At 35.9% G+C, this 288,358-nt stretch overlaps 1 protein-coding gene across 1 annotated transcript; it reads right to left on the reverse strand.

Annotated features, from left to right (window-relative positions):
- Positions 1-21,855: 21,855 nt before the first annotated feature.
- ETFALPHA (electron transfer flavoprotein alpha) lies at positions 21,856-217,958 on the reverse strand. Its single transcript, XM_089801189.1, has 8 exons — positions 217,540-217,958; positions 161,250-161,432; positions 160,762-160,973; positions 146,736-146,893; positions 118,692-118,850; positions 101,791-101,843; positions 48,154-48,294; positions 21,856-22,131 (listed from the first exon to the last, which is right to left on the reverse strand). The coding sequence occupies exons 1-8, from the start codon at positions 217,609-217,611 to the stop codon at positions 22,054-22,056; spliced, it is 1,056 nt and encodes a 351-aa protein (XP_089657315.1). The 5' UTR covers positions 217,612-217,958; the 3' UTR covers positions 21,856-22,053.
- Positions 217,959-288,358: the final 70,400 nt, after the last annotated feature.

Genomic DNA, 288,358 nt, shown 5'->3' on the forward strand with positions numbered 1-288,358 from the left:
GACTAGCTAAAGTTAATAGGTTCTCTATATCACTTAACTTATTTAACAAATCAAGAGCTCTGTCCACTGTAAGACGTTTCTCATATAGAACTCCAATCAAGGATTGATATTCTGCTAGAACTCATTCTGCTGGTCCATGCAAAGATATCCATCTAGTCTCAACATCCTTGAGAATCTTATTTCCTGCTGTTACTCCCTTAGAAAAAATCTTAAATTTTGCAAAGCATTTAGGACTTCTACAAAAGTACGAGTGGAGCTCACAAATTAGATCTTCAACTTTTGACACTGTAGGAAAAGTGCATACAATCTTATATGCTAAATTCATCCGGTGGGCCATGCAGTGTATACCAAGCAAGTAAGGTGCAATACTAGTTTGTAACCTTGCACAAAGACCAGTCCTTTGCCCTTGCATTACTGCAGCTCCATCAGCTCCGACACACACTAACTTCTTTGCAATTGTCAAGTCATCCATACCAGCAATTTTATTCAAAGCTTTCTTAACTTCTAAATATAAATTTTTTGCAGTTAAATTGGCCCTCATTTTACGAACACAAAGTAGATTAGCTTGACGGACATGATCTTTTATAGTATATACATGCATACGGACCCAAGCAGTGTTATCTACCACAATGACTTCATCTAAGGATAATGAAATGAACTTGGATTCTTTTACTCTCTCCTGTACATTTTTCTTTTCCACCTTAGCAAGACAGCTTGCCATTTCCCATCCAGCATATATTGACCAATGTGACATAGGATAGTGAGGAACTCTCAAAAAAGATAATAAATTACCATATTCTAAAAAGTCTCTCACTGGACACCCTCTAGATAGAATATGAAAAATAACACTCATCTGAAGGGTCTTTGCCAAGTTTGCATCATTGGCTGCATGTTGAAGCCCATCCTTGATTGCATTGCCACTACTGCCACTACCAATTACCGCTATTTTCTTGAAATGCTCTTCATATTCTATGGCATACTTAATATGAAGGCATTCTTCCTTTGATTTCCATCTCACTGCCGCTACTTCCTTTACATGATTTGTTTTTCATAAACCTTACCAATATGTTTTTCTATAGTGTCAAGCTTTAACTGCAACTTTTTCTCTCTTTTAGTTTTCTAGGTACAAATCGTACACTTGCATTTTGTTGGTGGTTCATCATTGTTTGTGACTAGTTCAATAAACCAGTACTTTGCTACCCAATCAACTTGGAAAGTCCTTTTCATTTCCCACTCCCGCCCCATTTTTACATTCCTTTTTCTTTTCTTCCTACCAACATCAATATTATCTTCTGTTACAACATCTTCTGTTGTTGGAACATTGTTATCCTCATTTGATGCATTTTGATTTAATTGAATAACAACTTTCTCTTCTAGTGGTGGTGAGGTATTGTGATTTCCTTCTGCACTTGTACTTGCCAAAGTTGGTGGACCAGAAACATTGTCAATTCCAAAGAAAGCCTTTATGGTAGTATCTCTAAGTTTTCAGCATTTTGATGTAAGATTCATCCCTTCATTGCCCTTGGGGGTCTTACCCTTGTCACTTCCTTGAGACTGAGCAATATTAGTTACAGACTCACCCTCCCCTGACATCTCAATCCACTAATAATCTGTTTAAACTTTACTTCCCTGCGAATAAGCAGTATTACTTTCAGACTAGGAATTGAAACTTAAAGAAAAAAAGTTAAATTTCAAATCTAATTTTTGACAGTTGGTGAATCGACATTCCACAACAAAGGAAATAGGATATTGACCTTAGGTGGTCAATATCCATGCATGCAAGCTTTAAAAACCATTAACGTCGCTTTTTGAAAAATTTCTAATGAAAATGAGATAAGAAAGGAAACTGTAGATAAGCTTCTGATTAAATTAAACTACATAAGCTCAAGGAGAGTATTTTATAGCACAGCTACACATACCAATGTACCACCACTTGTGGAAGCTATCTCTTGAGTCTGAGTCTTGCCCACGATGTGTCCTGCACTGCCAAAAATTTGATGGAGTGCCAGCAGTATTTAGTGAATGTCTCATTGCTTGGACGAATTTGGATTTATATACAAATCAATACAATTACCAATTTACCATGCTAAATAAGCCGACTTCTCCATGACAAAATAAAAGTGTGTTGGCGAAACGAGTCGACTCCTCCACTTCCCATAACATGAAATGAGCCGACTCCTCCATAGTAAAATGAAACTGGGATGGCGCATTCTCCCATACTGCATTAAACGAAAACTTGAAACCCGATGAACATTCCACGATAAGTGTTACCTAGTCGGCTGCATGAAAGGCGAATACCGCCAGGAAAAAACTCAAACGTAACATTTGCCTTGGCAATTACAATGCTAGGCAACCAGGTAAACCCAAAAAAGCTTGGCAACCAGGAAACCATGGAAGGGCTCAAAAATCGCCAAAAATAACACTGGCAAAACATCAAATTCGCCAAAATATGAAAATTTGCCACTATATTATACCCTGTTACATAGTTATTCCTTCCTACTTTAATAATGCTTTCAAACTTTATATTACATTATCTTTGATTCCATAACTAACTATTATAATTTCTAGCTACCATACAACTATTACCAAAAATATTGGCGTAAAGGAGATTGCCTCTACTTTTCTCTATTGAAGCTAGCAACTTGTCTGTCTTGTCAAATTTTCTACAAGACCCCTTACTAAAGTCAAACTTAAAACCATTGTTCATCAGTTGAGCCACACTTAACATGATTTGTTTTAACCCTTAGACTAGATATATATATTTACAAGTAGTGGATTCATTTAGGGCTATAGTACCCTTACCTATCACTATGCATGGTGAGTTGCTATCAAAATTTACCATTCATCCATCATAAGCCTCAATCTAATGGAATTTTCTCCTATCACCAAACATGTGGTGTGAGATACCACTATCTATTATCTAGTTCTTGTAGACACTGGTACTAGTTATCAAGGCTCTCTCCACCTTTCTTCTATGATAGGAACAAAGGATACTTCATCCTCATCCTCATCATCATCACTAGTTGAGGCTTCACCATTCTACCTTCCTCAATACCATAGCATCATCTCTTATCCTTTTCTTTAGAGTTTGACCACTTCTTGATTTCCTTCCAGTTTCCATTCTCCTTCATCACTGGTTCTGGACATCTAGCAGCATAATGTCCTACTTTCTTGTAGTTAAAGAATTTGAAAGGAAACTTACACTTTTACTTCCCTTTTCCCTTGACCACTATTTTTGCAAATAGAGCATCCAACTCTTCTTGTTTGACTTCTTTAGCAGACATGATTTCTATCTCTCTCTTTTATCTAGACATGTTTGCTTTGCCTCTTTCTCTTAGTTTTATAGTCAATGCTAGAGAGGCTTTGAGTGTAGTTTCAACCTTGGGTGGTTGACTATTGTTGAAGTTGTTAAGTTCAAATGTAGAGAACTTATCTATCAAGGTATCAAGTGATACTTGCATCTTTTCTATAGTTCTTAGCTCTTGAATGGCTCACACTCTTATGGAATATTTGGGTAGTAGGGTTCTCAATACCTTTCTCATGCACTCATCTTCTTGTATTACTCCTATGCATGCTCTAATGGCTAGCATGATGTCTTTCACCCACTTCCCATATATTTCAATCTCTTTTCCTTCTTGCATCCTTATGTAATCAAAATTTCCTCTTAGGCTCTCAACTTTATCCCTTAAGACATGTTTGTCACCACCATAGTTGACTTTCAGTTTCTCCCACATCTCGTATGTTGTCTCCATCTCCTTCACATCTTTGTACTCAGAGTAGGAAAAAATTCTCACTAGAGAATAAATTGTGGCCATGTGTATCTCCTTCTACTTTAACTAGTCTTGGCTATGTTGACCAGCAAATTCAATGTATTTGACCTCTACATGGGTCCAATAAGCCTCTATAAGAGTCTTCAAATGAAAAAGTGTCTTTCTACACCATGGGTTGTATTTTTTCCTAGAAAACTTTAGCACATCTCTTTTAAGCATCGTGGTCTTGTCCTCAAGATGTTAAACTCTTGTCTATTGAGGACCTAGGATCTTATACCAAATTTTTTCATACTATAGGTTAGTATACTAACAAGGGGGTGAATCTTTATACTCAACTAGTTTCAAATTTTTACTCTAGATCACATTTCACACTTATCTACAGGTCAGTGCTAGCTATAACTTAACAATCAAGATTAAGCCAAAATTAGGAACATGGAAATAGAAACACATAAAAGATTATTTATCTCCTAGAAACTCATCTAGGATAAACCCTTCATTATGTGAGTCATTCCTCACAAATCTTGCACTCTTCTAAAGTGTGACCTCTCAAGAGCTTATCCATGTTAGAAGATTACAAAGACACTATTAGGTTCCACCTAGTTAAGGGATTTTGATAAGACCTATTAAATGCTTTCCTTGTTAGAAGAAGCCTAGTTAAATGACTTTAGAACACAAGTTAAGGTGTCATCCTATTAGGGGATTTATACAAAGAACCTATTAGTGAGAACCCTCAATGGAATTTATTGTTGTAAAGGTCAGTAAACAAAAAGGAATGATCTAACATATAGCTACTCCACTTATCTTGAAATAGATCCTTTTGTATATCTATTTATCTCTCTAGAACAATGATTTACCTTCTCTTAGCTATGCAACTTTAGACCTTGATCACTTGTGTGCTTGGATCTTCTTGCTCTTACACCTAGTAACCTTATGTTGTTTGGGCTTGCTAGCTTCTCCTCAACATAATAACTCTATAAAAGTGACTTATCTCTTGTCACTCTTCTTCACTTTTTGAGGTTCTACTCAGCTCAACTATTTTGTCTCTTTAGCTAATCATTTGGAAATCTAACCTTTCCTTTTTCAATTGTGCCTCCTTTTATACTTGTTTCCATCTTTTTTTGGAAGCCCTAATTTGAAAACTTAAAATTTGAATTCTCATCCCTACTACTAGCTTGACTTCCTATTGTAGTACTGCATTTCTCTTGTCAAAAGTAGCATGTACGTACATGAGTCATGGGTTCCATGTGTCATGATGAGTCGCAATTATTGAAAATAATTCAAATTTGAATTATTTTGACTATTCCTTAATCCACTTTCACATCACCATTAAATATAATGTTGAGTGCACTCTTGCCCTCTACATGATTAGGTAGTCATGGGTTTCTTGATCCATACTCATCTTGCTGACTTGGCCAATCCAACTCACTAGTCCATCTTCTTTCCCTTCCACTTTGTGTCCTTACACAGACTTCACTTATCATACTTTGTCTAAGTGGATCACCTCTTTCATCACCTCTACTAGGCTCACATAGCTTCTCTTCTCTAATCACACTTGTGAACTAGAGTCTCACAGTAGTGTGCTTTGATGATCATTCCTCTCTACTAATCTCGATTCCTTCATATGTGTTGACATCAATTACAACACCTTTGATGATTGAGTCTACCGATCAATCTTCAAGACACTTATGCCAACACAAAACACCATCTACACTAATTTATATCTTGATACCCATTTGGAATCTCCATAAGATTTTAAAGTTTCAAATTCTCAAGTTACTTCTAAGGCCTAAAGCCCTAAATTGCCCAAATAATGAGGATTTTAAGACAACTCAAATAGGACTTCCCAAAATTCAAGGTTCTAATGAAAAATCAATTCAATCAATTGATCACACGTACAAGACACTTCAACCAACCATCTCAACACAAAAAAAAATCATTCTACACTCCAATATACCATTGTTGTTATATAATGTCGTGTTCACCTTCTAGTCACATACTCATGCCTAGCCTCAAACTGAATGCATTTTTATGGTCTAGTGAGTGGTGAGAAAATTGGAAATATGAACTTAAAGTATACATGCCTATCTCTCCCTTTGTAAAATATCACAAATTTACAATGATGAAATCAAGGGGAATAGGCCATTTCAACTAAAATCCTAAGTATAGACCAGTAAGAAAAAACAACTTATTTAAACCCACCAATCCAACTATCACAATCAATTAATGTACACCAAATGAATTTAATAACATGCATCTTGACCTCAATGCATTTCAATTATTACTTATTGGTAATTGTAGTGAAGGAATTTTGCACCAAAAATCATGTCAATCTCCATTAACATTTCTAAATGACCTAAATCTTCTGTGGATCAATGTGGGGGAAACCTTTCCACCTCTCCAAATGCATTTCCACACCTACAATTTCTAAAGACTCTTAAACTTCTACAAAATGCCAAAAGTTGCATTTTTGGAACATTGCAACAATTTTTGCAATTTTACAACTTCATTGGAAAATCACATGCAGACTAACATGTGACCCTTACTATCATATCAAATTGGCCCCAAAACATGCTAATATCAACTTTAATGACTCAGGAGCCCAAAATCCAACTTTGACTTCTTTTTCATCATTGTTGATTCAGGTTGACCAATGAGAAAACAATATGCAAATGATACAAAAATATACCAAATAATTACAACTTATCATGATGTGACATGAACATGCATAAAACACAACCACCCAGTGACCAAAATACCAAAATTGAAGGTAGAAATAGAAGGATCATACATGATGCACCTGCATCATACTCCTCATGATAGAAAAACTCAAGTCCCTTAAATTTCCAACTCCTAAAAAGTGGATGATATCATTCTATGTCATCCATGTTGCCTTGGCTTTAGAAAGACCTTGTCATTTGACCAAATACTCCTTGGGTGTGGCCTTCCTTGTCTTTATAACCACCTTATCATCAAGCATACACTCCAATTTTATGGGTCTATTTGGTGGCACGTCCTTAACTCATTCCACATCTTCTCTAGTGTCTTATGTCCTAGTCTGATCATTAACCTCATCATCCCCTTTACACAAAGTCAGATCTGCAATGTTAAAGATGGGTGATATCCCAATATCAACTGGAATCTCTATTTCCTATGCATTGTCACCATACTTATGAGGAATCGTGCATGGTCCAATATTTTTCATAAGGGTCTTATTGTATTTCCCTTTAGGAAGCCTTTCATTCCTCAAATATACCAACACTAAGTCGCCAACTTTGAAGTGTTTCTCCTTCCTTATTTTTGGTTTTCCTTTTTCTTGTACTTTTCCAGTGATTTTTCTAGATGGATTTTCAATTATCCATCAGTAGCCTTGATAGCCTTAGAAAAGTTCTCCCCCATGGAAATTTTTTCCTACATGTTATCAATGTCCCTTAATCCCATAGGACCTCTAGGATGACAATGATACACTACCTCAAATGGGGTTCCCTTGTCAACCCATTCACTAAATCATTATATGCATACTCTGACTAGCCTAAAATAAGATCCCAATTTTTTCCATGTTTCTTTGTCAAACATATTAGGAGTTTTCCAAGTGCCATATTAACAACCTTTCTCTGGCCATCTTTTTGTGGATGGTAGGCTAAAGAAAATGTGAGTTGAGTACCCAATCTTTTTCACAAGGTCCTCCAAAAGTAGCCCACAAACTTAATATCTCTGTCAATCACAATTGTAAGTGGAAATACATGGGTCCTAACAACTTCCTTCAAAAAAAATTGCAATTTAAGAGGCACCATGGTTACCCCTACATGGCACAAAGTGTGCCATCTTATTACATTTTTCTACCACTACAAACATCTTATCTATACCTCTAGCAGTTTATGCAACCCCCAAAAAAATTCCATTAATGTTATTCCAAGGCTTGCTAAGAATTGGCAAGGGTCGATACAAACCAAAGTTTGAGAACGAGTTTTTGGCTCTCTAACATATCCCACAACATTCCACATACCTTCCAACATTTATTTGCAAACAATCCAATAATAGAACCATGTGACCTGCTCTAAGGTGCTATTTGCTCCAAAGTGTCCACCGAGAGCCTCATTATACTTTTCCTTATTAATAATATTTTCCCTCATGGATGACTTGGGAATACACAACCTCATTCCTTTGAACAAAATCCCTTCCTGCAACACAAAATCAGAGAATTCTCCATGAAATTTGTTATAAAAATCATAGCATACTTTATAGGAATCCTTGAAATCACCATTGTTTTGGTATAGACCCTTAATATGATCCAACTCGACACTCTACAACTAAATTTATTGGGTATATAATACCCTTCTACTCAAAGAATCAGCTACCTTATTAGTTTCTCCCTTCCTATGCTCAATTGTAAATGTGAAAGACAAAATTTATTCCATCCATTTGACGTGTCTATGATTCAATTTCTCATACCAATTGAGGAAATGTAAATCATGGTTATCTATAAATACCACAAACTCCTTAGACATGAGGTAATGCCTCCATTTCCTTAAATCATAGACCATTTCATAAGTTTCAAGGTTACAAGTTGGCATAATTTAAATTTTCTAAGAAAAACGCTATAGGGTGTCCTTCTTGACTCTAAACTGCCCCAATTTCTTGTTTTCTAGCATCATACTCAACCTCAAACACCTTGTCCAAATTTTGCAACACATGTGTAGGTAATTTTTCTACCCTTTTCTTGAGGTATCGAAACTTGTCATCTACTTATTTAGTTTGTTGAAACTTGCATTTTATACCACCTTTTATTTTGTTAAGGATAAAATATTACATCCCACTCAATCCCCTTACAGACATTCTATAAAATATAAAATGGCCATGAAATCTCCTAAGTGTTCCTACTAAAGTTGGAGTTGTCCAATTTAAAATGACATCAATCTTTGATGGATCCATTTTCAAACTACCTTGAGAGATCACAAAACCCAAATAAACAAGTTCAATCCTAATAAACTCACATTGCTCCAAGATTATCTTCAACTTCTCCTCCTCAAGCATCTACATCACCAACCTCAAATGTTCAAGGTTATCCTCCTTTGACATGGTAAACACCAATATACCATCAAGATATATGTTAGATTAATTAGATATTTTCTAATTAACTTTATTTTACTTAAGCTAAACTTTAGGCATACAATAATTAATTATTTTATTAATTATCATCATGAAACTTAGGTTAAATTCCTTTTAGGATCTGGATCTCCTTTTATAAGGATTTATCTTTCTTTTTAACTAACACATTTGCTTTTGATTAATAGCAATTTATTTTCTTCTCATCAAGAATGCCTCCTCTATGGATCCATTAATTCCAACCTTTATAGATTTTACTTCTCTCTTTATGTGATAGGTGTTTGTATGCAGGTGATTCTTGGGAGATGTAGGTTTGATCTTTCATCAACTTCAACAATATACAATGAAAATTTTACCAATAAATTGAACCAAATCTCATTCATCAACCTCATAAAGGTGCTTGGGTCATTTCTTAACCCATATAGCATCACAAGCCACTCATATAATCCCTCACTAGTTTTAAAGATGCCTTCCATCCATCTTCATGTCTGATTCTTATCTGATGGTAACCAGATTTGAGGTTAATCTTTGAATAGTAGCATGATCCACCCAAGTATTCTCATAGGTCCTCTATCCTTGGCACTGGGAACCTATATTTCATTATAATTTTTTTTATGGCTCTTGAGCACACACAACCTCCACTTACCATCCTTTTTAGGGACTAAAAATTATGGCACTTCATAAGGACTTAAGTTATTCCTTATCAATCCTATATCAAGCAACCCCGGCACTTTCTTACTAATCTATGCATTTTGTTGGGGTCTCAACTTGTACGTGGCTTTATAGGTAACATAGCTCCTAGAATTAAGTCAATTTGGTGACTTATGCTTCTGATCAGTGGAAAAGATTCAGGTTGGTCTCCTACAACAATACTAGGAAATTATTTTAGTAAACTATCTACCTCCTTTGGTATTGGCATGATTCTTTACATCCTCCTTGGGCTTGAAAACCACTGCATAGCTTTGGAAATATCTCCCCTTTGTCATAATTAAGAATTCCTTACACCCTACCAATATCAATACAGATTCATCTTTCTCCTTGCAATATTGTTCAGGAAGAGGATCCATCTTAAACTTCCTACCATTCTTGGTGGTTATATAGGTATTTCTTTCTCCATCATGTCAAGCCTTCACATCATATTTCCAAGGAATACCTAGTATTAGATGACAATCATGCATTGAATTATTTCATGAAGAATCATATCTTTATACTTGCCTATTTCAAATTCCACACAAGCCTTTGCTTCTACACTATAGCTCTACTTTTTGTTGAGCCAAAAAAATCTTATGTGGTGATGTATGAGGTGGCCTTCTAAGATTGCACTTTTCCACCATTTCAATAGATACAACATTTTCAATTAACCTTGAATCCACAATTATCTTGCACAATTTCTCATATGCATTGGCTTAGGTCCTAAACAAAGATTTTATTTGAGGAGGCTCTTGCTTCAAGGGAACCTTCAAAAGAGTCATTTTTATCATCATGTCCTTACCATCAAAAATAGGAGTTGCACTCCCTACTGGTGCATTCACACTATTGCTACTACCTTCATCCTCCAATAGGAGTTGGTTTCTTCCATCTCTATCTACATATGAGGTCAAAGGCTCATCAAAACATTGGTTCTTTTTGTTCCCATATAGATTGCAATTAAATCACTTGCCAAAGAAGTTTACACTTCCTGTTCCTAAACTCCAAAATGTCCCCCACCTCTATTAAAAGGCCATCTCTGACCCCTAAATTTGTGTCCACCTCTACTACTATGCTCAACCCTAAACTCACTTCTTTTATTCTCATCACTACTACTACTACTACTATGTCCTCTACCAAAGTTACCTCTACCTCTACTGATGTTCCTACCTCCTCAATGTATATTGATATGTTCACTCTTTCTTTTGAGCTTCTCTTTAGCCCTTATTTCTACTTGAAAATACTCATCCATTGTCTTAGGTAGCATATTAATTTCATCCCAAATATTATATTTCAAGCCACACACATACCTGGCTTCTAGCTCCTTTTGGTATTCGTTATGGTCTCCCCCCATGCCCATTCTATGGAAATCCTCAGTATAGGTGGAAATATCTTGATCTCTCTACCTGTGATTATGGAACCTTCTAATCATTTGTACTTCAAAATCTATTGGCATAAAATTTCTCTTCATATAGAAATCATCATATTCCATTTGTTAATAGGTTTGTTACCATTCCTCTCTCTTTCATTTTGAGTATAATTTCACCAAATAATGGCAAAACCCTTGAGCTTGGTCCTTACATATTTGATCTTCTTGTCCTCTTCAATTTCATTCAAATCAAAGTAACTAACCAATGTTCCTATCCAATTAGTCAACTCTTCACCATCCATTTTACCACTAAAAGAAGGTACTTCAACCTTGAAGTCCTCTTTCTTTGAATCATATATTGCATCTAGAAATCTTCTTGTTGTTGTCAAGCCTCATCTTCAACCCTAGCCCTTGGATCAATGGGTTTTCGATCCTTCTCTTCTACTTGTTATTGTTGTTCTTCTTCATCTTCTTCTTCCCTATTTAAACTGCTATATTTTACCTTCATCTTGACCATCATCTTTTTCCACCTCTCTTCCCACTTCTCCCTAGTCTTTTTCTCCAGTTGTTCAACCACATTCTCAAACTACTTAACCCATTTTGGAGGCAATAGTCCTTCATATAATCTTGTCAATTTAACAAACTGAATACCAACCACATGGTATGGCTCTAAACCAATTTGATTCAAGTAAGGTTGCACTAGGACTAGGTAAAGTCCAAACTAGTCTAGGTGAGTTCCAAAGCAAAACTACTTCCCAATATAGGTCATACCACAAGGTAATAGGTGATGATCTCCTTCCCCAATCTACCTAGTCACTCTTAATCCTCTTGTTCCTACTCCCACATCCACAACTCCACCTAACTCCAATTTGACTCCTTAGCCTCCTTCAACTTCTCAAAAATCCACTAGAATCTTTTCAAAACTACAACTACAAGGGTTCCAAGGTTCATTCTAGGAGACCTTTTCCAACATGTTTCCAAATATTCCAATGTTTCAAGGTTGCATTCCAATACCCACAGCATGAACTTGCTCATAAACCTAAAACAAACATAGTAGGATTACAACTTGAATCTCAATTTTTGGCAAATAAATTCAATTTTCTCCTAAACACCATCCAAAAAAGATTGATATCTAGATACCCACTTGGAAGCTCTATAAGATTTGAAAGTTTCAAATTCTCAAGTTGATTCTAAGGCTCAAAGCCCTAAATTGCCCAAATAATTAGGCTTTTAAGCCAACTCGACTAGGACTTCCCAAAATTCAAGGTTAAAACAAAAAGCCAATTAAATCAATTACTAACACACTTAGAGGACACTTTAGCCAACCCTCTCAACACCAACAAATTAATTCTACACTCCAATATACCTTTGTTGTTATATGTTATTGTGTTCACCTAGCTAGTCACATACTCATGCCTAGCCTCAAACTGACTGCACTTTTCTATTGTCTAGTAAGTAACAAGAAAATCAAAAATGAGAACTTAAAATATACATGCCTATCCCTCCTCCAAACATCACAAATTCAAAATTGTAGAATCAAGGGGAATATCCCATTTCAACTAAAACCCTAAGTGCAGATTAGTAAGTATAAATACTTTGTTTAAATTCACCAATCTAACTATCATAATCAATCAAAGTGCACCGAATGAATGTAATAACAAATATCTCAACCTTAGTACATTTGCAGATATAATTATTCAAAGAAATTTGAAAATTTCAAAGGAACTGTTGATTATTGGTAATCACAATGAAGGAATTTCCACCAAAAATCTTGCCAATCTCCATTAACCTTGCCAAATGACTTGCATTGTATATAAATCAATGTGATGGACAAATTTTGACCTCCTCAAATGTATTCTTGTTCCTACAACTCCAAAAGACTCTTCAACTTTTGTGAAATGCCAAAAGTTGCATTTTTGCAACTTTGCAACATTTTTTGTGACTTTGCAACTTACATGCAAACTACCATGTGACCCTTACTAATCTATCTAGATGGCCCCAAAATAGGCCAATATCAACTTTATTGACTCACAAGTCCAAAATCCAATTTTGACTACCTAATGACCAAGGTTGACTCAGGTTGATCAATTATTTAACAATGTACAAATTATGTAAAACCATACCAAATGATTACAAGTTATCATGAAATGACAAAACCATGCATAAAACATCCAAACACAACCACCTACTGACCAAAATATCAAAGTTGGAGGGAGAAATGGTACCATCATACATGATGCACTTGCATCACAACTAAACATAGTGTGGCATTGCTACATATATTTTCCTTTGTTTCCTTCAATGGTTTCAACTTGTGTGGACCTTCATCCTTCGTCAAAGAAAAGGTATTTACATGCCCACCATGTACTGTGTGGTGGTTAAACTATCATGGCCTCCCCAATAACTAGTCACATTGTTGCTCGGTGTGTTGCTGGGAAGTCTAAATCAAAGCGACCACCTTCGTGGTGGTCAGGGGCCTCTTCTGAGCACTGTACGGTGAAACAATCCTTGGATGCTCCTGTGGAATCTGTGGCTGAGGTCTCTCCTGGCAATTATTTGGAGCCGGCGAAAGAGGAGGGTGTCCCCTCTTTGGTCTCTTCCCCTGTTTTGAATGCTCTTCCTAAGGGCCAATTGTCGACTAATTCTCATAGTGAGATTGTTGCAGCTTCAGCGCCCCCTAGGTTCCACTGTTCTATTTCCTCTAAGGCTTGGGTTGTTGAGGCTGTGAAGATTGAGGATGGGTGGATAGCGGTGAAGAGTAAGAAAACTAAGTCTTCTGCTCCCCCTTTAGATATGAACCTTCGGTCGCATAAGGAAAACTTCAAATCAAAAGGAAAATCTTAAGTTCCCCTATTCTGACTAATTTTTTTGTGATGGTGAGTAGGTTGTGGCTCTGGCACGCTAGTTATTGGTCTGGGAGGTTTTACTAGTTGCCTTGCCTTCCAGTCTGTTTACTTTCCAGGTTCCAGTGTATTTTCTAGTTGCTTTTTCTGGATACATATGTTGGTTTTAGGTCCCTGTAAAACCTGGTTTAGGTGTTCAGCTGGTTTCAGGTCCTTTTAAAACCTAGTAGTGCTTCATGGTATATCTTTTTTTTTGATGTAAAGGGTTTCAGGGCCCCTTCAAAACCTTTTTTTACCTTAATCTAAAACAAATGGAAAACACCCATATAAGCATAATATCGCACATAACCTCATCATGATAGTTCCTAATCTTAAACTTTACTAGACATTGTTCATTAACCATGGTCTCATGATCCTTTTGCAATCAAGTAATCTAGTAAGGATTTGGATTTTTTTTCTTTCTAACTTCAACTTATTAACTATTTTCCAATAAAAAAAATTATATGTGCTACCAATATCAATAATAACATTGAAAACTTTAACATTGCACTTACAACTCATTCAGAATAAATTCTTACTTTACTCAAGTGGATTCTCATCATTCAACAAGACTCTTTTGGTAGCCAAGACTTCTCTTTCAACATCCTTAGAATGTGATGACATATTTGTCTAGATGTGCAACTTGTGGATTTCCTTATGGAAACATGTCCCACAAATACTTTCTCCTCCTGGTCCTTGCCCTCTTCCCCTTTGATCCCTATTGTTTTGATCAAAGGAACTATTAAAATTATTTTCCCTTTGGTTTAGATTGTTCCTAGACTCATCATTCATTCTAATCTACATTTTGGCCTCCATAAGATCATTTGCTTGATCTTCCACCCTTGAGGAAAATTGGTATGCCTCTTTAATACTGGTCATTCTAACTAGACTCAAATTTTGAATAGTTGGTGTTAACCTATTAAAGTAACAAACAACTATCCTTAAAATCTTTTGCATGCCCTATTCTAATGAGGACTCGATAGAACTCTTTTGTATACTCCTTCAAAAATTGTTTTCTTGCTTCAACACTTGTATATTCTTAAGTAGATTGAGCTCATAATTAACAAGAATGAATTGGTTTTTCAATGTCTCCACCATTCAATCTCATCTTGTGATTTTCTCTTTCCTCTTCTATTTTGCTCCAATTGAATCTTTTGCCACCAAATTTTTGCACAACCCTTCAATTTGGCCTTCGCAAAATTGACCCTCTCAAGATCTTGATATTTTCATCCTCAAAATATTAATCTAATTCATTGGTCCAAGCAATCAATTCCTTCGAGTCAAGATTATACAAAAATGTGAGAACTTCAATCTTGAGTCTTTTTCTAGTCCTAGAAATGGCCCAAAAAAACCTATCCTTCAAGACCCCTATTCACGTCTACTCCTTAATGTTCAACACAGTCGTCTTCAAATTTGTTCTCACTTTCATCTCTTGTCATAATATTCATTCCTCTATGATCCTCTTCTTGCAATGTTTGTACTTGTCTCTAAAGGGCTTTAAAACCCTCTTATGCCACACCTCCAACTCTTCTAGCATGGGTCCTTCATGGGTGCATTACTTATCACTCAAACCTACAACTATAATCATAGTGCAAACTACCTCAAGTTAGTTGATCTATCTACACACTCTGCAACTTCATCTCAAACACCACTTAATAAAAGGTACTCCCCTTATTAACACAAACACATAAAACATAATAGAGAAATGACAAAAAATTGCAAGAATGTGAATTTGGCTTTTTATTATCTCCACAAAAATATAATTATAATATTCTGAAATAAGACAAGCACAACGACCACATGGACATTTTCCTTACAATATTATGTATGTCAAAGTCATCATCTACATATCTTGATTTATCCTAGACAACCCTAGAGTTCTTTCCTTATATAGGCAATTCTTAATCACCCAAGAAAATTATAATATTTTAATCCTAAACTTTGAGGGCGACCAAGCTTAAGATACTATTATTATTCATAATTTATTACATTAGAGTAGGCCCCACAACTTTTGAAACTCGAAAGAATTTTTAAAGAAAATTAATTTCCATCTATTTCAAGCGATACTTCTAGAGACCATAACTTATTGCCAGTTGCTTTGATTTTCTATTATGACCTATTTTGAAAATGTCACAAACTACACTATAGCACTTGTCTCGCACAAGCTCCAATCAACCAAGGTTTCACCCCTTTTCGGAGCCTATAAAGCTTTCAAAATTGAGTTCAAACTCTTTATACCCTATTGTCAATACCATAAAAATTCAATATCTTCAAAAAATGACTTGATCTTATGTAACCAAACCCTATAAAGTTTCTTGTTATGGAGGGTAAAGCATACACATCACCTTCATTTCTAGGCACCTATGTAGTTTCCCCACTTCTAGCTTAGGGATCAAATGCTAGAACCCACAACAAATCATAAGTCCATGACAAAAAAATACATTTAAAAGCCTGGAACATATTAGAAATGATGAACTGATTAAACATCAATCTAAATACTAACCCCTGGCAACCCCTCCTAATCCTTCGGGAGTAACTCTTCTACAATTACCCAAGCCTCTAGTGAGTATTACTTCTTGATTAAGCAATCATCCTATGTAAAATACCCTTCCTAAGGCCTCTTTGGGATCTTTGATTACTCTTTGCAACACTACTTGTCAAAGATCTCACTTCTAGCCAAGTCTCTCTATCTCTGACATATGCATATGTTTAACCACTACAATATATATTCTCTCTAGATATTCGAATGAAACTCTCCCTAGATTCCAATTTGGAATCATGACATTCATATAGAATGCCCTCTAATCTCAAAGTTCTCCTTTGGAGAAACTCGACATTCAAAAGGAATGACCTTTAAGTCTCTGACTTAATCTCAACATCCATTTGAATGTCCTCAATCAAAATCTTCATGATCTCTATAAGAATCATAAAACTCTTATTGTAATTTTCATTGTGAATTTCTCTTTGATATGTAAAAAGACCTTTGATTCTCTTTGATCCTATATTGTATTAATACACTCAGAATTATATATTAATCCCTTAATTATTTTAACTCTTTCCTTTCTCATACCGATTCTATGTAATGTCCCCTTAGGAATATACCTTAAAACCTCTTAATTTCGTATGTTTGCATTATCTCATATTTAGAATTGAATTAGGTAGTAGTGATTATATCCAATATTGCTTGTCCATCTCTGACAAAATTAATATGTGCAAAGTAATTTGCTATACTTATATATCACCATTATAATCAATGTATGGTCCAATGAGTACCCAATGTATTCTTATTACTACTCTTATCAATTAGATGTCATGGGGTGAAACTTTCCATTTCAAATATACATATAAATTTGATGTTCAGTAAGAATTATGAGAATGATCTTTCTCTTATGACATATGAGCTTATTGTATTGCACTATATAAGGATACAATCCATTTTCTGGAACAACCTATTCGCTTTATCTATGTACTAATGGTTGGTTGATTACTAATATCTTCTTGTGTATGATGCAGCTTAATCAATACGAAAAGATGACTTTACTTAGGTCTACTAAGACCTTATGTCTGTATTAACGATTGCCCGATATGCTTGATTTAATAGTGATTCTATAGGACTCTCCAATCGGAATTCTTTCTGAAATGATTGATGATACAATTCAACACTGTCTAGTCGGTAGCATTAATAAGTGTGTGTTGAAAGCCAAAGAGGCTTCTACGAAGTTAGACAACTACACAAAGGATATTAAGTGTGAAAATAGAAATATCTGTTGATCTTGGCATTTTGGAATGGGTGAATCACCTTATGATTATACAAGGTTGACTGTCCCTGTTTTTCTTGGATCATGGATTATGTCCTCCCTATAATATTCTCCTTGATTTGGAGCATATATATTTATCTTCTGATTTGTCTTCTCTCCTAGTCGTTGTCTTGACTGCCCCTTTTGGCTCGACGATAATGGTCTATCTCAGATTACCGTGTATATTTCTTTATTCTCCTTTAATCATTTGTAACTGATTTGGTCACTAGCGTTCTGTTTGATATCTGTAAATTATCGTAGGCCAGTTACTTCCTTAGTTTTGTTGTTATATTGCCTTCTCTACCTGAAGATATGTTATTACCTTATCTCCCCGTGTATATTCGAAGTGCAGTTTCAGATATGGACAGAAGAGATGAATTCGGATGTATATCTTTGCAATAATGAAGCTGTCATCTATGATGAATAAGTTTTGTAACAGCAGGGTCAAATAAGTTGAGATAACAATTAATAATAGCCTCCCCTCCTTAATGATTTCGAATGTTTTCTATATCAAAAACTTAAGGTGAGAAATCGCTATAAATTTGAATCGTAGCCTTTAGTTATTAGTCATAAATCCGTTTTTTTGTTACTACCATCTTTCAGTGTGGATATTATTTAAATATTATTTAAATGCTGTTAAAGCTTGGATTATATATGCTAGGATTATAGATTATATTATTATCATATATATTTATATGTGATGTAATAATTTAATATATCATTATTTATCAATTGATATTTTAAAAGTTTTATTTTTATTATTATCTAATTTTAAATTGAATTCTGTTATTTTATTATTATTTTATTATTAATTCTTTTTTAGAAGGGGACATTACAATGTATCTTTCGTAGAAATTGCTTGTCCTCAAGCAATGCAAAACTTAATGTATATGGCATCCTGTTATGTCACTCCAGATTCCAAACAAGCAATCTTGTGATCTTTCATGTCATAAGATTTTGTTTCCTTTTCTAGATTGTGATGATATATGGCTCATCCATAACTTCGAAAATGTTTTTTTCTATACGAGTGTTACTATCCTCTTCATATGCTTCTCATTTGAACTAGAGTTATCTATCCATGTATTTCCAAATAAATGCTTTTGCCATTATCATTATTTTGACATGTAATATGCTTACTTTTTCCCATAGATATCTTGCATCCTTACAACTCTCATAGTGTCTTATTCTTATAACTATTTGGTTTATCATTTAGATTATATTTTCTCCATCATAGATTTGCATTCATTATTTTCTAGAGGATGGCAAGATTATACTTTGATACCATTGTAATGTCCCCACTTCTAGCTTAGGGATCAAATGCTAGAGCCTATAACAAATCATTAGTACATGACAAAATATATTTAAAAGCCTAAAATTTATTAGAAATGATGAACTAATTAATCATCAATCCAAATACTAACCGCTGGGAACCCCTCCTAATCCTTCGAGAGGAACTCTTCTCAAATTACGTAACCCTCTAATGAGAATTACTTCTCAATTAGGAAATCGTCATATGGAGAATGTCCTCCTTAAGGCCTTTTTGGGATCTTTGATTACTCTTTGCAACACTACTTGGTAGAGATCCCACCTCTAACCAAGTCTCTCTATCTCTGACATATGCACATGTTTAACCACTACAATATATATTGTCTCTAGAGATTCGAATGAAGCTCTCCCTGGATTCCCTTTGAGTTCTCCTTTGGAGAAACTCAACATTCAAAATGAATGTCCTTCAAGTCTCTAACTTAACTGAGAGAATCTTGACATCCATTTGAATGTCCTCTATCAAAATCTTCATGATCTCTATGAGAACTATGAAACTCTTATTGTAATTTTAGTTGTGAATTTCTCCTAATATGTAAAAATACCTCTGATTCTCTTTGATCTCATATTGTATTGATACACTCAGAATTATATATTACTCCCTTTAATTATTTAAACTCTTTCCTTTCTCATACCAATTCTATGTAATGTCCAATTCTATGTAATGTGCCCTCGTTAGGAATACCTTGAAACCTCTTAATTTCGTATAATTAAGGTCCCAATTTTGCTTTTCCATCTCTAACCCAATTGATATATGCAAAGTAATTTGCTATACTTATATATCACTATCATAATCAATGTATGGTCCAACGAGTACTTAATGTATTCTTAGTAATACTCTTATCAATTAGATGTCACGGGGTTTCAAATATATATATAAATTTGATATTCAGTAAGATTTATAAAATGTTCCGTCTCTTATGACATATGAGCTTATTATATTGCACTATATAAGGATGCTATCCATAACAACCTGTTCGCTTTATCTGTGTACTTTGATCACTAATATCTTCTTGTGTGTAATTTAGCTTAATCAATATGAAAAGACAACTTTTAGGTTTAGAAAGACCTTGTGTTTGTATTAATGATTGCCCGATATGCTTGATTTAATAGTAGTGATTCTATAGGACTTTCCAATCAGAATTCTTTCTGAAATAATTGATGATACAATTCAGCACAGTCTAGTCCGTAGCATTGGTAAGTGTGTACTGAAGGCCAAAGAGTCTTCTACGAAGTTATACAACTACACAAAGGATATGACATGGGAAATTAGAAATATCTGACGATCTTGGCAGTTTGGAATGGATGAAGCACCCTATGATTATTCAGCGCTGACTATCCCAATTTTGCTTGGGTCACGGATTATGTCCTTCCTGTAATATTCTCCTTGATTTGGAATGTATATATTTATTTTCTGATTTGTGGTCTCTCATATTTGATGTCTTGACTGCCCCTTCTGGCTGGACGATAATGGTCTATCTCAGATTATTGTGTATATTTCTTTGTTCTCCTTTAATCATTTGTAATTTATTTGGTGGCTAGTGTTTTGTTTGGTAGCTGTAACTTATCGTAGGCCAGTTACTTCCTTAGTTTCGTTGTTATATTGCCTTCTCTGCTTGAAGATATGTTATTACCCTATCTCCTCGTCTATATTCGAAGTGCAGTTTTATATATGGACAGAAGAGATGAATTTGGATGTATATCTTTGCAGTAATGAAGCTGCCGTCAAGGATGAATAAGTTCTGTAGCAAGAGCAGGGTCAAACAAGTTGAGATAACAATTAATACCCTCCCCTCAATGAATTTCAAATGGTTTCTTATGTCTTGATCTTGGGGTGAGAGGTCACTATAAATTTGAATCGCATCCTTTAGTTATTAGTCATAAATCGGTTTATTTGTTATTACCATCTTTCATTGTGGATATTATTTAAATATATCATTATTTATGAATTTATATTTTAAAAATTATGTTTTTATTATTATTTAATTTTTATATTGAATTCTGTTATTTTATTATTATTTCTTTATTAAGAAGGGGGCATCACAACCTACAACCTTGGAGTCCATTCCTTTGGAAGCTTGAGTAGCTTAAATAAAGGGAAATAGGGGCCAATGCCTAAAGGGTGAATCCTTATGTAACCTAAATTCTGAGTAGAAAGATGTCTAGCTAGCTACCAAGGAAAGCCTAGAAAGCCTCAAAGGACACGAGACAAAACCATCACAACCATGCCTCAAGCAAAAGGTCCAACAATGTGTCCTGTCAACACTCACCCAGGAAGGATCCTCATCCTTTGAGACTGTGTCTCCATCTCCATTATCCTCATCAAGTTGGAAACCTTTGCCTCTGCCCTACTTTTTGCTCAAAGCCATTAAACATACCTGACATGGTTGCAAATGTGGTTTTTTAAATTAATGTTTTGAATGTCTCAACTTGAAGATTAGTTGGAGGTTGTAGACTTCTTTGTAAGTGTTAATTCACTCTATCCAATTTTTGATAATGTTATATATCAATCAAGAAATGATAATAAGAAACCTATCAAAGAAAAATATATATAACAAGAAATGAAGTTTGTATAACTAAATAAAATTTCAAATGGAAATCTATCGAGTATATAGCTGTTGGCTGATTTATATCAAATATGCAGCTTTAGAGATGGATTTAGCACAGTTTTAAAAACTCCATCAGGAAGCTTTGCGGTGATTCATCTCAAAATGACAAATTTCATTGTGCAAGTTCAAATGAACTAGTTAGGCTTTGAACGATGATTCTGTTTTAAGGTATCTTTCACCATATAGGTAGCGTGCTCCTGTCAAAGGTTAACAATAACAATATACTTACAACACCAAAGTTCTATCCCCAACAGATATTCATAATGAGATCTTGCCATTTTAGAAAAGAGTATACCAATGTTAGATGCTTCAAAAGAAATAAAACTATTACCTTTTATGTATTAGAGTACTTCCTTTTTGATTACCAATTAATGATATTATTTTGATAAATTATTGTCAAAAATCCCATGGTGATTAGGATATGTTTATTTCCCTTATCACTTCTGAATGAATACAAGTTCTCATGTGTAGCAAAAGTAAATATTCTAGAGCAACGAAGAAATGATACGACAGTCATTTTTTTTCTGGAAGCTTTTCTAAGAGTTCTGGAATTGCCTGAAATAGATCTGCCACCAGCCCATAATCTGCAACCTGTAAAATACAAATCATTACAAATAGTAAGTCTACAAATAACCAGCCCAGCCTTCAAATTATAGAAAAGTACAATAAAAATAGTTAATTAAATGTTAATAATCAAAGGAGTCATTCTGAGGATCTCACGTGTAATAGGACCTTCTCGTCAAAAATTTAAGTTTTTTATAAGATCAGTCATATAATTATTTTCAAAGAAAAGCAACAAAGTTCAATGTGCATGATACTAAAATTATCATACCGTATTCATGGATCTCTGCTCCAGTGATAAAACAGAGCACTTATTGCTACAATCAGTTAAGAAAAAATAATGCAAACTTTAAGTCATATGCAACAGTTCATCCCAGATCCAAGGCCAGCATGCCAAGATGATTTGGGTTTCAGCTACTATTATCACCAAGAGTGAAAATTGTAAATGATCCAAAAATAGATCTGTTTCTGTACACTTTGCCATTATTCTGGACAATGGTTGGTTTCATTGAGGTTGGAATATGTATCGTGTCCTCTGCTATCTACTATTATTCATCAACGTTTTTTGCATTTACCTTATTAATTTCATTCTGTAACTGTTTCAAAACTCCACTACAGTGCAACTACATGTGAGTGGCAAAATATAGCAATGTAGTGAGTGCAAAGGGAGAAAAGGGAACTGCTATTTCATGACGAATCCTTTTATATTTAGTAAACTCGAGAGTGGAGCAGATTATAAATAAATAAGTATAGAAAGAGGCCATAGAATAGGCAAGTAGGAAAAGGCCATTATGTAGGTGGCCAAGAAAAGGTGATCTAAAGATGCCTTTTGAGGGAGAGTGAGTACAAAAGCACTATACAGGGAGACCACAGCAGGAAGCAAGCTACAACATCACAGAACAAGAGAATAGAAGATCAGGCATTATGTTTGGAATGTAAAAGAATCAGAGTGCAACAAGGATTTTAGAGATAGAAGCTTCTTTAAGCTTGTTTGCAGTTGATACATTCCTTGCCATTCAGTTGAAAACGAAATCTAACTTGCAATGAATATTTTCTGGCAAACGCTGCCATAACTTTTATCAGCATCATTGATAACTTGATGCTATTTATGCAGAGGCTTGAAGAAATTCATTTGTCATGGTTTCAATGATTTTTATTTTGAGAATCTGTAAAGGCCAGATTATTTCTTTTGGTTGAGTTTATTTCATTCTAATTTTTTTTTATCTATCAAATGAAGGCATTGGTTCTTTGGTTTTATATGGTTGTTTATACATATGATATTATTGTAATACCCACTGTTATATCCTTATTTGTCTCTTCACATATAGATAAAAAAAATTAACTGAAAAATAAAATCGTTCTTACATTTTGCTCGATAGTGCCTTAACTATTTGGAAATGAATTGAGAAGTCTACTCTTGCTTGTGTTCATCCCACATCCAAACCACTGGATTTAAATCACCACCTCTAATGAATTACGAATCAATAATTTTCATCTATTCCTCACACCATAGATTTTGGACCCTTTGGCTCACCCTCAAATGTTTGATTTACACATCTCTGTATTCACCCATTTTGTTATTTTTGGTTCTAGTAGTTTAATTAGATTAGTAATGTTCAAGTGGCAGGCATTATTAGATGTTGGGATAGCCTGGGATATTTGAATATAATAACTGACGCACAGCACTCACTGCAAGTAACCCTGTATCCAAATAGCACTATCAAACTTGTTCCTTTAAGTTTTTGTTGTATTACAGGCATGTGAAATTTTACTTAACTGACAAAATTCTCTGCAAGTAATTCTGTATCCAGATAGCAGTAAAGACTTGTTCCTTGGAGTCAACTGTTATGTTGTAATACAGGAATGTTGAATCCTCAAAGTGAACCATCTAGTGCATACTGGTATTTTCATGTAATAACTGTGTAAGTTAATGTAAGGTTTCGTCTACCTCTCCTAAATCCATTTGAATCCACATAAGCTACACAGTTTAGTATGAGCTTGAATAGGATAAATCAAACCAAAAAAAAATTGCGTTGAAAAAACACAACTACCACAGTTCATTCGTGCATCTCATGGGGCCTGTATTAAGAAATGGTTTAAGAGTACCTATAGATGGGTAGTTTTGACTTTTGCCTACAATAAGCTTGTAATAGATCGAATATCATCACTGCAAGAAGAGGAATATATAAATATATCTATGTACTCATGTATACACAAACACTTAAGCACTAGGAAAATCAATGATTTGGAGCATGCAATTGAGAGTCCCTGAAGCTCTATTTCAAGAATTGAAAGTTTAAATTGCATTATCAGGTCTAATGGAAGGTTTAAGTTGCATTAAATTTTTGCATATCCATGTGCCGCTTCTATTTTATACTTAAATATCTTCTTAGGTAGTTGTAATCATAGTAAAGGATAGGTATGCCATCGTAGTTAGTCCTAATGATCATGAAAAGTTGTATACTTCTCTATTGATTAAAGAGTATACCTTTGTTAGAGCTATTTATTTTGAAACCTTGCTTTGAATTCTACAATGGAGAATGTCTATTACTTGAAATGAGGACTGGTCAAAGTTAGGGATTAATAAAGACTATAACTATAGATTATTTTGAGGTAGACTAATATTGTTTTTATGTTTATATCTATCAGGTTTATACCCAAGATACTACTGAATCTTTGATTCAGTAATGCATGCAAAAACTGGGCTTCGGAGTTGCACTCAAATAATCATTTCTTTTGGAACTACTATTAAACCATATCAAGATTGACATTTAATATGTAGAATCTTGTGAGATTAAATATAAAACCTTGATTGGATCTTAACCAATGAATAGTGTACTATAAATAGTAAATGCACTAATGTATTTTTTTTCCATGACCAACCAAATAATATATATTGGGATTGTTTCACTTAGGGATTACTATGTCAAGTAAGGTTTATAATTAGGACAGAAGATGTCATCAGATTACATGAATAAGGCATTTTAATATTTCAATAGTTGTAAAACATATAGCATACTAATATTAATCATCTGAGGATGATTTTAAGGAATTTACTTATGTCTTTTAATTTGAAATTTTATTGCTTGCTTTTTGTTCTATTTGGGGAATCATGTAGTCTATTAGTTTACAAACATCACATGGCTTGTGGTACAAGCACGTGCGCACACACACACGCACACATACATTACACTTTATGATTTTATACTTAGCTTACAACTGATATTGTTATATTTAGTTTGATAGGCATTGATCTCTTACACATTAGTATCTCATTGGTATAATCATTTTGGCTTAGCTGCTATTGTTTTACCTAGATATATAGTTATCATTTGATTTAATCATATTTATCATGTTTTTATCATCCTTCTTCATTGTGGAAATACCGATTATAATTATTTTTATCGATTAAGTTGTTATAATTCTAAATATTCTTAGATACATAGATATCTATAACCTTGGTTATCAATGTTTCTCGTAGTTATCCTATTGGAGAGTCTTTGGTTAGTGAGCTATTATCATTTTGATCAAATTGATAAGTTCATAGTTACACCGCCCTAGGGGACAGGGGGACAAGTTTCCAAGAGGGGGGCTAGAGAGGCCTCAAATTGGGGGATGGAAGGGGAGTGTATATACTATATACTATACATGTGGTACTTAAAATTCTAGTTATAAAAAGATGTATGACAATATAAGACATAAAGATGTAAGTTTTAAAATACTAATTTTCAAAATTTTAAATACTTAAACATCTCATTGTGATTGAACATTGAACATGAAACTAGAACATTGAACATTGAATTGAACTATAGATATTAGAATTTTAAATACTCAAATCATAAAATAGTAATAATCATAAATATTGAATTTTCAAAAGTATATCTCATCAATCATCATAATTACATTGAGTGACATAATATCAATATCATATTCGATGTTCATATTTCAAAACAAGTGCAAACAATATAATCAAAATGCTAAGGAATAAAATGTAGCGAAGGAAGCCTCTAATCATCCTTCAGGATATGAGCAAGATCGTCATCATCGGAACTATCACACTCTCCAAGGTCAAGGGCTGCGAAAGGAACATCAACCAACCTTGCATCTATAGTATCCTCATCATCATCAATCTATGATGGCTCCTTTGGCTCTACATCCCATCTTTTTGTAAGGCTCTCCTTGTACACACATTTTGTGATTAGTAATATGCAAAATAATATGTACAGCCACTAGCTTCTCTACTCTCTGAGAGATAAACTTGTTCCTCTTAAGTGTAATCTCCCCATTTTTGGCGAGCTCCTGCAATTGATTGAGTTAGTTCATTATAGCGACCCTTGTGGGCTGACAGGGTGATTTGGGGATCTCGGTTGTGGACTTACTATTTCTAGTAAGTCTAATTCGGGCATTTGCCATATTTGGCAATGCAAATGGTGGCATTGGTAGTTGGTCATCACCTGCATCGGATGAGGCTATTTGTTGCGTGAGCTCATGTTTATTAATTAATTATCAAAGTTTATATATAATGACATTATTATTATTTTCTATAAAGTGATGTGTTGGTGAAGCTTCTTAAGTGGAGTTTCATTTAAGAAACAAATTCCTTTGGGGGATTATAAATATGAGCTCATCGTGAAGATAAAAGCGCATGTTTATTTGACTGATTATTTTCTTTTGTTGCCTGTGAAGAGTTTTTAGGTTTGATGATTTATGCGCCCTTGCTGAAGTATAAGGGTTTATATCTGAGAAGTACATTTGAATCACTGTTGAGATATAGTGATTTCATTATATTCTGAACGTTTGTTGAATCTCCTTTAGAAGTGATATTCTATCACTGGGAGTTATTGTCTGGAGTTTTGGTTACATTACCTGTTGCAAGTTGAGGAGTTCAATTTGCAATTCTGAGAATTATCAATTAAGATTGTAAAGCATCCAACTCACTTGCTGCTGAGGGTTCGATTTATTTGGTAGAGGTTGTGATTGCTGTTGAGTCACCTGCATCTCTGCTAAGATGACTCGACCTGACTTTTGGAAGGTTTTTGTTCATAATACAGGGCAGCATTTGGAATTTCTCTTGCTGCATTAAGTTTAAAGGCCAGTGTACAGGCCTGCGCACAGACTTACAGAGAGCCTGTGATCATGTTTGAGGGGCTGTGAATCAGTTTACAAGGCTTGCACGGAGGTTTAGAAGACCTGCGGTTGGTGTTTTTGAGGACCACCTTGGAGTTGGGTGTTGGCACCCTTCATTCTGGGAGCTGCATTTAGTACTGAGGTGGCCATTGGGGAATTTATGAACATCGTGGTGAAACTAGATGCCCATTGTGAATATGTTTATCAGGTTCACAGTCTGATTTAAAAGTAATTGCTTAATGTTCAGCAAATATTGTGTGTTTTGGCAATAAATGTCGTGGAAAATGTTCAATTCATAGCATATTAGTATCTCAGATTTTGTAGTTGCAGCATAAGAATAAAGATACAGTAAAGTATTTGTCCAACTCTTGTAACTGTAGTTCTTGGCATATTATTTGCAAGGACTTTAGAGATGGGATATTATTATCATTGCATATATCTAATCTATTTGTAAAGCCCACAAGATTACAATATGAATTGAACTGATATGAGAGTATGCTTGCCAAATGTTTGACAAGAATCATGACCTTCACGATCTTACGTTCAATCCCCTTTTCGTATCAGCGGAGAGTCCCTTACATTTCTTACTGCCTTATGCTTATCAGCTTACCGTAAGATTGGAAACACTATCTGCAATATCATCTTCAAACCGCGAACTTATGCCTGGCAGTCTAGAACCATCTTTGTAACATCGACAATGTGTATTTCAACGTTTACGATCTTACACTTCAAAGGTACCCATAGCATCATAGCTTCTTTCTTGCTGCCTTATGATCTCACGCTAACAGCTACACAAGCCTCCATCGTAACCCCGAGAGCTTTTCTTCTAACTGTTGTCTTAACCTTCCGACCATACGCTAACTGTTATCTTCATTCACCATAGCCTTGGAGGCTCTAACATCAGCTTCACATCAGTCTTATGCCCATATGCTTGACTCTTTATCGTGGCATCAAGATCCTTCTTATTTCATCCTCCAATCTTATGCTTTGCCTTGTCTTGTAGCTGTGGAAGACTTTAATGAGATGTGTTCAATTCTGCTACGCTTATGTGCTAGGCCCCACATCGTAAGATTGTAACACCATATAACCTTAAAACTTTACACCTTATGATCTCCCACTTCTGATCTTTGCGTATGGTCGAGACTCTATAGAAATACATTTGTGTTGTTGCGCTGCTCCTTTCATCATAAGATCATAACACTTGCCGACTTTCATAAGAAAACTCACGATGCTACACTCAACATGAGCGTAAGATCAAAACCCAAGTAAAATAATTCTACGCCTTTACGCTTGCGTTGGATATCATAACATCAGGAGACCCAACAACTACCACTTACGATCTTGTGCTAAACCTTGTTTCGTAACATCGGGAGACTGAAAACCTTAGACTTACGGCTCCAGGCTAAAACCCTAATCATAAGACCGTAAAGAGACAAGGAAAGTTTGAAAATTGAATGCAATCTCCCGCTAGACACAAAACCTAGGGCTAGAACCAACCCGATCATGGAATAACAAAATTTTCACTGGTTAATGTATGGGACATAAGTCTTAGAACATTAGGATGATCCTAAGTTAGGGCAAAAAATTTGAAATGGGTTAGGGCATAAACATGCTAGGTTAGGGTTTTTATGAGAAAATTGACAACAATATATGAGAAACCCTAACTACACAATACTCTTCATGACATTTTCACAATATATTTTTCAGAATTTTAGCTCAGTGAAAATGTAGGCTATCACTTCCGAAGCTCCTAGACAGTGTATGTGAAGTGTAGTGGTTGCAAATATACATTTGCACATCTCTAACATCCCTAATCACTCCTTTAATCTAGTCAATCTTTCTCATGTCTTTAAGTGCATTGTTCATGGTATACACAACATAGAATCCACCAAATATGTCTATATGCTAACTCAATAAGCCTCCCTACAACTCTACACACAGATGTTGCACCAATCACCATTTAGATCACATTTTGTGGCCCAATCTCCTCTACAGTTGTTTGAAGAATGACAAACTGAAAACCAACATCCTCTTAACGCCCTGAACAATCAAAAGCCCTGAAAAAGAATGCACCATATAAGCATGTAACTATAACATTGGTGAATGGATGGTCCCTAATGTTCGTCCACCCATCCATGATAATGTTGCATCTTGAGTCCTCCCAAACTACCCTCATGGTCTCCATCGTTTACCAATCTTGGCATACTCATTATCCAAGATTGTGGTCCTCAATTTGTGCTCATGTGGTGGCACAATTGATGATCCTCCCACCTTTGCAACCTTTTGCATCATCTCCTTATAATAAGGAGATTGAGATACATGAAGTGGTATGCCATTCGAAAAAAAGAGTCCACCAATGGATTCCTCTATCTCCTCTTTTATGTGCACATTAAATAAATCTGCTATGGGGTTAATTTCAGTTGTCACCTTTTGTTCCCCCTTGCTCGGTTATGCATCAGCCATAGCACTAAAAGCAGGAGGTCCAAAGGTTGCCCCTTTAAATGATGATGCTCTCACCTGCGATCTAGGACTAGGAATACATGGCTGCCCCTATAATTGCTGCCCATATGATTGTTGAATACATTGAATCTATTTACTACCAGATAAGGTAGTAGACATTTCAATCCCCAAGTCTACTGGAATGCCCCAAATCTTGCTAAATTCATTTCTATAATGTAAATTTTTACCAGCCTTCAAAAACTCACATGCTCCCACACTTTTCCTATCCAAAAGAGGAAGTGTGCATTCGCTCTAGTGATGCTACCAAACCATTCTATACCACATATGTTGCATTTCCACTTCCTTGTGCCACTACCCAAACTATCTAGGTGATTTTGCATCATATTTACCCCTAGCCCACTTTGTTAGGAGCATACTGTAGATGGTGGACCAAATGGCCAATTATCTACAGATTTAGATTCAGTTTGCTCATCCTATCATTGCTCACATCAGTGTGCCCAGGTTCATATTCTTGTCTAATGTGAGAATGAGTTTTCAGTTCCATCTCATCATTACTATGACTTGATTCATGAATGTGGGAACTCATTATGACACTACATTTCACCAAATGAAAAAAAATACATGGTTTCTACCTATGCCCTTCTTAAAAATAACATAACCTTAAGTAAAAACTAAAAATTTAAGCAACAAGAAAATACAACTAAAACAACGACAATCTACTTCAACCTAAAAATGAAATTCAAATAACTATAACAAAATGAAACAAAAAGAAATATAAAACTAAAATCAATGAAAAATCAGTGAGAAACCCTACCTTTTTCTTGAAAAATCTATTCAATAAGATGTTCAATCTTCCTCCTCTTCTTCTTGCTCTTTCTCACTCCTCTTTGACTTGCAATCGCTCTTTTCACTCTCACAAGCGCCTTTTTCTCGATTCTTTACTCTTCCTCATCTTGTTGTTGCAAATAATAAGAAACCCAAAATGAATGCAAGCAATATAACATAAGTAATGGGCCCCACATGGCCTAGGGTTAGAAAACGTCCAATAGGATATAATAAATAATTTATTTTTTAAAACAACCTTTATTTTCTTTGCCTGGATAGGAGATGTCTGGTCATCTCTTGTAGGAGTTGTGGGATGCGTTTATTGCCCCTAATCTTTTCGGGGGATGTCGGGAAGGCATTCATTTGGCGGTGGCACTAGAGATGCTAGAACAATATCCCCTCGTCCCTAGTGCATCCCCATCTCAGAGACGTAGGGATTTGGGTGGGGGAAGCATTCCCCATGTTACTATGAATTAGTTGTTCTAGTAATCCTAGTTATCATTGTTATCGTGAGGTTAACCTTTGTTTATAGTCCTTGATATCAATTGTAAAGTCGTTATCATTTGAAAGAATTGATCTTTATTACATAATACTTCAATATCGTAAATTATGGATTTCATAATATCCCCAATGGATATTATTCCCCAAGTTTCTCAAGTAAATTTCAAAAATAAATATAAACAAATAATTTATACAATAGATGTCAGATTATCACACATTAACACCAAAATACTCTGATAAAGACTATAATCTCAAAAATATTATTGCATTTTAATCTTTAGTAGTACAATCACAATAATCCAATCTCAGTTTCACAAATAACAAGATTGGATACTAGAAAAGAACTTGAAACACAATATGAACTCTGTCGCAAATCCACCCCAAAGATGAATTGGGTTTCCGTTCAATGCACCAAAAAGCTTGTAGGTTTCTGTCCTTAGGCTTCAAAAATTGTAATATCCCCAACTAATAGTTTCTGAAATTAATCTCGTAAACAGATTTTGAATACAACAGATGATTCATATAATTTAAAACCCACAAATGACCATTAAAATACTCATTTAAAATGCCACAAAACCTATTATTGCATTATAAAACAGCAATACGATAACATACAAAGAAATTCAATCTTACAAACAGCATTAACAGTCGGATTGGAAATACAAAGAATAGAACTTGTAACTCCAATGTGAGTTAACCACCAATCTGGAACCGGGTTGATGCCTGATCCAATGAGAAGACCCTAAAGGTTTCCATTCTCATGCACTGAAATGGAAAGCCAAGCTTTCCTTTTTCTTAAAGAGAAATCTTAAAATAACTCCAAAATCCAAGCATGCCCAAAATGACTGGGACCTCCTCTTTTAATGTTCAATTGTGACTCCTTAGATTCCCATTCTATCTTTCCTCCTATTGCCCCTTCGTCACCTTTTATCCTTATTAATTACAAAAGACTATTTAAATAGTTTTAATTTAACCCCAAGTCATTTTCAATTATTTTATAAGTTGGGCTGGTAATTTTCTAAAGTCCCCCAAAAGGGACATTATAGTCCTCTAGGTATCTCTATAGCCCAATCTGAAAACACATTCTACCACACTACAAAGCAAGGTGCCCAAGTGCAACTCATCCATCAACCAGATCCCTAGATCCCATGCCAATCTATGAAGTAGTGTTGTGTTTGTAGGTTGCGCAACACTGATCATAACTGGATCAAAACTCAAATGTGATGTACACAACAAAATCCTCAAAATGTCGCAAATACATCCAGTCAATACCCTAATCTCAAACCATATTTTCAATACAATCCTAGGAAGAGCAATGAATGTTTAACAACCAATCATCCTGGATCAACGAATTGAACAGACAAATCACCCAATGAAAATCACGAATATGCATGAAGTTCGACTCAAATCCACCACATATTGTTGTCATAAACCAGAGCAGCAATACTATTGATGGCGTTGCTATCATTGTACTCATGTACTAGAAGGGTAACCATCTCATAAGGTGTGTGTTTCAAGGTGAGGTATCTCCACAAATCAATCTACAACTCGCTAAACTCTAGAGGTTGAACCAAATCTGGAAAAATAGTAGAAGACCAAACATAGAGCCCACTGATAGTTGGAATGTGCATAAAGATACAATCACCAACTAGTAAATACATAGCTGAGATCTCATGAAGACTGGGTGATATATCTCTAGGTAATCGATAGAATCTATCAGCACACATTAAGGGCAGTTTGGGATGTTCAGTGTTACCATAAGTACCAACACTCAAATCAACATCTCCATCAATGAAATGAATACCATCAAGTGAAATCTCTAAGTCATTTTCACTTGTTTCATCTCTATCCATGTGCCATTGTGTAGATATATAAGTGCTTTCATAAAAATCAAAATTCTCATGGTTGTCTTCATGCTAATCAATCCTCTCGCTGTCATCAATGTCAATATCATCAACTCCTACATCTACATGCTGAGCCAAGGTGAGTGTGCCAAATTTAATTTTTGATCAAGCTCAACAATCTGATTTTTTGCCTCTTGAAATGTTGCTAAGGAAGCCTCTAGGATGTCCTTAGAATTCATAAGCTCGCAAGAAAGGATGTCCACTTCTTCTTCCTTCTTCTTTAAGGCCTCGGAGTAAATCTTTGCGAGATTGAGAAGATGATCACAATCTGACAGAAGTCATGGATAGTTTTCTTTTATTGTTTTTATCACTTCCTTTATCACAAGTAAATGTGAGAACTCCTCTTCGAGTCCCTTTTATCTTCTCTCTAATTGATCCTTCCAACCATCTCATATGTGTTATCAAGATGTGATAAAGTTGCAATAATCTTATCCTCGGTTACTTTCATTTGACTTTCCAAATAAGGTGACCCAGTAGGTGTATGAGATAAGTCAAATGTGCATGAGGTGGGAGAAATTGTGTCACCATATATATCCATATCATCAATGTCATCTTTTATACTTAGTTGTGACAAAGGATTAGGGGCAGCATCGTATTCAAAAATAAATTCATCAAAAGAAGAATCCATACCATGTGTAGAGACTCATAGGTCTGAATCAGTGTCAGCGTCATCACTCTCAAAAGGTGTTGAGTCTTCAGTATTGGCTGATTGGACAATCTTCTCCAATATGTTATCAACAAGTCCATCAAGAGCACTAGTATCAACAGCCCCACAAGAAACCTCTACCTCCATACTACCCGTCAATAGACTTCCACCATGTTTAACACCTTCCACAAGATCATGAACGGGTTGCTCTTCCTTTTCAAGACCACTAGCAAGCCGATTATTGTCATACAAATTTCTGCACTAGTCTTTTGCCAGGAGATCTTGGGCCAATTCACAATATTTCCTTTTTGCCACATCACTCTAGTTTTGCAGCATTGGATGAAAGTCCACATAATCCATGAAGGCTAATTCTTTCTAATTCTGTAAAGGAAGTTTGTTATACTAATCATACATATCAAGTACCTCTGTTCTTACATTAAGTTGTGAATCTCGGGCTAATTGTTGTTGTAATTTAATAAGATCTTTCCCAACTCCTTCGAAGCCACGTGTTTTCCCCATGGCAACATGCTCTTCTTTTCAAGGAATCTATTAAATAATTTGTTGATCAGATTGTTATTAATTCTCAGAAATTAGAGCTTGGTTTCAAAATTGAAAAGTCCCCTTCGAGTCTTAACCCAAAATTGCATCACAAATTTCATAAATTGGCGCTCTGCAGGTTGTTACAGTTTTTCATGAACACGGGTTTGCAGATTTCAGCTTGCTGAGAATAATGCAGATTTATGTGAGCAGGGTATGAAAAGTTCTGAACTTTTTTCCTTCAAGGATTTGTCAAATAGATTTCTAGTGGCCAAGGATCTCCAATTCCATTTTTTGGGTTATCAAAGATATGATCACCCAAACCTCATAATTTGTTGCAAAAATCTATCACTCAATGATCCATTCAAATGCAAGTCCATTACTGAAAATTTACCATCCCGCATAACATTACTTTGCAAACTGATTGCAACATTCATGCTTAAAAGATTGACATTATAGCTCACGATGGCTTTTGACCAAGTTACTTTTCCAAAACAGGAATTATTTGTGAAGATGATCAAGCAATAATAACGTTAGACATATAAATTTTACTGACGGACAATAATTCAGTCTGTATTTCTTTGATAGAAGAATAATAATTTCCTGACCTTAGTTAATGCCAGAGAGACAACAATGATCAATTTGTGATTTTCAGCATACAAAATTGATTGTTGTATCAAAAATATTAAAATTCCACATGCCAACCTGTGGTTTATCAAACCTTCTATTTGAACTCCTCTTCATGCTTCCAAACTGACATATTCACCAATACTTCCTAACTCACTTCCGAGAATGCCAATCATTTTATTATTTCTTGTCTAACATGAACTCTAGAATTTGGATGGAAATTCTGTGAGCTATAGCTCGGTACCAATAAAATTTGTTTCCACTAGTCTCAGAATTGTTATTTTATACCACCACGAAAATTGGCCCAACTATCATTCCAATATCAAACAGATCAACCATTGTGAGATTCCTTGCTTGCCGATGAAAGTAGAAACCGTATTAGTGTGGTAAACCTGCCTCTATTGCAAACAATTTATTTTGAAAATCAAAAGGCCCATCGCTATGTGTTTTGCGATATAGTCTTCTCTATCTATCCTTGAGTTCTTCAACTACAGAGTCGCCAAGGAACTCTCAATCAATGGCAAATTTTCTGTGAAATCTCTAGATTGTTAATCACGTTGTGGTTTATGTTCACATTTGTTTACAACCTTTTTCTTGCAATTTGCATTGACTTTGCTCCCAAAAACCGCTCAATATGATAACACCATACATTTTATCGCAAACAAATTTCTTCTTACAACCGATTCGCGGATGGTTTGTAAAGTCGGGAAATCAAAAAGCAACTGTTGTGCTGACTACACAAAGGAGTGCATGAGTTTCAAAATAGGCATGCTCACAGCACTCCTCTTGTTCACCCTCTCTTGTTCACTCTGCCCGAACAATGGTATAGAGATCGTTTTTTTTTCCAATCACTCGCAACATACAACTTTCATCAATGCACAAAGATATTATGCTCTCACAAAATAAGTCACCAATGTCATCTACCTGGGGCCACGTGGTTCGTATTTCCTGCAAGTAATGCTTGCCTTTCAACTTCTAATTATTTAATCCGAGCAAGAATAATTATCATTAGAATATCGACATTAGATTATATTTGGACAATTCTTCTAAATAGAGCTCACAACTTGGCTAATTTGATTGGCTTCCTATAGTTGTTGTTCTCAGCCAAAATGATTTCTCTACCTCATGCAATAGTGCAATCAATTCCCACTAATAATATTCCCTTACTTGAATGGTTGACATAAACTAGAGACTTGTTGCAGACGTTTAGTATTCTTTCAAAAGTTATTCATCAGTACTATTTTGAGACTAAGTTCACAAATAGAAACTATGGTGTCCTTGCCCATTGTTGGAGACTTTACCAGAGACTTTACCAGCATGATTGTCTATTATGCAGTGATCTCCAATGACATCTAGAGCCTTGGTCACCCTTAATCATTTTGAATCACAACCACGGATGTAGCTTGAGATTCTTGTTTCTTCTTTCCAACCATCAATTGATGAGCCAAGAAATTACAAGACGTTTCTCGCTTTTGCAGCACAGATGACTATTCAATTATAGTATCAGTCGGATCTAATTTGAGAATATATTAGTATAGGTCACATATACATATATGTGTGTGTGTGCGTGTGTGTATACATATATATACGTATGTGTATAATAATATAATGTAAATGTTGATATCAAACCCGATGTGATTCGTTACATTGCCCAGATCAGGCATGTTCAAACTGATCCATATCTCTACAATTATGCAAGTCCACAATGGTGATTAAAGCATCGATCATTATCATGTATCAATAATGCTCTAGGATCGGGCTTGTGTATTGTGCACCCAAAAACTGATTTGAATAAAGTGCATCTATACCTTGAAGTTATCAAGCACTTGACAAATGATTATCTTGTATGTTATCAAGTGTCATGATTATCAAGAGTCATGCAATTACAAATGATTATTGCATCTCTTGATTATCAAGAGTCATGTAAACGGGTTTTAGAGATGCAATTACAAATGATTATCTTGTATGAAATGACTCTTCCCTTTCATATTTATATTGATACCATGGGTTGAGAGAAAGTATCAATTCCATACATGTTATTATCTCAAAGACAACAATGATCTTCTAGCATAAGTTTCTTAACATTATTGCAGTATTGTAGACAACAATATTTCACAGATTCATCTTGTCACTGTGATCATCAATATACATTTGTTCACAATATCATCTTGAGGAAAACCATTGACATCTTGCAAATTGTTACAGAGATAAAGTTATCATTATCTTGATTACTCAAGATATTAGGTCAAGTCAAATTGTCATACAATACCTAAGAAACAATAAATCATAATATCCTACCATAAGATCTTATATTCCTTAACAATGACACCCTGTAAGCTCACATATTGGATAGCTTTGAGCAGTTGTGTGAACCAAATACTTGGCTCCTCTGAAATAATAAATATCACCACAAAATGACCAAATACAATTACAAAGGCTTCATCCAAACAAATGCAACAATCTGGCCTGATTAGTAATTTAGGTACTATAATACTCTCATGAAAATATATAGTATTTTCTGCTCACGAAAACCGTATTAAACTTCAAGTCACAGATATTTGTGTGATTACCTTCAGCTAATGGAATACTTAGAAATGTTTGCCCCCAAACGTTTTGGTCCGCAAATTATCAAATTCACAGTGCACAATGATTAATAATTGCTTCTGTCTAAAGTCCTGCCTAGTAAATAATAATAAGACCAAGAATATTCATAGAAACTTTTAATACTTCGTCGAATAAATCTTTAATGTGCTCATGGTACTACAAATATTTCCTTCAAATGTATCAGCACCACTTTGATATAATTTTTCAAAAAAAAGTTATTTTTGTTTTTTAGAACCTGATTGCACAAGGAAAAAATTATTAGATTTTTTGTCCTACATTTTGTCACCACAAAATGTAGGTAACAATATGAAACTTTTCCAAGCTAGTTTCATAATTCTCTAAGCTTATTTCATTATTTAATTGGTTTGTATTGATCAATCAAATGACTCCAATTGATATAATGAATCATTTTAATGAAGGCTTTCATCAAGTCTTTTTTATTTTTCTGTTTGTTGAGCTTACGCTTGATTTTTGAATCCTTCAACGTGATTTTCCTCGTTTTTTAGTGTGTTTCTCAGTTTCTAATCCTTTGGTTTTGCTCAAGTCATTGCTTTTGGTTTTCCCTTCAATTTTCTCTATCTTAAGGCTTAATCGGAGTTAGCAATCAAAAGATATGGTTGCTTTAGTGCCCAAAAAGTGGACATTTTTGATGCAACAGCATGAATTAAAAATATTATGTTATATTTTTAATTTTGACATTCACTTTTTGAAAAATATAACTTAAATTCACTTTATGTTATGTTTTTAAGTTACTTTATCATTTAAATTTTCACTTAAAGTAACTATAGTACACTTTATGTTATATTTTTAAGTTGAGTTTACTTTTTTTATTTTTCACTTAAGTGACTATATTAACTATATAATTCAATTTAATTTTTAGCATTTAAAGCAAATGCTCTAGAAAATATTACTTATTAAATGATATTTACATGTTATATTATTAATATGATATCTAAATATAATTTATGTCCCACTTACGTAATATTTTAAGGAATTTAAATTGACATGTGCTTATTAAAATCACTTAAAATCATCAAAAGTGGACGTTTTATGTCATTACATGTAAAATTCATCAAAAGTAGACCTTTTACATACCATTGCATATAAAATTCAACTTAGAAATATAAATCCTTCAAAAGTGGACATTTTCCATGTCTTTGCATGTAAAAGTCATCAAAAATGTGAGTTTTATAACTTAAATATGCTATTGCATCTAAATGTGAGCTTTCACTTAAAATATGCAATCACCACAAAAAGGTGAGGTTTTAAGCTAAAAGCATATTTTAAAATATGCATACACACCCAGAAGGTGTGTTTTGCACTATGGAAGGATTTTTAAAAAATGCAATGACCATGAAAAGGTGTGATTTGCATCTTGGCATGTTTTTAATATATGCATTGCACACTAAAAGGTGTGTTTTCAATGAAAGTTCATATTCTTGTCCTCAAGAAATCCGTTTTTGGAAGAACACATGCAAAGAGCCTCCAAGAACCCGTTTTTGAAGATTGTGGGAGATTTTCTTCATGGTTTTTGACGAAGTCTTCTCTACTAGGGTCGTTTTTGCTAAGCCATGGGTTTCCAAGCAATGAAAATCGATTTATCTTGCTAAGAAACGTTTTTTCAAACTCCTCTCAAGGGCACGTTTTTGGAAAAATCTTCAAAAAACACCATTTTTGGCTCACGTTTTGGCCCAAAGTAGAATCAATTTGGATTTTTAAGTGTTTTACATTGCATTGTGACTCATGTTTTGGTGTTTAACAGCCAAAACGATTTTGTTAAATGTCTTGGAGAAACACGCTTTTGGTCAAAAATGTCCCACATACATGTGCAACAAAAAATGTTGGGATTAAGAGCAAAGATAGGGCACATTTTTTGCATCTTCCATTAAAAATGCCTCATTTGCTGCCTTATCCATTTCGAATTTGCAAAGTTTGAAAGAGTCCAAGTGTTTTTGAAGAAATTTTCAACTTTGGAGCATCTTTTTCTATCATTTTTGGCATCTAATCTTCATGTAAGTGGACTTAATCTTTCTTGCTATTTAATTTGTGCTTATGTTGCTGATTGTATGCACATTATTGCTTGATGATTGCCACTTGTTACAATTGATACCATGGAAAGTGCATTTTTCCTTTAAAAATGATGAAGTTGTTCATTTTCATGTTTTTGATTTTTCCCCATACTCCAAATTTGAAATTCCATGTTGAAGTGCTTTGCTTGTTGACGTGTTTGAGTCATTTGCTAAAGGTACTTTTTTCTTTTGAAGTTTTCATGTTTTGTGTGCTTGTTTTCCAATTTTCTCCACTTTGTAGAACTTACAAGTTTGTTTTCTCAAGAACTTGTTCTCGTTTCATTTCATGTGAAAGCATCATCACATTTCATTTCCATCCTCCATGTCACAACACTTTGCATATCATCCAACAAATGCAATTACATGTTTTCCATCTCATTCACCATCCGCACATGCATGTAATCTCATTTTCCACTTCCATTTTCACTCATCTCACTTTCTGTATCCACTCGCACGACACAATTACATGAAAAGTCTTACATGTAATTACATCTCTAAAACCCGTTTTTGACTTAAAGACACTTTTTAAAAGGTCAAAAATGTCATGTGCATGTTTTCCCGTGTACTTTGACTTCACTTTTCCACCAAGACGACTATAAAGTTCACTTCGCCTCAAGTTACATTGCATTCATTCCTTCCATACACACACCTCCATAAGCAAATACATGTCATTTCACTTCCTTTGTCATTATGCATTTCATCTCATCTGTCATCCGCACTTACATGTAAGTTCATTCTCCATCCACATTCGCATGTCATCTCATTTTCCATTCCTCATTAGATGTTGTATTTACATGTGATCCACTTTACATGTAATGGCATCTAGTGAACCCATTTTTTACTAAAGGTCACACTTTTAAAGTCAAAAGTTGGCATTTGCATGCAGTCGTATGCGCCAAGCACTTTACTTCAAAAAAAAAGGTTAAAGGTGCTAATGGAAATTTGTTTCGAGCTTACATCCGGACACCATCAACAAAGTTTTCAAAGTGTCAGAGATTCCAGAATGTACCAATCTACAAAGGAGAATTTACGACAACTTGAAGGAGAAAAAGCTAGATCACACCAAGTTTTCAAATGACAATGGACAATTCATCAAAAAGAGTCAGAGGTTATCAAAAGATGCAAGACCATGGTTATCAAAGTGAATGCAGTGGCACAAAATACAGGAACTCCCAATCTTGTGATCATCTAGGATAGCATCATCGAGTACAAGACCTTTCAAAACAATCCCTAGGATTATTTCAATTCTCTTCCGTCTTTCTTCTTCTTCTTTCATGTTTGTAATTGAAGAGGATGTATTACATGAAAATGTGTAATTACATGTAATGCAAGTTGCATGTGTAGTTGCATGTAACCCAATAATTTCTCTCTTAGTTAGAGCGGGTCAAAGTTGGTTGAGTTGCTCCCACTTTTTCCTCCACATTTTTCTCAACTCTTTTGCCTCTATAAAGGAGTGCCCTCTCATTGTAAAAATCATCTTTTGTTGTATGCAAAAAAGCTCTACCACATTTGTGCAAGCATAACTTTGATTGCATAGTACGAATTTGGGAGAAAAGTGAATAAAAGAAGCAATTGGATTCGAAGCTTTGACTGGGAGAAATTGTGATAGAGCAAATTAGAAGCTTTGACTGTAATTTGTGCCTATTGTCTTTGATTCAAGTTATAATTGTGTGTTCAATAATAGAGCATAGTGATTCAAGAAGCAATCAGAGCAAAAGCTTTGACTAGGAGCGATTGTGGCAATACATAGACTAGGACCTTTGACTATAGCTTGTATTACCATCTCAAATTCACAAAACTAGTTAGGATTCCCCACTTCTGGAAGTCTTGTGCCCCAATGGTAGAGGTTATTCTTGTAGAATAGGTTAAAATAGGACTTAGAGTCAAACTGGTACACTTTTAGCTAGCATTTGGGTTAGTGTTGGTTTATTGGGATCACCATTCACAACTTTAGATAGAAGTGTAGTTTGAGGTTTCATCTTGCCCATTACTCATTCCACGGGTAAGTGGATTTTTTCCTGAAAGCTAAGAGGAAAGAATATTAATAACACCCCTTTACAAAATCTCTCAACTTCTTTCTTACCTTGAGTTGATCCAAGGAACAGTGAGAAGGGGGAGTCTTTCCTTTAAGGTAGGAGAGACTTTGTCTCACACGCTGTGGCTGGTCATCCTATTTTACAATTGGATTTTACCCAAAACTGTTGGTTGCAAAATATCGACCCAACAAGATTCATGGTGCACAATGATTAATATTTGCCTAGACTTTAATTTTGTCTAAAGTCCTGCTCAAGAAATAATAATAAGACCAAAAACATTCACAGAAACTTTTAATACTTCGTCGAATAAAGCTTTAATGTGCTCATGGTACTACAAATATTTCCTTCAGATGTATTAGCACCCCATTGATATAATTTTTCAAAAATGTTGATAATATAATTTTTCCCTTGTGCTATCAGATTCTAAAAAACAGAAATAACATTTTTCTTGCACAAGCATTAACAACCTCATAGGATGACAAGAAATCCAATTTCAATAAAACTTTTGTTTTGCACAAACTCCATAGAATGGCAAGATCAATGCTCTAATACCACTGTAATATCCCCAATGGATATTTTGATTTTCTTGAATTTATCTGATAAACAGATTTTTGAATACAACAGATGATTCATATAATTTAAAACCAGTGAATAACCATTAAAATACTCATTTAAAATGCCCAGAACCCATTATTGCATTCTCTAGTTTCAATCGAGCTAAGATGCCCCTATGAGGACTCGATTGGGAGAAACATCAATTAGTATCAGTGGAGATCGAATCTCGACATATTACGTATATACGTAATATGATTAGCATGCAGATAAAGATCCGACTCGCCTGACCAAAGTCGAAAGCCAAAAGCAAGGTTCCGACCAGATATAAATCCAATCTTACAAACAGCATTAATAGTTAGATTGGAAATGCGTAGAAAAGAACCTGTAACTCCAATGTGAATGCTAATGTGAATTCACCACCACTGCTAACCTGGGTTGACGTCCCATCAGGCGAGAAAACACTGAAGGTTTCTGTCCTCAGGTACTGAAACTAAAAGCCAAGATTTCCTTTTTCTCAAAGAGTAATCTGAAAATAACTCCAAAATCCAAGCATGCTCAAAATGACTGACCTCCTCTTTTAATACTCAACCGTGACTTCTCAGATTCCCATTTTGTCTTTCGTCTTATTGCCCTTTGTCACCTTTTCCCCTTATTAATTAAAAGAGGCTTTTTAAATAGGTTCAATTTTACTCCAAATCACTTTTAATTATTTATATGTTGGGCTAGTAAAATTCTAATGTCCCCCAAAAGATTACAGAAATGAAAGCTAGAAGTCTTTCAATCTTCTCAGAGAGAAATAAAAAATCAAACATAATCCAAGTTTGAAGAGACGAGCCTCTAAAAATTCTTTTCTAATGCATCCCTATTACTCTTTGATTTTCCTAACATGTCTATTCATCTGCTTTCTAACTCTTTTATTAATCCTTTTAATAATAAAATGGAAAATTAATATGAACTTAATTTTAAGTCACTTTATTGATAAATTAATTAATCTGTTGGCGTTAAATAAATAACCAATTGAACTCAAAAAACCATGTGCTAGAGCTCATTGGAAAGGTCTTGCTGAGACACTCCAAGTATAATATTGAAATGCCAAAAACTAAACCCTGATGACTTACTATAAATAGTAAGTATTTGGAAACCTTGCTAAAAAACCTTTAATTGGCACGAAACTAGAATTGCCTAGGCCACATCTTTCTCTAATTCTTATAAAGTCCCGGTTAACTGACAAGACCAAGAAAAAACGGATATTGACGCATCAAGAATTAATGGGCTAGAAAAGGGGACATCACAAATCTATCAATCAATAGTTTTTCTTAATTATGACCTAATATGTAGTTAAAATAGAATAATTATCAATTTAACACTTGTTTTAAAATAGTGCATAATTAAAGGTTGATATTCATAGTTAATGAGTCAATATTTCTTAGAAGCTCATTTTTATTGATTAGGCATGCATAAATATACTATTAACCTTGATGTTTGATCTATAAGCGTGCATGATGCAATTGAGTATTACTTGTTTAAACCACTGATGTTCTACTTCTTCTATAAGGTATGAAATTATTGAGAAACATTAAGGTAAATGATGGTTACATGTGTATAAATAGCTCTAATGACTTTTTGTGATTAATGCAATTTATTATTATGTAATGTTCTCATTATAAAATAAATTTAAATTAAGCTATTGTAATTGTGCCGATTGATTTAATATATCTCGGATAAATTTTTATTTTGTTTTCGTAGTTTGTGTTGCTATCGGCTATCTTTGTATACCCTCGGAAAGTTTTCCCCAACGAGTATTTAAGAATGGCTTGTAGGTAGTCATTATGTATGTGATTTGGATTATTTCTTTGTACTGCGAATTCCAGTTGGGATTCTCTGTTGTTCACCATTTTGGAAGTGAAAGATCTTCCCTATTTGGTCTTCTCAGTTTTGGTGGGATTCAACCCTCACCCTATTCTGTTATTGCATGTAATACTTCGCTCGAATTTGGCAAATTGGAGTGCCATCTTTTGGTAAATACTAATTGAAGGTTGCTTGTGTTCTAATTTCCATTATTGTTTGATTCTATCTGATAAATTTGGATCTCTAAGTTTAGATCGCATTATTGTGTTTTCCCTCCATCCGCACACCATTCATCTTTCCATACTCAAGAGAATAGTCAAAAAAAAAATACATCACTATACGACATCCTTGTGTTTCATATGACCCTCCTATTGCATGGTATCTTGACTATATGGCCCTCCTATTGCACATCCATCCATTCACACTGTACTTCTTCGCCACCACCTCCACTGTACAGCAATTTGATCCACCATACGGCCCTACCATTTGCCACTGTACAGACTGTTCTAGTGGCCATCGTACGACCTGTCCTGGCCACTCTTACTCCTACCGTACAGCTGAACACTACCCCTACACTTCCATTCATTGACTGTACACCTTCCATTTCCTCTCTCCCCACTGTATGGCCCCTTTCATCAACTTGGCACAGTGGAAATTAGTAGTCAGTGAAAGAAAATGAAATCACTACGCCTCCTACTGGGAAACGGATCATTACAGGGCTTGTCCTGGCCACCGTACGACCTATCCTAGCCATCGTATGGACCATTCTTACTCCCACCATACAGCTGAACACTACCCCTACAATTCCATTCCCTGACCGTACACCTTCCATTTCCTCTCTCCCCACTGTATGACCCCTTTCATCAACTTGGCGCAGTGGAAATTTAGTGGTCAATGAAGGAAAAGGGAATCACTAAGCCTCCTACTAGGAAATCGATCCTTACATATTATGTATTTTTGCTCGATTTTACGAATATGAGCAATTGAATATGAAAATTCATAAAATATATATTTATATCTTGGTTAATTAGATTATCAAAATTGGGATGATGAATCCATCATATGCTCAAATCTCATCCAATAGGGATCTTGGTGATCAGAAAAAGGTAAATAATCCTTCAATTAGACCTAGCATGTCTTTTATGTTTCAAGAAATATAAATGAATTTTTTTTTTGAAGATTTATGTCATTTAAATTTGATCATGTTCTATCATGTTGGATCTTACGATGTTAAATATCCTATGACAAGGTCAACTTTCCTTTTATTAAATAAACAAGAAACTCTTTTTGTATGCTCTCACCTAGTCCTATACGGGTCTTGGTTATCAACAAATAGCTAGTGTTAGAACAAAAAGTTCTATAAATTAGTGAATGGGAAAATATTCCTTGGACTAGAACTATGTTTAAGTGAAAATGAAATCATCACAAACAAATATTAACATCAAACACCCTGATGCAGAGCATCCACACAACCTAATCACCAGCTAGGACTTTCTGTCCTCAACCACAAATGCATCAAAACCTTTCTTCTTACAAGGTTTCCCTAAACCCTTCCAAGGTTCTAACCCACTCAATACATTACCATTGACTCAACAAAATGCCCTTGATCCATCAATGGTCAAAAACTGTCTACATATACCCCTCTTGGTAACATATTGACCTTGAAGGCTCCTAGCCATCCCTACTTGATCCTCATGTCCCCAATCAAACCCTTGAATTGTTGAGAATTCATAATGCCCTTACAACATCAGACAATATTACCAAAACCCTTATGACACTTTGCATTATCAGATTACATTTGTGACCTCCCATTCCCATTAACCATGCAATAGACATCCTCCATAATGTTTGAACCTATCCTATCCATTCCCAAGGGACTCATTAAATACTCAGAAACCTTGACACCTTTTTCTGGATCTACACCAACCCTCAGACTCTTAAACAACACACTCCTGACCCTCATATATGCATAACACTTATTTACTGTCAAACTGTGACAGTTTTGCCCTGTTCCCTGGGACAGTCACCTTTAAGTCCCCCGTCTTTGTGTTCCCAGCCTCTCATCCACTTAGATTGTCAGACTTTCCCCACACATGCTACCATACCCCAATAGCCATCCAAAACATACCAGGTTGTGAAAAGCGCAGCCAAACATGGAGTATGTCCTGAACCGTTCTGAGACAGCAAAATCAGACTTGTCCCTTTCAAATCCACATGGAAATTATCGCATAAGTCTCTGCACTCCTATTGGAACCAAAGTACATGTTTACTACTCTCATCCTCCCTATTTGGAAGTTTAATGGACATAAAACATGTTAGTTTTACATTTTATTGTACTTACCGGTAACCCTAGGTAGGGCTTTAACCAGTTTTGCAAAAACTCAAATATCTCCCAATATGTTTAATGTTAAGACATGAAACCAATGCCAAAGTAGAGAGAACTCAACCCTCCTTCAGAACCAATTCATGGGTATTCAAAATATTTGATAATTGATTACATTCAAAGGAAAATGACTGTTTCAGACTGTCTTCACTGTCAAAAGAAAGGAAAAGCGCAGAAAAATGTACTATTTATTGGCCTCAACTTGTGCTTGGACCATCACATTGTTTTGAGAGAATTTACATCTCATTTATAATCATTCTAAACTACCCCAACAGACCAACTCCAACTGCCCTTAAACCACTTGTTGTAAGAAGTTGTCAAGCAACTTTGAAAAGTTGTTAGACAACTTTTGTGTGTTTTTTTGCAACTTTTCCACTTTTTGCCTCTATGGCCAATTTATAGCCCCTATTGGATTAGATTCAATGTGTTTACAACAATTATGACTTAAATGTCCAAACCTTGGTCTTACAATTTTGACCATATGACCCATTTTGACAAACTTTTGCAATATGACAACTCTTCAAGACCTATGAACCCAACAACCCTATTAACATACTAAACAGATTCAATGGCCTTATTACATCATATTTGGTCCTCATAGACCTTATTTACATTCATCGTCGCTTAAAACACAAACTTTTCATATATGACCTCCTAAGGCTTTGGGAGCAACAGGGTGCTCCTGCACCACACCCTCTTCTAGGTGCTTCCATATATATGTCAAATAAGTTTGTCTTTATTTTATGAGTCAGTGGCAGCCGACAAAGAACAGTCTAGAGAAATTGGACCATAAAAAGGGTTACATACATGCTTGTGCAGTTGTATAAACATAATTTTAGCCAAAAATGAATATTTTACACAATAGTTCTCATGTACCTTGATCCAATCGATGTAGAATATGTAAGCAATCAAGAAGAAAAGGATGTTTCTCCTACTCAAATACAGAGGACATCAAGAAGTTTTGTGTCTTACCATTTATTAGTCAATTTTAAATAAGATGATAAAATCAAGTGAGTACAAAATAAAATAACACAAAACGATAGTCACTATTACTAAGAAGAATCCCCAAGGTGAAGTGATCTTGTAATAGATTGGTACCCTCGAACTCAAGGTAGGATATTATATCTTTTTAGAACATGCAAAAGACTTTGATGTACTAGTATGGGCATATAGCGAATTTTCTTTAAGTGACCCAAGAACAGGTTGGCCTTGATGAATCTAATACTTTGGCTAGAATATGATTATTTGACTATACTTGTAGGATTGAATGGCTATTTACGTCACCTATCCCATACTGGATAGAGTTTTGATCTAGAGTGACCATATTGTAATGATCGTCTTGTACGGATGAGGAAGCCAAATGGATAAAAGACCTAACTTAGCTATGAAACTTGTCCTCAAATCGACAAGATAGCCCAAATAGGCCAATGATAATTTCTGAATACTGACTGGAACATTGTAAATAAGTTGCTTACAAATGACTAAACTAATATGATATTCTTCATTATAAAAGTTCTAATTGTTTTAACTTTTAGCATCACCTCTAATTCATTTGTTCAGCTCTAGGGGTTCTTTCTTACTCTACTACTTTGCAATTGTAATTGGATGCACTTATGAGTCACATTGACCTACTTTGGTCACTTAAGGACTGTAATGCAATTTCTTCCTTCCTTTCTTTCATGTATATCACTTTAAGCCCCATAACTTTGAAGATTCAACGCAGAAAATCATATGATTTAACAGGACAGTAAACATATTTAGTAAATGAGAGTATGTCTAAGATATCAGGTTTTGAAATGTAAACTACAAGATACAGATGATCAGAGCAGTTTAGATAGGTAAACCTCCAAAAACTACCAATATGACCTCAGTTAGCTAGAAGGGAAAGTAGAAAAACAAATACTGAATAACTGATATGCTAATCACTCACCTGAAATATAGGAGCATCGGCATCTTTATTTACAGCTACAATGACTTTGGAGTCTTTCATGCCTGCAAGATGTTGGATAGCTCCTGACACACCAAATGCAATATACAGCTCTGGTGCAACAATTTTCCCTGTTTGACCAATCTATGAAGAAAAATAGAGATCCTGATTTATTAACGAAACATATTTAGATGGTATTAAAATTTAAAAGAAAACTGCAATAAATTGCATTGAACAAAATTCTCATGTAGAAAAGCTGCAATAAGTTGCATCTCTAGACATCCCAATTGTTGCTCTCTTTGTCAATCGAACTAACAATCAGTCAATTATCTGGTACATTTGTGATCATATTTAATTGAATTGTATCTGGTACATTAAATTATTATTAGAATCACATGGTAACTAGTTTATTATTTAGCACAACATAGAAGTGCCCTTGTAGAGAGAGAATCATTTCTTGTCTAAAGAGACTTAACACCTATTTCAAATGCTAGCATTTACCTTCCTTGAAAAAAGACAATAATCTTGCAAGATTGCTCAAATTTAATAGGAAAATACAACAGTTTCCATCACTCAAATGATCAGGCACAAGCATGCAACATGATTGAGAACTCACAGAATAATATGCTATGTAGTTTCTTGTAAAGAAAAACCAGATATATATTATATATACATATGTGTGTGTGTGTGTGTGTGTGTGTGTGTATAGATATTGATACTGTTCATAGAGAATAGGCCCCAAGTACAAAACACAAAAAGATATGCAATTGACTAATTGCAAGAATGGTTTTGATACAAAGGTAGTTTATCTTCCTAGAGTAATTTCAATTCGTATTTAGAAAAGAGATTTCCATAGATAAAGAAATCAAACTCTACTGGGGCAAGAAAAAATAATTCATGAAAAGGGTTGCTGTAATGTTCATACTAATTAACTAATATGTTCACTTTTGTTGGGTCAAACCCCATTTATATTCTTTTCTATAAAGCATTCAGTAATTACATCCAAAGGTAAATTGACATATATCATAAACATCAATCCAACTTCAGATATAGATATAGAAATATGTATACCTTTACGTACATGTATATGTGTGTGTGTGTGTGTGTGTAAAAGTTGCCGGTTGGATTCGAGCTTGAGAAACGTTCACAATTCATTCAAAATTCTTTTAGTATGGGTTCAAAATTGTTTTGGGTTTGTCCGTAAAAAATACATGATTTTTAATATGTATGTATGTATGTGCAGCAGCAAATAAGTTCATACACCACTATAGTAATGGAACATAGAAAATAACATTCTTTTTGGCCTTTTTAGTGGGCTCTTTTAGGGTTGGAGGGTCAAATATACCAAATTAGGCCAAAAAAACACTTTCAAAAACGTCAAAAAAACTTGTTTTGAGCCCATTGTTGGTCTAGGTTCTGCCATTGGGCAACAAATTTATTGTGAATCTACCCAAATTTAACTTGGATTTGTCTAACAGACTTTGGGCCAAATTTGGGGCTCTGCAACCGAATCTAGACATAATTTTACAGGATAATCGAACCAGACTTAGAGGATTGCACGAATGAATCTGGTAGCATATATGCAGTTGTCGTGTCACAATACAATATAAGATTGATTAAAACAGAAGTAGGCAGATCTGTGCACAACTAATGGTTTATGACGTGTGTGTGTGTGTGTGAAACTCACCTTATGTACTTCACCAGCAACCTGCAGTAAAATTAGAATTAAACCCTGCTAACATGATGACTGAATTTACTCACATATTGCATTGGAATCAATTAAATTAATTAATTAAGTGGTCTAAGATTTATAATAATAATACAAAGGACTAATATAATTAATTAATTTAACTATTAGACAAAGGGTGTTATTATTATTTTGGGCCCAACCCAATGTCTAAGTTGTTGGCCTATTTTTTATTTGTATCATGGTTTTAGGGCTCGGTGAGTTTGACCACGAATCGGTGAGTCCTGAGGCGAGCCTATCTCCCCAAGGCTAGGGGCCTCTTGCCTCGCACTCGACCGAATCCTAGCCGATTTTTCCTTGATTTGCCAACTCCCTCTAGCTTGATTCGGTTGTCAGCCAGCACTCATAAAGTGGAAAAAGAGAACATTTTTAGCATTTTTTGGTATGTATTGCGTCTCTAAAACCTAAAAAGGTCATTCTATTGCTTGCAAACACAAACAATAGTGAAAGAAGGCTTGAGAGAAGAGTATTGGGGTTTTAAGAGATAGATTGGTAAATCATTTGGCTCTCATATATCAGTTGCTGATTGTTTATATATTGGTTGCTGATTGTTTGTGCCACTTTGTAGCTTGCATCTAAGCATTGAGAGGAGTTAAAAGAAGCATTTGGAGGAGGCTTTACAAACTTAACTTGCATTTCCATTTTTAGAGCAAACTTGAAGAGATAAGGTATATTTCTTTGTGTTATTTTGTTAAAAAATTTACATTCGTGAATCTTTTTTTTGTTTGTATTTGTTTGGACTCTTTAGATTTGTTCCATTTTATGTTGATGAAAAACTTGAAAAGTAAGCAGCCCTAGTGTTTGTAAATTTGATTTTCTATATTGTAGATGTTTTTTTTTACGATATATTGCAGCAGCAACAACATGTCTCAGCCTGAGAGTAGTGGATCTAAGCCTAAAACTAAACCTAATCCTGACCCTATTACAGTACTAAGAGATAGGGGTTGGAAATATATCATCCCTGGCCATAAAAAAGATGTTACATGTTGGCATTGTATGGTAACACATAAAGGGGGAGCTATTAATAGACTGAAATATCAACTTGTACATATAACAAGGCATGATGCCAAACCATGCAAGGCAATGCCCCAACATTTCATGTGTGATATGCAAGAACTCTTAGAAACATCTCAAGAGAAAAAAGAATTAAAAAAGAAACAAGAAGAAGAGATGGCACACTTAGTTGGAACTAAAGTGTGGAGGGCTCTTCAAGTTATTATGGACATGGTCACCCTCCAGTTCCACCTTCTTCTACTACTACATCTCAAACTGTGAGCATTGGGCCTCGGGTGCATAAGCAAAGATCTTCACTCGATTCCATCTTTGCTCCACACACAACTCCAGGTGCACAACCATCACTTCAGAGCATGGCTTGGAAAAAGGAGAAGCATGAGCAAGCAAAGTTGGCACTTGGAGATTTCTTCTTCTACAACAACCTTCCATTTAATGCATCAAGGTACTTATAATTTTTGTTTATTATTTGTATGTCTTCTCTTGCTTACATTAAAAGTATATTTATATTGTTTATTTAAGTTTTTTTAGGTCTCCTTGTTGGCAAATTGTCGTAGATGCTATTACTATTTTTGGTCTGAGGTTCAAAGCCCCTAATGATGAGGTGCTAAAAGGTCCTATTTTGGCCCATCGTGTTGCTGATATAAAATGTTGAAATTGAGGAGTGTATAGTATGGGTCGCAAAGGGTTGCTCCATCATGACCAAAGGTTGGACTGATAGAAGAAATAAAACACTGCTGAATTTTCTTGTCTCCTCATCAAGTAATTCAATATTGTACTTAGAAAATTCAAATTTAGTAAGCTAGTAGTAAATTGATTGATCATTGTCATTTTGTACTAAATATTGTTATTTTTTCTCAGGTTCCACAATGTTTTTGAAATCATTTGATGCCTCGCAGAAGACCAAAAATGTTGAGTATCTTTGTGAGGCAATAGAGGAAGTGTTGAAGGAGGTGAGTGAGAAGAATGTGGTGCAAATTGTGGCAGATAATGTAACAAATTATGTTACTGCTGGTAAACTTCTTATGGAGAGGCACCACTACTTGTTTTGGATCCCTTGTGTTGCCCATTGCATTGACCTCGTGTAAGAGAATCTAGGTAAAATTCCTTCGATAACAAAATGTGTAGAGCAAGCAAGGAATATTTGCAAGTTAATAAATAATCATTCTTGGGTTCTCAACCTTATGAGGCAATACACAAAGAAAAAAGAGTTGTCTTGTCCAACACTCACTAGATTTGCAACAAATTTTCTCACGTTGAAATCTTTTCTTAAAGAAAAAGCTGGTTTGAAAGGTATGTTTTTATGTGAGTGGGCAAATTCATCATATGTAAAGCTCAATACAGCAGTTGAGGTGGTTGATTGGGTTTTTGATGAGAGTGGCTTTTGGAAACCCGCCAAGGAGATTGTGGAGGTAATTTTCCTTTATGTGCTCATTTCCATTTCATTTCACTATTTTTATTAAAGTTTTAAACACTTGTTTATGTTCATTCACATTCAAATTGTTCATTTTTAAACAAAAAACTTAAAGCTTAATGTTTTTTTTTTCACAATGATTGCAGTTCATAGAGTTTCTTATTATTATCCTATGGATTGTTAATGGAGAGAAACCCTCAATGGGTTACATTTATGAGGGCATGGATAGTGAGAAAGACGTTATTCAAGAGGTAAACCACTTCCTTAATCTAACATACCAATTCAACCCAAGTTTTAAGCCTGATGTCGAGGTGTGAAGTGGCTTCTATGATGTTATAGAGAGAATGTCACTCGATGAAATAGTTGAAAGAGTTATAGTCTGTGAGATAGAAATGTATAAGAAAGCACAAGGAGACCTATTTGTACGAGACTAATGCAAGAAAAACTAGACAGAACTAATGCCTAGTAAAGGTCTATGATTCCAAATTCTAATTTCTAATTCTATTACCACTTTAGAATCTAGCATTGAGATTGACAAAGTCAAAGTTATATAACTGATTTAAAATATTCTTGTTTCAAATGTATGGTGGGAGATGTTTGGGACAAAGGTGCCAAATCTATACAGGATTGCAATTTGTATCTTGAGTCAGTCATCTAGTGCTCCAAGATGTGAAAGCAATTGGAGTGTTCTCAAGCATATACACTCGAAGAAGCGCAACAATTTGGCAGCAAAAAAATTGAATGATCTTGTGTTTGTTCACTATAACCTTCGCCTTCCTCACAAACAGATTTTTGGCACCAACATATCTCCTATTGTATTAGATAAGATTGATATACAAGGAGGGTGGAACATAGAGATTGATATTTTGTCTTCAGTGATGAAGACTTGGAGTGAGTTGATCAAGTGGATCGAGAGGCAAAGGCAATAACTAATATAGTAGAGGTGGCTAGAGCATGAGGAGACCCAACGCAAGACCCTGAGGCTGAGAGTGGTGGATCCAACTTTGATGATGAGGCTTATGAGGATGATTATGATGATGAAGATGATCATGATGAGCATATCACTAGGGTTCAGCCTTAAACATAGCGAGAGAGGATGCCTCTAGAATCTTCTGTGACCTATCTTAGGTATACTCATAGGAAAGCTAGGACATAGGCTACTATGAGCCTTTATTTTGATATATGTTTTGAACTTTAGATTCCATGGATTGCACATTCCATGAATATTGTAGACATTCAACATTGACACTATATTTTAATTATGTTATTCAATTTAACTTTAAGTAATTTCTTTCAAAAATTCACATTTATATATATGTGATCTATGAAAAGTTGTGTATGTCTGGAAAGTAGCTTCTATTTATCAAAATTATTGTGTATTTAATGTCAATTGGCTAACTGATGCATTAAAAAAAAAATTAGTTTCTTGAGGATCACTGCAAATGTACTAAGCAGTGTCATTATTTGGTATGCGTTTTCCAATTGCAACCACCTCTTATATTTATAAGAGAGTGAAAGAATGGACATGTCCCATATATGCTCATTAACATAATTAAAATATTTTAGTTTTATATGTGTATATATATAATATCTCTTTATATATATATATATATATATATATATATATATATATATATATATATATATATATATATATCGATGCAATTTATCTAAGTAAAGCTACAAAACATCAACCCTCCCTCTTAGCTACAAAGGATAAACACATGACCATATATTACCTCAATGTAATATACAAATATATTTGATCAGAAGATATTCAACATTTTGATATCAAGAGTATTGGTCTTCCAAAATATCAACACATGATATTCCCCAAATACTCAAATAAAGTTTGATATCATGAGTATTGGTCTCCCTGAATATCGACATTTGATATCCATCGAGTGCTCAAAAAGTTTTGATATCAAATTTGACATCATGAGTATTGGTCTCCCAAAATACATGATATTCCCCAATTACTCAAAAATATTTGATATCACATCTAATATCAATGAGTATTGGCCTATCAGAATATCAATGATATTCACCAAATGCTCTTTGAGAAATGGCCTTCCAAAATGTTGAGATGCAAGATATTCACCAAATACTTTAAGTGTTTATAAGGTATGTGCACACGCATTCTCATAATGCTTACCATATAAACATCCACTACGCAAAGTATAATCTATCATGGTCTGCATAGACATCATAAGATATCCATCATAATAGAAAATTAAGTTATTGTAAGATCGTCACCTTTCAATAACTTCTACAAATACAAGTGATGATCATTTGCAAGTCGTCACTTCCTCATTATGTACACAAGGGGTAGGCCCATTAAATCATGCAATCACATGCATGATACCAAAAGTTTACATGAAGTCAAAAACTCCCTCTGATTTGGATATGATCAAGATCTTCAAGGATCAGCTAAAACATTTCCTCTATCCGCTCCTTCAAACGAATGTGTCAAACTCACTCTGAACATCAATCTTCTAAGCTTCTTATCCAATCTTGCCTTTAACAAAGTGTTAGACTCCCTCTGAATTTGATATTAATCAATTTTTCTGCAATACCAATCGCAAAGGAAAAGATCAAAGCACATAGCTCTTATAGTACATATCGAAATACAAAAATGAGAGAAAGAATAATATAATACTTAAAAGTTTTACTCAAAAGAGAATACTTACTCATGAAGTCAAAGAATGATGCTAGAATGGTAAATCCCTTTTTGGATTTGAAATTGATTTTAGTGTAAGAGAGTTCCTCCTCATCATGACTCTACTTCACATACTTTTATATTTATGCTATTTTCCATTGACACACATTCTCATTTTCTCACTTCCTTTTGATTGACTTATATTTTTATATATTTATTCTAACTTTTCATGTTATGATGCTGACTTTTCGAAAAATCATGTCTCTTTATTTTATGTTTTCAATAATACTCAATCTTTACCTTTCGTATTCCCATAAGAATCTCTTAATATTGTATCAAATTATTAAATATCATTTTAAAAGAATATATATTATTCAAATGCAATTATATATATATATATATACACAAATTCAAACTTTCAATAATGTTAATTTTAAATTAATACACATATAAATAATAAATCATTACTACTCTGCACAAAGAAAACATTAACACAAATAACTTACCTCGTTACTTACCTTTTGATGAACCGATCATCCTATTTGTCCAACAAAGCCACTGATCGACCTGATACTTCAACATAATTGATATAATCCATGGGCATTACAGGTGGCGAGCACTAGCCTTTCACATATCTCATAGTCTGACACCTCTCATGAGGGGAATAAGGCACTTATACAAACAACGCTAGAGATCTAGACTGTGGTAGGTGGATTTGGGAGTTCTTTCCTTATTGCTCAGTGTACTAGACATGATATCATGGCATAAGATCTCTCTCACTGAACCGATTCTTCTTTTCTAATAAATTTGATCCCTCTGATTCCCTTTATAATACATCAATTTATAATATCTTGTCCACCTATGTTTTGTCAATGCCACAGTAGCAGTGGGATTACCACATCACCACTTTATGGGTCGTATCTTTTGACTGTGCATTGTTTTGCTATTTGTTGGTAAAACATATTTGATGCGGTGATGTGCAATCAATAGTTGTGAATCATACCAATGTCAAGAGGCCCCTTCACAATGTCTCTACAGATGTAGAAAGTCAAACTACTATACCGATGTCTATGTATGATCAACATACAATCGAGCTTGACCTCTGAATTTGAGCTGATTTAACATAATGGGGTTGAGTTGTTACTTTTCAATATACTAATGTGTTTGATCTAATATAATTAAGACTCTACTATTATTACACTTTTTGAGCAGAGTCTTTGTTATTATATATTGCTAAGGAAATATCAGAAGTCACTGAGTATTAATCACTTGATGAAGATGTTATATATTATATAGTTGTAACAAAGGTCATTGTGCCCTTATCAATGTAGAAGACTGTATTTTGTTATTAGTGTAGAAGATCTAAGTATCTAAGGGTTTTGTTGATCTCTATGAAAGCTTATCTTTATCGAAGACCGTCTACATTTGCTCATTTTAGAGGTACTATCATTACCCCTCCTATAACTGACTAGTTCACTTCTAAAGCTGATCAAATGATTGCTTGTCTTGCTTATCTCATTGTAATTTCTATAATGTAATTCCTTCCTATCCTTTGTGATGATTTTATTTTCCTTCCCCGTTTAAAGAATGTGAACTACATTGAAGGTTACTGTTGTCTGAACGTATATTCCTTTCCAATTTGTTATTGCTGTAGCTTATTATTCAATTTGACAGATGGACTCTACTATCCATTTACTGCCGAATTCACTACAAATACCTGGCTCTAATACCAAGTTAAGTTTCTTGAGAATCACTGCAAATGTACTAAGCACTACAATTATTTGGTATTTGTTTTTAATTGCAGCCACCTCTTATATTTATAAGTGAGTAAGAGAATGAACATACCCCTTCATGGGACATGTCTATTCATTAAAATAATTAAAATCTTTTAGTTTTTTGTTTATATATATATATCTTGATGTAATTTCACCAAGTAAAGCTACAACACATCAACGACTTTAAATCCTTAAAAATCTTTGAATTTCATAGGTTTTTTAATTTGCTAAGTCCGGCCACCGAGTCTGAGTCTAAGCCCGATTCAAGCTTGCCAAGTCCGAGACTTGTAACTATGATTTGTATTGGGCTGACATATTTGCTAATAGAGGTGTGAACCTTATATTTAATTGGCCTCTAGAAAATATTTGTAATCATAATTCAGCTAGTAATTATTTGCAATTCTAGTTTGGAATTGGGAATCTTTAGTTGCAATTTTGGGGTGCAAGCCTGCCTCTAGTCTGTTATTGGAGATATCACCTCAGATATTTCACTTGTGTGTATTTGTCCAAATTTGTGATGTCTTCTTTTGAAGACAAATTTGTGCATACATATACAACCTAAGAATAAAGTCCCAAATGAACAACAAATCATTGAATTGTCTGGTGTATCTTAAGTGGATTCATTTAATTCACTTTTGTGTTTGAACGATGTGAACACTTTTCCAATGAGCTTGATAATAAAATCTTTTACTTTTGAACAAATTGAGGTGATATGTGATATCTTGTAAGGAACTCTAGATCAGGTGGAAATATATTCTTCCATATGGAAGTAGACTACAAATACTTGAGATGTGAGACTAATCTCTATAGGACAAACCTCACCAATTATATCAAAAGAACTATTTACTAGGAGATCATTTACGAAGTCTACTACTTTAATACCATTGCAATTTTGTTGTGCCATGACATTTCAAATTGGTATTCACATCTATTATTGCCCAACATAATTGTGGATGATTACATATTTAGCCTTGGGAAGGGTTTAGAAGCAAAGGAAGACTACAATATTAATTGTTGCCAATCATTTAAGATTTGATGGCATTGACACAATAACATGCCGTAAATATTATCGGGCTCTTTGGCAACATTGCTGAAAATAAAATCTTTATGAAGTTAGTTATACAAAGGAAATCACTTGCACAATCTCTCTCTCTCTCTCTCTCTCTCTCTCTCTCTCTCTCTCTCTATATATATATATATATATACATACATATTGCTTATGAATTAGAGGCAACAGTTAACATCTAACAACAACCTTTCTAGGCAACGACTCGTTAATATATCCTTAGTAGTGATAAGCAATATATTCTTTCTATGTTGGCAACTATCATATCGGGACTACTCTCCAAGGAAGAAGATGAATGGAGTTCAAACAAACCTATATACTATCCCCAAGCTTCCAAGACCATTTTGATCACTCTCACAAAGATTGCTACGTTGCCAATAATAGGGATCTTCAGGTCTGATTGGAGTTGAGAATATTTCCTCATTGAATATACTATCAAAAGTTTCCTTTGATTGTGGTCAAAAACACACGTGAATGATATAACCTCTTGGGCTTTATATGTATGTGGTTCAATCAACAGGAGGCATCTCAATATCATTGAAAAATAAGTCAAATATATAGTGACAAAAGCATCCCCTAAGGAGACATGTAATATAATCATACGGATTCAAATATGCAAAGACTAAGACAACCAAACATAGACGACCTATACATGGTAATACTTTGCAGCTATTTGATCCTTGAATGTAAGTTGGCACACAATTCATGGCCTTCGATCTTAATAAAAGTAAGAAGAAGTCAAGACCAAGCAATTAAGCAATCTATAAGTATTGTAGAATAAAGAAACAAAGAAGTTTATAGGGCACATTTGAAAAAAATCCAAGCAAACAATTTCCAAGTCGAAACCAACCAGAGAACAAAGTAAATGCCAAAGTGTTAGCCAAACTCATAGTCAAGAGGAAAACAAACCATCCAACAAGGCACAAAACATATGCAGAGTAAGTCGAAGGAGATCACCAAACAGGCATCACTCCCAAACAAAACATATATCAACCTTGTTGATGACTATACAACCCATTTGTATAGTCAATCTTGCACGATGAGTATGGTACGAGGAAGGAAATCTTGAACTGACAAACACAATCCACCGCATTTTGAATATATCCATCTCAAGGACCTTGAATTGGAGGATCCGAACGGAAGACCACCTGACAAAGAGAGCATAGAAATGAAGTAGAGCTTGAAAGTACCTGGAGCGTTTGGAATGTTAGAGGTGGATGTATAAAGGACACAAAATGACTAAGAGTGCACGGAAAGTATCAGTAGAACTGATTAAAATAGTCCACCTAGATCTAGAGCACAAGGGAGTAAGAAAGCAAGGATGGTGACTCCTCTAGCGAATCCGAATGTGGATCACCAAATCTACCAAAGTTTGTAGGGAATGAGCCAAAGGATCCAATGAAGCAATGGAATATGTGCAAAACATATAGAAAGGAAGTGGTCAAGAGGACAAAGACTATTGGTTAAAGGAACTTCTAGCAATGCTATGGAGTAAAGTCATTAATTGGTTCAAAGAATTGGATACTTCATCCAGAACCTCTTAAGATGTGTTCAAGAAGGCATTTGAGGTTGATTTTAAACTCCTACAAGATGACAATGAGATCATTCCATAAATTTACAACACCAAACAAGCGAAACATGAAAAATCGGTAGCTTACATTCACCTGCTCGAGGAATTCTTGATGAAATTGGAAAACCAATCAGTGGACTGTAATTTTCCCCTTAGGGACATTAGAAAATATTAAAGTCTTATTCTATATAATATTAAGATTTACTCTGAGACATAGACTCGAAATATTAAAAAGGTCGATTTAATGTTATACTAAGGGCAAAGGGTCCAGGAGGAACAAGACAAAATTCCTTAGAGAAGTTGAAGAACCACAAGGGAATAAGACAAAAACCAGAGAGGAGCTGAAGAGTCTTGGTTTGTGTATTAAAAGGGGAAAGAGGCTCATTGTTGGGCATGCTTGATTTTATAATTCAATTCAGTTTTCTCTCTTGTGAGAGTTTTCAGAAAGCTTCAGCTTTCAGCTAGTTTGAGGATGGAGCCCTTCGTGCTGGTAGACAGTGGATGCAAACCCATTGTCTTGGGAAACATCAATGTAGTTGTTTCATTCGCGCTTACAGGTTCTTCTTCTAGCATTCCAATCTGACTGTTAATCTGTATTTAAGATTAGGTTTTTATACTAGTTATTGTATTTCTATTGTAAAATGCAATAACGTATTTTAAGGAGTTATAAAAGTTGCTGATTTTATCTTATTGGTTTGTAACACATGATTATATGCCTGACATTTTGGATATTGTTATGAAATAACGGGTTATATTCTTGTGGAGAATTCCTCGGGTTTTATTATAGCATAGTATTCCATTTTGCCTATATCTAAGTTTGAATGTTATATCTGAGAAAGCGCAAATAAATCCCTATTGGAATTTCTATTGGTTTTCATTTGTGCTGGAAACTATCTGCAATGTTTTATTTCTGATTATACTGTTAAAGAGAAAACAAGATAATATCTGATCCAGGATATTATAGTGGTATCAAAGCTGGTCTTCCTGCTAGTGTGTGAAATTATAACAGAGCAGTGTATGCTGTCATCCGAAAAGGGTCAGATTTGCATACCAGATTTTAAGAGAAGCTTATCAAAATCAATTTTGTGTTGCATGGAGGCTCTTAAACATTTACAGAATCTTATTAAGTTCGAGTATTAATATATTCATTGTCTGAGATTTTACATTGAATATCGCTCTCTGAACTTTAAGGGCCTAGATCCAATAAGAAAAGTAGCTCTTTCCAACACAAAGGAAACAGATTGGAGCTGCTTCATATATAATGCAGCTCGAAGACCCAGCAGAATATTAAAGTTGTCTTTGATGCGGCAATCAAGGTTGTAATTCAACTGCCAAAGCAAAAGGAAAAGTCCCGTGGAGGCTGCTCAATTTTGAGGATCCTTTGTGGAAGGAATATTTTGTGTGTTGAGTAGATAGCACTTCAATGTGACAAGCCTTTACTTTACCTGTAGATTTTCAGTTTTTGATCAAGTGTTATGCTTGATCAAGTCTTTGGATATATCTTGTGTGGGATCTACTATGGCGGAAAAGTGTTCTATCCATTCCCTTTCCCAATGTTAAATTGTAACAGGCATTGGTTTTGAATTCAAATATTTTATTGGGCAGTCCCATAACTGAGATATATTTGACTGTTGATGATTTATCCATGGATAAATGCTACGCTGTATTTTGATGTTACATGTCTAGATTTGATGAAGACAATTTCACCACTCAACAGGTCCAAATGTTAATATGCAACAAGATGGCATGCAATTATGATTAGTGAGTTCATGAATCAAAGAATGGCTATTCAGGAAGTTTCTTGGAATTTTGAGAATGAGTTGGCACAATATGGTTGAGACGAGAACATCCAGACTATCGGTTCCATTATCGGGTTGAAGAAGTAATCACGTGAGGAAGACCACAAGACATTTTAGGCCACGGTAAGTTTCTCCAGTTAGTACGTTGACGACTTTGAAAGAGTTTTGGAGGAGCGTGCTATAGCTGGAGTCCAATAAGGAGCCAGAGATTATACCTATGGTTGAACATAAGAAACATTGCAATCACTAGTCAATAGTATCAAAACTGTCGTATGGAGGATGGAGTATTCCCTTGAAAATAATCGGACGGAAACATTGATTTGGTTATTCCAATGAGTTATTGGTTTGCCTATTCGAACTGCCTTCAAAGTTGGGCCTGAAGGAAATTATCATAATGCGTCAATGGAGAGTTAAAGATAAATTTGTAACTGTTGTCGTCAGTCTCCACTTAAAGTTGGGCAAATTTTAAACTGTGTCTACATCCTTGGTGGTCGTACTCTATGATTCCTACTACCATCTAACAGTTTGGCATTGTCAGTTGTATGTCATAATTAGCCGAGCGTTTGTTTTGGAAGAAAATTATTTGGTTTGGGTCTGAAGCTTTGGAGAGAAGAGATTGTTCATGATCTATAGCCAGCCCGTTGAGGTGATGAACAACTAGTGTTTGAGTTCTATTATTCTAATGCGTTACTTAAACTGTAGGAGAGAATAATTGTTATCAACATGAGCAGTCACCCAGTTGAAGGGCTATTTTAATTTTTATCACTCGTCATTTAAAGTCTACGGCAAAAAAATAATAATAATTGACAAATGGTCCGTATAATACAGGGCAATAATTAAAGACCAGATATCTGGATAAGACTTTTGATCAGACTCAGTTTCTATAGTGGTATAAGAAAGTGGCAATGAGCAGGTTGTAACCAAAGGGTATGAGAAATCCATTTGCCTAGTTTTAAAGAATGAATTAAGAGCTTCAAAAGTATAAATCCATATCTATTGTTCCAGGGCAATACACATTCAGTGCTGCTTACATTTTAAAGCTAAGCTCCAAATCCGTCATCAGCTTAGTACTACAATCACAAACTCATTGAGTTTCGAGAGTTTGGCATTTCTGTGAATGTGGTATCCCATTCTTGTTATTTTTTGACAGCAAAATGAGAAAATAGAAGTTTTTCTTGTTGGTGGTGCTTCTTTGAAGGAACCGGAATTCGCTAGAGATTGCAAGAGGGTGACAACTTGAGGTCATTTAGATTGTTGTAGACAATGGATTGCTATGCTTATTGTAGAGGGACAAAAACTTGTCTTGAGTGATTGTATTATTGACAAGGTTCTCAGTCAATCTTTGAAGGTATTGACAGCAGAGTTAGCTGGAGTCGCTCATTGATGCAAATACCTCCCAACCTGCAATCACATCGATAACATCATATAGGGAAGTGTTATTTTGTATAATTTGAATCGAATTTATATCTTCCCCACTTGGAAGACTTTCAGCATGCAAAGCCCATGAAGGATGTGTGGTCAATAAGTGTTGAGTTTTCATAAGGGTTACTATGACTCTAATTTGTAGAATTCATATTACGAAGAATAGAACAGAATATAGCTATTTATCAGTCTCACGGTAACAAGATAATAACTTTCAGCACTGGGAAAGGATTCGGATAATATCAAGAAAGCTACTATGAAACCACAAGAGCAGATATTCTAAAATTCAAATTCTGTTATAAAAGCAGAAATACTCGACATTTATGGAGAATATAAAGAGCTTCCTACCCGAATCTAGAATGATTTATCATTCAATGACTACTTGGATTTTTATCTAGGGAAGCAAAATATGACTAATATAGCAAAAAGAAAGTATCTGGAGTTGGTTCAAGATCTCTTTGCAAACGAACAACATACAGGGGTGTACGAAAAAATTCTGATAGACCAAAATTATCATTTGGATGGTCTTGAAATAGAAGAGCAGACAACTACCAGAGATGGGCAGCGTACTTGTGATCACTTAGAAGATGTTACACGAGGTACAGGTTTCTTCGTTGGTGACTTGGAGGTGACTTTGTCAAGCAGAATAATGAAGTGGATTGTACTCAAGGTAATAACAGTTTGGGACCTTGGTATCATGAACCATATATTCATAATACTCAAAACATGAATTTAGAGAAACAACCTAAGATGACACTACCAAACAATGAACAGTTTCAGCAAGAAGACAATGAAACACATGCCTTACAGAATCAACTAAAGGTTAGTAAAGACATGGTTGTGGCATCCTTGGTGTAGTATGACAGTACCCACGAGTTGGTTGAGGAGCTCTATAGGAAGGTCCCAAGGGAAGGGGAAGGTGACTAGCATGTGACCGATTTACAAAGGTCAAAACAGCCCTCAAGACTATGAGATCAGATCACTTATATCTGCTGTCCGTTAGAGATTATATTCTTAAGGTTGCTGAGATTTATGCAGCACAGTCAAATAGGGAAAGGATGAGATTGAGGATCTCAACTGGACACTTAAGTATGTTCGGGAGGCACTGAGTGAAACTCAGTTATCTCTACAGGTAGTAGAAAATCAAATCAAGCTCATGGAACGCTCTCGGAAACATGAGAATAGAATGAGGCAGGAGTTCTTCCAGGAAGTCATTGACGAACTTGAGAGCATTCAGCAAATGTATGACTTGGATAGCTTCCCCAAATGGTCAAGTAGCAAAACTTCAGAACACTTCCTACTTGTTGACAACCCTTTGTTTGAAGTTGTTGCTGATTGGATGTCTGACAATCCTCTTTTGTGTTAAATGAGGAATCATCTCTTATTTGCCACAAAGACAAAGAGTTTGATTTCAGACTTTGGGATCCTGGCTCAAATCCTAGCAGTGAATCCGGATCTCGGCATGGGAATGATGAATCAAATTCTGTTGCTTATCATTTGATCAGCCCCAACATATTTTCTGATCTCACCCCATTTAGGAGTTGGGTGAATTTTCTTCATTAGCCTCTGAACATTTCTCGGTGGAGTATTTATTTGAGGTTTGTCATTAGTTTCTCAGCATCTTTCATATTCATAATATCAATGCATTTGGGAATTCTCCAAGTTTATGTCGACAGTATGAATTTTGATGTCCAAGGGATAGTGGTTTCAACTTTGAGTAGCTCATTTCTTACATCATCCATTTAGGTCAGGTCTTCACATTCTACTGGATTATACATGGACCTTGGATATATTTCTATCTCATCATAGCAGCGAGGCAGCGTAACAGAGTTTAGGATCCAGGTGTTGGCAGATTGTATCTTTGGTTGGATGAGGATTTTATTGTGGTCCTATTCAATTTGAGGTTGAATATGGTGATGGTCAGTGTTGATCAATTTACAAGTGCTGTGATTTTTTCAAAGAGTTATATGGAATCTAGGGATCCGGTTGAGAGATGGATTGCAAAGTCATCTAGCTTCGCAGTGTGGCTGAAATTGTTTTCAGTTTGGACTACAGGAATGCCTGCAGACTCATATGGGATCCTCGTAATAATTGTTTGGGGACAAGAAATTTTAAGGAGGGGAGATTTGTAATGTTCCTTTTAGGGACATTAGAAAATATTGAAGTCTTATTCTATATAATATTAAGATTTACTCTAAGACATAGATTCAAAATATTAAAAAGGTCGATTTAATGTTATACAAAGGACAAAGGATCCAAGAAGAACAAGATAAAATGCCTTAGGGAAGTTGAAGAGCCACAAGGGAATAAGACAAAAACTAGAGAGGAGCCGAAGAGTCTTAGTTTGTGTATTAAAAGGGGAAAGAGGCTCATTGTTGAGCATGCTTGATTTTATAATTCAATTCAGTTTTCTCTCATGAGAGTTTTCAAAAAGCTTCAGCTTTTAACTAGTTTGAGGATGTAGACCCTCGTGGTGGCAGACAGTGGACGCAAACCCATTGTCCCAAGAAACATCAGTGAAAGTGTTTCATTCGCATTTACAGGTTCTTCTAGCATTCCAATCTGATTGTTAATCTGTATTTAAGATTGGGTTTTTGTACTAGTTATTGTATTGTTGTTATAAAATGCAATAATGTATTTTAAGGAGTTATAAGAGTTGTTGATTTTATCTTATTGGTTTGTAGCACATGATTATATGCCCAACATTTTGGATATTGTTATGAAATAACGGGTTATATTCTTGTGGAGAATTCGTTGGGTTTTATTATAGCATTGTATTCCATTTTGCCTATATCTGAGTTTGAATGTTATATCTGAGAAAGGGTGAATAAATCCCTATTGGAATTTCTATTGGTTTTCGTTTGTGCTGGAAACTATCTACAATGTTTTATTTCTGATTATATTGTTAAAGAGAAAAAGAGATAATATCCGATCAAGGATATTACACGGACAGACTGAAGAAGCATAGGTTCATCAAGGGATTGACCCCTTCATCGGAAAGAAAATGAAGGCAATACCTTTGTCGTCATATGTTGATGCTTAAAATTGGGTGATAGACATTGAGAGTAAAAATTTAATATCCTCCCAAGGGAAGAGGAGGATAGATGATGATGAGAGCATTAAAGAAACCAACAGTGATAAATTGAAAATAGCCCAAGCCCTATGACAAGATATGATGAAAATGATGAATGAATTGAAGGCAAAAAAAAGAACCAATTAAAATATCTAATGAACTGTGGTGGACTACATGCAAAATAGAGGGGTACACAAAATATAATTGTCGTAGAAAGATATTTTGTGAGATTTTCCAAGTGACAGGTCAATTAATATAGGAGTGCCCATATAACTTGAAGCACAGAAGAACACAAGTACTCCACACAAGGACAATACACTCCATTGAAGCCACATAATGCAAAAGACAACACTTCTAGAAATAAATGAGAACAAAATCAAATACAATACAACTCCAAAGAACGTATTATGACAATGTAGGGAATGGGAACACTTTGTACAAGACTGTCAAAGTTTGAAAGACAATATACAATTACTATGTAAATGGTGTGGACTAAGAAATTATGAAAACACTAATTATTTGAAGTAGAAAGAGGTGAATATGCTAGTTATGGAGGACCCAGACGAGGAAGTTCTAGCGAAAATCAGGGTACAAACAAAGAAGATAGTGTACCCAAATCGCAATATGAAGGAAAGACTCCAATGAGCCAAAGCCAACATGAAATGGACAATGATGAATGGAGAAGAACCTCGAATGAAGCTACCAGCACACCACAATCCAAGCTTGAGAAGAAAGTAGTATGAACAGTGATGCAAATGGCAATACTTGTAAAGGTGGAAAACCTTCTTCAAACCATGTTGCAACTAAGAGATGGTGACAACTCACTTGGTCAAAACCAATGGAAGTCACAAGGGGAACTAATAATGTACACCAATTGAAGGCAAAAAGGCCCTTGATCCAATGTTGTTGACTCTTTACACTTGCACTCACTCTTTTCACTCCTCCAATCACTCTTTTCTCAGCTCTTCACTCTTTTTCCTCTTCTTTCCATAGCAAACAATTAGAAATGAAAATTGTGAACAAAAATAAAGTTTGGTAGCATTTTAAAGGAATGGAAGACCATAAATGGGTTCCACATATCCTTAGGGTTTGAATAGAAACAAAGAAGAAACAAAAAATGTGCTTTAATTTGTCATAACAGGGGACGCCTTGGCATCCCAAAGATGCTCAAAGGACACAAGTGTCCCCCTCAATGTCCCTAGCATGTCTAAGCATCCCTTGTTTCTGACAGAAAGTGTAAAACAATGGTGGCATCGCTAGGGACTTGAGAACGTGATCCCTACTGTCCCCACATCCTAAGGACATCCCCATTCTGAGAACTCTCAGGGTTTGGGGAGAATGGGTTCCAGAGGTGGGCTGCTTATAAATCACTTTATTATGATTTTTATTAAAGCCTAAATTAGTAAACAATTCAATCTTTTCAAAACTATCCATAGCTTTCTCGTCTAGTCCCAAACTGGAGTACATTCGATGGCAACAGCCCACCGATGTTGTCTGCCCACGCAAGCTAACAATCTCATAATTGTAGGAACACCCTCCTAAAAAATAGGGATTGTGCAAAAAATCTCCAAGCAAATCTTAGAGGTCTCTTGATGTGTCCTGATCAACTCAAAGTCCATCCCTAAAACTGTAATAACCCCAACTTATTATAACTTACACAATCAGCAAATTTCTTTTACAACTCCATAATTTGACATTTAATCAAACACTTGGCAATCATCCTCCAATACTTCAAGATTAATTAAATAATCAATACTGAAATTAATAGGGCACTGACATATTGACCTTCCAATTATCATTTAGAAATTCATAGTTGAATTCTATACAAAATTAATTTAGTTTTTTCATATACTACTGCTGCAACAATAATGAAGCAATTACAAATTAATAAACATGTTAACTTCCAGCATTTGGTCTAATTGCAGCAATCCCACAGTCCTTGCTTTGCATGCCAAACCATCAATCCTTATACAGTCAAAGTGCGGGAAATAATCTCACACACAAGCTCATTGTCAATAGAGGCATGAACACCTATTATGGCTGAACTCTAAGAGCAGCAATAGACCACCAAAAATCAGAGTAGCATTTGCAGTATTACACACCAGTCTTCCACTTATATCCCACACCTCAATAATGGAAATGGAGTGATCACAACCTTCAGCAATAGACTTCTCCTTAGCCACAGGAAAATACAGTAGGAGAGATGGCCAATTGTATACCTCAGCACAATTGCCAATGCACCTCATAACAAAATCTTTGATTTGAATCTACAATACTTCAGCTGTAGATCCAATGGAACAACTCAAAATTCAGACCCTTATACTTCTACAAGGGCACAAAAATCAGAACTCAGACATCAAAAGCAAATAAAATATCCAAGCATGCTTTTCTCAACAAATGGACTTATATTTATAATCTCCGGATTCCATTTTGTTGCCAAAATGTAACTTCACTCAAGAAGCTTCCCCACACAACATTAATTAGAAGTCTCCCTTAGATTCTTTCACTTGGCTTAACTAATTAATAAATGGCTCTTTCCAATGATAACTCAACTCTCAACTTAAGTTAAATTATAATTTTATAATAAGCCATTTAATAATTTAATAATAATTTGGCCACTAAAAATATAATAACTCACAAAATACTCATCATTTAAATATGTCATTTGTAATAGGAGTCATACCTATAATTTTTTCATGTGAGCAAATGCACTTTCCAAAAATAGAAAAGATCCATCTCAATCAACACCACTTATCACAAATAGTAAGTACACAAAACTAAGCCGAAACGAAGTCCAATTTGAGCCAAACAAAGGCCAACCTGTAGCTTACTGAATTATGGACAAGACAAAACCCTCCCAAGCCAAGCCATTACCTCAGAAAACCCTCTATCCACAATAATTAGCCTACAAGGATCACAATAATAGGCTAATTCCTAAAACTCCAATGCTAGCGAAAATGGGGACATTACAGTCCTCCCTCCCCGAGATTGCTTGTCCCCAAGCAATCTGGCAACACGGTGAACTCCAACCTCCACCTGGATCCCAAATGAAGAAGTGTGTGACAACCCTATTGCTAAACCAACTACAAACCAACATCACCAAGACCAACCACATGTCCTGTAACGTAGCACCCAAAACTTGTGCTAATAATGTAGAAATCATAATGTCACCAAAACGGAACAACATAGGAGATCTATGCATCCTCTTCTTCCCTGTATCTGTTAAGTTTGTAGTTACAATCAGTTTGATATGATCGTGAGTTTCATTATTGATGGTAAATCATCATTAGATAAATATTCTTTTATATACATATATTATTATATATATAACATATAATGTATATACTACATATATTATATTATATATATAATAATGCATATATTATACATATGGTTATGTATATTATTAATACATTAACTAATGATTTTTAAACCTTGGAGACATTTCTCTTCCTCCTCTCATACTTATATGAGATCCAAATCTGCATTTGGAAAAATCGATAACAATGGCAATATAATTACATTTGCAGATACGATCCATGTTACTTAATATGGTATCAAAGTCAACTACAAATTTAAGAATAGATATGAAAAGGAGAGGTGATGAATGGCATTTGGATGGGCTGAAAGGCATCGGTTCAAATAGACCTTAAGCAATAAGAAAGTCTGAGAATATTTACAATGCAGATAACATTATTAAACCACGTCATAAACAATTCATCCTGTACAAATACAATAAAGTAGTGTCCCGATAAAAAAAAGGGGTTTGGAGACGTAAAACAAAGGTTGAATTCATGTTCACACTAAGACTCATAGAGGGCATGATTTATTATATTAGGTGGACTTGTTTGTCCGACAAGGAGACCAGAAATTGCAAGTTTGAAGGTCTTGTGTACAACTAAACTAGAATGGAGATTGCTACTTTAGAAGCCCGAGTCTTCGGAGTTTCATTATAAAACAATGCTTGAATGATAAGCAATCTGTTTGGAATGGGCAGAAGCATTTTTCAAGCCCCAAAAGATTCAACTAAAGTGCGCAAGCCCAAGGCCAACCTCAACACGTGTTGAAAGCAACGTAAATAAGATTGAGCAGACAAAACATAAAAGACCCCTAAAAGATATTACTCAACACACCAAAGGGGTCTATAAGTGCCAAACCATCGTATCCATATACACATTCACATAACAATTGGTGTCAGCGAACAAGTGGGTGAACAGGATAATGAGATTTTAATTTAAAACACAACCACAAATAAAACCATGCATGACCTATGAATGTATGACCACTATATCCACGGAGAGAAGATGGGATTACCCGTGAATGGTCATAAAAGGTACGCCTACTGCTACACATATTATCAAACAAAGGGCCTCATCACCATACATTCTCGAAGGTTTGACTGTTTATGAATGCAGTTATGCCAAGTAAGAGGAAATGAATGAAATGTAATTAGATTTAGTAAAATAGCCAACATAGGTAACTAGAAAGCCAAAAGAGATTTTCAAATGAATTTGAAGTCTAGCACCATATTGAAGAGTCAATCCATTTAATAAACTAATCTGTTCCAATGTGGTTAGCACAAGTTATTAAGTCACTTTACCTTTATCAACGTGCTGTAAACTCTTAATGGGAAAGTTTATTTGAGTGGCCTATCCAGGGACAAACATTTGTACTAGGCAGAAAAAAAAAAAAGTATTTAAATCGTATTGGAGAAACATTCAAACATTGAAACCTTAAAAACAATATTTAAAAAAATACCCCCATTCACTGTTAGAAATGAAAGAGGACATTATAATTATAATATAGTAATAAGGAAGACAGACAAACACATTATCCTTGGACTTCAGAAATAGGTCGAAACAAGATTCCATATATATGTTTCACGTAAGAAGAGGACGAACAGTGTTATGTCACAAACAAAGTGCAAAGTTACTAAAATATGAAGGCAAGTTATATGATCAAAAGGAAAGTCCAAAGAAATAAATAATAATCAAAGGAACATTGTAGAAGTAAAAAGCCGTAATTATAGGAAGACACAAAAAGTAATTTAATCATGAGGTATGTACTCATAAACCTCTAAATTTACAGGCAAAAATACATATTGATAAAATTATAACATTGTTATATGTTGAATTAAATATAAAATATCAGATTTTAGTAATAATGAAAGTGAAAGATATTAATATTCTATATTAAGTTCTAGTCAATTTAAATAATATTTCTTATAAATTATGATAATCTAATAAAATTATTATTATATGATAGTATATGTGTTTTTATTAGAATCAAATTCAAATTTTGGCTCCATCTATGTTTTTAGTTTGGTACATTTTACCAAGTAGGAAGGGGTCATTTAAATACATATAATATTGAATATTTATTTAATTAAATGAATGAGATAAATTGATATTTATGAGATCAATATAATATCTTAGAAGAAGAGTGAAAGAAATTTAGTATTATATGTAAATTACCAAATTAGCAATGCCAAGGACAATCAAGGATGTTGATGTCCAAATAAATACTCATAAAAGAGATTCATTGTGAGAATATACAAAGTAAAGATAAAGTATATTTATATTTTGACTTCTATACATCACTAAGTATTTTTGTTATGGCATAAGTTAAAATACTAACATTCTAGAGTGAAAGAAATTTAGTATTATATGTAAATTACCAAATTAGCAATGCCAAGGACAATCAAGGATGTTGATGTCCAAATAAGTACTCATAAAAGAGATTCATTGTGAGAACATACAAAGTAAAGATGAAGTATATTTATATTTTGACTTCTATACATCACTAAGTATTTTTGTTATGGCATAAGTTAAAATACTAACATTCTTACTTGTATTTCTATATGTACTATAAGAATTATTTGCCTTGATCTTTTCCTTTGAGAATGTTACTACAGGAAGAGGGAGATTGAGATTAAGAGGGAGCCGGACATTTGACATTTCATCAGCTGCAATCTTGAAAGAGAGGTAGAAGATAGAGGATATGATTTCATCAAACTTCAGTGATCTCGATCATATTGTTTCAGAGGGAGTAAACCATGTTGTGGTGGAATCTTCAGTGATCGATAAATTGTAATAGTGAAGAGGACTGTAATTCATGCAACTATGTGATTTTAATGGGCCTACCCCTTGTGTACATCATAAGAAAGTGGTGACTTCAATTGAACCATCTACGATAAATGATAAATGAAACTTGACGTATGAGTTGTAGAGTCGTTCAAGTGGCACAATCATACTCAATCAAGATATTGGCGTATTGTGGACGAGTTTGTGTTCGCTTATACTATTAAGCTAAAATGAATGTTTGGGCCTTCAATGGACGAAAAGAGCAAGTTGGAACTTAGGAGTTGTCATATTTGATACAAAATTGTTCAACAATATAAGAATGAATGAAAATTTTACATTGTGGGGGGAATAATAGTGAATGTTCCATTCCTACTTGAACTTTATTTAGAGGGGAGATGTTCCATTCTCAAATAATCTAAAAAGACAATTTATGAATCTTCATGTGCAAATAAGTATTCTTATTTTTGACATTTATCTCTCTTATTTGTAATTTCTATACATACTATAAAGGTTATTTGCCTTGACCTTTCCCTTCGAGAATGTTATTACAGGAAGAGGGAGATTGAGATTAAGAGAGAGCCGGACATTTGACATTTTATCAATTGCAACCTTGAAAGAGAGGGAGCAGATAGAGGATATGGTTTCGTCAAACTTCAGTTGTCTCAATCATATTGATTCAAAGGGAGTAAACCATGTTGTGATGAAATCTTCCGTGATCGATAGGTTGAGTCTATGATCAATAAATATTCTTATTTTTGACATTTATCTCTCTCTTATTTGTAATTTTTATGCATACTATAAAGGTTATTTGCCTTGATCTTTTCCTTTATGTTTGAGGATGTTCTTACAAGAAAATAAAGTCGGTACTTTACACATGCTACCAAATATTGTACAGACTCAACCTAATGATAGTAACTCCAAAGACCTTGATGATCAAGATGGATAAAATATGGCTCTCATCTTTGATGATTGAGATTATGAAATTCTTCTACATTAAGGAGTATGACACTTCTTCAAAGGCAGCGCAGGAGCTTAGAAGATTGATACTCAGAGGGAGTCTAAAAATACATGTAGGTGATTGCATGATGTTGATAAGCGTACTCCTACGTATATCATGAGGAAGTGATGACTTATCACCAGAAAATCAGAAAATTGATATCATATTCAAAGTGAGTTTGATAGGCATCCTTGGGTGAAGAGAGTTTCTGAGAAAGTAACTAGAGGACCTAACTTCCCAGGATCGATGTTCAAAGCGAGAAATTTTGAGATGCAATCCTTTGTGGATGATATCTTCTCTATGAGGAGTTCTAAAAGAAGTTCTTTATAATGCACTATCCTCTATGAGAGAGAAGTATGAGGTGAAAACCCTTTGTTTCACCCTTTAGTAGCAGCTATGGTGGGTCCACCTTCTGACTTGGTTTATGGTGGATATCATGTGAGTTATTACATGATGTTGTTGTAATTATGTCATGAAAGATGACGATCTTCCATTGATGTATATATTTAGAGGGGAGCTCTTGAAAGGTGAAGATCTTATCAATAGCTAGACCTGTTATCATAACACACTACATTAAGTTGCTGTCCCGGTGTGCCAGAAGTTATGATAAAGAACTAAAGGTAACTATTGTAAGGTGATGATCTTATCAATAGTAGACCTATCTCCTAACACAAAAATGTGTTGAAGCGAGTGTTATCATGGTTCTTCAGGCCAAATTTTGCCAAACACCATGAAATTAATTGTTATGGTTCTTTGGGCCAGATCTTGCCGGACACCATAACATAAATTTATTATAGACCACACTTAAGGTGGTATTTAAAATTATACTAAAGTTACAGAATTTTCTTCAATTCCCTCTTTGCTAAACAAGTGTTGAGAAATCTAGCCTCATTGTGAATCGAAGCCAAATCCATATGTAATATACGTTTTTACATATATGTGTGTGTTGATAGATTTATGTTGATATTCTTAAATATGTCATTCTAGGAATGTCATACTGAGATGATATCTCTTCATATTTTCAAGAACATAATATTCTATATCAATCCTGCCTAAGTAAGAGGGAGTGTTAAGTTTGTAGTTACAGTCAATTTGATATGATCATGAGTTTCATTATTGATGGTAAATTATCATTAGGTAAATATTCCCTTATATGTACATATATTATTATATATATATAATATAATATATATATATATATATTACATATATTATATTATATATATAATAATGCATATATTATACATATGGTTATTTATATTATTAATACACTAACTAATGATGTTTAAACTTTGAAGACATGTCTCTTCCTCCTCTCATACTTACATGAGATCCAAATCTGCATTTGGAAAAATCGATAACAATGGCAATATTATTACGTTTGCAAACACAATCCATGTTACTTAACAGTATCTACCCACATAATATATATTGGAGTGGAATCTTGATCATCTCCAACAATCCGAAGAAAGGACATAGCCATAGGAGATCCATATGCACTCATGCCAACTATATCAACAATAGGTGTAGCCACATCAAAACCTATGGACGTAGGAACATCACCAATTGCTGCAACAAAAAACTGAACCGAATCTATAGATGATCAAAATTGAGTCCAACTCCACTCAGGTGAGTGATCAACATCAACCTCAATCAATGGATTGTCATAAGACAATGCTACATCCATGTCAAACATAGGATTGTCCACAAAGTGAACCTCTCCACTATGCTGATCTGAACTATAACATGACTCTACCTCGACACCACTCACCTCATAATCAATGACATGTGTACTACCATCAAGGCACACATCAACAATTGTATGCATACTACTAAACTCCTCGCTAGATGGATGGACTAAGACATAAGTGGTTACATGATCTTGGGAATTCATGCCAACAACTGCATCATCTGTCTCAACCTGACATGAATTCTTATCACATTCTACTCTTTGAAAAAGCGATATCATGCTTTGCTCAATTCTCTTATTTGAAATCAGTCGGGTCATCCTTTTGTGACTTTGATTCAGCTCATTCACTAGCACATCCAATTGTTTCACAATACCTCGTATCTCAAATTCTCCATCCCTAGATAGAAAAGTACGCCATCCGCGGGTATAATGAATATCAAACCTCCTGTCACCATCTATAACGCTTAAAACTGAATCTCCAAAACACAGTACCAATCAAACTAAGCCCAATTCCTGCAAGCTAGCAGGAAACTCCTCTGATACCACTATAATAACCCCAGTTGGTTATAACTTACACAATCAACAAATTTCTTTTACAACTCCATAATTTGACATTTAATCAAACACTTGACAATCATCCTCCAATACTTCAAGATTAATTAAATAATTAATACTGAAATTAATAGGGTACTGACATATTGACCTTCCAATTATCATTTAGAAATTCATAATTGAATTCTGTACAAAATCAATTTAGTTTTTTCATATACTACTGCTGCAACAATATTGAAGCAATTACAAATTAATAAACCTGTTAACTTCCAGCATTTGGTCTAATTGCAGCAATCCCACAATCCTTGCTTTGCATGCCAAGCCATCAATCCTTATACAGTCAGAGTGCAAGAAATAATCTCACACACAAACTCACTATCAATAGAGGCATGAACACCTGTAATGGCTGAACACTAAGAGCAGCAATAGACCACCAAAAATCAGAGTGGCGTTTGTAGTAATAGACACCAACCTTCCACCTATATCCTATGCCTCAGCAATGGAAATGGAGTGATCACAACCTTCAGCAATAGACTTCTCCTTAGCCACAGGAAAATACAGTAGGAGAGAGGGCCAATTGTATATACATCAGCACAATTGCCAATGCAACTCAGAACAAAATATTTGATTTGAATCTACAATACTTCAGCTGTAGATCCAATGGAACAACTCAAAATTCAGACCCTTATACTTCAGCAAGGGCACAAAAATCAGAACTCAAACATCAAAAGCAAATAAAATATCTAAGCATGCTTTTTTCAACAAATGGGCTTGTATTTATAACCTTCAGATTCTCTTTTGTTGCCAAAATCTAACTTCACTCAAGAAGTTCCACCACAACATTAATTAAAAGCTTCCCTTAGATTCTTTCACTTGACTTGGCTTAACTAATTAATAAATGGCTCTTTCCAATGATAACTCAACTCTCAACTTAAGCGAAATTATAAAGTTAAATTATAACTTTATAATAAGTAATTTAATAATTTAAAAATAATTTGGCCACTAAAAATATAATAACTCCCAAGACACTCATCATTTAAATATGTCATTTGAAATAGGAGTCACACCTACAATTTCTCCATGTGAGCAAATGCACTTTCCAAAAATAGAAAGGGTTCGTCTCAATCAACACCCCACTCACCACAAATAGTAAGTACTCAAAACTAAGCCCAAACGAAGTCCAATTTGAGCCAAACAAAGACCAACTTGTAGCTTACTGAATTTTGGAGAAGAGAAAACTCTCCCAAGCCAAACCACTGCTTCAGAAGACCCTCTATCCACAATAATTAGCCTACAAGGATCGCGATAATAGGCTAATCCCTAAAACTCCAATGCTGGTGAAAATGGGGACATTACAAAAACATAGGAATTCCTCCTAAATTCTAAGAGATTGTCCCAAAAATGGCCAAACTGACCCACAAATCCTTGATGCCCCTACACAATATGTTGACCTTTGGGAACCAAATAATAGGCCAACCTCAACTGGTAACCAAACTGCCTAAGAAGGTGATATTAGAATGTACAAAAAATGGCAGATATGCTATTTGAAATGGTAAATATGCCATGTAAAAGAGACGATACACCATGTGAAAGAGAAAATGGAATGGATAATATGCAAAATGGCCAATAGGTGGCATTTGATTGCATGGGGTAGCCTAGAGCTAGATACCAATGAAAGGAGATGTAGGTGGGATGAAGAGTTGGGGAAAATGATGGAGGCATTTGGGGATGGAAGCATTATGAGACAAGGATTGAGGGGTGGAAGGTTTATGGATGATAGGATGGAGGAACATAAGGATTAGGAGATGGAATGATTATGGATGAAGGAATAGATAGATATAAGGATAACAAGATGAAAGGATTGAGGATGACGGAATGATAGGAGATGATTATTGGGAGCTGGACTGATTGTGGACGAAGGCATAGGGAAAGAAAAGGATTAGGAGATGTTGCCCGGTTATAAAATTCTTTAAATTTTATAAGCCTCTATTAATTTTTAAAACTTGCCTAGTTTTAAACATCAAATTGGCCATTCCATCTTTGAAATTTGCGAGTCTTTAAGCCTCCGTGTCTCCGGCTCATTCTCAGCTCCGCACAGCACTTGAGATCATCGAAATCCAGCTTCTGAGCCTCAAGATATTAAAAGGTTAATGATTGCCATCAAAAACGTGCATTTCTTAACCTTTAACTTTTTAAAAGGTTAATGTTTGCCATTAAAAACGTGTTTTTCTTAACCTCCAAAGGAAAGGTTAATGATAACATCCAAAAACGTGTTTCTCCTAACCTTTAAAAAGGTTAACGATAGCCATTAAAAATGCATTCTTATTAACCTCTATAAGGTAGTTATTAACCTGTTCAAAACTCTTTCATAAAAACTCAAATATGTACATGAAGGCGATTGGCAATAACAATGGAAATGAATCGAGTGAAGTTCCTGAAAATTCATCATGTGCAGTAAGAGATGTTTTAATTTGAATAAACATTGCTGAAACTTCTTAAAGGCTCAAATCACGTTTTCCTACCAGATACCAGCCTGGCTCTCCTCGGCCTCTACTAAATCTCAGTGCTGAAGTATTTCAAGTACAGTAGATGCTGCATTCCTTACCAAACTAAACCTATTGTTTGATCCTTATGAAAACTCTCTCAATTATCTACTAGCGAGCTATCTATCCTCAGCTCTAATGTGCAACAGCAAAACGTCTCACAGCAAGACTTTTTAGAGTAGAATCCGAGCAGAATGTTGGGATTACTTGGGGTTGTATGAGATGTTGTCTGAGAAAGTGAAGTTACACACATATATTGCTACGGAGCTCAGAGACAAACCTTCCATGCAAAGAAGCCGGACCATTAATACCGCTCAGCAGCAACACATACTCACCCACGGACTTTGGGCATTTTCCAACCTACAATTCTTAATCCGCATACCTCAAGAACGGGCTCCTCAGCTCCATGTACAAAGTGATTCATTTCTACTATGTAACATGTAATTGAAAGCACAGGAGATAAATGGAATTAAGCCTGACTTGTTTGCCGAAATGCAATATTAGAATATGGACGAAATCTCATGTAACTAGCAACGTGATCGAAGGATTTTCATCGAGGACCTTATGAAAGCCTTATGCGAACTCCAAAACGTAGTCGTTCCCAGTCGAATGCAAGGTAAGGCAGCATTGTCAATACACACCAAGTGTTTGACAGATTGTCTCAACAAAGATGTGGTTTCATAGAATACAATAATTGCCGGATATGTGCAAATGGGTATGGAACAGAAGCCCTTAGATTCTTTTGTGAAATGAAGCAGGCTTTTATGTCTCTAAACCAGTTTACGTTTGCAATTATTCTCAAAGTATACATCCACTATCCTGTACCATGCTTGTGCAGCGGTGAACTTGACCTCGGTTAATGGGACTTGTTCAGAATATCGAAGACAATGATTATGCAGTTGATGTAGACCTATCAAAAAAAAAAAAGTCTGTAATCTCGAACCGAGACGTCCACCATATTTGAAAGAAGGATTGGAAATCAAACCATGAAGTACAAGTATCAGAGGCCGGATTATGCTCCTGTTTTAAGAAGTACGCTTCCAGATATTGGTGATACCATTTTGGGAAATGTTTGTCTTCAAGACTTCTGGTCATCTCTTGCGAATGAAGAAAAGACTCCATTAGCTGGAAAAATATTGGACAGTGGCTTGGCCCAAGCAGGCGGGCATCCCATTTCCGTACAATGCCCAGAATTAGTGCTGGAGTGCATGAAGGCTTATCATCCCAGCACTAGAGAAGTTGTTTCGCCGAACAATGAAACAATTGTTCGCCTGGACCCTGCATCTATTGCTATCATTTTTCGATTGCCTGCTAGGATGCAATATGCCAGCGTTAATCTAAGAACTGCCAAGGAATATTTTACTGCCAATCAAACTCAATGTTTAAATACTGTGGCAAGATCGTGGTTTTTCCAACCGAGAAGAGGCAAATCTCAATTAGGCAAATCCATTCACAGATCATCACTGAAAGAAGATGTGGCGAACATGGTAACTTTGTTGAGCAGGATCGTTGGTCTTCGGCATTCACACGAGTTTGAAGGTTGGATGTTTCTATTCATTAATATTGTCTGTGAAGGAAAACAATACATTGATTGGGCTGAAATTATCAGTGACTCACTGCACAGACAGCTCATGGGACTTCGGGAAAATGACTACTTTTATATAACTTCATACCTTTTCTACGCCATTGCAAGTACCAAAAGTTGGCCAGGACTTAACCGGCAGGGCATTTATGACGACACGACCATCATTTATAATTATCTTCCTCAAATTCAGTATGATAATAGCCTACACCATTTCAGAAGAGTGAATGACGCATTCACCATGCTAACTGTAAGGGAAATTCAGGGAAACATTGGGCTCAGGATTTCACCAGAAGCAGCGATGAAAGTGCAAAAATATGGAAGTGTTTTTATACAATTTCCGAAGTTTACTTATATCCGGCTGGCTGCCTATGATGGATGTCCGTTGATGTTACCTAGATTTGTTGATGATAAACTAGTCTTAATTGAAATGTGCAGGCAAATTAATCAAATCAACAAACTTTGCAGGAACAGGAGGACAGATGAAATAACTTTCCCTATCGGCATCGGATATTATAGTTGTGACACTGCATCAGATGCCAGGAACATTGAAAGATCTATCGCCACGATAAATTTGCATCCTTACACGATGCGTTTCCCTTATGATAGTAAGGGCTATGCTGTGAATGAATTGAAGTTAAATCCCAGTCTCGGTCACTTCCCGGCTTTGGAAGACTTTTGGGAGGATTGCGAAAATGACTTCGAAGTCAGGAAGAGGGATTGGATGCGGCTTACAGTACGGCAGGTAATAAACTTCAAGTTAGACATTGATGTAACAGGCATAGATGATGATGAGGTTTCTTTGGTTGATCCTTATTATTACGAGAAAATTGAATTACTAGAGCTCCCTCCTATTGATTGGTCAATTCCCGAATTGAAAAGTTTGAAAGAGAGGTCTTCCTATGTTCTTAGAAGAACAAGAGACTGGATCAGTAAAGTCAGAATCGAAAAAGCAACTGGTGAATCTCAAAATAAAGAGGGGAGAAATAATACAGGGGAATTGTCTCGAATGGCGATAGAGGCCACTTCTAGTGAGAAGATACGACAACTAGATATAGATGCTCAAGATCAAGATGAAGATTTGAATCAGCCAGATAAGTTTACAGTACAAAGGAAAAGGACAAGAATGAAAGGTAGAAGGAATGAAAAAGACCAAAGAAGCCCTCAAATTGCTGAATCACATGTTCCAGTTACATCCCCTCGTGATGTAGCGATTCCTCACTTGAGTCTTCCTCCTCCTGATATGCCCATAATAGACATTACACAGTTAGATGACCCGTTATCCAATTCGGAAGACTTAATAACGGTTGCTGAAAATGTAACAGGTGCCGAACAAGTTTCAAAGGTTACACATTCATGGTTCCAGGATAGTCTTCAGAAGAGGAAGAAAGTTGTTCAGTTGGTTCCGCCTCCATTTGATATGGTCTCTAGCATTCTTCAGAAGCCTCCTAAGGTGAAAAAGACAAAAGTGATGTCCAGGTTAGCTATTGATAAAACTTCAGGCAATTTGTGTGTGGAATTAGCCAAGCCTATAGTTGAAAAGAATGTTGATGAAGCATCTGAATCAGATTTCATTCTAGAAAACGTTGACCTTGGTCCTTCTAATGCAGAAAGAGAATTTCAAAATTTTGAATTGATTGCCGCTCAGATGTTGCAAAGGGCGAAGAAAGAGAGAAGAGCCAAAGAGCAACTCAAAGAACAACTTCAAATGATGGTAGCTTATGTTAATTCAATCAGCAACCCTTCTAATACCCAAGTCATGGCCACCCCGCCAGTTCTAACAGGTCTTGATGGTATTTTAGATCATGCTATTGTTCAAAGAATCGACCAACAAAAGTCATATAGTTTGATGATCGAAGCTTGGATAAACAGGATGATAGAAGATGCTTCAAAACTTATAACTGGAGTAAAAGAGATATGTGGGAAAGCCATCACGCAGATACAGGAAATTTCTAAGGAGCTGGAAAATAGCAAAGAACATAAATCCAACTGGCAAAAAGTAGCCGATGAATTAAAGGAAATAGCCAAGTTGGATACGAGCACCCTACTCCTTGAGAAAATTATTGCTGATCCGAGTGACAACCAAATACGTATCTGGAGTAAAAGTGTTGGTTGGAAGATGATAAACATCAACAAAGGGATCACTGAGCTCGAAAAGTTAATAACCTCTTTGGAGCAGTTGAAAGCAAAAAGTACAGATGAATTAATCTCTACTATCACAGGTGGGGTGCCAGTAAGTGATCTTCAACATGTTGATTGTCAGTTTCTCCTTGATTCCTTCAGCGTTCAGATTCATTCAAAAATAGAGAACCGTGTGTCAGATGCTGAAACTATGATGAAGCTTAGCCTGGTTGCAGTTACGTTGGGAGATTGTAACATTTCAGCCTATCGGCAGGAGTCAGAAGAAATCCAAGATAGATACCTCACAGCCAAACTCAAGATGGAAAACGTGTTCATTCCAAACTATGAATCAATGATACTCGTCCAAGATGCTTACACGGCTTTCCGAGACAGATCAATTGTGTCCTGATAGATAGGGCTAATAGCTAGAAGAATTAGTGATTGTATATGCAAACGTTTTTAGGAATTCTAGCTAAAGTTTTGTTTTTGCAAATTTTCCTTGTATAGGTTAATTTTCCTAAGGTTGATTAACCTTCCAAAATTTCGTATTTTGGAGGTGGTTATTAACCTCAGAGAGGTAGTTATTAACCTCTATGTCTATATAAGGACACCTTTTGGCTTTGTAAAAGGGGGGGACTTTTTGGGTTGGAAAAAATAAGGGAACACTATGCTGAAATTTTGACCTAGGGATAAATTTTGGAAAGTATGTACACTTTTTATCTCTGAATTGAAAAATCTCTATTGCTTTCTTGGTGCAAGGAAATGAAATGAGATGTTCTTTGGGTTTCTTATTTTAAAATTCAAATTATTATGCGTTGTGGTAGACATTCTCATGGTGCTATGCGAGTGTTTACAAATGATAATGAATATGTTTAATAACATTGGTTGCTTTCAAGCGTAGTTCTTGGACACCACCGTTATCGATCTTGTTAACCACAGAGGGTTGTGAGGGCGTGTGGTGCATTCGTCATCATGAGCTTTCTCCCCTTTCATTTTAATTTTATATCTATTTGAAAAGCTTCAAAATTATATCATACGAGGGAGCTGCCCCTCTAAACGCAGAGGAAGGCCGGATATCAAGGGCCTATCCAACTGTTGTGAACGGTTTGCCACACACTCCATTGGGCAATTCTTCTGTGACAAATCTGTTTACCAACAGAGATGAAAGGATTGGTGATGACAGGATGATAGGCTCGACGATGATTGGTAGACTAAGGAATAGGAGATGAAAGGGTTGGGGATGACAGGATGATAGGAGATGAGAATGGGGGATGTAATAGGGTATTATAGGACTACGTCACCTAGGAAGAAGATGCCCCCATTCAGAATTTGTCCTACACAGTAAGGCATTAGGAGGGGTATGATAGGATGGAAGATGGGATGACAAGAGGATGAGGCAGGGAGGTGAAAGTTAGGGATTTAATTAAATAGATGAATGCATTTATTTAATTAAAGGGGATGACAATATAAGTAAATTAATTGATTCACCTACAACTATAGATGAAAGGGAGATTAATTAAATAGTGAATTATAATATGTTGGCAAGAAGGATTATTATGATTCAGTTTGATCAAATTTAGGTGTCTACTCATGTCACGACATGTTGCTAGACTGAAGTATTGTACTCTATGAGATAGTTTGCCATCTAGTCCTGTTTGGTGGTAACTTCGGCTATTCTTCTTCCCTTCACAAAAAAATAGACCAAAATGTCACGGTAGGGGGATTAAATAATTTTAGGTTACCTTGTGCAAAATTCTGATTAGGCCTGCCAGCACTTCATTATTGATTCACTCCAATCCAAGCTATTTCTGCCATGGACTCTCTCATAGAGAACTGGAACTCCATGGCCGGCTACCTATTTTCAAAGCTAACGATTTAGTGAGTCATTACTTCTTCACCTTGGTCACCCATGGCTCAGTTTTTCTCCCTTTGTGGGTATTTGATTTTACTATAACTCCCTTGCATGAATCTATATGACAAAATAATCCACAGGCTTGGCAAAAACACTGCTCTGAGACCAATGTAATTTTCCTCCTAATTAAACTAACTGATACATTTACTTACACTAAGTCAAACCCTGTTATATTTTTCTGTTGCGCAATCAGTAAATACATTTCATTGTAAATAAACATGCCACAAGCACTGATCCAAACTGACAGAAAACATATAATTCTGATGTCACAACAAATTTTAATTTTGATTAGAAAACCTAAGTAGGCAGATCTTCAAACAACAAAAAGGGTTAATGCTGTAAATATATGAGCATTTTGTAGTTCCCCAACAACCTGTACTCAAATCAGAATTGAACCCTACATACATGATTACTAAATTTACTCACAAGTGGCCTGTTTTGCCCCTTGAGAGGTAAAAGGAATGCCCAGATCTGAAAATAAATTACTGCAGCCCAGAGCAAATTGTATAGATCTGTAACTAAATGATTGCAGACCTGTATGCAATGCCCAGAGCTAAAATGAATGACTGCAGACTGCCAATACCTATTTCCAGATAGGGGATAGCAAGAAAAAGGTGAATACAAGTAGCCATTCAAATCCTCTTCCTCTACCCAGAGTTCCCTGTGAGGTGAATCGTTGCAGAGAAGATCTAAGTGATAATATTATGCAATCTGTGTCTGGTGTCCCTTGATTTACTGGATCTGGGATAAGACAATTTGCTCTTTATCATGTATTCCTCCAAACACATAATAAATAGGTTCTAGTTCACCCTCCTTATTGTGAAGGCCTCAGGTCTGGCAGGTGAAGATAAAAAGTTAAAACTGATCTGGAAATGTTATTGACCAGTGACCTATAGTGATCTTCTTTGGCACCTTCCAATAATGGTGCAGTTTCCTTAGACTATAAATCACAGAAACTCATACAGAGGCAATGCTTGATTATGTATAATTTTGATATCCTTCAATGCTTGTATCTTCACAAAGTGCAACTAAGTGGTTTTGTCCTCTCTTGCACAGCAATACACATCTGTAAAATGATCAATTGTGACATGCAAAAGGGGATGATCCAAATCAGCAAAAAGTGCCTGAATAATAACTTGTTGGTCTAGGACCAGTGGGACCTAAAATGGGCACCAAGTTTGGAAGTTCATTTTTTTAATATAGTTATATATGTAAGTTAATATATATTTGAATTCTGTTGAAAACTATTGTTATTTTATTAATGATATTACTAATATATTTATGGGAATAGGGGAGACATGACTTGTTCCCAAAAAATCTGGTCAGATTATTCTCAGAACAGTTTGGTGGAATGCTCTAGGTGCAGGGAACTGGGTTGTTTTCTTGAACTCTGGGAAGTGTTGCATACAGATTAATTGAATAGCAGGCACACAGAATCTCAAAGCTAAATGTAAGTATGCTTACTATGTAATGCTCCAACTAGGACTGGACTTGATAAACCCTAAACTCCCAACGAGGATTTTGATTGCACTTGTAAATGGCAAGTTACTTAGACTTTGTAGTGTTCCCTCCTAGACTACATATACCAATTAATGATTCAAAGTACCTTTGTTAGTTGACATATTTAGGCCCACATTCTTACTTCCCTCTTGAACTCAACACTAAGCAGGTTAAGGAGTACTTGTCATAGGGCAGATGGAAACCAATCTACAAGTGGACTCCTCAAGGTTTCAGAAACACATATTCGTATCCATCTCAGGACTACTACCTTACAGTTTCAGAAAAAAATGCCCTTACCATATCTCAAGATTCACCCACCTTGTGAGGAATCACTCCAGCCATTCCCTACAACCAACCTATCCTCAAAAAGGAGCTATAGTGAGAGATTTGGTCCCGTTTGGTTGCGGGGATAGGAATTGACAACTGGGAATTTCTAATCTAGAATTGGATTTTTTTTCTCTGTTTGGTTAGACAAAATAGAAATGAGAATTAGAAAGGCCACACCAATCCCATGCTCCAGTTCACAAAGAATTTGGACGCCAGAGGTCTTCTCATTACATTCTCCAGACATTCACTTTGAATGCATTCCATAAGGCCTTCCAGAAGGTGATCTAACTCTGGACTCAAATATCAATCCTATTTACCATACAGGTAAAGTAAATGAACGCATACAAACAATGGAATATAATAGCAGAATATTATTCGCAATAGCAGATGAATGATGATTTACAAAGATCCCAAACGGGCTATAAATACTACCGCCGAACCTTCCCGAAGGAGTCCGTCGGCCACAATATTACATCCGCTACAAACTATTCACCCGTCGGCTACAAAACAGAAAACACCGCCGACAGTCAATCTGTCGGCTACAGAAATACCGCCGGAACCATCCAGTCGGCTAACACCATCCCCCCCAAAAAAACAGTCGTCTCCTGACGACTAACAAAATTAGGAGACAACATACAGACCACAGAAGAAATACTAGAGAGAAGGGTGCGTCCCAGAAGTGTGCTGTTGGCGACGTAACTCGTACACCTGCTCTGTCCTGATGCAGAGATCTATCTGAATCTAAGAATTAACTTCAACGGCCTCCTTTAGAAGAAGCGCCGCATCCATGGCCTGCCTCCTAGCTAACTGCATCTTGTGCTCAGTCGCATCCTTATCTTGAACCGCTGCCTCCATACCTTGCTTAGCCACGTCCTTCTCCTGCATCGCTACCAACTTGCCCCTTGGAGGACCCTCAAAGCCATCCATTGGAATCTGGCTAGCTGCAGCCTCTAGAAATAGCCTGATGGCATGGTCCGGCATAAAAAATGTTCGATGCTAAAGCGTCATGAATTCTTCCATCCTGTCGGGAAGCACTGAGGCCCAATCATATACCACTCCCTGCATGATACCATTCGTAAACACAATCTGCGGCAATGCTATATCTGAAGCTCGGGTGGTGCCTGTCAACCTGCTTTTGATGAAGTCCATGATACACCGCCAATGAACCTCCCGAATAAAGTCTCTACGAAGCCCTCTGCACTTTGTCCCCTGAACTGCTGTCTCCCTCTCCACGGGTGTAAGGTCCCTGCACACTAGATCTATCCAATGCTCCTTCCGTTCTCGTGACAGTTTATGATTCTTGATTTCAACTTTCCTTCCATCGGGGCCAGGGATGCCGAAAACCCTAGTGAAATCCCCAGGTTTAAAAGACACTGTCATCTGCTGCTATTTGTACAAGAATGTACTTGTTCTGCTCCGAGCGCTATATGTCTTTATCATAGTGCGCAATACTGATTCAAACAACCGGATGGAAAAGATGGGAAGTTGAATGGCCCAATGCACCTGTGCCCGAATCAAAATTTGTTTAATCTGGTCTACCTCTGAGGTCTCCTGCCACCACTTCCGGCATTCGCTCCCACTAAGACTCTCAAATTGGACAGTGAGATAGGTGAGTTCCTCCTTGGTCTTCTGTTTCTTGCTACTTGAACCGAAGGGGCCTGCAACTTGAATCCCCGATGCCAAAACTCTTGAATTCTTCTCCATATTAGCTGCCAACTGACTCTTCCATGGCTTCCGCTTGCCCGCTAACTCCATACAAAAACGGTTTATTTCTCCTTATATAGTATATGGTTCTTCCTATTGCATGCAGGCCGAACAAATGAAGTGCTAGCTAATTAACCATCCACGAAAGAATTACAAAACACTCCACCCAATACCATTCATGGAAGAGAAAAAACTAGCCGCAGAGAGAGCTTCAATCCGAGAGAAATAGGAGACGTTCCTGAAGATGAAGGTAAAGTCGTAGGAACCCCACACCACACACCGGCTCTGCAACAAAGGCAACACAACCCCTCGATCTTGCAAGCAACCGTGGAGAATAGACTGTGGAGCTAGGCGAGAATGTCCTTCAAAGCCCGCAGAAAGGACAGAGAATAGTAGACCTGCTGCAGTGCTGGTGGAACTTGGTGTCTTCAAGAAAACTCCTCTCTGAGGCTTGCGTTCAGCTTCTTGCGTTCCGATGCCTTCGATGCTTTGTTCAGATGTTTTCAGTGCCTCCTCATCCCAACCGATCCGTCTCAAAATCCTGTGCAATCCTTTTGTGCGGACTCCTATGTTTCTTTCTCCTGCACTATCCTAGCAGTGAATGGCAATAGGAAATTGGCATGGAACAAGAGTTCGAACCCCGTGGTGGCCATTAAGGGCGTGGCGGGCAGCTCCAAGGCGGAGGAATGGAATGACAACGTGCTTCGGACGGGGGATTTAGAAGTTTTATGCCCGCAGCTTATTTTTGGCGGAGGAGATTGACCGGCAGAGACACTCTGACTAGAGGAGGAGTTTGTTTTTAACCTGCGGCCTTTTCTTCTTCTTTTTTCCGCCTTCATTTAACTTCTATCTTCATTGGCGGCAGCAAGTTTAACGATTTTGTTGTGGTAACTGATATTCGGCGAAGGAATAATTATTTGATGCCCGCAAACAGGCTGTTGCCCGCGGGGCTTATATTAACCCGCAGACAGACTGTTCGCGGGGCCATTCATTTTCATGCCCGCAGACAAGCTGCTTCCGCGGGGCCTTTGACTTCGCCCGCGGACAGGCTGTCTCCACGGGGCTTTTCAGCCCACGGGCCTTTCTGTCCGCGGGTCCCCCAAATTAATTTTTTTTTTTTTTTTAATTTTTTTTTCTTTTCAATTTTTTTTTTTTTTTTCTTTTCCTAAAAGAAATCAAATAACAGAGGTACCTCCAGATGGCGTCGCCGCGAGAGAATCCGATAATGACGATGACGAAGGATTCAACGACGGCGAGAACTTTCTTGCGTGATATAGTTTCAACTTAGATCCGTTAACTGACTGAGCCATCTCTTGTCCGTCCAAGGTCACCAGTTTGATTGCTCCAGTATCGCCAATCTCTCGGATCTGATATGGTCCAACCCATCGCACCTTGAATTTTCCCGGCTTGATTTCATTACGGCCATCATACTTCAATACTAACTGTCCCGGCTGGAATCTGCTACGTTTCAGATGCTTATCATGCCAGAGCTTGCGTCTGTTCTATGCCACTTCCGTCACCCACTGTGGCAACAACCGTTTCTCCTCCAGTTTATTCAAATTATTCAATCGCTCTCGTAAGCTTCCGTCATCATCCAACTTGTTTTCCAATGCTATTTGGAGACTGGGAATCATGAATTCTGCTGGAACCACTGCTTCCTGTCCAAACATTAACTGGAATGGTGTGTGCCCTGTCATCACCTTGTACGCCGTGCGGTAAGCCCATAGGGCAGTGGGTAAGTTCTCCCAATCGGCACCTTCCACCGCGCAGGATTTGTAGATGATGGCTACTAGAATTTTATTGGTGGCCTCTGCCTATCCGTTCTCTCTTGGATAGTACGGACTTGATAGTGAATGATAAATCTTGAACTAAGTGGTGAGCAGTCAAATAACATGATTAACAAAATAACCTCCCCTATCACTAGTTAATTGTAACGGGATTCCATACCTTGTGATGATCTGTTCATAGATAAATTTTGCGGTGCTGACGGCCGAGTTATCTGGTAACGCACGGGCCTCCACCCACTTGGTCAGGTACTCCGTTGCAACAATGATGTACCGGCACCGTCGAGTCTTGCTCACCCTCAGTGGTCCAATGAAATCTAGTCCCCATCTCTCAAAAAGTTCCTGCGCATGAGAGGGTTGAAGTGGCATGAAATCTCTCTTCAGCGGCTTCTCGGCCCGTTGGCAAGTGTCACATCCAACGACCCATTCCCGCGCATCATTGTACACTGTCAGCCACCAGAGACCTGCAAGTAATATCTTCCATGCAGTGGTGTCGGGTCCCATGTGTCCTCCCGCGGGACCCTCATGTGCTTCTTTTATCACCTGCGGTATCTCCTCTTCCAACACACACCGCCGAAGAATATGATCCGGCCCCATTTTGTAAAGCAACCCATTGATCAATTGAAGCATACGACTCCTGATTATCAACTTGTGCCTATCATTCGGTGACATCCCCGTGGGAAACTGTCCTATTGACAGGTACTCGCCAATACTCCTGTACCATTCCGGCAGCACCCCAATCTAAAAAAGCTGTGCGTCAAGGAAGTCGTCATTCACACCATCCGCTGGTTCCCCTGTTTTGATCCACGACAGGTGGTCGGCACTGACATGTTTCTTTCCTGGCCGGACAATGATTTTGAAAGTGAATTCCTGCAACAGTAGTAGCCATCTGCTGATCCTCCCTTGGATGACGGGTTTATTAATCATGTACAACAGGGCCTGGTGATCAACATAAAACACAAACGGTGTAGCAAGCAAATAATGACAGAATTTTTGCACAGGATAAACCATTCCCAACGCTTCTCTTTCAGTCGTGCTATAGTTCTTCTCGGCCTTTGAGAGCAACCGGCTTGCAAAGTATATTGGATGATCCAGTCCGTGATTAGCAATCTGTGCTAGGGTTGCACCGATTGCATAGTTGGAGGCATCCACATGAACATGAAACTCCTTATTCCAGTCTAGATATGCCAGGATGGGTGCCGTAGCCAGTCGTATCTTTAGCCCTTCAAATGCTTCGTCCTGCTCTTTATCCCATCTAAATGATTCTTCCTTGCAGGTTAGCTTATCTAACGGTTGGGACACCTTGGCAAAAATTTTAATAAATCTCCTGTAATAACCTATATGCCAAAGAAAAGATTTTACCTCCGTCACATTAGTAGATGGCTGCATTTCAAGAATGACTCTCACCTTGTCGGGATCCGTCTTTAACCCTTCCTTACAGACGATGTGTCCGAGCAGTCTGCCGTGCGGAACCATGAATCGACACTTCTTGGGATTCAACGCTAGCCAAGCTCTGCGACATCTCTCCATGCATTCACCAAGTGCTGCCAGGTGTCCGTCCTCCGTGCTAAATATTGATCAATCATCCAAGAAGGCTTTGAAATTTCCCACAGACATCCTGTCGAAGATATGCAGTATAATCCGCTAGAATGTGGCCGGCGCATTACACAACCCAAAAGGCATCCGGTTGTACGCGTAGACCCCATCTTCGACAACAAACGTTGTCTTCACTCATCCTCCTCCACTATAGAAATCTGATTGTATCCAAAGAACCCGTCCATGAAGGAGTAGATTTCATGTCCCGCGACCTCCTCCAAAATGTTGTCTGTGAATGGAATCGAAAAAGGATCTTTGATCATCACTGCATTTAGGCATCTGAAATCGACGCATATCCGGATCTAAATAGTATCCTTCTTTAATGAAATGACTATGACACCCATTCGCTGGTCTGTACCTTGAAGATAATGCCAACTTCCAGCATCCGGTTGATTTCCTCCGTAACCCGTGCGGCATAGTTCTTGTTCATCCTGTAGGGTCGCTTTCATACAGGTACAGCTCCTTCCACCAACGAAATGCAGTGCACACACAATTCCAGCGGTGCTCCTTTGAGGTCCTTGTATGTCCATGCAAACACATCCTTGTAGTCCATAAATATCTTGAATGTCGCGGCCTTGAGTACTGGATCCCAATTATCTCCGACTAGTATGTTCTTCGGCTCTGCCTCGTCCCCCAAATTCATCGTTTGCAGCATAGCTTCATTATACTTGATTGTCTCTCCTTCACTGAATGCATGGGCGGGTGTAACATCCAACGGTGCCTCCCCCTCCTTTACTTCACTAAACTCCTTCGGATATTCATTCTCAATTGACAAAACATTGCAGCTGTGAAATAATTCATAGTCCTCCATTTGCCAATGGTAGAGACCGCTGACGGAATCCAAGTCGTCATCTGTTGTTCCCCCGTCCAATCAGAGGATGCCCTCCTGATCCGGTTCCATCCGTCGTCTACCTTCGTCCTCCTCTCCCTCAAAATTTGACGACAGGGCCTCTTCCTCTACCATTTGGGTATGCAAATCAATGACGAATCGGTGGCCTTTACTTTCCAGGGATAAAGTGTTCTTCTTCCAGTCGTGTCGAGCTCTTGCTTCGATAAGCCACCCGCGGCCCAGGATGGCATCATAGCCTTTCCTTTTCAATGGAATCACCACGAAATCCATCAGGAACGGCTGGGTGCCAATCGTTACCGGTTGTGCCATGAGAATACCCAGTGGTTTAATGCCATGTTGATCGGCAGTCAACAGCTGAAATCTTGGAGGCCACAATGTCGGCTGTCCAAGTTTCCTCCAAGTTTCTTTTGGCAATACATTTACGTCGGACCCTCCGTCCACTATGGTGTCTGTGAGAACATGTCCAAGTATCCCCATCTCGACAACTGCAGGGTGTCGTCCGGATGTCAGCGCCAGCATCATCTGATCTTCTCCTCCGGTAACAATTTCCTTTTCTTTTCGTCGACTCGGTTCTCCCGGTGACTTTTCCTTCTGGAGGCTTGATTCTCTTGCCATATTTGAAAGAGCAGATCGAAGTTGGGGCATGGTGAGAAGCAAATCACTTACCTTTACTTGCACCTCCGTTTGCAAAATTTGTCGTACTATGTTTTGTTCTGTGGAATTCCTCGCTGAAGTGCCAGCGGTGTCCAAAGGTGTTACTACTTGGGATACTTTTCCAACCTTCGCCCGCGCTGGCGCAAATTTCTTCTTTTCTTCGGCGGGGTTCGGGTATTCTTTTGCTTGTTGCCGCGTAATTGCCAGAACTTCTTCCTCATCCGCTCCAACAGTGATCAAGTTCACTTCGGATTTTGGACATTTTGAGTCGTCGTGATCGTCGGGTTCGCACCATCGGCACAATAGTTGAGGTGTATTTGTTGTTGGACACTCCTGCGCAAAATGCCCCCACAAGTTACATGCGCGGCACTGAATAATCGGTCGTCCGTTTGCATCATACTAGATCCGGCTTCTGCTCGTATTGGTATTGTTATTGTTGTTGTTATTCTGTCCACGCCCATTATTCCTATATCCTCCAAATGTAGCGCCGACGGCATTCGTGTTTCCGCTACTACCTGACGGGGAAGCCTCCTGTGTGAGAAGCACCTGCGGAGATCCTCTTGTTTTCATGTTAAAGGGGCAGTCTTTTGTCGAATGGCCCATGATCTGACAAATGTCACAGAATTGGTTCTTCGAACACGACCCTTTAGTATGATCATTGATCTTACATTCCGTGCACCACAGTTCACTACCTTTTGGCTCCTTCTGCATATTTTTAAACTCCATCATGCGAACCATATCCTTCCGTAGGGCACGAACCTTCTTACTACTACCTTTGTCATCGCTGCTATCATCTCCAACAGAGTCGTCATCATCAGAATTAGAGGAGCTAGTTTTCTTCTTCTTTGTCTTCTGCTCGCTTTCAAGGTCCAGTGCTCTGTTATACGCGTCCACATATGACGACGGTGGCACAATTTTCATTTTCCTCCGCAACTTCGAGCGTAGGCCATCCACAAACCATCTTTTCTGCAGTCCATCCGCTGGCTTGGTTTCCATTTTGTTTATTAAGTCTTTTAACCTCCTGGCGTAGACGCAGACAGTTTCGTGCTTCCCCTGTTTCGTATTGAAAATCTCTACTACGATTTCATTATCATCTCGCAAGAGTTTAAATTCCGCCAGGAACTCCTTTTTAATCTTATCCCAGGTATCCAGCTTTTGCGGATCCGTATCCGAAAACCAATCAATTGCGACACCCCGTAGGGTTGCCGGAAATTGCCTGACCCATTCGTCGGCATCTGTGATTCCATTTGCCCGCTAGATTGTCTCACGTCTTATAATGTCGGATGGGGTCGGTTGTACTATCGCCTTCAAATTTCGGCAACTTTTCTTTGGGTCCCGCCATCACAACGCTAGAGGTCTGCACTCCCGCATCGGCAATCTGCACTCCCACACCGGCGGTCTGCACTCCCACACTGGCGGTCTGAACTGCTACACCGGCGGTCTGCACTCCCACACCGGTGGTCTGAACTCCTGTACCGGCGGTCTGCACTCCCGCACCAGAGGTGTCGACAGCTGCGAACCTTGGTGAAGGGGAAAGATCCTCTGAAATTGTTTCCCACGGAAGTCTATCGTAGACGAAGAGGTCACTCCACGCTCGTGCTCCATTGGCACTGCGAGCCGTGCAAGTTCATGCTCTTCCGTCTGAGTTTTCCTCCCTTGGCGAACACAAGTTCAAGAACTCCTCTCATGCTTCTTCCACCAATTCCACCCACTGCCGAGTCTCCTCTAGCAATTCTTCCGCGCTCCGGTGTCCGTCGGCAATCTTCTGAAATCTCCATTGGCGTTCGGCTTGCTGTGCCAGAATTAAATGTTCTTGTGCAGTACGGATTCCATCTTTTCCCTTCGCCTTATTTCGATCCTTGTTAAGCTGATTTGGCATTAATCTTCATTCCTCCCACTTTCCAGATTCATAAGGCAACGGCGCCAAATGTTTATCGTACAGGTAAAGTAAATGAACGCATACAAACAATGGAATATAATAGCAAAATATTATTCGCAATAGCAGATGAATGATGATTTACAAAGATCCCAAACGGGCTATAAATACTACCGCCGAACCTTCCCGAAGGAGTCCGTCGGCCACCATATTACATCCGCTACAAACTATTTACCCGTCGGCTACAAAATAGAAAACACCGCCGACAGTCAATCCATCGGCTACAAAAATACCGCCGAAACCATCCAATCGGCTAACAAATCCCGCAGTGTTCAAGCACATGCAAGACAACATGGATGGCTGGGGACTCGAATAACTGATCCATTGACTCAATGCCCTCCCCAAGGACAATCATCCTCCGGTCAGCTGCATAATCTAACACTGATTTCTTCTGTGGGCTTGAGATGTTGCAAAAAAACCAGATATCCCTCAAGCTCTGATGTGGACACAATCCGTTGCGGTTTTCTCAATTTATCATCACTTTCAGAACAGTTTGGTTCCAATCCTATTTGTCGTTTGGTTCTATTTTTTTTTGAACTACAGTAAACCCATATCTTTAGCTTCTCCACCTTTGTTCTTATTAATCCGCAAACTCTAATTTTGTGATTGATTTGTTTTCCAGCAAAAGGGTGGGATTGTGGAAAAATGTCCAAAAACGTGACAACCCCAGGCCTTTGTGAGCTGAAATCAACCAATTACCGTCGACATTCACGAGAACAAGCAAATTCATCAACTAGTGCACTAGTTGATTGTTGTGAAGAATGTATCGTGGGTGATTGCCAAAACTTAGCAAAAATGTCTTCTTACAGATCTTGAAAATATTTTTTTCAGTATCATCAATATGAAGTGGATATGAAAACATTATCAAATAAGAAAAAACTAAAATGGGAATAGGAATAGCTATTCCAATAATAGATATTTTTTTGGAATGGACATATGCTCATTTTACCAGCAAAATGGGAATATGTATTCCTATTCCCAATTCTAATTTGGCGACCCAAACAAAGAATACAAAACATATTCTAATTTCCTATTCCTATTCTGGTTTTATTCCAGCAACGAAACAGGCCCTTAAGGAATAGGCTGTGTAGACTTTACTATCTCATGTACTATGAATGTCTCTCCATATTTATACATATATAACATAACATATATATAAGTATGATTTCATTATTATTATCAGACACACACACACACATGTATATGACCATATAAGGATTCCTTATCCTTCATAGAGTTCAGATATAATATTCTGTAAATTAGATTTATGAAGTCACAGAGGACTCAGATAGCAGGTCTGAGTGGTAATCTTCTTCCCTCTATGGTGGTTCAGTTGAGTGGCATCCTTATTTAATGGACTCTGATTGGGATTTTGTCAATGCAGTTCAGATTCTCCTCTTTCGACGCATTATCTGCTGCAAGCAATCCATTCCAAACAGCATTATTCTTACAGAGTTTAGTGCTCGTCCTTTTAGGCTTGAGGCCATCTTCAATCTGGTTTGGTATCTTCACCACCTCAAGGACTTTTCTGACTCATCAGAGGATCGTCAGAGATACCAATATTTGGCTTGTTGCTCCTCAAAGCTTATTGTTGCTTCTGCTCTTCCCTCCGGTCAGGCTTGTGGTTGGTATGCTAAAACTTTTTCTGTTCTAGGCTCAATTGGGATTGAGATGGATTGCCTCCCCCCCTTCAAGAACTCGCTCAAGCATCCCCCATCTTCATCCCATCAGGAGTTGATTGGGTACATCAAAGGGGTTATTTATAGGCAGTTCATTTGCACTATTTGGGTTAATTTTCCACATGGACATTCATCATATGATTTCCTTTTATGCAGAGCAGTTCTTGAAGCTGAAGCATGGACTTATTGTCTGCCCTTCCTACCTTTCCTTCCACTGGGATCATTCCCTCCAGATCCCCCTTGGCTCCTTTATAATGGGTTCACATAGGTTTCGTTGCAAGACTAATCACCTTATGGACAACAAGTTTGTCATGTCCCCCTGTTTATAAGATTTAATAATAATTAATTAATAATAATAATAAATTATATTAATTTATTATTATAAGAATATATAAATAACAATTCACTAAATTATAATTTATATGATATTTCATAATATATCAATAAATTAGCTTAGTAAAGTAATAATTAATTATAAGTGTATAATAATGATTAAGAGATACAAAAATAACGAAATCGGAAATAATGATTATTCTAACCAATCTCAAGATTGAATAGATTCAATCTATCAAATATTTTGATAGATGATTATTATATGAATTTTATAATACATTTAAATATATAAATATTATTGTATATTATCTAAAATATGATATCACATGTGCTAACAGAGACTAAAAGTGTTCTATTTGAAAAGAGGCATCTCTTCCAAACCGGAGCTATTTAGGAGAGATAAGGAAAGGAGTCAAGGGGGCACCCTCAGTGATTGAAGGAGAAGTCAGTCAAGCTTACCACAGACAAGATGAACGATATAGAATCTACTATCATTTTGCAATATCGATGGAGGTCAAGCCTCCGGCACACCTGACAAGCATAGCAAGAAAGGGAGCATTCGGAAAGTCGTCTCACAGGAGGGAACACGGATATATACTCACCATCCGAAAGATTCAGCATCCATACACAATTAGAATTCAACGGCCAATCCAAGTTGCAAAAAGGAAGGCATGTACGTCAAACTACAGACCCATCAGTATATTGGTGAATCATTATATGGGTAGTTCAACATCAAAGGAATCGAAGGACAACTACCATTCGAGCTCAGAAGAACATGATTGAAAATTGTCTCTTGCCAAATCAAAGACACTCGATACCCAACATATGATCATAAAGAATCACGCTCAACAGATACAGTCAACAACATTGATCAAAGGTGATAAGAAACAAAGAAATCAAGGGAGAAGATATATGTGAAGGTGGGATACACATCAAGATCATCGAAGGAAGTTATCCGGAGTATCAAAGGAACAGAACATAATAAGTGGCAGAATTGAATAAACCATTCTGTTAGCAACAATAAGAGACACAAGGGAAGTGAAACCTGTCAACACTTGGAAGTTTGTATGCCAGCACAGAGGATCCTAAAAACAAAGGCAGCTCACAAGCTTAGACTCACTAATGAGGAGGATAGATGAGGCGTAGATAGTAAGCAAAAGAGGAGACGCCCACTTGTGATAGCAAAGAAACAAAAAGGGTTAGTGATACATGAAGAGATAACACCAACACTACATACCATTACGTATTATCAATTACTGCATAAATTCTGCAATAGTAAACTATACTAATGTGCCGAGTCTGGTCTTGAAGACTGCAGTATAGCAGAGATAGCTAGTACAGATTGAGGGGATTTATTCATATCTGCAGTCTATATTTGCAGATCTCAAAGATACTTATTGTAGTCAATGAAGCTAGTACTGATCCACCTTTGACAAGATTTAACACGTGCATCTTGCCATTAATCAGAATTGAAACATTAAGAAGATCAATATAGAATAAAAATAGCCAAGAATCAATACCATCAATAATATTAATGGGACTGGTCATCAAAATATCCACATTGAGCATTCTAATGGAGTCATACTTGTTAAGTCATAGATGTACAAATGTTATATAAAAGTGACATCACAAGAACTATTAAATGAAAAGTCATGCATTTCAGGGACAAACATACATGTATTTGTGATGACCACTACTCGAGAATACCTTTGAATTAGAATCTGTTCTTTTGTATACAAATAGATGAAGATTGCAATATATATATATATATATATATATGTATGTATGTATGTATGTACACATACATATATATATATATATATATATATATAGAGAGAGAGAGAGAGAGAAAGAGATGAGTTATTCTATGATGGGGTAGTAAGAGAAGCATTCAGATATGTAGGAACATGGAGCAAGATAATAATAAAGATTTATAGAAAAATATCTAATTTTACTGAAACTAAGTGGTTTCAAGAAGATAAAGATACCAATATTCATTCCATACAAATAAATACCTTGAGAATTGAATCCTAAATTTTATGAGACTTGGAAGGGACATTACAGAGTTCAAGACTTGTTTTCTTTGCAGTATTGGGGAGGTTGAATCTGAGGAGCACTTCATCTTTTGTTGTCCTCTTTATTATGAGATTAGAGGGAGGTTTTATTGCCTCTGCAAGGAGACTTGGTTTCTCCACTTTCTTCAAATGTGGACTAGAGGTGCCTTGCCCTGTGTTTTCAATAAGTTCTTAGGCTTCAGGATCACACACCCCAGTACTATTGCCCCACAAAGTCTCTTCCTGGTTAGCTTATCACTTCCCTCTTTATAGGGATTCATTTAGTGCATGAGACCAAGTGGTCGCAAGGCACTGCTCCTTTTAGATTCATGAGGCCCAAGAGTATGTCCCATCAACTACTGCCATCCTCTCCCAGGATCACTCGAGGTGGCTCAATGGTCGGACTAGCCCTATTGGTTACTTGTAGTGTCTCCAATTTAACAAGGGTTAGGAGCATGGATGTGTTAATTCATCATCACAACTCTCGTGAGTTGACACTTGGACTTGAGGGTCTCTATTGGTGCAACTTATTACTTGTAGTAAGTCCACAATGGTCATGCATTGCGACAAACTATCTCAATTTGTGTGACTCGTTACTTATAGTAAGTCAAGTGACCAAGGTTTCCATTTTTAGTAGTGCAGTTGTGACACCATCTGTCTAGACTAAGTATTTTATTGGGCCTTAATAATGAGTTGCAAATTGAAAGTTATTTATTAAATCTAAATTAATAAATGACTTTATAAGCTTCGTGTTCTAATTTGATGGTGTGTCAAAGAAGCCTCTTTACTGAAAAGTGTGCACAAGAAGACTTTAGCCATTAAATTATAAAGAAGTTATTATATTTAAAAGTTAAATATGCTTCAAAATGTGAAATCATGATTTAAGTGAAAAGTGTGCACATTAAACCATTTAAATTGTGAGCATGAAGCCTTTTAAGTGAAAGGTGTGAAGGAGAAGCTTTTTGGATTGAAATGTTGTAAAAGCAATGCTTTGTGAGGAAGCAATTCATTCCTTGATTGCTTTGTATATTGTTTGAGTTTCTCTCCAAGAAATTTGAGTTCCTCCTTTGCACTTTGAGTTGGTAATTGATTCAATTAATTGTGTTGACTGTTGAAGGTATATGAGATCGATTGGTGCTGAGGTATACCAATCTTCTAATTCTGGTAAGCATATTATCATTCTGAATTTGAAGGTATTTTATTGAGTTTCCTCATTTGAGCCACTGCAATTGAGAATTGATTCAGACGGGCTTTTGTTACGACAATTACCTGTAAATTCTGGACTGATTAGTTTGGTGCTGAGGTATACCATACTACCCTCTTTGGTGCTGATTAGTTTGCAATCTGTTTGTGGAAGGCTGAGTAAGTTGGGAGTGATTATTACTGTCAATACTTTGACTATTAATGCCATTGCTGAGCGTGTATGAAAGCTGTGTTTATCTGTATTAAGTTGCGTGGGGTTTTAAGCAGCTGTCATCCCTTTATCCTGCGCTCACTTTCTATATGGCCGCGTTTGATGGTATAAAGGCAGCGTACAATCTGATTCTGGCTGCATTCAACATAGGGACTAATCAATTGTATTTAGCATGGAGATTCTATTATCTTTGCTGCAAATTATCCAACGCCAAGGAGCAAACAAGTTCTCATCAATTTTTTTGGTTTTATGCTTATACTTAAAATAAATTGCAACAATTCAATTGCAATTATAATCAGCGTTGATAATTTACATTAGTTCCATTTGATGTCGATTGTATAAGCACTTAAATATTCTGAAAATACAAAAACAAAAGCATATATGTTCAAAAAACAAAAATATTTCAAAACTCAAAAACACAGAAAAAAAACAATTATTCAGCATAGCTTCAGAGTGAGCCAACAGGGCTCTTATAGTGGTACCAGAGCTTGTATGCTAAGTGTTTGACAAAATGTCAAACCATTAGAATTGAAGTTAGAACCGGTTGGGTTCATTTCAGTGGTATCAGAGCTTGTATGCTAAGTGTTTGACAAAATGTCAAACCACTAGAATTGAAGTTAGAACCAGCTAGGTTCATTTCATTACCCTTCAGTTTAGCAGTTCTTGACAGTTGTTCCAAACCCTTATGTTTTTGGTTTTTGGAGGGTTTTCTCTTTCCTCCTGTGCTCTATCTCTTCTAGTGTTTGTATTGTTTTTTCCTAGACACCATTTGGTGTCCTTGCTGCAAGCTGCCCCCCTTCTTGTTGTATTCGGCAGTCCCTTTGACCCTTTGAGGTCTTTCGTTGGACATCAATAAATTTATCATGTCTACTCATTCTTCTCTTGTTCTCTATACCTAGTGATGAGAACTAAGTCTCTTATATAATCCATTATTCCATGATCATAAACTGATAGCAATGCTACAGTACATATATTGGACCATGTATTGGTCCCTTATTCTTAATAGCTTCCAAATATAATTACTGTAAAACAGTATTGAATCAAAGATGAGTTACAGCATAGCCTTGCTGTTAGACAATTTTTTCCAGTAAACAGATAGGAATTCATTCCTTTTGAAGATTTTTCTCACATATAATCTATAAACTGATTCTTCGATGCCTGAAAAAGTGGTGATGATTGTCTTCTGATACCATAAACCTCTGTGATAAGACATGATGCCAACAGTCATTTCTCATTACTCATTAGCATCTCCTTTTCCACACACCTCTATTATCAATCATTGTATTCAAAGTCTTAAAGATTAGTCTTCTTACTAATCTCCACCTCCTTAAGGTAGCCGCCACTAAATAAATCCACTGTCTTCATCAATAATATTTTCTGTCAAGATCTTCTAATTGCTGTCCCTTAATATGGAATGATTATCAATCATTTCTCTTTTTTATTAACTCAATACTGGTAGTTGTTTATTGATAGCCTTTGTCATAGCAATTATTGAATGGACCGTTGATTGTGTGTGTGTGTGTGTGTGTGTGGTTGTGTGTCTCTGTGTGTGTGATGTTAATAAAGTAGCTTTTCTCTGGTACCCAATGTTGACCTTATACTGACTTCAGATTGCTGCCTTTTCACATAGTATCACTCGCAAATCCTATTAGAAAGTTCCTTGTTTGAATACTCAAGTATTATTGTGATTCCAATTAAGGGATTTCTGTGACTAACATCTCATATCTATCACTGCATTAATTGATAGAATTACTTCTTGCTTTGCTTGCCAGCAAAACAAGATCACTGTTTAGTACTTATCAACGCCTTAAGATACCATTATCACTGATGGTGTCAGTCCTCAAATTCCTGAGATGAGATATTTTAATAATACTCTTATTATTTATTTATATATATGTTTATTTATTTTATATTTTAATTTATTATTATTTAATTAAATCTTTATTCCAGAGAGGGGACATTACATAATAGGAGTACAAACAAGTATAATAATAGTACATGCAAGTTTTCCATAGCCCATGAAGATAAATTTATAGCTTTTGGATTTTACCATCTTTGCTATTTAACACAGTTAAGTATAATAATGAAGTTCCTTCTAGCAGAAAAACAACAAATTGTTAAAGGCCTGTTCTTTTTGTTCTCAAACAAGTACGAGAAAATTACAATGCTAGCATGTATGGATGCTTATTTTTGAGTTTTCCAGAGAATTTGAGATCCATCCAATATTATTGTAGGAGGATGATGCCTCTTGGGACAATATTATGGCCAGATCATGCCTATTCCACTAATGTTTAGCCCCATGCAATTATAAAAGCCTTTCCCTCAGCCCAGTAACATACAAATCATGATAGTTCAAAAACTGAAAATAGGGGTATTTTCATAATTCTAGTACGACAAATGTTAATGTTCATGGAACATACAAGAGACATAAAGTCCTCTCTCCAATTTGCATCTATTACCAAGGAACTCACCTGTACTCTTACACTATAGCCCACTTTCATTATTATGTAGAACAAGGAATCTCGTTAGAGCCACATTCGAAAAAATAAATCAAAAATGTGACAAGAAGGGATTCGCAGCTACTTTGAAATACTGTGCTCAACATACAAGAGCACCAACTCATTTATTACAAGGTAATACTCTTGATGCTTACCAAAATAAGTTTTAAAAAACATAATTGCAATACACGGAAAAATAGATATTGAGATTAACTAAATTTTGCATTACTTATTTTACTTTTAATTGTTCTCAGCTCCTGAAAAGAAAAGTTCAATAGCTAGATGTCAAACTTACCTGCAGTTCATTTGGAACATATTCAGCATCCACGGCAGCTCTAGTAGCACCAACTAATCACAGTTACATCCAAGAAAAGTAAAAATCAGAAAGGACTCCGCATATAACTCCATAATTAAATTTGTGTATTCATATAAAGTCTCTATTACAAAATCATGATTTGAAAAGAATTAGTTTATACTTGAAAGAAACTATGTACTAGACTTGTATAACTTAAAAGAATCTCTGATGTTCATCACACTTAACACCGAGTGCCAATAGCATGGATATATTTTATGAAAAGTATGCATGTAAGGACACAAAATGTCATATGAGCAATAACAACAGAGAGCCTTCCCAAACATGCTACTAAGTACGAAAGATTGTCATTAAGTGTGTACATGAATGCACAACAATTGTTATTCATGGCTAAACAACAAATCTTAAGTAAAATGGAGAAAGCAAAAGCACATTAACATTTATAGAGGAGTAATAATCAACAATGAGACTCCTAAACACACAATGAATAAGTATAATGGGGAAACTGACAGAGATAATTTCCATAATCACAAAGAAAAACCCATAACTCTACTCTCAAGGCAATATAAACTCAAAGTACAGAAAGAGAACCTAAGAGCCATGAATTCAATGATTGATTACCGATCTGATAGCAGTATTTTTGGCCACGGAAGGATAGGATCTCAAGAGACGAGAACAACAATGAATAATGATAGGAAGTTCAGTTTTAAATAGAGATCTTAATGACACAATCTTAGCTACCCAGTTCAACCCCTGGCCCTTAGAACCAGGCGAATTTCAAACCGGTCCTTGGTCCCAGTCCCAGTTTCCTTTTGGGTTCCACTTGGATTCAAAACCAGGCATGTTGGCTCCTCCAGGCCGAACCTAGGTCAAACCAGGGAAGACCCTGGCAGACTGAGTTAACCAGGTACAATTCCGTTGAGAAACATTCTATAATTTAGTGCAGAAGACGATTATTACAGAATTTGAATAAAGATTTTCAACATTACAAAACAAAATTTGCTGAAGTTCAGATATTTATTACATCAAATTAAACTATCCCTCAGCATTACTTCTGGTGAAATTTTTATATCCAATAGTTGATAATGACCCCTGTCCGATTAATTGAAAGGTCTATATAGTAATAAATCTTTAAAAACCCTGCTTGATTACGGCTTAGGCAAACACCATTATTCTTAGCTAATCACGAGTCAAACAATTCATCAAACATTCAAAGCATAGTTCCATTATCTTTGTTTAGTTGATGTCCAGAAAGTATTTGCTTTTGTTTCCATTTTGAAAAAATAGATACACTTAGGAGGTCACCAATGCCCAAAAAGACTTTGTAACACTTGCAAATATTGTATTCGTTAATTTCTCAAATTGTAACAGTCATTCAGCAACTCTGGATTATTTGTAAGTAGAATATCCGAAAGAAATCATGCATCTAATCCCAATACAATTCCAAATAACAAATGGAACCTGAACTGAATGTTGTGTAATTGTCATCCCTTCTAATATCAATTTGCAGTTGTCAATGTAAATGTCTAGGCCTCCATTGCAGATCTCAGGTGTCCAAATCCATTCGTTGAAGTGTAATCCTGATCGCAGGGCTCAAAATATTGGATTTGATCAACTCCCAGAATTCAAAAACCACCCTTACCCAAATCACAGATACACTATTGCTCCTTGTAGATGTAATTTCGACCCTCAACAACCACACAACAACTGTCGTCACCAATGTGCAGACCCAGCAACACTGACATTGGTTGTTCAGTAGCCGTCCCACTACAAACGCAAGACTGGGAGCTTATAAGGTTGTCGTCCAATCACTACATGAGGTTTGCCCTCATTTTCAACCAAGGCTGCCAATATCAGGAAATGCGCAGACCTCCCAGTATCAAATCGACCATCTAAATTGTTATGGTTTTCAGGATCTCTAATAGAAATAATAGTACAGATAATGTTGACTGTGTGTTTGAATCTGCAGAATGGTATTCGATCTTGGGATTAAACAGCAGTAGTGCTGAATATGACTTTTGTAACAGTGATCTGCAGGTTGCTTAAGATCAGTCTTCTTCTTCCTTCTGATCGCTGATAATTTGGAGAGCCAGATGAATGCAAATGATCCTGTAAATTAGATTTGATGATAATACTTTGAATAATATTAATGATGCCAATGAACCGATTGTTGGGTCAGAGATGCTGGTGATTGATGTCCTTCCTCAGTAACCTGCTCTGCCAATATAAATCATTCAGAGAGTCATGATCCCAAAGAGGCATGACTCTACGCAGCCCGATCACTAGGTCAGAGATGCCGGTGATTGATGTCCTTCCTCAGCAACCTGCTCCACCAATATAAATCATTCGAAGAGTCATGATCCCAAAGAGTCATGACTCTACGTGACCTTTGGCCACGTAGAGTCATGCCTCTTCGGAGGCATGACTAATACATAACAGGCCTTAAATAAGAAAACAAATCATAAGTGTGCTCAAACACAAGGAGCCCAATAATGTGTTGATAAATTATGACAGCCAATAAGTTAACTGTCAATGATTATCTTGATAAACATACACAGCCACATATATATACACACGTAGGTTTGATAATCAGCAGTAACAACTTATCTGTTAATCATAAGCACAGAATCGTATATCAGATAACCATTGTTTACTTCTACTGATGCTAAAAGATCAACATAAATCAATGTAGACACTCAGCAAGAAAAATGCAAACCTCCACAATTCAGGAATTATTCATTATCAGAGTCTCCAAGCCACAATAGACACAGTAGGAGACAATTGCAAACTGTATACAGCAGCACAACTCGCAATCAAATTACCAGAACAAATTCCGAGACTCAGAATTCTTAGAATTATAAATCCAATCTCCCAAACACAGATAATCACAGATAGGAGATTTAACCAATGAAACCACTATACATCAGCAATGAATTCAGACAATCTTCAGAAACTCAGAAACCCTTATACTTCAGCAAAGGCTCATAAATTAAGAACCTCAAAAAAAAGCCACAAAGGCAACAAAAGAAAATATATATTCAAGCGTGTCTTTCCCAATGAAATGAGCTCTCATTTATAATCTTTCATTGGTCAAAGTTTCCCAAAAATACCCCACCTCAAAAATTGTAGAAGTTTCCCAAAAGAACTTGACACTTGAAACTTTCCAACATACTTTTAGAAATATCCCTTAATGTCATTATTATAATAATATAAATATCATTATAATAATGCAACTTAATAATTAATGAATAAATAAGAGTTCATGCGATTATTAACCTTATTTACTACAAGTGACGACCAATTGCCAAAGCCACCCACTGCACTGCCAAAAAAATAGCAACTGCCAAAAATAGACTTACTAAAAATAGTAAGTCTACAACTGGAACCCTCAAAACACCCTGTTAGCTCAACTCCATCAACTACGTAGACGTGCCAAAAACGGGGACATTACAAAATCATATTTTAAACATTAAACAATATCTTCAATAGGTGAAGGGAGTTGCAAGCTACTTATATAACATTTTTCAAGTAGGACGTTAATTATAAACAAAAAACTCTTTGTACAATGAAAAAGTAATTGGTTGACGATTTGGAAAGTAGGAATGTTATTACTGTAGTTGATCCCATGGACATTTGCATTGTTTGTGAATCACTAATGCCTTAAATGATGATGATGATGATGATGATGATGAAGAAGATGAAGATTTAACTAATCCATTAGATGATTGAAACTTAGTATAAAGTTCTAATTGTTGAATGTCAAAACAACTATGTTCCCTGAGGACACGTTCTCCCCAAAAAAGCTGGCGTTTCAAGGATGGGTACGTCCCCGTCCCGGGGACTTGCATCCATCCCCAATTTTTCAACACACAAAATTTAAAAAATAAACAAAAATGTCACTTTTTCTGTCCTTTTTTGGCATCCCCCCTCGTCCCCAAAATTGACAAAATAAATTGCCGTCCCGGAAACCCCTCCTGTTGTCCCCTGTCGTCCCCATCCCGAAAACTCGGAGGAACATAGCAAAACAATGATACTTGAACTCTATATTATTTATTATTTTGGTGTTGATTATAGATATGATGCTAAGATAACAAGTTTATAATGTTTGTTGTTTGTATGATACTATGTGGCATGCTAATCTTAATTCATTCTTCTAGGTTGCATACATATGTATCTATAATTTTTTACATATTTTTCTACTAATGAACCCAAACCCTATTTCAAAATTTTGTCGTACCAGCGAAACCGTTCTTCAAACCCGAACTCAAACTCGTAACTTAGGACACAATTATACATTCTACTTGTGATCATAACAAAACAATTAGAATTATGAGTGATAAGGAACTTAATAGAATCAGATCATAATAAATCTTTATTGATTGATATTATGAGAGCTTCACAATGTCCTTTTGATTTTCCAATGAATCAGATTTCTAACACACAACAAATGGACTGACAACCTCCAACTCTCAATCTCCTCTTCGACACAACAGCTCTGTATATCACGGCAATCTGCAACTCTATTCTTCATCATTGGGATGCTTCTTGGGAGTAATATATTATCCTTTCTCTTGACCAATTCCAACCGCTTCCAAAGGCTATTAGTCTTCCCTTTATAATCAGAGTAGGGCATGAGGTAAAACCAATCAACTTCTCAGCAACGACTTCCAACTGTCTAACATAATAATCATTTAACTTCCAATAGTTTGTCTAACTTCATGTCTTAGCATTGTCAAGAAACATGCACTGCCAACAATTACACTCTAAAACAAGATTAAGTACACAAAAACTACCGAACCAAAATAGGGCAAACTAAATTGAAATCAGGCACAATGCTCTTAGGTCAGACTCCCCAAGGAGGAAAGAAATCACAGGCTTTTGTACACGAGGGTAACAATATCATTCTTCACTTTCTTTTTCCTCTTCTTCCAATTGTCTTGTCTTTGCATCCCTTGTCGTACTCCCTCCAAATGTGCTATATGCTTGCATTTTCTCTTGTTGAGTTTATCCATTTGCATTCGTTACTCTCCATGTGATGCTGATATCCTTGCTTTTTGATTTCTTTGTCAACCTCAAACTTCCATAATTCCACCTCATCATTAAATATACGATTAGTACATGTTAAATATTAAATAATTATAATAATGTGACTATAGAGAATGGTCACAACCGATGAGAAATCATTATCCATCTATATATTTATATTGTAGATAAAGTAGGAGAATAGGGGAGAAATGGGGCATTAAAAAATTGTGACTCATGTTGAATAAGCATGGCAGATTGGAAGTATAGAAATCACTACAACGAAAATACAAAGCAAAGAGTTATCATGTTCTTGGAGAAGACAAATTGAGTATTATAGATCATATTACAATAAGATAGAGAAATTAAAATACTCTTAAAATATTATCATGGCTCACATAAGAATGTTAGACATGCACATAAGCAATGATTGTTACCCAGAAATAATATGCAGCATCTCATTCATCATTTGATATACATTGATGTTAATAGAGGACGCTCGAATGAGATATGACATATTAGAATCTCGGATTGGAAGTGATATTTAGAACCAATAAAACCATTACCAATCAGCACACAAGGATTTCTTGTCATATATTCTTTGCAGAAGGGAAATACGCTCTACTATGACCACCGCAGTTGGAAGGTATCGCAGGAGCTGAGATATAACCATAGGCTAAGGAAACCATAGCCAATTAATAAACTATATCACATAGGGAGGTGAATACGTAAATCAAGGAAAGTATTTGGATAGGCAGAGGAATCACAATCAACCATATAAGTGAAGGAAAAATAAACTGCCAAAAAGGATTGAATTGGATTGTCGACCTTGGCATGCAGATATAGATTGAGTCAAGACCAATATATTTAAGAAATTGAGCATCATCATTGGAACATTATCGCCAGCAAGAAATTAGTGTTCTGGATAAGACACTGAATGATCGAAGAGGGGAAAGGCATGTAGGAAGAAGACAAGTCAGATTAAAATAAATATAATAATCGTTGTTATCTAGATAGAAGGATTCAATATGGATGCGACTGGAATGAGAGAGTAATGCCAGCAATAAGCAAATAAGATGGTTTGATTGCATTCATGGTCACTAGATAGGAAGGAGTTTTGTAATGTTCCAATCCCAGGAAGATGAAATTTTTTTACTGTATCCGAATTCCGTTAGATGTGAGTGACTGGAAAATGTGGTACGGAGGGAATATGGTGGGCGTATGCTATCTAGGAGGTAAAATTATAGCCATACTATGTCAATGGTTGGTTGTACAATGTCTTTAGCGTGGCCGTACGGGGGTGGGAAGGATGTACGGTGACAGGACTGAGTCCATATGATGAAGGGGAGTGGAAAAAATGCAGTGGCCGTACAGTATCAAGGTCGTACGGTGGAGACAATGGGAGTAGCCGTGGGGTTGGCCGTACGGTGTGGGCACAGCTGTGGGGGGTTGGTCGTACGGTTAGATATGTGGCCGTACAGGATATGATGCAAATTGTACGATGATTATTGGAAGTCAATGTGCCAATACAGGGAGGTGTGCGGAGGAAGGGCAATGCAAGAGATTCAACAATACCACTCAGAATGCAAAATATTCAATATTAAACACAAATAGTTTGCAGAAGCCAAAAAATCAAGATACACATTTGTTACCAGATAGTATTCCCATATACAAATAACACCCCGATTTGCCAGATTCGAGCCAAGCAATACCAAGACGGAATAGGGTGAGGGATGAATCCCACCAAAACTGCATGAGACAAATAGAGAAGATCTTTCACTTCTGAAATGGTGAATTACAGAGAACTCCAACAAGAATTCGCACCACAGAAAAAATAATCCAAAAAGCATATCCACTACAACCTACAAGTTGTGCTTAAATACCCGTCGGGAAACTTTCCGTGGGTGTACAAAGATAGCCAATGGCGACACAAACTACAAAAACAAAAATAAAAATGGGTCCAAGATACATTAAATCAATCGGCCTATTACAAAAGTTTGATTTATTATTTAATTTATAACGGGAACATTATAGTCCTCCCGTCACAAATTTTGCTTGTCCTCAAGCAAATGCAATGCTGGGTGTTGGAGAATGTGCTCGCCTTCTCACATCGCGTCGTCCAATGGCAGGTGTCTCCAACGTACCAAGTATTTCTTCACAATACGGTTCCGTAGGGCCCTCTCACATACTTCGAGGATCTCAGTAGGTTCCAAAATGAGCTTTCCTTCTTCATTGAGTGGTGGAAGGTCGGTAGCAACTATGACGTTTTTCCCTACGGCTTTCTTCAGACGAGAGACATGGAAGACATTATGTATATGGCTATCCTCCAGAAGTTCTAGCTCATAGGTAACTTCACCAATGTAGCGAGTTACACAATAAGGGCCATAGAATCGAGGTTTCAGTTTCTCCTTTCCCTTTTCCTTCAATGAGGATTCTCGATATGGCTAGATCCGGAGATAGACCACATCCCCCACTTCGAAACTTCTCTCTATTCTGTGTCTGTTGGCGTACATCTTCTGTTGATTTTGTGCCCTCTGTAGATTTTCCTTTAAGCATCTCAGAATGTCTTGTCCCTCCTGAAGCCAGTCCCTCGCCCTTGGTGCGCAACTATCGCCCAACACTATGTCAATGAAGGAAAGGGGTTCATACCCATACAGAGCTTTTAAGGGTGTCATTCCGATGGACATGTGGTACATGGCATTGTAGCAATATTCTCCCAGATGGATCCATTTTACCCACGCTCATTGTTGTGTCGAAACGTAGTTCCAAAGGTAACCTTTGAGCCATTTGTTCACAATCTCTATTTGTCCGTCTATCTACGGGTGGTAACTTGTACTTGGCGATAATTCTATCCCTACCATCTGAAACAGTTCTGTCCAGAAGATACTAATGAATTGTCTATCCCAATCACATATGATGTTTTGGGGTAACCTGTGTAGACGAAATATTTCTCTAAAGAACAGTTTGGCAACTTGTGCGGCCTGAAGGTCGGAGGGGATGGCAAAGAAATGTGCATACTTTGTCAATCTGTTAACCAACACAAAAATACAATCCTTTCCGTTCACCTTGGGAAGCCCAGTTATGAAATCCATCGATATACTTTCCCACTTATGTTCGAAAATTGACAAAGGTTGTAGCAGCCTGACAAGTAGAGTATGTTCAGACTTGTTCTGCTGGTAGACCGTACACTCTCTCACATACTGTAACACGTCCCTTTTAAGTCCTTTCCATGAAAACCTCTCCCGAAGGCTTCTGTAAGTTTTGAGGAAACTCGGGTGTCCAGCAAGGGGTGTCATGTACTTCCTTCAAGATTTTTTGCTTTAGTTTGGATTCTGGCACAAAATATATCCAGCTTTTATAGTAGATGATGTCATCCACCACTCTGTATCGATCATTGTGGGTGTGGCCATCCATTATATCACAGGAAAATGTATTTTTGGAATATTCCACTAACAGATGTGCCTTCCAGTTAGCTGAAATCTAGTCTAGTGAGTAGATGGTGGGTTTCCGAGACAAGGCATTTGCAACCACATTGTTTTTCCCTTTCACATATTCAATGTCAAAATCAAAAGCTTGAACCTTGCTTACCCATTTTTGTTGCCATTCATTCAAGTCCCGTTGCTCCAAAAAATATCTCAGACTGTTGTGATCCGTACAGACGATAAATTTGGCACCCACCAGATATTTCCGAAACTTGGTTAATACATGAATGATGGCCAACATTTCTTTGTCATAGATGGAATATAGGCGTTCTATTGGCGTAAGCTTCCTGCTCTCATAAGCGATGGGGTGTCTATCTTGCATCAGTACCGCTCCAATGCCTTCCCCGAACGCATCGCACTCCAAAATGAATAGTAGAGTGAAATCAAGTAGTGCAAGTATGGGACAAGTACTCATGGCCTCCTTCAGCTTATCAAAGGTGAGTTGTGCCTTTTCATTCCACTGGAAGGACCCCTTCTTTGTTAGATCCGTTAAGGGTGCGCTGAGTTGAGAGAATCCTTTAATGAACCTCCTGTAGTAACTGCACAGTTCGAAAAATCCTCGCAACTCTGTGAGTGATTTTGGAGGAGGCCAGTCAAGGATAGCCTGAATCTTCTCCTGATGCACTTGAACTCCGTATTTACTGACAACATGCCCCAAGTACAATATTTCTGTCATACCAAATTCACATTTGGATTGCTTGGTGAACAGGGATTGTTCCTCCATGATACTTAGAACTTCATTCAGGTGCTTCAAGTGCTCCTTCCATGTTCGGCTATAAATAAGGTCATCAAAGAATACTAATAAATACTTACACAATTGTTTGTTGAAGATATTGTTCATGCATGATTGAAAGGTAGCAGGTGCATTGGTCAATCCGAACGGCATGACCAGAAACTCATAATGTCCGTAGTGACAACGGAAAGCCGTCTTCTCCACATCTTCTTCCCTCATGTGGATCTGATGGTATCCAGAACGGAAATCTATTTTTGAAAAATAGACCGTGCCATGCAATTCATCCAGAGCTCATCTATCCTTGGAATGGAATATCTATTCTTTATTGTTTTTTTTTTCAACACGTGGTAGTCCACACACATGCGCATCATCCCGTCCTTTTTGACCAACACCACAAATGATGCAAATGGGCTAGAACTAGGACGAATCCATCCTTTCTCTAGCAATTCTTGTATCGTCCTTTCGATCTCATCTTTGAATTTCTTAGGGTGGCAGTACGATGTGGTTATGACCAGCTTTTCTCCTGATTCCAACTCGATAGTGTGTTCAAACCATCGATGAGGTGGTATGCCAGGAGGAATATCTATGAAAACTTTATCATGTCTACTTAAAATATCCTAGAGTTCTTCATCTTGTGGAGGGGTTCGATGCCCCTTTATAGGTTCCGCCGAGATCAAACAATGCACAACACACGCAATGTCATTGTGCCGAAAAATTGTCTCCATCCAATGCGCAAAACTTCCTTCGGACCTTCGTTTGCCATTCCTCAGAGGACAACCTTCTTTCCGTCGACAACAAAAGTGAAATCCATCCGTTTGAAACTTTGAGTGTATTCATCGAGTGTCTCCATCCACTGTATCCTCAGGATAACTTCCATGTTAGCAAGGTCCACTATGAAGAAATCCTCGGCCATCGTGTGATTCACCATCGTGATACTTAGCTGAGGAACAAGGTGCGTGTAGGGCAGAAGAGTCCCTCTGGCAACTTTAACCTAAAAGCCTGCGTGCACCTCCATAGGTAGACTTCTTCGCTTTATCAAGGATGAGTTTATGAAATTTAAAGTGGCCTTGCTATCCAAAAATTACCATAACCCTTTGTCCATGAAGGTACCCCGTACATGGAAAACTGTGCACCTTGGACTGCTGGCCAAGGCAATGGTTCCTCCGTGTTGTACCAAAGCTGCAATTCTCTCCGTATGGTTTAAACTGGCCATGTTGGTGTCATTGTGGGTTTGGTTATCTTCGGTCAGCATTTCTTCCTGTTCATCCTCATCATCAGACACGACCTCAATGTAATGGATCTTCCCCTTCCCAAGACATCAGTGGCTAGGCTCCCAAGGTCCCTTGCAATTGAAACACAATTTCTTCCTTCGGAGTTCCTATCTGGCAGCTTCATCCAATGACAGCTTCTTGGGCGGAGGTTTGTCCCTCGGAAACATCGACGGTTTTGAGTGTGAGTAACTTCAAGAGGATGATGCCGATGACGAAGCCATACTCCGTGCTTTATTGATTGCTTCCGTCAAGTGGCAGGATTGAACCCCTTTACCCAACCTTTTAGAGGTTCTGTCGGTACGTCCATAAAGAGCACTACCCATCTTCTTTCAGAAATGTTCATGACCAAGACGGAGTCTCTGGAATTCCACAATGAACTGATCAACAGATCCGGTTTGTCTCAATTGTGCCAAATCTTTGAAGTTGAGTTCGGAATCCTTACCATCAAATTGCTCTATCAACCTCTTTGTGAATTCTGCATAAGTATTTATTTGATCAATGCCCTAATGTGATGGTGTCATGATGCCACCATTCGTGTGCAACTCCTTCCAAGTGCAGCGCGGAAAATTTGATTGCTTCTTCTTCTAGCATAGGATTCAGCTGGAAGTAGGTATCGGCTTTCATTACCCATGCTTGCGCAAATATGGAACCGGATCCATCAAATGGAGACAGATTTACCTTACTCAACTTTCTTCTAAGATCATCGTTAAAATATCCTCTTTTTCTACCTCCTGAATATCTCATTCTCAGATCCACATAATCTTTGTAGGATATATCCTCTTCAAGGTTTGCATTCTTCCAGTCTTCTCTCAATTGTTCTTGCATTTATTCGAAAGTTGGTTGTTTTCCTCCGTATTTTGCCTCCGTCCGTGATGGAAAAGTTGGCATGGAAGGTCGAGAGCATGCTGGATGAGGGTTTGATTTACCCGACACCGAGTCCTCGCTGTGACCATTTTGTTCCCCGGATATTTTGTTTTTTGCCAACTTCTTGAGAGTTTCTTCCATGAGACACTGCGTATTAGTGATCTGTGCCTGATTCCTGGCAAGTTCCCTCAGTAGTGCCACCAGTTCGGCAGCGATTGGTTCCTGTTTGGCAGCCATTCGATCAACGAAATGCGTCCTTCTTCTCTTCCGACTATAAACTCTCATTCACTGTCCACAAGATGATAAGATTGACGCGCTTTGATACTACTGTAATGTTCCAATCCTAGGAAGATGAAATTTTTTTACTATATCTGAATTTCGTTAGATGGCAAGTGACTGGAAAATGTGGTACGGAGGGAATATGGTTGCCGTATGGTATCTAGGAGGTAAAATGATAGCCGTACTATGTCAATGGCTAGCCGTACAGTGTCTTTAGCATGGCCGTACAGGGGTGGGAAGGATGTACGAAGACAGGACTGAGTCCGTACAATGAAGGGGAGTGGTAAAAATGCAGTGGTCGTATGGTATCAAGGTTGTACGATGGAGACAGTGGGAGCAGCTGTGGGGTTGGCCATATGGTGGGGGCACAGCCATAGGGGGTTGGCCGTACGGTTAGATATTTAGCTGTACGGGATTTGATGCAAATTGTACGATGATAATTGGAAGTCAATGTGCCAATACAGGAAGGTGTGTGGAGGTAGGACAATGCAAGAGATTCAACGATACCACTCAAAATGCAAAATATTCAATATTAAACACAAATAGTTTGCAGAAGTCAGAAAATCATGATACACATTTGTTACCAAATAGTATTCCCATATACAAATAACACCCCGATTTGCCAAATTCAAGCCAAGTATTACTAAGACGGAATAGGGTGAGGGATGAATCCCACCGAAACCGCATGAGCCAAATAGGGAAGATCTTTCACTTCCGAAATGGCAAATTACAGAGAACTCCAATAGGAATTCACACCACAGAAAAAATAATCCAAAAAGCATATCCACTACAACCTACAAGCCATGCTTAAATACCCGTTGGGAAACTATCCATGGGTGTACAAAGATAGCTGACGGCAACACAAACTACGGAGACAAAAATAAAAATGGATCTGAGATACATTAAATTAGTTGGCCCGTTACAAAAGTTTGATTTATTATTTATTTTATAACAGGAACATTACAAGTTTATTCTTACTTCATACAAGAAAAGGAGAATCTATAATAAAATCGACCATCTGGATTATCAATAGAGAAAATTCATAGGCATACCAGTCAGTAATAAAAAGTCTGAAGGAAGCAACACATAGTTATAACAGATATATAAAGTCAAATGTACATTTGTGGATAGAAAGATAACATAAGAGAACTAATATTTATAGACCGTTAGATTTCCTATTGCACAGACAACAAGTACAGTTACAGAATCTACTCGGGAGAGCCAAACTAGTGTAATACACAATATCAAGAACAGAGAAGTATGTATCCAATTCAGAAGTCATTTACTATCAATGTGAGATAGAGGTTGGGTCATCACCAATTACTTCAAAAATCCTTTTGTATCCAAATCCAATTCAGAATTGTGCTCTTTAAAACAATTACTTTCATAGTGACAAGTTGATGATATACAATTTCACATCATAGTAAGGGATAAGATATAATTAAGCCCAAACAAGGCTCACACGTATTATTATGAGTGACATTGGAAGTACATGACCTATTCACAAGATATACCATAATTATAATTAGGTGAAATTCTTAGAACCTTTGCAATCCAACAAAAAATCCAGATTAAACAATTTAGGGATCTTCAGAAGTCCTAAAGTATGCAAGTAACTAAAGTCATAATCAATAACAATAATTAAAGACTTTTGTATATTTCCCTTATAATCTAAAGTAATTAGACAACTATCCCTTTTTCCCAACACAATTAGGAAACGGAACATTACAGACTCGCATTCCTCTCCTAATCATCATTCAGCAATTCATGGTTCTCATCCAGGTTTTCCAACCACAACTCATCTTCAAGATCACTAGAAATTTGAGTCAACAAGTGATTGGGTCGATGTTACGTCCAATACAAGAACAAAGTCATAGTTTTAGCAATTACACATCTCTTCCTTGCTTCGGCTTCTAACCCACCCTTTTCATGAAGTTTCAAGTATTCATTAGTTGGATAGAGGAAGAGAGTTATTCCTTGGAGATATAACACATAGGTTTAGTCCCTCTTCCTATTGGAGGAAACTTGTATGATGCAAGTGGGTCTATTATAAAAACTTTGCAATAGATAGGTTGATTGACAAGCATAGGGCTCTCTTGGCCACAAAAGGATTTTCCAAAGTTCTAAGGTTTGATTACTAAGAATTGTGCACTGATTGTTACGATGAAAATCTATCTGACTTGTCCTTGCAATAGCTACAAGCCATTTCTGGGCGATTCATCAAATTAATGGGAATGGTGCCTTTCTTCACAGTGACCTTCATGAGGAAATTTATATTGAGCAATCACAAGGGTTCCTATGGGATACTTCACTTGTTTTTCATCTTCCAAAGTCTCTATATGGCCTCAAATAGGCTCTTCAAGCTTTGTATGCCAAGATAGACTCCTTCCTTTTGACAATAGGGTCCACATGATGCCATTTTGATCCAAATGTTTACATTCTCCAGCTAGATGAAATGCTTACATTTTTGGTTGACTAATGTTAATGATTGATTGGTCATAGGAGTAACTCATCCTCCATCAAGGCAATGAAGATTTTTTTACATGGTAGATTTACGAAATCAAACTTGGATCTAGTGCATTACTTCTTAGGGCTTGACATCACTCCATCATCTTCAAGATCTTCCTTGCATATCCCAACTACACTCTTGATATGCTAGATTTTTCTTAGTTGAATAAGCCTATACTAAGTTTGTTTCTATCAAGGTTCATACTTGAGGCTCAATTTTCTTCACCCTTGGTTGATGGCACTTTCTAGTGACAGCTTGTTGGGAGTCTCATCTACTTGACTCATACAAGACCTAAGATTTCATATGTTGCGGATATGGCCTCTCAATTCATGCATAAGCCATACGACATGTATTAGAAAGAAGCTAAGAAGATCCTCCATGTAGTCAATTTACAATGTCTATTGTTATGCTCAATAATATTATGTTGTTTGTCACTGTTAGTTAGTTGATGGTTGTGCTCTTCTTGGCAATTGTCAAGGCCTTTAAATATGTTGTGTATCATCAAAGAACGTAATATGTTGTAGTTGGGTGAACTGTACTCCTTGGCTAACCATTTTTGGTCTTCTCTATAATAATTTCAAAAGCCAATAAAAACATATGTATTTTGTATGGGGGGTCTCCATGTACATGGATACCTCATCAAACTATATGTTGAGACCCATCAATCACCCACCAATGCAATGCTTAGTGGGGCGTTTAGTGTAGCTTTTCCATTTTCCTTATGTAAGAGGTACTTACTGTTTTCCTACTCAAACTAGTTCAGCTTGCCTAGGTTTATTAGACTTGATTAGTATGAGAACATGTAGTGAAATACATTAGCTATGTGTGTCATTGTCTCCTTCACATAGGTAGTTGAATTATACATCCTCTTTTGGTTGATAGTGTCACCTCTCAAACCACTATTTTGTCTTCATCTAAAGAGGTAATGCCACATGTTTTAGAATTTACCAAGTACATAAACTCCTACCTTTTATGGGTAGTTGGAGTAAATACACCCATTGGATGTAAGTGTCCTAATTTTGCTATATAAACAACATTGTCCTCTCACCTTCACTAGTTCGATAACTTCTTCACAATTATTCTCGAAATTCTATTGCATAGTCTCTATTTTATCTTTTTCAGATTCTCTACCAATTCTGCTATTTTGATATTTGGCCTGCATGCAATCTATGACCAACAACGGATTCTAGCCCAGTTCTTGCTCACAGAATCTAACAGTGTATATTTCTGTCTTAAGTGCAGAGTTGATAACCACTAACTCTTTAAGAATGACCTTGAAGCCCTTATCCTTATGTTCCTCATGAGAGATGTCCAATTCAAGAGGATATTTATTACTATGAAGAGGCTAGGTTTCAAAAAGGAATAACTGCTATTACATTCGTTGACTGCGTTATCCTTTTAATATTGCCTTGAAGGATATATCAGACCATAAACTTTATTACATTACAAGGAAGATATTATCTTAAAATCTTTCATTAATTTGATAAAACTTAATTGCATATGTAGCTTGCTGGACACTCTTTGTTTCATTTAAGGGTCATTTAAAAGGTAGATGCTGTGTCAAATCCCTGATAGCTATCATTGGTTTGTTTTCACAACATTTTAATAAACAACATCTCTCAACAAGCAACTGAATATACATGCCAGCCTATAAGATACAGCTAAGAACAATCTTGTCCCAAGAACTCTACAATCGGTTTTTGGAAATTTACACAAGTATAAAGACTGAGAATATAGGGAGAACCAAAGTTGAATATGAGGAAAGAACTTGCACACTTTCTCATTTTCAGCCTCAACAGAGTAGAAATAAAATAGTCAAGTAGTAGAACCTTTGGAAGTGGATTAGACTTTATAATACACAGTATTCCATTTTTAGAATTAATGGCTAGATTAACATGGGCACATTCAAAGAGTTTTCGATTATCTTAGCTTGACAAGCAAACCATTATGACCCTGCTGCTGGGCCTCATTAGATTTAAATTGGGACAGCTTCATCTCTGAGCAACAAAATATATGACTCTCATACATGACCATTTTAAGTTATTCAATTATCAGTGGCTATATTATTTTGGTACAATAGTCAAATTTTTTAAATAAATATGTAGATTGACTTGTAACTAACCTATTTGAGAATTCAGTGATGTTAACAGCATCAATGCAGAGAAATGTAAGTTGTCTACCCATGAGTACAGCCAAAAACATTGGCACCAACACATAAATGCATGGATGAAAATAAGTGGTTAAGCATGAACATGGACACCAATGCTCTGCATTAATATGTCCACAAGTTTTCAACCAACTGATATCCAACAATCAAGCATTCATAAAATTAGAATCATTATTAGAATACTAGCATGTGACTTTAAGTAGAGGGCAAATTCTTTCCTTCTGCAAAATAAAATGCCAGGGTGAAGCAACATGCATAAGAATGAAGTGAGGATTTTAAGCATTAATAACATTTAAATAGACCCCTAATATATTTCAATCTTGGTAACAGCTGTGGTAGCAAAGACGTATAACAACATTATACTGGTCGCCTTTAAGTTTTAACATTTTTTACTCAAATATGCCAACTTGCCATGTACTGGAAATTTAAAGATGCCCTCAAGCTGGTCAACCCAAAACATAACACACAAATGCAGACAGAAAGAACTTAAAATAAGACTTAGAAACAGTAAACAAGAAACGCAACTTATTTTAGAGACACATGAATGCATGCATACCAGCAGCACCAAGTTTATCTGCAAGCTTTTCTATCATTTTAAAGTTTTCTGCATTTTTTAGTCCTCGACCTCCAGTGACAACAATCCGTGCATTGCTCAGATCCGGTCGTACGGTATCCTGCGATGTTTGCTTCAACCAAGTGGACCTCCCAATTGGCTCTACAATTCACATAGAAAGTAAGTCAAATAAATGGAGTTATGCATGAAGTCCATTCTACAAACTGATTTATACATGAGCAAAAGGTATATTTGATATCACAAAATAGAGTATCAAGCCCAGACCTCCCTGAGAAGGCGACTTCTCAGTGAAATATATAGTACAAATTTGGAGACACATAGCTGATAAGCACCAACTGACAACAATTGCAGATAGGAACAAATCATGTCCTTAATATGAAATAGTAAATGCTTTCATTGAGAAAGTAAGTTATGTTTATATCTTCCTTCCTTCTTGGAATCTGCATATTGAGCATCAGTGTCTAAAAGATACTAAGATGGATGCTACTTGGCTACATATATAATTTGAAGTTTCATCACAGAATTAATATAGAAAAAATGGCATTAGTCCTCATCTTAACTTTAAATTAATGCAAAACTGACACTCACATGTGTTTACTACTTCAGCTAATACGTTTTAACACATACATAACATATACTAAAGAAAATAATATGATGCAACACAACAGAATATCAAAGAACTTGACATCTTTATTAATCTCCAGAAATTCTTACATTCATATGTTCAGACTCACAGTGACAACATTCCTTCTACATTAACAATGATAATTGGATGAAGTACATAAGAATATAAGTGCTGAAGGGTTCCGACAAATCATCACGACAAACCAACTACCGAGGTGCCTACCCCTTCAGACACACTGATCATATGTTAGCAACTATTTGTACTGACAACATCATCCCCCCTGCTAGACCCTAAAAATTCCTAGGCAAAATACACTATAAATTTTCCGTGGAGAAGAATGTAGTTAAGCTGAAGTATGTCAGTACAAATTACCAGACAATAGACATCCTCACCAAACCTCTTCCCAAAACGAAGGTGGAATACTTTAGAGGTAATATTGATATGGTTTAATTATTGAGAATGAGCCTCAACATCCTCAATTTTTGTACTTACAAAACACCTCCATCTTATCATGAGTGTTATTTCATGATTTCTTGAGCCCTGTGTATATCATGAGGAAGTGACGACTTCCAAATGATTATCACTTGTACTTGCAAAAGTTATTGGAAGGTGATGACCTTACAATAACTTATATCATGATATGCATTTGGAGTAAATGTTGAAATAGATCATAAAGACTTTATCTTGTAAATCAACAACTAAGTATTAGATGTCATTCAATTGACTGTCTATAAGTTGCTTGTATAGATATATGATAGGTATTTGATGAATATCTTGCCTCGATATTCTAATAGGCCATTACCACATTGAGTATTTGGTGAATATCATTTAGTTGATGTTCTAATAGGCTATTACTCAAAGTACTCGGTGAATATCATTTGATTGATGTTTTGATAAACCAATACTCATGTTACCTAATATGATATCAAAAGAGCATTTGGTGAATATCATGTGTTAATGTTCGGATAGATCAATACCGATATAATATTATGTGGAAGTCTTCTGATCAAAAATTTCCTTGATATGAATTCATAATATTACCAATGGTGTAATATTTATCATATGTTTATCCTTCCTAGCTAAGAGGGAGTGTTAATGAGCTTTAGTTAAATAAACCTATGAATAATTATATATGAGATATAATGTGTTTATATATATATATATATATATATATATATATATATATATATATGTTATTAGATTAATTATATAATTACATATCCACTTTAGGTATAGGTCCACTTTATTCTTCGCCCGTTCTACTGTTTAGTTTTCTTCTATATTTGGACGACGAGAAGATTTTGATGTTGCAATATAAGTCACACATGATCTATTTTTATCAAAAAGAATTGTGTTCATATTAATCCAGTACTTATGTCACATATTACTCATATCCCCTTCAAATATGATCAAACAATTGACCAGTACAATTATATCGACCTGCTGAGTGGGCAATGTATACCATACAGTGAACATTTTATGGGCCCACCATATAGTGTTCACCGCAAGATGACCGCCATACAAGGTCCACCATATGATGAGCTCTCCAATTTTTTAATTTTTCCTTATTTTAACTTACGCGACTCCACCCACTAGTTGGGTTGCCCCTTCCTATTGCCTTCACTTTTTGCGGTAGGGTTTCAGCTTAGACCTATTAACCACATCAAGGATCTCCCATCCATCCAATGTCAATAACTTGATCACTCCATTTTCTCGAACTTCTCTTACCTTGTGTGGACTGAACCACCTAACTTAAAAATTTCTTGATTTAAGCTCGTTCCCTCCATAGCATTTCAGTCTAAGCTGCCCAAGAGTAAACGATACCTGTCTCAAGTATTTGTCGTGCCATGCATTTCTTCTTTGTTGAAAGACCTTCGTTGCCCACTACACCATCATCTTTCGCTCATCCAATTTATTCAAAGTCTATAACCTTTCTCGAAGTGTTTTCATATCCCTAAGATTATTCTCAAGTGTGATCCTTAGGCTCAGAACCATGAATTCTGCAAGGACAAACTTTTCCCACTTGTAAATCAGCTAAAGTGTTGTTTGTCTAGTAATTACTTTGTATGTCATACAATAAGCCCATAGTACTAATAGTAACTTTTCCTCCCAGTCTTCTTGCTCCGCTTTGCACGATTTATAGATCACTGACACCTATATTTTGTTTGTCACTTTCGCTTGGCCATTTTCTCGTGGGTAATTTGGTCATGACAAAGCATGAAAGGTCTTGAACTTAGTGATGAGCAAACAGATGGCATGATTCACGAAGTGGCTCCGTCAATCACTTGTGAACTATATCAGGATCCCATACCTTGTGATGATTTGTTCATAAATGAGCCTCCCTGTACTCATTGCGAAGTTGTACAGCAAGGCCCATGCACTTGGTAAGGTACTTAGTTGCTACCACAATGTATTTGTATCTCCTTGCTCTGTTAGCCTTGAGTGGACTGATGAAGTCGAGTCACCACCTTTCAAATAACTCTAGTATTTGTGAGGGATTCAAGGGCATAAAGCAGCATTTCAAGACTCGGCAAGTCCCAAAGCGAGTTGAGCAAAATGAGGCAAACTGCCTTAGGACTTAGACTTGGTAGAGTCCTAGCCGAGTCTTGGTTGACTCTCCAAGGGAGCTGCTTCTGCTGACTCGCTGAGTCCCATCAGCCTAACTCAGCCAGTAGGCAACTTCTAAAAAGGACATAAAAACAATTTTCTGATTTTTTTAAATGTTTTTTTTGCTATGTAAAGCATGAGTAAGACCTAAAAAGGTCATTCTATCACTTACAAACACAAAGAAGAGAGAGAAGAGTTGAGGAAAAATATTGGGGTTTTGGGAGATAGATTAGCAAAATGGTTGGCTATCATCTATTGGTTGTTGATTGTTTGTGCCACTTTGTAGCTTGCATCTAAGCATTGAGAAGAGTTAAAAGAAGCATTTGGAGGAGGCTTCTTCAAACTTGGATTACATTTCCATTTGAATTTGAAGAAATATAATACATTTTTTTCTTCTTATTTTACAAATTTTTTTACATTCATGAATTATTTTTATTTGCATTTGTTTCGACTTTTTAGATTTGTTCCATTTTAGGCTGATGAAAAACTTGAAAAATAAGCAGCCCTAGTGTTTGTAAATTGGATTTTCTATATTCTAGATGCTTATTTTTTCCATTTATGGTATATTGCAACAGCAGCATCATGTCTCAACCTAACAGTAGTAGAACTAGGCCTAAAACTAACCCTAATGCAATAGCAAGGGATAGGACTTGGAAACATGTCATTCCTGAACATAAAAAAGGAGTTGACATCTAAAATGTCGAAACAAATGCAAAATTTTTACATTCATGAATTTTTTTATTTGCATTTGTTTCAACTTTTTAGATTTGTTCCATTTTAGACTGATTTAAAACTTGAAAAATAAGCAGCCCTAGCGTTTGTAAATTGGATTTTCTATATTCTAGATGCTTATTTTTTCCATTTATGCAGCAGCAACATCATGTCTCAACCTAACAGTAGTAGAACTAGACCTAAAACTAATCCTAATGCTAACCCTAATGCAGTAGCAAGGAATAGAGCTTGGAAACATGTCATTCCTGGACATAAAAAAGGAGTTGTGACATATTGGCATTATATGATAACATATAATGGGGGAGGCATCAATAGATTGAACTATCACCTTGCACATATACCAAGGCATGATATCAAAGCATGCAAGATAGTCCCCCATGATGTTATGCGTGATATGCAAACTCTCTTAGAGGAAGCAGCAAAGAAGAAAGAATTTGGAAAAAAAAATAAGAGATGGCACAATTAGCTGCAACTAGAAGTGTAGATAGCTCCTTAAGTTACCATCAGCATGGTCACCCTCTAGTTCCACGTTCTACTAATACTGCATCTCAGACTGTGAGCATTGGGCCTCGGGTGCATAAGCAAAGATCCTCACTTGATTCCATCTTTGTTCCACGCACAACTCCAAGTGCACAACCATCACTTGAGAGCATGGCTTGGAATAAGGAGAAGAATGAGCAAGCAAAGTTGGCACTTGGAGATTTCTTCTTCTAGAACCACCTTCTTTTTAATGCAACAAGGAGTTAACGTTGTAGCTGATGTCGGATTAAACTAACCTAGAGATAATCCCTCTATGGTCATTGTTTAATCATAAATAAGACAAGCACTTATATATACCTACTTTTATATTTATATATATAGTTAAATTTCAGACTTGATGTCAAGAATTAGTTCTTTTATTTGAGTCTCACATTTTCATATATATAATTATCTATATATGATAATACAATGATATGATAACTTTTTGTTTAGTAGGTTCACTAAATTATAACAGAACTTTGTATATTCTTCAAGCAAGATGAACTGATAATATTGAATAGCCAAGTGACTGAAGCATATATATATATATATATATATATATGTTATCACTAAATAATGCAAGAAGGATAGGTATATGTATCAATCAGGGTCAGGGGAGTCACATCCCCAATAGAAGTGACTTCTTGGAGGAGTCACTTCCCATCAGGAACATGCCTCTCCAAGTCACTAATCACCGAAAACACAAAATTTGATAGATGCTAAGCATGTTGGTCAATCTTGAGTTACATTTGGCTTAGTTGCCAATTCGTGAAATGAATTTGATTCGGGCATGTGAATCAAATCCATGGATTCGGGATTTTTTTTCCCAATTATGATTCGTGGAGGATTTGTGTGCGTATATATAAATATATATATATATATATGTATATATATACTAAAAAATGAGAGAAATATACATAATTCTAAAACTAAATCATTTCATAGTATGAATCCATGATTCTAGTATGGATCTATGAATTTAGTATACTTGATAATTGATTTATTTTCATGATTATAAAGAAAATCAACACATTCACATTGGTTTACTAAATTGCAAAATGAAATTATGATCCTTGAGGATCCTCGGGTTGTGGTGAGGATCCGACCAAAATCCTTGATTCTACCTATGGGTCCGTTAGGATCTGTGGCCCACAGATCCTAACGAATCCACAGGAAAAATCAAGGATCCAAGCACAAATCCGGATCTGAATCGAATCTAAATCCGGATCTAGCCTATCTTGCACAAATACGGTAACTAAGACATTTGGTCAATGGGTAATATTAAAAGTATGACATAATAATTTATCATTATTTATATGTGTGTGTGTATATAGATATATATATATGTAAATATTATAATCTGATATATACACATCTCAAAATAATAATATATTATATTAAACATATATTTATTTTCAATAAAGATTTGATCCTAAATGAACTAACTCATTAACACTCCCTCTTTGTTCAGAAGGAAAAAGATAGAAACATGATGAAACATTAAAACTCACACAACAAGAAAATCTTTGATTAGAAGAGTTTCTACATATAATAACATGAAGAGTAATTGATTTATACAATAATCAATTATTCTGAGATATTTTCTTAGAATTTACAATCATACAAAGTTCCTTACGAAAGTGTTCCACCTTTGTCTTAGCAAGTGGTTTGGTAAGAGTGTCTGCAATTTGATTCTTTGTACTAATATATCTCAACTCAATCACATTCTTCTCAACCATGTCTCGAATATAATGGTGCGGTATATCAATGTGTTTTGTTCTGTTATGAAACACTGGATTCAAAGAGATTTTGATGCAACTCTAGTTATCACAATAGATAATTGTAGGTGGTAGAGGTTTCCCAAATAATCCAACTAGGAGCTTCCTTAACCATACAGCTTCCTGTGCTCCCATATATGCAACTATGTATTCAGCTTCTATGGAGCTCTAAGCTATTGATGTGTTTTCTACTGAACCATGGTATCATTACTGATCCCAAACTAAAACATCCTGATGTACTCTTTCGATCAATAGAATTTCCTACCGAGTGAGAGTCTGTGAATCCACTCAGATTCAATTCAGTATTAGTGTATCTTAGACCATATTCAATTGTACCACAAAGATATCTAAGAATGTGTTATGTTGCTACTAAATAAACTTGTTTTGGTTCACACATGAATTGACTAAGAGCGTTTACTGTATAACAAATGTTGGGTCTTGTATTCACCAAATACATTAAAGATCCAATGATTTATCGATAGAGTGTAGGATCAACATTATTAGAATCTTCATTTTCCTCCTTTAGTTTCAGTAGATTTGTTTCCATAGGGGTCTTCATTGGCTTGTTATCCATTCATGGAAAATCTTTTGAGTATGTCTAGTGTGTACTTCCCTTGATTTAATAAAATCTCAATGTCATGTTGTCATACTTCTAGTCTCAAGTAGTAGTGCAATAGTCCCAAATCCTTCATTTTAAATTCAAATGCAAGATCTTGTTTACATTTGTAAATCAAGTAATCCTCTCTTGTAATCAAAAGGTCATCAACATATAAAACCATGATCAGCATATATCCTTGTAGTACTTTGAAGTACAGATTAGGGTGTGCATTATTTTTACAGAAGCCTAGTTAAGTGATAATCTATTCGCTCATACCAAGCTTGGGGAGCTTGTTTTAGTCCATATAGAGCCTTTTTTAATTTAAACACATGTGATTGTTTATTGTTCACTACAAATCCTTTCGGTTATTCGAGATAAACTCCCTCTTCTATAACACCATTCAAAAATGCAGTCTTGACATCCATTTGATGAATTTTCCATCCCTTGGATTTGGCAATGGCTATAACAGTCCCGACTGAAGTATATCTGGCTACAACAGCAAAGGTCTCCTCATAATCTATTCCTTCCTTTTGAGAGAAACCTCTTGCAACAAACCTAGCTTTGTATTTGTCAATACTTCCATCTGCAGCATGTTTGGTCTTAAATAACCATTTGGAGGAGACAACTGATTTGTTTTTAGGTCTAGGAACAATATCCCAAACATCATTCTTGTGTATGGAATTATATTCTTCTGTCATAGCACCTTTCCAATTTTGTTGTTTCATTGCTTCTTTTACATCAGAAGGTTTAGACTTAGATATTTCACTCATCAATGCAATGTACCTAGAAAACATATTTGGACGTTTTCTTTCTCTAATGGGTTCAAAAGGGATGGAGCTTTTTTTTCAATTAGCTTCCTAGCCCATAGTGATCCTTTCTTTTCCTCAAAAATGTGAGTAAGATCCATAGGTTCAACAGAGTTATCTTCTTCCATTAGAGCCTCCCTCTCAATATCAGGGCTTGGTTCTTCGAGCGTCTCTTCTGAATTTGACTCATGTTCATCCTTGGACCTTTAAAAGGTTGTCTTCATCAAATATTACATCTGGACTTAATTCAATGTTCCTCTAACCAAGTATGTAGATACAATAAGCTTTAGATGTTTCATTGTATCTTACGAAGATTCCCCTTTTCCTGAAGGTTCTAGCTTTGTTCTTTTCTTCTTAAAAATGTGAATATAGACAAGGAACACAAATATTCTTAAGTGTTTAACATCAGGTTTCTTCCCGAAAAATGCTTCTTCAGGGGTTTTGAGGTCAAGATGAGAGTGTGAACATCTGTTTTGAATGAAAACAGCAGTATTTGAGGCTTCCCCCCAAAGAAAGGTTTCAAGGTTTTGATCATGAAGCATAGCTTTAGCAGCTTCAACAATAGTTCTATTCTTTCTCTTTGCTACTCCATTTTGTTGAGAATTGTAGGGCACTGAACACTCCCTCTTGATCCCAATTGTTTTACAATAATTTATAAAGATCTTAGAAATGTATTCTTTGCCATTATCAGTTCTTAAAATTTTCATTTTCTTTCCAGATAAGTTTTTTACAAGGGCTTTGAACTCTTTACATTTTAGAAAGTAAAACCATGTTTTCTTCGAGAAATTGTCCACAAATATGATGTAGTATAAGAAACCCCCAAGAGAAGTAACTAACATGGGCCCACATAAATCAGAGTGAATAATTTCTAGTATTTCTTTGGTTTTTCTTTCACTATAATGAAAAGTGGTCTTAATGTTTTTCCCTAGGGCACAACCTTTACAAGTTACTTCATGGTTAGGATGAAGTTTTGATAAGCCAATTACCATTTTCTCTAAGGAAGGTAATCCTCGGAAATGAACATGTCCTTGTCTCCTTTGCCAGATCTCATTCTCTTTGAAGGAATCATGAAGAAGAGCTGAATGAGAGCAAGAGTTTAGTTTGTAAAGACATCCATGTCTAGAACCAATTTTGTGAGCATTTTTTATATTTGAGTTCTTAGGCCAAACTAAGACTTTTCCCTCCATAAATGTGACTTTGTATCCTTCATCTTCAAGGGCGAATATAAAGACCAAGTTTCTCTTTATGACTGGTGCGCATAGTACCTTAGTGAGTTCAATTGAGATTCTCGCTTTCAGATTTATAGTACATGTCCCTATTCTTTTTAATAGATAGCCGGTGTCATCTCCAATAGTTACTTCATCGATATAATCTTCTTCGATTGAGTCTAACTGTTCTTTGAAACCAGTAATATGTCGAGAAGCTCCACTATCAATTACCCAAGTATTTGATCTGTTTGATGCTTTGCTAGAAAGGGCTGCATAGAAGGCATTATTTTCAGAATTTCCATTAGAATTTTTTATAGTTGCAAATGAGGTTTGTTGCTTAAGTCTGTCAAGACATTGAGATGTTGGATGACCAAATTTATTGCATCTAAAACATTACATTTTGGAAAAGTCTAGCTGCTTCCTCTTTCCTTTGAATTTTTGTTTCTTCCTTTTCTTATTTACTTGAGTAGAAAGAACTTGCATATCTTCTTTTGAGGAAGAGATATTCAAGCCTCGAGATATTTGCATACATTCTTCCTTTATGCAATCAGCTTTGAGTTTTTCAAATTTAGGAAGTCTGGTTCAAGAGCACACTCATTGTCTATAAGTATCCCATGATGACGGAAGTCCTTTTAGAGCCATTATAGTTAACTCTTTTTCATCACAGACATGAGCTATTGTTGACAGTTGATTTCTCAACTCAGTTATTCTCATTAAATAAGAGGACATTGTCTCTTCTTTATTCATCTTAATATTTGAGAGTTTGTCTATTAAAGTGATAATTCAAATAGTATTGTTGATCTCAAACATATTTTCAAGAGCTTTGTACATTTCATGTGCAATTTCTAGCTCTGAGATGATTGGAAGTGAGTGAGTTTTAACACCATCCACAATTAGCTGCATAGCTTTGTTGTTGTCACTTTCCCATTTTTCCAGTTCATCATTTCCTTTGGGTGATGGTTCAAATTTCTCAATAAATTATGTAAACCATCTTCTCTTAAGATTAACTTCATCCGTAGTTTCCATCCCAAAAAATCTGAATCACCCTCAAGCTTGTTTTCTAGTCTCATGTTTTCATCATTTTGAAGATTATGAAATTTCCAGAATGTTTTAGTGTGTTCAGGGTACGTCTGATCGGGATCGTCTCTTAGACCTACTATGATACCATGTTAAATTTCAGACTTGATGTCAAGAATTATTTCTTTTATTCCAAGTCTCATACTTTCATATATATAATTATCTATATATGATAATACAATGATATGATAACTTTCTGTTCAATAGGTTCACTGAATTATAACAGAACTTTGTCTATTCTTCAAGCAAGATGAAGTGATAATATTGAATAGCAAAGTGACTTACATATATATATATATATATATATATATATATATATATATATATATATATATATATATATATATATATATATATATATATATATATATATATATATATATATATATATATATATGTTATCATTGAATAATGGCAGAAGACTTATGTATTTTTTATGTGTTTGAATGCCTTCCATCGATTAGTGATAGAAGGATAGGTATATGTATCCATCGGGGGAGTCACGTCCCCGATGGGAGTGACTCCTTGGAGGAGTCCTCGAAGTCACTAATCACTGAAAACACAGAATTTGATAGATGCTAAGCATGTCAGTCAATCTTGAGTTACATTTGGTCAATCGGTAATATTGAAAGTCTAACATAATAATTTATCATTATTTATATGTGTGTGTGTGTGTATATATATATATATTATAACCTAATAGGTACACATCTCAAAACAATAATATATTATATTTAACATATATTTATTTTCAATATAGATTTGATCCTAAATGAACTAACTCATTAATATTTATATATTATATACTACTATATATAATATACTATGTTCCCCGGGGACGCATACCCGACCTAAAACCCGACGTTTCGGGGACGGGGACGTCCCGGGGATGGGGGTACGGGTATGGGACGTCCCCCAGCCGTCCCCAAATGTCCCCTTTTTTCAAGGGACGTTTCGGAAACTTGGGGACGTAAGGGGGACAAAAGGGGGACGTCCCGCTGTACTCGGTACAAAAAGGGGGACGTCTAGCCGTCCCCCGACCATACCGGGTACGGCCGACCGTCCCCCTTTTTTGTATGCTCAAAACTTTTTTAAAAAAACATTAAAAAAATATTTAATGCCTCTTTCTTGGTCAGCTAGTGGGCCCCACTCCTTCAAAAACCCTAAAATGTATATAACACCACACATTTAAGTTGTTTTAACAATTGTTTGGTTTTCATTTTATGTTGCAGCCAGCTGAAGTTTTCATTTTGCAAGTAGAGGAGGTAATATTTTTACTTCCAAGAGCTTGACCAAGGGTTTGATCTTCTATTTTGTCCACCAAGTAAGTATAAAACTCTTTTTGCTTTCATCTATCAATTTTTTAATAAATTTGCAGCTTGCGAAGTCTGATTTTTTTAAATTTTTTCATTGTTTCAGCTCATATATCTATTCAATTGCATATTTAAACACAATGAGCAGCAGTGGGAGTACAAGTAGTAGTAGTGAAGAAGAAAATGTAGGGGTTGATGTTGCTAGTAGTGACACTAGGCAAAAACCCAATCTTAAAGCTAATTTGTTTAAATGCCCTTCCGCCATTATGAAGAATTTTGCAAAGGGTCCTTTCAATAGGAAAAAACCTCTTCTCCAATATGTCACACCTCGGCCAAAAGATAAAAGGAATTCGGGGGGGACTAGGGTGTGGGATTGCCATGTTTGTTTTGATGATTTTAGGGGCAGCTATACAAGAGTGAAGTCACATTTTTTAGGTGTTTCATGCCAATGAGTCAAAGCTTGTCCTAACCTAACCGATGAACAAAAATTAGAATGCCAAAGATTGCACTTAGAGGCTGAAATGGAGGGACAAAATTTGACAGTGACATCACCATCCATTCCCTCACAATCATCTAGGCATATTTCATCTGCCATTGGTACTAGTGGCAGCCCTAGTGGGTCTAGAGGGAAGAGAAAGATAAGTAGTGGTGAGAAGGGCTCAGTGGAAAGTATGTTTAATGCACAGGCAAAGGAGAAGTGTGAGGCATCCATTGGTAGATTCTTTGTTGCTAATGGTATCCCATATAATGCAGCCCGTTCCACTTATTATAAACAAATGGTGAAAGATATGTTGAGCATGAATTCCTCATTTGTACCCCCTGGTGAGCATAAGCTACGAACCACTATCCTAGATGAAGAGTACTCAAAGGTTGCTTTGTTGTTTGAGGATATGAGACGCACTTGGGTTAGGACAGGCTGCTATATTGTGATGGATGGGTGGACCAATGTTAGACATAGGCCAGTCATCAATATCATTGTCACATCCCCTGCTGGCTCTTATTTTTTGAGAGCCATAGATTGCTCAGGAAAGAAGAAGGATGCAGATTTTCAGTTCACCATTTTGCGAGATGCCATAGAGGAGATTGGGCCCTCTAATGTTGTACAGGTTATCACAGATTCTGCACCTGTGTGCAAATCAGCTGGTTTGATGATAGAGGGTGCTTATAGGCACATATTTTGGACCCTTTATTGTGTTCATTCCTTGAACAATGCATTGAAGGACATAGGGAAAATTGAATGGGTGAAAAAAGCGGTGCTAGAAGCTAGAGAAGTGCAAATGTTTATTTGCAACCACCACACTTCACTTGCTCTATTCGGATCCTTCTCTAAGAAGGAGTTTCTCAAACCAGCCGAGACAAGGTATGTCAATTATAATTATAGTTTACTTTTAGTTTGTTTTAACTTTAAGTTATTTTAAAAAATTATTTATAAGTTTACCTACATGTGATGCTTTTTGTTTTAAATTTTAATCATTAATATTTAAGTTTAAATTTTTAATTTTTAATTGTTGCTATAGGTATTGCACATATTTCATCTTGATGGAGAGGATGATTGAGGTGTATGAGGCCCTTCAATTGATGGTGGTGAATCCAGAGTGGGGACGATGGTCTCATTCTAAGTCCTCTGAAGGAAAAGCGGTGAGGCAAAGGATCCTTGATGAGAGTTAGTGGTCCACAATGAAGTAAGTTGTTGATTTTTAAATTTACTATTAGTCTTTTGCTTGCTGATTTTCCTACTAATAATCTTAAAATTCTTAAAATTCTAATTCTGATTTTCATTTTTGTTGGCATCTTGATCTTGCAGATATATTTGCTCTGTCATAGCACCCATTGTTGATGTCATTAGATATGTTGATACTGATGCTCCTAGTTTGGGAGAGATCTATGAGACTATTGACAGCATGTTGAGTAAGATGAAGAGAATTGTTGCGGCATAGGATCCTACATTGGGCTTTTATGAGGAGCATATTAGGCCTATTGTGATGCGGAGGTGGAATATGATGAATACCCCACTTCATATGGCAGCCTTTGCTCTAAATCCCAAATGGTATGCACAATTGGGTGGAAGGGGCCTCCCATGTGATGATCCTAAGGTTTTGGATGGCTTCACAAAAGCAATTGATAAGATTTATTCAGCTCAAGATGCCTCTACTCTTCGTGCACAGTTCCTTGACTTCACCAACCTTCATGGCCCAAACTTGGGTAAGCCACAAGCAAGGTTGGATAGAGTTGTTTTGGCACAGAGGGATCCTATTGGATGGTGGACCTGACATGGGAGAGATACACCTGAGTTAAAGATACTTGCCAGTCACCTCCTTTCACAGGTTGCTAGTTCCTCACCTGCAGAGAGGGAATTGGTCCACATATTCATTTATCCACTCTATCAAGAGGAATAGACTTACCTCTAAAAGAGCGGAGAAGCTAGTGACAGTGCATCATGCTCTTCGACTTGTCGATCGTCAGACTCCAGAGTATAGGCAAACACCAGCTTTGCGATGGGATGTTGAGCCTAAGGATATGGCCCAGATAGATGAAGATGACACAGCACCAGGACTGGTTGGGGTTCCATTAGATGAGACTACGCTTCCTATGGAAGATGACAGTGAGGAGGACTCTGATTTTGATGCCATGGTAGTAGAGGCAGAATAGGAGCAGCAGTCTGCTTCATTTTCTATGTTTTTCTTTTTGTGTTGAACATGAACATGATTATGATACATTGATAATATGATACTTATTACTTTATGGCAGCCCTCTACCCTTTGGGCCTATAGCTTTGGACATATTTTGATTTTGATTTTCAGATTTATCATGCTTATCATTATGAGTTTTATGATATTGACAATTGTTAATAACTTAATGTTCATTTTTCAATGTTCTCTGATATTGTATTAATATGCATTTTGACAATTGGGTAGTTAAATAGTAAAACCGGATATTATTTCGTAGATGGCATTCAAATTTTGTATGTTATGGTTCTATTATGTTTAAATGACATGCTTTGTGCTTAGTTTCATATGAATGACATGTATGTTTACAAATTTCAATGTATATTTTAAAATTTCTCTATATATATATAGCCGTCCCCGTTTGCCCCCCCGTCCCCAAAATCGCCAAAAAAATTTGCTGTCCCAGAAACCCGTCCCGCCGTCCCCCACCGTCCCCGTACCGGAAACTTAGGGGAACATAGATAATATATTGATAGATATGTTATATTTAATTTGTTTAATTAATGATGAATTTATAAATTATCAAAGAGACATGTCTCTTCATGAGACATGTCCCTTCTATAAATATTTATATAGCATTCAAATCTACAATTGGAACAACATTTGCTGAAAACGATCCTTGTTACTCAACATGGTATCAGAGCAAGGTTGCAAAACGTAAGAAAGGAAATGCTTCCTTCAAAGTAAATTAACATTGGAAAACATTCAAATCAGCAGGCAAAATTGATAGTGAGAGATAATCATCAAATTCTTGCCTTATGCAGACAATCTAAACCAGATAGAAAATACTCTGTTGTTGCGGTGGTACAATTGTGCACACTCGAGTATGCTCCTTGGGATTTCGATGAAATGTCTGAGTTTTTTATCTCAGAAATTCTTTCTTTAATAACATATGGAATTCAAATCTACCTACGCAACTGAAGAAAATCAGTGTATTAGAAGCATAAGTAAGTTTCTGAAGTCAATAGAACAGCTGGAAAATCTCGACTCAATCATAATTGATGGGTGGATAAACACCAGCTTAAAGTCTCTTCAGAAGAATTATGTCACCTTAAAAGCATTCACAAACTAAAACTTGACACCAAGGTGATTATCAATATTGACAAATAAAACGAGAAAAATAAGGAGCTATAATAAAAGTATTTAATAAAGCATTATTGGAGCATGTTCATAACTAGAGACTTCTACATTTTGCAATTCAGAATTCTCTATATACCATGATGTAATCTGAAGCTTGTTATTAATCTCCCGCCACAAACATCAAATAAGGGAAGTGATATACATTGACTCAAAAAGAAATACTTGCTGAAATATATTCCACCTTATCCATTAGATACATAAATGATATCTTCGTTGGAAGATTCTTATTGTAAAGATTATTCAGAGTGTAGGTAAATGACTAGGCATGGAGGTTTGAAATGGATGAAGGCACAAATACGAAGAATGTCCTTATTGTTTTGTACTTTGATGTACCAATCTGCAAGATAATAGAGAGTGGATCACTATTGCTACATGGGTCTAAATCAACGTGTGAAGGATAATTAATTAAAAAGGGCAACCCCACTGGATAGACCCATCGATACTTCATAACTGAAAGCGATACCATTTCATATTACCATCAAGGTTCGCTAGTAGATTATAAGCCATGACATTTAAATGACCATCCTACCTGGACACCCCACATGTAATGTATAAAACAAACTGACTAACGCATTAGTTATTCAGTGGAAGGGCAATTGTCAAAAGTGGTATTCAAAACCATCTTAACATTGAGGCAGGATATCAAACAAACTTTGCAATTCATAATTCGAATTAATAAACGGGAGAATTAGATAGAAAACAACAAATGGGAATACCCCCCAGAGATCCTACATCACCACAAGATAGATGGGATAAATGTTATTTAAAAGAGGAACTCAAAACCACGATGAAATCATGGATGGAAGAAAACCAGTGTTACACCGGTGTGGGGGGAGATCGGGACGAGTTTTCGTTGCGGGAAAAAAAAGGACCTCAATTTGGGGACGGCGGGGTGCAGCAGCAGGGTACGGAGGGGGGAGGTGGAGGGGAGGTTGCACAGTATACATATATGACTGAAAATGCTAATTATGAAATGATGCTTCAATATAACATACGAAATATAGTTGAATATAGAAAATTGAAATGCGATTCACGAACCATAAGTTCAAACTTGAAACTTGAAACTTCATAACCATTACCAATGACCACTGAACTTAGTAAAATTATAAATACTAAAACTTTTAAACATAATAATGATAATGATAATAAAAAATATAAACCATACATAGTACGATGTACCATGTAAGTCAACCATTGACTATGAAATCATCAAATGACAAAGATGAAAGATTCAAAATTCATTCTTCAAATATGAATAAAAAACACTCTCATGCTTAAAAAACAATAAAGAACAAAAGCAAAAAAGTTTTGCTTTTAATTTTTATGCAACACGCTAGCTGCACCCCTACACCTACATCCCTGTGTCCCACCCGGGTGTTCCGACTAGTGCAGTTGTGGTGTGGCAACGTTTTGGCCACGGTGGGGGTACTCTGGTGCACGAAGTACCCGCACTAGGGACATACACGCACCCTATGTGTGGAGTTTTTGACCCAGGTGCACGCACTCGGGTTACACTGAAGAAAACAAACAAAAACATTACAAACTATTCTCCATACCCACCTCACGGTCGATGCCATCATGGAAAGACCAACACAATTTAAGGAAAGGGTACAGGTAGCATGACCCCACCACATATTGGGATTTAGTATGGTAAAATAAAATAAATTTGCATCAAAAACTTCTAGAGGGAAGGATGAATACATCTAAACAAATACTCTGCTGGAATTAATCATTTGTTACAATGGCTCTTTTACCAATTCATTGAGTTGGTTTCCATCAAGCAAAAATAGATTGCAAACACTTAAATTTACATCAAATTAACATTAGTGATATAAAATAGCAAAGACTTATAAGGCTGGGAGTTGAAAGAATGTAATGTTCCCGTTATAAAATAAATAATAAATCAAACTTTTGTCACGGGCCAATTGATTTAATGTATCTCAGACCCATTTTTATTTTTTGTTTCCTTAGTTTGTGTCGCCATCGGCTATCTTTGTACACCCTCGGAAATTTTTCCGACAGGTATTTAAGCACGGCTTGTAGGTAGTCTGTAGGCATGCAATTTGGATTATTTCTTTGTACTGTGAACTCCTGTTTAGGGTTCTCTGTTTGTTCGCCATTTCAGAAGTGAAAGACCTTCCCAATTTGGCTTATTCTGGTTTCAATGGGATTCAACCCTCACCCTATTCTACCTGTGTATTACTCGGCTCAGATTTGGCAAATTGGAGTTCCATCATTATTTGCAAATACTTATATCTATATCAATTTGTGAATGTTCTTCCATACTTGTACTGGCGTTATTTGGTATCACTAGTGAATACAATCATAAGTGAAGTAACTTGAAACATCTTCCGTACACCACAAAGTTACCCATCTGTACGACTATTATGTGTTGCATTCTCCCTTACCGTACAGCCATTGCCTGGCACTATCGTTTGTACGGCTTTCACACCCCCGTACGAACCCATCACCTTGCAATCCTCTGCAGCAACATCCATGTAAGGCCTCTATACACTTACCGTATGACATCCATAGTTTCTCTGTCGTACGGCTACTCTACTCACCGTATGGCCACCCTCTGCTCACCATATGGGAAACTTGATACCACCATACGGCCACCCCCCCATCTATCGTACGGAAGCCTCCTTACCACCATATTGTCATTCCACTCTAACCATACGGACCAATTCCTTGCCACCGTACGGGCATTGCCAGTTATCTCTCAAGCCACACCAATCTCTCAAGTCTCTCAGGATAACATACTCTTAGCCTCTCAGTCTCTCAAATCAATTGCCTTCAGGCCAAGTTTGCCTTTGGAACATTACAAAGAACCTAAGGATTACGGATGAAGTGTAAACCTAAGATCTATTTGAACTGCAGTCCATTTCGCACATATATATATATATATATATATATATATATATATATATATATATATATATATATATATATATATATATATATATATATATATATATATATATTTGAAGTATTAGATTCTCAAAGCATAGACCGTTTGGAGATCAACCTTGATTATTTGACATTCACTGCTCATATTCGAAGTGCAAAATGCTATTCATATATGCATTCGAAGTGTTGTTCATTTGAAGAAGTAATCAAGCATTATATCAAGATGATTTATATTGTGAAATCAAATATACATCTTGTCTGATTTCAAAGTGCAAAAGTGTCATTGGAGTTGGAAAATCCATTGTAGGCATCATTAGTCTTGATAGTGACTAGAAATTATAAACAATGGAATAATTGGGAATTTACATTGTGGAAGGGTATAATAACAAATGTTCCATTCTCACTTGTCTTTGGACCCTCATGTGCAAACAAGTATTCTTATTTGTATATTTATCTACTCATTGTAGTCTCTCTTAATTGTAATTCTATACCTACAATAAGAGCTATTTTCCTTGATCTTTTTCGTCTTGCAGGAAAAGGTTGGTACTTTACACATGCTACCAAATATTGTGCAGACTTAATGTTATAAAAGTAGCTCGAAAGAAGCTGTGATCTACAATTCATTACTCATCTAATATTCTTGATGATTGAGATTACGAGTATTCTTCCATTAAGAGGGAGTCTAACACTTCTACAAAGGCAACGTAGGAGTTCAAAAGATTGATATTCAGATGGAGTCTAAAAATACATGTGTGACTGCATGATTTTTGATGGGCTTACTCTAGTATACATCATGAGGAAGTAACAATTTGTCACCAAAAAGTTGAAACATTGATATCAAATTGAGAGGGAGTCCAACAAGCATCCTTGGGCAAAGAGAACCTCTAAGGGAGTGACTACAGGTCCTTGACTTCCCATGATCATTGTTCAGAGGGAGAATTTTGGGGTGTAAACCCTTGTGAATGTTATCTTCTCTATAAGGGAGAAGTTCTAAGTGAAATTCCTTGTAATGTATTCTTCTCTGTGAGAAAGAAGTTGAGGTGAAAGCCCTTGTTCCACCCTCTGACTTGATTCATGGTGGCTACTATTTTGCATATGTCGATTATGTCATGACAGGTAATGATCTTGATCTTAACAATAGCTTGACATGTTATCATGATTGACTACATTAAGTTGATGTCCTGAAGTATCAAATATGATGATAACGAATGTATTATGACCTACTACATTAAGTTGTGCCGGAAGTCAAGATACTTGTCATGATAGTGATTATGACACCCTGATTACTTGTTATGTGATAGACTACATTAAGCTGTTGTCCCAGTACTCATATCCTACTAGGCTATAACTTATTCTCTTGGTAAGCATCACGGATTTGATGCTAGTGCACATACCACAACAATATGAGATTGATAAATATCTTATGGTTGATATTCGTTGTTAAATCATACTTCAGATAATATTGAAAGATAACATCTATTTTGATGAATATATGATGATATCCTTAAAGATGTCATTCAAGAACATCACATTGAGAAGATATCTCTATATGCTTGAGAGCATAATATGTTCTATAGCAATCCTCCCTAGCTAAGAGGGAGTGTTAAGGTTGTAGCTTCTGTCGGATTGAATTAACCTAGAGATAATCCCTCTATGGTCATTGGTTAATCATAAATAAGACAAACACTAGTATATACCTACTTATATATATATAGTTTAATTAATGATTAATTTATAAATTATCAAAGAGGCATGTCTCTTCTACGAAGATTTATATAACATTCAAATCTGCAATTGGAAAAACACCAAAAAAAATAGCAATGTTATTACATTTGCAGAAAACGATCATTGTTACTCAATACAAGGTACTTTTAATTTTTTATTTGTATCTCTTCTCTCACTTGCATAATAAGTATACTTATATTGTTTATTTAATTTGTTTTAGGTCTTCTTATTGGCAAATAGCCATAAATAATGTTAATGTTTGTGGTCTGAGGTTCAAAACCCCTAATGATGAGGAGCTAAAAGGTCCTATTTTGACCCATCGTATTGCTGATGTAAACGTTGAAATTGAGGAGCAGCATAAAGTACGGGTCGTGAAGGGTTGCACCATCATGACCAATGGTTGAACTAATAGAAGAAATAGAATACTACTAAATTTTCTTGTCTCCTCATCAGGTAATTCGATATTGTTTTTAGAAAGTTAGAATTTAGTAAGTTAGTAGCAAATTGATTGATGATTGTGATTGTACTAAATTTCTTTATTTTTTCTCAGGTTCTATAATGTTTTTGAAATCAATTGATGCCTTGCGGAAGACCAAAAACGTTGAGTATCTTTGTGAGGTAATGGAGGAATTGTTGAAATAAGTGGGTGAGGAGAATGTGGTGCAAATTGTGACAAATAATGCATCAAATTATGTTGTTTCTGGTAAACTTCTTATGGAGAGGCACCTCCACTTGTTTTGTACCCCTTGTGTTGTCCATTGCATTGAACTCATGTTAGAGGATCTAGGTAAAATTCCTTGGATTAAAAAATGTGTAGTGCAAGCAAGGAATATTTGCAAGTTCGTATATAATCATGCTTGGATTCTCAACCTTATGAGGCAACACACAAAGAGAAAAGAGTTGTCTCATCCAGTGTTCACTAGATTTGCAACAAATTTTCTCACATTGAAATCTTTTCTTGACGCAAAGGCTTGCTTGAAAGGTATGTTTGTATGTGAGGTGTGGACAAATTCATCATATGTAAAGCTCAATGCAGCAGTTGAGGTGGTTGATCGGATTTTGATGAGAGTGGCTTTTGGAAACTTGCAAAGGAGATTGTGGAAATAATTTTCCTTTTTGTGCTCATTTTTATTTCATTTCACTATTTTTGTTAAAGTTTTAAACACTTGTTCATGTTCATTGACATTCACATTGTTCATTTTTAAATGGAAAACTTAAAAGCTTGATGTTTTTCTTTTCACAATGATTGCAGTTCATGGAGCATCTTATTGTTATCCTATGGATTGTTGATGGAGAGAAGCCCTCAATGGGTTACATTTATAAGGGCATGGATAGTGAAAGAGAGGCCATTTGAGCTTCTTAAGTAGAGAATCATGAAAATATATGGTCCCATATGGGATGCCATTGATAAGCAATGGCACAATCTACTGCATAGGCCTATAAATCCAAGATACCAATTCAGCCCAAATTGTAAGGCTAATGAAGAGGTGTTGAGTGGTCTCTATGATATTATCATACAAAGAATGTCACTTAATGAAAATGTTGGAACAGTTATAGTCCATAAGATAGAGATGTAAAACAAAGCAAACCTATTTGCACGAGACTTATGCAAGAAAAACTAGGCAGAACTAATGCCTGGTAAAAATCTATGATTCCAAATTCTAATTTCTATTTTATTACCACTTTAGAATCTAGAATCTAGATTGATAAAGTCAAATTTATAGAACTGATTTAAAACTTGTTTCAAATGTATGGTGGGAGAAGTTTGGCAACAAGGTGTCAAATCTAAGGAGGATTGCAGTTCGTATTTTGAGCCAGCCATCTAGTGCTATAGGACGCGAATGCAATTGGAGTATGTTTGATCATATACACTCGAAGAGGTGCAACAGGTTGGGAGAAAAGTTGAATGATCTTGTTTTTGTTCACTACAACTTTTTCTTCCATCACAAACAGATTTTGGGCACTCACACATCTCCCATTGTATTAGAAAAGCTTCATATGCAAGCAGGATGGAACACAGAGGTTGGTGATCCTATCTTTAGTGATGAAGACTTGGAGTGAGTTGATTAGGTGGATCAAGAGGCAAAGGCAGCGGAGGAGGCTAGAGCATGAGGAGACCTAGTGCAGAACCCTGAGGCTGAGAGTGAACGATCCGACTCTAATGATGAGGATTATGAGGATGAGTATAAGGATAAGGAGGATGATCATGATGAGCATGTCACTGAGATTCAACCTCAGACACAAGGAGAGAGGATAGCTCTAGAGTCTTCCATAACCTATCTTAGGCATACTCATAGGAAGACATAGGCTACTATGAGCCTTTCTTTTGACATATGTTTTGAACTTTTAATTCCATGGATTGCATATTCCATTAATATTGTAGACATTTGACAGTTACAGTATATTTCATATTTCTATTATGTTATTCAATATTACTTTAAGTAATTTATTTCAAAAAAAATCATTTATGCTTACGTGATCTATGGAAAGTTGTATATGCGTGCAAAGTAGCTTCTATTTATCTCAATTATTGTGTATTTAATGTTAATTGGCTAAATGATGCATTAAAAAAACTTTAAATCCTTAAAAATCTTTGAATTTCATGGGTTTTTTAATTTGTCGAGTCTGAGTTTGAGCCAATTTTGGGCCTAACCGAGTTTGAGGCTAGTAACACTAGCACGAAGTCTCGCTTTAATGTTTTTTCAACCCTTTAACATGCGTCACAATTGATGATCCACTCCCTTGCATTGTTGTATAATGTAGGCCACGCAAACCTACAAGAAGCACCTTCCTCGCCCTAGTGTTGGGTTTCATGTGCCCACTAGTCAGACCTTAATGTGCCTCTAGAAGGACACTCTTGACTTCTTTCTCCATGAGTTACCCTTAAACTACCTAGTCTGGTCCCATCTTATACAACAATCCATTGATTAACTAGAATGACCTATACTCCTCATGACCAACTTCTCTCTCCAAGCAACATATCCCTCAGGAACTAGGATGTTAATGAGTACTCGCCAATACTTGTGTACCATGCTAGCAAGACTGCGATATGGAACAAATGCGCATTTGGAGATCATCATCCTCTCCCTCTAGCAGTTCTCCAAGACTTGATGTGGGAGAGCTAGTTGGCAATTACATGGCTCTTTCCTGGTCGTACAATGATGGTGAACATAAGCTTATGCAAAAGTAGCAAACCATCTTCTTACTCTCCCTTGTATTACAGGTTTATTGACGAGACACATTAAAGCCTGATAATCCACATTAAAAGTGAATGGCATTGCCAACCGGTAGAGAAAAATTTGTAAACGGTGTACAGAATTCCAAGAGACCCTCTCTCTGTCATGTTGTAATTTTTCTTAGCCTTAGACGACAACCTACTAGTGAAGTAAGCAGGGCATTCCAGGTCATGATCTCCCACCTGCATCAGTGTGTCTCCAATTGCAAAGTTGGACGCATCCACATGCACATGGAACTCCTTGTCCCAATTTGGGTATGCCAATATTGGCGCACCAAGCAACCTTGTCTTCAGGTCCTATAATGCTTCCTCCTATGTCACCTCCTAGGTGTACGACTCTCCCTTCCATGCAACTTTGTCTAGTGAGTATGATACTTGAGCAAAGATTTTGATAAACCTCCAGTTGTACCCTATATGTCCCAAGAAAGATCTGACCCCTGTAATGTATGTACATGCTTTCATTTCTACAATCATCCATACCTTGTTCGGGATTGTCTTCAAACTTGCCTTGCATACGATTTGCCCCAACGACTTGCCTTGTGGTACCATAAACCTACATTTCTTCGGGTTCAATATCACTCTTGCTCTCTTGCATCTCTCCATGCACTCCATGAGAGCCACCAAGTGTGTCCTACACACTGAAGATTGACCAATCATCCAAAAAGACTGAGAAATTGCCAATAGACATTTTATCAAATATGTGCAATATGATCTTTTGAAACGTTGTTAGTACATTACCGAGTCCAAAGGGCACCTATTATATGTGTACACATCCTCCACCGCGAACGTAGTCTTGAACATATCCTACTTAGGTATAGATATCTAATTGTATCCTAAGAATCGATCCATGAAGGAATACATTTCATAGCCTACCACTTCTTTAAAAAGCTATCAGTGAAGGGAATCAAAAAATGGTCATTCACTGCGATTGCATTAAGGCATCAAAAGTCTACATAGATTTCAATTTGGTTCACCTCCTTCAATGATTTAACTATGGGAGACCCATTCACTTGTCTTCACTTTGAAAATAATACCCATGTCCAAAATTCATTCGATCTTTATTCACTCGTGCAACATTTCTTATTCATCTTGTACAGTCTCTTTCAACTTGTACGACGCTAGGTACCAATGGAATGTGATACACGTACAACTTTGGAGTCACTTTAAATCTTTATACGTCCAAGAAAATACATCTTTATACTCCATTAAGATCTTAAGTGTTGCCACTTTTACAACTAGGTTCTACTCATAGCCCATTAGGATGTTCCTTGGATTAGCCTCATCACTGAGGTAGATTAATTTCAATAAAGGTTCCTCACATTGAATGGGCTTCATCATGTCAAACTGATATGCCGGTGCCTCATTCACTTGGGCCTCGCCTTCGGTGTACTCTCTGTATGCTCAAGGGAACAAATCCTTCTCCAACCCTTCATCTACCTTGAGCATGTTGCAATGGAACAACTCCTAATCTTCCATTTTCCAATGCAAGAGGTCATTCATTGAGTCTAGGTCATCCTGAACAGCCTTTCAATTCCAAGATACCTTCCTTACGAGGTTCCATCTGTTGCTTTCCTTCATCTCTTCTCTATGTACCTCCTTCAAACTCTAACTCTAACGAGGATGCCAAGCCCTCATCACCATGTGTGTCTTGAGGTCAATGGTGAACTTTCTCCCACTTTCTCCATGGAATCAGCATTTCATTTCCAATTATGGTTCATCTTGGTTGCCACCAACCACCCTCTTTCGGGGAATATGCCATAGTGCTTCTTATTAAGTGGAATAGCTAAAAAGTCCAGCACAAACGGCTGAGTGTCGATCATTACTCTCTACGTCGTTAGTTTCCCAATCGACTTAATGTCATATTGGTCTCCACCCACCAAGCAAAAGATTGGTAGCCACAGTGTAAGTTTCCCCAACTTCTTCCACATCTCCTCAAGAAGCACATTAACACTAGACCCCCCATCCATGATGGTATCTGTCAAAATGGTGCCAAGAATACACTTTCGGATGTCTCCCAATGTTGATGCCCAACATCGGGTCTGTATAAGGGCCAATGAACCCATTTGTACGCCATGCACAATGTATCGTGTAGTTTGGAACCCGTACAGTGTTTAAAAGGGTTGTGCATAGTTGCAGCACTGTCTCGAAAAGGTATTTGAGTTTGATTAGAACCTATATCCACATCATTTGCCACAAAATGTTCTGCTCAGCCTCCATCTCTAGTGAGGTGCTTTCCATTCTGTGTGTCTCACTCTTCTCAACCATCATCTCTTTTTCTATAACGGCCTTAGCATCCCATGCTCTTTGCTTCTTTGTACAAATATTAAGGCGCATGACCTTTGGCTATGCACAAGTGATCATCAATACCTTCTCTTTTGCTCACCTTTTCAATATTCAACAAGTTGACACTAGAATTTGGATAACTTGCATCCTCATGGTCTCCTAGTCTGCACCATCTGCGCATTACTGAGGCATTTCTTCCCTCAGGCAATCATGAGCAAAATGTCCCACTAGCTACATGTGTGGTAGTGGATCATTGGCCTTCCCTTTGCATCATATTGGATGTAGCTCCAACTATTGTTGTTATTGTTATTATTATTGTTTTTGTTCCTTCCTCCACGCTTGTTGTTTTGGTAACTACCAGACAACAGCGTGGTGTTAGTTCCCTGAAGGTTGGTCATCGTTGTGGATGTGGAGGGCTCTTGGGTGAACACTTTCTTGTCTTCATATTATATGGGCATTCCTTAGTGGAGTGACCCATAATCTGGTAAATGTCAAAAAAAGGTCTTCTGGCAGGCGCCCTTGGTGTGGCCCTCTTCCTTACACTTCATACACCACAAATTTTCATCCTCATTCCTACACCCATTGGCCTTTATGGGCTTGAATTCCCGCATAATTCCTAGCATGTCCTTTTGGAGGGCTTGTACTTTACTACTTGATTCCTCGCTGCTGCTCTGTGTAGAGGAATTGTCATCCTCGACTAATGACCTGTGTTTCTTCTTTTTAGCCATCGTGCTCTCATTTTCCAGGTCTATTTCTCTATCATATGCATCTACGTACGATAGTGGGGGCACAATTTTCATTTTCTATGAGGGTCTCAACCCTTCAATGAGCCACCACTTCTTCAGGCCATCCATTGGTTGGTTGCCCATCTTGCCCAACAACTCCTTCAACCTCTAATTGTACGCTCTAATGGTCTCATCCTTGGCATGTTTGGTACTATAAAATTCTACCACAATTTTATTATCATCTTGTAGCAGTGAAAAGTCTATCTAAAACTCTTTTAAATTTGTCCACAAGGTGACTTTAGTTTTATCCACGTTTGAGTACCAGTCTATCGCCACTTCCATCAATGTGGTTCAGAATTGCTTGGCCCACTCATCTTGGTTTGTCAACCCATTAGCAGATCAAAAGGTTTCACAAGTTCTACAATGGTGTATTGAGTCTTCCTTCCTATTGCCTGTGGATTTTGGCAATTTCTGTTTTTGAGACATGACAATTTTTATTACCACCAGTTTAGTGTGGGTTCTAGAAATAGATATGTTAGAGCCAAATACATCGCTTTGGTTGTAATGCCCTTGTGTTCCTCTGACACTCGTAGATACACTGGTATCCCTTGCACCACCGTCATCAGCCTCTTTTTGTCCCCCTCGAACCCTTCATGCCTCCTCCCTTGGTGTGACAGTGAGGTTTCCCAACCAGCTTCTAGTGTCTTCTAAAATCTGTCATGATTTATATCTTTGTCTTTTACTTCAGCCTCTTCCATATGGTACCGTGTTGTACCATACTTTGCGTCTCCAATTTGACCAATTCTTGTGGCACCCACTTGGTTTCCTTCAAGTAACCTTTCATGCGACCTTCCCCCAACAAGTCTCCTTAGTCGTCTTCGATGCTCTACTTGTTCCTTGAGTCTTTGGGCCCTCTGAATAGCCTCAAACTCATCTATATATTTTTTCTGATTTTTGTCTAGTTCAACAAATTTGGCATTACTCCCTCCTCTTTGAAGGGTTTCCTTGTCATCTTCTACTCTTGTTCCTTTCCTTTGTTTCCCTTTGCCTATTCTTCTCAAACCTTAAGAGGATTTGGTGTCATATATTCTCTCGGTTGACTTCCTCATGTGCGTTTTGCAGCACCTAGAATGTATGTGCCAACAATCGTTGAAGCCTGCTTGTCAACCAATCCACAATAGGGCTTACTCCAAGGGAGTGCCACACTACACTTTTGGGAACTTGTTCCTCCATAGCTTCTCTCCGCACGAGTTTCTCTCGACACTTGCAGTAATGAGATGAAGCCAGACGCCAATGCTCTTTATCCCTCAAACAACTCCTGAAATGTATCGTCTATGTTGTGGGTACTTCCTCCATTGAGGGTTGTCCCATTATGCGTCCTGCACCAGCTACCACTCCATCACTCCCAGATTCTTTAAAGGCAACAATGCCAAATGTTTACTGATTTGAGTAACAGGTTTTAACACATACAAAACAGATAGTAAATAAAGTAATATGATGCAACACAATACAGTATCAGAGAACTCACCAACTTCTTTATTAATCTCAGGAAATGCTTACATTCATATGTTTAGACTCACAACGACAGCATTCCTTCATTCACAATGATGATCAGATACAAGTACATAAGAATATAAAATGTTGAAGAGTTGCAACGAAATGTCGTGACCAATGAACTACCCAACTGCCTACCCCTTCAAACACACTAATCATTCATTAATAACTATTTGTACCAACAACAACACGAGTCTGATGTTTCAACAGAGATTACAAAATGATAAGGATTGACAAACAAAAGCAGGTGGTTCTCCACCTCAATTGGCTCCATGAAATCTCTTGCTCTACATATGAAATAAATAAATAACTAAAATAAACATTTTTTTTTAAAACAATAATTTTGCATTACAGCTGCTTCCTTTTCTGAAACTCAACCCTACCATAAATAACAAGTGCTACAAGCATGTCTTATAGAGAAAACAATTTTCTTTCGATTGGCATGAGCATGAAAAAACAACAAACCTGCATCTAGGTTTGAGACATCAATATTTGAAACTGGAACTTTATCAAAATTTGATTTGGCTGATAAAAAAGGGAATGAAGTTGGCCTAATTGTCATCATGCAAGGGCCAGGTCCAACATAACGAATGGTAGAAAGAGCATTTCCAGCATAAATTGGCCTGAAAAATTGAAGCAGAAGGTTGAAATCGAAAAAAAGAAAAAAGAAAAGAACCACAGTAACAAATGATTCAATCAAAAACTTAAGATGTGTGCATAATCTATTTAGATGTGAACTCATAAGAAATAATGTTGTTATGAAAAAATTGATATATTGTAGATAATGATTTTATATGGCTACAAGAACATCATTATATAGTAAACCTGCCATAAACATTTCCTATACATAGTGTAACAAGAAACAGAGATATACCAATTAGACATTACTGAATAAGAATATCACTTAGTATACTAATGTTTGATTCAGAGTCCAATATATTTGTCCGAAAGAGAACTCCATTGCTTCTCTGGATTTTTATTCCATTATGGTCAACAAGCTCCAGACTGACTGATCAAACTATCTGAGCTTCTAGTGTACTAATATTCCTAGAGAGATATAGATAAAAGAAACTTGATCTATAAGAACTATGGAATCATAAAAGCCTTGAAAAAAATGTTGAGAATAATCCTTATCATCAACTCCAAGAACTTCTAGAATCATAATGTCATTAATAGAAAAGCCTGCGATTCTCACCCCAATGGATGGACAAACTGTAAGAAACTATGACAATGGATTAATATGAAATGAGCCAAGGACTGATTTGATAATTATTATTCGTATTTAAAAAAGCCAAAAGAGGAAGTGCTGTGTATTAAATGTTGGAAAAATACAGACAGATGATTAAACAAACATATTACAACTGATATGGATGAAAAATATACCAATTTGTGGTTCAATGCATCATGCAAGGTTTTGATTGATAGTGAATACTATAAATAGGAAAGAATTATGGCATTTGGAAGTCATGATACTCGTACCTATGGTACAGCTGTAGTGACTTCTTTGAAATTATTCCCTTAAAGGAAGCCTTGCATATGCCAAACCTTTCATGATGACCTGTTTGGGACCTAAAATTTTCCTTTACCCTCCCATTTCAAGCAACCAAAGAGAATCTAGCTACACCCTGTATATTTATCCAATGCAAAAGATAATATGTCCGATGCACATGTAATGTTATTTAGATGATCCCTATTGATTAAGTGCATAATACAAGACTCGTGTTATAATGTATGCCAACTGACCAACTTATAACAGAAAACTGACCCATTGAAACAAGAAAAAGCCCTTTAAGTCATTATGTTTGCCTCTAATCATAGACCAAAATGAAATGAAATAAGTTTTTAGTAAAATCTCCAAGTAATAAACAAACACTTAAGAGGGATTGTGGTGCAGGGGCACCATGTCCACCATCAATTTTCATATTTTTAAGACAATATTTATTTAGTTTCAAAAGTTCATGAAACCATGTCAAACAATGATAGAATTATTAAATTGTCATTATAATGTATTCAACTAAGAGGTTTATGAAATTTGTAATGAAAAGGCCGAATAGGAATAGGAAGGATCAAGGTTGGTTTTGTAACTACCCAAGAATTGTCTATTTATAGACAAGATTATGTAATCAAAAGGGGGAGTCGATGGTGAGTGAGTTAAGAGAGAGATTGTGAAAGGAAATCGGGCTCTCTGGTTTCTAACCAGAGAGCCATCGATATCATCATTGATAATGAAATGTATTTTAATTCATTGGGTCTATTGCATTTCATATTTCACGATGTTAATCTCTTCCTATCTCCTGTTATTCAGTTTCAAAGATCTAACTGAATGCCTGGATGAAAAGCAATTTTTGAGCATCCATTAGTAATGGAATTTTATATGTTCTTGTTTCGGTTCTTTGATGAGGAATTTAATGGTTGAGAAATCAGGTTTTGGAAGCATCGGCAGTCACTAAAGAGATACACACTGGTTATTGCATTGGGTGTTTTCATGTCTCCGCATCAGATTGTAAATTTGTAATTGATTACATAAAAATTAAAAAGAGCGGTCAACAAAATTGCATTAGTGAATTCAACCTCTTAAGAAGGTCAAACAGCTTTTTGAATCAAAGTGCTCAATGGAGCTACAGAAAATAAAGAAATGGTAGTTACACTAAGCAATAGTTGCTCACAGGCGTCCAAAGCCCAAAAAAAACTAGTTAAACTAATATAAAAACTAGTCAGCCGTGTATTGTCCCCTATTTTTAGCAGTTGGCAGGTAACCAGTGATGTCAGTCCATCATTGTGATCCTTGTGGTCTGGCAAGATGTTTAGAGGGTTCATGGTGATTGCTTACTATTTTTAGTAAGTCAATGATGGCAGTTTCCATTTCTGGCAGGCACCGAGGTGCTATATTCAGTTGGTGATGGTATTGGCACTTTCAATGGTATCGACTTACTATTTTTAGTAAGTCAGTGATGGCAATTTCCATTTCTGGCAGGCACCCAGGTGCCATATTCAGTTGGTGATGGTATTGGCACTTTCAATGGTGTATATTGAGTTTAAGTTTTATAAATTGTTTTTGGGTGCCTAGTGGGGGTATTAATCATTTATTCACATAGAATATAATCCTAAGTCTTAAAAACAACGAAAAGCGTGTTGAAGAAGCCTTTTAAGTGAAAAGTGTCTTCATGAAGCTTTTAGCTTGGAAGTTTTTATAAATAATTCAAAGTTATTAGATGAAGGCTTCTAATTGAAAAGTGTATTGATGAAGGCTCTTTAGTAAAATGTGTGCGAGAGAAGCTACTTGCTTTTGGTGTCTTGAAGAAGACATCTTTAATTACTATAAAAGCAATGCCTTGTGAGAAAGCAATTCATTCATGATGCTTATGTTCAATGAAATTGGGTGATGAGGGTTTGAGAATATTTCTTCAAGCTGACATGATATCTATCTTGAAATCATTGCACTTTGAGCCAATGATTTATATTGGTGAATTGTGTATTGTTTTCTCTGAATCAGTGATCTGCAAATAGGTCCATGTCTGGGTGGTATCGAGCTAGAAATCAATTGTTACTTTGACTGCAAATTGGTAGGAAAAAGGGATGGCCTTGGCTGGGGTTGGGTATTCTGCAATTTTGGTCTGTGTTTGTCAACTTGGTATACATATTTGAGCAGTGGTGTGAATAATGCAGAGGCAGCGTTGAACCATAAGAAGCTATGATCTCCCCTGGAACAGCAGCGTTCCTATTCCATAGGCTACGATCAGTTCTAAAGTGGTGGCATTTGGATTTAAGGGAGCTGCGATCTGTTGTAGAGCATTGGTGTGGGGTTACTTACTGTTGCAAATTGATTCCTACTCCTAAGAAAGTATCCAATGTCAATCTGCATATACCAGGTTCTTTAAATAAATGAAAATATTGCATAAATGAATGTGATTTGAAATCTGATCAATAGCAAATAAAGTGGGAGTTTGAATCATTGTCATTTACTTTGCATTTCAAAGTCTTGCTATTTATAATATATATATATTCCGAAAATTGAAAAAAGCATATATACTCAAAAACAAAAAAATATAAACTTTAAAACAAGAAATCAGACCTTGACTTTGTTTGCCAACAATTTGACGAAATGTCAAACAAGCAAAAGTAAATTTTGAGGCTAGAGCCAGAGGGGCTCATTACAGTCAGCCTGTGTGCTCTGATCCTCTTATATGATAAATAACTGACAGACAGCTCTATTTAAGTACCCTCCACTAAGGAGACCTCCTATCTAAATCAAGTCCCAAATGAATATTGTTACAAATGTAAATGGCATAATACTTCATTGATTAAACAGAGATCATAGTGATCAATGTATACAAAAGGAGGTTCGAATAGAATAGAAACATTCTATTCTAGACTATACCTAAATATTAGAAACATTCTAATATTTACAATAAGCTACAATAGTGAGCATTAAAGATTATTCTAATACCCCCCCTTAATGCTCAATCTATTTATTACACCAATAGATCCCCTGAATTTAACAAACTTGTCAGGACCAAGGGGTTTTGTGAAAATATCTGCTGGTTGCTCTGAGGTAGGGACATAGAATAACTGAATAGATCCATCTTCTACTAACTGTCGGATATAATGGCAATGAAGCTCTATGTGCTTGGTTCGTTCATGGAACACTGGGTTTTTGGAAAGTTTGAGTACTACCTGATTGTCTGAAAACAAAGAAGTTGGACCTGCTTGAGAAATATGCATATCGGCAAGCATCTGACGGAGCCAAACTGCTTCACAAGCTGCCTTGACAGCTCCTCTATATTCTGCTTTTGTAGAGGAGAGTGCATGTGCCTGTTGCTTCTTATTGGTCCAGGTAATTGCTGCAGATCCGGATACTAAACACATAACCAAAAGTAGATTTCCTGTCATCAACTGAGCTGACCCAATCGGAATCGGTGAATCCACTGAGTTGAGGAGTAGTACTCCTTGTGTAAAGAAGACCATAATCTGAAGTACCATGTACATAGCGTAACACACGTTTCACTGCAATCCAATGATCAGTCTTGGAGTTCGTCATGAACCGTGAGATGTAGCTGACTGCAAAACTGAGATCAGGTCTAGTAGTAGTAAGGTAGATGAGACTACCTACTAGCTGCCTGAAGAGTGTTTCATCTATAGGAGGAGAATCAGATTGTGCAAACAATTTCAGACCAGTCTCCATAGGAGTAGAGGCAAGCTTGCAATCCTGCATTCGAAACCTGTCAAGCAAATTTTTGGCATACTTGGACTGAGACAAAAAAATACTGTTGTCAATTTGCCAAACCTCAATACCTAAACAATAATGAAGCAATCCAAGATCGGTCATATCAAAAGTTCTGCATAGATCCTGTTTGATATCTGAAATCAAATGTTCTAAACTCCCAGTAATGATCAAATCATCCACATAGACAACAAGAAAAAAAAAATCATTACCAGAGTGTTTAATATACAAATTACTATCTGACGGGCTGCGCTGAAATCCCTGATTAACCAAGTACTGATCAATCTTTATGTACCAAGCCCTAGGAGCTTGTTTAAGACCATAGATGGCCTTTTGGAGTCTACATATTTTTGGTTCTGAACTGGCAACCTTAAAACCTGGGGGCTGCGTCATGTAGACTTCTTCCTGTAATTCACCATTGAGAAAAGCACTCTTCACATCCATCTAATGAACCTTCCAACCATACTGAGCTGCAATGGCAAGAAGAATGCAAATAGTGCTCATCTTGGCTGTCGGAGCAAATGTCTCCTCATAGTCAATGCCTTCGCGCTAGGTGAATCCTCGAGCAACAAGTCTAGCTTTGTATTTGTCCAAGGTACCATCTGCATGGTACTTGACCTTATAGACCCATTTACAACTAATGGATTTCTTCCCAAGAGGGAGATCTAAAAGAACCCAGGTGTAGTTCTTTTGAAGACTCTGAAGCTCAGCATCCATTGACTGTTCCCATTCTAGAATTCCTTTGGCCTCTGCATATGTCTGGGGCTCAAGAATACTATGGATGTTAGCCATAAGAGCTATATTAACTGTGTTGTGCTGAATGCTCTTATTTCTGGAGGTTCTACCCTCAATGAGTTCATCAGGACGAAGATCACTAATCGTTTGAGCCCACCATTTTGGTCAAAGAGTCGAGGAGCCAATATCAAATGCTATCTGAATAGCTAGATGAGGAGCAAGAGCAGGAGCTGTATTATCAAGAAGTGGCTGAGGTGGTGTATCAGTAGCATCAGATGACTCATGTAAAATAGAAAAACCCAAGTTAGAGATTGTTGAAGACTGAATCTCGGAATGCGGTGGAGAGTCAGAGAGCGGAAATGGTCCGAGTTCCTCATCAAACACAACATCATGACTGAAGATTAAATGATCAGTATTTACATCAATCAATCTATAGGCCTTATGTGTGTGACTGTATCCTGTAAACATAAGTTTTTGGCTTTTGGAATCCAACTTAGTGCGTTTCGCATCAGGAATCCATACATATGCCAGAGAGCCAAAAACTTTCAAATGGTTGATCCTAGGTTTGCGACCAGACTAGGCTTCCTCAAGAGTCTTATGATTAACTGCAAGGGTGGGTGACCGGTTAAGAAGGTAGACAGCTGTGGATACTGCTACTCCCCAATATTTTCTAGGAACATTTCTATGTTCTAGCATAACCCTAGCCATTTCTGTGATGGTACGGTTTCTACACTCTACAACACCGTTTTGCTGAGGGGTGTGAGGTGTGGTGAACTGACGTCTTATGCCATGAGTAGTACACAAGGCAGAGAAAGCAAAAGAACAAAATTCCTCCCCATTATCGACCCTAAGAGTACGGATGGAGGAACCAGACTCTTTTTCTACTAGAGCTTTGAACTGCTGAAATACAAGAAAAGCATATGATTTTTGCTTAAGAAAATATACCCACATTTTGCGACTAAAATCATCCACAAAGAGTAAGTACCTGTTCCCACTAATAGGAGTATTCATAGGACCACATACATCAGCGTGGACCAGCTGGAGCACTCTAGATGCCCGCCATGATTCGCCATTCTTAAATGGTGTCCTATGTTGCTTCCTTGCTTGCCAAGCTCTGCAAATGCGATGGTTCTGGGTCTGGATATTAGGTAGGCCATGGACTAAATTATCCCGAGCAAGTTGTGCTAGATATTGAATGTTCAGATGACCGTATCGCTGATGCCAGAGGCTGCTGAGAGCGGATGATTCGGCGATGAAGGCATGCTCAAGGGAATCTCTTGAATCTACAAGCCTATAAATACCATGTTCCTCAAGACCGACAGCAAAGGTAGTGTGAGAAGCACGATCAATAATCGAACACTTATTTCCACTGAAAACGACATCTAACTGAGGAGAGTGCTTCATAATCTGACTAACAGACAGAAGATTATGTTTCATGTGAGGAACATAACATACACTGAGGAACATGAGTTTTCTTCCTCCAGACTGAATCTGAACATTGCCCTTGCCAACAATATTGTATTCTTCGCCGCCTCCAAAGATTACCGAATCAAAATAGGGAGTGAATTCAACAAACCAATCACGCCTATGGTGAAATGTCGAGAGGCACCAAAATCGATGTGATAGGCAGAAGATTTCACATGATTTGTAGGTATGTTGGCCATAAAGGCATAATAGATAGATTCTTTCTGCTCTGAGTGTTGGGCAGCATTGGCTTGCTGTTGAATTGAGTCTGACTTCTGATGCTACTGATACAGATGCTCATAAGATGTGAATATCTCAAATGGCACAAACTTCGAAGTGAGAAAATGAAAGACCCAGAAAAATTGGAGAAGTACCCAGAAAAGAGCTCGAAAAACCCAAAAATAAAATGGTGTTGAAATTCGGATCCGCGGGCTCGAAAATTGAGGCACGGAAAACAAGGCACCCACAAAAAAATGATGAAGACCCATTTGAGATCTCGAAAAACCCACCACAAAAATGTAGTCAAAAAAGAATTCTAGTCCCCAAAAATAGAGTTTTCGCAAAAAACCGACTCTGGTTATAATAAACCACCAACAGGAGCCACGAAAGAATGCAGGGAACATGCAGGTCGCGCCAGCAAGTACGACGATGTAGGTCGTGTCGAAAGAGGGTCGAAGACCAGAAAAAACGGCACCAGTTCGAGGACCTACAAGTCGCGGAAGTTGCTTGAATAGGTTGCGGTTCTGAGATCGCGTAAGGGGACCAAGGCTTGCATTAAGCCTAGATGCGGGCAAAAGGCTTGGTTTCACCAAGGCGCATGAGAACACAGGTTACACGTGAAGCCTCACCAACAGGAGATAATACTACGAAAGATGCGAACGAGTGCTTGCAAAATCACGAACACGGATTTGTATAACCATAAACACGCGATTTGCAAGACCATGAACAAAAAATAAATGGATCCAAGGCCCAAAAAATATTGCACAGATAATTTCTGAAAAGAAGTTATAATATTTTCGGTGGAGTTAAAACGGCTCTAATACCATGTTACAAATGTAAATGGCAGAATACTTCATTGATTAAACAGAGATCATAGTGATCAATATATACAAAAGGAGGTTCGAATAGAATAGAAACATTCTATTCTAGACTATACCTAAATATTAAAAACATTTTAATATTTACAATAAGCTACAATAATGAGCATTAAAGATTATTCTAATAAATATTGCATAGATATAATTGTCATAATGCACCAAAGCCAATATGGAATTCCATGTATCTTCTAATTGAAACTATCATCTACATTAGTTTCATAATGAGACAATGCATCAATGAGTAGATGATCTATTATGACAAATGTCAAGCTTGCCCCACAATATTTACAGACCCAAAGAGTTCTGATATACTTGATACTCAATCTTGATTCGAAGCAAAAACAAACCCAAACTTGCCCAATGGAAGCCCCAGTCCATGAAACAGTCTCACATATCTCAAGGTGATTACAAGTACAATTTCTATATGAAGGAAGAAACCCATATATTGGAGCTTGCAAGATATATAGTTTAGTACTAGTCGCCCCTCATGAAGGCTTTATCAACATTTCTCTCCATCAGCTTTGAGGCATCAGATTCATTTTATGTTTAGAATAGGCATGTGCAAAAAGAGAAATTCTTTATGCATTCCAGCTATATGAAAACCCTTGGCCAGGTAACCACATTACAAACTATAAGGATAAATATTGATGTCTCTTCTGATCTCTTAACAATCATCAGGACCATGCCGAGAGTAGCAAAAAAAGAAAAGAAAAACGCACAATGAGTCCGTAATGATGTAAGTCTACACAACTGAATGGCATACAAAACAAGGGATGAGACTAGGAAGAAATCATGTTATCACAACGTATTCTAGAAGAAAAGATATCACCTTCACCTGACATCTTAACTAAGTTTTGAAAGAGTGACCATGTTGTACAAAACTTCTCTTTAGGAGTGTGCTTCTCATATATTAACAAACAAAAGAAAAAACTGTTTGTGTCATGCAATAAAGCCTAAGGAGCTTAATAAAGAAGATATATCAAATCATATAGTCCTCAATAAAGCATGCATGTCATCATATGTAATGTACCCATTTCCGAGATCAATTTTTATAATAATAAAGTTAATATAAGATAAATAAATCAATAAATATAATTTATAATTATGATTGCGTTGATAAAGTAAAATGAAAAAATATTAAATATATATCATTTATTGTTATCCTATATTATTTATTGTAGCAAAAGTCCGTAGAAAACGAAGGTAATATCATTGTATGGTATCAACAATAAGAAGATATAAACCTTCACAACAGTTGACCATATAAGGAAGGATACAAAAAGAAGACTGAACAAGAAAAACATTAAACGGATATCTCATATCAATAACAACCCATATAGCAGACCCTAGTCAAGAGTGGGGAGTATCAGTCAATGGTGATAGTATTCAATCAATCCAAGAGGTAGTAATCGTATAGTATATGTCAACGTATTCACAAATAATAATGTTATAAGCATAATCTTTCTAACAAAAGAAAGACTACGTTAGAAAGAGAATTTGCAATCATTATAGTGGTCAGAAAAGGAGAGAATAGCATATGTACAATCTATTAACAATTATTATAAAGACAATTATCTTTATTTTATACTTCATAAACTCTCAAAGCAACATCAAATATAGTAATTCATAATTAATGGGGAAGAGAATTTTGGGTGATTGTTCAAAGTCTCCAAGCTTATCTATATAGGGTCATTACAGTGGTATCAAAGCATAATCCTGCCATCCTATGAGTGAAGGCTTATGGAAACGTACGAGAGGAGGACAAATAAAACTACAATAAATGACTTAGCAAATGAAGTGAGAACATATATGGAGCAAACCCACCAAACCAACCAAACTATATTGAATCAAATGGAGAAGTCAAACCGGGCCCTCCTACAAGCATTACAAGACATGGGAAACTCGATCAATAATTTGAGCAGTCAACCCAACATAGGGAGAGAAACTAATTCAGTCCATTCTGAAAATAACAATGTAACTTCAAGCTCCAGCGTACCTCAACCCGCATTCCTACCTAGAAGAGTTAATCTAGGAGAGGAGGAAGGGATCAAGCAATCCCTAACTAGTATGGAAAAGGGCATACGCAGCTCTAGAACCCACCATTAGACAAGTGATATCATTTAGAGAATTTTGTGAGGATAAACGAAGGGAGACATCTAGAAGGACGGTAAATGAAGAACTCAAACATAAAATTAACAAAATTAGGCTTCCACATTTTGATGGTTCAGAGAAGATTACACTGCGCCAATGGTTAGAACAATTAAACACATTTTTTATTCTAAACCCCATGGCAGAAGAAGATGCATTGCAATTTGCTATAGTGCATCTAGAGGGAGCAGCACATGATTGGTGGACCCATAGGCGTATCTCATTGGGACATGAAGATATAAAATCCTATGAAGAATTCTCCCAAAAGCTCATGAATAGATTTGATGATAAGGACATTGAATGCTATTTCCAAGAACTAACTCAACTCAAACAAATTGGAACGGTGGAAGACTATGCTTGCAAATTACAGGAAATATCAGTTATGGTTCCAGACCTTTTCCAAAAGAGACTTACCCATATATTTATAGAAGGATTGAATGACTCCACCAGACACTCTGTTAAACCACATGAACCACAAAACTTGGAAGAAGCCATTAGAAAAGCAAAAATGGTAAAATCAAATCCTTCAAAAGAAAAATCTAAGAATTCTTCAGCAAAGATAGAACATAGAGATAATAACTCAAGAAGCGATCATAAAGAAAAAAAATGTTATTTTTGCAAAGGACCGTGGACTGTTGGGCACCGATGCCAAGGGAAGGATGTTGTCAAGCAAAAAGAGGATGTAATGGAGAAAGGCTTATGCTTTAGATGTAGAGAACCATGGGCATCAGGTCACAAGTGTAGAAAAAGCAACATCCGAGAGAGAAATAGAAGAATCGCATAAGAAAACAAGACATGATCCAGGAAATTTGAATAGTATCCAAGCACAAAATGAAGGAGAAAAGCAATGGTCTTTTGAAGAAATTCTACTTGAGGCATGAATTAGAGAATGGAATTGGTAATCAATATTAGAGAATAAGGGATAGGAAATTATTGACTCTTAGTTAGTATTCATACATGTTACTTTTGGATTGACAAGTAAAAACAAGTAATTGATTGTTAGAATTTGTAATAAACATATGAATACAAATGTTCAATAGTAAAGATCATGAACTTTTGGAAGCCTTAGGATGAGATAAAGTCTCTCCTAAGGATTATAAGAGGGATTATCCTAAAGGGATATCCATAGATGCCTTAGGGAGAGATAAAGTCTTTCCCAAGCATCATAGAGATGGGTAATCCTAAAAGGATACCCATAGAGGCCTTAGGATGAGATAAAGTCTCTCCTAAGGATTAAATAGAGAGGGATAATTCTAAAGGAATATCCCTAGTGACCTCGGATGAGATAAAGTCTCTCCTAGGGATCATAGAGATGAGTACTTCCCAAAAGGATACTCATTGAGGCCTAAAGGAAAGATAGAGTCTTCCTTAAGGATTTTTAAAGAAAAGTAAAAAAGGGTATCCATAAGGATTTGGAAGAGATAAAGTCTCTACCAATACTTATAAGGATTACTAATCAAGACTTGTCATGGGTCAAAAAACGACAAGGAAGGATCGTGAAGTGCACAGTATATAAAGATAAGTTCCTCTCTTAAATTGATCTTAGTACTTTAAAATCTAATCTTGTGATACTTAAATTTATATTTAAAACTAGCTAATCCCGATTTAACATTGTTGTTGCAAGACGGACAATCAAATCTTAAGGAGAGAATATTGAATTGCTTGAGGACAAGCAATTTTGGGAACAATGGACTATAATGTCCCCATTTCCAAGATCAATTTTTATAATAATAAAGTTAATATAAGATAAATAAATCGATAAATATAATTTATAATTATGATTGCATTGATAAAGTAAAATAAAAAAATATTAAATATATATCATTTATTGTTATCCTATATCAAATGGATATAATATTATATCAATTGATAAAACATTAAATAAAGAAAGCAAGAAATAATAATAATAATTAAATATATAATAATAATAATGATAAAAATAATAAAAATAATAACTAAATTATACTAATTATAATATAGCTAATTATTAAATTGAATATATTGTTATTGTTAATAATATCAAACAAAATAATATATTCAATAAATGACAATATAAATCTTATATATGATATTTAACAATTTGACATATAAATCCAAATCAATATCCTCCAAACGACATATGCCAAAAGGTGTGGAGCGCATATATATTGGAATTCATTAAAATGTATGAAGGGGGGGGGGGGGGGAGATGGATTAAAAACCATTCAAGTTTATGCATAGAATTGGAACGCTGCCAACACCAGATAAGACCAAACGCAGAACAAAGACTCGGAAATCTTATTATTTACAAAGGAAGGAGGACTGAGTAACCGAGATGCCACCAGAACCAAAGTCAATGTTGATAATCATTATTGGATAGTAATTGGATAAAAAGGAGATAGATAATTGCATTTGATGGGGAAGATAACTTTACAAACTGTAGCAAAAGTCCGTAGAAACGAAGGTAATATCATTGTATGGTATCAACAATAAGAAGAAGATATAAACCTTCACAACAGTTGACCATATAAGGAAGGATACAAAAAGAAGACTGAACAGGAAAAATATTAAACAGATATCTCATATCAATAACAACCCATATAGCAGACCCTAGTCAAGAGTGGGGATTATCAGTCAATGGTGATAGTATTCAATCAATCCAAGAGGTAGTAATCGTATAGTATATGTCAACATATTCACAAATAATAAAGTTATAAGCATAATCTTTCTAACAAAAGAAAGACTACGTTAGGAAGAGAATTTACAATCATTATAGTGGTCAGAAAAGGAGAGAATACCATATGTACAATATATTAACAATTATTATAAAGACACTTATCTTTATTTTATACTTCATAAACTCTCAAAGCAACATCAAATACAGTAATTCATAATTGAAGGGGAAGAGAATTTTGGGTGATTGTTCAAAGTCTACAAACTTATCTATATAGGGTCATTACATCATACGTAGAGACTCATTATCTCTTAACCTTGATAGTTTGCATAAGCAATAAGAATAAGCCTTTAGACTCTCAAATTGAGTGTTGTTTTGAAGGTCAAACAATTTTAGAGAATATCACAGCTCATCTTAATGATGTATAGATTTGAACCCTACCGAAGGTTTTCTCCAGTGACAAATGACTAGATATATTTCCTGGAACTCCGTTTTCATAATATTATATAGTATATACTATTGAGCAGAAAAATGTTTACAATAGGATCTAACCTGTACGATTAGTAAGAGATTAATTATCTTTTGGGAGTTTCTACACCCTCAGCTTCCATACTTTTTGTAGAAATTTTATTTGTTTTTAAACTCTGAGAAAAACCAGCAAAAAATGAACAGGAAGAAACCTGTGGAAGCATATTATAGCAGTGAATGAAATAATTAACTAAGAAGGCAGCTGTATTCCAGATCGATAAATTTTACAGAACTAACTCACCAAGATGATCCCTAAAGGTGGCATTCTAGCAGAAGTATAAATACTCATGCTTGCATTGAAATACAGAAGGGATACACAGGTTGGTTGATCCATTCCTGTGCCAGTCAAGAGTCATGTGCAATGGTCAGAGGATCCCTATCTATAGTGGGACAAATGGGTAAAGAGCTTATGGCTTGAGGCTGCTCCTTAATTCAAACTATCCATCCCACCATTAAAATTGTGAGATGAGTCTGAACCTACCTTAACAAAATGTAAATTGATTCTCCATGCCCGTTCCAACTTGTGTACATGGAAATGCTTAAAATCTATTGGGTGCTGGAAAAGTCAGTTCAGCCAAATAAAGCTAAATTCTATGCATCCAAGAAGCTTTTGTATAGAAGAGCAGCGAGTTATTTAGTGCATACCTGACAAATGTCTGATTCCCAGTAATCTGGATAACATCGGTAACAGGAGAAACATCCAATAAAGCTGCAGCTCGTGGTATTACATTCTTTCCAAATGAAGTAGATGCCGTGATTATGTGTGAATAAGATCCCTTCTTCTGGACTAGTTGGATCAACTCTGCCCAGGGTTCAGCTAAAGGATGTTCAAATTTATCAGAATCTGCAACAAGTACCTATAAATAGCAACTTTAGCATCAAATAAAGGAACATCAGCAATACTTCTGTAAACAGAAGCAGCCACTTCATACCATCTTTTAGCAAAAATAAATTCAGGCAAGCTCTCTGAATTTTGTAACTGATAAACAACAGACTTCTGCACCAGTTGGCTCATACTTTTGACTAGCAGTTTGAAACTAGAAAACCATATTTTTCCAAGGTCACAAGATGGATGTGACAATTGCTTTTATGTAAGAATATTGTTCTCTGCACTGGTACTGACTTATTCTCACCTGCGAGATTAATGGATGACTTGAGGCTGCCTGATTAACTGCATCATGTAGGGATGGTCCAGAACCAGCCAGTAAAAGTGAAACAGAAGTCTCATTGCCAAGTGCTTGTGCAGCTGCAATTGAATTAAATGATGATGCTTTAACTGAGCCACCTTCATGTTCAGCTAATACGAGTGTATTTAACTGCATATAAACAAAGTAAGCTGACAACATTAGCTAACAAAATCATATCATTATTTTAAAGAAAAATAGATGTCTGGTCCCAACTAAAGAATGCGGAAAGAGAAATGTATATGCCATTAAAATATTCAAGTAGCTTAAGTCACAAAGCAGAACATATCCATTTCTATTGTATTGTTAATCTTCAAGGTTCCATAGCTTTACAAGCATATCAACTTGAAGAAACTAAATCTAGAATCCCCACAAATGAATCTACTGATGACATGGCATCTACCTCAACTAGAAGGGCGAGATTTATTAACCTGCTAAAGTAGCCGCCCAAAGAATTGTAGCGAGAACCCTGCTAGAATTTATCTACCACTCTGCTAGATTCATTGGAACTATCGCTAACTATGTATTCTAGCAGGTTAGTTAGCCTCCCACCCCAATCTCGCGTTCTAGGGAGGGTGTGAATTCTACTGCCGACAATGATTTTTAGTTATCACAATTACAAGCATCAAGAGATGACAATCCAAATAAAAGTTGATACTGTCAGCCAAAACGAAGAAGCAACACAGCAACAGAATAGACCCCAAAAAAATTAGTTAGTACAAAATTTGTAAGATGGATAATCAAATAATATCACAAGCTATCCATAATCTCATATGAAGCAGGATATTGTAAGGAAACTATGTTTAGTACCATAATGCAAATGCTTTAAGAATCGATAGCTAGCTTAAAAGAAATGTTCAAAATAGCATAATCAAAACCTATAACTGATCCCCTCCTTTTATTTAAAACAAAAACATGCCATCAATCATATGGCTGTTTTATTGTAAATTTAGATAGAGGCAAAAAGAAGGGTGCAGATTTGCACAATAATAATATGAGCTTCCATATTTTTATTCAATACAAATTACACATGTATATAGAAGTTGTATTTCCATTTTGCTTTCACTTTTTCTCTATATTATATGATAGAAACTTTCATGTTAGCCTTTTAATTTTGTTTTCACTTTTTTCTCTTGTATAAGGAAATTGCATCTCAAGTTGCAATCACACGTTTATGAATGATGAAGTGGTGTAACATGGTATCAAAGCAGGTTAAAGAGCTTCATTAAGATTTGGCGAATTTTTAAAAAGAAAAACTTGTAGCCTTTTTTGTCTTGGAATTTATCCACAAACTTTTTAATTGTTTCTATGAAAAATAAATTTGCATATTTATTGGTGGATTTGAAGAATTTTTGTTGACAATTACGAGTCTAGTTGAATGTTTCAGTTGTGCAATTTCCTAATTTGAGCAAAAGTCCGCAAATTTCATGAGTTACATGTTGCTCGTATGTGCTTATATTGTGAGTTGCATGTTGCTTGCATGTATTGTTTTCTATATGAAGCATTTTCTTATTTTAGTGTGTGGAGGTTGGTCGTTTTCTAGGGTATTTTACCATGCGAAGTCTAGTGTTTTGCTGCATAAAGATTTTTGTGATGGGTTATCTAATTTTTTTACTGAAAAAATTAGTGATTGGGTATTTCATAATATTTTTTTCTCCTAAAGGGAATTTTGTGTGGGTTTTTCATAATATTTCCTCAAAAAATTCTAGGTTTGTTTTATGATCTTTTTCCATAAATAATTAGTGGGTTATGTGCATTTTTTTGCCTCAAAAATCATTTTGTAAAAGGTTTTTATTATTTTTTCTCAATAACGAAGTTGTGTATTATGATCCATGCCTCAAATTTTCTGGTGGGTTGGGGTTAATTTTCCCCTCAAAAATTCTAATTGTTTTTTTCGATTTTATTCTCAAAAAATTGTTTTTTGGGTTTTGCATGATTTTGTCCTAAAAAATAATGGATTCTAGGGTTAGGTTTTTAACCCAAAAAACCGTGCTTTGAAAACTTTAATTTTAGGATTTGGCAGTTTTTTCCACAAAAATTGTAGTTCGTTACAGGATGTTTTGGGTCGCACCTAGAGACGCTAGGGTGAAGATCTACAAAAAAAAATTGTGGTTGTTGACAAAATTGTATCCGGATATTTTGCTGATTTTTCCACAAAATCATGGTTTCAAGTTTTATCAGTTGATCTTAGAGTGATAGCTTTGTTACCCAACATCAAGTTGGATGGATTCTTAGTCATTAACATTTTGCAGACCCAAGAAGGGTCTCAGCAACAGCAAAATGTTTTGATGAGAAAGGGGCAGCCTTCTTTGTATTTGTGACCAAAAGACATTGTGTCTTTTGTGGGGTGGTCACTAAAATGACCACTAAGGGAGGATAATAAAGCAATTATATTATATTGATGGTTATTGAGGCATTTTTATTTTACTAGATAATTTCTAAATAACATAGAAACTTTCCTACTAACTTTTTAGAAATTTTCTCTTTTGTTCACAATTATTCTCTATGTATCACTCATTTACAGTGTTCCACGGGGACACACCGCTTGTGATTTTGGGGTCGGGCCTGTCGTCGATAAAATTGTGTATCTACCGACGAGTCCCTTCGGGAAGCTTCTTTTTATGTAGCTGATGGGCCCTTCGGTAATTGTCATGTAGTCGACGGACCCCTTCCGGAAGGTTCTTCGAAAAGTATATATACACCCTTTTGGGTCATTATAATCATCATCAGAAGCATAGTGTAATGTCTTTGGCATATGCGAATAATAAAAGGAGTACTGTTGTTCTTGTCTATTGTCTGTGTGCGTTGATCCATTTACCTAGTACAATAAACATTTGGCGTTGTTCCCTGATGGACCTAGTACGAAGGCTGAGGAATGAAGACTAATGCCGAATCAGTTAAACAAAAATAAGAATTAGCTGAAGGGAAAGGATGAAATACGCATAGCACAAGAAAATTTAATTTTGGCACAACAAGCCGAACGTAGACAAAGGTTTCAACAAATTGCTGACGGACACCGTAGCACTAAAGAATTGTTGGAAGAAACTCGACAGCGGCTAGATTTGGTGGAAGAAGCAAGGGAGGAGTTTCTGAACCTACATACGCCGAGGGAAGAGAATCCAGACGAAAGGGGATTGACTCGCACGGCTCAGAGTGCCGAGGGAGCACAGGGGTGGAGTGAACTCTTCGTCTAAGATACACTTTCGCAACGGACAGCTTCAGTTGACGAAAACCCTTCTTCACCAAATAGCATGACTATCGGAAATATTGCGGGTGTGCAGAATAGCGCAGGTGTGCAAAATAGCACAAATGATTCCAGAAGACAAGTTGGAGGTGAAACCTGGACCACTTGCTCCCGAGGAACCTCCTATCATGCAGTGGAAGCACTTGGATTTAGCTACTGGGCAAAAGGGTTCTATAGGACAGAAGAGACCCCGGATGGATACAGGAGGTGATACAGACGGCAAGCGACAGGAAACATCTTCTAAGGCGAACAGTGTGGGAGACGAAGAAGGGGAAGAAGATGATGAAGAGGTTCAGATTGTCACAGCCACCCCCTTATTATTTTCGCGCCCTGCTCTATCCATCACTTCCTGTATGGTCCCAACGAGTCTACACATCGCTCATATACCAGGGTTTGGATAGACACGGCGGCCGATAGTGATGACTACAGCACCTCAACAAGTGGTTACAGTAGCAGCACCCTAGCAGCACGGGGTAAGGCCTCCCCCGGTCCGACCAGCAGTTGGGTTTGCTGTGGGGTTTGCACGTGTGGCAACACCTGTCAGCTGAGAGAGTATGTCAACTCCTGCTGTAGCACTTTCGATAGCACAAACCGTGGCACCTGCGGATAAACAACCAATAGCAACAATTGGCGCACCTGCAGTACAGAGCGTACCGAAGGCAAGAGAAGAGACTGCCATGGAGATACCTGACTTACCAATACCAGAGATTGCAGAGAGCCAGAGTATGCCGAGTGTGCACTTGGATGTAGTTGAGTCGGATGCCGTAGTTATGGTGGATGCAGCACTCTTGGCATCACCCGAGCGTGACAGGGAGAGTAGAGCGCAAAGATTGAGTACTTACTTGAGTACACGGTTCCACCGTACTCCAATCCCTCGAATGGCCAGCATACAGACACCTACACAGGATGAAATTTTGGAGGGAGGTACTCAACAGGAACAAGTAGCAGAGCCAGTTCAGGATGAGAGACCATCGCATAGTGTTGTTGAGCTTATGGCAGAAGCAATAGAGGCAGCTATGGGTGTGCAATAAGAGCATTCGGTAGCGCAGGAGACAGTGATGAGAGAGGCATTTCTTGCTGATGTAGCAGCTCTAGCATCTCTAGCATCTCAAGCTCGCTAGGTGTTAGCTTCGACAGAGACTCAGGCATTGGACTCAGTCGTGAAGGAGCTCGAGAGGGTTATATCTTTTATGAGATTGGGATGCCCAGCTGCCTTTACTGTTTTCTTTAAGGAGCGGGGGTGGCCAAATGTGGAGACTGTAGAGATGCGCCAGGATTGGGCTACAACGAGGGATCCTGGTATAGAGAGCCAAGTAGAGGCTTTGATTCATGAGGTAGTGAAGATATACAGGGAGGCATATTATACTCTTCAAAGTAGTTAGGCGAATCAGGTAGCAGCTGAGAGAGCTCAGGAGGAGTCAGCTGCCAGGTTAGCTTCAGAAAGGGCAGCTTGGGAATTTGAGAGGGCGGCCTAGAACTCTAAGAGGGCAGCCCTGTTGGACAAACAAAGTCAGCTAGAGAAGTTAGCAGCAGAGAGGGAGCAATTGGCAACTGAAAAGGAGCAAGTGGCAGTGGCAAAGGAAAAAGAATTAGGGGAAATTGCAGACATGATGCAGTCAACTTTAGAACTTCAAATGGAGGCAGAAGTAGAACTGAAGGTTAGGAAAGAACAAGTCTACAAGCTGCGGGCAAAGCTGAACGAGTTGAGAGCGCGGACCACTATGCCAAAGACCTATCCTGCTGTTTAGTATTTATGTATTGATGTACTTGGGTTATTTGTTATTTTGAGTTTTGTTGTATTGTCGTTCGGAGACGACTTTTCTTTTTGGGGGGGATGATATCGTCGGTAAAATTGTGTATCAGCCAACGGGTCCCTTCAGGAAGGTTCTTTTTATGTAGCTGACGGGCCCTTCGATAATTGTCATGTAGCCAACGGACTCCTTCGAGAAGGTTCTTCAGAAAGTATATATACACCCTTTTGGGTCATTGTAATCATCATCAGAAGCATAATGTAATGTCTTTGGCATATGCGAATAATAAAAGGTATTGTTGTTCTTCTCTATTGTCTATGTGCATTGATTCCTTTACCTAGTATGGTAAACAGGGCCATCCCAGGAACAAAACGAGGATGCGAAGACAGATTTTTGCCATCCCCAGAGCCATCCCTTTTTTGGCAAATTCATAAATGTCCCCGAAATGGCAAAAAAAAACTTGAAGGAAACTTGGGGATGGCCAGTAGTACTGAGGATTACTTTGCAATCCCCAATCCATCCATGAGACTGCTGGTTGTCCCTTTTTTCCACCTAGTCCTATAAAGGCAAAACACCCCAAAAAAAAATTATTTTTATAATTTTTGTTGTCCACGCAAGCCCCTAGTTGTCTTTAAGACATAACAAAAATACGCAAACCATTTTGGTCCATTAAAAAATTTAAAACACTAAAATACTAACTCTTCTACTTTTTTAAAAATTTGACATACTTGCTAAGAGGAAGAAAAAAACTAGTGCAGCAGCAATAGTGTGGAAAGATTGCATTTAATATTTACTACTTACTATTTTAGTTGGGCTTCTCTTTATTTCATTTTGATTTCATGCATGATACTTGGAGCATTTAGGCATTTTGATTTTTGCTATATATGTACGTGATATTGTTATAATGGAAGTACTTACTATTTGTCATTTAATAGTTTTCCATTTATTGATCTTCTAAAATGTTTATAATGAATGGTTTATCAATGTTATTATTTGCATATTTGAATTATGTCTCTATATATTAAAAAATCCCCTATGTTTCTAATCGTCGTCCCTTGAGGTCCTGCACCCTAAATTCTGGCTTCGACTCGCACACATACCGAAAACACATCCTCGTCCCCTAAAACGTCCCTGTCTCGAAAACTCCGTGAAACATAGCTCATTTATGAATAATGATATATTGTAACAATATTAAATAGACAAACACCTAGATATGAGTTTTTTTCACAACTTTTAATGCCAAAAATATAAACTACAACTAACAAAAAAATAATAATATGATAAACTAACAACCTACAAAAATGAGCTTATACTCTTTGTTGTCCGACATTTTGCCACCATAAAATGTAGGTAATAGTCGAAAACTTTTTCAAATTAAGCTTTGCGTTTCTCTGAGTTTAGTTCATTATTTAATTGATTAGTATTGATCAACCAATCAATGCCAATTGATATAATGGACTCTTTTACTGAAAGCTTTCGTCAAGTCTTTTTTGTTTTCCTGTTTGTCGAGTCTATGCTTGATTTTTTAGGCCTTCATCATATTTTTCTTTGCTTTTGAGTGTGTGTTTCTTGGTTTTTAATTTTTTGGTTTTGCTCAAGTCATTGCTTTCGATTTTCCCTTCGATTTGATCTAATCTAGAGCTTAATTGGAGTTGTCAATCAAAAGATATGGCCATTTTAGTGCCCAAAATGTGGACCTTTTTAATGCAACAGCACAAATTTAAAATATCATGTTATATTTTTAATTTGACATTCACTTTTTGAAAAATATAACTTAAATTCACTTTATGTTATGTTTTTAAATTACTTTATCAATTAAATTTTCACTTAAAAAGTAACTATAGTGCACTTTATGTTATATTTTTAAGTTGAGTTATTTTTTGATTTTTCACTTAAGTGACTATATTAACTATATAGTTCAATTTAATTTTTCACATTTAAATCAAATGCTCTAGTAAATATTACTTATTAAATGATATTTACATGTTATATTGTTAATATGATATGTAACTATAATTTGTCCCACTTAAGTAATATTTTATTGAAAATAAATTGACATGTGCTTATTAAAATCACTTAAAGTGGAGCTTTTTCATGTCATTACATGGAAAAATACTTAAAGTGGAGCATTTTCATGTCATTACATGTAAAAATCACTTAAAGTGGGCATTTCTCATGCCATTGCATGTAAAGCTCAACTTAAAGTGTACAATCACTTAAAGTGGACCTTTTTTATGCCATTGCATGTAAATTCACTTAAAATGTGCAACGACACCAAAAAGGTGGGCTTTTGCCGTGAGTTGTAAAGACATGTTTTTAATATATGCATACACACTCAAAAAGTGAGTTTTTACACTAAAGACATGTTTTTAATAAATGCATACACACTCAAAAGGTGAGTTTTTGCATCATAACATGTTTTTAATATATGGATACACCTCCAAAAGGTGTGTTTTGCATTAAAACGCATGCTCTTGCCCTTCCAAAACCTAGTTTTGGAGAAACTTTATGTATGTGGCCTTCAAGAACCCATTTTCACTCCAACACTTGGATTTCATCATGGAATGATTTGAAAATCTCAAGGAGAAGAAGCATTTTTGCATCCTTTGGCATTTCCATGCTATAGATGTTTTGTTTTAAAGCTAAAACGAGTTCATGATGATGTTCAGTCACGTTTTTCTCCAAAAACGTCCATTTTAGAGTGATTTAAATCACGTTATTACATTTGGAAGTGAAAAATAACTCATATTATACCTTTTATGCATCACATTTTTGCTAAAAACGCCTAGAAAATGTAATGTTCCTAAGGTGAACTCGGCCTGTAGGTGATCTCAATCCATAGGCAATTACTTAAGTAGCCTTGTCATGTGCTCCTAGTAGCAAAGGCTTCAGGTAGTTTTGGGTAGTCTTTCTAGTGCCTTAGGTAGTTCCCCTCCATGCCTGGGGTAGTCTTTCCAATGCCTCAGGTAGTTCTCCTCCGTGCCTCGGGTAGTCAGTGCATCAGGTACAATGGAATCAGGAGGCAAAAGGGGTGACCATACGGTCCAAGAAGGATGTCTATATGGTGATGGGTGAAGCCATACGGTAGTCTGGGATAGGCCGTACAGTTGTCTAGTACAGGTCGTATGGTAGCAATAGGGTTGTACGATGGGCCTTGGGTAGCCGTACGGTAAGTAAACAAAAATTTGTATGGTGCGGGACAGGGAAGGAAATCTCGGAGAATGGAGTGAGGAAGGTCCAAAACTGCGCAAGCCAAATAGGGAAGATCTTTCACTTCCGAAATGGCGAACAATCTAGAACTCCAACAGGTGTTAAGAAATTAACTTGGATAATCCACAGGTCTATGGGTGCAGATCGTGCCTAACTCTCCTTGTTATATACTCCATTGAATGGCATTTTGTAAGTACTTATACTTGCTCTATGGGTGTTGGTGATCTGGGTGTAATAGGTTTTAGTTTTGTTTCTTAACTAACTTTAGTTAGAACTAACTAATAACTATTCTATGGTCGCCGACTTAGGGTAAACTAATTACTTGTTAAATGCTAAAGGTTATGTCCCTTAAGGGACATACCCTCTGAAATGGATATATAAGCGGGCTGTGAAGGCAGTATGGAGACACACAGCACACCTACAATCTGATCTCCAAGTTATCATAGCCTTACGGGTTATTAGCAACATTTTTAGTACTCCAATTTGCATATATACCAGGATCTACAGTTATCTTATCTGATTATTCAGACCTAAATATAAGATTTATCGCCAAGGTTATTCCTGAGCCTAACTAGACTTTGATCTTGAAGTTTGATCCTGTTATCAAAATCTGCAGAACATTACATGGTATCAGAGCCCTGTTATCAGATCTAGGGCTTTGCAGATTTTCAATTATCAGACCTATTTATATCCAGTGGTTATCCTTCATTTCCAATGGCATATGCAATCAGGCCTAAGGACAAATTCGATGGAAAGGAACATTTTGAAGCATAGAAATTCAAAATCTTAATGATTCTCGAAGAAAATAATGTTAGACAGTTTGTTGATGGAGCATCCAAACAGCCACTTGTTGAACCTCACATCTCCATATGGTCCAATGAAAATAGGAAAGCCATTCAAATCATCTTGGATGGAGTTAAGAATGGCATTGTACCTATGCTTATAAAACACCAAACTGCCTACGATATGATGAATGCATTACAAAATGCATTTGAAGTAAATAATGCAATGAGGGTCCTTGCACTAAAGAGACAACTAAATCACATCCAAATAAAGAAAGGAGAATCAATAAACTCTTATTTTCTAAGAGTTGTTGGTATTAGACACGAATTGTCAAGCATAGGAACCATCATAAATGACACTGAACTAACGCTCATGGCCATAGATGGACTGCCAGAATCATCCATAGTGGAGGATGAAGAACTTCACGTTCTTAATGCCAACTCTTATAAAGGCAAGAAAAAGCATTTCAAGAAAAATAAAGGAAATCAAAAGAATGGAAAGTCCAAGAAAGACCTATCAAAAATAAAATGTTTCAAATGTGAAAAATTTGGACACTATAGATCTAATTGTCCAGAAAACTCCAAACAACAAGCGAATTGCACAAATGTTGTTAGAGAAGAAGAAACTTATGATCCGGAGAATCGTGTTTTGTATTCCTCCTTATTAAATGAAATCTCAAATAAGGCATGGGTAATAGATAGTGGATCCTCCAGGCATATAACGGGATACAAAGAAACTCTAGATTTCTTGTCCAAGAAAGTTAACGGTGAAGTTACTATTGGTGATAACTCAACACATTCAGTTAAAGGAATTGGTAGCTGCACTTTGAAGCTAAAAATAGGAAATACTCTTCTTCTGAAAGATGTACTATATGTACCAGGGATAAAAAGGAACCTAATATCAATTACAGCATTAGAAGATGATGGACACAATGTTGCATTCGTGGATGGCAAAGTATTAACTTGGGCTAAGAACTCTTCCATCAAGAAAGCTAAAGTAATTGGTCAAAGAAAGGGATATTTGTATGAACTGAATATAGAACCCATTCAAGCCCTTGTTCACAAAGCAGAAGATTCAAACGAAATATGGCACAGAAGATTAGGGTACCTAAACTTTAAAACCCTATCTACTATGGAAAAGATGGTTACCGAATTACCAAAATTAAACCAAGATCACCCTAGTATTTGCAAAAGGTGTGCCCTAAGTAAAAGTACTAGAAGTCCTTTTCATGACAATACTAGAAAAACAAATAATGTACTAGAATTAATTCATTCAGATTTATGTGGACCCATTCATTCAAATTTATGTGGACCCATGTCCGTTCCCTCCCTTGGAGGATTCTGGTATTATGTCTTGTTCATAGGTGACTTCTCTAGGAAAACATGGATTTATTTTTTTAAATGCAAAGAATCAGAAGAAATCTTACAAAGATTTAAGGAATTCAAAACATTAACTGAAAATTTTTCAGGACATAAAATTAAAACTCTTAGAACAGATAATGGAAGAGAATATACCTCAGATTTGTTTAAAAAAATTTGTAAAGAATCAGGGATAAAGAGGGAGTATGTCGTTCCTTATAACCCTGAACAAAATGGGGTAGCTGAAAGGAAAAACTAGACAATTATAGAAGCTGCTAGGGCTATGATTTTTGACCAAAATCTAGAATACTATCTTTGGGCAGAAGCCTCTTGTACTGTTGTATACATCCAAAACAGAAGCGCTCACTCCTATCTTAAAGATAAGACCCCTGAAGAAGTATTTACTAAAATAAAACCTAATATAAGTCATCTCAGAATCTTTGGATGTCCTATATACATTCATGTGCCAAAAGAAAAGAGAACCAAATTGGAACCATCTGGAAGGAAGGGTATCTTTGTAGGGTATAGTGAAACTTCTAAAGGATATAGAATTTTCATACCTGAACAGAAAACTATTGAACTTAGCAAGGATGTAATCTTTGAGGAAGATTTTGCATTTAAAAGAGCAATAAATTCCCATTAACCCTCTCCTTTATCAAATTCTGAAAGAATAAGTGAATCTGAATCCCAGAGGAAGAACTTAGAAGAGGTCGAAGATGAAATAAACCTTGAAGAAAGTTCAAAGAAAAGGCCACTTTGGGCCATAAAAACAGTTGAAGCAGCTCAAGATTTTGCTACACCTTCAAGATCAGTCAAAGAAAGTAAAAGACCTAAAAGATTCTCTGGCTATACAGCAAATATGATTGATTTATCCAAAACAGAGCCAACCAATCCTTCTGATGCTATAAAACATCTTGCTTGGAAAGAAGCTATGACAGAAGAATATCAATCAATTATGAAAAATGATGTTTGGGAAATAGTTCCAAGGCCAAAAGGAAAATCCATTGTTTCTTCAAAATGGATATTCAAAATAAAGCATGCCGCTAATGGAAGTATTGAGAAATATAAAGCCAGATTTGTAGCCAGAGGTTTTTCTCAGAAAGAAAGAATTGATTATGAAGAAACCTTTGCTCATGTCGCCAGAGATACTACCATTAGAGTTGTCTTAGCAATTGCCAAATCTAAGGGATGGAAGGTACATCAAATGGATGTAAAGACAGCATTTCTCAATGGGAAGATTTCAGAAGAAGTCTATATAGAGCAACCAGAAGGATTTGAAACCCATGATCCAAATGCCTTTGTTTGCTGACTCAAGAAAGCTCTTTATGGGCTTAAACAAGCTTCCAGGGCCTGGTATGAAAGGATTGATAAATATCTCACTGGCTTAGGATTCTCTAAGAATGAAGCTGATCCGAACTTGTATTATAAAAGAGATAAAGATGGTATGGTAATATTGATATTGTATGTTGATGATTTATTAATCACAGGTGATGATCATCTTATAGATCAGTGCAAGAAAGATCTTATCAGAGAATTCGAGATGAAAGACTTGGGTCTTCTCCATTACTTCCTAGGATTGGAAGTGCGACAGAATGCTGACAGTATCATATTGAATCAAAGGAAGTACACTTCAGATATCTTAAAGAAATTCGGAATGTGGAACTGCAATTCCATGTCTTCTCCAATGGAGACCAATTTGCATAAACTTAAAGAAGCAGCTGCTAAATCACCTCCAATAGATTCTACTCTCTACAAGCCAATAATTGGGTCTCTGATGTACCTAGTAAATACAAGACCTGATATTTGCTATGCGGTTCATGCTTTAAGTCAATTTATGTGTGAACCTAAGGAGATTCACCTAGTTGCTGTTAAACACATTATGAGATACCTACAAGGTACTCTTAATTATGGATTCAAATATAAGAGAGTTGCTTTAGATTTGCATGGATTCACCGATTCAGATTGGGGTGGAAGTGTTAAAGACAGGAAAAGTACTTTAGGATGCTGTATTAGTTTAGGATCAACTATGATTTCATGGATATGCAGAAAGCAGTCTTCAGTAGCTCAGAGCTCCACAGAAGTTGAATATATTGCAGCAGCAATGGCCTCTCGAGAAGCAGTATGGCTGAGGAAGTTGCTTGTGGGATTATTTGGGCAAGCCATGAATCCTACGATCATTCATTGTGATATTCAGAGTTCCATCAAGCTCTCAGTGAATCCAATTTTCCATGACAGATCCAAGCATATTGAAATTCCTTACGATTATGTAAGAGATATAGTAGACAGGAATTCTATGAAATTGGAATACATTTGTACTACAGATCAGACAGCAAATATACTCACCAAACCTCTATCTAGAGCAAAGATAGAACATTTTAGAAAGAGACTTGGTATGGTTGAGTTGTAATTCATTTCTGTACTATTTGATTATTAATAAAATGATAAATTTAATTTTGCCAAGCTATTGACTATTATGGGCTCCACCATATGTAATCATTATTTAAGAGGTGATGATCTCTGAAATAATGAATACTTGTGCAATAGGCATTATGAGAGGTGACGATCTCTTAGATAATGACCTAATAGTATATTTTATTGCAAGATCCAAGTGAATTTTAGATCGTCTTGTAACATTAACATGTTCATGGGTCACAAATTAGATAAAGAAAGAATTCTAGAAATTCTTTGGGTTTATCCTGTATTCTGGTAGATCTTAAATTCAGGATCTAGTTGTGATTTAGAAATTCAATTTTCTATGAGTCACAACATGTGTCTTATCACTAGTAGCAGTGATTTGTCATATCACAGGTTTAGTAATATGACTTTGTATCATATGTTCTATGATACTATATATCAAGAAGAGATAGACAAATATAGAGTATTAATTCTTGCTTAACATCTGTATTGATGTTGCTAGATATAATATCTCTCTATAGGATTATCAGGTTAAGAGGGAGTGTTAAGAGATTAACTTGGATAATCCACAGGTCTATGGGTGCAGATCGTGCCTGACTCTCCTTGTTATATACTACATTGAATGGCATTGTGTAATTACTTATACTTGCTCTATGGGTGTTGGCAATCTGGGTGTAATAGGTTTTAGTTTTGTTTCTTAACTAACTTTAGTTAGAACTAACTAATAACTATTCTTTGGTCGCCGACTTAGGGTAAACTAATTACTTGTTAAATGCTAAAGGTTATGTCCCTTAAGGGACATACCCTCTGAAATGGATATATAGGCAGGCTATGAAGGCAATCTGGAGACACACAGCACACCTACAGTCTGATCTGCAAGTCTTCATAGCCTCACGGGTTATTAGCAACATTTTTTGTACTCCAATTTGCATATATACCAAGATCTACAATTATCTTATCTGCAAATTCAAACTTGAATATAAGATTTATTGCCAAGGTTATTCCTGAGCCTAACTAGACTTTGATCTTGAAGTCTGATCCTATTATCAAAATCTGCAAAATGTTACAACAGGAATTCACCGTACATAGAAAATAATCCAAAAGCATACTTACTACAATCTACATGTCGTGCTTAAATACCCTTTGAATAAACATCCTGAGGGTGTACAAAGATAGCCGACAATCAACACCTACGGAACAATTAATTAAAAATGGGTCCAACAAATACTAAATCAATCGAAACCCACCAATACAAACATTAATAACTTGGGCCCCAAATTAATTAAAATTGGGAACATTACAAATCCTCACCACCCAAAAATTGCTTGTCCTCAGGCAATTTGCAACTCCGAGATCCCAAACCATGCGTGGAGGTCAATAGTTGTATCTTTTGAAGTCTTCATGTAGCATCATGATCACATACACACTTAGGAAAGGAGAGTAAATATTCATCAAACTTTCGCTGTGCCACTCTAATATAAACATTGTCGTGTCCTAAGTCACTGGGATCCCAAGGCTGCCAATCATAACATACATCGATGTCATCATGTTCATCAATCTCTTCGGGTATGGTCATACACACAAGTGTCGATGTTGGTACAAACCCAACAATTCTAGTTGTAGATAAAACCCTGGCGACACACAGAACCCCGGTTGAAACCTTGATGATGAATAGAGCTTCGACAATGAGCAATGTATCAACGGTTGTAGTTGCACTGGCAAACACACAATAATGACATGGATGACCATGACGACAACAACGGACACAAGCTCGGTGTCAGTAATGGACACAACGACGGTGACTGACACAATGATGGTGACAGACGCAACAACGACGATGAATACAACGTCTTTAGCGGACACAACGATGGTGATTGACATAGCGATGGTGACAGATGCAATGATGATGATGAATACCACAACAATAATGATGGTGACGGATACAATGATGGTGACTGACACAACAATGGTGAAAAACACAACTATGGTGACGGATAAAACCACAGTGACTGACATACAACTTTGTCGACGGACATGACCACGGTGATGTACATAGTTTTGGTGACAGACACAGTCTTGGCAATAACCTTGGTGATGGCCATAACTTGATCTGTACATGTCTTCACAAGATCTATGCAAGCAACTTCTTCAGTTTTTTGGTGTTCTCCCCAGGTTGGTGTAGAAGAAAGATTTAACAATTCCTCTTGGGGCAACCTGTAATAATGTCTTCCTTCTGGTGTAATGCATCGTTCTTATTACTACCATATATTTTCTCCCACTTGTGCAAATGAGATATTAGTCTATCTTCACAATGCTTGAGAATATGACTGACCAATCTCCATGCAGCTATAGAGGAGACACATTCAAGATTACAATTAGCCCATAACATAGATGTGATGGGTTGGGATATTTCATCCATCTCCTTAATGCACGAAATCATAAGGCTCTCCATAGCAACTGAAACCTTAGTATCATGATCTTCCTTGATGGGGGCCAAAAAGTGATGAAACATGTCGTCGACCAAATTTTGCAATTCGAGATCTAAGAGGAGGTTACCCATTTTAACATTTGCACAATTCTCCAAGATTGTACATTTTCTGCAAAAGGGATCAGCACTAATGTCATCTAGACTCTGAATGCTGTCAACAATCAAATGCAGGATCTCTATCATGGTGTTATCATCATATGGTGTTCTGGGAGCCGATATTCTCAAGATCTCACTGAGACATGCTGCAACTGCCAACCTTTTCCCCTTGTCATGGTGTCTTAAAAGCCTAGGTTGACCTAAGGCATCTTTAATTGGCGAGAGGATTCTCTGTATAAATCTTGAAGGTAATTGGTTAACCTTACATAAACATACTTCCAACAAATCTAATAGAAGATCAACACCTTCGCTGAGCTCCTTGCCAATCCCATGTAGCGTCTTCAACCACCACTCTCTGTCCCTGCTTGGCACCATAACGCTATCCCAATCCCAAAATCTCTCAATCATCCCAACAGGCTGGCAAGATCATTGGCTCTAATACCATTGTAATGTTCCTAAGGTGAACTTGGCCTATAGGTGATCTCGATCCGTAGGCAATTACTTAGGTAGCCTTGTCATGTGCTCCCAGTAGCAAAGGCTTCAAGTAGTTCTCCCTCTATGCTTCAGGTAGTCTTTCCAGTGCCTCAAGTAGTTCTCCTCTATGCCTCAGGTAGTCTTTCCAGTGCCTCAAGTACTTCTCCTCCGTGCCTTGTGTAGTCAGTGCATTAGGTACGGTGGAATCAAGAGGTGACAGGGGTGACCGTAGGGTCCAAGAAGGATGTTCGTATGGTGATGAGTTAAGTCATACGGTAGTCTGGGATAGGTTGTATGGTTGTCTGGTACAGGCTGTACGGTAGCAGTAGGGCTATACATTGGGCCTTGGGTAGCCATATGGTAAGTAAACAGAAAATTGTATGGTGCGGGACGGAGAAGGAAATCGTGGAGAATGGAGTGAGGGAGGTTCAAAACTACGGAAGCCAAATAGGGAAGATCTTTCACTTCCAAAATGGAAAACAATCCAAAACTCCAATAGGAATTCACCGTACATAAAAAATAATCCAAAAGCATACTAACTACAATCTGCATGTCGTGCTTAAATACCCTTTGGATAAACATCCCGAGGGTGTACAAAGATAGCTGACGGTCAACACTTATGGAACAATTAATTAAAAATGGGTCTAAGATATACTAAATCAATTGGAACCCACAATACAAACATTAATAACTTGGGCCCCAAATTAATTAAAATTGGGAACATTACAGAAAATTGGGGATTTTATTCACTTTTATGCGTTTTGAAGTCACTTTTTTGCATTTGGATCCATGTTAGCATTTGGGAGTGTCGTTTTTGCATTCACAAGTCAAAAATGACTCAAAAACATGCATTTTTTGGCCACGTTTTTGCAAAACTGGCCTAGATTTTTGCATAAAAGAGTCACGTTTTTGTTCAAACAACTCAAAAAATGGCATTTCCAGCCCATACCTTTGATCAAAAGGGGTCGTTTTTGAGTTTGTATGCATGCTATTGTCTTAGGAGACTACGGTTTTGGCATTCTCATGTCTGATTCGACCACTGAATGTCCATTACATGCAAGTACGTGTAATGTTCCTGACCTAGGCCTACGAACTTCAAGCCTCGGTCCTAGATTTAAATTGCAAGGTATTGTCCCTTTTACAACTTACGCTCGAGTTCTTAGCTATCCACACTATATAGAATTATTCTCGAAGTGGAATTTAAAGTGGGCTTTAGTATTATATGAGAATGTTCAACAATTTATATTTTCAATGCCTCTTTAGCTATGCATGCTTATACGCTCCTTTGATTTATGTTGTTAATAATAACTATTTTTATTCACAATTGATATGAGATTATTGAGTATGCCAGTCTAAATACACGACTCTTGTATTGTGATGATAAGCATCAAAGGCAGTATGCAATCCCCAAAGCTGAACTATCTAATGTATAGTTATCGGTTTTTCCATAATAAATTTACTAAGTTTGTAGTTTGCAATGGAGGTATTGTCTATGATTTCTCCGTGTGCTTTGTGTAGCTTATTATATGTAATGTATTCTGCTCGACGTCAGGAAAAATGGACTTGGGCTAACTTGGTTCATATCTTGGACACCTCCAGCGCTGACACACTTGACCACGGGGGCATTTGATGTTTTTTTTTTAACTTTATACCCTTCCTGTTATCTTTCATTTCTTGCTATTGTGCAATGATAGGTATTGTTCTTTGATTGGAGATTGCCTGCAATTTGTGTATGTCCCTTTCCTTTCGTTTTCTCTAATGTCCTCCTGTGTGTATTACAGCATGGTTCAATTGTTGTTTGTTTCTTACAATGGATTGGTGTAATGTATTCAATCCCTGCATATGACTTTCGATTTTATTTTTTTTTAATATTACTATATCTATCGTGATTTAATATATTTATTATGTTTAAATATCATATCTATAATTTTATATAAATTTAATTATTATCTCTTTGACTCCTTATATTAATGAGTTTTACTGAAAAAATAGGGGACATGACAGTACGGAAGAAGTCAAAAAGTTGTTTGAAAATCCAAATTTGAGGAAGAATTGGTCTTCAAAATCTATAAATCTTGCTATTTTGGCTCATAATCTCCAAGTGGACATTTTCAAACTTGCTCATCAATTCATGCTTATCTTGTTATTTCTATGCATATTATGGCTTGTTATTGCACACTTGTCCACATATATGCCATGAATAGTGCATTTTTCCCTTAAAAATGATGAAATGGTTCATTTTCATGTTTTTGATTTTTTCCCAAACTCCAAATTCAAATTTGCATATTGAAGTGGTTTGCTTGTTAACATGCTCGAGTCTTTTGCCAAAGGTATGTTTCTCTTTTGTGTTTGTGTTTTGCTTGTTTGCTTTTCGATTTTTCTTCATTTTGAATAAGTTGCAAGTTCTTTCCCAATAACTTGGTCATGTTCCACTTCACTCTATCTTCCATTTCATGCAAGAGCATCAACACATTCCATTTTCATTTTTCTATGCCACAACACTTTGCATCTCATTCATCAAATGCAATTACATGTATTGCATCTCATCCATCATTCACACATACATGTAATCTTATTTTCCATTTCCATTTCCACTCATCTCACTTTCTGCATCCAATCGCACCACACGATTACATTAAAAGTCTTACATGTAATTGCATCTCTAAAACTCATTTTTGACTAAAAGTCACTTTTTGAAAGTCAAAAATGTCATGTGCATGTTTTCCCATGTACTTTGACTTCACTTTTCCACAAAGACAACTATAAAGTTCATTTCACCTCAAGTTACATTGCATTTCCATCTTTCCACATGCACTTACAACTCCATGAGCAAATACATGTTATTCCACTTTGCATATCATTTCGCATTCATCTTATTTGTTATCTGCACTTACATGTAAACTCATTCTTCACATTTGCATGTCATCTCACTTTTCGTTCCTCATTACATGTTGCATATAAATGTAATCCATTTTCCATGTAATGACATCTTGAAATCCCAAATCATTTTTTAAAGTTAAAAGTTGTCATTTGCGCACGCATTCCCATGCACCAAGCACTTTTCTTTTCTTTTTAAGTTGCAGATGTTTGTCAGAAAATTGTTCTGAGTTTACATCTGGACACCATCGAAAAGGTTTTCAAAATGTCAAAGATTCCAGAATGTGGCAATCTACAAAGGAGAATTCACGACAACTTGAATGAGAAAAAGCTTGATCACATCAAGTTTTCAAATGACAATGGACAATTCATCAAAGAGAGTTAGAGGTTATCAAAACACACGACACCATGGCTATCAAGGTACAGGAACTCCCAATCCTGTTATCATCTAGGATTGCATCGCCAAGTACAAGGCCCTTCAGAACAATCTTTAGGATTGTTTCAATTCTCTTCCATCTTTCCTCTTCTTCTTCTTTCATGTTTGTAGTTAGAGAGGATGCATTGCATGAAAGGATGTAATTACATGTAATGCAAGTTGCATGTGCAATTGCATGTAACCCAATAATATCTCTTTTAGTTAGACCAAGTCAAAGTTTGTTGAGTTGCTCCCACTTTTTTCTCAACTCCTTTGCCTATATAAAGGAGTTCCCCCTCATTCTAAAAATCATCTTTTGTTATATGCAAGAAAAGCTCTGCCACATTTGTGCAAGCATAACTTTGATTGTGTAGTAGGAAGTTGGGAGAACAGTGAATAAAAGAAGCAATTGTATTCAAAGCTTTGGCTGGAAGCAATTGTGATATAGCAAATTAGAAGCTTTGACTCTAATTTGTGCCTATTGTCTTTGATTCATGTTATTATTGCGTGTTCAATAATAGAGCATAATGATTTAAGAAACAATTGGAGCCGAAGATTTTGACTGAAAGCAATTGTGGCAATACATAGACTAGGAGCTTTGACTGTAGCTTGTATCACCATCTCAAATTCACGAAAAATAGTTAGAATTTCCTACTTCTAGAAGTCTTTGTGCCCAACAGTAGAGGTTATTCTTATAGAATAGGTTAAAATAGGACTTAGAGCCAAACTAGTATGCTTTCAGCTAGCCTTTGAGTTAGTGTTGGTTTATTGGTATCACCATTTCCAGATATTAGATAGAAGTGTAGTTAGAGATTTCATCTTGCCCATTACTCGCTCCATGAGTAAGTGTGTTCTTTCCTAAAAGCTAAGAGGAAAGAATATTGGTAACACCCCTTACAAAGTCTCTCAACTTCTTGCTTACCTTGAGTTGATCCAAGGAATGGTGAGGAGGAGAGACTTTGTCTCGCACGCTATGGCTAGTCCTTCTATTTTGTGACTAGATTTTACCCAAAACTGTCAGTTGCAAAATATCCACCCAACATTCCTAAAACTCTTAATAACTATGCGAGTTATTAAATGAAGTTATATTCCTAAAACTTGTAATAACTATGTGAGTTATCAGTTTAACTCACTTTACCTCACACATTCAAACCCATGTGAACACTAATATAAATTCCTCATACCACCCCTTAGTGTTAATATGGCAAAAACTCTTAGTTTAAACCACATTAGGCCCCCCTCTTGAGGCTCATGATCTTGATTCAAACAAAAGACACCCATCATCAACCTTGTTAAGTATTTTGTCATTGACGTCACTAATGTCAAAGGCTGATAATCAAGGTACTATAATTTATTCAGGATTACTCAAAGTTAAAGGGCATTGGAATAAAATATTGAGCTACTTGGTTGCTTGGTTGAGCTGCCTAGGAGTCTTCTTTAGCTAATTAGATTTCTTCTTGAGCTGGTTGGTGGTTTGTTTAAGCAGGCTGTTTGCTAACTTATCTGTTTGTCATCGGTTGAATTTTCAAAAAGATTGTTGCTATGGAGTTTTCAATATGAGGCCTGATTAAATCATGCATACATTATATAGAATCCCAATGGAGGTGTTTTACTTCAAATAAGTTTTTAATTTTTCTCTCCTATATTGGCACGATTGTAACGCCTTGAGTCAAACTTTCTTCCTATATTTGCTAGTCTTTGGTTAGCAAATACGGGTAAGATATGGAATATCGACACACAATTATACTGAAGAATGTTTAGCATTGGCAGGGGTCTCAATAATTGTGCCATCTCTGATTGTGCTGATAGATAATATTCTTGGCACAATATTCTTTAAAAATTGTGGAGCAATTTTCTTAGAGTGGACAGTATATCTTTCTTTTAGACAATGGGGAGGAGTGTTGGAGACTATAGTTTGTGGATTTTACTATTGCCACCATTTCACAAGGAAGTTGTGGATTTTCTTATAAGCAATGTATGTAGTAACAGGTCAACTCAGGATTATAATGGCTGTAAGTATTAACTGTGATAATGGTGCAGCCATTTCTGATGTGGATGTTGTGTTTATTCCGAGTGGTGTGATGAAGTAATCCATCCTTAACCCCATGAACATTATTTTGTAGAGAGGTGTGGAGTTTTAGTGTGTCCTTTTAATGTATTGCTGAATTTTAAAGAGTTATTTACAACCAGTGTATATTGTGGTGTGAAGACACTATGAAAAACATTTAGAGGATCTGTGCGTGTTTAATATCAACAAAAGTGACTTCTCAGCAGCATTCTGAGTGAAAGATATAAGGACCAATGAATATAGTCTTATTGCAGATTATAAAAGATGAATCATCTGCAGTTTAATTCTCCATGGCTTTAATAATAAACAAACAAATATTTATTTTATTATTAAAATAAAAATAATAGAATTTATATTACAAAATCATAATGAACTCCTTATTCCTCCATACAATAAATAAGTATAAAATACTCCTTAGAGTGTATGAATATAATTGTCCGAATGTGTCTTCCCTCTTTGGTTTGGTTTCTAACCTTATTTATATCTTAATGTTTAAAGGAACATGACTTTTCAAATTTAAAAGTCATTTCTTTTACAAATATATCACGCCCTTTTGATTTAACAAATGACATATCCTTTTCTTAATCACAAATGGCATTACTTCATAAATAAAACAATTTAGCCAATAATCTTTGAAATACTATATGAATTATTGTGCCATGGTACAAGGTGATTTGGCAAAGATTTGTCCCTATTCCCCTTTGGAGATGTCTTCTATGATGTGCCAAGCTGCTCCCGATGCCATCTGAAGATTTATTGATAATCGATGGGTGCAATTTTTGCATTCTGCCACCTTTGATTCCATCACACAAACACACTAGAACATCTGACTCACACGTAATTCACACGGGTATCTATAGATGGCGGTTACTGAATTTGGAGAACATTTGACCGTACGCATTCCTGTAGTAGGCTTCAAATTCGTGTCATAGCAGCTACTTCTTCCGGCTTGTTGTAGCATCCCTAATCATCAAGAGTATGCAAACACTTTGGCTATCATTCCAATATCCTTTTGTCCTCCATTATCGATGCTTCCCAGAACATTCCTTCTGAAGTCAAATTCATACTCTTTCAGAATGATGACTGCTTGTGATAAGGGATTGAATTCATACATTCCAATTGCAACCAAAGTTCTCTTTCCTACATTAATTCTATTGGAGCATCATCGGCATAGATTTGACTGATATATTTGTCACTTTATAGTTGGAATTTTTCCTTGCCAAAATATGCATAGTGCATGTGCAAAACCTTCAAGGCATACATGCTTATGCGTTTCATCTCGATGCAGTAGGTCTAAATCTGCATAAACATCCTCCTTCATTTGACTGAATATTGTGTTATTCCGTACATATGCGTGAGAATAGGGTTCTGATGAAATTACTAAGCCAAACATGCCATTAAATCTGCATTTATTTTTCTTGACGGTCTTCAACTCTTAGTATGCTTCCATCTTATCTATAGAATTTGTCCTGCATCTGCATATATCTCTAAGAGATTGCATTAGAGATTGAATATGAACATAGGAATGCAATAGATTGACGACAGTTGTTTTCTCTTAGGTTTACAATTTGAACATTGTTGTGAACTTATAATCAAGTGGAAAAAATGAAAATGGAAGGTATTGGTATGTTGTAATATGTTCGGGCTCAATAACTCAGAGATTTCAGAATAGACCATGTACATCATCTGATTTATCAAATTTCTCTTGAGATAACAAAAAAAATTCAGGATATGCATAAATGGAGACCCAAAATTTTGGGCTCCATCACCTGGGGAAGCAAATCTTGAGGCAGTTGTAGTGATTCAAGAAGGAGAAAGAGTGGCAGAGTCCCAAACATCACCACTCAAAGCCATGTCTCGGGAGGTACCGGAGATACCACATCAACCGCTAGAGATACAAGGTAGCAAGACATATGAGAAGTTACAAGTTAGATTGGAGGTGGTTGGGTCTGACGCAATGGTGACAGTGGATCTTGAATTGTTAGCTAAGCCAACAAGGGAAAGTTCCATAGTTGGAGTGGACCCATCCAAACACACTCATTGGTAGTGATGAGTGCCTATTTGATCCAACGGTTCAACATCACACCAATCACACTTGGATCTACTATACTTTCACCTATGAGAGACACACTTCCTCACGAAGTTATGGAGCTAAATAGCACAAGAGGAGAGCCTATCATAGTAGTTGCACCCATCGTTCCTATTGTTGTTGATGCAGAGGACAGAGAGCATCATCCAGGTGTGATGGATGAGGGACTCCCTGCAGTAGAGCCCTCTCAAGCTATGGTGGAGATCATCCAACCTCTGGTAACTAGTGCACAGGAGTCGCCAGCTACAGAACCATCGAGAGACATACCTAGCGAGGATGTTGAGGCATACCTAGCAGCCATGGTGACTCGAGGCTGCCAGGCGATGGAGGCATACCTAGGAGATATGGTAGCTCGAGGCCACCAAGTGGTGGTCTCTACACAGGCTCGAGCTTTAGAGAATGTGGTTCGGGAGTTGGAGGATGTGTTGTCGTTTATGAGAGTATGGTGCCCCACTACCTTCACCACTTGCTTTGAGGCATGAGGATGGCCAGATATGGAGACTCTGGAGATGTTCTAGGGTTGGATTGTTGGGGAGTCAATAGCAAAGAGCTGAGTAGAGACCCTTATCCACGAGATAGCACAGGCGTACAGAGACACCTACTATGCTCAAAGGTGGAGTGAGGCAAATTGGGGTAGTAGTAAAGCGGGCTCAGGAGGAGACAGCTACTCGGTTAGTAGCAATGGAAAGGGACTTGGCTAACCAACAGTTGGCCTAGGAGTCAGGGAGAGTACAGTTCATGGCTCAGTTGGAGGCGGTTAAGAAAGAAAAGTGTCTATTAGAGACCCAGTTGTCTCAGGCAAAGAAGTCTAAGGTGAAGGAGACCAAGCTCGTAGATATTATTGAGATGATAAAGACAGTGTTGGACACACAAATGTAGGCTAAACAGGATTTGAAAGTGAGAACCCATAAAAAGTATGAGTTGCAAGCACAATTGACTCCTCCTACGGCATCAAAGCCAACACCTTCAGGGATGCTCCCTTAGCCCCCTTCCTCTTAGTTTTTCTTTTGTTATGTGTATATAGTCAAAAGCATAGTCTCCATTTTGTTGTACATCGTCAAGAGACAACTTTCTTTTTGGGAAGGATGATGTTCGTAAAATTGTATTATCTCTCAAGAATAGTTAAACACGTTGTTAGGAAGTTGTTAGTAACCAAAGGGCAATCTGTTATAACGCAACAGTTGAGCCGTAACCCTTTCTTCAAGTAGTATATGTACGCTCTGTCATGAACAAGAAAGGCATCTTGTCTTGTTCCTGATCTTGATTGTATTGTCATGTGATGTACTTGAAAAGCATTAATGGAATATACATTGGTGGTTCCCTAAAACATTTGCAATTTCTTGTGTTAAAATTTCTTATCAGTATTGTAGCATGTATTAAACTAGTTTATTGTAGGCAGTAAATAGTGCTTATCCCTTCCGCATTAATCTTATGTCCCAGGGAAAGAATCTCATTTAGCCCGAACTCACATTTTGAAATTTGGCATATAATGACTCTTTCTAAACTATTTAGGACTTCTTCGATATGCCACAAATGTTCTTCCCAAGTTTTACTTCAAATGAGTATATCATCAAAGAATATGAGGAGAAACTTTCTTAATTGCTGCCTAAAAATCTGGTTCGTGCATGATTGGAAAGTGGTCAGAGCATTCGTGAGAACAAATGAGAGCACTAAGAATTCGAAATGCCCACAAGCATCTGAATGCTAATTTTGGGACATCTTCCTTCCTCATTTTGATTTCGTGATGTCCAAATTCTAGATCAATTTTTGAAAAATAACAAGCACCGTGTAATTCGTCAATCAACTCATCTATCCTTGGGATTGGATATCTATTCTTAATAAATTTTCTTGTTTGAGGCTTTGTAATCAATGCACATTCTTGTAATTTCATCCTATTTCATGACGAGTACTACGGAAGAGACAAATGGGTTGTTGTTGGGTTGAATGTGCGCCACTTCCAATAATTCTTTAATAGTATTTTCAATTTCCTCTTTGTATCTATTGGAATGTCTACAAGGGGTTGTTATGACTGGTTTGGCTCCTTCCCCTAATTCTATGGAATGCTCAAAGCCTCTTTTGGGGGGTAGACCCGGAGGGATATCTACAAAAGGACCTTTTGGTGTCTCTTTGGAATAAGACGAATATCTACATGTATCATAGGCTCATTACTAGGTAATTTATCAAGAACCATACATTGTGCTGCAAGACACAACTTTGGGGGATCCATCAAGCAAACCTTTTAATGGTATATCTTTTCCTTTATGTTTGAAACATATTTCCAAATTGGGGTAGTCTATAGTGAAGCACCCTAAAGATCAATCCAAGGCATTCCTAGGATGATATCATTTTGTAGTTTTAAAACATAAAAATTTGCTTTTGCAATATGGTTTTTTAAGAGTAATTTCTATTAGGGGAATGATCTCCAAGCACTGATCAATGGTGTCATTACCCATTATCATTTTGAAGCCTTTGAGTTTCTGAGTCTTTAATCTCTTCTTTTTACTAGGTCCTTGCTAATGAAGTTGTCGGAGGCGCCTAAATCTACTAATGCAATCACCCTACGACCTTTTAATGTTCCTTTAATGCAAAAAGGTCTCTTTCCACTTTCTTGAGTAGCCATTCCTAGTGTCTCAAATTATTTCTCATTCTTCTTCTTTTTTTATTTGTTGCTTCATCCTCACTTCCTTCTTCCATTCTATGTAGTTGTCACCTTTTACATTGGTGGTCTCGTGCCCAAGGTTCTTTGCATTTGAAACACGACCCTTTCTTAGATAATTCATCCCTATTTTTTATTATGTTTCCCTTGACATCGGTGCCCTAAACTCCACTGTTCTTTACAAAAATGTCGTGTTTTATCTCTATTTTCCTTTTTTAATCCTTCATGCTTATTTGATGTTTTAGGAGAGTAAGTTCTAAATATTTCGTTGGATGCATCAAATTCCACTTTTCTAGTCTTTTAGATGGCTTCTTCTACCGTTTGAGGTTCCAAAGTATTGACTATGTTTTTAATAGAATCTTTCAGACCTTTAACAAATAAATATGTAAGTCTTCTTTGGGATAAGTCAAGAATCATAACTGAAAGTTTTTGAAAATCATTTGCAAATTCTTCTACTATTCCATGTTGTTTTATATGAATTAATTCTTTGAAGTACCATTCAGGTTGAACTTGATCAAACTATTTGATAAGCTTTTGCGAGAATTTTTTACAGGAAGTTATGCTTTGATGGCCTAGGGAGAGAAGCCCGTTGTGCCACCATTCATGTGGTGTTCCTTCTAAGTGGAGTATGGCGAATTAGAGAGCATCTTCTTCAGTCATCGGGCTAAGAGTAAAATAGGTATTTAATTTTTAGAGTCATGCATGGGCTGTCATTTTTCTTAATCCACTAAAATTTGGTAGTATCACTTTGTTCACCATGTGTTTAAGATCTTTGTTTACGTACCTCCTTGTTCTTTTAGGCTCTCATGTTTTTCACCCTCACAAAATTATGCAAATGTTATGAGTTTCCTAATTGCAAGTGAAAGGCTTGCATAGGCTCTTGCATTATCTACTGTGTTATTGGTGGGTTGGTCTATTCCTTCTTCTTCCATTGGTATTTCTTTCCTTGGTAAGAAGGGTGGCCTCAGGATTCAAGAAGATGATGACTCATTATTATCTGATTCATTTGAGCTTATATCTCTCCCATGCGAATTGTTCTTCTTGAGTTTATTAATAGAGTTCCCCATATTTTGCAATACTTTTAGAAGGGCCTAATTGGATTTATCTAATCTTTCATTTTGACTCATGAGGGTTTGGTTTGTTTGTTCCACAAAATCCTTAGCTTGTTGGCCATTTCATTCATGGTGGTCTTCCTAGTTCTTCACTCTTAAATTTGTATGAATTATTGTTCAGGGGATGGAAGGATTATGCTACAATACCACTATAATGTCCCTTGTCTCTAGGTTGGAAAATTCTGCAATCTCCTGGCTAATGTACCTGCAAATATGTTGGTTATCCAACAACTCTGATAAAACATTATCTAAATATTACAATTTATATGCTGAAATTAATACAAATCCTATTCCCTAATCAATTTTCTTTCTTTAGGAGAGGTTGTGATCCAATACTTAGCTCCTAGGGGAGCACTTGCTGGGGCTCTATTTTGGAATAGCTCTGCACTGAGTGATGTCTTCTCACAGTTCTCCCTCTCAATAAGCCTTATGGATAATCATATATATATTTATCCTTCTTAGGAGAGATTTTGCTCAACCTAAGCCTTATGAACCACCACGGGTATATTCATCCTATCATATGATTATGATTATTTTATTATATATATAGATATTGATTTTCGGAGAATACCTTATTCTCTGCCTTGCTCCTTATGGACACTTTTTGTCCTAGAGAAGCTCTTCAGAGATAATTGAATCCCTACCTTGCTATTCACTGTCTTGTTTGTGATGTCTAGTGAAATAGAACTCCCTTCTATAGCCTCTAGCTATTTCTGTGCTTATTCTACATGCAATATATTGTATAATTTTTAAGGGAGCTGGTATGATTATTATGTCGGATATTAATTGTTTTCATGATATTCTTAAATTATCCTGTTCATATTTCAGAGTGCCTATTACGCTGCTTAATGCTTGTCTTATTTGTGATATTATTAGCGGAGTATATTTTCCTAACTCTTTCCCTTTTGGTACCTTTGATAAATTTCTTGTTTCCCCTTCTCAGTTTCCACAGTCCTTCACTGAATCTATGTTTAATGATGATTGAATCTTCTTGTCTACTTGCGTGGGTGGAAGAGCTTAGTTATTAGATCTATTCACGTCTGATTAAATTTGTTCTATCCTACGGCGTTACTCATTCACTCTGGTGATGTTCCTCCCTCAATGCTAACCTCCCTTTCTGACAGATGTGGATATCCTTGAGCTTCAACATGTCTATGTCGGCTTGGTGATGTTTATTATTGTAACCTGACCTAGTCATCCAATTTTATTTGGACAGACTATTGAATTGTTGACTCTGTATTCAACTATGGAATTGTTTCCTGATGATGACTAAGTACTTTGCTGTTCTTATTTTCTTGTTTGGACATTGAGTTCCCAATTCCTCTTTGTGTGGATGAGAATCCAATAGCTATGATTTCTCTAAATCTTCCTTGCTATGCTCATCGGATATTGTGGGAGATTGGGTGTGTGTTCATACAGCAGATAAGATAAGATGAGATAATTTTATTAATGTCCAACAAGAGACCAACAAGGGTCTAAGGGACTGGAATTAGTACAGCAGGGCGAATGCCAACAAGGGAAGACCAAACGGTGTCCACAAAAATAACAATAAAGAAAAGGAACGAAGCAGCAAAATGAGAAAGGGAAACTAAGTACTCCTCACAGACGAGAAGTAATCCAAAACTGAAGAGGTGAGGTATAAATAATAATTGTGAGACACCTTGAACAAGATTGGCTGCTAGAGTCCTCTTTATTGTTGCTTAATGAAAAAAAGTTGAAGTTGTCACTTTTTTGCTTACTTCTAAGTGAACAAGGTATTTAAATGTATGTCAAAAACATGTTCTGAAATACCGGTGTTTTATGAGTTGAAGCTCATAGAGGTTGCAGCCTTTTTTTTGGAGTAGGTGCTCTCATGAAAGTTGGGGGTCTTATGTAACTAGATTGGTGTTTTGATTAGTAGTATTGTGGTCTTACCCAAAAGGGTTTACACAAGATAAATTTGTGTGTCTCTATCTCATTTTCTTAAACTTATCAATTGTAGTTTATAATATTGATTCACCCCCTCCCCCTCTCAATATTTTTCTTGTTTGCAATTGGTATCACAGTCAAGTTCCCTCTTTTAAAAGCTTAAAAGCCTATGATTAGGTTTTTCCTATGCCACTGTGAGTGCCTTAGAGGGTCTTACCACAAACTGTGCTCCTCTTTTTGATGGAACAAACTATGCCTTTTGGAGTTTTTGCATGAAAGCCTACATTATATCTCTTGGGTTTAATGTGTATATGAGTGTGGTCAATGGATATACTGTCCCAGCTCAACCTCCTATTGATGCTGATGTAAAATGAGACTTTGAAAATAACGCCAAAGCCATGAATGCGCTTCTATGTGGTCTTTTAGAATCTGAATTTGTCAAAGTTATGCACTGCACTTTCGCCAAAGAAGTTTGGGATAAGTTGTGCAATGCTTATAATGGTGATGATAAAGCCTAGGAGGCAAAAATTCAAACACATAAAATGATTTTTAAAGGCATTCCAATGAAGGAGGATGAATGTGTTGTTGCTTACTTTCTAAGAGTTGATGAACTTGTGACGCTTTAAAAGGACACTATGAGAGTATTGATGAAAATGTTAATCCTTGAATAACTCTGATAATATACTTATCAGTTTCTACAGATCGAAAGATCTGATTAAGCATGTTATATCCCTAAACTGAATTAGCCTTTAAATAAATTAATGTCTTCATATGTATCGGGATCAATTTGGGAATATTAAACTAATGTCTAGTTACCTAAATTAGTAACTATTAGTCATCAAATAAGGGTGCCGATTTTTGAGGGGTAATCTATTTTGCAAAGAGGCCGACCTAGATAGAGTCATGTCCCTTCTAAGGACATGCCCCTTGGTTAGACTATAAATAAGGGGTTTGAATGTGGATAGAAGGCACACATTCAATATACAAGTCTACACTTCTAGCATATATACCTTGGGCAATTTATAGCAGGGATATAAAACAATTTTTCAGAATAATATACTATTCTCCTAAACAATTAATGTTCTGTCCTGAATATTCTAAGGACCATTAGCAGCAAGAAGGTATTTCATCAGTATAATTTTATCAGAATTTGCAGAAAACTTACATGGTATCAGAGCTCTAGTAGTCGAACCTTGGCTCTGCAAATTGATAATCAGATTTAAAACATATTTAAGCAAACATCCTTCTACCTTCAATGGCCAATGCAATTAGACACAAAGATAGGTTTGATGGAAAAGAACACTTTGTTGCATGAAAATTCAGAGTTATGATGACTCTGGAAGACAATGATGTAATACAATTTGTTGATAAGGAATCCAACCAACCTAATGCTGATCCTCATAAAACTATTTGGATTAAAGGAAACTAGAAAGCCATGAAAATCATATTAGATGAAGTTAAAAATGAAATAGTACCTATGCTAATGAAACATCAGACATCATTTACAATGATAAGTGCATTATTAAATGTATATGAGGTTAATAATGCAACTAGAACCCTTGCACTAAAAGGGCAACTAAATCACATAAACATAAGGGAGAATCTATGAATTCATACTTCCTATGGCTAATTTAAGAGATGAACTTGCAAGTATAGGGACCATAATTGAAGACAAAGAGTTGTCACTTATGGCTATAGATGGGTTACCGGATTCATGGGAAACATTCTCACAAAGAGTAAGTGCTATATACTACCTTCAAGAAAAATCTAGGCAACTTAAGAACGGACTAAAATCAAAAACTGGAGATGAAGAACTTCATGTTCTCAATACAAATTACTACGAAGGAAAGAAGAAACGCTTTAAGAAGAAGGCCCCTGAAGGCAATAACAAATCCAAGAGGGACATATCTAAAGTCAAATGCTTCAATTGTAAGAAACTTGGGCATTACAAATCAGACTGCCCAGAGAATACGAAACAAGTAAATTTCACAGAGGTAACTAAGACAAAAGAAGACTATGATCCTGAAAATTATGTACTATATTCAGCGCTATCAAATGAAGTATCAAGCAAAGCATGGGTAATTGATAGTGGATCATCTCGACACATTACAGGATACAAAGAAGTACTAGACTCAATATCAGAAGAAGTTAATGATGAAGTTACCATAGGTGATAATTCCACTCATTCTGTCAAAGGAATTGGGAACTACACCTTGAAACTAAAGTCGAGTATTTCTCTTCATCTCAAAAGAGTACTCTATGTACCAAGAATCAAGAGGAATCTAATCTCTATTACAGCACTTGAAGATGATGGACATAAGGTTGCATTCATGGACAGTAAAGTAACGACCTGGTCTAAAAACTCTTCATTTAAGAAATCAAAGTTGAATGGTCAAAGATAGGGATACTTGTATGAATTAAATATTGAACCTATTCAAGCCTTAATCCATGAAGATGCTAATATTAATGAAGTATGACATAGAAGGTTAAGGCACCTAAACTTCAAAGCCTTATCGACTATGGAGAAGATGGTTACTGGTTTACCTAAATTAAATAAAGATCATTCAAGCATATGCAAAGGATGTACACTAGGTAAGAACACCAAGAGTCCATTTCAAAATAGCACTAGAAAAGCTAACAATGTTTTAGAATTAGTCCACTCAAATTTATGTGGACCTATGCCTGTTCCTTCTCTCGGAGGATTTTTGTACTATGTACTCTTTATGGATGACTTCTCTAAGAAGACATGGATTTATTTCTTGAAATGTAAAAAATCAAAAGAAATCCTTAAAAGATTTAAAGAATTCAAATCCTTAACTGAAAATTTGTCAGGAAATTTATCAGGACACAAAACTAAAACTCTTAGGACTAATAATGGAAGGGAATATACTTCAAATTTGTTTAAAGATTTTTGTAAAGAAGCAGGGATTAAGAGGGAGTGTATTGTTTCTTATAACCCTCAGCAAAATGGGGTTGCAGAAAGAAAGAATAGGACAATTGTGGAAGCTACAAGAGCTATTCTACTTGACCAAAATTTAGGATCCTATCTTTGGGCAAAAGCCACATCTACTGCTGTCTATTTTCAAAACAAATGCCCTCACTCTCACTTCGGATATAAAACTTCTGAGGAAGTCTTCTCTAATTCTAAACCAAATATCAGTCATATTAGAATATTTGGGTGTCCTGTTTACATTCATATTCCTAAAGAGAAAAGAACTAAACTTGAACCTTCGGGTAGAAGAGGTATTTTTGTTGGATACAATGAAACATCCAAAGCATATAGAATTTACATACCTAGTCAGAAAAACATTGAACTTAGTAGGGATGTAATATTTGAAGAAGATTTAGCATTCAAAAGAGCCCTAAGTTTTGAAGATCCTTCACATATACCTAGTTCTGAAGAAAATCATGAACCTGAGTTTCATGAGGGAGAACACTGAAGAAATTGAAGGTGAAATTCAAAATCTTAATCTTGACGAAACTCAAAATCCTAAGAAAAGACCGCTTTGGGCTATTAAGACTGTAGAGGAAGCACAAGACTTCACTACATCATCTGGAACCTTCAGAGAAAGCAAAAGACCCAAAAGATTCTCTAGCTATGTTGCAAACATGAGTGATTTATCTAAATCAGAACCAACCAATGTTTCAGATGCTATTAAACATACAGCTTGGAAGGATGCTATTACAAAAGAATACCAATCCATTATTAAGAATGATGTTTGGGAAATTGTTCCAAGCTCTGAGGGAACATCTATTGTTTCTTTTAAATGGATATTGAAAATCAAGCTGTTGACAGTAGTATTGAAAAATATAAGGCCAAATTCGTAGCCCGAGGATTCTCTCAGAAGGAGGAAATCGCTTATGAAAAAACCTTTACTCCAATTGCCAGATACACCTCTATAAGAGTAGTCCTAGCTATTGCAGCATTGAAGGGATGGAAAGTACATCAAATGGATGTAAAAACAACATTTCTGAATGGAAAGATTACTGAAGAGGTATATTTGGAACAAACTGAAGGATTTGAAACTCATAACCCTAAAGTCTTTGTTTGCAGGCTCAAGAAAGCTCTCTATGGGCTTAAACAGGCTCCAAGAGCATGGTATGAAAGAATTGATAAGTATCTCACCAATTTAGGATTCTCCAAGAATGAAGCTGATCCAAATCTCTATTATAAAAAAGATAAAGATTATATGATAATTTTGATATTATATGTTGATGATTTACTAATAACAGGTGTTGATCATCTTATAGATCAAAGCAAGAAAGATCTAATTAGAGAATTTGAGATGAAAGATTTAGGACTCCTTCATTACTTCTTAAGGCTGGAAGTATGGCAAAACTCTGACAGCATCATACTTAATGAAGGAAAGTATACATTAAACATCTTGAAGAGATTTGGAATGTGGAACTATAGACCTATGTCTTTTCAAATGGAGACTAATCTACACAAACTTAAGGAAAAAGCACCAGAATCAACCTCCATAGATTCTACTCTTTATAGACAGTTGATTGGGTCTCTTATGTACTTAGTAAATACAAGACCTGATAGTTGCTATGTTGTTAATGCCTTAAGTCAATTTATATGTGAGTCAAAGGAGATTCACCTGGCTGTAGTCAAACACATTATGAGATACTTACAAGGCATTCTTAATCTTGGGCTCAAGTATGAGAAAGTTGACTTGGACTTACGTGGATTCACAGACTCAGATTGGGCTAGAAGTGTTATTGTTAGGAAAAGCAATTCAGGATGTTGTTTCAATTCAGGCTCAACAATGATATCATGGATATGTAGAAAGCAAGTGTTAATACATGTAGCTTCGGTCTAACATTACTGTGATAAGCACATACGTATGTATATACACACAACAACATGATGCACACATTGTTATGCATATATGCATACGTACATGTTGTTGTACCTTCCACAATCTGCAACCGATGAGATATATATATGTTATGAGATCATTAAGGCATGATCGAGATTATTTTTGGTTCCTTTGATGTTTAAATCATGATCGATCTATGTTAAGAATATAACCAAGATAAACCTATAGGTTTGACAGTACAGGCCGTACTTTCTCTTAATATATATATCTCTAATGATTGGCATTTAATTTACATATATATTTCTCCTAAAGGTGTCGGCAATTTCTAGGATGATGCCTTGTTTAGTGTTTGACTAAACTAACAATTAGTTAGTCATGACTAATCTATATGTGCTAGATCGCCGACTTAGGATTAATAATAATATGGTGAGTGCCAAGGGTTATGTCTCTTGAGGGACATACCCTTTAGAAAGGGTATATATATATAGGTTGTAAATGCAGTTTATAACACGTATAGTTACATCAGTCTGTTCCTCTAAGCATTGTACATCCTGCAATTTATATCTAAGTTTCTCCATTATAATAAAAGGTTAAATATTCAGTTTTGGATCTGCATTGGTTTAAAACTCTGATTAAAACGAAGGATTTAGCAAAAACTTAACATGGTATCAGAGCCATGTTCCTTCAGATTAGTATTACAAACTAGAAGGTAGATCTAAAGAGATAAGTTTGAGAAGGAAATAATTGTCAAGTATTACGTCATTTGTGCATGGCTCTGGATATTTGGGAAATATTAGAGTTACAAGTTATGCACAACGACACAAATATCAGACCTTAGTATGAGAAATATTTAATATTGGTGGTCCATTTTCACAGGCAGCGTAAATTGTGGTATTGCAAGATAGCCTCTTTGCATACAGATATAATAAAAGAAAGATGAGTTATTTGTTTAATTCTCGACACTTTATAGAGCTCGTCTAGTGAATTCGCAGTTGGAAGGGTCAAGTCGCAGTTGGAAGGGTCAAGTAGCAGTTGAAAGAATCGAATCACATTCTGCGTATTTGGGCAAGATTATTACCACCCTATGAAGAGCTTCTGCAGACAACAATTGCCAAGAGTACAATTGGCAAAAGCCTTAACCATTGCCAAAGAAATCGTTTCTGTATAATTTGTGAACAGTCGCAAAAATTATTCGGAGTGAGTCATCAGATAAATACACCGATCTTAGATGGGCACGACAATGATTTACGGGAAGAACAATTAAGCAGAACTTACCATTGATAGAGCAAATAAAGTCAAAGCAGGAAGTCATTATCATAACAAGATTTGATGTCTGCCAGTTTCACTCTTGTTATGTGACTGGTATTACTGAGAGTTGAACTTGCGGCTTGCAGATGGGTGTACGCTGACATACAAAATGAGGATATTGTCGAATGATTTTTTTTAGCTATTTGTGACATAACAGAGATAGTGATCTTTCCTTGTAGAATTCAATGTGAATCTTCATTGAGCTTTTCTGTAGCACAGGTATGTCAAGGTGTACACTGACATACAAAATGGGTGTACGCTTGACTCAAAGGAAATATTAGAATTACAAGTTGAAGGCATACGGTGATTTGATATAGACCTTGTCATATTTAGAAAATATAATGAAATATTAAGTTGAGGACATTATTAATTATCTGTAAAAGAGTCTATTTTTGCCAAGGATGGGAATAATATTTCTAAAAGATGATATACTGATGTTGATGAATGGCCACGATTCTTTGTGGCAGGCTCCATTATATTTTGCTAAATATTAGACGGAATCTAATATTAGAATTACAAGTTGAAGGAATCTAATAATCTATATTGACATTTCAATATTAGCATAAAGCCAAGGAGCCTTATTTGAAATTGTGAAGTAAAAAGGGAAACTTATATATTTATTTGTCACAATAATTTTGAAAGGACGTGTATTGTTGTTATTCGAGGTAATACGAATAATTAATTGACGTAACGGGTTGATTGATGAATTTCATTCTATAGTATATGGAATTGTGTGTCAATTCCTAGTAATTGCTTACGTGTTCTTCTAGAAGGGGAGATGGCATCTAGTTAGAAAGTTTTCTTGGCACCTGTCAAGACTCGAAATTAGAGTCTGATTTTTTAATCATAAGATATGGAGACATTTGGAGAATTTACAGCAAGTAAGCCGAATGCCAAAAACTCCCATTCAGAATAAGTTTGATCCACTATAAAAGGGAACCTTGGAATAAGAACAAATGATTCTATCATCTTAGACAAACTTGATTATTTTGTTTGAGAGGGAGTTCATCATTGAAGATAACTCGATGAGATGCACATGGATAAAGATTACATCATGAGACTATAGATCATTAAGATAAACAATTTACTCAAGGCATTTCTGATCTTCCCTCAAGTCCACGAGGGAGTGTTAATGATTGTGGACTTAGAAAAGATGTATCCTATATAACCTTATGACTATTCAGATTATTAGTACTAGTTCTCTTAGAAAGGAGGGAATAAAGTGACATCATGCTGTGACACTAAGATCATGGATATTAGCATGGTATGCCTTCCTAACAAAAAGAGAAGCTAAATGATTTGCAAAGGTGAATCTTGACTCAAAGGGAGTAGACCATGTTTTATTGATTCTCGTGTAATAAAGAATTTGCAATAGATAAATCATAAGTATCATCTTATAAGAAGGTTGTTATCAATAGAAATTGTGTCAGCCGATGGAGTGATTGTCGTCGGTGTTTCTGTAGCCAACGGAGTGATTGTCATCGGTGTTTCTGTATTCTGTAGCCGACGGGTAAATAGTTTGTAGCAGACATAATGTTTGTGGCTGACGGACTCTTTCGAAAAGGTTTGGCGGATAGTATTTATATCCCGTCTGGGATCATTGTAATTCATCTTCTATCATTGATCTGATCTTATGAATCATAATGTAATGTTCTGGCATATGCGAATAATCTAAAGAGTTCTGTTGTTCATATTTCCATTGTCTGTATGCATTGATTTAATTTACCCGTACGGTAAACAAAGGTTGTATGTTAGAGAGAGAACCTAGAAGATCAATTTGACTCCCCAGGATCTAGGTTATACAAACTCAGACTGAGTGTACCATATCAAGATGGTATATACTCATAAAGTACAAAGCTTTCATCAAGGTTATGATGGAAAGATAAGTATCTATTGTACTTGAGTTCTTCTTCTACCTTATGTCTATAATATCTTTCATTTGTATTTTTTATAAGAAGAGTATATGCCTTGATTTTTCTTTTCTGAAGAATGTTCTTGTAGGAAAGAATTTTTGGATTCATAGGGAGTCTGACATCTCATCAAGGCAACCTTGAATAAGGAGCTCGGAAGATTTGATATCCAGTAGGAGTCTGGAAAATCTAAAGTAAGCAACCATCTGATGGGCCTACCTTTATAAACATCATGGTATGGAAGCATTTCTCAGCAAACAGTCTTGCAGCATCAGTTTGCAGTAATAGAAAACAATCTTCCAACACGAATTTGCAGTGATAGCAAATGATCTTATGGTGTTTTAAATCAATAGAGGACTACTGGCCAATCTTGATTAGATTCAAGATTGTGTTGTGAAAGAGACATTTCGATGTCTATGAATCACAACCTGGATAAAGAGAGAATTCAATTATTCTCTAGACTTTATCCTTAAGTACTGAAAATTAGAAAGCAGGTATTCATATCAAACCTCTCTGACAGTGATCATCTCAGGAAAGATCCAGGTATGGTTGAATTGTTTTGTATTTTTATGATAATTTATATTATTGTTAGGATATTGACTGGTATGGGGCTTCACCATTTGTGTTTGTTATTTAAGAGTTGACAATCTCTGAAATAATAAACACTTGTATAAAGAGATTATAAGAGGTGACGATCTCTGAGATAATGTTCTGACTAGTAGAGAACTACTGGCAAATTTGGATGAATTTAAGATCATGTTGTGATGGAAGCATTTCTATGTCTATGAATCACAACTTGGATAAAGGAAGAATTTAATTATTCTCCGGATTTTATCCAGTGTACTGACAAATCTTAATTTAGGATCATGTTGTGATATGAGCTTGTCAATGCCCATGAGTCACAACTTGGATAAAGGAAGAATATAATTATTCTCCGGATTTTATCCTGTGTAAGGCATTCTAGTAATGGATTGTTGGTAAAATCTAGATCTTGGACGAAATCAAGATCATGTTGTGACAGAGACATTTCTAAAACTCCAGACGTTGCAACTTGGGTAAAGGGAGAATTTAATCATTCTCTAGTCTTTATCCTGAGTATTGCATTCTATGCAATACTGTTATCACAAGCTCAAGTAATACTTCATATCACAAGCCTTGTCAAACACCCTATGTTACAAGACTAGGTGATTTGATAGTTTGTATTACGAACGATGCTTAGTGATTTGATCACAAGCTCCAGTGATAACTTATATTACAAGATTTGTAATATGATGTGTTTTCAGGTATCATTTGTATAATGATACATCATGCTTGAAATTCATAAAAGTATAGAGTGTATATCTATGCTTAGTCATCTCTATTGATGTTGCTAGATATGTCTCTATCACTTCAAGTTAAGAGGGAGTGTTAATTCCTTGTAACTTTGACAAGACAAGTGTTCTGATTTTCAGATCAGTCTAATCTAGATGCATGAGTTCCCTTAAAGTATTGGTCAATAAAACATATTGTTCCCTCTAGACAAATCGGCATCTTCCTTGTGGCTTTTATAAGCCTTCTTATTTACTAGTGTGGTTAGTTAGTTACTAACCATTAGTAACTCTTGGAATGGGCACCAATCTTGAGGAAACAATTATGTTGTTAATTAGGCCAACCTAGAGAGGGAAATGTCCATTCAATGAACATGCCCCTTGAGTTAGGTATAAGAGAGGGCTAGATCTAGATGAGTTTTAGATCATATTGTGATGTTGACATTGCTCATAGGTCACAAATTGGATAAAGAAAGAATCTTAGTATTCTCCGAGTTTATCCTGTATTCTGGTAGATCTTAAACTCAGGATCTTGTTGTGATATAGAAATAACAGTTTCTATGAGTCACAACCTGTGTTTTATCACTAGTAGCTGTGATTTGTCATATCACAGGTTTAGTAATATGACTTTGTATCATGTGTTCTATGATACCACATACTACGAAGAGACAGACAAATATAGAGTATTAATTCTTGCTTAAACATTTGTATTGGTGTTGCTAGATATAGTATCTCTCTATAGGATTATCAAGTTAAGAGGGAGTGTTAAGAATATAACCAAGATAAACCTACAGGTTTGACATTACAGACCGTACTTTCTCTTAATATATATATCTCTAATGATTGGCATTTAATTTACACATATTTCTCCTAGAGGTGCCGGCAATTTCTAGGATGATGCCTTGTTTGGTGTTTGACTAAACTAACAATTAGTTAGTCATGACTAATCTGTATCTACTAGATCGCTGACTTAGGATTAATAATAATATGGTTAGTGCCAAGGGCTATGTCTCCTGAGGGACATACCCTTTAGAAAGGGTATATATATAGGTTGTAAATACAGTTTAGAAGATGTACAGTTACAGCAGTCTGTTCCTCTAAGCATTGTACATCTTGCAATATATATTTGAGTTTCTCCATTATAATAAAAGGTTAAATATTCAGTATTGGATCTGCATTGGTTTAAAAGTCTGATTAAAACAAAGGATTTAGCAGAAACTTAACAATCTATCCTTTATATTGAGTCGCAGATGTAATGATTGGTTATACATTTAATCATTGTGTTTATGAAAGTAACTAATCATGAGTATTAGTTAAATGAACGGGTGTGAGAATGAATGTCCATGTCTCCAATTGGAGACCTGGCCATTCATCCTCACAATTCTTCCATTAGTATTTATCCAATCTGACTGATGTAATCTTAGCATTGAAATCTATTAATGCAAGCACTCCAAAGGATAGAAGATAATTCTGAGTTTGATAATACTTCATTTCTATTTTTACTGCACTAACGTTTGCAAATTCTGGAAGCGATTCAAAACATTGGTGTTATTGTTTGTACCTGCAACAAAAATTCTGCAATTAATTAAATTTGGTAATAAACTTTACATGGTATCAGAACTTGGCTAAGGAAAGATCACACTAAGTTTATAAGGATCAGATTTACTTCAAATAACAGTCCTCCCTCTCTCTACAAAGATGACAAACACAATGAGATTCGAACATCACCTTGGAAGTGTTGATAACTTCGAATCCTGGAAGCTCCGATTAATGATGTTGTTAAAAGAAAATAAATTGGAATCATCTGTAAGAGAGGACAAAGAGGAACCTAAAGATGATCTTGAGAAATCAGAATGGATCAAGAAAAATGAAAAGGCTATGAAGATAATTGTGGATGTTGTTCGAGACCACATAGTATCTATTGTGGCAAAACATACCACAGCATATCATATGTTTAGTGCTCTTGAAAATGCATTTATAATCAATAATACAGGCAGAAAACTTGCTCTTAAAAGAAAGATGAATAATGTAAGCATGAATAAAGGAGAAACTATAAATGCTTTCTTTATGAGAATCACAGATTTGAGAGATCAATTATCTGCACTTGGTTATGAAATTGAAAATCAAGAATTATCCTTAATAGCATTAGGACTTCCAAACTCCTGAGAATTCTTTGTACAAGGTATAAGTGTTAGGTCTAAAATCCCTAAACTAGATCATTTAAGATCAGATTGTCTTCAAAAAGAATTGAGATTAACGATTTAGAGAAAACACAAAACCCTAGATGAAGATGTTCAAGTTCTTAATACAAATGCTCATAAGAAAGGAAAGAAGAAAAACAACAAAAGGAAAAGAAATTTTCATGGAAAAGGACAATCCAAACAGAAAAAAGACTTGTCCAAAATCCAATGCTTCAGATGTGATCTATATGGACATTATGCAATAAATTGTCCCAATAGATCTAAACCTCAAGCATCTTTTGCAAAATTTGAGAAGTGAAATGAAGGCAATGAATATGAGAAATATGCCTTCTATTCAGCATTATCCAGCCAGATATCAACCAAAAGGAATACATGGATAGTTAACAGCGAGTCTTCTAGACACATCACTGGATATCAGGATAACCTAGAAAGCATGCAAATAGAAATAGATGAAGAAGTTACAATTGGTGATGATTCTGCACACTCCGTAAAAGGAATTGGAACCTGCACCATAAAATTGAAATCTCGAAATTCTATTCAACTTTCTAGAGTTCTTTATGTACCAAGTATTAAGAGGAATTTTATATCTATATTTGCACTTGAAGATGATGGTTTTAGAATCACATTCATGGGAGGGAAAGTACCAGCATGGCCTAAAAATTCAACCATTAAAAGTGCTCTAACAATAGGAGTAAGGCAAGGACTTTTCTATGAGCTATGTGCTAAGAGAAACCTTGCACTTGTACATGAGACCTCAAACTCAAATGAAATATGGCATAGATGACTAGGTCATATCAACTTCGGTGCTCTGACATCAATGGAGAAGGTAGTAACTAGAATGCCCAAGTTAAACCATATTCACAATGAATCATGTAAAGGTTGTACCTTAGGGCAAAACACTAAAAAGCCATTTCCTCATAGTTTGAGCAAAACTAAAGAAATGTTGGAACTAGTACATTTTGATCTATATGGACCCATGTCTATACCTTCTATAGGAGGATTCTTGTACTATTTGATATTTGTTGATGATTTTTCAAGGAAGACATGGATATACTTCCTTAAATGCAAAGAATCTGAAGAGATTCTCTCTTAAGTTTAAAGAATTCAAAACTATCACTAAGAATTCCTCTATTAAGAATATTAAAGTTCTGAGAACAAATAATGGGAAGGAGTATACTTCTGAAATATTTAAAGAGTTCTGCAAACTCACTGGAATTAAGAGGGAGTTCACAGTCCCTTACAATCCTTAACAAAATGGGGTTGTTGAAAGGAAGACAGAATTATTGTAGAAGCTGCTCGGGCTATGATTTTTTATCAAAATTTGAGTATGTCCTTCTGGGTTGAAGCATCCAACACTGCAATCTATATTCAGAATAGATGTCCTCACTCACATTTGGACAATAAGACTCCTGAAGAAGCATTTTCTGGAAAGAAACCTAACATCAGTCACCTAAGGATATTTGGATGTCCTGTATATGTTAATGTACCTAAGGAGAAAAGGACTAAGTTAGAACCTTCTAAAAGAAAGGGTATTCTCATTGGTTTTAGTGAAACGGTAAGAGGATGCAGAGTCTACATACCTAGATAGAAACAAATAGAACTAAGTAGAGATGTCATCTTTGAGGAAGACATTGCTTTCAGAAGAGCCAAAACCTCTAATGAACTATATACATTTGATGTATCTCCAAAAGAGACTCCTACTCCTGAGATTTAGAGGGAGTTCCCTAAAAAGACTTCAACTAAAACTAAAATCCTTCCAAAGACTCAAGAAGAGAGTCTTGATCACTCTAAAAGGCCACTTTGGGCAAGAAAAGCAATAGAGGAAGGAGATGGATTTGTAGCCCCTTCAGGAACCTTCCGAGAAAGCAAGAGACCTAGAAAATTGACATATAATGCTTTCTAGTGTGAGAGCTTGAATCCTGAACCTTCTAGTACTTCTGAAGCACTTAAACATCAAGCTTGGAAAGATGCCATGGTGGAAGAATACCAGTCTATACTAAAAAATGATGTTTGGGACATAGTTCTGAGACCTAAGGAATATCTTTTGTGTCTTCAAAATGGCTCTTCAAAATTAAGTATGCTGCAGATGGCAGCATTGAAACACTTAAAGCTCGTTTTGTGGCTAGAGGTTTTTCTCAAAAGGAAAGAATTGACTTTGAAGAAAACTTTGCACCGATTGCCAGGTACACTTCTGTTAGAGCTGTAATAGCCATCGCAGTAGCCAAAGGTTGGAAAATCCATCAAATGGATATAAAAACTGTTTTTCTTAATGGAAAAATAGAGGAAGAAGTATACCTGGAACAACCAAAAGGATTTGTAACTCATGATGTTGCTTCTTATGTTTGTAAATTGAAGAGAGCTCTATATGGACTTAAACAAGCTCCCCAAGCCTGGTATGAAAGCATTCACAAATACCTTTTAGGTCTTGGATTCACCAAGAAGGTGGCTGATCCAAATCTCTACTTCAAGGTAACTAAAGGTGATATGCAAATTCTAATTCTTTATGTTGATGATCTTCTGATTACAGGTGAAAAACATTTCATTAATCAGTGTAAAAAAGATTTGGCTTCTGAATTCGAAATGAAGGATTTAGGAATTCTTCATTACTTTCTTGGTTTGGAAGTATGTCAAAAGTCTAGTAATATCTTTCTACATCAAAAGAAGTATACTATTGATATTTTGAAAAGATTTGGAATGTGGGACTGTCGACCTATGTCTAGACCTATGGAAACCAACCTTCCCAAGCTAAAGGAAGCAAGTGTTGAATCCAGACTAGTTGATCCCACCTTATACAGACAAATAATTGGGTCGTTGATTATCTTGTAAATACTCGACCCAATATCTGCTATGCAATGAATGCATTAAGTCAGTTCATGTGTGAACCTCATGAGATTCATCTTGTTGCTTTGAAGCATATATTGAGGTATCTTCAAGGTACTATTGGGTATGAACTTAAATATGAGAATATCAGCTTGGAGTTACATAGATATATTGATTCCAATTGGGCGGGAAGTGTAAAAAATCGGAAAAGCACATCAAGATGTTGCTTCAGTTTAGGATCGGCCATGATTTCTTGGATCTGCAAAAAGCAAGCTTCTGTTGCTCAAAGTTCTACTAAGGTAGAGTATATTGCAGCGGCTATGGGAGCTAGAGAAGTAGTGTGGCTTCGGAAGTTGCTTTCTAACTTATTTGGTGAACCTATGAAACCTACTACTATTTACTGTGATAACCAAAGTTGCATCAAGTTATTTGTGAATCCGGTATTTCATGATTGATCTAAGCATTTAGAAATTCCTTACCACTATGTAAGAGACATGGTGGAAAGAAGAGTTATTCATTTAGAATATATTAATACAAGTGATCAAATAGCTGACATTCTCACCAAGGCTCTCCTTAAAGTGAAAGTTGATCATTTCAGAAAGAAACTTCGCTTGATTGAAATGTAAGTTTATGAGATTAAGTCTCAACTTTGTAAATTTGTATTATTTAAATAAAGATGTTTGAAGTGTAAACTCTTTTGTCATATGTGTGACTCTATGACTCATGGGCCTACCCTATGTTCATTATTTAAGGTGATAACCTTTTATAATGAAATATTGATTCTGATAATATAAGGTGACAACTTTATCATTATTAGATTACTATCATGATGAATATCATGTGACTTGATATTCAAGGAAAAATCATGATAGTTAAAAGAGCATATTGATGGATATCATGTGACTTGATATCTGTTGAAAATCAATATGTTCAAATTCATGGTGGGTATTATGTGACTTAATATCTATGGATGTACCATGATCTTTTATGGTGGATATCATGTGACTTGATATCTGTATACACACCATAACTAGAAAAAATATCATGAGACTTGATTTTCTTATATATATCATGAGGATATTACTTTTCATATAAAGAACTTATATATATGTACTTCGTCTTTCCTAGCTAAGAGGGAGTGTTAATGCATGTAGCTTCGGTCTAACATTACTGTGATAAGCACATACATATGTATATACGCACAACAGCATGATGCACACGTTATGCATATATGCATACATACATGCTGTTATACCTTCCAAAGTCTGCAACCAATGAGATATATATATGTTCCGAGATCATTAAGGCATGATCGAGATTATTTTTGGTTCCTTTGATGTTTAGATCATAATCGATCTATCATTTATATTGGGCCGCAGATGTAATGATTGGTTATACATTTAATCACTGTGTTTATGACAATAACTAATCATGAGTATTAGTTAAATGAACGGGTGTGAGACATGGCCATTCATCCTCACACCCCCTCCGTTGGTATTTATCCAATCTGCCCAATGTAATCTTGGCATCGAAATCTTTTAATGCAAGCACTCCAAAAGGATCAAAAATAATTCTGAGTTTGATAATACTTCACTTCTGTTATTACTGCACTAACGTTTGCAGATTCTGGAAACAATTTAAAACATTGGTGTATTTGTTTGTACCTGCAACAAAAATTTTGCAATCAATTAAATCTAGTAATAAACTTTATAGCAAGTATCAGTAGCACAGAGTTCCACAGAAGCTGAATACATTGCAGCTGCAATGACTTCTCGAGAAGCAGTTTGGCTTAGAAAGTTACTTGTGGGATTATTTGGTCAACCCATGAATCCCACTAACATTCATTGTGATAATCGGAGTTGTATCAAGCTTTCTGTGAATCTAGTTTTTCATGACAGATCCAAGCATATTGAAATTCCTTACCATTATGTAAGAGACATGGTAGACAGGAATACTATCAAATTAAAATACATTTGTACTGCAAATCAGACAACAAATATTCTTACCACACCTCTCTCTCTCGTGAAGATAAGATTACTTCAGAAAAGGACTTGGCATGGTTGAATTATAACTCATTTGTATTCTTTGATTATTAATAAAATAATTTTGTGTTAAACTATTATTGTCAGGCTATTGACTGTTATGGGCTTTGCCATTTGTGTTTATTATCTAAAGAGGTGACAATCTTTGTGATAATAAATAGACATTATATGAGATGACGATCTTTGAGATAATGTTCTATAACAGTAGGAAACTATTGGCAGATCTGGATGAGTTCAAGATCACATTGTGATGTAGACATTTCTATGCCTATGAGTCACAACTTGGATAAAGGAAGAATTTAATCATTCTCTAGATTTTATCCTGTGTACTGGCAGATCTTAACTCAGGATCATATTGTGATATAAGCTTGTCAGTACCTAAGAGTCACAACTTGGATAAAGAAAGAATTTAATCACTCTTCGGATTTTATCCTATGTATTGCATTCTATTCAATATTGTTATCACAAGACTAGGTGATGAGTCATATTACAAGTATAGTAATATGACAAAGTATCATGTGTTCAATGATACCACATGCTTAGAAGATTCAGATAGATTTAGAGTATCAATCTATGCTTAGTCATCATAACTGATGGGCTAGATATGTTATCTCTCAGTATGATTATCAAGTTAAGAGGGAGCATTAATCCTTAAATAACTCTGATAATATACTTATCAGTTTCTTCAGATCGAAAGATCTGATTAAGCATGTTATATCCCTAAACTGAATTACCCTTTAAATGAATTAATGTCTTCATATGCATCGGCATCTATTTGGGAACATTAAACTAATGTTCAGTTGCCTAATTGTAGTTAGGTAATTACTAACTATTAGTCATCAAATAGGGGCGCCGGTTTTTGAAGGGTAATCTATTTTGCAAAGAGGCCGGCCTAGACAGGGTCATGTCCCTTCTAAGGACATGCCCCTTGGTTAGACTATAAATAAGGGGTTTGAATGTGGATAGAAGGCACACATTCATTGAACAAGTCTGCACTTCTAGCATATCTACCTTGGGCGATTTATAGCAGGGATATAAAACAATTTTTCAGAATAATATACTGTTCTCCAAAGCAATTAATATTCTGTCCTGAATATTCTATGGACCATTAGCAGCAAGAAGAAGGTATTCCATCAGTATTATTTTATCAGAATTTGCAGAAAACTTACAGAAAAAACCATTGTTCAAAAGATTCTATGCACTTTACCTTTAACACCAAAGTCATTGTTGTTGAAGAGATGTCAGATTTGGATACTCTCACTGTGGATAAGTTGCACAGTATCCTGACTGCATATGAAATGCGCTCTAATGTTGAAGGATCTTTAAAAGGGAAACTGCTTCCAAGGCTAAGAAAAGTGCAAAAGAGAAGGATCAGAAGACAAGTGATAGCTCAGATGGTGATTCAAATGATGAAATAGCTTATCTTGTTTGGAAGCTGAAGCAAGGACTTAGCAAAGGTAAAGGTAAGTTGGCTTTAAAATGCTTCAATTGCGGTAAGTTTGGTCACTTTGCTACAAAATGTGCTTATGAGAAAGAAGAGGATAGCAGTGACGAACGAAGCTCCAAGTTTAAAAGAACTAGGAAATTTGTAAAAGGAAATACAAAATTTGATAAATCTAAAACAATACTCTATTCTAAGGATGGCAGCAATAGTTCTTCCAGCAGTGAGAATGATCCTCAAAATCATGACATATTGTTCATGGCAATAGATGACTTAAATCTGAAAGAGCGTGAGAAAGGTGGGGTTCCTAAGTTTGATGGGACAAACTTACACTATTTGGAGTTTTAGAATGCTAATTTACATGAAGGCTCTTGATCTTGATGTATGGGAATGTATATCAGCTGATTATGTACCTTCCGTAGGACTCACAAATTCTGAAAATAAGGTTTCAGCCAATGCAAAAGCAATGAATGCTACCTAAGTTGTTTGGCTGATTCACAGTGTGACAAATACTTGCAACTTAGTACAGCTAAAGAAATTTGGGTGTGATTGCATACAACATACGGTAATGATCTCCAAAGAGATATTGATTGTATTGTCAAGGAAGATACTCAAATTGATGAGCATAGTGATGTGGGTGATGGTGAAGTGGATTTAGAACTTGAGTTAGTGGCAGCCTTGGCTGTAATTTAAAAACTCAAGAAGAAAAATTAGAATCTCATGAACCTGTTACAAGTGGAAATAAAACTCAAGAGAAATTAAGGATTGCCTTGGCTCTTAGTGAGGCTGAAAAACATCTTGTTGATTCAAAAATTCTGAATGAAGAGGCTAAGAAGATCCAAGAGAGTTTAGAAAATCAAATTCAGTTGAAAGGAGAAAATATTTTTAAAACAAACACTGAAGTTGTTTCTCTATAAAACCTTGCCAAATCTACTACCTTATCAAGTGAAGTGTTGACAAACAACAATGTCACCATGTCATTGGATAATCTTCTTGCTACAAAAAAAAATCAACATTAGATAAGAGAGGTATTGGACTTGATGTTGGTCAAAGTTCTATGTCTCAAGAAAAGGAACAGGAGGTTTCAAGTAGTGAGAAGCCGATTACAATCCAACAAAATCATTTGAACAAGGTAATTAGATCTTTCTTCTATGGTTATTGTTTCTCATGTAATTATTTTGGACACAAAGCCATAAATTGCAGATCCTTCTCTAGGAGAAAGGCCTTCTTCTTTGACAAAAATTCATTTGATTCTTTTGGTAAATATAATATCATCTAATATAGCTGCAACAATTTTGGTCATGCTTCAAAGTTTTGCAAGACAGATTGTAAAGGGTCATCTAACAATGCTGAAGCAAAAGGAAAACCAAAGATTACTAAAGTTTGGAGGAAGAAGAATCACGAGGTATCCCTTAAGGCTTTGGTCGTTCAAACTATTCGTCTTCCTAGAAATGAAAAGGATATATGGTATGTAGATAGTGGTTTCTCTAGACATATGACTGGTGACTATTTAAGTTTCATACTATTAGAAATATAAAAGGGGGAAAGGTCAGATTTGGAGGTAGTTCATCTGCTGAAGTTGCTAGTATTGGAACCTTAATTTTAAATAATGGTGCAACTAAAGTTGAGAATGTGCTTTATGTCAAAGATCTGAAACACAATTTGTTGAGTGTAAGTCAGTTTTGTGACCAAGGTTATGATCTTGTTTTTAATTTAAATACTTGCAGCATTAAGAAAGGTGAAGACTTTATTGCAAATGCTACTAGGGCAGCAAACAATCTTTATATTCTTGATGATACTAATGATGAAACTTGTTCTTTAACTCAAGTAGAAGATTTTCATGACTCTGGCATTAAAGACTTGGGCACATAAATTCTGCTAATTTGATTAAGATCAACAAAAAGGAAGCGGTTAGAGACATGCCTATGCTAGAAAAACTAGCAAGCATCATCTACATGAATTGTCAAGAAGAGAAGCAAACAAGAGCTTCCCTCAAATCAAACGAACATTCCAGCTGCAAGCCACTAGAGCTTATCTACACAAATCTTTGTGGCCCAACTAGGACAGCAAGTCTACAAGGTGAGAGATACTTTATGTTGTTAATAGATGATTACTCACGCATGACTTGGGTAGCTTTCCTCAAAGAAAAATCAGAAGCTCTAGATAGGTTTGAAGCATTTAAGTCTTTGGTTGAAATGAAGTGGATTTAAAGATTAAAAGTTTACATTCAAAAAATGGTGGTGAATTTATCTCTAATGAGTTTGCATGTTTTTTGAACAACCTAGGATTAAAATAAAAGATTCAGCTCCTACAACACAAGAACAAAATGGTGTTGTAGAAAGGAAGAATAGAACAGTTCAAGAAATGGTCCGCTACCTCATAAATGAAAAAAAGTAATACTTTTTGGGGAGATATTTATACAGCTGCCTACATTCAGTGATACTTTTTGTCTACATTCAGGGATACTTTTTGGGGAGAAGTAGTTTATACAGCCGTCTACATTCAAAACAGAACCTTCTTAGGGCCAAGTACAATAAGGTCCCATACGAACTTTGGAAAAGTAAACCAGCTACTGTCAAATATTTTCAAATTTTGGTAGCCCGTGTTATACTAGGAGAGATGACGACAACTTGGACAAGTTCAACTCAAGTGCAGATGAATGTATATTTCTTGGCTACTCTTCCGAAAGTAGGGCTTTCAAATGTTACAACAAAAGGCTACATAAAATTGTTGAAAGTGCAAATGTTAAAATTCATGAAGTTACTAATGAAACTTGTGAGAATGTGAACAGCAGCAACATGAACAAAAAATTGAAACCAGCACTGTTGTACCTTCTTCTTCTCCATCTCCTCATGCTAGATAAGCAAGCAAAGATGAAGAAAATGTTGAAGTGAAGTCACAATCAAACACTGATAATGGAGTATCTTCCATCAATGAAGCTGAAACTACATATGTGCCTTGTAGTTTTGATATACAAGGTGAAATTGGTACATCCTCTTCCAAAACTCCCTCTAAATTTGTACAAAAGAATCATCCTATAGATCAAGTTATAGCTGAAAGAAGAACAAGGCCTGCTAGGAAGAATGTCAACTACTTTGAAGAAGATGATATTTCACTAATCTCCTTGTTTGACCTAAATGTATTGAAAAGGCAGTCAAGTATGAGCATTGGATTGCTGCTATCAGAGTGAAATAAAGCAAATTCAAAAAAGTAATACATGGGAGCTTGTGCCTTGATCCAAGGACAAAAATGTAATTGGTACAAAATGGGTGTTTCGCAACAAGGTAAATGAAGAAGGAAAGATAGAAGTAAAGCAAATTTAGTATGCAAAGGGTATTCTCAAGTTGAAGGAGTAGATTTTGATGAAACTTTTGCACCTGTAGCAAGATTTAAAGTCATTAAATTGTTTCTTGCCTTTGCAACTTTCAGGGGTTTTAAATTTTTTTAAATGGATGTTAAATCTACATTTTTAAATGGTGATTTGAATGAAAAAGTTGTATGTTGAACAGCCTTTCTTTGTCTAAAAATTTGGATGATGTGTGCAAGCTAAAAAGGGCATTGTGTGGACTTAAACAAGCTCGAAAAGCTTGGTACGACAACCTGGACAAATACCTATAGCAACAAAGATTCAAAAAGGGCTATGTGGACAACAACCTAAATGTAAAAAAGGAAGGTAATTACATTCTTATTGTTGTTGTGTGTGTGGATGACCTGATTTTTGGAAGTGACAGATCCAAAATGACAAAGGAATTTGCTGACTGCATGACAAATGAGTTTGAAATGTCAGTGATGGGTGAGTTGACTTGTACTTCTCTATCTATAAGATGAAATAAGATAAGATAAGATAATGATATTAATATCCAACAAGTGACCAACAAGGGTCTAAGGGACTGAAAGATACAACAGTACAATGGAAAAAAAGTAACTAGTAGGAACACCCAACAGTAACCGGAAAGAGGAAGCTCAACAAAAAGGACAAAAAGAGAGAACAAGCAGAAGAAAGAGAGAAGGACCATCAGTCCTTTCTCTGTACAAAGAAATCCCAGATAGAGGGATAAGGAATAGGACTAGCAAAAATCTTGGCCCAGCTCTGCCTCTGCATATCGGTGGGGGTAGGGCGCTGCTGTCTAAGGAACCCAAGTCGAGGTCTGACCGATCTGGTGTGCCCGAGGAAGCAAAATATATTGCAGCAATGTCCGTTGCATGCAGGTAATTTGGATTAAGAATACCTTGCTAGATTACAAACATCAGTTTTCTGATCCTATATCTATATATCGTGATAACACTAGTGCGATTGATATTTCTAAAAATCTTGTTATGCATTCTTGCACTAAACATTTTCCAATTAAATACAATTACGTGAAAAAACAAGTTGCTAATCATCTTGTCAAGCTGGAATATGTTTGCTCCAAAGAACAGGTGGCTGACATCTTCACAAAACCACTCCCAAGGGAACGCTTTGAATATCTCTGGATCAAACTCAGTGTTCTTTTATCTCACTAGTTAGTCTATGTTCAGAAGATGTGCTTCAATGAATTATATTCAGTTCAATTTGTTTAAGTTTTATTAGCAATGATGTCAAAGGGGGAGTATGCTTTCAGGGGGAGTAGTATACTTTGTTTCCAAAGTTGATCTCATATATGGATTGCCATCAATGAAAAATAGGGGGAGATTGTTAGTATTTTTCTTTGGTGTCCCTACTCATGTGTTGCACAATTCATGACAGAAGTGTTTAGTGTTGCTTTGTTTTGCATATGATCATTTGATCTTCTCCTGAACTGACTGACTCTGCAGTTCAGTTTGGTCCATGTTGCTTTATGGCTTTTACCAATATGATAAGTAGAAGACACTTGTCAATGGCCACTTAAGGCTAAGCAGATTCTCTGGTTTCTTGCTATTAACACCAAAGTATATGACACACCAGGTCTGCAAATAGCATTGAGATCGCCCAGTCTGCCACTTGCTTTTGTAACTGCCAAATTGCAAAGAGGATAATGAGGATTATACACATTCTGTTAGAAGTTAATTTTGCAACCTGAACATGTGCAGTAGCATTAACTGAAAAAGGAATATCCGAAAGGGGTTAAGCGATGTCAATGACAAACAGTGATGATTGTCACTTGTAAATCCGTTACGCCTAGACATCTTTTTAGAACAAAGTAAATGCATCTAAAACGACCAAAAAGAACAGGTAGGTCTGTGCGTGACAATAGGCTGCATCTATTGAAACCAAAGTTGTTGGTTTTGGCATCTTCCCTAAACTCTCTTAGCACCGTTTTTGCAGAATGACACAACCACTTGAATAAGTATAATTGTTTTGTTTCTTCTTGTTGAGTTCTCACATCTGGCAGTCTCTTGAAGTGCGATATCTATACGCATTTATTGTTGAGGAAAATTGACTCATTATTTTTGGCACTTTAAATATGAGTGAATGTAATGGCAGCTAAGGAGGCAGATGTGAGCATTCTTTTTGTGCAAACAGTTCAGTTGACAAATGTTCTTATGAGAAAGGCTCATTTTTCGCAGACACGGGTAAAAGGTTTAAAAAAATGGAAAGGGAGATGAATATACAGGTTGGCAAGACTTTGAAGTTGATATAGAAGGTAACCCAATATGTGGTGCAAACTATCGACAAATCTTAAAAATTGATACGAGAAGATTGTGATTAATTGACATGTGGAACTCTTGAGTTGTCGGTCATTAACACAAAAAACTTTCAAAGTGGCGACCTGAAAGATGCATCATGAGTTTGACAGAACGCCAAATTCTACTTTTTGTTAAAAAAATCTTGTTGTAGAAGATGTCTAGGTGTAAATGGTTTTATCTGTGTGTGTGTAAAAATGCTAGGTGAATGAAAGGGGAGAGTGGTGTGTTTCTTTTGAACAATTGCTTCTCGTACAGAGATTTGTTTTTAATGAAACAGTGGTCTTTGAATCTGACCACATTGACATTTTGTGTGGTTTTTGAGACACAAACAGGATTCAGTGCTAGAGTCGGCTTTACTGCTGCTGGGTGAACAGAAGTTGAAGGTGTCGTTTTTGTTTCTAGGTTCACTTACTTCTAAGTGAACAGGGCATTAAAATGTATGTCAAAGACCTGTTCTGAAATACTGGTGCTTTATGAGTTGAAGCTCATAAAGATTGCAGCCTTGGTTTTGGAGTAAGTGCTCTCGTGAGAGTCCGCTCTCTAATGTAACTGAATTGGTATTTTTGATAAGCGGTACAGTGGCTTTACCTAAAAGGGTTTCCACAAGATAGATTTGTGTGTCTCTGTCTCATTTGCTTAAACTTGTCAATTGTAGTTTAGAATACTGATTCAGACCTCCCCCTCTCAGTATTTTCTTGTTTTCAAAGACGAAGCAAAGCATACACATCAGGCATAGCAAATCGACGCATAAAGCACAGAATGCATGCCAGAGGAATTCAGGGGCAGAAAGGTCAAAAAGAAACACAGGAATCACATAGTAGTTTGCACACCAAATCTCACCACGAGTCCTGTATCAGCTGGTAATTACTAAGCCACCGCTTCCAGATGAGCTGCACTGAATTTGCAGAGAATGAATCACCTAGAGCCTTAATCATGGAAAGGCACCACTTCCAAAGCGCTCATCAGTCCCACCCATAGACTCAAATCAGACTGTTGTCCAAATCTCTAAGCAGAGGATGTTTAGTTGTGGAAAGACTCTCCAAGCAATTCGCTGTGCGAACTCTATACATTGAGCCTGTCAGTGTGTAACAATCAGCTCTTTGGCTTGATATATCAGAGCTACTTTTCTGTAAATCATTTTCCTGTGAAAGAAAATTTCTATCTGCATTCTGTTTAGTCTTTCGCTTCTGCAAATTGCTTGGTAAAAGCTAGATCAACTGTGTAATTATGAAATGGATATTTAATTTGAACAATTACAGATCTGTGAAGAAATTTGTTTTTAATTAATTTCAGTTCAGTTTTATGTAAGATCTGTGGGTCCTTGCAGAAGATGGGATATTTTCAAAAAGGTGTGGTCCAACCTCAACCTTGCACTGCAGTAAAGCAGTCTACAGTCTCACTCCCACACTGCAATAAAGAAGCCAAAGCCTCGTTCGCATACCACAAATAAAGCATCCCACAGATTCAGTCATGGACCTTGAGAGCTAAAAAGGGAATTATTCCAAGATATCTGCCTTGGCTAAATTGGGTATGATTTTATCTCTCCAATTTCACTTTCAGGGACATAAATGTGTTGAAAGTCTCTTTCAAGGTTGTCTGAAAATAAATTTAAATTTTGTTAAGTTTAGATAAATTTGTCACTATTGTACTTGATTATACTTTATATCTGCAACTCGAATTGTCGAACTTTCTAGGAGAGAATATTAATTGATTTCTATATCTCTCTCTTGGCCATTTGATATTGGTATAAGTATTGTCTCTAAGAGACATGTCATAAAAGGACATGTCTCCACAATGTGAAGCCATGTCTGTTCATGGCATGGTTCTTCATTTAAACAAACAAACTTAGTAATAACCCAGATTAGTTAGTACTTAACCAATATTATTATTGCAATTTGTAGACCTGCATAGAAAGTGAATGGATCAGTTGCTCAATCCAAATTATGATCCAATATTAGTATGCTCGATCATTTCTTGGTCAATTCTACGCGTGTATATCAGATCATTACTCAATCTGTACCAAGAGAATAATATAATCTGCAAATTCAGATTTCAGTGTACTTACTGTGATATATAGAGTTTTGATTTAATACAAGGATGATTTCTTTGTCTCCAAGGTACATGAAATGATTATTCTTATTGAGCACAAGAACTGTGTATCATGAACTGACATATATACACATACACATGTATAATCAATACAAGCAATCATCTGCATATCTGACCGAAGCTACCATGTATCAACAAATTTCATAAAGTGAAATTCTGCTTCAAACTTTCAATGTGTATGGCTATCTACTTTGAGAAAATATGTGGAAATATGTGAACAGATAAAAGCCACCTGAAAGTAGGCAAGAGCCTACAACGCATCGGTAAATTGTGAGCCTCTTATCGGGGAGGTCTTCAGTTCAAATCTCACATAATAATAATTAATCAGACAATAATAGATAATCTAAGCTTCAGCCGATTACCTATCAAAAAAAGCCACTTGAAAGTATTTATCTTTCCCAAATAGCCAAAAATGGCCTGCATCCAGACTATCTGAAACTTGAAGGCTACTTCTCTCATTTTTCAGAGTTTAAAGACAAATCAATTTGTTCTAAAAATTGCAAACTGATTCTCTTATTTACAAACATTGGAAACTACAAACTATTTATATTAAGTTTCCCAAATTTTAAATCAATTCACTTTATTCTAATTCTTGCAACCTCTTTTCTTAAATTTTGACTTTTTAAAAAAATGCATTTAACAAGCTATTTCTTTAAACTTCATATATTTACAGTTAAATCCATTTATTTCAGAAAATTGCAAGCTATGTTTCTGGAGTTTGCAACTTTTTAAAATTAACCCCATTTTGTTTCAAAAATTTCGAGATAATTCTCTTTTATTTTTTGTTTTCTACAGTTGAAACCCATTTCATCCAAAAGTTGTAGTGTCTCTCTCTTAATTTTGAATGTTTTGCGACGAAACCCAATTTCTTCTAAAAATTGCTCTCTGTTTATCTTGATTTTCAAGCTTTGAAATTTTAATCCAGTTTGATTTTCAAGCTTCACAAAAGAAGGGACAGCCTGGAAAAATCTCAGCAGAATATTTAGTGGACCCCCTTTTTTGGTCCCATAGACCTTCAGTCTCGTGGACATTAGTAAAACTCATTTCATTACTAGACAGATTCACAAATCACTCCTCTTAATTTTCAATTTCTCAATTAAATCCAATTTGCTCAGATATTGCAAGCTATTTCCAGGAACATTCAAGTTTTTTCAATTCACTTCAAATGGAGGCTGCTATTTCTCTTGTAGTTCAGCTTTTTATAGAAAGATTCAAGTCGTTTCGAGGATTAAAAAATGTTTCAGACAGAAGAACCAATTTGCTACCCAAAAAAAAAGATATTTCTCCAAACTTTCGGTGGCTAACTTTTTGGTTCCCATGTTTTCACAGGAATATGTAACTTTTTTTCTAAATAAAACTTTACTGATGTTTTCAAACCAGCCTTCTAAATGAGCCACCTCGAAGAAATGAAATAAATTCATTTCACCCCGAGAAAAAATAAAAGACTAAGCTAATCCAATATGTTCCGTAAATCGCATTCCATTTCTCTTAATTTCCATTCCTTTCGAATTGAATCCAGTCTGTTGCGAAAGTTCAAACTACACATAACATTGAATGGACTCACGCAATTAAAAACTTTGGCCCTGTCAATACTCCGTAGCAGAACATACAATGCATACAAAACCTGATTAATTAAAACTTAAAAAGACTTGAAAGATTTTTTAAAGAAAGAGAGAAACATTTACAGATCTGTTAGAAGAATTAATGGTAAGCCAGCGAAGAGGGATTTTTTGTCGCAGCAACCTCAGCAACGCCATCGAAGATTGGCAACTTCCAACTGTAATTTGTTTCTCGTGAATTTAATAAAGAGAACGAATCATTTAAAATAGATTAATTATATGATATGTGGAACTGGGAAGTGGCTGCGGACACGCGATCTCGGAAATAATGATATGATTTTAAACATCTATACTGTTGAAAAATAGAAATCGTTGGATATATCCGACGCTTGGATGGTTATTTGGTGTGCAGTTTTTTCGGTAAATTCTTCTTGGTTCGATTTTTTTTTTTAAACAAAAAAAGGTAAGTTAATATAAAAATAGAGCTCTGAGCTGGGCGGGAAGCGTGGTCGTAGAAGTGAGGAATTGCGAAATCTTAAATGGATAATTATTATTAGCATATACCTATATATAAAGTATATGGAAATTTATTTTTATGGGATTATAATAGTTAATATAACATTGTTACTATTATATTATTATATTCTGTTATATTGTACATATCATTATATTTTTAACATAATTTAAATTATCATAATATATTATGATTCATTTTAGAAAAAAGTGAACATGGTAAAAGGTAGGAAATATGAATTAGAGAAGAAAGAAGGAATGTGCAAGAAGCAAAAATTTACATCCTTAACTTCCTCATTTGACAAACAATATTCATACAGACATACCATAACAAATAAGCCTGTGAGAACCAAGGCAGAAAAAAATACCAAATTTCAAATACAATTATAAATTTTGATGTAACAAAATATGTTAACATGGAGACAAAAATGCATTCACACAAGGGAGTCATATGCAAAATAATAGATGAGCTCAAAACAAGAAAAAAAATTTAGGAATGTGTCAATTAGAACTGGAAAGCAAAGGAGGAGATTAGAATCCTCCAAAAAAAACTCCTTGTGGCAATATTCAAGTAAGAGATGGAATGAGAAACAATTTCAACATCTCCCTATGGAAATTAGGCACAAATACATTTATATTCAAAAGTAAAGACCAAAATTTGACCCTAAAACAAAAACACACAAATAAGAAGCAAAATGAACTATCTTCCTAATTTTTCAAATGAGTATTGGTCTTTCAATTCAATTATTCATCCATACATGTTAACTTGTCAAACTTGATCAGGAAGCAACACATAAAAGCATCCACACGAGAAACACAATAACATACACATTTTTATCATGAAATCTCTTGTTAGAGGGAAAAACTACGACAAGAATTGATGCCCACAACTATTTTTCACCCTTCTAAAATGTGCTTAGTTAAGAGCTTAACCCTATTAGAAGCTTACAATAATTGTGATATGAATATCAGGATTTAACTGTGTGATTTTTGAGTCAAACTCGATGACCCATGTTTCATGAGTAGTGATTCAACATGAATCCGTAGTTAAGCGCGCTCAAGCTGGAGTAGTGCTGGGATGGGTGACCTCCCGGGAAGTCTCGGTGCTTCACCCCTGTGAGCATCACCTAGATCCAATGAGTGCTAAGTGTTCCATTTATTCTCATGAGAGATGGATTCATGTTGAATCGCTACTCATGAAACATGGGTCATCGAGTTTGACTCAAAAATCACACAGTTAAATCCTGATATTCATATCACAATTTGACTAGCTGTGGAAATTATCTCCTACTTATCAATTGATGAGCTTAAGGGGCTTTCTAATGAATGGTTCATAAGGCACAACACTTGGTGAAGGTTTTGCAAATAGGGTTGCAAGCTTTGGGTTTAACTATGGAGGAAACTTCGTAGTTAAGTACGCTCAGGCTGGAGTAGTACTGGGATGGGTGACCTCCCGGGAAGTCCCAGTGCTTCACCCCTGTGAGCATCTTCTAGATCTAATGAGTGCTAAGTGTTCCATTTATTCTCATGAGAGATGGATTCATGTTAAATCACTACTCATGAAACATGGGTCATCGAGTTTGACTCAAAAATCACACAGTTAAATCCTGATATTCATATCACAATTTGACTAGCTGTGGAAATTATCTCCTACTTATCAGCTTACAATAATGTTCAGTTAAGAATAGGCCCTAGTAGGAGTAATCTTATGAAAGGATTTTCTAACTAAAATTAATGAGCTACCAAGTTAAAGGAATTAACTTCAAATCTTTCTCACCCTATTAAAAGTTACCTTGTTAGAGGTTTTTAACTAGACAACTTGTTAAGATTAACCAAGTGAAATGGTCTAGGAATATCACTTCACATTTGATTGTATAGATCCTTTTCAAGTCATCATTTTCTCCTCCTAGCAAACATTCATCTATTAGTATGATCGCACAACCCTTGTTAATCACTTCTCCTTCAACTAATAACTCCTCTCTCTCACACTCACAAATTTACTCTATGTTGTGTGCATATGCTTTGCATCATCAGGTAACCCTAACACTAAATGTGTTGCCCATAGAAATCCAACAATGTTTGACTAAAACGTATTACACAACCCAAATTCATAATTATTTGTTACCACACAATCAACATCTTCCATCGTGCATCAATCTAACATCACACATATGTCCCTTTTACTTTGTCTAATGAACAAAGACAGCTCCATAATTTTCATCACAAACTTCAATGTATAACTGATAATTCAAGTTTATTTTCTTTTGTTTCATTTCCACATCGTCAACCATCATCCCAACTTGAAATATCTATCGAAAATAACCTACATATTATCGGTTCACGATCAAACTTAAACATTCAACTTGTTCTTCATTTTTCTTCCTAAACTATGTTCAATCAATCCAAAACATGCCTTCCTACAAACCAAATCAAACATAACTCTAATATTTACCGCTTGATCAAGGGATTACATGTTTACTTTCAACTTGAATTTTTTGCTTACATCTTCCTATGCTATCATAAGATTTAGGTGATCAATGTCTAATAGATCAAGATGTTATCGAAAAGTGTCCCAAAGATTCTTGTCTATTATCTCTTGTTAATGTTGAATTTAGTTTATTTTTCATCTAGGAGAAAAGTATTGAAAACATTTCTTAACTCAAAAAACCTTATCTTGTCTTGGCTTATTGGGTTGCTTATTCAAATTTAAATATGTTTTAGTAGAAAACATCAAGGTTTATTCAAATGGATAACTTCTCATTTTTTTAACAAGAAATTAATGCAAGATTTGTCATTTATCTCTATCATTTATTGGTCTCTATAAGGATTTGTGATATGTTGAAGGTTGAGATTTATATAGTATGTAGTCTCTTAACTTCTTTTAGGACAAATGATATATACTAGGATGTTCTTAACCATTCAAAGTAGTCAATTCTTTGCATTCATATAAAGGGATTATCTAATGCTTGAAGATTTGATAAGTAAACGAGCAATTTCAAGGCACTTTCAATTTTATACTACATCACTAGTGTATGCCAAAAACGTGACACACTTCTCTAAGACATTCTATCCATGGGATCCAATGGATTAGGAACCTTGAATGGCAACTTAGAGCTTCCTATCTATTAAGTGCAAAGGAAAATAAGCAAATAGTAACAATGAGTTTGGCTCTCAAATAAACCTCAATATGAAAGCCTTGCAAGGTGCACCATAGAATAGAAGATTCAAAGATAATAGCAAGAATGCTAGTATCCAAGAATCAATAAATTATGCCAATACAAATGAAACTAGATGAGAGTGCAAGCTAATCTAAGATGCACGAAAGTGAAAGTAATCTAACAAGAGAAAGATTACAATACCTCTTGGTTAAGATAGATTTGCTAAGCTAATTGTAATAAAGGAAACTGAGCTAGCATTCAAGTAGGCTAAAATAAAAGTAAATTATGATGAGTACAAGAATGCTCCAACAAGATGCAAGGATGTAAGAGTGCTAGGAGTGCTCCAATAGCTCTAGAATGAAACCTGCAGCATAACAATAACATAAACTCTAAAGATGAAGATAGTGGAGAGAGAGAGCCTCCTTTTAAAGAGAAAAGGTTTGTGAGAGATTAAGAGGGAAAACCTATGATGGAGAATAATGACTTTTGTGCACAAGATTCTCAAGAGGCAAACTCAATGGATATGTTAAAGAGGTAATAGATGTGTGGAGGAGAGTAAGAGACAAAAGAAATTATATTACCTTGGAAAGTGTGCATTCAAACTACAAGAATTTTTTTATTTTTTTTAAATTAAGAAATTCTTTTTTCAAGTGCACACATAGGATAAAGGGGATTTTATTTAATTAAAAGGGAGAAACTTCTCCTAATTAAATAAAGATGGGATAAAGTAGTCAAACCATGGGATATAATCGAATAAATGATTTAATGATGATTTTATCAAAGATTAAATGATTTAAAATTATGCAAAATTGATTAATCATAAATTTTAGTCTAGAGTAGAGATTACAGATATTGAAAAGGGGGCTTACAGTTTACTAGACCATTTTTCGATGACTACACCTAGGATATGAGATTGGTTGTGATTATACTATGAATTTTGGTATTTATTTTTGTCATGTTTAAGATCTTCATTTTTCAATGGTGTTTTGGTTTAGATTTTAGTTGTTGTCATGTATGCCTTGACTTTTGATGAATAGTAGTTTATACTTTTTCTAACAGTTAAGTGTTGTTACAGTTCCAAGGGACTCAATATCCAACAACTTGGGTTGACCATTCTCATATTTCTTTCAAAGAACTTGGTTTTCATTTTGCATTATATATCCTTAATATTTGTAATGTCCCCTTTTCTAGCTTAAGTTGTATGAGTTTTTTGTTATCCTATTTTCATTGGGTCTCATTGGTTGACCAAGACATCAAAGGTCCTAAATGCCATTTAACTTAGGCAGTTCAGTTTCAGTTTGTTCTACGGTGATCTGAGGATATTTTTGCCACACTTGTTGTTTACAGTAAGTCATTTTGGACATAATTAGAAGTTATCTTCCATAACAAGTCTAATTATGATATTTCTATCAAGATTCAATTATGTAGTTTTTGAGTCAAACTCATGACCCATGTTTAATGGGTAGTGGTTCACATGAACCCATGTCTCAAGAGAATGAATTAGATGCTTGACACTAATTATATCTAGGTGATGCTCACAATGAGAAAGCATCGTGACTTCTTAGGAGGTCACCCATCCCAGTACTACTCTATCCTGAGAATAAAAACTTCATCCAATTACCTCGCTAGACTAGTATTGGGATGGGTGACCCCCTAGGAAGTCTCAATGCTTCACCTCTGAAAAAAGTACCTAGACCTAATGAGTGGTAATTGTTCCATTCATTCTCATGAGATATGGGTTTGTGTGAGCCACTACTCATTAGACACACATCAATGAGATTGACTCATTACACAGTTGAATTCTAATAGTAATATCACACATTATGGACATAACTAGACATCCATTGGCAAAGGTGGTGATTATAAATAGTTTAATACTGATAATTCATCTATTTATTATTGATATATTTTTTATGCACTAGTAAAGTTTTTGATTAGGAAAATAGGTTTTGAAGGGGCCCTGAAACCTTGTATATGAGAGATCAAAAGATATTACATTAAGCCCATCAAAACAACATAACAAAAAGAGATTGAGCCGACAGCCAAGAGACAACTACAAAGTGAGAGCAAAAAAAAAAAGACAAAACCAAAAGACACAAAAGGGACTAGAAGAAGGACACCAAAAGGGACCTAACCCATCTTCTTGAACAACTTACCAACCCACTCCTCCATTTGATCCATCTTCCAAGCCACTTCTTTGATCTTACTAACATCCAAGGAGGCCTCAATGGTCACTTTTCTTGTGCTAAACCTAGTCCTCCTCCCAGTCCCTTCCTTGTTATCAACAACAATACCCTGATCATCAGTTCCTTCCTTGCTTTAAGGATTTTGTAGCTTTGATCCACTATACTCGTGAGAGTTCTTTCAATACTATTAACTCTATTATCTACCTCCAATACCTGAGCCTCCAGCCTATAGAAAGTAGCCATGTCTATGAGAGAGCCCATAGGAGTATTTTACCCCTCGAGAGCATCTTGAATGTTCTCTTTCTCTATCTTATCTTCCATAGTCCACATCCTTTCTTTCAAGTTGATCACCTAATGGAACAACCATTTGATAGACCTAAAGTTTTCCAAGAAACTATTTCTATCATTGTTCAAAAGATTGATATCATCCTCCTTGCTATTACTACTGAGAATGATCAAGGCGAGATCAATTAATGCTTGGAGTTCCACATTGCATGGGTCCACCTCACCAACTTTTAGGTCAATTTTCTCCCTTGCAATCCCTAGCTTCAATTTATCCATGCTTATATTTTTCTAAACCATCTTTCTACCTGTCAACAGCTATGTCCTTATCAGTGTGAGCAGGCTCAAGATCAAAATCATGTTTCTCTAGAGAAGAGGCATCTCGATACTAGTCATTAATAAATTCTAGTGAAAAAGTTGATCTTCAACCACCCATCATGACCCATCCATCAAATTTTAGTTTCTTCTTGGCCCTATTGACAGTTTTGATGGTGGTTTTTTCTCCAATGTCTCTGTCCATCTCATCACCATTGTCTTCACACTCATCCGACAAAATAAAGATATTTTATAAAGTCATATTTAATTATTTGATTTTATTAATGTCTACTCCAAAATTGGTTCTAACTAGCAAAGGCCTCCTCATGAACATATACATTTATCTTCAATTGAGCAAATTTCAGTAGGTTGCAAGACCACCTAGAACCTTGGAGTTGGTACTCGGACAACTTTTCAAGAGAGGGATTGGAAAGGATTCCTGTTGTTCAGCATCGTGCAGAACGAAAACTCAAGAAAAGTGGTGCTAGAAGGAGGGCAGAAAACCATTCAGATAAGAAAAAAAACTTGCTATTTGAAAATTTTGAAGTTTTTGGAAGTTCAAAAAAAAATTCGTCCGACACTATCAGAAGGTGCATAGGTACATTGCTTTGAAGAGGTGCGCTTTTCCAAAATTGATGCAAATTGGAATATCCTAATCCACCATCTCCATTTCAATGAGTTTTATGATCTTCACCCAGGGCACACGAGTTCTTAGAACTTAGTCATTTTTGCGCGCCTCACAGTGATAAAGGATTACCATGAATTCTACTACTTCCATTACCAACTTCATCATCTTCAATTCCACCTTTGAACCAACCTCCACCTATCATTCCACCCAATCCTCCACCAATGGCCTTGTTTTCCAATGTAGTAGATTCACCAATAAACTTGCAAGGTGCACTCAATGACCTTCCCAAGAATCCCGAGAAATTATGCCCAAGGTTCATCTACGGAGAGACACAAATAGCGGATGACCATATCAAGGTATTCAAAGAAATATGCAATTGGAGACAAATTAAAGAAGATAATGCAGTCCTCCATTTATTTCCATACTTATTGGGAGAAATTGCCTTTAACTGGTATGTGAGTTTTTCACCAAGATGTATCCAAAATTGGGTTGCCTTTGAAAAGTTATTCCTAGAATAATTTAAAATGTTTGTCAACCCAAATGTGATACATCATCAGTTCATATCAGTCAAGAGGGACCCTACAGAGACCGTTTCACATTTCAATCACTACTTTCACATGGCATGTTGCAAGTTGGAAACACCATACACCATACCTATTGAAGCTACAATCCAAATTTATCTAAATGCTATGGACCATCTCACACCTATTTTCCTGAGAAGACTACCTGCTACAAACATAGACACATTGGACAAAGCCTTCACAAAAGAAATTACCTTTACTAAACAAGCCAATCCTAATGGAGGAGGATTGAAGGTTCCAACTCAAGCTACTACAACAATACTGACATATCATGTTGGAGCACAAGTGATGCCTAGTCAATTCATTCCAATGAATCCAATTCTATTACAATGGGCACCAACTGTACAAGTTCTAGCCATAACTTGCCCAGGATATGAACCTTCAAAAGCTACTTTCTTTAAGTAGAAGGCAACAACAACCACTAAAGCAGAAAATAATGTTGCATTCGAGATTGGCTAAATGAAGAAGACAATGTCATAGATTACCAAAGAGCTAACCTGTTTGAGGTTGTCGCAAGGGCAGAACAATAACTTTTAGAGAATGAATGCAGGCCCCTATAACAACAACAACAACTATGGTCATAATTACAATAAGAATTTGAGTGGAAATAACAATGTAGGAAACAATTTCAATCCTCTAGATTGTAACAACGGTTTCCAAAGACAAAATTGACAATGGAATACTCGTCCAAACAATGGAAGCATCCCTGTAGATAATAGCAATGATGCTTAGTTTGTAGACATCAATCAATATGATAGTAATCAAAATGTACCCAATGATGATGGCTCATATTTCAATGGAAATAAAGAATTGAACCAAAATTCACAAGGCAATAATAGTGAGTCCCCTATTCATTTCAATACTATGTTGTTGGAATCTTATGATTCTCCACAGATTTCAAGGATGGAAGAACAAGTCAATGAAGAATTTACTTTTCCATTTAGTCTAGAATCAGATCCTCAACCAAAAGAAATGCTTGTTTTTCGAGATGACAATTGAAATACTTACAATTTGGGGAACCAAAAGAAACCCATGACTGATGGAATTCCTCCCGCATTGCAACTAACTCCTCCAGATCCAAGAGAAAACAACAATCCAGTGCCTACCAGAGCACCCTATGTTGGACAAAAAAATCAAAACTAGGGAGATGTGCCCATAATATTGAAGAATCATGCATGGTCAATTTAAAAAAATGTTGCAATGGAATATTTGAAATGAACGAAGGCCAACATGTCCTTGTTCGACATGCTACAAAATTGTCCTAATTATAGAGAAGCATTGATAAAGACTCTTGATTATACAAAGGCAACACCTAATGCAAGTCCTCAAAAGACAGTATTGCAACAAGTCAACACTTCTGAGGCAATGCCGACCATGTATAAAGACAAGGCCGAAGTGCCTCCTTTCTATCTTAGTCTTAGAATTTTTGGAAGAAACCTTCACAATTGTCTCATAGATTTAGGAGCTTCTTGCAATGTCATGCCATTTTTTATAGCTCAAAGGTTGGAAGTCACTCTGCAACCCTCAAATCGAATAGGGATACAACTAGAAAAAATAGAACTAAAGGTTATCGTGGTATTGAAAGATGTTCAAATATAGTTAACTATAGACCCCTAAATTCAAGACATCATAGACATACATGTGGTGGAAATTCTGGAAACATACAGATTACTAATAAGTAGAGAATGGACAAAATGCTTAAGAGGATGGTTCTGAATTGATTTTACTCAACTATGGCTACCTTGGAAGAGAATGAATAATCAAATCAAGGTAGATACTAAGCCACAATTGAAAACAATGATCTTAGAATACAATGCACTGAACGAGGAAACATTTCTCAAATTAGATTTAAGTTCTTACAAGGTAGTGCCTCTCACCTTAATTTCAGCCAAGAAATCAGGCAATTTGGATAAAGAATCCATGGTCCCTATCCCAAGAGAAGAGATTGTGACTTAGTTCATAGACAACATGGTTGTGAATTTACAATGCTTAGGAGAAGACGCAAACCCAAATTTTTTGCTCCTTCCGAGATTTTGCAAGTTACACAAAGTAAGTCATTCAAAATTTGAGTGCTCACAATTCCAAGAGGCAACCCTTAGGTATTGACTCAGATAATGCACTTGAAAAATGGTCAAACTCCAAATGGGATACAAAAAGAAAATTCAAGTTCCACTTGTATATTTGAGGTTGTGGAGAATGATGAAGAGGAAAAAGAAGATCTCAATGCGTCGTACAATGGCACCTCTTCAGATGGTGGGCCTTTGTCTTGTCCCCCACTAGGGATGATCAAAGTTCTAAGGAGAATAAATTTTATAAAAGGTCAAGGTTGGACCTCGGTAGTTGTTAATCCTAAGCCAAAAGTTGATAAAATCACAAAATTGATTGGGGAGATTCAAGATCAACAAGAGAAACGGACAACCCCCATATCAAAGATAAACAATGGAAACTCACCAAGTATGTCATGTAAAAGATTGTAATGGATCCCAAAGAAATCATCTTTCAAATTTCAAGTGAAAGAAAAGGTTTGAATGAATAAACAAAGGTCTAGAAAACTCAAAGAAAAATCAATGTGGACACTCAGGTTTGACGAATCTAAATGAAAATTAGGAGCTAAGGTAGGTATTGAATTAATTAATCCCAAAGGTAGGTCTTTTATGTAGCATATCATTTACAATTTATATGTACTAACAATGTTGTAGAATATGAAGCCTTGATTCATGGGCTTCTCTTCACATCAGAGAAAGAAGTCAAAGCTCTCATAATTGAAGCAAACTCTCACTTGGTGATTATATAGGTGAAATCAATTTACTCTTGTGATGATAGAAGATTACTTGTGTGCTAGAAAAGAGTTTGGAACTTAATGGAAGATTTTGAGGCCCTGAACATAAGGTCCATTTCAAGAAAGAAGAACATAGTATCCAATGCCCTTGTCATTTTAGTAAGTGTGTTGCAACCCGTTGAAAGAAAAAAACTAAAGAGGTTTTCAGTTGAATTGGTTGTTGCCCCATCCATTCCAGATAATATTACTAACTTCCAAGTCTTCCAGGATGACCAACATATTCTTGAGTTCATTATGTGCAACTGTCTTTTTAAAGGACCAGAGATTAATGATACTCCTGATGACAAACCTAAGGACAATGAGCTTGAAGATGAAAATGGGATTATAAATTTGAAAACCAATATTATTCCTAACTAGATGGTAGAGTTAGAACACATCTTTGACCAAGACAAATCAACATGTAGTAAAAGAACTATTGAAGAAAAGGGAATTGAAGAATGTAATTCATATAATCTAGGCACAGAAGAAGATCCTAAGATGGTGAGAATTGGAAAGGCATGTAATCCCTAGGAACGAGATAGTATGCTTCAGTTGCTTACAAAATACAAAGATGTCATAGCTTGGACTTATGAAGAACTCAATACATATGATCCTAAAATCATCACCCATGGCATTTCGTTGAAACCAGATACCAAACCTTTTCATCAAGGTAGAGACTGGTGAATCTTATTATTGAACCATTAATAATGAAAGAGGTCTAGAAGTTTCTTGATGCTAAAATTATCTTTCCAATCTGACATTCTACATGGGTTGCTAACTTGATTCTAGTAAGGAAAAAGACTGGAGAAATTTGCCTTTGTGTAGATTTTCACAACTCAAACCAAGCATCCTAGAAAGATAACTAACCTTTGCCCTCAATTGATGAAGTATTGCAAATTATGAACAGGTCCAAAGTGATGTCTTTTCTAGATGGATATTTAGGATATAACCAAGTGTTGGTAGATGAGGAAGACAAGTTAAAATTTGCAATCACAACAAAATGGGGAACCTTTGCATATAGAAGGATGCCCTTTGGATTGATCAAGGCAATAGCCACTTTCCAAAGAGTGATGGATGAAGCATTCAAGGGGCTGATAAACAAGTCTATAGTTATCTATATGGATGACCTAACTATCTTTTCAAAAGATCAAAGTACTCATATTGTTGGTTTGAGACAAGATTTTAACCGATGTCGAAGGTATGACATATCACTTAATCCTAAGACGTGTTCATTCAAAGTCATCAAAGGAAATCTTCGAGATCATATTATTTGAAGTTCATGTATCCATTGATCTTGAGAGAACAGAATTGATTCTAAATTTGTCACCTCCCCATTGTCACAAGGAACTTAAATATTTCTTTGGGAAGATTAATTTTGTGTACAAGTTTATTAGAAAATTTGTGGAGGTAGTACGCCCCCTCAATGACTTGCTGAAAAAGAGAGCAAAAACTGAATGGGTTATTGAAATAAAGAAATCTTTTGAAGACATCAAAGTAGTTATCTCCACAAATCCAGTACTTGTAAGTCTAGATTATGAGTTTCCCTTCAAAATCTATTTGTTTGCTTTAGAACATTCATGTGTCAAGATTCTGACTCAAAAGAAAGACAAAGAAGATGAGAGACTTATTGCATTCACGAGTTGTCTGCTAAAGAATGTCGAATTGAACTATTCCAATCTTGATAAACAATCCTTCACCCTAATAAAGGTAGTCAATAAATTTCATCACTACATACTCAAGAGCAAGGTATATGCTATTGTGTTGGATCATGTAGTCAAATCATTGTTGATGCAAAATGAATTAGGCAAAAGAAGAGGAAAGTAGATGGCTATATTACAAGAGTTCAATTTGGAAATTCAACCAATGAATTTGGTGAGAGGACAAGGACTAACTAAGATTATAGTTGATAATGAGATCAGTACTAGCAATGAAGTCAGATTTGATGATGAAATCAGTACTAGTGATGAACAAAAGATTATAGTGTCTCAAGTAGACATTGACCAAGGAATAACCACAGATGTTTGGTATCAGGATATTGTGTACTATCTCTTGCAAAATCAATACCCTAACTTGATGAATAGTTCCCAACATAGAGGACTCAAGATGAAATGTGAATCCTATATGCTTCAAGCTAACTTTATAAAAGAAACTACAAGGAAATTTATTTGAAGTTTTTGGAACATGAAGAAGTGAAGGAGCTATTGGAGTAGTATCATGATAAGTATGGCATGGGACATGGATCACCAGAGGCTATGACCCATATGATTTTGAGATTAGGTTACTTTTGGTCAAGGATGCATTTGAACATGTATGCTCTTACCACACTTGTCAAACAAGTGCCAACAGGGAGAGACATCCAGCTATGCCACTACAACCAGTATTTGAGGTACACTCTTTCACCAAATGGGGGATAGACTTTATTGGATCAGTAAATCCACCATCATCTATATAACATTTGTTCATCCTCGCAACTATAGACTATTATACGCACTAGACAAAAGTTGAAACTCTTTGAAATTGCACAGCAAAGGTGGTTACTAATTTCTTGGAAGAGCACATTGTCACAAGCTTTGGAATGTTGTTCTTCCTTGTATGCGATAATGGGTCATCTTTTGTGTCAATATTCCTTACTCAATGGGCATTAGACAATCAGGTTATAATCAAGTTCTCAGATAATTACTATCCCCAAGGGAAAGGTGTGGCTAAGTCCACTAATAAGAACTTGATCACAATGATAAAGCACTTGATAAAGGAAAACCCAAAGGATTGGCCCACTCAGTTGAAATATGCATTATGGATGAACCAAGTCTAAATTAAAAATGCTTTTGGGACATCTCCATATCTGCTTGTCTATGGACAAGAACCAATATTCCCACTCAATCTTAGGATTCCAGCTTTAAAATTCATGAGAGGGTATGCTAAGGATGCTGACAGAGTTTGGATCAAATTGATGAATCTCTTGGAATTGGATGAGAAAAGGAAAACCACTTCAAAGCATATGGAAAAATTAGGTTGTCATAAAATGTTGGTTTGACAAGTGAGCCACTATCAAATCTTTTAAAATATCGGACCTTGTTCTCCAATGGGACAAGGCAAAAGAAAAGCCAGGAAGTCACACTAAGTTTCAATGCTTATGGATTGGCTCTTCTCAGATTGTGAAGATTTTGGGAGAAAATACTTTTAGGCTAAGTTCCCTACAAGGGGAATTGGTTCCATTGCTAGTCAATGGCTAGTTTCTGAAACATTATTTTGAGGCCTATAAGTGGAAAACATTTTTTTTTTAAAGTTCCTTTCTGCAAGTGTGTTTTCTTTCAATTGTGTGTTTGCTTTAAAAGTTGTGTCTGTCTAGGGGTTAGGTTCAATCAAAACTTTGTCTTGATGCATTCAATACATCACTCCTTTTGGTTTCGACTTTAGGGAAGAGGCATTTCTTTGTCAAAGCATTATGATGATTTTGTTTCTTATATCAACTAAAATAGATGTGGCTTGCAATTGTAAGGGACTTTCAGTCTTAAATTCAAAATCACAGATTGATAACTCTCAACACTTTACAAATTTAAGAATTAACTATCCTAGTATTTTCAAATCTAGGTTGATAGTAGGAAGGGATAATCCAAAACTTTTCAGTTTAGACAAAAGGGTTTCTTCAAAGAATTGTTAAGATTACTATTTGGCGTGAGAGTTTCTAAAAAATTCATTAAAAGAGGAACACAAGAGTTATCAAACTCAAAAAAAAGAGCTGGAAAATGACACCAATTCCTTGGCCACACAATCTAAGAATGGTTAGGGTAGAAATGAAAGGAAAAGAATCACAAAAAGGTGTTAAATCTATACATTCTAGACAATTCAAAAGGGTAATTAGATAAAATGGGATATGCATTCCAAACTGTCTTTCCTATTCTATGCAAAAATTCTTCAAGGAAGAATCAAATGCAAACATGTGAGCTCTGCAAAGCAAATCAAAAGTGATTACCAAAGACTCGAAATGAAAGAATTGATAACTCATCAAGAGCCCTCACAACACATTCTCTCATCTGGTTAGATAGTGATTGATAAACAATTTTTACAAGGATTCTTGATGAATGGACTGGTGGAGCAAAAGATTTTCTCCAAGTTGCTAGAAACTCATCATAGACTACACCTTGAGATGTCAAAGGAAATGAATACACTAAGCACACATTGAGCTTGAAGATTCAAGATTCTGAAGTTTTGATTATCAAGGGACTTGAAAGCTGCTTGAAATGTTCAAAATTTAATTGTTATTTGACACAAGTCAGAAGAATGCTTGTTGATGAAGAAATGCCTTTGTCATTTCTTCCCATTTTTGGGGGCTATTTGTTGTGGTTTCACAATGCACACCCCATTTCTCATAGAAATGGGGACCCCCTAATTAAAATTTCTCTACTAGGCTCCTAGTCTAGAATCCTAGTTATTTTGAGCTCTACCTCGGGTCTAGGTCAAAACCCAGTCTTTGATTGGCAAGAGTCAGAAAACTAGAGAAGATCAAAAGAATCATGTTTTGGGCCCTAATGTGCTTTGAGTATGCACATGCACATGTGCACACTACACCCCACAATTGCACACCTGTGGGGGTGTGCACTAGGCACATGAGGCCTATATAAGGTCTCAACCCTCCACTATCTTCACTTTAACATTTTTCCCCCTCCAAGAGGGCACCTCCACACCGTAGTTGAATATGCTCCCCCACTCTCTGCTCCCTCATGCACAAGAAAGATAAATTTATACTTCATTAGGTGCGCACATTCATGAGGTGTGCATGTGCACACCTTTGCCAACCATAAAAACTTAACCTAATAAAAAAAGATAAAAACCTCAAGGCTTAATGAAAGTGTGCACCTTTGCACATATGTAAGATAAGGTCAAAACCCTAAGGCATGAGGTGTGTAAGTGTGCACCTCTACACTCAGAAAAAAGTTGAACTTAGATTCTCCCCCCCCCCCCCCCCCCCCCTGCCTTTTATGCACTATGTAGTGTGTATGTGAGTAGTTAAAAAGTGCACCTTCCATAGGTGTGTAGTTACGTAGGTGCACAACTGCACAAAAAGCCATTCAAAGGATAAATAAAATGCACCAACACACCTGTAAGGGTGTGCTAGGTGCATTGAAGTGCATAATAGAGAATTTTGAGGGGGGAACTACCTTTTTGTGTATTTTAAGTGGTTTTGATCTATCTCGAGTCAATTGGAGTCAATTTTTAGGTTTATTTTTTACCTTCAGACTAATGTTTGCCTCTCTTATGCAGATCAAATGGCATCCTCATCATCTTCCATGCTAGAGAAAATGGCTCCAAAACCTATCTCATTCAAGTATTAAGGAGCACCTAGGAAGTCATGATTCCAAGATAGGCGCGCAAGATCAAAGACACAAAACTTGGACATATAGACTAGAAGGCATTCCTCACAATCTGTAATAAACCAAGGGAAAGGTTGACAATGGTACTTGCACTCATTTGATCAGGGCTTATAAATGTAGCATCTCACTTGACATCAGTTCAATCCTTAGAACTAATAATGACCTTAGCTAAGCACTATGTAACTGAAGAAAAGGTCATCAAGAGCATAACTAGAGAAATTGTCTTGGACATTTGACCTCGAAACATTGAGAAAGTGTTTCACCTTCTAAGGATAGACCAATGCATGCAAATCTCATATGAAGGGGTAGAACGATGGTATAAGGATAGTTTGAAAAAGGCATAAAAAATAGTGAAATATTCTTTTCTCATTGATAGGACACTTGTGGGCTGTAGAGTGGGCAAAGTAGATATGACGAGGGGGTACATGAAGGATGATATTGGATATGTGATTGTCCTATTGAGTAGAGTCATGGGTCTCCTAGTAGCATGCCACCTTTACACTTGGATAGTAGACTTCATTAAAATGATTAGAATGACAAAGATGTCAATTGCTTGGGCTACCATCCCAAGTGACAACTTTGATGAGAAATTAGTAGTCATCAAAGTTGACCCATGCTTCTATATGACATTATATATGGTATACTTACTGGTAGAAAGAACTACAAATTATTTGGCCTTTACAGAAATGGAAGCATGCATGATGAACATCCTTGGCCCTATGTGGTATACCCACAATTGGTAAAGAAGAAGCTCCTACTACAATGTGTAGAATACATAAGTGGTAAATGATGGTTTATCTTTGCAATTATCAAGTTCATTGAAGGCGATTATGCAAAGAGAATTTCAGTAAAGACAGCAACCAGAATCACAGAGATCGGTGCCTATCACATTCAATTCAAGACCTTAAGCTATCTTCGAGTAGTTGGTACTCTATTGTGCCCAAAGAAGCTCCTAAGATAGCCATCATATAGGCTCATACTCCTAGAGATTGTGTGCTAACTCACTTCTGCATATGATAGAGTGAGAAATCAACATAAGAAGACATAGATCTGGCCCACCACAATTGGTGCTTTCAAGGTGAAGCAGAAGCAAGATATTGCCACCTTTGACTTTGAATAGGATCAATATCCCTTAGAAGAATACAAATCCCCTCACCCTTTTTTTGACAACATTAGGATGGTCCATCACCTGATAGGGAAAGAGTTTGTTCACAAAGAAGTGTTAGAGGATCATTGGATGAATGCTATAGATGACTATGATGTCTTTATAAGGGATTATTGTAGGATGAATCTATACTTAGTAGAAAATGTAATAAAATGAAGATTCCTCTCAAGGTCATGGAAAAGGATGCCCTAAAAGTTAAGGATCCTTTATACAACAGAGATAAAATCTATGAATGACTAATTATGAATGCTGAGATAGGTTAGGATGAGAATGATGACATAGATCATTGGGTTAGGCATGTAGTTGAATTAACAAGGGAATGGGTCTAGAAGCCATTTCAGATGGATCTAGTTCCTCAAGCCATACCCCTACCAGCCACAACTAGGCCAATCAAAGGCAAAGGTGCAAAAGTCATCATACCAACCTTCCTCACTTAGTCCCCAGTAAGGCCAAAAATGGATCATCAACATGAGCAGGAGGTTAAGTACTTTGATGTTGATCAAGGGAAGAAGAGGAAGAGGGTACCTCCAAAGGAAAAGATACAAACAACTCAAGCACCTCCACAATAGGTACAACTTGAATAGGCACAAGATGAGCCTCAAGCAAAGACAACACAAGAGCTACAAGATAAGGCATAGCCAGAACAACCAGAGGAGGACCAAGTAGAGTAGTAGAGGGTTCTGCCAGTGACCACTATAGAGGAAGAAGTCTCCCCCTTGGCTCCAAAGAAAGCAATAATTGAAACAACAATGGTGGTTACACAAAGGAGGAGACTAAAGAAGAAAAATACTCCATCCCCATAGGTTCCTAAGACCATCCCATAAGTTGAGGATTAGGAAGAAGGGGAACAAATAAAATTTGTCCCCTTGAACCAAAGAACCTACTTGACCAAAGTAGCAAAGGAAGAAAGGAGAAGAAGCCCTACAGTGACATCTTCATCTACTCCAAGAGAGCCTATCTAGGTATCAACTTCAGAGGATGGATAACAGAGATGGAGAGTGAAGGAACTGATACCTTTAACCTCTCTAACTTTGATTTTATGGCAGTGGGCACTAAGATGGTGGGAGAAAAGATTAGAGATACTCTTATGAGTGAACCATTAGGAGAGGACTGGAATCAATTATCACCTCTACCTTAAGGACCCATTGGCATTCCACCACCACCATCTCAAGATTTGTCCATTTTGGATAAAGGGTCAGTAACTCCACTTCCTTTGGTTACCCAAATATAAGAAGAACAATAAACCAAAGAAGAGGAGTTCCAAAGGCATATTGATGAACTATCTGAGGAAGGAAAAATACTAGAAGAAACTCAACAAACTCCTCAAGATACAGATGTTGGGACCTTAGCCCAACAGAGTGTAAATACTCCTACTAAAGATATTCTATGTGAGGAGACTCTAGAGAGAAGTAAAAAGGGAAAAGATCTTGCTCAAGAACTGACCTCTTCAACCAAGTATATGTCACCCATGGGGTACTACACTAATGTGGTTGAAGAGGAAGGTTATGTTTCATTCAAAAAGGTAGTTGTACATGATCGTAGAGGAAGGAATGAAGGAACTAATCAAAGCAGTAAAGAGGCTCAATCCACCTAAGGGTGATGCAAGAAAACTTGCCTTCATAATGAAGAACCAAGATCAAGACCTACTTGCACATATTTCCATTCTTCCTCCTCACGTCGACACTAAAGAACCAACTTCAAAAGATTACCAAATCAAGGAGGTTATGTTGGGGTGGCTCACGGTGGATACAACCAAAGTGATGATTACTATAGGCATGAAAGAGGTGTTCAAGCATATGGATCAGGATGAATCAAAGCTAATAATGTTGTGAAAGCAAAAAGAGCTAGTCAAAGGCTACCTAAATGAAATAGTGGGCCACATTGACCTGGAGAATCCAAAGATCACTTTTGGAGTGACATTAGAAAGAAAAGGAGTAGGAGCACATTTAGATCCATTTTTGGAGGCATGTCAGTAATGGCATGACAGTTTTGAAGAGAAAGGTATGCTAATAATACAAGGTAATTTGAACCTGTTACACCACATCCCATTGAGTGCCAACAGTTTGTATTGTGAACCAAGATTTTGGGCTGATGGATGAGGTACATACCTGGGCCAAGGACTTGCATGTGTTAAGATCAATAAAAGTTCAAAGCTATTAGATGTTGATGGAGGCACTACAACATTTGGGGTCAAATTATGATGACAACTTGCGACAGTGGTGTAGTTTGTGGTGATTTTCATTTTTTTTCAATTGTCCCCGATGTCATCGCAATACAGACATTGGAGTCATAGTTGCAACACCCTCACGAGCATAAACAAACAAAAAGAGAACATGACATAAATCATTTTCCATTTGTTTTCATTGTGGAGAGCTGTGCGCGAAAGAGGTGGAGAGCTTTGAATGAGGCTGGAGATCTATGAACATTGTCATTCCCTTGTGATCGGTGCATTTGGTTTTTGTGTCCTCATGATCTCTGTATTTTTTTATTATGTCCTTGCTTTGTGATTTCATTTTCATGTCATGCCCTTGCTCTATGATTTCATTGTTGTATCGTACCCTTGTGATCTACGTGCCCTTCCTCTACAATTTTCTTCTAGGGCGAGGAGGTACGTATGTAAATGTTCTTTTCTTTTCCTTCTAAACATGTATGTCTTTAGATTTCCTTCTAAACATGTATCTCTTTATATATTCAGAGAGATTATTTTTAAGGTGCTCATTACATATTATCTCACAATAGAAAAAATGATCCAGTTGGATACATATTCCAAATCCAAATAATAAAACAATAAAACTCACTCAATGCATGCTAAGTGACTTACCTCAAGATCCTGCACAAAAATAATGCAGACTAAAAAAAAAGGGTAGATTTCGCAATAAATTTTACAAAAACATATCATAGCAAATATTACAAAATACACAGAATTGTTTTTTTACTATACAAACTCTTCCTATTTTGTTGAATACAAAAAGAAATAGAGTTGAAAACATGAGCTATGCATTATTAGTTCAGTTTTATCAACCTAGACTCTTTTCTTATCTCCACCAAATGCTAGGTGATCTTCTACTTCTAAGATATACTCCATTTTTTGTTTTCTTAAGCCTTTGATTTCCTTAGTCATTTTGGGGTATGAATGAGTTTTTACTCTCTAGCCTATTGATGCTGATTAAGGAGCAAATTCACTCCAATAATCTCCTTTGTAACCATAAAATCTAAAGTCCTCCATTAATAAAAAGAATTGCAATGATCTCGACGCTGAATGTAATTGATTCTTGAAAGACATGTGGGGATTAAGTATTTTTGTTGATTTAATCAAAGGAGAATTATAATGTACCTGGCTGACATCTAGGATAAGATAAGGCTTAGAGTACTCATGGGTTGAGCACCATAACCCAAATTCTTATATAATTATTTGAAATAGAGAAATCTAATGGTAGTAGCTTTCAAATAGGGTGTGCATGAATATTCACTGGGTCTTTGAACACTAATTCTAGGAGTTGTTTGTGCTTGACCTAATACTAGTTGGATAGAGAACATAGTATGTCCAATTCAAGGGGATTACTTCCCAAATTAAAAAAGAAAAAGAAAAAGGTTATTGACTAACAAAAAGTTTGTACAATAAAAACAAGGTTATTGATTTTGGTGTGGACTAAAAAAATACACAAAATGATATTACATTGTAAAGAAGGTTGCATTTGATATTATGTTTAATTCATAATTATAGTTAGATATTATATGACTCCCTATTTGAATTTTGTTCCCGCTATTTTTTGCTGAAATTTTATGTACCAAGATCTTACTTTGTGCATACTTTGATCATTATAAGTATGATGATTAGCTGGTTTAGTATTTCATTAAATAGCATTGGACACACAAATTATTTATTTTATTGAACTCATTTTTGAGTTCTTTATTCATTTATTTGCAACTGCTTTCCTTAGTGTTATCCTTAGATGATATGGGATTTTATATGCATCATAAAAATATGGAGAAAGAAATTGAAAATCCATTCTAGAATATATAACAATAGAGAAACAATACAATTGTGCAAAGAAAGGATTTAGGTTACTAAAAGATGGAGAAATAAATTTTCAATTGAAAATAATTTAAACAATCAATTGTTCCAAGCTAGCAGGATCAAATATAGTTTTTCAAGGTGATAAAATTGCATATGCAGATGCATCACTTGCATGCTAGGCATGAAGTGCATTCCCCAACTTATAATGAATGGTTGGATATAAAGGCTCCATGTGCTAGCCCAACAATGGAAGCCAAGGATGTAACCATGCAAGTATTGGCACAATGTCCCTGCGAGGATCCCAAGTATTTATTGTTGTTGTTAATTTGGGCATCACTATATGATCCAAAATGTTATGAAGCATTGAATCTGATAGTAACTTCTCCCATGTCTCCAAAAAATGTAGAATAGGTTCAGGGTCCCTTGGCTCTAAGGAATTTGTAGCAACTATAATCACTGCTGGAAGAATAACTTCAATGAAGAGTTGAGTGAAAGGAGCTGAAGAAGAAAGTTCTAATTTTGTGTAAATTCCATAATCACGAGGTTCATTCCCTTGCAAAAGCCTCTTCCACAATGACATTACCTCTAAACCATGCAAATGATGTTGAAGTGGTTGCCAACCTTGAAACACTCTTATAAGCAATGGCAAAGCAAATGTAGATGCAATACATGACAAATTCCAAGGTGACCAAATGCTATTTCCAAGGTGATCATGAAAAATCCTAATATTTTAATATCTTAAATGCAATAAATTGGAGGGTAAGAATCTTGTGAGAAGTGTGTTTTCTTTAAATATCCCGTGCACACAAACTTTTAAAGGAGAAACAATATAAAGAAGGAACACAAAAACCAACAAAATGTTTCAAATGAACAAATTTGAGAAACCAACATTTAAGATATTAGAATATGTTGGTTTAAGAAAATGTAGATGCTATTTCCAAGGTGGTCATGACAAAACAAGAAAGAATGTAATTCCTGATATAGTTTGGTTGAATAAAGATGAAGTTTTTACACAATAATGACTCATGTTTAACATCATTCACTCACACATGGATAAACCAATAGTTGGATAAGTTGAAGGAAAAAAGAATTTGGTTGAAATATGAACTAATGAGGAATCATTTGAGCAACTTCCTGAATGTTCAAGAAAACAAGAAGGCCAAAACAAGAAGAAGAATGGAGGGAGTGACAAGGAGTTACAAACAAGAGGAATAAAAAGGAAGGGGATAGAGGACAAGGGGAATTGGTGTTTGATCCTTGATAGCTTTCAACTTCACATTGTGTTGCAACTATGGCATAGGTGTTTGATCCTCGATAGCTTTCATTTCAATTTTCAAGTTTTCAAGATTGGTCAACACCCTCACCTGTGGACCTCTCATCATGTCCAACACTTTCTGTACTATTTCAACACCATGTTTTTGCTACTAAGCTAACAGTTCTTCAGGTGCATTTTCTTTTAAAACATTAATTTTGTAAAACTTTCTATATTATTTCAACACCAAATGTTTCTTTCAAAACCATATATACAGATATAAACATTAATTACAACATGTCCAATATTTTTGTGGATATACACATTAATTACACCAAATATTTCTTTCAAAATAATATGTGTAGATATAAACATTAAGTACAACATGTCCAATATTTTTGTGGATATACACATTAATTACATCAAATATTTCTTTCAAAACCATATGTGCAGATATAAACATTAGGTACAACATGTCCAATATTTTTGTAGATGTACACATTAATTACACCAAATGTTTCTTTTGAAACCATATGTGGAGATATAAACATTGAGTACAACATGTCCAATATTTTTGTAGATATACACATTAATTACATCAAATGTTTCTTTCAAAACTATGTGTAGATATAAACATTAAGTACATGTCCAATATTTTTGTAGATATACACATTAATTGCACCAAATATTTCTTTCAAACCTATATGTGCAGATATAAACATTAAGTACAACATGTCCAATATTTTTGCAAATATACACATTAATTACATCAAATGTTTCTTTCAAAACCATGTGTGGAGATATAAACATTAAGTACAACATGTCCAATATTTTTGCAGATATACACATTAATTACACCAAATGTTTCTTTCAAAACCATATGTGCAAATATAAACATTAAGTACAACATGTCCAATATTTTTGCAGATATACACATTAACTACACCGAATTTTTTTTTCAAAACCATATGTGCAAATATAAACATTAAGTACAACCACCTCAATAAGGGTACACGAATAAGTTATTCTCATGAAGAAGGATCATGTCAGATAATACAAGGGAGTTTGATCAAAATAGAGAGACAATCTCTAGGTTGTTGTCTAACTTTCAAAGAGCAGACGACGACAAATGTTATTTTCCTTGCAAGCATTGAAAGATAAGAAGAATCAAAATCAAAATATTTAAGAGAAATTGTAGGGAGAATGGTCACACTGAAGGGGGGTTTGATTATCATCCATTGGTAAGTTGTTTGTTATATTATTTTCATAATTATTATATATATGAACCACAAAATGGGGGTTTGATTATCATATTTTTATACAGGTTGATCTCCCTAGGGTAGTACGTGATATGGACCAATACATCTTGGAGGAACATGGAGGTGTGAGTATTGAAGGATAAGATCATGATCCCATAGAAGATGATGATCATGCAGTAGAAAATACTTTTGAAGATGATGGTATGAATGCATTGATCCATGACACATTTGGTATTGGTGTTGCTATTGCTACTAACGATGACGATGATTATGATGAGGATGGCATTGAGGCCATCCATGGTATACCTCTACTTGAGATGGCAAACATGACCCTTTATGAAGGATCCCAATCAACTATTCTCTCTATGGTATTGTTGTTGGTGAATTTGAAGGTTATGAATGGTTTATCCAACATAACAATGTCACGTATGCTAAGGTTTCTGATATACATCATTATAGTCTATAAAAGATGAAATATGTACCATTAAGATTATTTATACTAATGACTAATATTTTTTGTTGTAGATTGATAGGTGACTATTTGTTACCACCATCAAATGTTCTCACTCGCTCGTACTGAGAGTTATGTGCCACTATGAAACATATTGGAATGTATTATCAATAAATATATGTTTGTCCTGAAGATCATGTAATTTATCATAAAGAACATGACAATATAATAGAATTCCCCAAATGCCATACGAGTAGATATCAAGATGATCAAGTGACAAAAAAGGTGCCTCGTAAGGTTCTTCGTTACATCCCCATGATTCCACATCTTAAATGATTATTTAGGTGCAATAGTTTGGCACAATTTATGGATTTCCATGCACATAATAGAAGTCAAGATGACATTATTCAACTATTGATGGATGGCTCAACATTTATGAACATAGAGGAAAAGTGGCCACACTTTAAAGAAGAACTTAAAAATCTTAGGCTTTCTCTGGCAACTGACGGTGTCAATCCATATTGAGAGATGAGATTTGTTTACTTGTTGTGGCCTTTTTTTGTTATCAACAATAACCTTCCTCCATAGATGTCAATAAAGAGGGAGCACATTATGTTGGCAATGATTATTCTAGGTATTTTATTATTTTATTGTTACCTACATGTAGTTATAAGTCTTAGAGTGAAATGACAACAATAATTATCTGATGTTGTTCATTCAACTAGGTAAGTACCAAGTGAAAGATATGAATGTATATATTGCGCCTCTTATTGATGAGTTGCTAGTGTTATGGAATGGTTTCATTATGTATGATATCTTTAGACCAATTGGACAAAAATAATATCAATTCCATGCAATTCATGATGGCCCAGGGTTGACACATTTCTGTGATATGTTATGTTGAAATCTAGTTGTACACGATAATACTAATTCCAAAAATGAACATATCTAATTCAATTGTATCATTATCTTGTAGGTCTTCAAACAAATTGAAAATTTGCATGTCCAATGTGTGGTCCAAAGATGAAATCTTGTCATTCCAAAAGTTTAAGAAAGCAGGTGTTTCATGAGAATAGACACTTCCTCCACAAAAAACATAACTATCAAAGTGCTAAAAAACATCTATTTCAATGGGAAAGAAGAGACTACATCAAAGCCATGAAGAATGACACCTCACATATGGTAGTTGGAATGAAATAAAATTCAAGGTCATCAAGGCATCAATACTGACCACCTTCCAAAGGGACTAAAATGTTATCCTAGAGAATTTAGTAGGCTATCCTACTATAAACACCTACAAATTGTGCATTCATTTGATACTATGCATATTGGAAAGAATGTAGCAGAGACACTGTGGAAAATATTGGATGGAAGGCATGGCAAAGAAAAACTTACCAAAATTTGTAGTGACATTTGTGATTCCAACCATGCAATGAAAAATATCATTGAATCAAATAATAATGAAGATTAGATTAATTCAAATGCCCTTCCTTGGTTATTAATGGAGCAAAAAAGTAATGCCATAAAATAATTCATACGAAAAATTTGATTTCCTACAGGATTTGCTACGAATATAAGAAATCTTATATCAAAGAAAAGTGAATTTGGCACAGGGCTAGAAACACATGATTGGCATACCCTCATCAAGGTAAGTCGCAGTCTTTTGTATTTATAATATATTTGTGAAACGAAAATTCAATTTTCATTGTATTATTTTAGAAAAGAATAAAATGACCAGTTGATAATTGTTGCAGTATGTGCTGCCCCTATCGCTCCCAAAAAACTTCAACAATAATATCAAACAAGTGATATATGATCTTTGAAAATACATGACATAAGAAGTGATACTTGTTCAATATATCAAACAAGTAATATATTGTAAAGTCTTGTATTTATATGTTTTTGTGTCTTTAATCCCTTGTAGGTGGTTGTCATCTAAAGAAATCCATAAAGAAGATATAAAATATAGGAAGAAAAGAATTTCGTTACTAATTCGTGAAATGCAAAAGTGTTTACCTTCAACTTTTTTAAATGCACAAGAACACTACCTCATACACCAAATTGAGGAGATTGAATTGTGTGGACTTGTATAGCCTAGGTTGATGTGCATGGTTGAGAGACACTTGAAATTTTTGAAGGGTTTGGTTTGAAAAAGAGAATGTCCTAAGGGTTCTATGAGTGAGGGATATATGGCATACTAGATGATGGTGTACATTACTCAATATCTTCCTAATCTTGCAACAAAGACCCATATAGATTGCATTTGGGATCTCGACTCCATTAAAAAATTCGAAGGGGAGTACTTGGTGGGGAACGATAGATTTAGGAAAGTGAAAGGTAATAAATTCTTTTTAAAAAGTGCACCGGGTAAACTTTTTAACGTGACTAGTAGCACTGGCGCGACACGCCCACCGGTACCACGGGGACGAGGGAGACTAAAACCTGTGACCAACCCCCTGCAACATGAAAGATTTAGCCAACCCAGTTAAGGCCCTCGCCCAAGTGAAAGGTAATAAATTATGAGATGTTATTATAGTTAATTAATTCTTAATCTTCAAAATAAATTTGTTCTAAGTCATCTATTTACTTTTGTACATATGCTAACAAACAATCAAGATTGGATGATGGTATGGATTGAATGATATCAACATTCTAGTCATGGATTAAAATGGGAATTTATGTCTTCATTAGTTAAACAAGCTCCTTGTAAAGGAGATCCCAATGTTACACAAAAGGAAATAGATTTAACATATGGTTTAAGAGATCTCTAGGTAATTATAAGTGTGTTAGTCAACCGTATGTTTTTGAATTCATGATGAAATAATTTATACATGTTTGATATTATTGTAGGTGAAACACCACCAGACTATGTTTTGGAATGGTTATAAATTTTGCATCAAAGATTTAAATGACACAAAGAGAACTTGTGATTCTGGGATAACTATAGTCTTCCAGGTGACCAATATTTCATCTAGAAATGACTTACATCCTTGAGAATCTCAAAATTGATGCTATGGCATTTTGTTTGATATTCTTGACTATGACTTTAATTCCTTGAAATTAGTTCTCTTTGTCATCAAATGATACAAACTACGAATCAATCAAAATGATCCTGATAGAACTATTATTGAGCATGAGAATGGATTTCCAATGATTAATACAAGGTTGTTTGAGCCAGTTAGGGGTGAGCCCTATGTTCTTCCAAGCCAATGTTAGCAAGTATTTTACTTAGAGGTTTCACAAAAATTGGGGTGGTCATTTGTTGTTAGACATGATCCAAGGGGAAGGCCGATAAAGTATAATGTGATGGAAGAAGAAGATACTGAGGGAGAGGAAGAAGTGGATCAAGATCAAGAGTTAGTCGATGATGCTCTTGATACAAATGATGTTGCTACTAATCACAATGATGATTTTTCTACTAATCACGATGATGATGATGATGAAGAGGATGATAATGATGATGATGATGATGACAACGATGATGACAATGATGATCCTAATGATGAGATGGATGAAGAATAATATCAATGATGAGGGTGGGGGGGGGGGGGTTGATTAGCTAACATTGGAGGGGGGTTTGATTATCAATGAGAAGAATGAAATGTATAGTTATGTGATCAATGCTTATGCTATTCAATATCCAGTTCTTGATAGATCAATGATTAATTTGACTAACTTGTCATGTACCTTTTACTATTTATAATTCATATGTGATGCTAATATTCTATGTAATTTTGAGTATATGTATCATGAATTTTTTAGCTAACATAAGAAAATTGATTTATTATTGTAGAAACCTGAAGCCCTTTCACGAGCATCCCACACAGTCTCATGGATCATTAAGTATTTCATGGAGTGTAGGTACCAGTGAATACTTATTTGTCAGATTTGTCTTCCTTAAGAGAGGAAAATGTAGGAATGGAAAAAGAAAGTGAGAAATTTAGTATGTCTAAATCAAGGAGATTGACTCGAGGTCAAAATATCAGAAACAAATTCAATAAGCACATGGAATTTTTCCTTTCTTAAGGGGAGTCATGTTCTTATGATGATGAGAGTGAAGGCAACTTTGATGTGTCCTTTAGCTACAAACATCTACAAAAACAATGTGTCCCTAATGAACTTCCTCTAATAAACACTAGATATATCACATAGTACAATCCTAATTACATGGTTTGGGCCTATTTTCCATGGGTCTAGCATAAAGGTCTCTTACAACAAGGTTGTTGAATTAATGGAGTATGTCAGACCTTGCTATGATTACAATAGTTGGATGCAGATTGTTAGATATAAAAAAAGTATGTCTAGGTATGCACTCGCAGAAATTATATACAAAAAAAGTTAGTGAACAAAGTAAAATAGTAACTATATACATTAATGGAAGGCCAAAAGCATTAGGGAATATTACAAGTTTGGTAAATAGTACTCGACCTACGTCAACTAAGAAGCAACCCAATTGCATATTTGAGGCGCATGAGGGAAATCATGTAAGATAAAATTAATATGTGGAGGTGAAGAGCTTCTTATTGATTACAATTTGAATCACATAGATACAAACAAAGCCACTATCATGGGTGAGGTGGTATGTACTGTGCACATTTAAAAATAACTCCAATCAATGAATCCAACATACCATTATTTTTTAATATCTATTTTGCTAACTTAGAATAATAACACATGTGTTTTAACATGTCTCAATGTTTTTTTGTTGAAATGCAAGGCTACATTATGGATCAACAGCCCACAATACGCTTGATGAAGATGATTCTTCTTCCCGACAAGTAAAACTCATTGTTGTTGTACATATTAGATACAAAAAATATGTTAATGCATATATTTTTTTAAATGTTTTATTCTTCACTACTATTTTGGATTGATTTTTTTTTTTAAAGCTAATAATATTGCTCTCGCAAACTAGTGCTAATCACAAAAAGGGAAAGGAAAAAGTAGCCCACAAGGACGAGAAGCCACACGATGACCTGGCTAAATTTATTATTGATTTTGATTCAATTGATGATCCTATTTTGTCATTGAAAATTTTGATTAATGATATAGGAAAAAAGTTATCACAATTAGTAATAACTCAACCTCAGACTCCTACATTACAAAATCAGATTGATAGGTTGGTGAACCTAGTTCACACGTATACAATAAGTATTAATGTATTTTTTAATTATAGAAAAAGCTCAATAATGGTTTTTGTAGTATACTCTTTTATTTATATTATTAAATTAAATGCATATGCTTTATTTTTTTAGAGGATGCTGAGGATGTTGAGGGGCAATCCCCCAGAGGATGGTACTTCGAGTGGTTCAAGTACATCGGATATCATTCTATAATCCTGTTTTATTGTTCTCTAATGATCTCATTTTTAGCTCCTATCATTGATCCTCTATTCACTATGTCACCTACTACAATGAACGGTATCAAAGAGGCATTGCTGACTGCAAATTCAGCAACATGTAGCTTGGCAACATATGCGGTGGCACCGCCTATTGGTAAGTAGATTCATCTCTCATTTTTTATGTTTTTATTTCACTTGAACTATTATTTATTAGGGGGCATTTTGTAATAATGGATTCATTTTATGCAGGAGGCAATGAGGACCTTCCTGGGTGTTCCCTTGTTAGATGTATGGGAACAATAAATATTTGTGATCAATTTCTTGTTTGCAATGAAGATGGTCTTCCCCTAAAAGTATCCTGACTTCCAGGTACTTTAAAGATTGATCCATTCCTTTACTATACATTCTTATACTCATAATCAAATGCGCTAGCCTCCCGTGTAGTCCCTTGCAATAACTACTAATCACAATATTATTTTGCAGGGAATAATATATTTTATGAAAACTTTAATGATGAATGTTTATGTATATTTGGGTCTACCAAATGCACAGGGTATCATATTTTGATTTCATTGCTAGATCATGTTTCCTTAGGTTGATCAATTTCTTCAAGTAAATTAAAAGGTAGCTTCAATTCATTTATGAATCTAACTATTTTTTTCTTTTCTTAAATGGTGGAATTTTCAAATTAAAGAGTTAAAGGACCAACTCATTGATGCCATGATAACACTTTTTGGACCCAATGTCTTTCAAAGACTTAGGCTCCTTGAGAAAGCAGGCCAAGATTTGAAGTATATTAGGTACAACTACAGGACCCAAATGAAAAAAAATACCATTGTTATTGTTGTTTAGTGTGGAGCTTGATCAGTCCCCAAGTGGGAGATTGTTAGATGGCCGACATGTTATAACCCTAAAGCGATTTAATACTTGTATAAAAGGGCTTAGGGTTGGGTATTTTTTAATAATGTTGTGATACGAAATTGGTTCTTGCGATGGTATTGAGCTGTAAGGGATTACAGATTGTAATCAGGTTGTAATCACTGGATTGTAATAAGATCAAACTTGCTGTTTGGTGGACGTAGCCCAGGGATTGGGTGAACCACGTTAAATCTTGGTGCCTTGTGTTCATTTCTTTGTGTTCTATTATTTTCTGTTATTGGCTATATTTGCATGTAGTTTGTATTTCTGTCCGTGGTTTATCCTAACAAGTGGTATCAGAGCCTTGTTTTGGCTTGGTCATGGGTTCAAATCTCCCCGGTGCCTTCTCGACCTGCGTAAGCACCTGGTATGCGCGTCGAGGGGGAGATTGTTGGGTGATGCGATGTGCTCCCCTGCCCACAGGTGGTTAATTATGTGGTGTTCCATGTTCATTAACAGTCATGGCTTTTGGTGCAACGGCAAATGGGCCCTACAATTGGTATCAGAGCAAGGTCGTCTTTCAGTTATCCTCTGCAGGAAAGTCTCACGGTTAAGTGGGAGTCTCACAGTTGAGTGGGAGCGATGGTAGATGAGGGTAAGTTGAGGGTTGATAGGTTTAATGGGCAGAACTTCCAGTTATGGAAGATGCAAATGGAAGACTATTTATATCAGAAGGATTTATGGAAGTCGTTGGAAGGAAAAGCCAAGAATCAGGGAACTATGTCAGAGGCTGAATGGGATCTTTTGGATAGAAAGGCACTCGGAAGCATTCGGTTATGCTTGGCACCATCGGTGGCATTTAATATTACAAAAGCAAAGACGACAGAAGATTTGATGAAAACCCTAGCGACACTGTATGAAAAGCCCTCCGCTTCAAATAAGGTATTTCTCATGAAGCGTTTATTTAATATGAAAATGGCAGAAGGTGGATCTGTTGCAGATCATTTAAATGAGTTTAATACTATTACTAGTCAATTATCTTCTGTGGGTATCAATTTTGATGAAGAAATTAGGGCTCTTGATTTTGTGTTCTTTGCCTGAAAGCTGGAATGGCTTGGTAATGGCAGTGAGTAATTATGTTCCTGGATCTAGTACCCTAAAATATGATGATGTGATCGGTGTTATTTTAAGTGAGAAAACTCGTAGAAAATCCTCAGGTGGATCTACATCAGGAAGTGCTTTAAATGCACAAAGCAGGGGCAGAACGACTGAAAGAGGAAGTAACTCTGGAAATCGTGGGAAATCAAGAGGAAAGTCAAAGGGGAGGAGGTCTCAATAGAGAGGACCAAATGATTGCTGGTACTGTGAGAAACCAGGGCACAAAAAGAAAGATTGCTGGAATCGAAAGAAAAATGAAGGAGATAAATTAGATGAAGACAAGGAGGCAAATGTGGTAAGTAACAAATCCGAAGAGGATGCTTTGCTTCTGTCTTTAGAGAGTGTTGATGATTCATGGGTTTTAGATTCTGGTGCTTCATTTCATGCTACACCTCATAGAGGTTATTTCATTGATTATGTCCAAGGGGATTTTGGGCTTGTTTATTTGGGGGATAATGAACCCTGTCAAATTGTTGGAAAGGGAAAAATTAAGATTAAGTTGCAGAATGGGAATCATTGGCTACTACATGAGGTAAGACGTGTTCCAAAGCTTAGTAGGAATTTAATTTCAGCAGGGCAACTCGGTGATGAGGGTTGTGTAGTTACTTTTAATGATAAAAATTGGAAGGTTTCAAAATGTTCCCTTGTAGTAGCAAAAGGTGTGAAAGTAGGCACCTTATATCTTTGTACAGGTCATATTGTTCCTTCTACTTTGATTGTTTCAGAGAAAAAATGAATGTTCAGGAACAATTACTGTAGTTGAGCAGGGAGAACAAATAGCTGCTCTAGATTCTGATACAGCGCTGTGGCACAATAGACTTGGGCACATGAGTGAGAAAGGTATGAAAGTACTTCATTCAAGGAAAGTTTTACCAGGTCTAAAATGTGTGAATATGGATTTCTGTGAAAGTTGTGTGTATGGAAAACAAAAGAGAGTGAGTTTTGTAAAGACAGGGAAGGAAAACAAAAAGGAGAAATTAGAGCTTGTGCATACAGATGTATGGGGACCGGCTCAGGTATCTTCCCTTGGTGGCTCTCATTATTATGTTACATTTATTGATGATGCAACTAGAAAAGTATGGGTTTATTTCCTTAGACAGAAATCTGATGTATTTCAAACTTTTAAGAAATGGAAATGCTTGGTTGAAAATGAGACTGGTAAGAAATTAAAATGTCTCAGATCTGATAATGGTGGTGAGTATTGCAGTCATGAATTTTAAGATTATTTCTCCACTAATGGTATTCGTAGACAAAAAACTATTCCAAGGACTCCACAAGAAAATGGAGTGGTTGAACGCATGAACAGGACTATAATGGAGCGTGCAAGGAGCATGAGGTTGCATGCTAGGTTGCCCTTACACATGTGGGCAGAGGCTGTCAATACTGCAGTATATTTGATTAATAGAGGTCCCTCTACTCCTTTGGGCTGTGGTATTCTAGAGGAAGCATGGACTGGTAAGAAGGTGAGTTATTCTTTTCTCAAGACCTTCGGTTGTGAAGCTTTTGCTCATATAGACTCTGAAAATAGAACCAAGCTAGAAGCTAAATCAAAGAAATGTGTCTTTGTTGGATATAGCATTAATGAATTTGGTTATAGGCTTTGAGATTTTGAAAATCTTAAAATTATTAGAAGTCGGGATGTCATATTCAATGAGAAAGTGTTGTACAAAGATCTGTTGCAGCAAAATGAGAAGAAAGAAAATGATTATGTAGTGTTGGATGATACTCCAAAAGCTGATGTTCCAACCATTCCTCATGATGTGCAACAACTGCAACAAAAAATACCACACACACCAGTGAATGTTAGACGGTCAACAAGGCAAATTAGACCTCCACAAAGGTTTTCTCCCTCTTTGTATTCTATTTTACTTACTGATGCTGGTGAACCTGAAAGTTATGATGAAGTTGTGCAGGTGGATACTAAGATTCAGTGGGAGTCTGCAATGAAAGATGAAATGGACTCTTTGCTGAAAAATAAGACATGGGATTTGTGCAAGTTGCCTGTAGGTAAAAAGGCTTTACAGAATAAATGGGTTTACAGGTTGAAAGAAGAGGAAGGAGGTAAGAAAAGATTTAAGGCCAGGTTAGTTGTAAAAGGATTTGCACAAAAAAAGGGAATTGATTTTGATGAGATATTTTCTCCTGTTGTTAAAATGACTTCTATTCGTACTGTTTTAAGTCTTGTGGCTACTGAAGATTTGCATTTAGAGCAGATGGATGTTAAAACAACCTTTCTTCATGGTGATTTGGATGAAGAAATATATATGGCTCAGCCACAGGGTTTTGAGGTCAAAGGTAAGGAGAACTTAGTGTGCAAATTGAAGAAAAGTTTATATGGCTTGAAGCAAGCACCTCGGCAATGGTATCTGAAATTTGACAATTTTATGCATGAGCATGGATATAATAGGTGTCATTCAGATTACTGTGTTTATTTTAAGAGGTTGGATGATGATAGCTACATTATTTTATGTTTATATGTTGATGATATGCTTGTAGCTGGGTCTAACATGGATCATATTAAGGGGCTGAAACGCCAATTAGCACATGCATTTGCTATGAAGGATTTGGGGGCAGCAAAACAAATCCTTGGTATGAAGATTTGCAGAGATAGGAAGAACAGAACATTGACGCTATCTCAAGCTGATTATGTTGAGAAGGTGTTGCAACGTTTCTCTATGGAGAATGCTAAAGCTATCAGCACACCTTTACCTGGTCATTTGAAATTGACTAAGGAGATGTGTCCCAAGACACAGGAAGAGGAGGATAAGATGTCCAAGGTACCCTATGCTTCAGCTATAGGAAGTTTGATGTATGCTATGGTATGCACTAGGCTAGATATTGCACATGCAGTGGGAGTCGTTAGCAGGTATATGAGTCATCCAGGATTTGAGCATTGGAATGCTGTCAAGTGGATTCTCAGATATTTGAAAGGAACATCCAATAAGTGTTTACACTTTGGGGGCTCTACTAATGATTTACAGGGCTATGTTGACTCAGATTTGGCTGAGGATATTGATACCAGGCAGAGTACTACAGGTTATGTCTTTACTATTGGTGGGGCAGCCGTGAGCTGGATTTCTAGGTTATAGAAGATTAATGCTTTCTCCACTACAGAGGCAGAGTATGTTGCTGCTACAGAAGCAGCCAAGGAGATGATATGGCTTCAGTTCTTCTTGGAAGAATTGGGACATCCTCAGAAGGATAATTATTTGTTCACAGATAGTCAGAGTGCCATTCATCTTGCTAAGAATTCAACTCTGCATTCTAAGACCAAACACATACAGTTGTGGTACCATTTCATTCGGTCAATTTTGGAGGATGGACAGTTAAAGCTGGAGAAGATACATACCAATGACAATCCAACAGATATGTTGACAAAGGTTGTAACAAGGGAGAAGCTGAACTCCTCTTCAGCTTCGGTTGGTCTTTTAGACTGAACATGAATAAAAGAATAGTAGAGTCCAGGATGGTTTGATCCAGTGGGAGCCCCATGTGGTAGTGGTATTCCTACAAGATCAGTCTCCAAGTGGGAGATTGTTAGATGGCCGACATGTTATAACCCTAAAGCGGTTTAATACTTGTATAAAAGGGCTTAGGGTTGGGTATTTTTTAATAATGTTGTGATACGAAATTGGTTCTTGCGGTGGTATTGAGCTGTAAGGGATTACGGATTGTAATCAGGTTGTAATCACTGGATTGTAATAAGATCGGACTTGCTGTTTGGTGGACGTAGCCCAGGGATTGGGTGAACCACGTTAAATCTTGGTGCCTTGTGTTCATTTCTGTGTGTTCTATTATTTTCTGTTATTGGTTATATTTGCATGTAGTTTTTATTTCTGTCCGTGATTTATCCTAACAGTTATGAGCAACCCCCCTATATTCCCATTATTGAGCGAGAGAATCTTAAAAAGGATGCCATTGAGAAAAAACAATAGATGATGGAGAAATGGTACCACCTGAGGAAAGAAGGTATGCCACAATATTAAGAATAAAATTATGTAATAATTTCTCTTAACACTTATATGATCTAACATATTTCAAACTTCACATAGGTTTCTTTACACATCAAAGGCAACCAGAGCAAGAAAATAGAAGCACAGGCAACACAAGCTCGGGTCGGGTGGATATTTAAAACTTGTTGCACGAGTTGTAAGTATAAGTAAATGAAAAATTATATGCAAATATTTATAAATTGTAAATAATTTGGTCTTGATGAAATTTATTACCAAAAAAATTCATGATACCAATAAAAAATGTAGGCCATGGAGTTTTAAAAAAAAATCTCTAAAGAGGACAATAAATTAGGCTACACAAAAGGCTATATAGTCATGGTTGAATGACACCGAGCAATGAGTGTGCAAGGTTCTTTTGTTGGATCTATCAATGAGATAAATAAGTCAATTGGTTTTTATTTCAAACTGAATACTTTAGAAATTACTGTATTTGATATTAAGTTCCAAAAATTTAAGTTGTTATATTTGTTAAGCAGGGAAACAATGATTATATATTTGTTTAAAAATTTAAAGTGAATATATTTATATGTATTAAAATGAATGATTAAGATTTATTAGTATTTGTATTATATTTATATGTATATATTGTTGATAAATGGACTAATTATTTACATTGGATTGTAGCATGCCAATCCTGATACATCAACCAAGCACCATGGAGGCGGTGATTTGAACGTGGATCCTAGTACTCAAGGTATATATTTTCTATTCAATTTTTATTTCTAAATTATTAATACAAGTAAACAATTTAAATTAAATTTGGTGTAGTAATACAAATTTAGATATAATATGTGTTGGGATTAAGAAAATGCCTTGTATTGCATTTCTAGAGGTTGTTCTTGATGAGCGTGTTGAGGTCCAAGACAATGGGCAAGATGATGTGGTTGGACAAGGTAACGAGCACTATAATGTTCTTTAAAATATTTAAAGTCTGAATTTTTTTAAAATATAACCCTTTTATTTTTTATTGTAGAGGACTTTCCTTTGCAAAGGACAACGAGTGCGTGTGCATGGGTGAGAAGAAATATCGAAGACGACATGGATATGCCTCTACAACAATATAGGGAAGGACAAAAAACAAAAAAACAAAAAAGAAATGATTCATGTAATCTTATATAACTTATTTGATAATGATTGTGTTTATGTATAGATGTTTTATTTATGTTCATGTGAATGTTCTAATAAATCTTATGTTTCAATGTTAATGTGCATGTTCTAATGAAACTAATGCATTAATGAATGTTATCATGTGATAATTCATGAATGTTACATTGTATTAATAGAATGAATCAATTTTAGATGTTAGTAGGGAATTTAGATGTTTGGGGAGGGGGGGCAAATGAGGTTCCATCTTCATGTGGTTGGCCTTGATTAGTAGATAATGTTAAACTATTCTTGAAACCAAGTGAAGCTCAACATTGACCTATGATTGCATGACAACTAACTATGTGAATCTCTTAGTTTCAGGCAATGCAGAAGGATGCCATAGTCAAACTCATTTATTTATGAAATTTAGTTGTAGTGTATGAAGTATTCGAAAGAATGGATTTCTATGGGATTGCCTCAAATTATTCCTCTCTAAGGTATTCTATTGTTTCTATTTATCTGCAATCATATTTGATTGCATTTGATAACTTTTGTACTTGAACCTATGTTTCATTTTTTTGATAGTGGGAAACACTAGTCCCTTTAGAACGGACTCGCACTATATGTTCTATATGCCATGCAATGCTTAATGGAGAAAGTAGGTTACATGTATATTTTAGTTACTATTTCCAAATGCCAAGTTCACCTTTTTAAAAATATTTTATGATATTTAATGCTTTTCTGCTGGTCAATTTACAAGTCATTCTACTCATTTGCTATTGTTCATGCTCATTAAACATCTTGATCACAAGAATAAAGTGTAACAACCTCAAATGCAAATTAATATCATTGAAATATCTATAGATTAATATGAGAAAGAGGAACTAAAGATACACATCCCCCATTGAAACACCAACAGGCAGAGTGGACATGACATCACAAGGACTAAGGAAAGGAGCTCTAAAGACACCATCACAACAACAAGAGGAACTTGAATCGCGACATAAGCAATTGGAACCATCACAACAGGTTCTTGAATCACGCGATCTTCTACATAATGTTGTGAGTTATTAAGCATGATTTTAAGATCATACTATCAATATGTTAGTATAAATTATTTAGAGGCAAGTGATTCATGGCAAACACTCCACAAAATCACATTCATCGCTCATTGATTTTAGGGGATACTTATATAATGCTATGTATTAAATATTTTCTATTGAAATCAACTATTATAAAAAGAGTTTTTAAAAAGTTCACAACTTAGAATTGGATTCAATCTCTTCCCAATTGAAACATGTATGATGAATAATGTAGTACACCTTACATAAAAACGAAAATATAATGATAGAAAAAGAATTTTTATTAACATTATTTTAGGGATTTCTATTAATGCAATTGAATTAGATTCTTATTATATTTATTTTTCAATACCTTGGATATATTTAGTCTTATATTGGAAAAATGGTGTAACTGTCTTGTTAATAGACTAGAGTTGCTTCATAACACATTGGAGTTATATAGACATGGAAGGATTTCAACATCTATTGTAAAGTTTTCATGCAAGATCATATTTTTATGTGTCATAAAAGAGCTTCTTAGTAATTTAATGTTGTTTGTGTTTCCATTGAACATGATCACACCATACATTTTTGTGGTTATGACATTCACATTATTTTCTTAGTGACACTCCATTGTAATCGGCTTCCCTAATAATCAATATGTTTGGGCTTAGTGACAAGGACTGAGAGGTTTGGGATTTGCAATTTACATTTTAGTTCTACAACTCCTTCAAAGATTCCATATGCTGATATGAATGTTTAAAAATTCCCACTTATCAACAACTTGACATCCTTGGTCACTTAACCACCATTTGCAATAAAAAAATTGAAAAATGTGCAGACTGTACCACAAAAGAAAATGGTACAACAAAGCAAGAAAGTTCAATAAAACCAAGGAAAATATTTAACCCTCGCAAACCAGCTCTTAATTACCCTACGAGAGTCTCATTTTTTCTTTTAATCGTTATTTTTTCTGCTAGATATAAATAATGTCCAACCATTGAATTTTTAGGTCTTAGAAATGAATTGATTGGGCTTCTAATTTCTCTCTAAAGATCCTAAGGATTGTAGTAAAATCGTAAGTGGTGCATTTATAAAGAGCATTCCTCAAGTTCAAATCCACACATCACCATAAGACCACCCTCGCATAAGGCTTGTTTTGGGCAACATTGTTCCTACATACCCTTATCAAACAAAAAATTAGAACTAATTTGAGAAAAATGGGTAGCATTTTTCCTTATCTAAATTTCAATTCCTTATCCCTTTTAGTAAGTAGAAAATGGAGAAGATGAAGTTACTATTTCTTAAGGCCAGTACATTAGTATGAGATGAGGAATTCACAATTTTGAGGGAACAAAACACTTGACTTTCAAACTAGTTGTTTTGGCTAATAGTTTATTGTTTATGAGAAAATTAAGAGAGCATTATGATCAAAACAATTGCATTGACTTGTTCCTAAACATATGTATGAAAATAATTCTATATGTTAGCATAAAATGTTTGTTCCTTAATAAAATGGCATTTGTTGAACTCTAGTACAACTAATAATAATAAGAAACATCTATCATAGAAGCAATCAATATATTCGCTTTCTTTTTACTAATATAATAGAGCTTTTCTTATGTGGCTTTTGCTATTTACTTGGTTTTTTGACATTGAAATATAGCAACAATGTTTCTAGGTGATCCATTGAATACATACACCATATAAAAGAGAACAATGGTTTTTGTAGAGAGGACTTATCAACACTATAATTGAATTCATCGTCATGACTCAAATCAACATTCTTCAAAGCAACAATAACATATCCAAGGTCACAAGATCAATCCATCTTAAGACCCTGTAGAGACCCTAATGAAATAGAGGTAGAACTTGTAGAGGGACAAGAAATGTAAGAGTTATCACTTGGAGAGGGACCTTGCAATAAAATACATGACTCTCCCTCCACACCCATCCACTTTCCCAATATCTTTTTTAAAAAATATTTTAGTAGGTTGTCATAATTGCGATGGCTTAATCTGATGGAACATTGTTGCACCAACAACATTGTCATCACACACCCATTCCCATCGTGAAAGATAAATCTAACGGATTTTCATCTCACCCATTGTACTACTATTGCATGTCATCATATATTGGGTGACCTGCTGAAATTGTAAGATGTTGTACTTTCAACAGTTGCTTGTCGCAATCATGACATCATGATGCTAAACTCTTGGCCTTGCATTATTCCAAATTGTAATGAATTTTGGCATCACAATAAGGAGGGATGATTTTTTCATCACAATGTCAACTCCAAAAGTCTAATGCCCATTTGACGGGAGCCAATTCTTGATATTGTCACTTGGGTGATGGGCAGGCATCACAACTGTGACGGCCTACGATTGTAATTCGGGTCCAAATGTACTAGTGAGGTGTATACTACAAAGGAGTTAGATTAGCTTGATGACCAGATAAAGAAGATATCAACAAGAAATAAAGTAATGGAGGGATTGCACGAAGAGATCTAGCAGATTAAGGATAAAACTCAAGAGCAATTTTTGGAAGCAGAGAGGTACTACAACACTGCTTGCCTTGAGATTTTTGAAGATGAGTCTTAGACCAAGATTTTTGTGGTGCAATTAGCTTTCTAACAATTTTGAGTGACATTGAAAGATGCTTCATCAGATGATGACATAAGAAAAGCATTCGAGACCAAAGTGGTATTGTTGGAGCTGGACACCAAGCTTGAGGATTTTGCTAGTACTTGGATAGAAGTTAGTAATTACTGACAACTAGTAAAGAATAAGTATGGAGCTTTGGATTTATCAGAGGCTAGCCTAGTGGCTAAGATCATAGAGAACTTTAAGATTAAACATCCAAACATCATTTTGATGTAAAGAGGGAAAAAACCCAGATGCTAGAAATTCAGTTTTGGACTCTTAGAAGAAATTTTGGATTTTTAGAACCTATCACCAAGGTGTGCAGGTGCGCTGACAATTTTGAGTAAGAAGCAGTATGTCAATAATTAACTACTAGTTTCTAATTTAGAGAATTCCATGCACTAAAAATGCATTCTGACGATAGTTCAACTCACAAAAATGCCTAGAGAAGGTCGAGCTTCCATTTTTAGAGCTTCCAGAGACTCCCAAATCATCTTACAATTGCATTATTCTTATCTTCACATTCTTTTATTCTTTTGCATCATGTAAAGACTCATGCACCCATTAATGAATATAAATTGGAGTGAAGGCCTACTTAGTACCATTGAGAAAGTTAGTTTGTATATAATTAGATTTGTTTTATTAGTTTTTAGCATGAGTTTGCATTTTAAGAGCTCTCACTCCTAACAAAAAGGGAGGAGATAATTTCTTATAAATACATGGATATAATATGTACTCCAGGCCATTATTTTGATGCAATAATATATGCTATTGGTACTCTCATTTTGAATGTGTTATTTTTGTGAATGCATGTTCATGAATAATAATGGAGCCAATGGTTTTATTGTGTTGTTATAATTGTGTGATATTTTAGTTCTGGTGTTAGCCTCGTGTTAATGAATTTTATTGATGTAACAAATTGGAGAAAGGATCACCTATTGCTCTTGCATAGCATCTTGTCTTGCTTGAGCACACTTTCTGTGGCCTTGCAATTTGATGAAACATGAAACATATTTCAGTTTATATTGAGTTCCCATTGATGATTGCATTAGTGGAGTTGAAGAAGGGTTGCTCCTAATTTCATTGGTTTCCTACCTGATCCTTTTGACAATTTAATTTGTAGACATGTTGTTACCATGGTTCATGTCCATTAGGAATTTCCCTTTCAAGTTATTTGCTTTAATCTCTCATTACCTATCTTTGTTAAATTTTTTTCCAATGCTTGGTTAAAATAAGAATTCATATAGTAGGATTGATAAATTGCACTCATCATAAAACGAGAAATACCAAAAATATATCTCTTTTGTGGCTAGTTTTCAAACAACAATAGATCAAACAACTTATCCAAAATTGGTTTGAACTAGCAAAGGCCTCCTTGTGAATAAACATATTTGTCTTCAATTGAGTATATTTCAGTAGGTTGCAAGACCACCTAGAACTTTGGAGTTGGTCCTCAATCATCTTTTCAAGCAAGAGATTTGAAAGGATCCCTATTGTTTAGCATCGTGCAAAATAATAGCTCAATAGTAACCTATAACAAGGTTGGCTCCTGACAATTGTTTTTTTGTCATTAATGTCAAATCTATTAGTAAGAAATAGTGTCAAACCTATTAGAAAGATATCTACTAAGAATGTAGTGTGCCATATCATTTGATTGATGAAGAGGATTTGAAAAGAAGATATTATGATATGACCTAGTGAAAGGTTGAGTTGAGATGTGTTAAGTATCATGGAAACACAATGGGCACTTGATAAGATAATTTGTTGTTCAATCAATACATAAAGTAAAGAAGATAGTTGGATGAAGCTATGAGTTGAAACAAGTCAAAAGGATAAGCTTGATTGAGTATCAGTATTGTACAGTCAATGAAGGAACTAAAGGAAAAGATTAAGGAACTTTATAGAAGTTGAGTGAAATAGTTCAAGTCAAGCACTAGTTAGTGTTGAGCAAATGTATGAAGAAGTTTAGTTACAATCAAGCATAGTATTTGTCGAGCAAGCATGTTGATACCGAGTGAGATAGTATAGTATGTGTCAAGTTACACAGTGATGACTAAGTTGAAGAACACAGTGATGTCAAGTGATAACAAAAGTTAACATTTGAGAAAGATTTAATTTTGAGGCTAACACAGTTGGAATCTTGAATTAGTGAAAGCACCTAGAAGGTAAGGATTGATGAGTTGGCATATCTAATGCATGAGGATATTTTGTTATGTAATCAAAGGCAAGGATTTGATCAAAAGTTTCTAGATGAAAAAGAACAACAAGAAGATGGAAGGATTCGATAAATCTGACCTAACCCAAAGATCAACTGTGATGTTTAAGTGAAAAAATATTGAAATTACCTATCTAAGGAGACACAAGGAATTAATTTCCAATAAGGTTGGTTCGTGGTTGATTGGTGATCTTAAGGAGAAATTGGAAAGAGGTGAACAATAGAGGTGAAGTGTGAAGAGTTTGTGAAGTGTGATTACTTGAGGATGTGCCAAGAAGATTAGAGATGGAGATGAGAATGAAGGTCAATCAATGAATTAGTAGATGAGTGGAGATATGAATTTTCAAAGTGATTTGTACTTTACATATCAAACCTACTGTTACATTCTAACCATTGTATCAGTTCAAAATTCTCTAATCAAGGTTGACCTAATAGTCATTTTGTAAATCCTTTAGTCAAGTTGACATTCTAATGGAATTTTCTAAAGTTATCTAACAATTTCACTCCTAATAGGGTGATTAAATCCTTTAATAGGGTCACACTAAATAGTGTGTTGTATAACCTTTAACAGGTTTGGCTCTTTACCAAGCTCACTTCAAAAGAGTGAAAAATTGGTAGCATGTTACTTGGTGGTTTTTCCAAATTGGTTTTCCACGTTAAAGTTTGGTGTCAAAGTGTTATTATCATGTATGGATGTTATTATTTTGCATGCTATATTTTACTATAGTTTATTTACTGCCAGTTAACACTTATAGAGATAGAGAGTTATGATATTCCATGAAGTGTTGAATTATTGGTGATATGTTATAGAGACTAAGTGGGTATTTGAGTTTGTTTAAGTTATTTGAAGTATTTAAAGGTTGAATTAGTACATCTGGACCTTAAGATAATTGATTTAGCCCTCCCCTCTTAGTTATTTTAAATTATTATAAATAATTGGTATCAAAGCTTTGGTGCTTGTCAAGAAAGTTTTGAATGGACTCAAGTCAAAGATCAAGATGTATAGGAGAGAGATACCTAAGTTGAAGATGTAGAACTTCAGAAAAAGCTAATGAGATTGCACTTATCTGGAATCAGAGATTCCACATTGTACTACTTGGAAAATAACTACATTGAATAGACATGTGATAATTCAACAAATGGAAGAGAAGTAGGAGCACAACCAAATGATGATTGAACTTTCAACAACCCTCAATTATATAGAATTTGGTGATGTGAAGGAATGCGCTACTGCTAAGAACATGTGGAAAAATTTGGGAAAAATCCATGGTGGAGATAAGAATGTGTTAAGAACTAAGGCAAAAAGATTAAGAGAAAGGTTTGATGACATGAGAATGTAGGAAGGTGAGAATATTACATAGTATTGTAGGTAAATCAAAGAAGTGGTGAATGTTATCAGAGGATCTAAAGGACAAATAACTGGTGAGACTATGATAAGTAAGGTATTGAGGACTTTACTTCCTATCTATGCAATCAAAGTATCTTCTATTCAAGCACTGAGATGTACACCTGGTAATGATTTGGCCTTGGATAGTCTGATTGGTAGACTTACTACTTTTGAATTATCAAATTTTGATCATTTCTCCCCTTCTAGTGTTGAATTTGCATTTAAAGCTCAACTAACCCTTGATGGATTTAGTAAAAAGAAGAAGCAAGTATGTAGCAAGTGATAGTGGATTTGATGATGACTAGAAGACTTCCTAAAGGAAAAGGAAAATACAAAGGTAAGCTTCCTATTATTTGTTTTACATGAAACAAAGTGGTCGAATTACAACTAGATGCCCTGACAAAGATGACAAGGATGAGAGGAAATATTTTTAAGTACAAATGAAGAAGAGATGATAGAAGAAACAAAGATAAAAGAGACTACATAGGCAACAGTAAGAAATCTTGCTATGTTGCTAAAGAGGATGGTTCTGATAGTAATTTTGATGATCATGATGAAGAAATTGTTTATGTTGCAATGAAAGATGATTTTGATGAAGACAAGAAAATTGCATTGATCTCACATGTGAGTAAGAATGATAGATGGATAATTGATAGTGATTGCTCACATCATATGACTGGTGATACAAGTGAATTTGATAAGCTATAATTTTATAATGAAAATAGTGTTAAGTTTGGTAATGATGACCATGTTATGTGAAATGTAAAGGATCAATAAAGCTGAATGAAAAGATCAAGTGTGACAATGCATATTGGGTTTATGGTTTGGAATAACTTGTTGAGTGTAATATTATTGATAAGCTTAGGTCATAGATTTGATTTCCAGAACAAAAAGACAAATATCTATGATGCTACTAGTGAACATGTTGGAAGTAGAGAGAAAACAAGAGGTAACTTGTTCTATCTAGACTTATCTAAAGATACATGTCTATATGGACAATGTCAAGATGTTTGGTTGTCGCATAAGAGGTCATGTCATGTGAATTTTGATAACTTGGTAAGTATATGTAAAATAAAAAGAGTTAGAGGGTTAAAAAAACTAAGAAAACCTAATAAAGCGATGTGCAAACAATGTCAAATGGTTGAAATGACAAAGTCTAGTTTCAAGAGCAAGACATATTCTTCTGATGAAGTTTTGGAGTTGGTTCATACAGACCTATGTGGTCCTATTGGAATACAAAGCTAATATGGTTATAAGTATTTTATTTTGTTTGTTGATAAATTTTCAAGAATGATGATTGTGATTTTTCTTAATGAAAAATATGATGCATTTCAAATGTTTGAGTGGTATCTTGTTAGAGTTGAAAAAGAAACAAGAAAGGGTCTGAAATGTTGAAGATGATATAGAGGTGGTGAATTCATCTTAGATGACTTCAACATATATTGAAATGACAAAGGAATATAGAAACAAATGAGTGCACCAAGGACACCACCACAAAATGGTATAGCAAAAAAAAAGAAATAGATCGATTATGGATTTCACAATAACACTAATGATGGAGAAGGATGTTTCACAAGAGTACTGGAGAGAGGTTGTAAGTACTATAGTTTATACTCTGAAGTGAGTTCAAGTGAAGAAAGGAACAAACACAACACCTTTTGAACTATGGTATGGATATGCACCAAATGTGAATTATTTTGAAGTCTTTGGCAACAAATTTTATATATTGAAAGATGCAAGAAAAGGTAAACTTGATGCTAAAACTAATGAAGGCATATTTCTAGGTTATTCCACTAAGAAAAAAACTTATAAGAGTTTGAATTCTAACACTAGCAAAATTTTGGAAAGTGAAAATGTTAGAGTTGATGAATTTACACAAAAAAATGAAGAAGAATGCAAGAAAGAACTTGAAGATTACAAAAGTTTATCTACATCTATAAAGGTGAACCTAGCACCTTACCTAAACTAGAGAAGGTGGTTACCGAGAATCAACAACTAGGCACTGCCAAGGTTTTGTAGAAGAGCTCTATTGAGCACCAATAGTATGCTAAGCATTAGGGTATAGGAGTTGAGTCATAAACTATGACTATCAAACAACAAACAAAGGAAGTTAAGTTGCAACCAATGATAACACACGATATTGAACATGAAGAATATTGTGGACAACAACAAGAGGAACCTAGATCTGAACCTATATTGGTAAAGTATGTAAGAATACATCATGCACTAGATCAAATTATTGGAGATAAATAGTCAAGAGTCATGAAAAGAAGAATACTAAAGAGTGACACATGTTTATTATGTGAATTTGAGCCTAAATCTGTCAAAGATTCTTTAGAGAATGAATATTGGATCAAGGAAATGAAAGAAGAAATTGAGAAGACAAAAATATGGACATGGGTACCTAGACCTAAAGATTAAAATGTGATTGGTACTAAGTGGGTGTTTAGAAACAAGTTGAATGAGAAAGGTGAGGTCACAAGGAATAAGGCAAGACTAGTTTGTAATGGATATGCTGTAATATTTCTGTTATAAAATAAATTATGTATTGAAACTATTGTTAATGGGTCAATTGATTTAATATATCTCAGACCCATTTTTATTTTGTTTCCATAGTTTGTGTTGCCATCAACTATCTTTTTACACCCTCAAAAAGTTTTCCCGATAGATATTTAAGTATTGCTTGTAGGTAATTATTTTTCTCTGCACTACAAATTCCTATTAGAGTTCTCTATTGTTCACCATTTTGGAAGTAAAAGACCTTCCCTATTTGGTTTATCTGGTTTTAGTGAGATTTAAGCCTCACCCTATTCTATTACCTATAACACTTCATTCAAATTTGGAAAATTAGAGCACCATCTTTTAACATATATTGAAGGGATTATTCATATTCAAGTTCCTATTATTGTGTCTAATCTACTTGTTTTTTGTATGAATGTGTTTACATTCATTATTGTGTCTCAAACACCTATCGTGTGGTATCCAAGCATTTCTGTACGGCCCCCTCATTGCCTGTACAACCTTCACTCTTCCACACACCATTCACCAAAACCCCATACCTCCCTTGCATTCTCCATCTACTCACTGTATGACTTATTATATGATTTACCTAGCCTTGACTCTATACACGAACCCTCCATCTCCCTTTGACCACCATATGACCATTGTACTGCACCTCCCTCCATTATATGACCCTTGCGCCATGCCTCCCTCCTCTGTATGACCCTTGTGCCTCTTCCCTGTATGGACTATCCATGTACAAACGTTATTGTCCATCATATGGACTCCATTATCCATTGTACCCACACTATATGGCCTTCACAACCATTGTGTACGGCTACCTCTCCATTCTAGCACACTACACATTCTCATAGATATCATACAACCTCTAGTTGGCATCCTTACATCACTCCAATCTTACCACACTTTCCTCCAAAATCATGTATAGGTTCTGTCACCTGATTATCATATCAACAAAGAGTTTATTAAGAGTAGTTTTGTGGGTTGGATCATTACAGTGGTATCAGAGCCCTTCGATCTTGCCAGCTTGTGAACAATGAATGAGAGTTTATAGCCAAAAGAGACAAAGGACACATTCCATTGATAGAATGGTGGCCAGACTAGAACCAAAAACTACCAAACTCATGGCACTACTGAGAGAACTTTCCAAGAATTAGGTATAGATCATTGATACTCAACAACTCATAGAAGAGACTCTCAAGAAGTTGGTAGACAATAAAATAAATGGAGAACAAAATGGTCACAATGTGGACTCGGTGTTGGGTAAATCAAACCCTCATCCATCACACTCTTGACCTTCCATGTCATCTTTCCCCCCATGGATAGAGGCAACACATAAAGGGAAACAACCAACCTTTGAAGAGACGCAAGAACAAATGAGAGAAGATTGGAAGAATGCAAATTTTGAGGAAGATATATCCTACAAAGATTACACAGATCTAAGAATGATATATTCAGGAGGTGCAAACCAAGTATATTTTAACGATGATATTAGAAGAGAGTTGGGTAAAGTAAATCCATCTCCATTTGATGGATCTAGATCCATATCTATGCAAGTATGGGCAATGAAGGCCGATACTTACTTCCAGCTTAATCCCATTCCAGAAGAAGCAATTAAATTTGTGGTGCTGCACTTGGAGGGAGTTGCGCATGAATGGTGGCATCACAACACCATCACACAAGGGCATAATAAAAAACATACTTATGCATAATTCACTGAAAGATTGATAAATCAATTTGATGGTAAAGATTTGGAACTCAATTTCAAAAATTTTGGCATAGCTAAGACAAACTGGATCGATCGATGAGTACATTGCAGAATTTCAGAAACTCTCTGTTTTGGTCACGAACATTTTTGAAAGACAATGGGTAGTGCTCTTCATGGAGAAATTGACAGAACCACTAAAAGGTTGGGTAAAGGGGTTGAATCCTACCACCCTATCAGAGGCCATTAAGAAGGTGTAGAATATGGCATCATCATCAACATCATCCTTGTGAAGTTACTCTCATTGTAAACCACCAGTGTTTTTGAGGGACAGATGATAAACCTCCACCCAAGAAGTCGTTGTTGGACAAAGCTACCAGATAGGAGCTCCTAAGGAAGAAAGTATGTTTCAACTAGAAGGGACCTTGGGAACCAAGCCATAGATACCTCAAAAAGGGGAAGATCCATTACATTAAGGTCATGTCTGATGATAAGGACAAATAGAAAGAGATACCCACCGAAGACAACCAACATCATGATGACACCAACATGGTTAGTTTGAACTATACAAAAAGAATTGCAGCATTGGTACAATGTGAAGGAACTATCACCCTAGCTAGTAGCCTAAGGTGTACAATGTTTCATGTATGGAGAACCCTTCAAGGACAAAGGGTTATGGTGATGCTTGATAGCGGAGCTACACTAAACTTCATAAACTCCTCTCTAGTGAAACAAAGAGGTCTACCAATGGAGACACATGTCAGATTTTAGGTCAAGGTTTCTGGAGGGACTCTCCTTCCCTACACACACCTTGTTCCTCATCTAAGTATCACAGTGGTGAATCACATGGTGACTAAGGATTTCTTCATAGTGGACCTTGATGATATGGAGGTTATTACGGGCATACAGTGGATGGAGACACTTGATGAAAACACTTAGAGTTTCAAATGGATGGACTTCACTTTTCATGTCGATGGAAAGAAGGTTTTTCTCCATGAAATGGAAAATGAAGGTCCAAAGAAAGTTTATGCGCATCAAATGGAGGCAATTTTTTGGTGTGATGACATTGCTTGGGATGCACATTGTTTTGTCTTGGTGGAACCTATAAAAGGGCAACAGACACTTTCCCACAATGATGATCTCTAGAATATTTTGAGTAAACATGATAAAGTTTTCATTGACATTCCTCTTGGCATACTACCTCATCGAGGGTTTGAACATACTATTGAGTTGGAAGCTAGAGCCAAGCCGATCATAACCACACCCTAACATCATCCCAAGAAATTCAAAGCTGAGATCGAAAAGATGATTCAAGAACTGCAAGAGAAAGGATAGATCCATCCTAGTTCTAGCCCTTTTGCGTCGTCTGTGGTATTGGTTAGAAAGGATGGGATGATGCACGTGTGTGTGGACTACCATGCATTGAACAAAAAATCAATAAAGAATAGATATCCCATTCTAAGGATAGATGAGTTGTTGGATGAATTGCATGGTGCAGTCCATTTTTCAAAAATAGTTCTCCATTCTAGATACCATCATATCTGCATAAGGGAGGAAGGCATAGAAAAGATGGCATTCCATTGTCACTATGGGCATTATGAGTTTTTGGTCATGTTGGTCTGATTGACAAATGCAGTACTACATTCCAATCATGCATGAATTGTATCTTCAACAAACAATTGCATAATTACTTGCTAGAATTTTTGATGACATTCTTATTTATAACAAGATGTGGGAGGAGCACCTAAAGCATCTGTATGAAGTTCTAAGGATCATGAAGGAGCCTTCTTTGTTCACAAAATAATCCAAGTGTGAATTTAGTATGATAGAAATATTGTGCTTGGAGCATGTTGTTAGTAAATATGGAATTCAAGTTCATCAGGAGAAGATTCAGGCTATCCTTGATTGGCCTCCCCCAAAATCACTCGCAGAATTACAAGGGTTCTTTGGATTGTGTAGTTATTATTGGAGGTTCATTAAAGGGTTCACTCAGCTCAGTGCACCCTTAATGGATTTGACAAGGAAGGGGTCTTTCTAGTGGAATGAAAAGGCACAACTCACTTTTTATAAGCTAAAAAAGGCAATGAGCACTTGTCATGTACTTGCATTGCATAATTTCAATCGACCATTCATTTTGGAGTGTGACACATCTAGAGAAGGCATTGGCATGGTACTGATGCAAGATAGACACACCATAGCTTACGAGAGTAGGAAGCTCACACAAATAGAATGCTTATATTTCATCTATGACAAAGAGATGTTGGCATTGTACATACACTAACCAAGTTTCGGTAATATCTGGTAGGCGCCAAGTTTGTCGTCCGCACGGATCACAATAGTTTGAGATATTTTTTGGAGCAACAAGATTTGAATGAGAGGCAAAAGAAATGGGTAAGCAAGGTTTAGGCCTTTGATTTTGACATTGGAAATGTAAAAGAAAAGAACAATGTGGTTGCAGATGTGTTGTCCAGGAAAGCTTCCATCTTCTTACCAACCCATATTTTAGTCGATTGGAAAGCACATTTGTTGGTAGAATATTTCAAAAAAACATTTTCTTATGAACTAATGGATGGAAACACCAAGGATGATCAGTACAATGTGGTGGATGACATCATTATCTTCTGGAAAAAAATGTTTTGGATGAAAGGGACAAAATTGTCACTAAGTACTAGTTACCACTTGCAGATAGATGGACAAACGAAGATTGTGAACAAGTGGCTCAAAGGTTACTTTTGGAAATATGTTTTGGCACAACAATGGGCATGGGTCAAATGGATTCATCTAGGGGAATATTGCTACAATACCATGTACCATATGTCCATCAGAATGACACCATTCAAAGCTCTGTACAGGTACAAAGCACTTTCCTTCATTGACACAGTTTTGCATGATAGTTGCGAACCAAAGGCAAGGGACTAGCTTTAGGAGGGATAGGACATACTGAGGTGCTTGAAGAAAAACTTACAGTGGGCACAAAATCAACAAAAGATGTATGTCAATAGACATAGAATGGAAAGGAGTTTTGAAGTAGGGGGCTTGGTCTATCTCAGGCTCCAGCCATATCGAAAATCCTCATTGAAGGAAAAGGGAAAAGAAAAATTGAAGCCATGATTTTATGACCCCTATCATGTAGTTTTTCATGTTGGTGAAGTCACATATGAGCTGGAACTTCCGAAGGGAAGTTGTATTCATAACATTTTTCATGTTTCATGCCTGAAGAAGGTCATAGGGTAGAACGTCAGGGTTCCCAAAAACCTTCCACCACTCAATGAAGAAGGAAAGCTCATGTCGGAACCAGCTGAGATCATCAAAGTATGTGAGAAGACTTTGCAAAACTACATGGTGAAGGAATATTTGGTGCATTGGAAACACTTGCCATTAAATGACATGATGTGGGATGGCAAGCACATTCTCCAGCAACTAGCATTACAATTTCTTGAGGACAAGAAAAATTTGGGACAAGAGGACTATAATATTTCTATTTTAAAATTAATTATGTATTAAACTATTGTTAATAGATTGGTTGATTTAATATATCTCGAACCCATTTTTATTTTGTTTTTGTAGTTTGTGTCATTGTCGACTATCTTTGTACACCATCAAAAAAATTTGCTGATGGGTATTTAAGCACAACTTGTAGGTAGTCTTTAGGTATGCAATTTGGATTATTTTTCTCTGCACTACAAATTCCTATTGGAGTTCTCTATTGTTCACCATTTCAGAAGTGAAAGACCTTCCCTATTTGGTTTATCTAGTTTTGGTGGGATTTAACCCTCACCTTATTCTATTGCCTATAACACTTCACTTGAATCTGGAAAATTGGAGCACCATCTTTCAATATATATTGAAGGGATTATTTGTATTCAAGTTTATGTTATTGTGTCTGATCTACTTGTGTTTTGTATGAACATGTTTACATTCATTATTGTGTCTCAAACACCTACTGTGTCGTATCCAAGCATTTTTATATGACCCCCTCATTGCCTATATGACCTTCACTCTTTCACACACCAGTCACCCTTCTACCACCCTTGCACTCTCCATCTACTCACCATACAACTTACCGTATGACTTACCTGGCCTTGACTCTGTATGCCACCCCTCCATCTCCCTTTGACCACCATACGACCACTTTGCCACACCTCCCTCCACCATACGGCCACTATACCATGCCTCCCTCCTTCATACAACCCTTATGCCTCTTCCCTATATGGACTATCCACTGTACGGACTCCATTTTCCACCATTCCCACACCATACAATCTTCATAACCATTTTGCACGGCTACCTCTCCACTCTAGCACACTGTACATTCTCATAGATATTGTACAACCTCTAGTTGGCATCTATACATCACTCCAATCTTACCATACTTCCGTCCATAATCGTGTACGGGTTTTGTCACTTGATTATCATATTGATAGAGAGTTTGTTAAGAATAGTTGCAGGGGTCAGATCATTACATATGCACAAGAGGAAGGGATTGACTATGGAGAAATGTTTTTCCTAATTGCAAGGCTAGAAGGAGTGAGGAATTTTTTGCATATGCTACTTAAAAAGGATTCAAAGTTTACCAAATGGATGTAAAATCTACTTTGAATGAAACTTTGGAGGAAGAAGTCTACATTGAACAATCTGAAAGATTTTTTGATCCAAACAATCAAGAAAAGGAATATGGTATGTAAGTTACACAAAGCTCTATATGGTTTGAACCTATCCCCTGGAGAATGGTATGAAATGTTACATAATTATTTGGTAAAGATTGGTTTTGCAAAAATGAATGACACAAACAATTTTTATCTAAGAAATGAAGCTGAAAACAAGATATTTCTAGCTGAATTTTGTGTTGATGACATCATATTTGGAGGAAAGGATGCATTGAGCAAGTCATTTGTTGATCAAATGAAAAAGAAGTTTGAAATGTCAATGTTTGGAGAGATTAAATTCTTTGTTGGTTTGCAAGTTTATCAAAGGAACAAAGGTATTTTCACTACTCAATTAAAGTATATCAAAGAAATCTTGAAGATCTTTTGTATGAAAGATTCAAGACCATTTGGAACACTAATGGTGACTAGACAAAAATTGTCAAAGAATAATGATTACGCTAAGGTGAATTAAACCTTGTATAGGTATATGATTGGGAAACTATAATATGTTGTACATATAAGACCTAGCATTACATTAGTTGTTGAAATTGTTGCTAGATTCTTAGCTAATCCTATAGAAAAACATATGATGGGAGTAAAGAGAATATTGAGATACCTAAGAGGAATAGAAGACTATGGCATTTGGTGCAAGTGGAGTGACAAATTTAAACTATAAGTTTACATAGATATTTATTGGGTAATGCAAAAGATTCAATCTTATCTTCAAGATCCTTTGAGATTCATCCCGAGTTAGCTTAGAAATGGTTTACATCTGAGTTTGTGAAGACACTAACTCATATGTTGATTTTGTGTTACTTGACACTTACTAGTTGTTGATGCTCGACACATATAGGAATTTTGTCTCACTTGGCTCCTATAGTAATTATGTTTCACTTGGCATCTATATTTTTCTCAGCACCTATAGTGACTCGGCATCACTTATCACTTAGCATTTGAACTTTTCTCGACTCTTGAAGTTCACTCGACACCTATTGAATCTCTGACTTGACACACATTGTAGCTCAGCTTCTATATTATACTCGGCATCAACTTAAGAATTGGTTCAATGTGTTGACACTCAATTGTCAAAACCAATCTAAGACCAACAATCTCCCCCTTTGACATGAGTGGAAAAAACACTTAACTAAGCATTATGAATCTAATCTCTATGAGTGTACTACACATTATGTTCAACATATATACAAAACTTCAAAAACTTGTTCAATTTTTTTTGGAAGACTATATACCTCAAAAATTTGTAACTCCCTCTTTGTTTCTGCTCCCCCTTTCACATCTTCTTGCAAGTTTTGCATCATGTTGGCTTTATTCACTTATTTATTCTTCAAAATTGTGTTGTATGAATATCTCCCCCTTTGGATATTCTTTATTTCCTCCTTCAAAGAATGTAGTATCTCCCCCATTCTTATTATATGCAATAATGAATATCTCCCCCTTTTTGAAATTTATGTCAAAGGTTCCTAAGAATGAATAGAATATTTAGCCAAAAATGTTTTATTTACTTCCATTATCATCTTCAAAGAAGCATCCTAGTTGTCTAAGGTAATTTCCAATGCTTTGAGCTGGGTGGTTGTCTCTGCTGCAAGATGTACAAGGCCTTCTAAGGTAGAAAGATTAGGATGTTTCTTTAAAATGTTTTCTGCATAGGCCACTTCTTTATGAAGTACTTCCAGATGTGGAGTAATAGCATATTGAATATGTATCAATTTTGCCTTGACATTGGCCTCTTCTTTTGTCAATACAGCTAACTCCTTCTGAGTATGATGCGTTGTTGCAAAATGCTTCTCACTTTGAGCTAGATCTTTATATAGTTGTGTGTTGGATATCTTAAGATTGCTTTCCAAGCTCAGTATCCTTTGGCTAGTTTCTTGTGTGAAGTATGATGAGTCACACAATTTAGAGTACAATGAGAATATATTCTCAAGTACTATTTTCACCTTTTCTATCTTCTTAGCCAATTCAACTTGTGACAGTGTTATCTCACTGGATATCTTCTCATTAACTTTCATTTGAAATTTCTTTTTAGACCATTCTAATAATTTAACATTTGTATCAAGGTCTTTGTTTTGTACCCGGTCCACTATGTTGGACAATTTCTCCATGATGGGCTTTGTTTCATTAGGTACAGGCAAGTTAATGCATCAAGGAATATGTCTTTGATTTCTACCAATGCTTGCTTTTGTCTGTACTCATTTATGAGTATCTCCAACTTCTTCTTTCTCTCAAGTACCTCTTGCACTTCATTTATCTATGCCAGGTTCATTATTTAGTAGTCATAACTGGGTATGACTATTTCCTCATCAAGTGCAGGTTCTCCATAGTGAGGTACCCTTGCTACCTTGGTGGAGCTTGAGCCTGGTTCTGAGATTTGCAGTGGTATTGCATCAGTGCTCGATTGTTTGGTAGGAGTCCCTATAGTAAGAAAGTTTATGAGTGTCTGTATTACCTCCTACTCTCTTTCCTTAGGGACTTTCTCCTCTTCTCTACTACCTTGATCAATGATAATTATTTGAGGAGGTGCACCTTGGCTTTGCGCTGTAGGAACATCTTGTCCTATATGCTCCTTGGCTGGCTCCTCGATAGTTGCTATTGCTATTACTGTATGATCAACCTTAGCAGGTGTGTCTTGTGTTGCTTGCTCTTTTGGTTGATCTTCTGTAGCTATGGGAGGTTGTGAAGGTGGTTCTTGTGTGTTCACCTTTTCCCTAGTAATCTCTGCTACAACTTTTTGCAATTCTTCCACACTCACCAAAAGAGAATTTGTGCACAATTGTGATTGTGTTATGGTTTGGTGAAGGATCTTTTTGAGATCCTCTGCAGTCAATGGATTGATGTTCTGACCTAAGTTGTTAGGAACATCCTTTATAATTATAGTTTTTGTAGGTGTTGTATGTGGAGGACTTGGTGGTGGCAATTGGATGTCTTGGACACTCTGTTCTGGCTGTTGCTCCTCAGTTATTGCCTCTTCACCTTGCTGTGTCTTCTCCACTATTTCCTCTTCTTTCTCTTTCTCTCCTTCTTCATCTTTTTCATTTTCCTCTTCCTCCTCATCATTTCTTCCCTCAAAGGGATCTTCCCACCCTTGCTTGATAGTAGTCAATCCATAAATTAATTTCCACATTTGTGTGGATTTCTTCACAACATCCTCTATTTTATTCTGTAAAATACTGAAGGCTCTATATTTGGGTGCAAATTTTCTCCCATGTTTCTTACTAGCCTTGCTTATTTGACCTTTTGTAAGGTCTGGCATCACAAGAGCTAATGTGGACTCCCTTATATCTTTTTCCATATTAAGGAAATAATGCCATTTATTCTCTACAATGGAGCTTAGCTCCTTAGGCATAGAGTTGTCAAGTTCAAGTCAGGTAGTCTTGAACTTTGCCATCATAGTGTAGATAGACTCTTCCACTATGTTTTGTTCTTATCTTGAAAATTTATTAAAATCAATGGTCTTTAAACTAGTTAAATATGCATTATCTCTAATGTTATCACAAACATTTTCCAAATTAGACTTGGTAGAATGTCTTACCAATCTAAATTGCTCATTGTCAGATTCAATCTTTTCTTCATCTGACTTTGGAGGTGCAACATACTTTCTTCTTTTCTTTTGTTCTGTAGGCCCTCCTTGCTCTATGGCTTTTTGCTTCCCTTGTTCCTTTGCCACTTGTGTTGTTTCCCTTGTATCTACTCTTGTAGTTGGCTTGGCTAGGCTTGGCTTTATTGCTTTCTTCTTCCCCTTAGTCTGTGCAACTGGTTGTTTCTGTTTCTTTCTCTTCTTTGGTTTAGCCTTGGGTACTTTTTGCTCGACACCTTCCTCTTCTTCTACATCCTCACCCATGCCTTGGGTCAAAGCAAGTGTTTCCTATCCTTGTTCTTCTTCATCATCTTCTGCTTCTTTACCTTATTCTTCTTCTTCTTTAGTGCCCTCTCCAAATTTGGCCTTTAACTTCTTTACAAGTTTATCCTTCTTCTTTAGTGTGGAGGCAGTCTTCAACTCCTTATCCACCTTTGACCTTACCACATCATAGGTTCCAAAATGTGGTGCACTTTTGTCCACTTCCTCAACTAATAATGCAGTTATAGCTGCAGATGCTTCATTTATGTTTATTTCATAGCCAAGAGGTCGTAACCATCTAACTCTTGGTATGACATCTTGAATATAGGTGTAGTCAATATCTACAAGGAAGCATACATCATTTACATGATTCTCTACCAATGAAATTGGTATCCTTAGCCTTTGCTTCATGGTCTTCTTAAAGTCTTCAAAATACCTAGTCATGAGGGTCTCAAAATTAGCTCCCATTTGTTCAATGTATTCATTAACTTGAGCTATTATAGACCTATTTGCTTTCTAGTCAACTTTACCAAAAGAAGGAAACTCATTCTATACATGAAAGAATATGCAAATCAAAATAGCACCAAACTTGCATTGTGCTCCCTTGGTTCTCCTTATTGCTGCTAAATTCTCATTAATTTATTGCAGTTGTAGTTCTACAAGATCATAAGTATGATCCTTTTTCACTAGTTTGTAACCCACATCGACTGCAATGCAAGGCACACTGTTAAGTCTGCTGGATTGGTAGAACTTATGTGCAATAACTCTAACAACAAAGTCAACAAGAGAGTCTTGAATGGTGTCTATTTTCATTCCTCTCTTGTTCCATTTGGCACTAGTGTTCTTTTCAATTGCTTCCTTAGTATCACTCGTCAGGGTCTTTGGCTGATCTAGGGTTGGGTACCCTGTCACTCTATGTACAATCCTTTTTGTAATTTTTACTGGACCATCCTCCAACCATAAACTTCCATCATGTATCCTGCTAAGTACTATCCTGATCCATTCAATTTTGAAAACTATGGGAAATTTTAGGGCACATGTTAAACCCTTCTTCTCAATGATTTGGTACTCCTCTTTCAAAACTCCATTTTCACACAACATCTCATAGGCTTTCCTCATCTCCATATCACCTATGGCTCCAATTTTATAGTTGTAACATCTTCTAACATCCTAAACCATAACTACCTTAGCGGGTATTATAGATAGGGCTCTAGCTGGGTCATTTTTATATGCAACTTCAGGGATTGGCCAAAAATTTGGTTGTTTCACTTTGTTGGATACTAGTTGAACCTCAAACGATTATTTCTCCTGAGTTTTCCTAGAGCTAGAAGCCATTTGTGCGATCTAGGTTTTGAACACAAAGAAACTTAAAACTGAGTAGCTAGACACAAATGTAAATACCTCAAATTTAATGAAACTGTGTTGAATTACTATTGAAATCTACTTAAACACTGGATTCTCTACTTTGAAGTTGTTCTACACTCTTCTTCGTCTTTGCTCTTTGTTCGTGATGAAGAAAAATGATTCAAAATGCAATAATATACCCTATTTTCATTGCATTTAATGCTTAGTGCATTTATAGCTATCCACTCAATTTCTTAAGCATTCTTGCATTAGTCAGCTTCCATTTCCTTTTCATCACTCAACATACATAGAAGTATCCTTTACTTGGCTTCAACAGAAATTTCTCTTTACTCAACTTCCACTACCAACTCGACTGCAGCTATCGATTCGGCTTCTACTGACTTTGGCAATCAACTCAGCATGCACTGGAATTTTACTCAGCATTTGAGGGAAACTCGGCAACACTTATGAAATCTTGAAATTTTAACTTTGCATCTTTATTCATGCTGATCTCTTCTTTTCAGTACTTGCCTATTTAGGAACTGATGTATGATAAAGCTTTGTAAATCTATCCCGCATGCCTTCTTTGTACTTATTTTGATGAAGTATGACCACTTGACCTTTTTAGTGAAGCAATCCCTTCATTTGATGTGCTTCTTCCATCTTTCTTCTTCCATGTCTTATTCATTTCTCCTCTAACGTGTTCAACATCTACCTTATCTTTTCCTTTGTTGAACTTTGAGTTGGGTGCCTTTAACATTGTTGGACAATTCCTACCAATATGACCAATTTTCAAACAACTAAAACATGTGGTTTGACTTAGCCATATGTTGTAGTTTCCATTGAAATGTGTTCTTATGCAATTTTTAGGAATGTGTACATATTCCTGATAGTAATGACAGCTATACCTGGTATTATAGTCCCAATTGTAGTGATGTCCATGGTCATTTCCTCTTGCTGGCTAATTATGTCTCCACATAGGCTTTGATCTGCACTCAAAAGCTCTATGACCATATTTCTTGAAATTATAGCAATGACCTTCAAATCTTGGTGTTCTAATAGTCCTAGTCCTGCAGTTATGTGCTTGATGTCCTTGCTTATTGCACTTATGATAGTGACTCACATTCTTAGGTTTGTCATGCTGATGAGTATTCTTGCTCCTACATACATTAGAGGTATGTCCCTTTTTACCTTAGAAATGACAAGTAGGTTTATTGTTCTTACCTTTGTTACTTCTTTCTTCTATAGTCTTGGGTGACTCTCCTTGTTTAGTTCTAGTGTATCCTAGTCTCGAAGTATCATTGCTAGCCCTTGGTGATTTCAGTATCTGCTCAAAGTACTTGATGGCCTCATTGGGTTTGTTGAAGCTCTTTGTAATTTCCTTCTCTTTTTTTAGGTCATTTTGTGGTTGTCCATTTTGCATCTTTAGTGTAGAGATCTCAATGTCCTTGATATTTAGTTCATGATGTGCATTCATCATCTGGCTTAGGGTGTCTAGCTGGATGTTTCAAATTCTTGCAAGTTTAGTTGACTTTTCTTCCAGTCTATTGGCAAGATTTCTGTTGTCTTCTTCTAGCATAGCCTTATCTTCAATGGCTCTTTTCTTCTATTTAGTCACCTCACAAAGTATTATGGCTTGTGATTCTTGTTCAATCTTGAGTTTTCTGATTTTGTCTACTTGAGCTCTATTCTTCTCCATTAGGTCTACTATTACTGCATCAAACTCTTTAGAATCTCCATTTGCAAACAATTTTGAGGTGTCAATCTCCTTGTAATTTGTATCATTCTCAGCTATGGCAATCGCTCTTCTTCTCTTTAAGGATTTTCTTAGTTCCTTTGTGGCTTCTTCCAAAGTATGTAGAGCAAGTTGTATATCAATTACCTAATTCTCTATGATCTTCCCAAGTTTGTAGACTTCCATTTCCATATCTTTTCTCCAAGCTGTAAACTTCCTCCTTGTGAGAACTTGGCTTTGATACCAATTGTTGGAATTTACAAGTGGGAAGATTTACTTCTAAGAGAGGGCGGGAGGGGGGGTGAATCAGAAGTAACTAACTTTAACCTTTTCAAAACCTTTTAGCTGAAAGCATTCATATGCATCTAATTCATCTAATAAACATGAAAGTAAAGATATACATGAAAATAGATAACACAAGATTTTGGTAACCTAGAAACCCTCCAAAATGAGAAGGTAGAATTGGGGTGGGGATGACACCCACAAAGTATCAGTGCAACAATATGTAACTATTTAAGGTTACAAATTTTGACCACTTCCAATGGTCTGACCTGTGAAAGGCCTGTCCTATTAAAGACTTTACACCCTGTTAAAAGTGACTTGGTTAAAGGATTTATAGACACTCCCTTGGAATGTTACCTTGTTAAAGGGTTTAGCACCTTGTCTAAAGGCTTACAACATGGCTTTTAAACTAACCTATCATCATAGGATTTTACTAATACAATGGCTAGAGGGTATTAGAAATTCTTGACCTAATGACTTTCAATCCTTAATTGTTGATTCCAGATCCTCATCTTGCTTTGTCTGTTCTGATCCTTGCTTGATCTGATATGTCTCTCCTTGAAATTCTGATGCTCTATTCTAACCAACTGGATTCTGTAATTTTGTTCTTCCTTCTAAGACTTTAAACACCCCTCTAAACTTCATTATAATTCACCCATACACTTCTCATATGCATATACACAATGGGGTTTTGACCTTCTTTTAAAGACTTCAAAGACTTAGGGTTAGATATGAATCTACGATCAATATTCATTCTTCATTTCCCACTCAATTCATTCACTTTTCCTATTGGTTGCATGCCTTCTACATTTTTATTATTAGTTGCATGCTGACTACATAGGTAATGCAAAAAATTCGATCTTATCTTCAAGATCCTTCGAGATTCATCCTGAGTCGGTTCAAAAATGGTTTACATCTCATGTTGATTCTGTGTTACTCGAAACTTACTAGTTGCTGATGCTTGATACATAGAGGAATTCTATCTCACTCAGCTCCTAAAGTAATTATGTTTCACTCAACATCTATACTTTGCTCAACACCTATGGTGACTCGGCATCACTTATCACTCGGCACTTGAACTTTTCTTGACAGCTGAAGCTCACTCAACACCTATTGAATCTCTAACTCAACACACCTTGTAGCTTGGCTTCTGTATTATACTTGACATCAACTTAAGAATTAGTTAAGTGTGTTGACACTCAATTGTCAAAACCAATCTAAGACCAACACACTAATAGTGTGGAGTGCCATATCATTTGATTGGTGAAGAGGATTTGAAAATAAGAGATGATGAGATGACCAAGTGAAAGGTTGAGTTGAGATGTGTAACTGAGATGGAATTACAATGGACAATTGATAAGTTAGTACTTGAAAAGATAACTTATTATTTAATCAATACATGAAGTGAAGGTGATAGTTGGATGAGCCTCAGAGTTGAAACAAGTCATAATGATAAGCTTGATTGAGAATCAATGTTGCATGATCACTGAAGGAGTTGAACCAAAAGATTAAGGAACTTAAGCATTATTGAGCATAAGAATTTTGCCTGAGTATCTATATTGGTTGATTGAAAAAGGCTGTCGAGTTATGTAGTGATGATCGAGTGAGATGATGAAGAATTTATGAGAGAAACATGATTTGTGGCCGACACAATAAAAATGTGCTGACAATAAGGATTGATGAGTTGTATTATTTAATACAAGGAAAGGATTATTTAAGTAACCAAAGGCTAATATTTGAGTAGATGTTTCTTGATGTGTTGACAAGGAAGGAGAACGAGAAGGTGGATAGATTCATTGAATATTTTTTATATGATTTTAAAACCACCTATGATTGTGATTAAGTGGCAAAAAATCAAGACTACCTATTTAAGAAGGTATCTTATATGTTTTTAGGGGTTGTTAGATTGGAAATTTGTAAAGACAAGTGGTAGATAAACTTGCAAGGAAAAGTGTGAAGTTTGTGATGTGAAGGATTGTTTAAAGAGTTTCCAAGAAGATCTGAGATGATGAATGATGGAGTCCATTCAACGAACTAGAGTTGAGTTGAATAAAGATTTGAATTTGCAAAGTGAGTTATATGTTATTAGATGAAAATTTGTTGTTATTTTCTAACTATTGTTATAATAGTGAAATACTTTTGATAAGGTTGACCTAGCAGTCATTTGTAAATCCTTTAATCAAGGTGACATTCTAATGGAATATTCTTAAGTCCTCTAACAAGGCCACTCCTAACAAGATGATTAAATTATTTAACATGGTCATGACTAATAATGTATTTTGTAACCTTTAATAGGGTTGGCTCCTAATAGAGCTAACTTCTAAAGAGTGAAAAAGTGGTAGCATGTTACTGGTGGGTGTTTTTATTGTTGATTGTAATAATTTTTGCAAGTCAGCACATATAGAACATATAGTTTATATAATAGAATTGATAAGCTAGATTATAGTGAACAATTATAATTAGTGAATTATTGGGTTAAGTTTTTTAAAGTTTCAAGTGTTTGATTTAAACATATGGACCTAGGGATGGATGATTCACCCTCCCTCTTAGTTATTCCAAATATTCTAACAATTGGTATCAGAGCTCCTGGTGCTTGTGTAAAAGTTTGAAGGACTTGAAGCTAAAGATCAAGATTTATAAGAGAGAGATGCCCAAGATAAGAAAGGAGAGTTTTTCTACATGGCAAAGGTTGATGGAGTTGCATCTACCTGGTATTGGAAATTCTGCACTTTACTATCTTGAAAATGATTACATTGAATTTCCTAGACCTGTGGCTATTGAGAAGATGAAAGAGAAGCACGAGCATAAACAAATGATGATTGAGCTTTCATCTTCCCTAAGCCATTCAAAAATTAATGAAGTGAAAGAATATGTAAATGCAAAACAAGTATGGTACAAGCTAACATTAATTCATGGAGGAGACACAAGTATTATGAGATCTAAGGCAAAAAGTCTAAGAGCAAAGTTTGATGACATGAGAGTGAATGATAGAGAGAACATAAAAAATATGTTGCAAGAATTAAAGAAGTTGTTAATGCTATCAAGAGTGCTAGAGGTGAAATAAATGAGGAGACGGTGATCAACAAGGTACTGAGAACTCTACTTCATATTTATGTTATAAGAGTGTCTGTAATTCAAGAGTTGAGATGCACACTTGTTGATGATTCCACATTGGATAGTCTAGTTGGTATACTTACATCTTTTGATTTGACTAATTTTAATCTAATTACTTCCCTACCAATGTTGAAATTTCTTTCACAACAAAACCAACTCTTGATGGCTCTAGAAAGGAGAAGAAAAGTAGACATGCAAATATTGATAGTGACTCAAATGAAGAACTTGATAAACTTGAGGCATTATGAGCTAAGAGGCTACTTAGAAGAAAAGGTAAACTTCCTATTATCTATTTAACATGTAATAAAGTTGGTCATATTGCTTCAAGGTGTCTTAATAAAGAAGATAAGGATGAGAGAAAGGACAAAATGGACTAAGATAGGAGAGATAATAGAGATGGAAAAGGTAATAGAGACTACAAAGGCAAAGGTAAGAAATCTTGTTACATTTCTAAAGACAATTTTGGTAGTGGTATCAATGAAAATGATGAAGTTGTATACGCTGCTATTTAAGATGATTTTAATGAAGATGAAATATGTAAAGTGACTTCTCTAATTTCACATATAAGCAAAAATGACAGATGGACAATTGATAGTGGATGTTCACATCATATGATTGGTGATACAAGTAAGTTTGAAAGGTTGATTTAGTACAATGGTAATAGTGTTAAACTTGGGAATGATGCACCATGCTATGTGAAAGGTAAAGGATCAATTATTATGAATGATAAGATCAGATGTGATAATTCATATTGGGTTGATGGTCTAAAATATAACTTGTTGAGTGTGGCATAGTTGACTAGTTCTAGCTACAAGGTTGAATTTACAAACAAGAAGGCAAACTATGCTACTCGTGAACTAATTGGAAGTGGAGAGAAAACAAGCAGTAATTTTTTTTCTATCTAGAACTATTTGAAGATAAATTCTTATTTGCACAACATGAAGATGTTTGGCTATGGCATAAGAGGTTGTGTCATGTGAATTTTGATAATTTGATTGAGATCAATAAGAAAAAGAAAGTAAGAGTATTTCCAAGATTGAGTAAACCAGATAAGGTTATGTGAAAATAATGCCAATTGAGAATTATGACTAAGACTAGTTTCAAGAGAAAAGATTGTTCTTCTCATGATATTTTGGAATTAGTTCATATCAATTTATGTGGTCCTATTAGTGTACAAGGTTATTGTAGAGATAAGTACTCTATCTTATTTGTTGGAAACTTCTCTAGAATGATGCTTATCAAATGTTTAAGTGGTATTTGATAGAGTGGAGAAAGAAATAGGTAAGAGTATGAAATACTTGAGATCAAATAGAGGTGGAGAGTTCATATCTAGAAAGTTTAACATATTCTACAATGATAGGGGAATCAAAAGGTAAATGTCTGCACCTAGAACTCCACCATAGAATGGTGTGAGAGAATAAATAAATCCATAATGGATTGTGCAAGAACATAGATGATGGAAAAGAATGTTTTTATCAAAGTATTGGAGATACATTGTGAAAACTGTAGTCTACACATTAAATCGAGTACAAGTCAAGAAAGGTACAAGTAAAAGACCATTTGAGTTATGGTGCATACATGCACCTAATGTAAATTATTTTAAATTTTTTGGAAGTAAATGTTATATTATGAAAGATTTAAGGAATGGAACTATTGATGTTAAAAGTGATGAAGGTATATTCCTAGGTTATTCCACAAAGAGTGAGGCATACAAATATTTGAATTCTAATACTAACAAGGTTGTGGAAAGTGAAAATTTTAGAGTTGATTAATTTTCTATGAAGAATGAGGTGGAAAGCAAGAAAGAACTAGAAGACTATAGAAATTTTTTATATATCCATAAAGGAGAACCTAACATCATTCCTGAACTTGAGATACTAGCTAAATAAATATAGAATGTAAAACTGTCAAGTCACATCAGAAAGGCCCTACCAAGAAAAAAAAACCTATCGAGTATTAGATTGTAAAAGCCAAGAAATAGACAAAGAATTTCAACCATTAGAATGGTGAACTTGTGATACAAACAAAAATACAACAAGAAGATCTTGAAGTAATTGAACATGTTGAACTAGGTGAACCTAGTGAACATCAACAAGTAAGAAGAAAAGAACCTATTGTAACAAATTATGTGAGAATAAATCATGCACCATACCAAATCATTGGAGACAAATATTTAGGAGTTATGAGAAGAAAAAGATTGAGGAGTGAAATATGCTTATTGTGTGAGTGTGAGCCTAGATCAGTAAAGACGCATTAGAGAATGAAGATTGGATTGTAGCCACGAATGAAGAGATTGAGAAATTGAAAAGAATAAGCCATGGATGCTAGTAGCTAGACAAAAGGAAAAGAATGAGATTAGAACAAAGTGGGTATTTAGGAACAAGTTTAATGGGAAAGGTGAAGTTGCAAGGAACAAGAGAAGACTAGTTTGTAAAGGATATGCACAAGAATAAGGAATTGACTATGGAGAAACTTTTTCTCCAGTTACAAGATTGGAAGGAGTAAGGAATTTACTTGCATATGTTGCTTACAAATAATTCAAATTTTACCAAATGGACGTAAAGTCTACATTTTTTAATGGTATACTTGAAGATAAAGTCTACATTGAGTAACCTGAAGGTTTTGTAGACCCTAGAAAGAAAAACATGGTATGTGAATTGCATAAAGATTTGTATGGTTTGAACTGAGCTCCTAGAGCATGGTGTGAGAGATTACATGCATACTTGGTGAAAATTGGTTTTGCAAAAATAAACGACAAGAACAATCTGTATTTAAAGAATGAATCTGAGAGCAAGATATTGTTAGCTAATTTTTTGTGTGGATGATATCATATTTGGAGGAAAAGATTAATTGTGTAAACCATTTGTTGATGAAATGAAGAAAGAATTTTAAATGTCTATGTTTGGAGAGATCAAATTCTTTATTGGCCTACAAGTATATCAGATCAAGAAAGCTATCTACATTAAACAATTAAAATATGTTAAGGAGATATTGAATTTTTTTGGTATGGAAGACTCAAGACTAGTTGGAACTCCTATGGCTACTAGACATAAACTTTCAACAAATGATCATTCTAAAGAGGTAAACTAGACATTGTATAGGTCAATGATTGGAAAATTTTAGTATGTAGTTCATAGCAGACTTGACATTGCATTAATAGTTGGAATCATTACAAGAAGTTCTACTAATCCCAAAGAGAATCACATGATGGTTGTGAAAAGGATACTGATATATCTAAAAGGAACAGAATATTATGACCTATGGTATATGAAGAATGATAAATTTGAGTTGAAGGTGTATATTGACGTAGATTGGGCTGGAAATGTTGATGATAGAAAAAACACTAGTGGAGTCGATTTCTTTCTTGGAAAGAGACTGATATCCTAGACAAGGAAGAAGAAGAATTGTATTTCTCAATCCACATTAGAAGGTGAATATGTTGCTGCAATAGAAAATTGTTTTAACATTGTTTGGATCAAGCAATTGTTGAAAGGTATGAAGGAAGAGATTATTGATCCTATAGTAATCTACTGTGATAATACAAGTGCTATAAGTATTTCAAAGAATTATGTAATGAATACAAAGACAAAACATATTGAGATAAAGTATCATTACTTGGGAGAATTGGTTCAAGAAAAAGAAGTGAAGATTGAATATGTGAACATGAGTACTTGAGAGACAAGTTAGGGGTCATTCCCTTCTTTGAAGATAAGTAAGGAAAAATGTGGCATTACATAAAATGTTATTGTCAAAATATCATACACATTGATGCAAAAGATCACACTTTAGGATCCCCCTAAAGGTGTGAAATGATGTAAAGAAATGAGTTTGAAGATGAACCTAATGATAGAGGGAGAAAATATACAAGTGATAATGGTGATATCTATATGAAGAAGATGTATGACAATACACTTGATATTGTTATGGTGACTGAGATGTCTTTGGTATTGTTACCAAAGAGGGAGATCGAGACTGTTGAATGAGGGAGATGATGAATTTTGTTAATGAAAACATAAAGAAAGAGGGTGATAAAGATTGTAGATAGTTACCATCACATATATAGAAGGAGATGAAGTTCATAAGACAAAAGTTGAAGACTGTTGTTATTATATTAGTAGATTGGATGAGAATCAAAATGAAACTAAGGATATTATTGAAGATGTACCTATTGACCACAGAGGGAGCAATGCAGTTGAACACTTGAGGTGTTGTGTTACTTTTTGGATTGCATGGTAAATTGAATATATTGAATATCTCATGAACAATGGAAAAGGTGGAAAGGTGTTGCCATTAATTCCAAAGAAATTTCATTAGTTCTTTAGTTATTTTAGTGCTTGTTCAAAGGTAGGAGGGGTATCTGGATAGATACAATTGTTGAGAGCTTAATTGGAGCAATTGTTATAGTGTGATTGATGGAAAACCTATTGGTAACATAATTTTAAACCTATTGGAGAGATATTTACTAATAGTGTAGAATACCATATCATTTGATTGATGAAGAGGATTTGAAAAAATAAATCATGAGATGACCTAGCAAAAGGTTGAGTTGAGATGTGTAAGTGAGATAGAATTACAACTAGAACTTAATAAGTTAGTACTTGACAAGATAATTTATTTCTTAATCAATACATGAAGTGGAGGTGATAGTTGGATGAGGCTTAGACTTGAAATAAGTCATAATGATAAGCTTGACTGAGCATTAATGTTGCAAGATCATTGAAGGAGTTGAAATAGAAGATTAAGGAACTTAAGCATTGTTGAGCATAACAATGTTGATTGAGTATCTGTATTGGCCGAGTGACAGAGATTTCCAAGTGCCACTATTGACCAAGTTGAACTATGATGATTGAGCAAGACAATTCAATTACAATGGAGTGATCTAGTGAAGATCGAGTAGAAGAACATAGTGATGAGCAAGTGACCATAAAAGAAAAATTTATGAGAGAATCAAGATTTGTGGGAGCCATAGTTAAAATATTAGAATAAGAAAAACTTGTTGACAACAAGGATTGATGAGCTATATTATTTAATATAAGGAAAGGATTAGTTGAGTGATCAAAGGCTAAGATCTGAGTAGATGTTTCTAGAATTATTGAGAAGAGAAGGAGAACAAGAAAGTGGACTGATTCATTTAATGTTTTGGATATGATCATAAACCTTGAGATTTATGATTGTGATTAAGCAATAAAATATCAATACTACCTATTTAAGGAGGTATCTGATATGTTTTTAGGGGTTTTTAGACAAAAAATTTGTGAAGACAAGTGGTAGACAAATATGCAAGGAAAAGTGTGAAGTTTGTCATGTGAAGGATTATTTTAAGAGTTGCCAAGAAGATGTGAGATGATGAATGATGGAGTATAGTCAATGAACTAGAGTTCAGCTGAATATACATATGAATTTTCAAAGTGAGTTGTATGTTCTCAGATCAAATTTTTTTGTAACTTTCTAACCAATTGTAATAGTGAAATCCTTTTGATAAGGTTGACCTTAAAATGATTTGTAAATCCTTTAATCAAGGTGACATTATAATGGAATGTTCTTAAGTCCTCTAACAATGCCACTCCTAATAGGGTGATTAAATCCTCTAACAAGGTCGCAACTAATAGTGTGTTTTGTAACCTTTAATAGGGTTGGCTCCTAATAGAGCTCACTCCTAAAGAATGAAAAAGTGGTAGAATGCTACTTGTGGTTTTTCCCAAATTGGGTGTCCACCTTAAATCCTGGTGTCAAACATTGTGTGAATAATTGTTGTGTTTTTATGCTACTTACTATTTTTAATTTTTAAGTTTATTGTTGATTATGATAAGTTTCTATAAGTCGACACATATAGAACATAGAGCTATAGTGGAATGGATAAGTTGGATTATAGTGAAGATCTTTAATTGGTGAATTATTGGATTAAGTTTATTGAAGTTTCATGTCTTTGATATATACATTTAGGCCTGGGGATAATTGATTCACTTCTGCCTTAGTTATTCCAAATATTCTAACAAGCAGTTCAACCGTACAGGTTCCAAAATGCATTTTTTAAAACAAACTACTCCTTCACCATGACCTCACTAAAGCTCATATTTTGCATAACTAGAATATGGAACCTTCACCCCATACTCAAGTTGGATGGATTCAATGGTGGAATTATTCCATCACTCGTACAACAAGGTTTCTTTGGATATACAACAAGAGACTTACCATGTACCATCAGAGATCATATAGACTCCATACCAAAGAGCCCCGTACTACTTTTTAAGCCTTGTCCATGAATCCATTTGACACTAATCTTTAGCTTTGGATTGCCAACATTTAGCAATAGAAATAGATTGTTGATAGTTATGTGGCTAAAGGTGGGGGATTAGGCCTTCAAAGAGTTCTTTCTGGCTCTTCAAGCTTGTCATACTATTGTGAGAATCAAGAGAATCTATGTGAGCTTGATGATATTCTCCAAGATTTCTTTTTCCATTATTTCAAAGTGTTCACTGCTTAGGACCCTTCTAAGGCCAGAGATCAAGCCTTGCAAAATTGTATCTCTTTGGTGCCCAATAGGCTTCAGGAGGAACAACGTGCCTTTTATGAGCTAATTCTCACTATTAGTGACCTCAAGGAAGCCATATTATCCATGGTGAATGACAAAGCCCTTGGGAATGAAAGTTCCCTTATGAATTTTATAAGACTTTCTGGGAATCCATTGGTCCTGACCTACATATAGTCTACCTTGAAGCTTTTTACTCTAAAACAATGGGAAATCTTATCAATGAAGGAAACATGAAATTCATACCTAATGATGGAGACCTATCACTCTTCCCAATGTCTCCTATAAAATCATCACGAAGGTGTTGGCCTTTCAAATTTGTCATCTCTTGCCTTTAATTGTGTGCCCTAAGCAAACTAGTTTTATCTAATCTAGGTACATTTTAGATAATATTATTGCAGTTTGGGAAGTAATGGAATGGGATCCTCAATCTAAAAAACAAGATCTTTTACTCAAAATTGACTTTTCTAAGGCCTATGATAGGATTGAATGGCCTTTCATCCTTGCAATGCTTAAATTTGTTGGGTTTGATCATGTTTTCCTCCTATCAACTTAGATGTATTCTAGGGATGCCTCAACTTGCATCACCATTAATGGAAGACAATCCTCTTCTCTTAGTCTATTTAGATCCATTTTTTAGGGGTTGTTCTCTTTCTTTGGCACTTTATGTTCTAAGAGATTAAGGTATTGGATATTTTATTGCCAACACTATCTCCATTGGATTGGTTTATGATATTTCTTTGTCAGATTCTTCATCCCATTTGGTCAATGGCCACTTTGCCAATTATTCCTTCCTCACCCTCATTGAGGAGGACAAGAATATTTCCAATGCCTTACAAAGTTTGGACACTTTCTACCTGGCCTCTGGCTCAACTATTTAATGGCATAAAATGTTCTGCCACAAGAAATATTTTCTTTCAACTCCTGCTCAGTTTGACCAATATGGGTGGAAGAAAATCCAATGTCAGGAGATTTTCCACTTCTTGAGCATTCTATTTTCTTTCAAGACTTCCCCTATTGAGCTTTGGAATATTTTGATTGCAAGAATAAGAAGAAGTTGGAATACTAGATTACCAAGCCTCTTTCTCTAGTTAGTGAATTCTAGGTTTGCTCCAAAGTTTTGGCAACTACCCATGTTTATTACTCCTCTTTTTGGGTTCCCTCTAAGGATTCTCACTTGAAGATGGTACATTTTCTGAGGGAGTTTCTTTGAGATATAGATTCTAACCATTGTGGCTTTCATAGAGTGGCCTGGAAATATTGGTGTATTCCCAAAGAGTTATGACACCTTGGTCTCTTGTCCACCTAGAAGCAAGGCATTGCCCCTTGTGCCAGATGGGTCATTTATGCCCTCACTAGCAATGAGACTTGGAACATTCTCCTCAAAAATAGTATTTCTTCAAGGTACCTAGTCAATAGACTAGCTTGGAAGGGGATTAAATTTCAAACACTTTTTAT

This window comes from Cupressus sempervirens, chromosome 9, assembly GCF_028749045.1.
Source record: "Cupressus sempervirens isolate cs-2001-9-10 chromosome 9, ASM2874904v1, whole genome shotgun sequence".
NCBI lineage: Eukaryota > Viridiplantae > Streptophyta > Pinopsida > Cupressales > Cupressaceae > Cupressus > Cupressus sempervirens.

Excerpts from the sequence above, each read along its gene's own strand:
- ETFALPHA (XM_089801189.1), bottom strand. The coding sequence starts at position 217,611 with ATGGCGTTGCTGAGGTTGCTGCGACAAAAAATCCCTCTTCGCTGGCTT. Across the intron at positions 48,295-101,790 it reads ATGTTCCAAATGAACTGCAG|ATTGGTCAAACAGGGAAAAT; the intron begins GTAAGTTTGACA and ends TTTTCTTCATAG. Across the intron at positions 22,132-48,153 it reads CCGATGCTCCTATATTTCAG|GTTGCAGATTATGGGCTGGT; the intron begins GTGAGTGATTAG and ends TGTATTTTACAG.